Below are 288,358 nucleotides of genomic sequence, written 5' to 3'. Positions count from 1 at the left end.
GGAAAATTGCCAGATCCTATCCATGGTTTATTTTATACTGAGTGTGCTTGCCTGAAGTTTTTTCCCAAACCTGAAAACAAACAGCTGCTAAGAGTGGGAAGCTTTCAAGCCACTATCCTCCTCTTGTACGTGACACAAGAATATCTCAGGAGGACAGTAGGAGGGCCCAACGTCTATAAGTGGGGAGAAATGTTGGGTTAAGCCCAGGAGTTACAGTGGGAGAACGCAGCCCATCAATGGGAAACCAGCCTGCCCATAAGCCCTCCAGCTTCAGCATCTCAAGAGGGAAATTACCCAAATTATGCATTTGGATACACCAACAGAGCAGTCAGCTGCTAAACAGAAAATTCAGCATGGAATCACAAAGTGCAGCTACTTTGGGAGTGGTGCAGAGACCTGTGTAGAAATGCCCTTGGTTATATACCCTGAGAATGGCAGCTATACATCTAACTCACTGTCCCCATCTGTAGTGCCTCTTTACTTCGTGTTGTATTGGAGGGATGGGGACAGTAATTCAGCAGCCTCTCAAGGACTGACACTACCTGGCACTGTCATAAAGCCATGGCAATGGGCGACTTTAGATTCTTTCTCTCTCCACAGATGGTACCTAGAGATGTAAGACAAGAAAGTTCTATAATTTGGACACTGATAAATTCCATTCACTTATTGAGTTATTAAACCTAGGAGTCGAAAGGTCAAAACCAGAACAAAATATAACATGAGTATGTGATTAGACTCACCAAACCAGAAATCAAAGAAACCATGTAGATCAAATCCCCTCCTTCCCAGATATAATCCAACTTAATCATACTTAAAGTCAATTTGTTAAAAATCCATGACACTTATACCAGTAAAGTTAACTTAAAACTCATTTATTTCATCGTGGTTAAACTAATACTATATTTCTCACTTCAGGTGAAGCTCAATTGTTGCTGATTTTGTAGACATATCTATGGAGTTTTCTTGGCAGCAATATAGACATGATTTACTCTTGTCTTCTTTTTTTCCCAGTCCTGCCAACATCTCAAAACAGCATTCAGCCCTGAGATTTCCTGGTAAATTCACATACAAATATTAACTGGGTCCAACCTTGCTTAACTTTCTGAGATCAGCCAAGGTCACCTGGCTGAGGAACCTAGCACTTTTCCCTCTTCAGGACCATGGCTGCTTGCTGTGGAAGGACATCCCAGCTGTAGCTGATCAAAGCACCAAATGGCCTTCTTAGTTCAGGAGGGACCATGGAAAGGTGAGATAAGCATTGGAATTTGTCTTAGCCACAATGGTTTTGCATGCAACCACCGACCGTTCCATTGCCTCCTGTTTCATATAAACTTTTCAAATTAAATCAAAATGAGAGGTGGAAAAAAAAAAAGATCAGTTCATATCAAAATATAAATGGAGCTCCTCAAACATCCTTATGTGGCATGAAAAAAGCTTCCAAACTTCCACTTTAAAAATATTCCCCTTTAACATCTCAGATTCTGAGCTGTTCTTAATCTGAGCAACTTGTTATTTATGTGAAGACAATTGCTTTTTGTTATAATACCTTCTTCCCTGCTCATGGAGTGCTTCTCTCCAGACTCCCAGTCCTAATGCTCTGTGGCAAAGGGAAAACACAGTCTTGTTGCTCCATTGAAATAATCTTAAACCCACAGTTGGAGCCAACCAAAATGATTGCAACAGAATGATTTCAACTTCTCCACAACTCATCCTCAGACATGTTGCCTTGGGTGCTACACAAGTTGCAATGTCATTTAAGACAAATTTCCTAGGATCGGAAGGAATCAAATCCTCAACTTCTATTGTCTCACTTAAGACTATAGAAAATGCTTCTTACCCCAGGAGGTTAAATGCAGCAATTTCCAAGTTACATTACAAACAATGATAGCTGTAGTGGTCCATGAAAAATCCACAGGATTTTGCTCAAGCATTCGACTTCTCCAAAAGACTTCCTCAGTCATATTGTCACAAAGAACTGGGGATATTATGTGCAAAATTATTTCTCAGCTTTGCTGAGGAAATGTTTCTGTGACAGGCCTTGGCACCTGAATATGTCATCCATATCAAGAGATTTCTTCAGAACTGAGGGCCCTTGCATTTTCCAAGCTAAGAGAACACAAAGCCATTTTCTTTGTGCCCAAATGCAAGATCTACCAAGAAATCCATTCCATCTATAATCTCCATCCTGAGTTCCATGCTGAACCATTTGGCCTAATTCTGGATTTCCTGAGCCTCCACCACGGTACAAACTCAGAAGAAAATCCGGATAAGCCCTAGAGCTGGTTTAAAACACCTCCCACTGCAAACAATGGCCATGGAGAATTATTGTAAAGTTTTGGCCAATCCCCTCCCTGCTCTTTATGCTTTCAGCACCTTCAGAGCTATTTGTAAAAGCTATATGGCACCAAGAGATTACTTGGTCTATCTGTGAGTGCTGCAGCTTTCAAAAAGATGGAGTTTGCTGCTTTCTCAAAGAGCTTTAAGGCTTTCCCCCCCCCCCCCCCCCAGTGGGAGTTGTTAACAATAGACACTGAACGATGATGCTATAATCTGTTGGTCCACATTGCAGATTATCAAAAGCCTTGGTTATATAGTGTTGCTTTCTAGCAAGAGTTGAACTTTATGCTAGCCTTTTCTAGAAAAAGGGGACTCAGAATTCAGCAGATAATTTTGTGCGGGGAGGGAGGCATGCAGGGAATCTGGCTGGGTCTGAATTCCACCAGCCTTCTGCAGCCAGGTTGGACTCAACAAGTCTGCCTGATGCCCATGAAGCTTTCCCTTCCCCCTGAGCAGCATCACTTTGGGAGGTTGTCCTATATGCCAGACTGATCTGCAGATGCTTGACGTCTTCAAATGAGCCTGGGAATGCTTGCGAACATCCCGTCTGTGCTGCTCGGGAAAGTCCTCCTCCTTGCTGGATCAAGGATCATGTGTCTATAGCAGGAGAAGGGAAACCTCAACCTGCAGGAGTTGCTGGGCTACAAGATCCAGCACTCCCAGCTCATGATGAACAATTGGGTTTGTTGATGCTATGCTTAATTGTAGTTTCTGAGTGTCTTTGTTCATTGCCCCAAAAGGTATCAGTAAAGGAAAGCACGTTAGTAAACGAAGTTGTGCTTTTCTCAGCCTTTTTAACCTATTTGTCAGAGTCTGACTATTGCATAAGAAAAAGAGACGGTGTTGCAAAAGATGTAAAAATACTTTCTCTAGAGAGACGGCATAAAGTGTAGATGTAAATGTCTAATGGTTTTTTAATTACTGAGCGAAGGAGCTTGCTTAATTTCCCTAAGCTACCGTTTAATGATAGCCAGCAATATGAATGTGTGTTAATAAGCCACAATCGGGGAAAGAAACTGACCCTTAGAAATGCTTCTGTTGTATTAAGTATTCCATCTGGTCTCACGGGCATTCCTACCCTACAGACACATTTGTTTTATTATTCCAAATCCCACCCAAACTTGCATTTTTTAACCCTGCATGGGAAAAGCTCTGATAGCAGTACAAATATGGAGTGGAGAAATGCTGGGCAAATTTAATTTAACTCTTGTTTTTCCTACTCTGCTCTAAATCTCCTTTCTTCAGAGTTACTTTCCGTAGAAAGAAAAGAAAAATATGGAGGGACCCTACCCATGTTTCAGCTCTTAGCTCTCACTCTACAAAGCTGTATTTGCCCACCTTCCTTCTTTCTCCTTCATAGTCAACATTTAGCCTGGAAATTCTGCAGAAATCCTAAAAATGTCCTGTGCATTCAAGGTGCTCCATAAATAATCATAATTTGAATATAATTAATCAGCAAAACTCATTTGTCCCTGTCAGCTCACTTGATAGGAGGCTGTCTGGGAACGATAAATAAGTGAGCCTGGGCTCTTTGTGCTAAAATCAGCATGTGTGACAAAACCCAGTGATTTATTTTATGGCTGAAATTTTCATCCCAGCTTTTCTCTGTGATGCCCCAGGCAACTCACAGTGATAAAATACAAATAAACTAACCATAAAGTTCCAATTAAAACATTAACTCAGATACAAACACATCCAAGAAAACACAACAAATACAGATGTGGGGGAAAAATTAAGGGCATCAATAAAAAAGAAATGACAGCACCCGCTGGATTAAAACATGCTTCACCAGCAAGTAAGCTTAGATGCCAATAGTCTGTCTACATAAAAATAACTTGGTCTGACAATTAACCAGGTTCTTCCCATAATGTTCCCTTCAAACAGACCCCTGATAATGCTGGTTTTGAGATTTTAAAACTCAGGCAAACTCTTGTAAGAGAATGCAATCTTCTGCATTCCTTCTTTTTGTTCCCCAGAATCACAACTCTAGTTAGAGACACTCCTAAAATATTTCCCTTGCTTACAGACTTCTAAACTGCCAAGTTTTATATGGGGAAAACTTCCCTTTTATTTTTTTTGTTATCCATACTAGGCACACAAAGTGTGCCACAGTTTGAGTGAATCTGTTGTTTTTCTATCCATACATCCCCAGTGTGAATATAGGTAGGTGTGTGTGTGTGTGTGTGTGTGTGTGTGTAAAGTCTCCTTTGAATATAGCATGACTCCATAGACACATGGACTTTATAGACACATGGTTTTCTTGGCAAAAAATGCAAAAGTGGTTTGCCAATAGCTTCTTCTGGAATGGTTCTTCAACTTCCCAAGCTAGCTGACATTCCTGACATAATCTTGATGGTCTCCTACCCAAGCATTTATCAAGCCCGACCTGGCTTAACCTTTTGAGATCACACAAGGTGCTGCCACCTGCTAGAGGTATGACCTGGCAAAACTCCACCTAGGAAAAACAAAGTAGGTGTGAACGGTATGAATATACCAACGTATTAACATTCCCTGATATGGTATTATAATCCTGTGCAAGACTATAGGCATGCTTCATTAAAGACCTCATTTAAATACCCCCATTTGTTCATGTTTTCAACATCTGTGTAAGTCGGTGAATCAAAGGATCCACAAACACTGGGGAAATTTTAGTGTATTTCAATCCTGGGAATCATTTTTGGAGTGTTCCTGGTTCAGCTGGAACCCAATACACCTAGATGACTATACAGAATCCACTCACTGCTAGTTCCAGTCTGAAATCCTGTAGGTGTGAACTCCGCTGCCATTACGAGTCCTATTAGGAATCAGATATACAGAGCCTGTTCATTCTAAAGGAGGAGAGGAAGAGCTAATTCCACCAAGATTTGTTTGCTAAGAAAAATATTCTTTCTATATTTATCACACTACAGCAGATGGTGCCAACAAGATGACGTATCAGACTGTCACGGCTGTAGGAGCTATTGTCTATCACAGAAGATCTCACAAGTGTCATCCTCTTATCTGAAACACTCTGAAATTCCTTAGGATACTTAGATAAGTCCACATTTTAGCAGCCAATCACAAATAATTACTTGGTGTCTCTTGGCAGTTAACATTCTTGGATACTAACATAAAACCAACAATTAATTTGAATACACTTCTAAAACACCTACCCATGTCAATTGTCCCTATTTGCCAAGAACAATCCCAGTTTTCTAGCACATGTTCCTGATTGAATCTCTGCCTGTCTTATGCTTTTTTTGGAGAAACGTTGGAGATACCGTCTTTAAAATTTGCCTGGGTACATCATAGAAGATTTCTGTGCCATCGGTTATGATGCCCGCCACGTTCAACTCAGTCAAAATTCTGGTATTTAGCCATTCCTGATAGTTGGCAAAAATAAAAGGGTCCAGAATAACCAAACAAGTTCCCCCCTTATAAACCTTGTTAGCTAAGTCCCTAGGAGTTAAATTTGACTCAGAGATTTTATTAATATAAAGGTAATTTAACAATTAAAAGCCTGGTGATGGAAGAGGGCATTTTTACTGATTTTTTTAATGGCAAGACAGCAAGGGGAGGACTATGTTCCATAATCTGGGAACAAAAAGAGAGGTCTGAGAAGAAACCATCATCAAAATGGCCTTTCGTGCAAACCTCAATGTCTGGATAATTAAGCTCTAATCTGCAGGCTTTCAAGGTCAATGCCAAGACCCTTAAATTGCACCCAGGAAGTAATTAGCAACTAGTGCATTGGACTGTTAGTAATGTGTAACCCCACACAGAGACAAGGAGGGATGCTCAGAAAGCAATGCTTGGTCAGAAACCTAGAGTGACACCAAGTCACAAGAGTCTCTCTTGGGAGGGGGAAAATATAGAGAACTTTTCCCTCTTCTCTCAACATCATTGTCCCCATGGGCACAATCCCCACAAAAGGCAACAATTTCAAAGGTTTATTGAATCAAAGTTTGCATATAGTTGCCCCTTAAATATATTTCTCATTTCTAGCACAACCAATTAGAAGCATACATTGCTGAACACCACAATTTTCCAAGCTAACGAGAGCAGAGAAGTTATCTACATAAATTAGTAATCAGATGGTTACCAAAAGTTGCCTTGTAGCTCCTTAATTCCAGAAAGATTTCCCAGTGTGGAAAAGTAGCAGGCCAAAAGCAGCAAATAAAATAGCTGCTGGAGAAGCACTAGAGGCATATCCTTACACACTCCACACATTTCTCACCAAGCTCTTTCGGTTTTAAGTGTTGGACTCTGACCAGCTGGTTTTCATTAATCCTGTCATGGAATACTCTTAGAAAACAGTTTGGGGAGGGAGTTAGCTGTTCTTGGATGGTTCCTGATCATGGAAGTTCATGTTCTGACTCTTGGTGCTTTTATCCATCAGTCATACTTTCATCTTCTCCTGGTCTTGCTTTAATTCCCCCTAGCATGCTGTTGCTTTTCTATGCACCTGTGCATTCGGACAGACTGTCTATACTTCATTAGATTGAGTCTAATTAGATAAGTTCCTTAAAATGGTTATCCATCATGATCACTAGAAGAGGGTATTTGCTGGGCAAACCTGCAACGAGATTACATTCCCTCCAGATATGGATTCTCTTTGGTTCAGCTAGCCCTTGGTTTCTGTATATCCAGAGTACTTTTCCAACAGAATCCATGGTTTCAGTTCTTAAAAGTTGTAAAGAATGAAAATGAGAATTCAAGCAACTGTGTTCCATTCGTTAGGCTGGAGATGATCATGGCATGCTCAGGAGATCAATGGAGGGATATGTGTCTGGCGGGCATTATACTGGAGGAAGAACAATGAGAATATTAGTTATGTAATTGATGCGGGACCACGAAATTGCTACTGTCTCCTCTCTACCAAAATGTGTATTGACATGATACCACTTTGTTCCACAACTGTGCTCAGAAGTAGAAGGGTGCCCAATAATTCTCCAGAGCCTACATGTCTACATTGTAATGGTTTCTTTTTTTTATTATTGAAGAATTTTTAACAAGACAAAAACAATACAAATATTAGAAAAGAAATGAAGAAAATAAGGACAAATAGCAAATACATAAGAAGGGAAGTAGGGGAAAAAAAAGAAAAGAAAAGATGATAAGGAAGCAGCTTCCAAACTTTTTGACAGCGTTTATAAACACTTTTATATTTTACCCTCTCTCCCTAAGGTTACATCATAATTTGCTTCTTTCCATAAGCTACCCTTTCTAATTGTCAAACCCAGAAATCACAAGTTCATTTTTCTCTTTTTTCAGCAAAAAGTCCATAAGGGCTTTCCAGTCACTGATAAATGTAGTTGTTGATCTTTCTCTAATCAAAGTTAATTTTGCCATCCCTGCTAGTTCTGCCATCTTCACCAACCATTCCTCCATTGTGGCTATTTCAGAATCTTTCGATTTCTGCCCGTATAATAGTGTCCCAGCAGTAATCATATATAAAAATAATCTTACTTGGCTCTTTTCTAACTGACTGTCCATTTATCCCAGCAAGTAAAGTTCTGGTTTCAGTTGAATGTTGATCTTTAAAATTTGTCGTATCATCATATGTGTTTGAACCCAGAAATTCAGACTTTTTTACAAGTCCATCTTCATGTTGTCCACATTTCAAGATAAATTTGAAGTACAGTACCTTTATACATTCTAGACAATTTCTCTGGAATCATATACTGCACCAACAGTACATCATTTTATAAAAAATCTCTTTTAAGTTATAACATAATGTAAATTTCAATCCCTTTAACCACACATTTTCCCACAGTATGTTGTGTCCAAAGTTCTTAGCCCGTTTTATCATACAGTAGATTGCAAGGATTTCATCAATATGTATTTCAAGTTGACTGGGTAACCCTATCCCCTTTGGATCACTTATGGTGTATTCCTATTGTAAACCCAGCCCTGTCCAGCTTCACTGACCAGAACATGGTTCTGAAGAGAAGAACTCCACACCCCACACTTGATAGTACTCTCAAGCTGTACAAGTGGAAACATACAAATAGAATCAAATGCATCTTCATGGCTACTTACCACATCTAACTCCTAGTCAGTGTGGACAATTGATCAACAGTAGCTGCAAAATACATAGGAACTTGATCAAAAGGGGTTTTAGAAGGTCCCAACTGTTAATGTATCTGCCTTGCGTCCAGGACATCCTTGATATCCATTTGCTGTTAATGAGCAGATACTTTAGTGGGGCAGATGCAAACTTTATTTCAGAGCTAATAACACAGATGGCCTTTATTTTGTAGTTATCACATTCACTTTGAGTCTTCCACTATTTACAGGGTTTCATTATATCCCAAATGTAATAAGTTTATGACCTTTCCACAATTTTAGAATCCCCATCAATGATACTGCAATCATTAAAGTCTTCACAGAAGATTAAATATTGATATTATCCCTCTGAGATATTTTGAGTCAGATGCATTTCATATAAGGCAATAGGATTAATCCCAAATATCTGGGGACCTCAATGCTGCCAGTGGTCCCCACTTTCTCTCAATTACCCCAAATCAGCTCCATGCTCTAAACTGGCACATTGCTGGATGAGACGTCTAGTCAAGGAAGACATCCCATTCTTCCTGCCCCTCACAGAGTAAGTGTCTCTATTCAGCATACACCTGAGAACATACCTGGAAACATCTTCTACCTCCCTCTTCATCCAACCTGGTCTCCTTTAGATATAAGGTCAGATTTCTTTTTTTTAGACAAATCACAAATGGTTTCCCAAATTCCTGACTGAGCTAGCATTGCTCACCTACATCTTAAAACTTGAGAGGACTTTAGAAATGCCATCACTGCTACCCAAGCTGGGGAAGGGCCAGGAGAGATAAAACTTACATTCTTGATGTCATTTTCCCAACACCTGACATACTTGCTCTAAACTATTATAACACCCTCTCCCCTTTATTATTTCTTGCATGACATTTTCATCCCTAACACCTCCCCCGGATGCCCCAAGATCCTTCAAACATTTCATGGATTCTGAATTCCAAAAGTGAAATTAAATGCCAGTCTATTCTTGCTTTGCTAATTCAGTTCACAGGGGAGAATTAAAAATATCGTATCTAAAAAATGATCATTCTCAATTCATCTGTATATCTGTTGGCAGGTTCTCACTGTAGCTGCACAAAATGTTGCAAATGCAGTGGAAACGTACCAATTTGCCTCTTTCCTTGTGTCATTCTCGCTGCTTATTTTGCCTGCAGGATACTCGCCCTTCCCTGAATACTTCTGGGTCCTGACTCTCTCCAAAAGATCCTTCTAGCTCAAGGGAAGGAACTTGGAGAGAAGACATGGAGGAACTCATCTCTTGAGTGTATTCGTGGTGCTTCCTCTGAAGCCACTTTTAGCCTATCCCCACATTTCCTAATCTGGCTGGGAACCACTTTCTGACCTTAGGCAAGAATGCCTTTTTCCTGGGAGGGCTCCCACAGGGTAGACATCTTTTCCCAGAGGTATCTGTGTCTCCCATTAACCCCTTTATTCAAAAGCAAAGACTGGTTTAATTCAGCCAAGGATGCTCTCTCCTGTTTCATTGTATGCATTATTTTTATTGTAGCTACACATGTGTTAATTTGCAAGCCACCCGGGGAATTCCAGCAAAGGGAAGTATGAGATGTAAGAGCTAATAACAAACAGACAAAGGTAAATCTTTTCCACTAACGCAGCTACTGGAAATCTTTCAATTTTTGCAAGCAAAGCATGTGCTCAGCTATAAATTAGGTCCATTCCCCCACCAGGGGATCTTATTCAGTCCAATGCCCCCACCCTCAAGCACCCAGAGAGAGAGGAAACTGCATCCCTGTGTTTTTTTTCCTTTTTTTTCTTTTTCAGCTATGTGTATGTGAGAGAGAGATTCTGTGTACCATCAAATTAATGGAATAAAACAAAAATTTGGAAAAATGTCATCCCAGCTTTGGAAAGACCTAGCAATCTTTTTATGAGTTACTAAGCACAGAAACCCCACTGAATGATGATTTTTACTTTTTTTTTTTTTTAAAGGTGTTCTCCACAGGAATTTAAGCCATTTTTCTCTCTCACCATGGCAACTAAGCAGATACCCCAGCATTTCTGACTAAGACAATGCCTTGGAGTTTATAAAATAATGTTTAGAGCACACTATGTCTGTTTTTCTGTTTGGCAAAATAGGAGCTGAGGAGGAGGGAGAATCAAAATCTATGCAGAAGTTATTCGCGCAATTTGCTGAAGGAGGAGGAGGCCTCAACCCTCCCTGTTTCATACCCAGGCATCTATAACATTAAACAGATACCTTTTAAAAACAAAAAGGAATGGAGAAGAAGGAAATAAAACAGAAAAAAAATATGGACAGCTGATACAGTGCAGTTACTATTATTTTTAGTTATCCAAAAGGCCAGTCTATTTTGCTTTTGGTGGGGATATTAGACCTGCCATAAATAGTCAGAATTGCAGATCTGAGGCCATAGGGCAGCTGTCCTCCTCTGTAAAAGCAGATGGGTATAAATATAGATATACTTTATAAACCTGCATTGCTTCCTTTCCACATTTCATGAGGCTGAAAATCTTTGAGCTGCAATTATAATTCTGAAGCACTTTGAGTGATAAACAATTTGACAATGATTAAACAAATGGAGGAAGCTTTGTTGACTCCTAAGAGAAGGTGCAAAAGATTTTGCTGGAAAAATTCTAATGGATATTGAGGTTTGTTTTTTTTTTAAAAAAAAAACTAGATTATTCACATGTCTTCTTTCTGAAGCCATAACCAGACAGGATGGTGAGCAGTCAGATGGGAGGCAATTGTTATTTGCAAGAGAATGCAGAAAGCGGAGATGTAAAAACAAGTAACAAACATTGCACAATGAACAACACGTGTTCATTGCTGCAATGCACACACCATTCTCACCCTTTTATGATCAAAGCACACATTAAGAAACCACTACAAAAAACAGTTTTTCCTCCTTGTTTTAAATCTGTGATGATCTTTGAGTGCAGGTCTGGGCTGCCTGGCAAACCTAGATAGCATATTTAAAAGCAGAAAAAAGCAGAGACGTCACCTTGCCGACAAAGATCCGCAGAGTCAAAGCTATGGTTTTCCCAGTAGTAATGTATGGCTGTGAGAGCTGGACCATAAAGAAGGCTGAGCGCCGAAGAATTGATGCCTTTGAACTGTGGTGCTGGAGAAGACTCTTAAGAGTCCCCTGGACTGCTAGGAGGTCAAACCGGTCAATCTTAAAGGAAGCCAACCCTGATTGCTCATTGGGAGGATATACTGAAGCTCAAGCTCAGATACTTTGGTCACCTAATTGGAAGAGAGGACTCTTTGGAAAAGACCCTGATGCTGGGAAAGATTGAAGGGAAAAGGAGAGGAGGACGGCAGAGGATGAGATGGTTAGATAGCATCACTGAAGCAATGAGCATGAAACTGAGCAAACTCAGGGAGGCAGTGAAGGACAGGAAGGCCTGGCGCAATGTGGGTCACGGGGTCATGAAGAGTCGGACACGACAATGACTGAACAAGAATGAACAACAATCTGGGCTGCCTTGCAGAAAATAGGCTCCTAGGTGTGTCCCTAAACAAAAGAAGTTTATTAACATATGAATCTCACTAAAAGTAAATCAAAGCCATATGATGCCATTCCTATAACACTGAATGATTTCTGCCTTAAAATTATAGTTCTTTGTGAGTAAACGTCATAGAACTTGCTTTTGAACATATAGTGATGCATCAATGGTTTCCAAATTACCGGATGTAATCATTCCATCTTTTTTCATTCCAGTGTGCAGGGCGAGAGTAATGAATGCAAGTTGCATGTAGATAGGTCCCAAATGGAACTGGAAAAAGAAAATGTTCTTACAAATGAAAACAGTTTAGCAATGGAAGGGATTAGCCAGAGAGGTGATAGACTTCATTGGGTATGTTGAGCACAAATTAGACATCTGTTTAGGATGCAAGTCTAGTTTAAATTTCTCACTGAGCTGGAGGAGGAACCGAATGATTTAAATGATCCTTTCCGACTCTATGATTCTATTACTGTTGGTTTGGATATTTAAAGTAAAAATTAACATGTCCGTCCCACATGGTACTGCACTGCTGCTTCTACAACGATATCTGAAGACTCATCTTCCCTTTCTTGCTACACGCATTAAATTATACTGAGAAAATTTGTGTCCATTTCCTCTGATCAGACCAGAAAAGCGCTCTCGTCCATAATGCAGCAAAGTTCTGCGTAACTGCTGTGAATATGCACAAACACCTGTCTATCCCACTTGACTGACATCCTCATATCTTCTGTTATGTAGGATTGAAATACTGACTCCCATTACCCTAATAGCTTCTTTAATCATTATTTTAATACTTTGGACTATTAAAGCTCAGAGAACATTCATGCAAATATTCACCTTTTCCATTTCTGATGGTTTGTTTGTTTATTTTTCCTTTGATGTATTTAGTTTATGCAAGATCTGTTTTATCTGGTCACTGATCAAAATAAATATTATGTATTTAATATGCCTGTTGCCCAAATACTGTTCAGTGGAGGGGGAAGGAACTAAAATATCCTCCAAGGATTAAACTATAAAGTCTGTTCTACAGCAGCATGTAAGATCTGTGGATTGGCTCTAATTCAATTTCAATCATCTGTTCAATCCCATTCCACTAACTGAACAATTAAGAACATCAGTATGTCTTCATTTTTCAAACAACGTTGCACGTGTGTAAAGATTTTCTGCATTACTGACTTGATTCAAGGGCATCCAATAGGATTTGACAATCCAATCCCAACCACCAGTCCAATTTTGAAAATCAGTTTGATTCAGACATTCAGCTGAACAGCCTTCAAGCCAAATCTCCAATTTTTTGTACGGTCTTCAAGCAAAGGCAGCAAACGTGGGCATTTCAGCAAAATGTTACCAATGCATTAAACGAGTAATGCTTTTCTCAGTGGGCGTAGCAGGGGGTGTAAGTTAGCTGAGGGGTTGGAAACTGTGGCCCCAGTTCTGGAATTAAGTTCAGAAATTGGACAGGTGAAACTGGAATCTGGGGAGAATAGGATGCTGAACAAGAGCACAGAACTGGAACAGAACAGAAGGGCAGCTAACAATTCCTATGCATTCTTCTTTTTATATTCATGTGACAATTTGATGTTCTTGGCCATCCATCCAAGTCCTACCTAGATCTAGCCTTCCAAAATCTTGTTTGCTTTGAAGATCAGCCAAGATGAGCTAAGTGCTGCCACCAGTTGGCTTTTAAAAGTAAAGTCTCCTTCAACTCAAGCTCAACTCTTAGCGATTTCATGGACACATCTATGTGAGTTTTTTGATGACAGTACAGATGTGGCTTGCCATTAGGGTTTTTTTTTTTTCTTTCCCCTAGGGATTTCCTAGTGATCTTCAATTCAAGTGCTAACCACATCTGACTCTTAGGGGGGGGGGGTTTGGAGAGGATCAGTCAAGGCTGATTAGATCCTGCCATATCTACAAAAAGAGAAAAGTCGGCTTGTTAATAATGTGAACGTGAGATAGGCAGCTATATAAATTGAATAATTAATTAATTAATTATGGCAATAGGCAGGAAAGAGGGAAGAGACAAAATAAGTCCCTAAGTATCAAATATGGGAAGAGAGAAAATAAAATAAATGGCATTTGGGCAGAAGGCATTGGATTGAGAGTATTAAGGGAGTGGCTAAAGAGAAGAAAGTGATGGTATAGCAATCAAGTTGTTGTTTTAAAGTCAAACAACCATCATTTTCCTTTTTTAACTCCTAATATTGGAGCTGGCCCACTGCTTAGAGGAAATACCTACAAATAAAAACATTGGTGAGACCTCCAAAACAATTTACTCTGGGGGAAGCAACATGGACTACTTCTGTCCATTCTCAAATATTATTTCATTCCTACCATTTTTGTTCCTCTTTCCCTCTGATATTCTGCATTCTGTCATCAGCGAACAAGTACTATTTCCCCAGGGTGTATAGATGGCAGCAATTACCTTACAAGGAAGAGAGAAGCTTGTGCTCAGGGTTTGAGGTTGAAGCTAACCCTTATTTGAATCATCAGGAATCTAAGCTATTCCTGTCCCACCTTGGATTGCAGTTGGTTCCCAGATTGAGCTTCTTCTACTGAAATGTCAAGTCCATCAATATTATTTTTATAGGGCACACTATTTCCACCTGCAAAGAAGCTGTGATTGCTGTTCCACCCATTTAGATAACCCATCAGATAGGGTTTTTTCCCCCCCGGGGGAATGTGGTAGCATGAGAATCCTATTCATCTCTGGAGAGATTATTCTCTTTCAGTGGCAGAATGCTGTCATGGCATTTGGAGCATGGCTGGAATCTCCCCTCCTGAAGGAAGCTCATTTTTGGAATTGCATGATCATACAGAAAGCCAGGAGGGAGAAAATGCTTAGAAACACCATACAAAATTATCCTTTGACTGTTGGTCCCAATTTTTGGGACTGTTGGTCCCAATTGCCTTTAGGAAAGTCACAACTTTCTCTGCAAACTGAACTGATCTTTTTTCTAGAATTCTGCTCTGCAGGTGATGCTTAACACCTTTTGAACTGAAGAAGGAAAAGGGGGTTAGCAAAAATGTGTGTGCTGACTGATTCATGTTAAGATGAACCCAGATTTGGGGCTGATTTTTCCCCTTTGCCCATTTCTGCTTTTTCTGTGTCTCAGTTGCAGTTCCTGTGGAAAGACCCTGCCAGACCTGTTCCCAGCTGCACCTTGAATTAAATCATGCTGAGTTTTATGGCTAAGGGGAACTTGAGAGGACAAATGACCCAGAAGAATTGTTTTGGAGCTCATACAAGCCCAGCACATCTCCCTATTCAGTAAAGCAACCAACTTTTTTTCAGATTTCTGCATGAGCCTGAGCAAATTAATGCTAACTCCCAAACCAGAGGGAACAATTTTTCTCTCTTCTCTTCTCTTCTCTTCTCTTCTCTTCTCTTCTCTTCTCTTCTCTTCTCTTCTATACTCTTCTTTCCTCCCTCCCTCCCTCCCTCCCTTCCTTCCCCCAGCTCACAGGAAGCTTCAGGATTCGGGCAGCTTTGTGGGATAGAGACATGCTAGGTTGATATTTACACAAGGTCCAAGACATTTCTTTCAGAACATTTCTGAAACATGCCCCACCAAAACACTTGATGTCATGCAAGTGCCAGGTGTGTTTAGACTAAACCTTCCAGATTCTCTAAATCTCCCTAGGAAATTCTGAAAGTTGTCATTCCAACACCTCTGGGGGCTTCAGGTTGAGTTCTAGGGCTTGACTGGCTTCTCTCTTCTAGATGCATTCCAGGAATGCAAATGGACCTAATTACAAATTTCAGCAACTTTGGCACTCACATTGTTTTGCAAATCCTAGTCTAAAAGTAATCCACATTATAACTTTAATGCAGTTATATGCATTGAAGGGAAGGAAGCAAGATTAATAGCAAGGAATAGAAATGCCAAAGTTGTCTTACCATGGTTTACAGATAAGAAAATAGTGCATGGGATTTGAATGCCAGGCTGTTTTTGTGGTAATAATGTGAATTCCAATACAGAGGATGTGGGGAGGGTCAGACTGGTGGCCTCTTTCCTGAAATGTATTTTTTAAAATTTTTAAATTTATTTCGACAAATTGTATTGTATCATTAAACCTTTGCTTCAGTTTATTTAAAAGAGGCAGGGGGCATGCTTTCAAGAGAGCCTTTTTTTTCCTGACCCACGTGAGCCGTGATTTGCAAAACTAACGCTATTAATGCAGACTCATCATTCTGACTTCCTTCTGCTCAGCTGTTCTCTCAGCACATGCCTAAACCCTCCTGTGAAATTAATCACTATTAAATCAGCAGAGTCACTTCCCCCGCTCCTCAGGTTTTATTGTAGCAGCCTTGCTTTATTTCATGTTTCTTGTTCACCATCCCAAGAAATTGTCGTCATGAAAGCCATACTTACTCTGTATGATTGAGAATGGTTATTACTCTGGAATACAACTAACGCTGAATGCACACAGTGAGCTAAGAGTTTGGAAGGTAATCAAGAAAAGCATTCAAATCCACTCACATGGTAGTTATTTTTACCTTCAGAGATTCCGATTTACATTTGATTTACTAACAACAAATATCAATCCATAATCGGCAAGAAAGATTATGAAGAATAAATGTTACTTTTGTTTATTGGACTTTCCCAGTATCACAATTCCAATCAAAACAAACAGTGAGAAGCAACAATGGCGGGTGTTGCCTTGATTCAAGCATATTTGAATGGGTGACATCAATAGCAATCTACTGTATTATGTCCCTTCGCAGGTTCGTTTTTTAAAAATTTGATATTCTAAATTCCAATCTTTGTGATTCTGATGAAACATACTTGAGATGTGCTTCCACACCCCCTTTTTTTAAAAAAAAATTCTCAGAATGGTAGCTATGTTTTGGCATTTTGAATCTGGATTATCACAATGCACAAGAAAGGAGAGTGGATGTGAACATTTTAACTCCATCCCTTTCTTCCACCCTGTTCTCAGCTTCTTCATATTAAAAGCGGGCTCTTGGTGGAGAGAACCTTTTCAAGTCTGTAAGAACTCTCACTGAAAGGTAGAATCCTGTATTTCCAAGTTCCACAGCAAGTCTTAAAAGACAAGGATGATATCTTGGTGCAGACACCTGACCTGAAGTCAAGGAAAGTGATGAGAACAAGGAGGAGTATATGGATTTGCTTTCCCTTGTAGATACAACTAAGACTTGAAAAACCAGAAGAGGCCTAATGTTGAATCCTGATACGTTTTTTTTTTTCTTCTTAGCCACAGATATGTAACACCACATCAGTGTTGTGAAGGTTTATAGAAGTCATTGTTCTATAATGACTTGATACTCAGCCAACTTAGAATAAATCCTAGATTCCTGTTCTCCACCATCTTCATTTGAGATTACCCAGCACATCTGCATGTATGTATCTTCAAAAGCACTGTGTTTCTGGGACTCCATATCCTGGAGGACCACATAAGCATGAACTTTCATCAGTCTGGCTTCCAGTAAAAACAACATCAAGGAAATCTCCAATTGAAATGTGTATCAGGAAATCTATATTAGCAACTATGTACGCTTGCCAAGGGACTGCCAGAGCATCAGCTAAACTAGGAGAAGGCAGTGACTAAATTGGCCATGTATTGATTAAATCTGCATGTCAGGCAACCACCATTATTCACTGCAGTCAATGGTTCAAGGGGGCAGGGCTGGGATGGGAATCCATAATAACTTGAAATAAGTATTGGGATATCTTAACTGGCTGGTATTACTTTGAATGATCAGTAGAAATCATGCAATCATTTCAAAGACTGAATCAGAAGAAGGATAAGGTCTCCACTGTAACTCCCATCCCACTGCTACAAAGATCTGTTTTTGTGTCAATGAGCTTTGGAATTTGAGTCATTCTGGCAACATAAATAGGTTGGAGCAACAGTGCTGGGCACTTTAATCTCTCATAATCCCTGTGGTGGAGAAGCACTGCATATTCCTTATTCCTGCATTAATTAGTTCTGAAGATGTTTGCCTTGTGTAAGCCTCTGAATTTGCCACACAAGGTTGCAGTGTGCAATTTCTGGTATGGTTTTATTGATTTACAAACATTTCTATGCCACCTACTCATAAAACTCCAAGAAACCTCCAATATCCAAACAGCAAAACCTCCTTAAAAATAATACTGACTGTTGCCCTTATTTAAAATCTCCCCCACCCAATGCCCTGCAGAAAAGGACTGTTTTCACCTGCTTCCTAAAAGACAGCTAACCTGATCAGGCCTTTCCAAAGGGAGGGGGCTACCAAAGAGATTTGGATTCTCCAGATCCCCACACTCCTGATTTCTCTAGAGGTAGCCACCTTCTCCTGTCTAAACTAGGTAGGGTGGGCAGATTCTACCTGCAGAAGATGATCCTGAAGGTAACACAGGCCCAAACCATAGAGGGCTTTATATAGGACAACAGGACCTTGAATTGGGCCTGGCAGTCTACTGACAACCAGTGAGTCTTCTGTAAAATAAGTATTATTCTAGCACTGATCAGCTGCATTCTGGATCATCTTCAAGGGAAGGCCCATGTAGATTAAGTTGCAATAGACAGATAGATAGTTAGATAGTTAGATAGGTAATAGACAGACAGGAGTGGATGGATGATAAAGGACTAGATGATAGATGGATAGACAGATAGATAGACAACAGATGAGAGATGAATAGATAGATGACAGTTTAAAAAGTGATAGATTCTTGATAAAGGAGTCTCTTGACTGACTGACTGACTGACTGACTGACTGACTGACTGATTGATAGAGATAATAGACTCTCTTGAGTTTCTCTTGCAGTATGAGTACATTTATTAAGTAAAATTTCCATGTCTCTACACACAGCTATATTGATTCAAAATACATCAGGATAGGGAAACCAGGAAAAATATCCTTGGTAAAAAGGTTTCAAAACAGCATACTGAGTAAATGAATACAATGGTGTGTATACATGAAGTAAGCCTTCCTTTTTTGTCACCACTAGGTGGTGACATTCAAACTATAACTGATGATGGCTCATCTAGGCTCTTCAAAGCAGCTGGGGGTTGCAATCCAGTCCGTACAGTGTTTCTGTTGGAATAGGGAGAAGTGTAGTGTGCGTGATAAAACAGGGCATCTCCCGATATGGGGAATAGCATACGAAGATCACTATTTGTGAGTTCTCATCCTTTATATGTCTTTGTCTGATAAATTTATAACAACAACCCTGCAAAAAAACCTACCAGGTGCAGGGAAACCCAAATTAGCATTCCCAGACAGTGCAAGAGGGCATCAGTGCAGGGAAAAGTAGGCCAGAGCATTGGGGTCTCTGATGTTGGCTTGCAGGAACCGTACGTAAGAGCAAATATTACTTTTCTAGAAAGCATTGACAGGACACCACGAGCCACTTGATCAACCAAAGAAGGTGGGAAAAGCAACACAGCACACCATCTCATTGCGGGGGAAACACCACGTGTTTGGAAGTACACCCTGCATTTTCTCAAAGCCCAGGTGTACTTCTGAATTCTTCTGCCCGCTGAAACAGGGTCATGGGCAAACAGAAGAGAAACTACATCATTATCTAGCTGTGACCTTTTTGCAGTTCTGTGACTGCTTGCAATAAAATGAATTAGCAAACGGTTAACCTTTCCTTGGGCCTCCATCAAATTAGTGTCAGTAACTGGTGGGTTCTCCTTTAACTGAAGTTCTCTGCCTCTTAAAATAAACAGCTATTGTGTTTGCATTATTGATCTTCATATGCAGCCTTTCAAGTGCCTCCTCTTTATGGATCAACAAAGCCACGTTTCTGTTTGCTCAGGGTTTGGCTAATCAAGCTGGGGAAGCCTGAATGCAAATAGTTGACAGTCCTGTCCAAGGAGGAAGGAAGATATTTTTTTAGCTAGGGCTGAAATTGAGAGAGAAAATAAAAGCCAATCTAAGCAACTATGACAACAGCCCTGTGTATTGTTTTATTTTAGGTATAATAAGAACAATATGGTCTTCCTTGCAGGCACGGTAGATTGGCTGTTTCAGCCAAAGTTTGATTGAAAGGGGTTTCCTGCCCTGGTACAGAGAGGCACCTAAAGCAAGGAACCATGGATAGATTTCAGGGAGTCCACGAAAAGGAATTAAAGAAACCAACCACCTTTTATTTTCACTAACCTCTGACTGAAATTTAGCTTTTCATTCAGTAATGCATGAGGGCAACAAAATCATTTATGGTCTTTAGACTCCAAAAACATTTGTTAACTTCAATAAATCTCACTGTTATTATTATACCCTTAAAAGGGGTATTGTGTGGCTAGTGATTTAATGGATTAATAAAGATACATATATATCACCATATTACACATTTGTCATTTCTTAAATATTTCGATAATTTGAGCATTACTGCTTTCCCCTGTAATACAGTCTATAATACCTCTATATTTTATTTTATGCATTTAAGACCATTTTTCTGAGAAGAGGTCCATAGGTTTCGTGGGATTCTCAAAGGGATCCATGGCACAAAGAGAGAGTGACCCACACCCATAGTGGATGGGATCCAAAAGGCAGCTCTTGTTGTTTCTGTTGTTGTAGCTGTAGTTGCATTTTGGGAAATTTAGGAAACGGGTCAGAGGCCAAGTGGATGTCCTAAGCATTGTGAAGGCATAAGATAGGTATTTACCCTTTAAAACCTCTGAATTTCCCTCCCCCCCATTAGGACCCTTCCTACTTTTGAAGTGGGGCCCCTGCCATGCCATGCCAAATCTATCATGGCCTCCAATCCAATGAAATTTACACACTCCTTACTCACCACCTCTCCAAGTCTAGCTATGCTCACAGAGACTAACAAGCAACAGGCAATCCCCTCTGGAATCCTCTTAACAAAATCATATCATGCTAGAACTTGATTTCCTCTCCATTTTAATTACATTAGCTGTTAATCTATTCTTTGAAGACATTCCCTAGATGACATTTGAATGTCCACTGGTGATATTCAGCTCCATGTTCGCAACAGAAAATTATACAGTAGCTGTGGGATGTCTACCAAAACAAAGTCAGCAAGAGTGTTATGGCTCTTTAGAGACCATCTATCTCCCTGGTAGCCTAAGTTCTTGCAGGCTACAGTCTTCAAATGAATTATCTGGTATCTTCAATTAACAGCACATAGGCATCAAGGGGAAATTTCTCTTTCTTTGTCAACAGGAACCCACTGTGGCATTCTGTGTGAACATAGACTATAGAAAGGCGTGTTTATATAGGTGGCTTCAGAGACTGGAAAGAGGGGGTAACATTGCTTCTTGGCAGCACCATAACATCAGGAACACTTATAGGGTGACAAATCCCAAAAGGAATTTGGTATACTCTTTGATTTGCAAGACATCACTGGGGCACAGGACTGTGAAATCAGTGGGCTCATAAGGCACTCCACCACAACTCCAAACCTGACCCTGGACATATTTGAGCTTACCTCCAAACTGGTTGCAGCATGAACCTGTGGCCTCCAGTGTGACTGCAAAGGGCTATTTGGATGTATGATTTCCAGGTTGTTGTTCTAAACCAGTGGTGAGAAACCTCTCGCAGGCCAGGCTAAATACAGCTCAGCTCCATCACAAGATGCCTGGTGTGACTGAAGGACCAATTCCCACAGTCTTGTCTTTCCGGATGGCAAGAGAAGGCTGCTTTAATGGGACTGACTACCTCAAGATACTTAGACTGCTTTGCAGAAGTAATTCTGCAAGGAACACCTCATTGCTACCATCATGAGCTCACTGCATTCAACAATTATCTCCTTCCTAGTTGGCTGATATGTGAGTGTGTACTTAGTGTGTGAATCCAGTTTGTATGAACAACCCATGGGCAGGCAAGTGATGTGTATGTGTGAGTGTATATGAATAAGAATGAGAGTGCAATGATTTTTAGCCTTGCCCTCTTCATCTCTTAATCCATGCAGCCTCCCAACAAAAAGCCCTGAGAATATGAATTACAAGAAAATGAAAATAGCATACAGAACAAAATTTGATCAACATTATTCCTCAGGCAGAGCGAACCGCAATGTTTATTCTGTTCAAAAGATGAACCCAAGAGACTTCAGAACAAAATTGGGCCACTTCTTTCATATTCTCCAGGCATCTATCTGCTAGAGGAAATACATGCATACACATATGTCTGTGCTATTATCTTTGGAGTAAATAACATCATTGCTAAGCACACCGTGTAAAATTTAAAAAGTATGCTTTCTGTCAGGTAAGGAGAGAGAAGGCTGGCACATAAAGTATTTCCTGCAAACAGTAATGATGTGATACTGCTCAGCTGGGACACATTTTAGCCAGTATGCCACAAGCACAACCAAAGGTGCTCACACTATTCTGTGAAAACTAGGATCTCTAATCTAGAGATCTAATCTATGTGGCAAGTCAGCATACAGGTAGTCCTCGTTTAGTGACTGCCTCATTTAGTGACTGTTTGCCATTATGATGGTGATGAAAAAGTAACTTTACAACCAGTCCTCACATTTAAGACCTTGGTAGGGCTGTAAAGCAAAGGAAAGCTGAAGTCAGATCATAAGCACAGTCACAGTTTCACTTAGCAACTGCTTCACTTAACAACCAGATGCCAGTCCCAATTGTGGTCGCTAAACAAGGACCACCTGTATTATTGCCTGTAACCCACCAATTCAGAAGGAGACAAGCGTGATGACATCCTCAGGATACAAGAGCAGATATTACTGGTATTTGAACTAAAAGAGATCAATAACTTTGAAATTTAAGTCTCTGAAATAGGCACAGCATAATAAGCATGTCTTTAGCAAGGCACGGACAGTGGTGATCTAAGCATGGAACACACAAGACTCTTCCATCCGAAAGGGCCAAGAGAAAGACATTAAAATATACTCATGTAAATATTTTATCTGTGATTTCTAACATAAGGTTAGCAAAATAGAGAAACCGCAGTGAAATTTCCCTTAAAATTAGTGGGATAATATTGATCAGCTCCCTAATCCAATTTGTTTGCATGTCAACATCCTTTATTCACTGACTAATCATCTTTTTTGGTTTTGCAAATTCCTATTGAAATCACAGACTCCAGGGCAAACCTTCAGAGATATTCCTTTAATGGCAACAAAGCCTGGCCAATTAGTATCCCTCTTAATCATCTTTCTGCAATCAATATATCTATCATCCCCTAAGTCTTATAAGATGGCATGAAAACCTATATGGCAATAGGAGAACTGAATCAGAGAGAGGGTGCTATTAATAAGCTGTAGGTTTCTGTCTACATTCATTTGCCTTCCAGGTCAGCCAAAGACCACTTGGATACAGAAGTACTTCTGTAATTGAAATTGCAGAAATGGAAGAAAATGGGAGCTTTGGGACAAGGCTTCACACAATTGGTTCCTCCCTAACAATGAAACCATGAGAATTTGGGGTGCTAAAGAAAGACAAGGGATGATGACGACGATGATGATTGGAAGAAAAAAGTCAGCTATAATACCAGGAGTAACTGGAGCTCTTGGAGCCAGACTAAAGGAGTCACCAAATATTTGGTAGTTTTACATTTATCAGACTTGATAGCAAGACTTTGTGAACAAACAAAGAAACACACACTTTACTTGGAAATTCCTACACACTACAATGACACCTCCATGATTCCTAGACTCTTAGTTAGAACCTGGTTCTTTAGAAAATATCCAGTCTAGAGACTATGATGTTTGCCGAATGGATAGAAAACTCAGCTGTACTTCATAAACTTCACAAAATTGCCACTTGGCACCCAGTTTGCATAAACTAGAGCATAAGTGAAAGATCTCACCCATAGAATATTCACTGATTTCTTTTAACCTTAGATGTTTATCATATATAGCACAGGGAATTAGAAAGTTGAAATCCTTGTTGCACATTCTTCTAACTCCCCTTCACCTTATCCTAGTTGCACTTTCATTACTAAGTCATTGTCATGATGGACGTGGGTAGCAGAAGTTTGAGTAGTGGTGTATTTAGAGTGAACTTTGGTCTGGATATTTTGCAATATGTGTGAATCCAATAGCTCAGAGGAAGTATTCGGAGCTAAAAATCTTGCTTTGCACAATTTAAGATAACAACCTTTGATTAATAACTGCAGGAGCAACTGAGTATCTTTAAGTGCTGAAACAAATATCTCGGTCAACACAAGTCACTGTAATTAAATTAGATCTTGTAGCTGAGGAAATTTGTCTTTCTGCAATGTAATCACACCATTAAAGGCCCAGTAAAACTTAGATATGCTACAAAAGCAATTTGTAAATAATTTAGCCAACCCATGTAATTGATTTGGGGATCATGAACTCAAGAGAAAAGTCATCATGGTGAGCAGAAGAAATGTTTCATATTTGCCTTCTTTTACTTTTCGGGGAGAAATATTTATTTTTCAATGCAAAACTGAATGGCAGGACAAGCCATTCTTTTATTAACTGAGCACTGATTGATTGAATCAAATCTAATTCCCTATTGTCCAGAGAACTATCAGTTCTCTGCAAGTGCTACAGACTTGCAGTACAGAAGTCCCATAATATCCTGCTAACTAAAATGGTGAGAACAGCTTGCTTTAGTCCAGCTTAGTTTTAATACTAAAAAAAAGAGAAGATTCAGGCAATGGAAAAACTGATTGTCCGGGAGTGCCCAAAGTAGATTTCCTTTATTAGAACAGAACTTCAGGTACCTACAATAGCTCATGACACTATGTCAACCATCGGCAAATAAACTTCCATTCCAAACAGCTTTGATTCATTAGATGAGGGCTCTGGAAAAGGGTCTATTAAAAATACTCTTTCAGTCCTGGGAGAAACCAAGAGTCAGTGAAGAATTTGGCTATACTGAAGACTTAGCAGAACTCAGGAATCTTCATTTACAACAGGATCTCCTACATGTAATTGTGAAGAACTGGTAAAAGGCCAGGCAGATGAGGCAGCGTAGAAGATTGAAGCAGCTGTTGTATCGGTCCTCACAAATGTTCAGTAAATGAGCTCACATGAGTAAACTATTTAAAACCAATGTTCAAAAATGGGAATTGCCCATTTTTTTTCACAGAGAATTTCATTTCAGAGAATGAAAATGAAAAGATCTCAGTAAAAATAGAGATGCATGACTGAAACTTCCTATGTGTCTTCCATGAAGAATCTTCAGAGTTGTACAACTGGACAGAACTGAAACTATGAGGAAAACTTAGTGCAGTCACCAGACTGATGTATCCTGCATTTCTTACTCAGGTCAACATATAAGGGGCCACTCCTCATTTTTTAATCTCTTTAATAACCACCTTGTGAGGTAGGTTCTTCTAAGACGACTAGCCCAACTGCACCCTGGTTGAATGAGGACTTCAATCTGGCTTTCCCAGGTCTCTGTCCAATATTCTAACTGCCGTGCCACACTGTCTTCAATTCTACCTGCAGTAGAATTGTGGTGCTCCTCAGAGGTTTTAGACTACAATTCCACAATTCCTGATCACTGCCTGAGGCTTATGAGAGTTGTAATCCCAAACTTCTGAAGGACATCAGATCACCTACTGTTTAATACATCTGGGGGAGAGAAGCTCTCTTCTTCTTCCATGTTCTTTTGTCCTGAGACTTCTACTTTACTTTTTCATCCCCTTCTTGGACTTCTTGCTTCTCATTCACATATTCCCTTTGCCCTTTCCTGTCATCTCCAATTCCATTGTAAGAACAGCACTAACTACAAATCAAGAACTCAGGACAAGTACCTAGCCATCCAATGGAAGGCTAGTCATGTTAAAATAGAAAAGATTCATAAATTACTGAAAAGCACATCTTTGGGGAAAGTGATAACGCATAAGCTGTGAGTGCCAAATGTCTAAAATCTTGCCCAAAAGAATGTGAGATTCTGGCAAATCAGCTTGCAACTGCATTTCTGCAAATGTCACATGAGAAAGTCAGCATACATAAAGATAACTTCTTAGAGCACTTCCCATGGTTACAGTTACTAGGGAAACCACTTTCTTGAGATCCAAATATTTTCTGACTCACTCGTCTCTATTTGAGCACCCGAGATACAGAGTGGGGATAAGTATATAACAGAAACATATTGGTAAGGCTGTTCAGCAATCTGAATTTGAAGAGTAAAATGTGATTCAAAGTGCATGGGGACACTAGCACCTGTCCAGAACACCTTAAAGCAGCTGTGTCTTTTTCCTGAGCTACATTTCAGTTACATTTCAGTTAAGGTGTCCTTGCGAGGTGCTATCACACACACATCCCACTCACTCTGAATCAAATTTTCCCCTTTTCCAGATTCAGATCTCTTCATCCTCCTAGATACTGGCTAATATTACAAAGAAAATATCCCTTATTTATTTAGCTACACAAGCAAGCAATGTATATCTCTAGCTTATATGCATTAAGTATATCTTCGGGGAAAATATTTACTTTGCCTGAACCATGCGCATTATCAATTTTCCATATGTAATACCTCCAAATACGTAACCCACTGTGGGATTATGGATGGAAGGAAGGAAGGAAGGAAGGAAGGAAGGAAGGAAGGAAGGAAGGAAGGAAGGAAGGAAGGAAGGAAGGAAGTTCAATCAATGAAGATTTTGGTGGAGTCCTTGGGGTTCTCTGAGCTTGGTTGTTTGAACATTTTGATCTTCTAGTACTTAGTAATAGATGGATTGTAGAGTCATCAGGGTATCTTCAATGAGTTAGCAACAATGTGAAGCATACTTTCACAATACCTAAATCCTATTTTACTGCAGAACAGAGGCAAAATATGGCTGATAAACTTTCGGAAATGCTCTAGAATATTATACTACTGAAGTGCTACCAAAGGCAGTAACATGGGATGTTGCCAAAGTGATACATTAAGTCTAATGATTCACCCTGGAGAGAAAATAATCATTAATCAACTCAAATAAACAACTTTGTTGTTTGGAAACTTCTCCAGGGGCATCCAGATCTACTTTCTTCACTAGAAAGGGAGACATAAATTTGGAGGCCACATCATGTTCTTTCCCATTACGTTCCACTACCATAATTAACCTGTATACATGTTTTCCTTGGAACCTGTTACTGAATCCAAAGGTTTTGATTTTAAAGGCTTTCAGATAACATTGAGAGGTGCGACTTCTGGGGGAGGTATGGCAAACTGAAGATGGCTCTGCGAAAGTGGAGCCGACAACTGCAGCAAAGACCAAGGAACTGGTGAGTAGACTAGTTCTTTGGAACATCTCCAGATAAGGAGAGGATAGGAGATCATCCACATGTGCTCTAGATGGCTGCTCCTTGCAAGGAGACTACAGGATAGTGGCTTCCCACAGGGCTGAGCACTAGGAGATGATAGGATTAGCTTATCTTGCTCACAACCATGGCAGAGACTTTTAGAGGACACTAAGTTCGCAAACCTCACTTTCTGTGATGGAATGGAATTATGAATGCCAGGCTCAGGGAGATAAACATTTTCTTAGCTCACCAGAACAGCGTGGGAGGAACAAGAGGATGAGACTGGCACCTCCTTGAGGAATTCACACTGTTGTGGCTGGATGACTTTGGGAGATGGGGTTTTAGTCTGGGAATATTCTTGCTAGAGGTTGTAGCTAATAAACATAGCTGGACTGAATTGGCATTGTCTCTTGGAATTCCTTGGACTAGGCCTGACATCAATCTTCCCAAGAAAATGTTTATCTCTCTGAGCCTGGCCTTCATAATTCCATTCCATCACACTTTCTAATCACTTTCAGAAATTGCTCATTAACTACTTCTAAGTTATTAGAGACCTTTGGAACAACAAGTCTGAAAATGCCGGATGAGTCTGCCTTCAATCCTGAATGAAAGAAAATTTTAATCATAAGCTTAAGAATTTAAAGAATCTGAAATTAAAAAGTAAAAATCTAAATAAGGTTTTGATCTTAGAAATTTATAAACAGACTAAGGATCAAGATAAAATTAGAATATTGAAACTTCGGAATTAATTTTAAAGAATAAACAGCTTCTCCAGGGAAACAGATCTTGTTTTGGTTTTTACAAGATATAACAAAGATAAGCAATTCCATGATTTCAAAAACTGGACTTTAGAGGGGACTAAAGATTTTAGGTAGAGGAAAGATATACAAACCTATAAAAGGTTGCAAAACATTATAACAATAAAAATAGGAGAATGTTATCAAGGAACCCTTGAATACAAGAGAATTCAAGGACTCTAAATCTAACTGGGCAGGTTTACATGTCAGACAGATGATTGCACACTTGGAATTGCACATACTTAATGGTTCTATGGAAGGGGACCATCCAGCAGAATATACTTTCTGGGGGCAGGAAGAAGATCCATAGTTGACATCATATGATACAGTGGTTGGAGGAAGATGCACATTTAGAAAGTGATCATCACCCCTTATTATTAACTTTGACACCTCACTGGAAGCATGCAAGAGCAGAAACAATTTATCCCCCATTGCTTGATAATAATATTGTGGTGTGAACTAGGTAGAGGAGAGATATACAAACCTATAAAAGGATGCAAAACATTATAACAATAAAAATACGAAAGGAGACTTTTGAAGAATGGAATCAGAAACTAGTAGCCACAATATCAACAATGTCAGTAATGATGTCTGCTTCTATGGATAGACCATGTCCAAAAGATGATATTGAAGAAATGACAGATGTAGAACAAATTTTATATGACAAGATAGAGAAAGTACCGAAAGTGGATTCACAACTGACAGGCCAAGAGAGTGACTTAGAAAAGGATGCTTTACTGGATCTACCAAAGACACTTGCAGAGTTTTTAAAGTTTAAAAGGGAAAATACAAATGACAAACCAATAGAGTGACCTGGATATTTTTTTTTCCCCCTTGTTGGATATTCAAAAGAGGCTTGTTTAAGCCCTGAAGAACTCTGTGCTATGGGACAAAGAAATGAAGAGAAATCCAATCCTACAACAATATTTGAATGATTAAGACTGTTAGAAGTAAAAGGAAGGGATATAAAGTTGGTTTATTTGATCAAGGTTAAAACAAGTTATGTTGTTACTTCTGACAACCCTTTATGGACTTTCTGCTGACACCAGGACTGAAAAGATGATGCTTTATGGATTTGTTTATAGATAAGAGATGGGATATGGGATGAAGAGGTAAATGTTTGTAACCTTAGAGGTGGTGAAGCGTCACTATATTTGTTTATACTTCCTGTGATGAAAGTTGGAAGTCACGTCTTTATATATGTATTTTTCTTTATTATAGTCTAACTTTTCTCTTCCTTCTCTCTCTCTTTTTCTTTTCCTTTGCATGTTTACTCCTTTCTATTCTCTTTTTTTTAAAGTTTAGTTCACATTTGTTCCTAACACTGTGTATTTTCACGACAGGAGTTCCTTCATGCATACTTGTACTGTCATTTGCATTAAAAATGAAGCAAAACAATCAGATCTGGTCTTGAAGATAAGAAAAAAAAATCAGAAAATGTATTTTTTAAAAAACCTGTTAGACTCTGGAATTTCACTTCCTTTCCAAAAACAAAGTTCTAACCATCAGTGCAAAAGTCCCTGAGAGCACCCTGTAAGCCTGGGAAGTTCCAAACAAGAAGTCTCACACCCTCTTGGTTGTATTTTTTTAAGTTCCTTTCTATTCTTAGACTGTTTTAAAAAATACCTGATCTTACTACTGAAATAACTAAGAAAGAGAAACCAAGTCATGCAAATGAACTGATAGGATCCAATACAGCAAGAGAGCCAAGCATTCTTTTTTCAGAAACAAGAGCTGCTATAGTGATTAAGAAAATGAATCAAAACTTGGGAAGTTCCTTATTCAAATAATTAAATATCATCTGAACAACTCTTTCACATAACAGCCTAAGGCAAGGATTTTTTTTCTTTTTCAGCTGCAGCTCCTTGCATTATAAATTTTAAAAAAGTAACAATACAGGCCTATTTTAACAGTCTTTTTGTAATTACTGCTATAATGCATATGATGTATTTTGATCCTCAAAAAAAAATCCCATAAAAGCAAACTTCGCTGCCAGGATATCCCAAGGTTGCAGGCTAGACCATTAAATGGAAAACAAAAACATCTGAGAAAGGCAATCGGGAAACATTTTTATAGTACTGCCAAGAAAACTACATAGTTGGGTCCTCCTCTTCACCAAGGGCCATCCTGAACTCTGGGTTATCTTCTTGGATGACAAACCATTTTCACATGGATGCCATGAAAACTCCATGGATGTGCCCATGTGAGACACCAGGGGACGAGCCCAGCTTGAAGGCAACTTTATTATTGATATCAGAACCCTGTGTTTGGACATCATTCCTAGTACTAATAGAGCAGAGAGATGATTTGAACGTTTTCTAAATAAAATAAGTAAGGATTTCTGGCAGTTAACCACGAACTAAAACTGGCAGTGTAACAGCCATGATTTCAGACATGCTGGTTCGAAAGCCGCCAAATCCTAAAAAGAGGATTTAGTGTATGATCCTCAGATGTTGCTGGTGGATGTTATAGTCACCCTGGGAGTTATCCCCAGTTTAAAAAAAAAGTTTAGGACATTTATGATATAGGCAACACATCTGTTCAGAGAGTCAAATCAGGAATATGCTGCTGGGGTGACTTGTTTTATCAGCATCTCTCTTCGAGCCATAAAGTGGGCACCAACACTGCAAATATGAAGAGGATTTGATATCAAAACTAAAACTCTGCAGCTAGCTACAGTATTTAGCTAGATCATACTAGATAATACTGGTTTGAGAAATTTCTAAAAGGAAACCAGAGGTACAAAGAAGGGAAAAGCAAATTTGGAAGGCAATTTTGGACCACTTAATCCCAAATTATTTCTGCTTAGGGTCCTTCCCCTACATGAAATAAGTAGAGTGTGGGATAAAACACAAGTCTTCTGAACAGTGGTCCCAAATTTTGGGAATATGTTACCCATCGAGACACACTTAGCCCTTATTTCTGACTTTTAGGAAGATTCTTAAAACCTTCCTTTCTAAAAAGGGCTTCACAAGTTTGATGACTAGTCAGGAAAGAAGGTGGCCCTTTCACTATTTTTTATTGATTTACTACTTTGACCATTGCATGTTGAGAATGCTCAGTTGAGACTCTCTGTACTCAGCCCCACATCGTTAGATTGTGACACTACCTCCCCCAAAAGTTAATAAATAAGTAATGGTATGAATACATCTTTTAGGCAGGATTCACATAAGTTCCACACACGGCTTTAGATTTACACACTGCACCAACTCAGAACATACCCTGTTCCTGCTCCAAGAGCCCACAACAAAAGAGTAAAACTATTTAATGCGGGTTAAAGTTTATCTGTATTATCAAAAGTTGCGCAGCTCTTTATTCCTGTCAGCTGCTATATGGGAAATATACCCCGCTGAGAGACAGAGAAACATCCAAGTCTGCATGAGTGAGTCATGACTGTAGCTTCTCAAATCACTTTCATTTGTAGCCTTCTCCCTGATCAGATCTAGCCTATGACATGTAGCTCTTTATCTTAAACCTCAAATTGCTTGCATTCGTAGATTCTCAGTGCCAGAGAATGAGATCGGTGAAACCACTCAGGATATGTCTAGTCCTGATAGTACATGAAGCTATCTTACGTACCAGAGTTTTTACGTTTGGCAAAAGCATTGATGTATGTATACTGCCACTTTGAAGTTAATTATGCCTGTCTGTTCGTTTTAAATCATCGTGGCTTTAAAAAGCCCTAGATCAAATTTATTTATTTATTTTTATTTATTTACTTACTTATTTGTATATCAAATTTGTCACCACCCATCTCGTTAAAAAAGAACTCTCTTTTATTGGGCTATGGAAGCCTGGGCTCATTAGGTTTTGACCGTGCTAGAACTGCCCTCAAACAATGAATTTGGGATATGGGTCTCCAAACAAATTTAAGCAAGGTGTCACACCCCAATATTTATCATAGTCTTCCAAAAGGGTTCACTCCATCCTCTTATTTATCATCCGTCACGATTTTGAAATTTCACTTTAGCCAGGCCGGATGTGCTGCCTTCAGCAGTCCTTCTGGGATGTTTTAAGGGTACTCCCACGTATCTCCGATTATGACACAATAGAAACTCTAAGCCATAGGCAACTATGCTGCTCCCTCTATAACAGTGTTGTCCAAACTTGGCCACTTTAAGATGAGTGGACTTCAACTCCCAGAATTCCCCAGCCAGCCATGCTGGCTGGGGAATTCTGGGAGTTGAAGTCCACTCATCTTAAAGTGGCCAAGTTTGGACAACACTGCTCTATAAGGACTCTAGACAGACCTTCATTCATCCAATCTTGATGAAATTTCTCGGCATAGTGTGCGATTTCTACTTATTGTTACTTCTTTCAAAGAAGGACTCAAAAATATATTCCCAAGTTGCCCAGTTTTGTACTACCATCTGTACAATACACTACACCATTAATTAAGTCTGGATACTCATTTACGTATCCCTTATAATACTATTTTTATTCTGCTTTATTTTACTATCTATGCTCTTAATTATTTTTAGATCCTATTATACTTACTGTTTTTCTGTTATATATATATAGAAGTATGTAACAGTTCTACTATTAGATATTTTATTGTATCTGGCCTTAAGGCTGTAATAAACTGATCTGATTGTCAGTTCATCATATTCTCTCTTATAACATTAATACATAAATACACATTGTTTCCAAAATAGGCATTTTGCAAATGAATATTCCAGTGGCTCGAAAAGTGGGTTCAGATGTGGAATTCTTCCAGTCTCTAAATCTATGAAACTGCCTTATATTGAGTCCAACAGTTTTTCCATCCAGCACAGTTTGGGATGTGTTCACAAGAGTGCAATTAGTGCCTGCAAACATTCCCAACACACACACACAAAACCCCAGCAAGCTTCTGTGCATCAGAAATGCAACAAGAACAACACTCGTTTGGAACTAGTTTTCCCCCTCCCGTAAAAGGGGGAGAAATTCACCTTCAAGGACAAAGACGTAGAAGCCAGCAGAAGGATGGAATCTATTGAAGGCTGAAGCATCTTTCACACTAGAGATCATGCAACTGAATGATTTATTTCAGGATTTATAAAACCCTTCAGTCAGGGCTAGTCTAAGAGCTATAGAAAAGCAACAGCTGAAACTAATGCAATAACAGTAATAGGCATAATAATAAAATGACAGTAACAACTTTAATTAACATTATACTCCTGGCACCAGTCCTCAAGTCCCTAAGACCTTCTGGAGCAGTCGAGCTTTAATAAGCTTCCAGAAAGTCCAAGGAGGGGACAAGCTGTTCCAGAGGATGGGAGATAAGATTGGGATAAGGGTGGGAAAATGCCATCTGTCAGTCAACTCTATGGTATTGAGCAACAATAGGTGCGCATCTGTGGGGGCAGGGCCAAAAAAGTCAAGATGGTGGCAGCCGTCATGTGGGGTAGAGAATCACACAGATGCCTTACGGAAGGAATGGGGGCAGTTAGCAGAACATAAATTGAGCTGGAGAAAGGAAGAAGGCATTAGAAAGAAACTTCTTAATAATTTTTTATCCAAGTCCACCAATTACTATGTGTAATATGAGAATACAGATAAGAATCAACCAGTGCTCACTCACCAAAGGAACTGAGAATCCATGATTAGAAGAGTGTTCCCCCGATCTGGAAAGCCCTGTCTTACAACAAATAATAAATGGGGGATTTTTTTAAAAAAAGGAAAAGTATCAGACTGGTCTACTTCATCAGTGACTTCCCATTTATTTAAAATTAGCACTCTTTCACTTAAATAGTTGCTACTTTTTCCGTTTCCTAAAACACAGCACTCGCCTGCCGAAAACCACAGCAGTCTGGTTTTGTCATTTGCTCTGTTGGAAAACAGCTGAGTGAAAAGGAGAAACTGTGTCTCCAAAGTCTGCCTTGTTGACCTGTTATGTCACCACATCTATTTGCTTTGCTCTTATATTTTCGTCAGGGGTGTCCACAGAGTGTGATTGAAAAAAGATGGCGGTGGAGCTACTCTTTATGTGCATCAGGCTGCAAATAAAATGAGGGGTAGAACTTCAAACCCCCCATTGCATCTGCCATCTTGAGTTCTTTTAACATACCCCACAGACACCCCTGATATTCCTCATTGACTACACTTGCTACATTTTAATATTATTGCACCAAATTAGCTACACCAGGACCTTGTGTTGTTCCAAACTATCTCAGTAGTTATGTTTGTTAAGAGAGTTATGACACATGCACATTTTCAGAAGACAATTTTTTTTTAGTTTTTAAATCCCACCTTTATTATTTGTATAAATAACTCAAGACAGCAAACATATTAATAATCCTTCCTCCTCCTATTTTCCTCACAACAAAGCCCTGTGAGGTGAGTTGGGCTGAGAGCATGGGACTGGCCCAAAGTCACCCAGCCGGCTTTCATGCCTAAGGCAGGACTAGAACTCAGAGTTTCCTGCTTTCTAGCCTGGTGCCTTCACCACTAGGACAAATTGGTTTTTTGGTTTGTTTGTGAACTTTCTGGATATGAAAATCTCTAATGTGATGAAACCATGAGCCAAATACAAAAATATCCAGACACTTTGGCAAGTGCAACCAACTGATACATCAAAGGAATGGGAAGGTCAGCAAGACAAAAAACATAATAGAATACCTCCAGTGATTTCTACACTTAATTATCAGGTTGACCTCTTTGCCACTTAGAGCCTTTTTGGAATTCAGCAGCATATAAATCTCAGTAAGAGCTTAATTAATAAACTCACAATTATCTTATGTAACCATAACTTGATCCATACTGTTTTTGTTTTGATCAGAGTTTGGGTTCCCTCACTAATTGGAGTTCTGTAAAACAAACATATGTAGACTTCTACAGTGTGCTCTACTTGGAACTGTCACTGAAGACCAGTTGGAAGCCCTACCTGGTCTAGAATGCAGCAACATCAGTAATTATGGATCTATCCTGTTTCACCCATACAATATCACTCCTTCATGAGCTGCACTGGTTATTACTTAGCTTCCAGATGCAATTCAAGGTGTTGGTTATCACCTATAAACCTCTTCATGGCTCAAGGCCTGGACCACTTCTCTCCAGTAGTTTCTCCTTGTCTGGCTCACTCCAGATTCCACTGATAAAACAACATCATCTTGTGGGTCCTCAGAGATAGGCCTTCTCCATGGCTGTACCTACCTTTTAGAACAGCTTTCCTCCTGAAGTTCATATAGCCCCAACCATGTTGTGCTTTTGCAAGCCTTGAAGATTTAACTGTTTCAGATCTGCTCCCTGATATAGAGATATATATCTTTCTGTAACGGGTTTGGTTGTCTTTCCCAATGTGAGTGTTTGGAATTTCCAAATTATTCCTGTAACTTAATTTATTTACATTCTGCAAGCTGTTTAGAGTTATAATGGTGATTGAGGCAACTTATAAGTTTGATTAAATAAAGAAATAAATATCACCACATTGATGGTATTTCAGGAAGGCAAGGCAACTTCAGGAATGAAATGAAATCCTCTTTTCCTGACCCATTGATTGTGTTTTGCAAACTTCAGTCTTCTAAGTAAAACCCAGACCGATCGCTGGTTTGAGCTAGGTTTTGACATATGTACTGCAGTAAACTCAGATGCTAATTTGCTACTCCCTTTGTTTTAAAGGAGAAGGTGACCAAATTGATGTCAAAAAGAACAGAGTGAAATAGCTCCAAGTCCACCTCCTGGAAAGGTCTGGATGGCAGAACCATTGTGTGATGCTACTGTAAAGAAATGTAAAGTAAGTTATATATTATTCATCTATCATGTGTGGGTTACATTTTCAGGGGTTTGATTTTACACAGTGGTGGGTGTGCAGCTGAGTGGACAACTGTGGCTAAAGCTTAAACCAGAAACCATTCTACTTTCAGCACTCATAAGTGTCACACAGGTACTTAAGCAAATAACTAGATAAATTATACTAATACAAAATGTTGTAGCAGCAGCAGCAGCAGCAGCAGCAGCAGCAGTAGTAGTAGTAGTAGTAGTAATAATGAGGTTCCAAACAACTATTTTCCCATTCTGAAACTCAACAATATTGCCAGGAGCATGCAAGACCAAGCTTACAATTTGAACTCCAGTGCAAAAAAAAAAATGGATTTAAATTCAAGCCAAGAAACTTTATTGATTTAGTCATCTGACCATATCAAAAAATAATAAATAAATAAATAAATCCAGTGCAGAGAAAGCAGTAGGACATATCATAATAAGTTGTCACCCCTATAGTTAACCCCAATCTGTTCCAGATCTGTCCTCTTCAAAATGGCCTTTGATATAAAAACTGCAGTCTTGCTAGTGATATGCAGACTTGTTCCCTGCAAGAAGTAAGAAGGCAGGGAGATACCTTGATCATGAAGGATTTAAATTGCCACGCGTGACCCCTTCCTGCTGTGACTGGTTCATGCATGATTGAACTTGTATGTTCCCCTGCAATAAATATATTTACTGTCCTCAACCTTGCTTGGAAATTCAGAGGCTTTAGAACTGAGCTTGCTTTACAAAATCTGACTCCAATCTGACACAGAGCACCAAAAGAGTATACCTACTAGATTCTGCCCAAGATCAAGGATTCAGTCTCAGAAAGAGGGACTAGAATCCCAGCTTCAGCTGTTTTCTCCACCAGTGGTTTAACTGCCAATACAGTAGTGAAGCCTTAGGACTCTTGGAATACTCAGTATACTGCTGAAATCCCAGGGCAAAATGAAAGAATTTCAGTGGCGTAGCTTTGGGGCTGGGTGGGCGGTGAGTTAAGGGTTGAAATAGGAGTGGTGCCTCTGGGAAGCCTCCCAACTCCCCCCCCTTTTTTTTTAACCTCCCTCAAAAAGTCCAGAATGAGCAGGAAAAAAACTGGCCACAATTCCTTCCAATAACACTGCAGCATTATTGGAAGATATTGGAGGCTGAGTTGCACCCTTCTTGTACCCCTCATTGGATTCAACCAATTTATCTCTTTCTAAATTCATAGCATAGTTTAAAAAAAAAAAAAACCTTAGATTTCCTTCCTAAAATATCTGAAACATAACTGAATTTTTTTTTACCCCCCCCCCCCAAAAAAAAGTCTTTCCCACTGCAATAATACCCTTGAATAAAAGGACCTCAGGTGAGTAAAGAAAGGTTCAACTTTTTTTCCAGGTAATTAAACTTTACCATTACAAATTTAAAGGCCCTTCTAATCAACTAAAATTGGTCGTAAATCAGTAGAACTAATTAAAACATATAGCTGTAATTGCAAATGTTTGCTGAATTGTCAGCATGCGTTGCACACAGATGGAGTAGATTCTGCAAAACTAAAACAGATAAAGTTGTAGTGTGGAAAAAGAATAAGATTATTAAATGGGGTGTATTTTAGAGACTAATACATTTGAGATAGCATAAGCTATTTTAAGTCTGAAAGATCTCACCATCAGCGGTATGGAGTTTAAGCAAGGTGACCAAAGGTTACATCTGTTACTGTGCTGCCAAAAAATATTTTTCCACCCCTTTTTTCCCAGGGGAGCATTTTAAATCTTTGGAAACTGCTGTTAAAATTGCCTGTAAATTTCCTTCTTTCAGATTTGGTACACCAAGCATCTATGTATATGACTTCCAAGCCTTTAATCAATCTTACTGCTTTCCTACAACCTGTTCTTCTTCAAAAGTAGGACATACAACCAGAAAGACACCAAACCAAAATCAAAACAGTAGCTCAGGCCTTGCGGTGGGGGCAAATTATTTTTCAATATATGTTTGTTTTTCTCTACAGTCTTATTTTTTTCTAGCTGAAGTCTGTAAGCACAAGTACTGTTGCCCAGCTCCCATTTCTTCCTAGTCTATGTATGTCACTGATACTCCTGGAGAAAATTCATGCTTCAATCCTATTTAGCCAGAAGGAGAAAGAGCTAACGGGCAAACACTGAGTCATCTCAGAACTCAGAGAGTGTGAAGTCCAAAGATCCTCCTAGCCACAAGTTGTACCACATGAGCCTTACGTAGTGGAAATCTGTGGGTGTCATGGTTTCCTGACTCTCATGCATAGCCCATGCTACCAGATAAGTACACACAAAAACATCATTATGATTTCTAAATAGTGCATTAGTCTAATTGCAGCTAAAAACGAACAGACTTGAACCAAAAAAACCAGAAATCCTTTATGTGAATTGATGAAGGCTTAAGTCTCAGGTAAGGACTTAATTTTAATTATAAATCTCATCTTTCTTTGTACTCCTGAGCATGGAATATGAAAAGCAACAGCATGCTGAGGATTACAACTTTAGAACAGTTTAAGCCATCATGTCCAACCAAGGGAATTAGGAAAGTAGGATGTTGTAAAGAAGGCAATTTTTCAGAGACAATCCAGCTTCAGCACCAACTCTAGCTATGATCTTCAAGGTACACCTTAACAGTTTAAAAAATGAGTTAAATTTATAATATAAGTTATAAGTAATGGATCACAATCATTTAGAAGAAGCCAAGTGGATGGGAAAGATTCTGCTTGAATTTTCATAATTATCTTTATGTATCTTCATTATTATTTTTTCAACCATGTGCTTGATTCTGAAAACCTGAGATGCAGACTAAGTACAGGGAAGAAAAATTGGAAGCCAAATGACCACAGAAATCCTGAGTTCAATTTGGTTTTTTAAAATCAGTGGTATTTCCATTTTCTTTATATCTCTTCTGCATATAAATTGGTATAAATTTAAATTTAAAAAAAAACAATATAGGAATGGATTCTACAGAAGTAGGTTATGTTAAGACTACAAATAAAGAAATCTACTTTAAATAAGTTTTTAAAAAAAACTCTTAAAATTGGTAGCCATTTTATCATAATTACCTTTCATTTAATGAATATTAAAAGTAATAAGTAAGCATATAAACTTGTTAGTAGTAGACAAAAACATTTTGTTTGATGATTTACCAGTAGCTTTTTCAAAACAGATATTAATTTCTTCTATACCTCTTTCTTTTTCCTGCTAGTTTGTTGTGTATTCAGCTACAATTCTCTTATATACTATATATCCATTGCATATATTCTAGGGCAGCTTTTTAATTTACCAGATAATTTAGTCACAGGGACATATTTCGGAAAAGGAAATGTATTCAGGTTTAATATACCCCTCCAGGAAAAACCAGGTTACCTTGTTCAAGTATCCCTGACTTCTATTAAACTAGAAAGTGATTGTGAATATTGCTTGATGAAGTTTCTAGCTGTGATTACACCAATGATTGCACAATTCAGTCAGTTGGAGCAGTGGATTAAATACAATGGATTAATTTCTTAAAACAGAATGTAAATTGATGGTTCAGGACTTGATGGTTGGCAGTGTGTGAATCAACCATTGCAGCTCACAGAATGAATTTCCATATGTCTGTAGGCACTGTGCTTTTGAGTGAATGAACCCTTTTTGATAGACAGCATAGGGTTAGGGTTTTTATTTTTAAGCGATAGAGAATGAAAAAAAGTAGTGGTTGGAACATAGATTTTAGTTCAGAGGAATCCAGCTATGCTTGCAAACGTGGAACCCAGCTGTTGCTGTGGGTAGCAATAGTAATAACTACTACTATTCAATGTGCAAGTTAACCCCGTTGAAAAGTATCATGTCTGATGTGCCTATGTGCCTGAAATCTCAGAAGTTGAGGCTGCAGTTTGGCAGGACTTCAGAACCTTTGAAAAACTGACTTTGTGCAGCTCCTTTAAGAGGGATCTAGCAGAGAAAGATTTCAGTCAATGAACATGTGGGCAGGGTTAGACAGGGAAATGACAACATTTCCCTTTGCAATTTATGTTTCATCACAATAGGGTAATTCTGGCTTAGCTGATATGAAGACTCAGCCTTGGAATCAAATCCATGGACTAGGCTGAACTCCTAGAACTTAGAAAAAAACGTTAGGCAATAACTTCCTCTGAATAACTATAATCCGTCCAGACCTATTTAGGATTAGAAAGTTTTCCATAGAGGTGAAGCGAGACCCTACACTCTCCTTGTTAGAAATTAGATATTGAGAGCCAAATTGCTAACCTTGTTCCCCCCCACCACCACCACCAAATTTTAGAAGTAGTAAATATCTGTGTCATGCAGTGTTCTGTAACATTAAAAAGGAATATTCAGAGTTGCTGTTATGTTGAATGTTAGGCTTTGATGCCTGAAGATGGAGCCTGGGATCAGCCCAAAACTTATGGCTCCCTTGTTGAGGCTTTAAACAGAATCCATTCACAGGGTCCGTATCACCAAGCACTGCAAGCATTTCAGAGTTTGATTTATGCAGATTCTAGCTGCCGCAGCAGAGTTTCTTACTCCTTCTTCTTCTTCTTTTTTTAATTGCTCTACTTTATAAAGAAAAGAGGAAATGACATAGAGGAACAAAGTAAACCTCAGCTTCTCGTGATGCCACCTCAAGTGGGCGTTAGATGTGACTGGCAGGGTGGATGCAGAAGGCTTGACTAAGCCTGATGGCTTACTGTCTGTGTCAAGTCATGCATCTCATTATGAAGCTGAGCCAACCAGTTTAGGAGGGAGGGAAATAAATAAAAGGAACCTGCAAGATTTGCTGCTATGCTGGATTATGACCACTTCTGTTTGGGGGCACCCTTCCCACATTAGCTTAGCTGCTGACTTTCCTGTAGTTTGGACATAAAATTGCCATTGCATTTCAAGGATTGTAAGTATGTTCTCAATTTAAAGAATATACTAGTGTGCAATTGATCCTTTAAAAAGTGGCAGTGTTTTGTAACCCATACATGCAATTTAGAGCTACTAACTGTATTGGAAAATAAGAATAATTATTTAGCTCTCTTTCAAGAAAAGTTTTTATCATTGCTAAACTTGCGGAGGAAGTCTGGATGCAGGGCTTGGTTGCTTCCCCGTTGTGGATTTCTACTGTACTTTTTCTTGAGTCTGTACCTAGCGGCCCTAAGGCACCAGTGATAAAGAGGAAGTACTAGAAACAGGTATGCAGGAAGAGTTTATACCAGTAATCCAGAGCCATTTATTTATCTGTTTTAAGTCCTAGAGAAATTATGCTAACTGCTGAGTCGTGTCTAGGTGGCCAAATGTCTTTCTTCTATGTTGGCTGACAGGTTATTTACCTGGAAGTATTGTTTTACCTTGCAGAGGAGGAGATTAACATGCATCCTGGCACTGTATAGTGGATAGCTAAAACACATCAAAAAGTTGAGTACAAGATGGGAAATACTACTAAATCCTTCCTCACCCCCTTTCATAGTGCATAGCTTCCTTCTTGTATCTTACTCAACTTTTCTTGTCTTTGGTGGGCTACCTTGTTGCTAAGTCTACTTTAATTGCTTTCTTTTTGCATCTCTTCATATCCTTTCTGCCCACCTTTCCTTGGATTCCAGTGCCAATTTAGCTACCTTGGTTCTTGCTCCCGCTGCTATCCAGGCAATCTAGGATGTCTGAAGTATCTTCTGGCAAAATGTGTGCTTTGATGCACCCTTTTCCTTCTTGAAGGCCTGTTTCTATCAAAGACGCACTTGATGTATCTATTTAGTTGGGTAAAATGACCTTCATGAATTTGTAAAAGTGATGATCGGGAGACTGACAGAAATGCAGTATTAGGGTAAGAAATCATAATATTGACTAAAAAAAAAGATAGCCTTGAGCGGTTCATTTTGTGAATAGAGTTCATAACTCACTGAATACCAGTGCTGAGAAGAAAAATGTTCATTACTGGAGGATACCATTCAAATCGATAGCTCCATGTATTTTGTTTCTCATTCCCTGTCACATATAATGCATGATGTGGCATAAACACACATGGGAGTCTCCTGTCCCTCTCTACCTTATTTCAGTTCCATCAGTGAGGCAGGAAAACTTCTCAGTGTGCTCCAAATGTTCCACATTTTGCATGACGATGTTACAGGAAAGAACAGGGATACATCGAGCAGCTATTTTGGTGTCAACCATATGTTTCTTCTAATAGCAAGTTCCAATTTTAGCACTGATTGTCTCGCAGCATCTCACAGCCAGCTCTTTGTCCTGCCTTCATGTGCAGCTTGGCAATATTTGGTGCCACCGCTGGTCTTCAAGGAGCTCCCCATCTGACATTCTCCCCAATAACTTCAGTGCGTGTGAGAGAGAGAGGGTTCCCTCTACCTGTGTTACTTTCTGGCAATGTCAAAGGGGGGAACAATTGAAGCTCTACAGCATTACTGCCTGTGCTCACCTGTTTGCTAGGGAAATTGACCCCTTCTTTTCCTTCCCCTCTTTGGTAGATAGAAAAATCTCCCAAGAGAAAAATAAAATGAAGTTTTATTTTAAGCGGGGGGGGGGGGAGGAAGAGGATGCAACCTTGTAATGTAATGTAATGTAATATATATTGTATATGCTTTAAGTAGCAAAACATTCAGGGGCAAAGAACTTCCAACAGAAAAATATAAAGGGAAATATAAGATCCTGACAAATCACAAGATGATGTTGGAGTAATCCAACTTAGAGGCCATTCTGCTGCAAAGATGCATAAAAACCCACACACACACACAGAGAGAGACAAAATGAGAGTATTCTTATATACTATTTAGAACTGAGTTTGTTGCCTATTTTTTAGGGTGATCCAACAATATTTTCATGTTTCCCATAGACTTCTTCCGGCTCTAACAGTGTTAGTCCCAATACTAAGCTTTTTGCTTCTCTTTCTCATGGAGAACAGCCTTCAGTTCTCAAAAAAGCAACCTGTCTTTCACCTGAAGATAGAGGGGCTGTGGGGGCATCTCTCCTTTTGCTATATGCTAAAGGAAGCATCTCTCCTGAAGAAAATCCTGCTTGAGACAGAGAGACGTGTTTCCCTTGTCTTGAAAGCAACTATCTTTCTTGTGAATGCTGGGTGACATCCACAAAGGAAGGTAGAGATGACCTTGGGGAAAGGATGAACAAGCCATTAAGGGGGAAAGAAAAGACTGAGCTGTTTAGGAAAGACTTGCAGAAAAAAAATTACACAATCCTGAGAAAGAGAGGCAGGAGAAAAGAATGCAAAATGACCCTGTCTTGATTTTGTTTAGCATAAAATGGGACAGAGAAAAACTTGGAGAATTTCAAGAATTTCAAAATGGTGTTATTCTGTGACAGACAGACAGACAGACAGACAGACAGACCATTTTCTTGAAATCTTGACCTGGCCTACCTCCAAGGTTGACAGCATCCTACCATCTTCCAGTACTTTCCCAAAGAGCTTGGCCAGGTCAGTCAGAGGTCAGTAGTAATTGTAGCCTCTACTCTGTTCAACAAAGCCATTAAACCAGTACAGTCACCTCAGAAGTTCAACATATAACTTTATTTGCTTACTAAGCACCTCACAAAGCCATAGCTCATCCTGAAAGAGCTAAACAAGTTAGACCTGTTTAGTCCTTAGATGGGAGATCACCAGGAAAGGCCAGGAAAAGTCTTGTAACCAAGGAAACAACATAGCTGGGTCCTTGTAGTCATGAGGAGTTAAGCTTGACTCAAAGAATTTTTATTTATTTTTCTTGGGGGTTTTTTTTTAAAGTGTCAGCATACCATTCCTGTATTTACAGGCTGTGCACTGCTGTGTTAGAACACTTAAAGTGGTTGAAAAATGTAGATTATTTTTAAAGCATTAATAATACACACACAGCCTTTTATTAGGCTTCTTTGAGCAATGCTCTTTCATTTGTGCATGCTATGCCTTCCAAAGACTTCTCTTTCTTCACTGTTCCCATGACAGCAGGCTCATATTTTAGGCACATTTGGCATCTCTCTTCTGCATTGTGCTCATTGATGAATACCCTGGCACTTGACCTGTCAACCTGCAGAACAGCAAATGCTCACCGCCCTCACAGACTGGCTTTTCCTTTGCAGGCATAGGATGGGAAAGCGGAGAATGGGGGATGAGAACAGAGAGATTGTCTTAATACATCTTGCAGCCCAGTTAGATGTAGAATCATAGGGTTGAAAGGGACCTTGGGAATTTTGTAGTCCAACCTCCTGCCAGAGTCAGGAAATTCCTCCTTATGTTGAGTTTGGATCTCTTTGTGTAAAGCTTCCACCTGTTGGTTCTTGTCTTATCTTTTGGCACTACAGAGAATAAATCCACACTCTGTTCCCTCTGATAACACTTCAAGTATTGGAAGACCACTATCATGTCTTTTCTTCTTTAGGTTAAACATACCCAATTTTTGTTACCATTCTTCTTAGCACTTAGCCTTCAAATCCCTCACCATCATTGTTACTCTTCTCTGCATTCCTTCCAGTTCCTCAGATATGACAAAGAGCCACTAAAGATTCTCCCAGATGTCTTATTTGTAGAGGTCACCAACAAGAAAGAGGCACAAAGTGATTAACTGCTATGGGTTAAAGACGATACTTCCAAAGAAGGGTGCATAAGTTAATAGAAGTCTATGGGCTCTGGGTCCACTCCTCATGCACATTCCCAAATAGATACATTCACACAACAGAGCAACTCATACATAGCCTTATCTTTAGCTTAGTGTGTTGTATCTACCCAGCTTTGGAGACTGATTGCACTGACAGGGTTGATTAACCCACTATAGCTCAAGCACAGTGTCTGACCTCATTTTCAGGCACGCTTTTCTGTGTGCACAAATTCCTAAAGATGAAGAATCCAAATGCAAGGATGGTTAGCAACCGTGGACCTCAAAGGTTGAAAGCTGAAATATTGTAGGACTGCCCCAGAAACTGCCAGTTGTACAGGGAAGTAATAAACAGAAGGAGGCAGCAGATTGTAGGATACATTTCAGCTTCTAGCAGGAACCAGTTCTCCTTCCTTCTACAGTCAGACTCTGCTCTGTCATTGTCCCCTTTCTGGATCCAAGAGGCAAAACACAAATATTGATTTTACAATAAATGCTGGATGAAACTTACTTCACAGTAAACACAGTTAAGAGGATCAAACTATACTCCTTTGAACCAACATCAGAGTTGCTGCTTATTTCTAAGATGGAGAAGAAGGGAAAACATTACATAAAGATCGGAGAGAGAGAAACATGAAGATGCCGACGTCCTTTCTGCAATAAGAAATCGCTGAAAAAGAAGCTCAACATTTCATCCTCTCTCAGAAAGTAGAAACAGAACTATGATTCTTTAAACTCAATTCCCCCCACCAATCTACTTGTTGCATGGAATTTTTCAAGCACGCAACAAGGATTCAGAGAAATCACTTTGGTCTCTCTCTGTGTAAACCCCTCTCATCCTCAAGAGCTTTTCTTATGTCTGCTCAGGTGATTTGTTATCTAGCTGGAAAATGTGGGAGTAAAAAGAATAAGACAGATTTCTGAAAACAAAGCCGCCTCAAGGGAAATAAAGAGATTTGGTATTCAGCCAAACTAGATGTGCAGCTGGAAGAACATTCAGACGGAGTAACTGTGGACTTAGCTGATGAAATCTCAAATCCCTGAAATGTTCAGCCAAAACCATTGCAAAGCAGAGATCAGGAGAGCTGAAATATTCTTCCAATCTTTTGAACCTTCTGGATTTCACCTGAATTCAAGAAAGTAAATGATCCTTAGATCTTCTATTTCTACAGTCATGACTTTCCAACATACAGCATGGAACACAAGGAAAGCAATTAGGCTGATACTCCTCTAAAGGTGTTTTGCAGCTTAACGTCAAGCTAGAAAGATGGAGGAGCTATGCCCACACCTTACGTGTGATTGCAACTACACATGGGTTACTTAGGCTTTATTTTCAAGCAAAACTAACTAAGCTTCTCCAAATTCCGTCAAGCCCAGGAGTGAATACTAAGCTGGCAGTTCTGAGAAGCTCCAGGAACTTACCTTTTGCCGTTGGCAGCAAGATGCGGCATTGTTAATATCACTAGGCAGCCTCAGTGTCACCATGGAAACTACAAACAACAAGGAGTACGAAGCATCAAGGCACATCCTTTTCCAGAATCATCATCTATTCTCTATTTCCCTTTTTCTGCTGGGTTTATTTTGGAAAGGACACATTTCCACTGCACCTTCCTTCCAAGGAATCGGGGCAACATCCAGTGGCCACCCTGCTTAGCTTCACAACTGCCTTGTAAGGTAGGTTAGCCAGACAATAGGCATTCAATTCAATTCAACTGAACCAGAATTCATCTCCTTCTAATCCACTGTTGCAGGAAGGCAGGGATATGAATGGCTAAGCCAGGAGCCTTAGAAAATCCCAGCATAAAAGCTAAATGTTTCATTGCTCTATATTCATTTCTGTTTTGGAGGTTTATATTTTTCTGTCAGAAGGCTGAAGGGACAAGCTAACGCAGTAAACATATGATATTAGACATAATGCTAAGCCAATTTGCTTAACTATGATGGGATGAAGAAATCATAGTTGGCTGCATTTTATGCAACACACGATAGTCGAGTTAGGGTTTAGCATGATTTGCAAACCAGGACAGAGAGTTTGAAAAGATAATAGGATAAAAACAAAATACTGGGGAAAAGAGATTGGCATCTTAATTTTAGTGTAGCTACAATATATCAAGTAGCATAAATACAAGCAAAGTTCTACAGCTAGACATAAAAGGTATTTTGACACCAAATATGTTAGCAAGATCTTCTGGCCTAAGGCTGGAATTGCACAGTGGAGAATGCAATGCAAGCTGAACATTTTCCCAATTATAAACATTGCCTGTGAAATTGAATTAGAGGAGCTGTCAACTGGTGAAATCCTTTCCTCCAGAACCTTTTTCACCTACCGTATGTGGAGGAATCCCCTCCTTTTCACCCCATTTCAGCAACTGCAAAGTCATTTTGGCTGAGAGAGTGACCAACTCAGAATCACCCAGGGAGTTCCCATAGCTCAAGATGGAGCTGAACCTGTTTTTGTTTTTTAATTCTAGTCCAACCTCTCATCCATACTAGTTTCCAATTATAGACAGAATGGCTAAAGTGATTGCCAACTCCTCTCTTGGAAATCCACCTTCATCTCCTTCTTATGAGCTTCCATAAGTATCTGAACAGCTACTGTTGGAACAATTTACTATTTCAAACTACAATGGCAACCTTCACAGAACTTGCCAACCAAAATCAATTGACCCTCCCATGGCTTAGTATGGCCTGTAAATCCAGTGAGTTTATAAAGGTTTTCACTAGTTGGGTCCTGATTTCTATTTTTCAAAAAGCAGAATTTTATTAAAACTCACTGTATTTGAATTGTTCCATAATACCACACGTAATCAGAACAGTATGAGTTGTATTATTAGCTTTGTTTCTGCTTTGTTTGTAATAATCTGTTGAGGACTTTGGCTGAATCAAAGGATTTACAGTATATACATGCATATTCATCAAACATGAGTTCACTGAAGTGTATGATACTCAAGTTTAAAGATAAAAAACCACTGTGTTTTAGAAATTGGCAGGAATCTGGTCTTTAAAGAAGATAAGGCTATGGTTAAAAGGAGTGCATAATACTTACTAGAAATATGAGTCTAACCACCAGAATTCACTTTTCATTACTCAAGGAACTGAAACAGGATGCAAATAATATTTTCTTTAAAAAAGTTGGAAGTAACTCTTGGGTGTTATGGATGGATTTCTAATATATGTATTAATACAAAAGAGCGAGTGCAATTCTAATGTATCTACAGCAGGTGGCCCCATTTAACTGACCTTGGCTGCTCTCAAAAAAATTAAGCTCAATCGGATCTGGTTAGGACTTGGATGAGAGACCACCAGGAAGTTTCAGAATTGCAAGTTAGACCAGGAAGTTGGCGGGGGGGGGGACATTCTGGGGGGTGACAATGGCATACCTCTTCCATTCTGTTGCCAAGCAAACAATATGGATAAAGTTACCAGGAGTCCAGCTTGACTCACAGGAGGTACTACTGCACTAATTCAAATCTAGGGATCTGAGTCCATTGCATTCAGAGTCTCAAGGACATTCTTCGACTTGGCTGCTTTGGCTAGAGATTATTTTAATGTAAGTTACTTAATTGTTAAAGGAGTAAGTGAGCAACATCAGTGCCAAAGCCTGTATTTAATATGGTGCACGTAGGGTTAGATGAAGTCTTTTCACAGCCTGAAACCCTGGAATAAAATAAGACCAGCTCAAACACCACCTTTTGCTACCAGACATTTCACCGCTCTCCTGCTATCTGTGAAAATTAAGTGACCAGAGATGTTGTAAAGTGTTAGGGGCTTCAAAGAGATGTTTCCAACTGTACTAGCAATTCCAGTTCAAATAGCCGAAACTAGAATAACACTTCCAGTTAAGTGGCTTTAAGTGCCGCTTCATAGCTCTTTGCCTCTTCCAATGTCCAAACACTACAGAAAGGACAAAATGAACTATCTACAGAAGTCAGAATGCTCCAATTTTCTTCTTATGCTGTTGGGGTTCTGGCTAAATGCCAGCAATGAAAAACAGATTAATACTTTCCCGTGCAGTTTCCAGAGACAGGTCTGGTATTAACAGAGGCTATTGTGCAACATCTGAGACAAGAATGATTTGGGTTGTGTGTTGCATTTAGCTGAACTGCAACCTGTTAATTCTGTGTCCACCTGCTTTTCCACCTGCCTTGCTCACCATATATGTCGATGTACACCCACTGGTCATTTTCAGGCAGAGATGGATGTGATAGGCATGCATGTAAAAACACCCTGATTCATAAAAATCATCTGGCCTAGTTTGTTGAGCCAAACCATTCAGAAATTCTTGGGATTTGAATGTTGAATAGGGCCGATTGGAATTTCCGAATTACTTTGGCAAAAAAAAGAAAACTGGGTTCTGTGCATAAGCAGGACCCCTTGAATTGTTCAAATTGATTCCGAGGCCCCCAACACAATTTGGAAAGTTGCTTTGGTTTGATCAAATTGCTTCCAACTGGAACTCAAGGCTTCACGCAGCCCTTATAGACAATAATGTGCATATTAATTATGAGTGATTTGACCACTAATGCGCTCCAGGAAAGCAGGAAAGCCTTTAAGGAGTAGTTTGCAGCAATATCAAATCTTTTTATAACATTTTTTAGGCATTGTTATTATTTGCTGCCTCAAGTGGGAGTCTTAAAGCATAAAAATGAACAAGCAAACTAATGATCCAACTTAGCTACTGGGATCAAAATCTGTGAGCAGAGTGTTCAGGCACCTATTGTAACTCCATAGCATTTCTGGAGGAAAAATCCATGAACGTGGCCATCGTGGTGGTTTTTCCTACTACATTAGCCCAGGGACTCTAATACATGCTTGTGTCTTAACCATGAACCCCAAAATACAGAGTGCACAAGATAGCCACCCAAACTCAGAAATATTAATACTGCCATAGCAATTCCATCTGTGCTGATTCCATGGGAGTGCTTGTCTAGAATTGGAACTACGGTGTGCAGTTGTTAACCTGGGCCTACATTCGTTGGAGAAGCACGATCGAGCACAGGGAGATTTAGTCCTGAATATACATGATCAGGACTGCAGTGCAAGACTTTTGAAACTTACATCAAACAGACTTCCCTTTGGACAGAAGCATCAATTTTTTAAACACCAGCTACTTGTATATTTATTATCAGAATAGAGAACTATGCCCCATCTACATAACTTAAAGGAGTTTGCTGGCTTCATTTTTTACTTCTGGTTTATCCAATAAATGAGTATATCAACCTAGTTTCTCAGCTAGTGAAGTGTGAGATATTTGGATGAAGAACTTACAACTGGGGGGAAAAAAATATTTCATTTGCTTCAGCTCCTTATTATATGGAAGCTAGATGGAATATCTGTTTATTGTCCAAATAATTGTGTTCTCATCACGCATTATCCGTACTACATTTGCAGTACAGCAATTGCTTCTTTCAACATAATGTCTAAAGTCCCAAAGCACAAAAGCAGAAGCCAGACGCATTCCAGTACCTCCCACCATTTTGTGAACACGTATCCTTCACCCATGTAACAATGTTCTCTTGTGCTTATTGTTTTAAGCATATTTTCCTCCCCAGATTCCCCAACAGACCAGGACGTTTTCCTTCATGGCACATTTTAACGAAGACTCCAGCACAAAAGCCAACACTCCTGAATCAACAAGCATTACTTGCAGGGACGGGGGGACAATTTGGCAGGGCTGGAGGAAAACAGCATGCAAAATCTGAGCCACAGGGGAAACGCTAAGTAGCGTGCAGATAGCAGGGCTACCCCAAGCCTCAGGAAAAGCCAAGCAATTTCAAAAGCTAAATGGATTCCTTTCTCATTAATGACTCCAGATCTCCTGGACCCAGGCCAGCCGGAAGAGCTGCCCAGCATTCTTGCTTAGCTTAATGTCTCCTGTTTTATAAAAACAAGTAGAAATCAGCAGCAGGTTGTCAAGAGGATTGTCAAAGGTCCCCCAACTTTCATCTTTGGGTACAAGCTGATTCCAGGCAGACACTCACGTGGGTATTGGCTAGGAGTGAGAACTGGTTCATTGTAGTTTATTAATGGATATCAACCTAAGCGTTGTATTCTTGAGTAAATTTACTCAGGTCAGGTGCAAACAAAATATATGGTGACTTCTCTTCCTGAGCACTTGCATCAAAATAGGTAGAGTCAGAAGAGTTGGGAGGAGTTGTGGGGAAAAATACAATGAAACACCTGTCTTCTAAGCATAGCTACTGCTAAGAAAGAAAATAGGAGCCCTTCTTTGTGGATTTCTGGGTGTCATTTTCCCCTTTGTTTGAACTAAACAACTGATTGCTTAAAATATAACCAACATATTTTTGGAAGGAATTTCTAGCTTAGCTAAGAAATACCCTGGCATTCATTATGAAATAATTCTGGAAAGACTCCAATGTAAGCCTTATATTGTCTGATCAGAACAGCTCACACATTACCTTTTTCCAGTGTGGACCAGGGAAGAATATAAACGTCCATGAAGCACCAGAGGCCACTCTTGACTCATAGGAATGGTTACTTTGATCTTTTTTTTAAGATTTCAGAGCAATACTGTTGTGTTCAGAGGCTGTGGAGCATTACTGTGAAACGCTTCAAGGGTGGCAAAGACTTACATGAGGGAAACTTTTTCTTGAAATGCAAGAATGCAAGCCCTCTCTGTCTGCCTCATGCACAGCCATACTAGTGAGTGTTTGTTAGTCTCAGGCAAGGCTAGGCATCATAAGGCTGCCCTTGAAAGTAAGTAGAAATTTGTCTAAATGGATGTTTATGAGAAGCAGCAAGTTTACTAAGGATACTCCTCTGCTGAGGTGGCTGCATTGGCCATCCACAGATTTCTAGGTCTAATTCAAAGTGCTAGTTTTAACCTTTAAAGTCTGGCATGGTTTGGCACCAGTGTAACTACAGAACTGTCTCTCTTGAACAGACGTTGACCACCTGGTGTGTTCATCCTGAGAAGGGCAGCTCAGGGTTCCCACCCCATGGGACATGACAGAAGTGAGGCCTTGGCAGTATAACCCCTCAGTAGCAACAGCCACATAATGGAATAATTTGCTCCCTTAGTTTTGGGGGGGTCCCCAGCTTGTTTGCCTTTTGCATAAAGTATGCTAAGATGATACTGTTCTTGTGGGTTTTGGTCTAGATGCTGAATTTGGTTGCCTTTACAATTATGGAGCTTATGTTGCTTTGAAGCTTTGGAACTTCCAAAAGCATCTTATTGTCCACTGTGCAAGACAGGATGCTGTGCTAGGCATGCCTGTTGTTTGATCCAGTTGCCCTCTTCTTATGTACTCCTGATCAAAACTGCAAAGCACCAAGTTCCTCCAATATAGAACAACTTCAAGAAGATATAGGATCACATGAGAGAACAAAATCAACAGGCAATGTATCAAAATGTGCTGCGATATTTTTAGCCACAAAAATATACTCCTTTTCACTCAAATCATAGATTGGGGATAGGTCATGAAGATCACTGAGTCCAGCCCTCTTCTCAATGCAAGAATCCAAATCAAAGCATCTCTTACCAATGGATGTCCATGAATACATCCATGTGAAGGGGACGTTCCTTCCTTGGGTAATTGGTTTCACTATCGAATGCTGTTCTGTTCCAAAGTTTATCCCAGCCTTCAACTTTATTCCTTTCTGTAATTTTACTCCATGATTCTGTGTCCTGGGATGATAGAGAGCAGATCTTTGTCTTCTATGTGACACTCCTTCGGTGAAAAGAGCAATCAAACAATATTCCCAAGGCTCAAGAGACCTAGGCACATCATTATCTTCTCACGAGCTTGTATGACATCAAGAAACAGACTTAAATTCCAAGTACTTCTGTCCTTCTAAAGGCCATAGCTGCTTAATGTTCCACATCCCAGCATATTCAATACCATTAGAAAAATAGATCTACTGGAAGCAAGCTATTTATTTGGGAGGGTAAGGGTGACTGTTGAAAAACATAGAGGATAAGTTCCCCACCTTGGTGACTTGTTTCAGAAAGTTAGTCTTCTCTCTCTCTCTCTCTCTCTCTCTCTCTCTCGTAAAAGCTCTCTGCACAAAGAGGCCATTTATATCAATACAGAAATAGTGAATCAATAAAATACTAATGGCCATTTTTCCCCTTTTCCTATTGTCTAATCATAGGTAGGAATGAGAACAAAAGGTGAGAGAGGTGACTGTCTTTCATTTAAGATAAATGTGAGTAGGTGGCAAAGAGGCACCTGCAGTTTCTAAATGAAATGCTCTTGGTGAAATAGCTCTTTGCCAACCTTTCGTTGAAGGTAATATGCGTGTTCAGATACTTCTTGGAGACATAACCAAAATCCCAAACTAAGCCAACATGGTCTAAGCATAACCCCAATATTAGGTTCTCACTTTATTTATTCCATATTTAAAAGCTAATTTGCATACAGGAGACTTTTCCAACCAGGCACCCACAGTATGTGTTAAGACCATAACTCCCAGAAGTCCCAATCAGCATGGAAATTGTGATCTCTAGATATCTGGGTTAAGAAGGATTGCTGTTGGCTGGAAAGAACTCCTGTGTTAGAGAACATCAGTTTTCCAGCTGCTTTGAAGCATAGGGGTGAGAGGGGAATCTATCTATCTATCTATCTATCTATCTATCTATCTATCTATCTATCTATCTATCTATCTATCAATTTTACCAAATAGACCTCTATGGTATAGCCATCTTTTAACACTCAAATCAATACTAGTTTAAAATGATCACAACCACAATTATCACTAGTTATCACAAAATGTGGTAACAGGCAGTTTTAAGTCAGATCTTGTTTTAAAATAAATTTTACTGGAACATTTTGGACCTAAAGTTGAAGTGGTCTTTGTCAGGACAAATGCTATTAGTAAGCTAGCCTGTACTGCCTTCATGATACAGTTGCTTGGGAATTATGACAGCAAGCATGTAGAGACGTGGTACATCTCCAGTCAAGTGAATTGTCCAATGCCTCTAAGACAGAGAATAGGATGTATAGATACTGTATCCATCACATGGGAATCTGTGTTATGATGTTAGCATAAAGACTCAATGAAAAGATAATATTTGCCAGGTCTACAAATTACAGAGAAGTTAGGCAGAAGTTGTATATTCCATATAGTATGTGTAATGTGTACAGCTGCCTTCAAAACCTTTCTGCTGATATTGGATTTATCATGATTAGATACTAAGCTGAGATGTCATTTTAGGTTACAGTGGTCATTGAAGGGCAAAGACAGTCCATTAATTGAGGAAAACTATAGACTGGCTTAAAGACATGATGTTGGCCGTATCAAAAATTGAACAAGTATCACATGCGGCGGAAAGCATAAATGGGGGAAAAAAAGAGGTTTCTTTTCCTTGCCCTCTCTAAATGATACGCTCAATATTCAACAATACAGTAATATCATCTGCAGATGGCCGTATTTCAAGATATCACTTCGTGCCTGAAAGATAAGGGTAAAAAGATTGCTAGCATCCTGTATTTGGATCAGTGGAACAGTGTATATAATGTGAAAAGGGCTGGAATTGAGAACAGGAAGATGGTTGAGATTGATTGTAGCTGTAAAAAGGATGCATCTGGATAAGATTTCCTTCGGCTTTTTATCTCAGCTCTGCCCCAAGAGTCATCTTCAGTCATTACCCATCTTTTATTTCCACTGCTCTTTATCGCTGTGGGCCACACAAAGGAAGGTTTCCTGCAGACGCTAGCAATGAGTGCTGGGAAATGTATGATCATCAATTCCTGCATTGGTAATTTTGGATTTGAAGATTTTTTATCTATCTATCTATCTATCTATCTATCTATCTATCTATCTATCTATCTATCTATCTATCTATCTATCTATCTATCTATCTCTGTCCTCCTCCTTCATGAGACATGGAGGTTGTCCCTTATTAGCTATCTGCCATCTCTCATGTTCAAGGAAAAGCCATCAGTTGCATAAATTGTAATAATAAATAAATAAATAAATAAATAAATAAATAAATAAAGCTACCCATCAGCCATTATTTGCAGACCGGGAATGCTAAAATGATTCTTTGCGGTTTTACACCCAGAACAAACAGTACTGAGGTGATCGAGCCAAGTCACTTCAGGCCTTGGAAATCTCATCAGATATATCACCGTACTGATCAAAATTATCAATTTGGTACTCTTTCAAACTGATCATTTCCCTGCAAGTTCAGTTTCATTTCAGTTAACATTGTTGGAGGGTGAGGAATTTTGAACTAAATGCAGGAAGCCAAGCTTGAGATTAAAATACTTTTTTTTGTATCCTGCCTTTATTATTTTTATAAATAACTCAAGGCAGCGAACATACCTAATACTCCTTCCTCCTCCTATTTTCCCTACAACAACAACCCTGTGAGGTAAGTTGGGCTGAGAGAGAGCAATTGGCCCAAAGTCACCCAGCCGACTTTCATGCCTAAGATGGGACTAGAACTCACAGTCTCCTCGTTTCTAGCCTGGTACCCTCACCACTAGACCAAACTGGCTTGAATTATTCTCAAATTGTTCCCAGGCTGCATATATTTTACTTGCCAAGAAGCAGCTCTCTGTTTATTAGCTATTCACCTGAGCCAGACACGTGAACATTTTAAAATCTCAGCTTTAGCAGAAGGTGGAACACGTTGATAGTTGGAGCATTCTGTGTGTGGAGTGGGAGAGTTCATGACAGCAGGAATCTAACCTAAGCAATTATTTTAAGTATAACGGAAGTTTGTATAACTATAACAAAATAGAATTTATTCACAGGAAATACATTATAGGGATAGGCAAAGCCTAGCACCTAACTACTTCTTACCGGAAAGAGAGTCCAAGAGGACACACTCTGTGAATGTGTAGCTGGGAGAAAAAGGACCTCAGATTAGCGGTCTCCAAGACGAAGAGCAAGCAGAGGAATAGACAAAGAGAGGAGACAAAGTAAAACTTTAACTTTCTATCTACACCCTACGGCTTTCTTGTGATCCATAAATCATGAGGTGCTGAAAGATCAGGGCCACTGGACCCACATCTTCAGCAGAACACCGCTAATCAAATTATGAGCAATTGTGATGTGCTATCAGATTTTGCATCTGCTTTTATAATTTGGGAGTTGGGCTGAGCAAAGCTTTGCATTCAATCCCCAAAACTGCTTTGGAATATGAGAGGTGATGTAGCACCTACAGTACTTAATAACATCTCCACCTGATACTCAGATATGTTTGAGAGCCTCATGAATGGCTCTCTGCAGAGAGCAAGGCTTTTCCCCAAGCAGGACAGAATAGCCTACTGAAAGTGATTCTTTGGGGATCTAGCTAGTAGTCATTTCTAGCTAGTAGAACTGTTTGTGAAGTTTTCACTGGCACATTGGTTTGCAAGATTGCTGGATTCCCAGAGTTTTCATAGCTCATAAATTCAGGTTGCAAAGTTTCTGGCTCAAAGCCTGGAATAACTTATGGATAAAAAGAACAGGAGAACACAGTCAGAAACATCCTCTTACTCTGAGAATGCCAAAACTTAATTGTAACAGGAATATATCTCTGGATGTTCAAGAAACATTATGAATTGGACCGATCAAATGAGAGGTCTGATAAAAGGCTTGACTTTACAGATGCTGTCAAAAATGTACCCATTTTATAGACAGTAACAACATGCAAAAGGAGGCAGAGCAGCTTCTTGCCTCAGTAAGATTTTAAGCATAACCAAATTATGTTTCAACCTGGCTCACTAAATGTGCTGGAGAAGGTTTCAGCACTGAAGGTACCAGAGAAGACCCTCAGAACCCCACAGGTTTGCTTTTGTCTTTTGAAAAGGAGCGAATTAGTGCTTCATTCAGCCACTGTCTCAGCAAAATGCTGCTTCAAAGCTGTGCACAGCCATAGTAAACACTATGCAAATAACATGCAGCTTAACAACTCATTTCCATCACAGGAAGGTTATAGAAACCCTGAGTAGAGTCTGGAGACTGTTATGCAATGAATGGAATGAAAAATCTGAGACTGAATGTAGATGAGATAAAAAATATTGTGGGGAGAAAAACCAAGTACTTTCATTATAAAGTTATAGCTGGCCATGAAGGAGTTTGTATTTTCAAGGAGGAGGAGGAGGAGGAGGAGAAAGAGGGAGAAGGAGAAGTTCTTCTAGCTTAGGATGATCTACCAAGTCTAGCTGTATTTGAGAAAGATGGTCCTTCTTCAATAACCCTTTCATTTGTGCAATCAAAGTTAGACTTTGCTCTATACGATGCTGCCTGTGAAGACTGAAAAATGTAGCTGCTGGAGGATAAGAGAAAAAGAAGCTATTGGCTTATATCATGGTTATTTTGATCTTTGATCTTTAAGAACTAAATGGCATGAAATCAAGTTATTTGAAGGACTGTCTTCACTTGTCTTGATCTCTCTGCATGTAACAGTAACTCTTCTCGCCTGCCTGCTTTGGAACCCAGATCTGTCATGGCCTATTTTTGGAAGTGTTCAGGACAGCCCTGAAAACTGTGCTACATTCTACAGATTAGCACTCATTGGTGACATGGAGGACACCTTCTTCTCTGAAGTGGCTCAAATTGGGTGCCTTTCGATTTTGAATTCAGATTCGATCTTGCCTGACCTCTGCACCTCTAGAAGCAACTAAGAGAAGGTTTACCTTGCTCCTGTTGTGAGAATTGCCAGTACATGCATCACTCCTCAAACACTCATGCCAAACTTATTTAACCTAAACCGTGGTCTTTAAAAGCTGCACAGCTTGTAATTTTGCAGTGCATTCCAGCTAGTTTAACAGAACTGGGTGCAGAACAAACTTGGAATGTGATGATAGAGATGGCCAAACCCAAGGCAATCAGTTTGTAGCTCAGTATATAATTTCAGAAACAAATCCTGTTTTGTTACTCTTACAGTTAGGGTAATTTGTTAAGAATTACAGTGTATATGAGCTTTATATGCAAGATTCTTGATAATAGTTTCTCTTAAAGAATCCTATTTACTGATAGCCATGAAAATTTGTTACAGAACATCACTCTTTTTCAAACCTTTGCTTCTCAAGATTCCTTGGGATAGAGAGAATATGAACCCTGTAAATGTTATCACTGCTTTCACATACCTTCGTTTTATGTTATTTTGCTCAGTCCCACAATTTATCTTCAAGCCTGACTCAGAATGGCTAAAACCAGAATTTCATAATTATTGGAAATACTTACGGCAACCTATTACCCTAAACCTTTAAAACCCTAACTGATAATAAAGTATTACCCTGGAATGGTTTTAGAAGTTATCTGAGATTTTTGAAATTTACAATCACATTTGGGTGTTAATTATTTAAATGACAAAGAAGCTAATAGAACTGAAGGATAAAATTTCAAGTTTTTTGTTTAATAAAGGAAAATGCATATTTTCACTGAAAGTATAAACTAACTTGAATTACTGATTGTAACTATAGCTTGATCCCAACTCCCTGTGATCTTTTACAAACTTACAGAAGCCAGGATTCCTTGGTAGAGATTCATTACCATTTTGACAACCAACTTTAAGTGAATAGAGCAGCTCTAAATCTCAAGGGTTACATTCTGGGTATTTATACAAAAGCAAATTCTGCTGAGTTCAGAGGGACATCCTTGCTGGTAAACATATATAAAGCTTCTGGGTAATATTCATAGCAGTGTAACATTAATCACTGTGGATAATTCAGAATCAAATATTACTGATAGGATGAAACTTTAAAATTTACAGGCTTACTCTAGGCATTCTCTTGAGAATTCAGACTTAACTACAGGTCGTCCCCAGTTTAAGAATGAGGTCCATTCTCAAGGTCTGTCCTTAAGTCGAATTTGTATATAAGCCGGAACAGTATTATTGTATAATACTGTATAAGTAGTATTGTGTATTGAACTCAAATCATTGTGTATTTAATTCGAATTTTGCTGCAATAGCTCCATTCTTAACTATGGGTCGTCTGTAACCCGACTGTTCTTAACCTGGGCACTACCTGTCTTTGTTACTAATTGCTTATTATCTCTAAGAAGCATTTTTTTTTCTCTTTGTTTAAGACTCTTATTCCATATTGGTACATCCTTTGGCATATCTCTTCTTTGTGTGAGGTCCTGTTTGCCAATTAGAACACAAAGCTACTTTTGAATGGTCATGGAGCATATTAAGAGCCCAATCCCAAACTAATTTTAAATCTCCTTGTTTACCCCCATACCTGCATCTACAAAGGTCAGATTCCAATAACCCCACTGATCGATCATTTAACTCATCAACAGCTAAAACCCAATCAGAGAGAAACCTTTTCATGAACGTTCATGTGTCTCACTCAAATGCATGAAACAGGATTTCCTAGCATTACACTGCATCAGGTTAAAATGCTGACTGAAAGCAATGGAAGTTGTCTGGAACATTTGAGGAAGAATTGAAAGATATTTGGTGGAGCAAAAGCTGACCTTTGCCAGGGTGAAAGATAATCTAGATCCTACATAAGGCATTTCATTTCTGGTAAGTAAACAGTGCAATTATTCTGTCAGAGGATACTTCTTGTCATTGTATTTCCGTGTGCTACTTCCAAAACTTCCATCAAATGTTACAAAGGGGATTTCCTACCCCAATTTATGCATCAAATTATTTTGTTTGCAAAAGTGTGATGTAAATCTGGAATTGGCTTCCAGTACTGCAGATAATGATAAAGGATAGTATGTGATATAAAAATAGTGTCACACTAATTTAAAAGGAATGTGTTTGGGGGGCTGTTGGTTCTCAGTCACTTTCAAAGGGCTTTGCCAAGTTGTTTCTGCATGAATGAGCACACACAGACAACTGTTCTCCTGGGACCTCTAGTGAGGTAAAGCAGATGCATTCTTCATACACAATCATAATCAACAAGGGGTAGTCCTTAAAGAAGCCAGGGCCAAAACTGCAGAAGATAAAAGCTGGTTCAACCGTGCCAATGCACCCTTTGCAAAGTTTTGCCCAGTCCTCCTTTTCAGATCCCATCCTATCTCACTTTCTGTAGTGTGCCCTGCCTCTTTTAACAATCAGCACCATCCTACAGGCATGACTCCAGTTCTGGTTTAGGGCTGAATTCAGAAAGTGCCAGAAAGAATAAACGTGTTAATTTTCATTATTAATACAAGTCTGTCCACTTCTGGGAAGCGGCATCTCAATTTCCATCCAAAGGGTTTTTTACATCTTAGCATATACCATGAATGGCTTCTAAACCCATTCTTGAAACTTGGAGATCCTCAAATATCTCTTGAGGATTACTCTTGTTGTAAGTAATGGCAGACAAGCTTTCTTGAAGGGTCACTGGGTTTCCACTACCAATCTTGAATTGCTTTCTGCCACAAGCGAATGCCCAAGGTATTGTCAGAATACCTTGTAGATCATGGGGTTTCCTTGGCAGACCAATGTGTGAAGATCCTTGTAAACAGGAAACTTTAACCTGATGGTACTATACTTAACTTTGCAACAATTTATGGACTACAGCCTGTCTGAGGCCTTGCTGGGTCACACTTGCAAGCACTTGATGTGAAGTTGGGCTGTAGGTTAGGTGAGACCAATTTGGATGCCAATATAGTATCTGCTGTGTTGAAATTAGCTTGATGTTTCTACTTTATGCTTCTGTACCACACCCAAGGAACCAGACTTGAGGTGATACTAGTGACCAAATGCATGAAAGTATGCTGATTAAAATATTTCAAGAATGCTCTTTTTATGGACATGTTTTGCTGTTACATAAGTGAGACATTCAGTTCAATACGTAACAACATCCTTAACTGATTGTCCTATGGTTCAACACATTCAAATCTGAAATAAAACATCTATCGTATTGCATTAAAAGATGATGCAACCAATGATGTTCCTCATTTTTTTTAATTCAAACGAGAGTCCAAAATAAGTAAAGAAAGAAATCTTACCTAATGCTAACACAGAATCAGAAAATAGTTTAGTATGATCTATCTTCATCACTCTTTCTCCATAGACTTCTTTCCCTGCAACAGATTTTCCAGACTGGGTTCAAGCTTTAGAGATGGATAAATCTATCTATCTGGTCCATGTCCACGGGCACCCAGGAGAAGATGTGGGATGACCCATATATCATGTCATGATACAAATGATGTGATTTACGTACTTCCATCAGAAGTTGTGATGCAAGTATTAAGTTGTGTCCTTTGCATGAGGCTGTCACGAAGCACGCCATCATTTCAACGTCACTGGACTTTGTTGCAGATGCTGCCTTCCGTGTTTGTGACGGTGTGTGGGAATCACCTTGGGAGACCAGGGAAGAGCCACAGCCACGGAATGGCCAAATAACAGACAGCTTAGCCTGCAGCAGGAACGTGGCCAGGGCAAACATCTCAGAAGGGGCGCTCCCTAGTTTCTTGGGCTGTAAAGGTGACGGAGGAGAGATGCACTTTCAGACTTGCAAGATTCTCTTAATGTAACCTTACAATAAAGTAGAATTAGTTCATCTGAGCATGTTTTCTGTCTGGACTACCTCACAAGGCTGACAGTGTTCCTTCAAGTTTTTCACTATTATTCCTACAGTGACTAAAAGATGAAAATACATATTTGGGTGTGTAATGCATGTCTGAATGAAACCTTCATCTCAAAATACAGTCTTTTTTTTTCTCTCTTACAAGACAGGTATTTAAATGTATCTCTCAAAATACACCTTTGAAGGTGGATTTCCAGTCCCCAAATCAGTTCCTGTTTTGTCTTCCTAAAAACTGCGTTGCAATGCAACACCGGATAAACAGCAAAGTTTCTATCCAAGCTTCAATTCCAGGCAGGCATCATATTCTATAAAGGCAGACATTAGAAAACAAGCCTAAAAAATTGTCCTATGAATTTAATAAAAGAATGTAAATGGCATATGTCAGAGTTATTTCCTTTATAATTAAGAAAGTAGTCTAGGTTGAAAGAATGTAAATTGATGCTGTTGTAATTACTTGTTACTCTTTTATAGGAATCAGGCATGCAATTTATCCAAGCACCTTTAAGTAAATTGCATGCAGTACACTGTAATTCAGCCTCCAATTTATATTTGACTTCCAGCAATTATCTTAGTTCATCTTCTCCTACTTTAGTAAAAAAAAAAATAATTATTATATAACAGAAATAAGAACACTTGCAAAATTCGCATACCATTTTCTTTGTTTGTTCCTTTAGTTTGCCAAAATAACTACTATTAGTTGCACAGGGTATATACCTATATATCATACATCGCATATATAGGGTTGTGTGTGTAGGGTGCATTTGTGTGCACTTATGTACACATTCGTGGCAGTATAGATGAATGGGATCTATTAAATGTGGATTTGTACCACAATTTCTGTGCCTGCTTATTTCAGAAATATTCCCCCCCATGGAACATACTCGTCAAAATGTGCCTATAGAACTGTGCAGATTGGACATTACAAATAAATGGACTTTGTTTTGAGAAAACAAGCACACAATCTCTTACAACATGGAGGAAGACTCTCAAATTAAATTCCAACTTAACTCTAGCCAGTAATTAGCTTGTTTGTTGGTAGCTTTGCATGCTATTCAAAACCCAGAAACTTGGTTTACCAAGTACAGGTGGGCTCATACAATCTACAAAGCTGAAACAAAACACAATCGATGTTTCCTATCAGAAACATGTTTAAAAAGCTGTCTCAGAAAGAAGCAGAACAGTGAGATGTGTGGTTTGCAACTTGGCATGAGGTGTAATCACAGCCAATCATGGCTTATTCAACCAAACACAGGTCAGAGTTAAATGGGAACTCAGCCATAACTGCCAAATATTTTTAGCTGTTGTTAAAATACCATATGATTGGCATTTAACAGTATAAATACTATTGTACGCTAAATGGCTAAAGTATTAGTCATACATTGTCAAACTAAACAGAATAGTTTGAAAAGGAATGCACCGTAACTCTAAGCAACAGAAGGTGTATTAACTAAAGGAAAAAAAAAAAAATTGGCACGCAACCAGGACAAAACAAAATTAACTCACCAGGCTAGTTCTTCCTGCCTACCAGCAACACCCTTCTTCTTGCCATGTTCTGAACAACCTCCCTGTTTGCACAGTTCAGGGCACAGAGCAAATTAAGGCAAGTATCAAATTCTTCTCAAAGGCGCCTCATCTTTAAACAAAAACAAAAACAGTTGGTCATCTGATCACAATGTTTGTGTTGGAAGTTGCTTTCTTTGAATCCAGCTTTGTTCCTACATGGGCACATCCCTGTGGTTTTCTCAACTACAATAAGGAAATGGACTGCCACCATATTTTTCCAGATTGGGTGGTGGTGGTGGTGGTGGTGGTGGTGATGGTGATGGTGATGGTGATGGTGATGGTGATGGTGGTGATGATTCCCCAGACTGATCTCCCAGCTTCGGACTTCTGGTGGTCTGCGATCCAAGCATTAACTAAATCAAATACTATTTAGATTTTTGAGATCAGCCAAGACAAGTTAGGTTTTATTGCATGTATCCAGATGACTTAGGAGCAAATCAAAGCCTCAGGTCAAGATAACATAGAGAACTGGACCATAGTGCCACCTGAACTATGCTTAGATATCAGTTGCCACTACAAGTGTGCTTAAAATATATTAACTGGCATAACCAATCTACAATTTAATCCATAGGTCATGTTATATTCTTTCTTATTCATCCTTAGTTATTTACCTCACAATATCATAGCCTACCATCCTTTGAGTAAGCCTTGAAAACCTGGTTCTTCCCCCAAGCCCTGAGACAACATTGTTCTTTTTGGTCTTTGTTACGTTAATCAGCTCATACCATCTTGTTGGAGTTGTTCATTATTTTTTTTAATGGTTGTATTTATGGTAATCCATCCAGAGTAGAGAGAGCTGAGCAGCTCTATCAATTGAATTAAACAAATCAATAAGTAACCTGTCCCAAATAACAAAGACCCTGACTCAAATCATCATCACCATCACCATCTTCTTCTCCTTCATCATCATCATCATCATCATTGAGCTTCTTTCCTTAGCCATGTAAATCTTTTTCATCTCATTATGGGACTATTTAAGCTGAATGACTCAGCTGTGAATTGGATCAGAAATACTCCAGTTTAATCTCTAGCTTTTTCCAGGGAGAGCTAAGAAAAATATCCAGGGAGTGATATTTTATTATTACCAGTATAATAATAGCCTCAAATAATCCCCACAAGTTTCCTGTGCCTGGTGTTTATTGTACCTTGTATCTACAGCTTTAGAATAAGGCAGGTGGACAGAAGAACCACATGGAGAAAGTCATGGAGGTGTGGATAGGACAAATTTTGGCCAACTGATTTCAACAGCAAGCCAAGGACATAGAAGTCATTGTGAAGAAAACATCCGTTGGTCTCATTCCCCATCTCGCTTGAAAATCCTTCTTCTTATCAACCCACAAAGTTAAGAAAAGCCACAGTATTGGTGGAACTGAAAGCCCTGACCTTTACACAGCCAGAGGAAAGAACAACAGGCAATTGTGTCCTTATCCAACCAGGAACATTCAAGATGAAAAGTTAATCATAACTGGGTCTTTCTTTTCAAGGTTTCTTTAGAACAAGCCTATGTAGCAGATAAGTCCTTCTTTACTTTGTGCTAGTGAGTCATGGTTATTTATCAGAGCTACACAAAGCACCCCAAGAATTCAGCAGTGCACATCGCTAAGGGGCATCTAATTACATTCAAATATACAAGTTTTTACAAGCAAAATTCACTAACACAGTGAATTTCATCAAGGCACAGAAAACAATTGACAATTTTGACCTAAGGTTAAGTCAAAATGTAGCTAAATGGTGAATACCAAGTACCACTCCAAATATCTTCTAGTGGTATTTCACACCTGTTGTATTTCAAACCTGTTGTAAATATTTTGGGCAACTTTCAGCACACCTGAGCCACCCACTAAAGTTCCTGTCTTTGGCACATTTCTCTGGGTGTAAGTGTGTGGAACTCAGCCCTCATTTCTGAATAAACCCAATGAGCTGGATTTCAGCCCCTTAAAATTAGTGGAGTGGGGCTTAAGCAGGAATAATTTCAGGGTCCTCAGGGGACCCAAGTAATGGGGAAGTTAGGATGAACTTTGCCTTATTTTAAAAGTGGTGCCTCAAAATGCTGTTTTGTCCCATCACTAATGAACATGGAGTGATAGAATGTGGGATGTTGTGGGGGAAGAAGGAGAGCACGAGTTTTGAAGGCCCTTCTTACATCCTGTACTTACCTTACTTTTCCTTTTCCTGTATTCCAGCATGATCCATAATCTGCATTACACCTACCGTTTTCAAAGTTTTCTCCTTGGCTTAAAAGTTTAACAGGTTCAGGGTGTTGGATGAGAGACCACCAGACAATCCAAGGGATGTAGGCTAGATGGGGAAGCTGAAAAACATCCCAGGAAGAAGAGGCAGAGCCAGCCCACTTCTGATCTGTCTCCCAGAAAACATGGATGTTGGGCAAAATACAGGGTCATATACAGCTGAGGGAAAGCATGATAAAATGCTTCATCTTTTGTGCCTTCATTTGTCCCTGGGAACTCCGTCAACCTCCTGGTGTCTTTTCTAGCGTAATGCAGACAGGCCGAGCAAGGGAAAAGAGGTGGCCACACCCAGCCCAACAGCTCAGAGTTTTAATATGCAAGGGGGCAAAAAAGAAAAAGAAAAAAAGATGACTGCAAGCTAAGACTGTTGCATTTAATTAATTTCTGGACAATGAGTATACAGACGCATATGTGTGTCTCCGTGTGTGTACATATATATATGCACACACACATGTGGGCAAACACATATATTTGTCATTTTTGTACAGTTCTTTTGTGTATTAATGCCATCTGTTCTTTATATCTTCTCTCTCCAACTGTTCCTTGTTTTATTTTTCTGCATTAATATTTGCACTAAAGTTTCAACTGATTCCGTCTATTAAATGTATTTCTTGTCCCTCCCATTTCACTGCAACTCTCAAGTTTCCCAGCAAGGCCTGTGGAGCTATATATCCTTGTCTCTCTCTCGCCCCACCCCACCCCCACTTCTTTGGTACTCAGCACTGACTGGGGAAATATTCCTCCATCTCTCTTGCCTTCCTCCCTTTCTTCAACTACTTTCAACGTATCGGCAGCATTTTGCCACCACTGGCTTTTTGCACTTCTGAGTATTGTCGTCTTCGTCTTTAACGATGTCACAAATTTCAGTTCAGGCATGATTTATCAAATCTAATTCACAACAGTTATTGTCAGAATATTGCTGAGGTTACACCTGTTGATCTATTGGTTTTCTTTAGCTGAAGTTGTATGTTTACAAGGAATTTGTGATCTGAGCTGCAGTTTTTGTTGTTGTTGTTGACTTAGTAGAACATCTTATACTTAGAACCCCCGAGGAATCCACTGCAGGATGAAAGTTAGGAGCCATGATCTCCCACATGGGTCCAGATGTTTTTAAGTTTCCCAATCTAGGGCTAAGAGCCAACAAGTGGCCCAAAGTCAGCCAGTCAGCCTCCATGCCCAAGGGAGGATTAGAACCTGGGTCTCCCCGTTCATATCCCAGGATCTGAACCACTACACCACACTAATATGGCAAAGTCTGATTACTGTGGCTTGCTTAAATTGTGGGCAACCTGGGCAGAAGCTTACCTGTTTTCTGCTTATGAAACTACTTATTGCAGTGAATATAAGAGGGAGGAAGCTAGCCATGTGATGGCTTTTATGACCTCTTTTTTAAGAAACTTTGCAAGACTATCTTCCAAAGTTCCTTTACATACGTAACTTCCAGGCAACTGGGTTATTTTTCTTTGCCATCACGTCCTCAGGTTTCTGAGCAAGCAAAAACCCAAGGAAAGGCACAGAGCAGGATTGCAGGGCGTCCCAACCTGTTTCTTGCCAAAGGAGAGCCGAGGATCGGTGTTATTTTTCCAAGGTTGGCACAAAAGACAGATGGGGTCAACCAGCACTCCTTTTGAATCTGACAAGCCTCTGCTCAGCCAACAGCGTGCTCAGCCAGCTGCTGACGTCAGAGCCAGTCTGGAAATGGCATGCTTGCAAGCTTTGTTATTTTAGATCTGAGCTGGCGGGAAGAGTTGCTGGACGGGGAGAGTTCCTCTCTCATTCCTCTCCTCTCAGGCTGAACCTACAATGCCTGGCTAACAGGATTATACATGCCAGAAAACGTATGTACATACTCCAGAAAACAATGAGGGTAAGAAAGATTTCTTTTTCTTCTGAATCCTGCCTTTGTTGCTCTTTCCCTTCCTTTCCGCTGCCTTTCCAAAGGCGAGCCAGTAATATCCTAAACTCTGCTAGTCTGGAGAAAAGTTGAATGAAAACACTTGGTTGATCTCATCTACTATGGGCAAGTTGTTAAAAGTCATTTGTGTGGATATTGCTAATTGTTCTGGCTGCGATGGGAAAAGTAGTCGCTCGAATACTCAACAGAGACTGAATTTCTCTTTCTTTTGTCAGATTCCGTCAAGCGAATGTTTCATTCCTGCTTCAAACTGCCCTTTCTGGTTTGGTTTAGTGTTTGGCTGCTGTTGTGTAAATAAACATAATAACAGTACTTCTCAGTACTTTGGAGGCAGTGAAAACCCTCCTTGGAACGGTTTTATTTAGAAAGAGGATAGCTGCAGCCGCATTCTGGGAGCTCCGCTCCTCTCTTGACAGCAAGACAGACATAACAAGTGCAGGGACTTTTAGCCTCAATATGGGAAGGTGTACAAACATTTTTGAAGCACCCTGGTGCAAACATTCTTAACATGCCAGAGCTCTTTTACGCAAACGCTTCCTAACTTTTAATTGGATGCACCATTTTTGTGCATTTCGCTCTGCTTCCTGAAAAATAACTTGCATGCAACTGCACACGGATGTTGTTCTTTTATGCACTTCTCCAACTTTCGCTGCCTAGTTTTGTGAAGCCGGTGAGGGAACACAGCCTAATTGTCCTATACTGAATTGAACAGTCAATTAAAAGGAGCCAAATAGTCCACTGTTCTCAACTTTTCTGTCTAATGTTGCCCCTCCCAAATGTTTGGAACGATTGCAAGCTCCTTGGGGCAAGGAGGTGTTTGTTCATTAACCCAGACATAGAAAAATGAAAGATGTAGCTCCATTTCCCTGTAGCTTTGAAGCCACTGACTCCATGCCCATGGCTCAAAATGAATTCAAAAATTGCCAATGAATTCAGATGAACATTTCAAAGCAATTGCAATATTAAAATAAATATAATCTTCATTGCCAGACCCAACTAATCAGAAATTGTCCCTGTGGTTTGCCTTACCCTGAAAACGGAGAGGTTTGCTGATCAGCTAGGCTCCTGCTATAAGAATATGCTTAAAACAAACCACAGATGGCTGTTTTCCTAGTTACAGGGGCACAAGTTGGCACACTGGCTGGTAAACCACGCTTACGGCTTGTCACACGTGCTAAGCAACGTGTGCCCAGTTTCATCTCAGGGGACATTGTAAAAGACAGCCTTGGACAGTTCCCAGAGATTAAACAATGAGTGCCAGTTAAACAGACTTTTCTTTTGAGCCATATGAGAAGAAATTCTCTGGGGAGGGAAGACAACAGAAGTTGAACCCAAGTAGGAAGCAGGCTAAGCTTGCTCATCCCAGGCTGCTGATCAGAATCCCTATCCCTTCACATGTAATATGGACAGCATTAAGAATGCCAACAATCTTTAGTAAAGGTACTAGGATGTTTAGATATCTTCTAGCATGTAGTCTGAGAAATATTTGGGTTTCCATTATATTTGAAGAAAGCAAAATAATTAAGATATATTGCACCAATGACGGGATGAGATTATGCAAGTGTTGTTCTTGATAGACTAGAGGCTTGTGTACGTACAGGGTGGTGGTATGACATTTTGCCTTCCCCCACCCCTACGTTTCTTATTTACATGTTGGCTAAATGTATGTTCTTCCTTTCCTTCAGGAGCTCATGGCTCCTCCAGTTTTATTCACAACCACAACCCTGCAAAGTAGGCTGGGCTGGGAAAGAGTGCCTGGCCCAGAGTCACTCAATGGCTGGCGGTGGTTTTGGTCTAAATCCAACGTCCTACCACCACTCTGTCGCTCACTCCTTTTGAAAAACGCCTAGTTGACTTGTTCAGCATCACCTGCTTGAGTGGGATTCTGCTTTCAGAATATTCTTGTGATCCTTCTTGGATGTAAGTGTGACCCTCAGCAGGTGGCAGAACCTGGCTGGTTTTATCTGGGCTCATAAGCCCTTGGATGAGAAGCCAGCCAGGGAGTCTGTAAGCTGGACTGGGAATTTTTTTTAAAAATCTAATAGTAGACCACTTCTATCTTATAGCCAAGAAAATGGCATGGGTGCATCCATGAAGTCACTTGAATTTCTGCATGGGTTAAGGGTATCTTTATAGTACCTGCTGGAGGAGGCCCGAGATGTATCTTGCCTTCTGTTTTCAACAATAGCCACCTAGGTAATTCTGCATCTGGGAAACCTACTGGCTATGAAAGGAATAGCCTTCCTGTGTGGTCCGTCTGACATCAGCCTCTTCTGTATACTGTTGCTCTGAGCTGTCAGTACTAAGAGCCGCTTACAGACCCATCTTTGTCAGTGAACAATTCTAGTCGGTCGGTAGTCAAAACGTTGCTCCTGTCAAACAAGAAGAAAATGTCAGCAAGCTCAAAGCAAAACCAAGGTTTGTAGGAGTACAAATATATTGAGGGAGGGGGGTCGACTAAGAAAATTCTCCCCCCAGTCAAAAAAAAAAGCCCATTCCCATTTGTCTGCAGCGTGCTGACAGGGCCCAGAATGTCAAGGATCAGTGGGAGAGTGGCATGGAGAAACGTATATGAGAGTGGAAAGGAATAGTGCAAGGAGGGGCACACGTGGCTGACTACCATTCTGGGCTGGAACACTCTGTGCGTTGTCCACCTTCACATTCTTATATGAAGAAGCCCTTCCTTTCACCAGTCCTGATCTTGCCAGTTTCGTGTGAGCATGACCCCTGCTAGAATGGGGAAGGGAGGAGAAGGAGGTTTTCCTCCCTCCCAGACATCTATAATTTGGGCATGCATCTAGATTAGTGGTCTGTATACCTTAGCAGCCCATCAAAAATCCCTGCCGTGTACCTTAAATGGACAAAGCGAACTCCCAAATAACTTGCACGCTAAGCAAAGTCAAGGCGTCTTCTAGCCCGTTGTCAAACTGTCATGTGTTCCTCAAACGATGCCTTGTGACTAAATTTACGAAACGCCACTGAAAATTACCACAGAAGCACTTTGGCTTATAATCATCCAGTCTCATTCCTCAATTAGATTTTATTTAACTGCTGTACATTCTGTCTTCAAATTCCAGTTCTCATGAATCACTCCCAAACATTGAAATGGCAAACATTGGACTGAACTGCAGGAAAAATGCTCCTGTTTACTATTAGGAACATTTCTTGTCCTAATTTGTAAATAGCCACACAGGATCTGTTGGACGAGATGTACAAGATCTATTTTTAACTGTTTGAGCCTTTCTTTCTTTTTTTTAATGCCGTCTCTTAGCATCAGGGCTGAGGGTTGAGTGAACAGAGACAAAGTCTCAAATAGCTGGATAAATATTAAGGATGACTGTAAGAAGCTGCCTTAAAAGGGAAGAGACCTCGGAATTGCTGCTTTGCACAGCAAAGCATTACCAACACATGTTGTATTTCTGTCCTCGTTCCACATCTTATACGTTGTAGCATTTCTGCTTTGATTTTGGCAGTGTTTTTCCTCCTTCTCCATAACTGCAAAGAAAGGAGTCCTGGAGTCTGAGACTCCTTTAACTTCTTCTACATCTCTTGGACTTTGATGCCCAACCAACTGCCAACTTGACTTAAGCCCCTTTAGAGAGAAAGCAAGAATTATTATTTTTTCCTTAATAGATAACCTTGAGTTACCTAACTCCATATTTAAACTTTGCAAGAAAGATCCATAAACTCTTGTCTGTTTGCTTTCAGGGTGAGGTTGATTTTTCATTATCTACTTTGTTTAAATTCACCTGGATGGGTTGCAAGGAATTATGGGTACCACCTTACACAGTCTCCTACCATCACAGAAGATGTGAAATGCCATATCACATAGACATAAAATAAATTAAAGCCATCTCTGAGTTGAGTTTAACTCCTGGTGATTTATATGGACACTTCCATTCTGTTTTCTTAACATTATATGAAAATGGATTGGCATTGTCTTCTTCTAGGATTCTGTGCTGACCTCCCAGTTTAACCTACAGCCTGGATTTTCAGGATGGTCCCCCAATGAAACAGTCACCAGGGCCAGTCCTGTTTAGTGTTCTTGATCAGTGACTCTCAGCTAGATGCTGCCATCTATCTGGACAAGTGCAAAATATGCATGGCAAAATGTTTAATTTTAAAAAATGTTTAAGCCTGTAGGAGCTTCAGTTCCAAGAAATGTAAATCCTAACTTTAAAAAAGCATCTAGTGTTGCAGGAGAATAGAAATAGTGCCTAGGTGGGCAGAGACTTATCCAGATTAGCTTAATAAAAGAATCTTGTGATGATAACATCTCCAACAGTGACTGGTTAAACTGTTGAAATATCAGAAGGCAAAAAATTATCCTCCTGCTATTGGCTACAAAAGAGAAATACAGATAGACATGTGAAGAAGCAGGTTTAGGAAATGATGGATTCAGACAAAGAAGTGATTGGATATCAAAGAAATAAGGGGCTTGGGAGGGAAACAAAAACTATCAAAAGTAGTAGTTCTAATTGATGACAGAAAGCCTCTAAGAATATTAATGTTCTTGGGAAAAGGTGAAGCCTTTTGTTTCTATCGTGATGAGACACAGGTTCTTTGAAAGAGTGGTTGGTGGGACTTAAGAAATTAAACTCAGGTAGGTAGCAACACTTCCCCATCCATCTTGATTGATCTTGAAATGCTAAGCTGCATCAGAGCTGGTTAACAGTTGGACTGACAGGATATTCCAGGGCTGTGGGCCAGACTGGGAAGTTGGAAAAGCTTTCCAGAAGAAGACAATGTCAAACCACTTCTCTTTTGTGGCTCAGATGACTACATGGACATATCTGTGACATGATCAGAAGTAGAGCTTGATAAAAGGAGACTTTACTTGTACGAGTAACTGAGAGCCAGTGATCTAGAGAACTAAGGAGAGCAAATCCAGAGGAAAAAGGGACAGAATGAGTCTACGATCAGGCAATGCAAAGACAAGGAACTGTATAGTAACTGAAAATCAAAATTCACCTCTTTAGCTCTGGGCCTCAATTATTTAAGTTCTGAGAACTAATTTGCTGGAGATTTCAGTCGCTGGCAATGATAAACCTCTCAGAAACGATAATATAAATGTCAAACAGTGAAGCATTCATGGAGAATGGAAGAATTGTCATGGAACAAATGAAGGAAGCTGATGTTACCAGAGCAGCTTCTGATATATTTGTTTAGCAGTTCCCTAATGTACAGCTTAGTAACCTTGAAAATTCAGGATGGTAAACACAAGCTATTGAGAAACCATATGGAGGGCTTGACACTGAAAACGCTTTGACATCTGCATTTAGTGGTAGCTATACTCTAAGCAAACCATAGCAACTTGATTTTTTTTTCTTTTTTCTTTACCTTGCATGCAGTTTTGCTTTCCCAATGCTGATATTTATAACTCTGGATTGTTGCACAATTTAGTAAGACAGTTGAGGAGAAGAATAACACTAACAGACCTGGGCTACAAAAATCTGGATGACCACTAGATGGAACCAAGAGGTACAATAGTAGGGGGAAAAAAACAACAGATCTCTACTCTTTGCTCAAGAGCAGGCATGTTGTTCTACATGAACAAGCAGAAACATGTAAGGCAGTTCTCAACTGTATGTTATTATTTTACGATTAAGCCTTTGTTTCATCTTGCCTGCTTCTGACCAGCTTAGAGAAAGTGTTTTATGTTCCTGCATGTTTTTTCCTCAATAGTGTCTAGCTTCTGGTAGATTAGCTTTGGCAACGGTGTGGCCTATGTTCCAGGCACCGATTGCTTCTCAAAATGCCTACTCCTTAGTTAGCAGCAGGGCATGGCTAACAGTTGGATTTTCAGCCTTCCTAGAATGGATCATAAGTCAAGAGCCCTGAGCTAATGAAAGATGCTGCTGTTCAGATCTCAAATTGATGAAACAGAATAGAGAGGAAGTATTGACAGACCAAAGAGACATTTTTTTCCTGTGAGCATCCTTCCAGCCAGCTTAGACTGAACACATTTGAGCAAAGAGGCATCTTCTCCCATGTCACACCTGGAGAGCTAAGCATTGAACAAAATCTAGGAACTAAATAACCCTGAAATTGTCTCCTAAATTATACTCACTGTTAAAGTTTTTATGCACATTGATTTAAAGCAACTCTATTCTTTCGGGCTCTTAAATTGTATTTATCAGTTTTTAACTGATTTGGGAGCTTTCTTTTAATAGGATTAGACTTATGAACAATTGCAATTAATGCATCCTACCCTATTAAAACAAAAAGGGTGTAGTTGTGTGTAAGCATGAATATATTGGCAGTAAGAGATTAAATGTAGCGTGTTGGACTTATTCCTCTGTAATCATTTTCTTTCTAGTTACACTGGTTGTTTTTTAATCCTTTCATTGTGAGACAAATCTTATCCTGCCAGCCAAGTAAGATCATGGGCCTGCCCTTAATTAAATCACAACCAAAGGCTTGTGAGAGCCAAGCTTCTAGATTTGTCTGCCATAGTTTCCAGAATGATCCCTCACAGCAAGAGCACATAGCTTGCTTCTATGCTCCTGGTCATGCATCAGTCCATTGATTCCAAAGGAATAAGCCAACCTTGATGGTGTATAAGATCAAGTTGGCATTTCTTCCTAACAAGGCTTGACCCAAAGACATGCCATTCTAGGACATTCACATTGCTTCCTTTTCTTTCATGTTGCTTCCTCTGCTTTTACAGGAAACTATGCCACAGACACCAATATTTTCCAGCATGCTTGGGACGGGATGTAGGGGACAGGTGCAACCAGACACAGGCGAGAGGAATGGCGACCCTGTTTATCAGGATGGGAATCTTATTTCTGGATCCCTGGAGGTCCTCATCGAGCATCTGGTTCCCACCATGGATTATTATCCAGATGTAAGTAGATGGTTATAATGTCACTCATCTTTTGCTGTTGGTTTCCTAGAACCAGGTGCTGAAAGAACTAGGGGATTTTGGAAGTAAGTAATTGTTTTTTATCAACAACTCCAGAAATAATTAAGGACAATTCCTTCCTTAGTCCTGGAGTTGTTTATAGGCAGCAACAACTTCCTGCTTTTGGAGAGGATTTTTTAAATCATTTGTGTATTTTAAATCCTGTTCTTCCATGAGTTTACATAACTAATAAATAATACTATAGACAAAAAGTGGATATCGCCTGAAAAAATCTTGCAAGAACAAGATTTATTGTATGGTCAGGCCAAAATATACTCGTTCAGTAGATAACAATTTTCTCTTTGGAAACAAGAACTTTCGTAGTATTCCTGCATATTAAACATAGAAGATTTATAACCTTTTGATGCAGATGTTGGGAGGATGGATGGATGGATGGATGGATGGATGGATGGACAGATGGAATAAACGATATTTTTCTAGCATGCAGTACTTTTCAAATGCACCTTAGATTTTTATTTTCCCATACAGGCTTAAGTCAAAGTCATTGACACAGTTTTTTACCTAAAACAGTGTTGTCCAAACTTGGCCACTTTAAGATGAGTGGACCAACTCCCAGAATTGACTTTGACTTAAGCCTGTACGGGAAAATAAAAATCTAAGGTGCATTTGAAAAGTACTGCATGCAAGAAAAATATCTTTTATTCCATCTGTCTGTCTGTCCATCCATCCTCCCAGCATCTGCATCAAAAGGTTATAAATCTTCTATGTTTAATATGCAAATACCTTGATGTGTGATAAGAATATGAAGGATGGCCTATTCGTTTAGTATCATTTGATTCTTTTGCGCGTTTACACCCAAAACTGATGTGTCTTGGGCCACTCTAGTTCTACTCCTCTTACTATGCACCACCGAAACCTGAATTCCCTTTCTTTTTTTCCCCCTGACTTGGCAACTAATACATTCTGATCCTGGGCTGAGCAAGTGAAAATTCCACAACAGTGAACTTCTGTAATAGATCAGACAAACACCTGGCTTGGACATTCTCCTGTTAATTTTGGAACTGCATTAGCACGCAGTTTGAAAAAAAATCTGCTCCTTCACATATTCGTTATGCCTCTCTAGGGAAGAATTACAGTAACTTTCCAGGCTGGTAGAGAAAGAAAAGAAAGAAAGAAATGGGAGGGGTTACTTGGAACATCCATTTTTTTACCTGCCATGCTGGAGAGTAGGAGGGAGGAAAAAAGACCTACAGGCACTCCAGGAAAATTCATTTGCATACAAGAGTTTGCTTTGCGCCCAGGGAAATGTGTGCGCTCACAAGAGGGCAATGAACCTCCACCCCTGGAATTTAGGAATGGAATGTACTTAACTATAACCCTTGATGCATGACCATCGCAAGCAACCATTTCTCCAAACACTCAAACAAATAAACAGTTCCAGACACAGCAGCATAAACTGAGGGGCACAACATTTTTTTTTCTTCTTCTTCCCCAGAAAATATTGCTACATTCTTAGTCCTTAACTAGCAGTTACTATTTTAGTCTCTCTTTTCCTTGCTCTTTCACCCTCTCTATTCTCCCTCCTTTAATTTAACACGTCTCTTAGCAACAAGTTTAGGCACTAGAGAAATTCACTTCATTCTTTCCTATTTTAACACCCCAAGCCTTCTTTTGTTCCATTTTGAGCTCATTCCAAAGGGTTTTCTTTTCTTTTCTTTTTTTTTTCTTTTTCCTTTCCCCAAAAATTTGTGTAATCTTCTGACAACTACACAGGGCATAACGTTCAGTCTCAGAGTTCAAGGTTTTCATTCCCTTGGCTTGTTTTTAAAATCACAGCCAAGATGCAACATTTCAGAGCAGGACCCTAGACAGATGGCATTCTTCTTTGTGAATGGTAGCCATTGGTTCAAAGAAGGTCACCGTTTGATGCGAATGAGGCTTAAGTCAAAAAGCTGGAATGTTTGCTCAGTGTTCTCACTGACACAGTTCTTTACCTAAGACAGTGTTGTCCAAACTTGGCCACTTTAAGATGAGTGGACTGGAATTCTGGGAGTTGAAGTCCACTCATCTTAAAGTGGCCAGGTTTGGACAACACTGACCTAAGATCTTTGTAAGGCTTGACAATTTCCCCCTTTGGTTGCAGTGTCTACCTTCTGCAATAGCCCCCCACCCCACCCCCTGGAGGTTCAAATAACCTGGGTCTTGTTAGCTTTTCAATGAGTCTTGAAGACCTAGCTTTTTCCTCAGGTCCTGGGCTCAGTTGGGGTGCGTGTGCCCACCTGGATTGGAGGATGTTTGGTACATTTATGGTGCTCACTTGTTCCCCCTAACATAATCAACCTTGGATTCTTTGGAACGTAATATGGTTTGTAATCTGTATGCCACCCAGCGTCACTGCTGAATTGGGCAGCCTTAGAAATCTAATAAACAAACATTCCTTGTGATTACACAAATTGGCCTGTCAGTGTCAACACTGCTTCCTACTGGTAAAACCAGTGTTGTGGTTACCGTGTTGGACTTTACAGAAGGCCCAAGTGTGCCTTTGACCACAATGCTCCTTGGATGACTTGGGGTTATTTCTCAACCCAGCTGGCTCCCAGGTTGTTGCTCTGGGGATCAAAGGAGGATACACCCATGGATGTTGCCTTGAGTTCCAGAGAAAAAGTGGGATGTAAATGCAATAACAAACACAATATATGCATACATATGAGTAGGTCTTGCTTTTCCTGTGCATTTAAAGGGACACTTCATCTATAATCTGATGCACAGTGCGGCAATATTGATATTTTAACCTTCTGTCTATAGGCCAGGACTGCACAGCATCTGGTAGTTTGAGGACCACAGCAGGTGTTTTGTAGCACACCAAGGGTCACATTTCCGAAGTGGATAAGGCAGGGCTTATGGCAATGGGATTTCATGAGTTATAAGCCATGCAACGGGTCACTTAGGAACTACAAAATGTTGTTCCTTAACTCCCCCTCAGTGCAAAAGAGAGGAAAACAATCGCATGAGATTTTACAAAAGAATTTGGCCTCAACTATTCTACATTTATACATCACCATTACTCAAAAGCTGATTAAGGTTGTACCTTTTAGAAGCAACCTTTTCAGAAGAACCCAGCACATATGGTGCCATCTAACAGCAACAAGCATTCAACCATCTTTTTAAAATGGACATGCAAATTATGTTAATGACATGAGTTAAAGAAGCTCATTCGCTACTCCCTGTAGCTCATGGTGTGCATGTTGAACAAGGAATTCATTTCTCATCATCAGTCACAAATTAGGAGCTACAACAGCTTCTTCTCCACCAGCTCCCTTGGATGGGACCTCAGCAGTGTAAATATACTAATGCTTTTCCAACACTGAGTAGAAAAGAACCATCACTTTGGAGAGAATGGATGGCCAGCTGGCCTTTCTCAGATGGCAGCTACTATATCCATCCCCCTTTTTGTAGCACTAGGAGTGGAATATCAGAGCCAGCCTAATAGTAAGAGCTATTAGTCATAGCTCAACAGTAGAACCAATGACCAGAAAGCGTTCAAGCAGAAGCTGAATGCCCACTATCTGAGAGCTTCAGTCTAGATCCCTGCACTAACAGGGGTTGGACTGGATGGCCTCAATACCCCCTTCCATTTCTATGGTTTGGCAAGCAGCTAGGAAAGCAGAGATAACAATAACGGGAGACTAGGCCATAGCAGGAGCTCAAAGGGATGTGAGAGAGGATGAAAAGATGTTTAATTCCTTTCTAGGTATGAGAGGAAAACAGGAAATTGTTTATGGAACTAGAACGTGAACTGGGGAGAACCTTGCTGACGTGGACCTTATTTGAGATCATGTGTGTTTGGAATTCAGACCTTTGCACTGCTTTCTGTTCAACTTCCTGACTTGAGCAAGCTCTGCATTTCTCAGACTCCATAGTTTGTCTCCTGAAATATGTGAAATGCTGTTGCTACAGGAGATGTGAGAGATTAGCTACTCAGATTCCATATCCATCTTTTCTTAGTCTGTGACACTGGGCATGTTCTTCTTTTCCAAGTATTTCGCAAACGCTTCTCGTCAGCTTCTAAAGCAGTGTTTCTCAAACTTGGCAAGTTTAAGATGGGTGGACTTCAACTCCCTGAATTCCCCACGCAGCTGAGGTTGAGAGACTCTTGCCTAAGCAATCATTTGTTGAAGTGCTAAACCTATTATTCAAACAGGCTGTACTGGGTGGCACAGGTGCAAATGTTCTCCCATTAAACACACACGTACCAAAAAAAAAGTGCATAGAAAAAGCAAGGTGTCAGTACAGAGGTTAGCTAGAAACCAGGTCCCCAACCATCTGGTTTGTGTAGAAGAGAAGCATCTGAGTAAGAGACAGGCTTGATATCCAGAGCAGTGAAGACTGCCTGTGTCTGGACAAGCATTTATCTCCCAACAGAAGAAGTTGCCCACTCCCTCTGTAAAGGTAACCACTGCTCATGAAAATTCAACAGTCTTTAGAGAAAAAGGCATTTGCATTAGGAACCTTGAGATCTATGGGCCACCTCTCACAGCCTTTGAAGAAGCAGCAGCATCTTGGCACAAGCCATGCTGGTGATAAGCATTGGCTGGGTTATGGCAGCCCACAGACCTAAATCAGAATTAGCATGGAGGTGTGAATTAGAGCTAGCTGCCCACAAAGGAATGTAACCTAGCCTGCTGGAATAAGATCACTGACAGACGAGGCTTTCTTTATATCTGTTGTTTCCGTTCACACAGAGCAAAGGCAAGTCAGCCTTGCACGACGGAGAACAAAGCTGCCCTGCCCTGCTTCTGCCCATGGAGTGAGAGGAAAAACTCACTTTTATTGCCAACAGTTAGGAAGTGGCTTGTCTCCTTCCTCCTTCCTCCTTCCTTCCTCCCTCCCTTCCTTCCTTCCTTCCTTCTTTTTTTCCCTTCAGTTCTCTCTCAAGCCTACAGCTCTGAAATTTCCTAGTGGTCTCCTATCCAAAGATTAAACAAATCCAACTCTGCTTTGCTTTTGGCTAGGTTGTGGCACTTATTGGGGCTAGTTAAACTTAGGTCCCACTAAAATCAATGAGTCGAAAGTATGATCGTTTCCAATGAGAACTATATTTGACTGTCCAGATCATTTTTTCCCAGTAATACGAGACTTTAGATTCCATATCATGGGGGCTGCCCCTGACATTCAGACAAACATTTTTAATGATAGCATCATAGTCTTCTTATGTTCTACATCAAATTCAACTCAAGTAGCTCCACTGAAATACATGTTAGGGAGAAGATGGAGTTGCCACCGAAAATGGCATTTCCATATTGAGGACATTCAATGGTGGGTTGTGATGGACTGGAATGGAGGTTCCTTGACAGTCTCCCATCCTAATTCTAAGTAGGTCTGACTCTGTTTAGTTTCTTGGAACCAGCCAAGAATCACTACGGTGTGATTTTTTTTTTTTTTTTCCTATTCAACCATCACATAAGGGGACATAATATGGAGGAAAAGAAATACACTTGAACTCAACACATAGAAGGGAAGATTGGGGAAATGCCACCTAGCACCGTTGCATTTTTATACACTGTGAGTTTATCCACACTTAGAACAGCTTGCCAGCAAAGGAAGGGAGCAGGAAAAGAAATGAGGCATGTCATTTCTGGACAGTTTGTACTTGGTTGTCCTCTCCCTGTGACCTACATCAATAATCTGTCACGGCAAGTCGGCTATCTCTGTTCAAGCAGACAGATTGGAGGGTAGGTCTCCCTTCCTGTCTGTGGCCAAAGGTTGTGCCTTATTTTAACTGCATTAAACAGCCAGAATTAATTTCAAGACTTCCTCCATGGAGGTCTGCTAATCTGCTCCTCACTCACTCAAGCCATACATGTTTTTAAAAAAACAAGCTTAACAGTCTGTCCTCTTGGGGGAGATGGTTTTCAAATATATGCAAATAAAATTAGGGGCATTTGCTTGATCCACTTGGAATCTCTTCAAAGGTTATAACCTGCCCATGGATTTGTAGAAGTGGATGCAATAGTCCTATTTTTTGTGATACAGCCTTGCAAATACAGCATTTGAAGCCCACCCACCTTTTCAAAGCTTGGCTATAGCCATGATAGGATGAAAAGAAAAAGGGGGAACATGGCTTAGAAAAACTAGAGGCAATTCTAATCCACCAAAAGTATGCTATATGCAACTGAACAAATTTGCCTGGTCAGTAGCAATACCTGAACGTAATTCAATGCAGAATATGTTGCAGAATTATCCCAATGAAAAAAGAACCAATCCGCTGTATTTAAAATCTCCCACCAAATGTCAAGTTTAGCATTTGAAATACTGAACCAAATATCTGAAGAAAAGGTCTAAAGTTGGTGCCCTTACAGGCTGAGTTATTTGATTACTTACCCTACACATATTGACCTTGGGAATAGCACTTCCTGAACTCAATAAGAATTATTTCTCAATAGACATAGATAGGATTACAGTATAAATTACAATATTAATTTTCAAAGCTAAATTATGAATCATGGCACCCAGCCATGGCCTCTCAAAATGCACAGTTAATATTTATTTCAAGGGTCAATATACATGAATGAATTATCATGGTTAAAACAGATCCAATTGGAAGGAAAATCTGGCCTTAATTGATCTCTTGGGCACCAATTAAAATCACCACAACAACTTGCAACTGCTATTTAGAAACTATGTCCAAGAACAAGATAGTACTTGGAAAATCCTATCTTCTTTCCGCCAGGTCTGATCAAACTGGTTTGAATGGTTTGTGCCCCACAAACCAGCAATTGGGAAGGTATACAAAGGTCCAGCAATCAAATAACCCAATTTGACTTTATGATACCTTCAAATTAACATGCAAGCGTTAAAGAAAGGGTTCATTCAGATTTGTGTAAAAAGGTCAGTGAATGTAAATTGGGGCTCAGAGCTTTGAGCAAAAACTCTCTTGCCTCTGAGAGCTAATCAGGAGCTCATAGAAACAGATTGAGCCAAGTTTCATTAAAGCACATTGGTGGCAAAAGGCCCTACATAAAAGGCCCCCAAACAGACGAAATTTAAGTCTGGCTTTGGTTTGGAAGAGAAGCACAGAAGCTTTGTAAGACAACATCTTCAAAGAATCAAAGCCAGAAAAGCAAGAGGGCCCTATTTCAGCCTGTCTAACTGCAGCTGCTGAGAACGGACAAAGCATTCCAAAGGCGTGTTTTGCAAAGTGGCCCTTGCACAAACAAAGCCCGTTGCTTTGAAGCATTACACCCACTCCATCTTTCGCAAGATTTGGACAGCTGTCGAAAGCTGTCCCTGGATGCCTGTGTGTGTCTGCACACATAATAACCCCACTTCTAACGGGACGACCAGGGAGGCAAATTGGCTGTCCTGCACACATGTGTACAAATAACACAGCTAGCTTTCAAAGCAACCTCATAAGCCTTGTTTTATGGTCCAAAGAGAGGGGCTTCATTTGCACTAACATGCCTTGTGAACCTCTGTCCATTGGTTTACTCAGCTCTGGGAGTTCTTCTGAGCAGCCTTTTGAGGTAACAAATATATTGAGAGTACAGAAATCCCAAACAGCCTCTGAAATATTGCCACTTTCCTTTTCTGGTGCCCTTTTGGTGATAATGGATACTGAATAATAGAAACTGAATGTCGCCTTTGAGCCAACCACACTCTTTCAGCCAAAGATATCCCATCCCATCCTCATTCGAATGTAACCAGGGAATCTCTATTTTATATCATCTTTGGGGCAAAGTAGAATATGAATGTAATTCATTAAACGAGAAAAGAGAACTTCTGAAAGCAAACACTTGGGAGGGGGTGCTACACCTTGTGTGCAGAAATCTTACGGGACAACAGATGTAAGAAATGCCCATCTATTATCACAACTCTCTTTTAAAAATTCCTTACATGTACTGCATGTTCATTTTCTTTAAGTTGATCTGAAGTCTCATTACATTCTGTACTGCCTGTTACACGCACACCGCCAGAATGCTCAGGGTATTTAGTGCGGTCATAAATTGTTCACCAAAGTAACACACAAAGCTTTCTGCATAGAAAACAGGCAAGAGTGTTTACCAAAAGAATCTTGAGAGAAAAAATCTCCAGTCCAGGAAGATCTGAACATAGTCTATTCCAAGTCCAAGGTTCCAAGTCATCCAATAGTGGCACACAAAGAGCTAAGCCCAAAAGTTAGCACTTTTATATAGACCTGACAATATTATTGGTTGAATCATGCTTCTTTCCTTCAAGGAGATAGTTTGACTTCCTTTGCTCTTTTCTTTGTATTTGCAATATTGGTGCTGAGCCTGGGACCTTGCCTTGTTCATTCCTGCGCTACAGGCTGAGGCTAAGACTGGTTCAGGTCCTTCAGCTTCTGAATCTGAAGACTGAGACTGATCTCTAACTCACAGTCACTCAGAGAGACACAGTAAAAATATGGTTCATATAATTGGCCATCATTGTAAACGTGGTCATGGCAGACCTAGCACACAGAACAACTAAACACATTCTGATTGCAAGTTTAGAGCACTGCCATTGGTCTTACCCCATTTCTACAACTCCCCAGAATCATGTTACTGATATCTGTGCCGAAAGTACCACTTTTAGCCTCATTTCTTCTTCTTCTTTTTTTTTTTACACTCTGAGCAGCAACTGAAAACTGAACAATTGAAAGCTGAGAAACTTAATGCACCTATTTTGTAGTTTTCTGGACGCTAACAAAATCACAACTCTCTAAAAACAAAAATAAAAAACTGAAGGGTTTTTTCACGCCAAGTATGGTGACATAACTGCACAGACCCCATGCCCATTTGAAGTCCTCAGAGAATGAATGTAGAAGAAAAAAAAAGATGTGTGATTTCTGGCTGGTGGGAAGAGCGGGGAGAGACTTTCTTAATCATTAAAACATTCAGTTCAACTCTGCCTACCCCATTCTTAGATTTTCAATAAAAGCCCTACTTGAGAGCCACAAATATGGAACATCATAGAGAGACAGAATTTGTGTGAACACATCACTAGTGGCAATTTGTTAAGCCTCATTACTATAGGCTATTTATGTTTTCCTATGGCCAGCTCTGAGGCTACGTTTTTGTAGATTTGCAACAGATTTTGTCTTTAGTATGTAATGTGGGTGGCTCAGCAGAGATCCACCTTAATGAACTGTTTCACCCTGATAGAGCATTGATGTGACACTTTCCAACAGAGCATCACCTCTGCTTCAATTGATACTTCCTGGGAGTACTTTGATACAGCTTGGAGTTGTACCGTCTACATTTTTTTTGGTACTTTTGGGGATTGGATGTTTATCATAACTGATTGGTATTAATTCTGATATTTACAGTTTTGTTCTATAAGCCACTGGGGAGGATTTATAGCCCAAAAAGCAACTAAATGTGTTTGATTTCCGTTTTTTAAATGATAAAAGTTCAAGTCTCCTTCAAGTCAAGCTTGAGCCCTGGTGACTTCATAGACATATCCATTGTGGTTTTCTTGACAAGTCTTCAACTAATCTTTAGAAGTCTATCGTCAGGGTATATTTTTTCTGGGGAAAATAAATTTAAAAGTCCTTTCTATTTCTCTCTCCCATCTTTTCAATACAGAGGACATACATTTTCACCTTCCTCCTGAGCTCCCGTGTCTTCATTCATCCTCATGAGCTCTTGGCTAAAGTGGGACATCTCTGCCTTAAGCAGAAACAGCAGCTGGAGACTGGGGTTGAAGCAGACAAGGTATGTGAGTGACCAAGCTGCTCCCTGATTTCACCCATGTATTTCCTTTCCTTCCTCAGTGACATCTACATCACTAATAGTAAACAGGTCCTAGACACAGTGACATAAGTTAATGAGCACAAGTGAACTGCTGGGCCACTGGGGTCTTTTATAACCTACATTTTTATTTAATGATTGGAACCTCCCTGCCCATTGTATCTGTTAAGCTGGCATGATGTCACTGCTCTATATAAGAGCTGAATATCATAACTGTTTGGGAAACTGGAGTAAGCCAGTTTCTGTGCTAAGAGCTTGCTTACTGTTTCAGGTGTCAATTCAATGATATCAGGAGCAACACAATTCTGTCTGTGTTCCTAGAAAAAGTCTCTCTCAATTTCATCCTGCAGGTCAGCACTCAATGACTTAGATATTCTTGGACATAAGCATAAATCATTCAGGAACTGAAGGATGCAAGTTTGGTTTCTGAAATATTCTTGAGTCCACTGTAATTAGCCAACAAAAACCTGGAATAACTTTTCCAATTAATATTGGTTACAAGCCATGCACCTGAAATGTTGAACAGGTCCATCCAATATTTAGATTCTATCTCCAAAAAGTGCTTCCAAATATGTGAGAGTAGTTGGGCAACAGCCTAAAGTGTTTGTGCCTCTTCTTAACTTGGTGCACCCCCTGGAAAAGATGTGGTTACTTTAAGATGTGGCAGACGCACCACAGCATAGTTCATGCTTCAGAAGCACTTCCTGAATCAAAGAATTGCACAGACATAATGTACAGTATTTGGGGAGCAAGATGATCCATTTTAACAACTTCACATTTCTTCTCTGGGCCTATAATTATGCACATGCATAAGTGCATAATAAATAAAAATATTATAGTGTAGCACTTATACTTTCTGATTCCAGTGACACCACCACTAAATATTGTGGCCAAATGCGCCATGTCAGCAGTCAAGACGCACCATCAAATAATGTGTCCCTGATTAACATATAAAATAATATAAACATAATTAAAATATGATAATGCGTATGGATGGTATGTATGTATACCACTTAACCTTCCTTATGTCTGATTTTAAAGAGGCCACTGCATACAGCCACATTTCAGGTATCATGCAATTGGCATCAGAGTACATTTAAACTGGGCACTCTAATGGGCATCCTTTGGTAGCCAAGGGAATCACCACTTTTGGAGGATAGCACATCACACGTGTGGAACAGAATGGGTCTGGGGAAAACTCAGGGTGTTTTCTCTGTGTTTAATTGTGATCTGCCTGTTTTAGAGCTCGTGTTATAGTTTTCATTCGCTCCTCTTCTGAAAGTGGCAGGAAGCAGCGCCGTCAGTTTTCAGCAATTATGGCCAAAGGGCACCTTGAGGGCCACAAAAAGGGGGCCCAGTTTGGCCACCTACCCTCTAGGAGATTACAATAGTTGGACCAATGCTGCAGCTTCAGTGAAAAAGCCAAATCTATAAGCTGGAAAAGGAAGAGTTGTGTATTTTGTCCTTGAACACCTAGAAGGACAATGAAATAAACTCTGGTTTACTGACTGGTATTTGATCATAATAAATTGAAACTGAAAAAATTTAGGTTTCATTTCAATAAGCCAAGCAGGGTTGGTCCTAATTAGTATGTTGATGAGAGACCATCAGGACTTCCCTGGGCTGTTAAGCCAGACTACGAAGTTTAAAAACCTTCTGGAGGCAATAATAAAACATTTCCATATTATTGCTAAGAAAACTGCACAGGCACACTCACACAGTCACAATGTCTCACAGTCAACTCAAAGGAGACTTTACTTTTTAACATTTAAACCAGACCTAATCATCCTGAGCTAAGATATATTGGAGCAATGTTGGACCTTTTGGACATGCTTTCCAAGAAAGGACTAGAAACAGAGAAGCTGTGCAAAAGCTAAGGAAGAAGAGAACTGGAATATAAATTTTCATTAGCTGGAGAGAGGGAAAAACTAATTGCAAAACTTAACAGGTATATCTGATGTCTCTTCCTATTGAGACTTTGAATGTTCCTGCTGAAATGTTGAAATGGGATACAGAAAAGCCTCTTGGATTTCTCTCAGCTCTTCCAGTCCAAAAAATAAAAAAGTTCACCTTTCAAAATCTACAGGTTTCAATCAACAGCACAGTGATCTTTCCTTAATCCTGAATTTTGAAAAATCAGTAGGAATGTCAATCAAAAGCGACTAGGATGCAAAATAGTGAAGGTTTACACACACACCTCGCACAGCTATAAAATATCAGCATAAACGCTCTATAAAATCAAAGCTGGCTGATAGCGTGTGAGTAGAAACATTGGCAAGAAGTCCCATGTTGTGGTTATGTGCTAAACTATTTATCATTCCTGTATTAATGTCACCAGCAACTAGCGAAATCTCAAAGAAAATGTTCCAAATCACAAGATGGCAGATTAAAAACAAACTTTAGTGCTGTTAAAATCAACCTGGGAGGTTTTTGCTGGTTTATTTGACAAGTAGAAATCTCAGATCCCCAGCTTTATAACATATTCAGTGGGTTGTGAACCCTGCCAAAGAATGCTAAACAGAAAACAAAAAAATCCATCTTACTTAGGAAACAACCATAATATAATATTAAACTAGAATCAATATGATTGCTGAAAGAGTAGAACATTAAAACATACATGAATGGTAGCTGGGTTGCATATATCCCAGACAGTTAACATGGAGGAATCTGTTAGTATCTTCACACTTCCTGTTTGTTATACACAAACAGAATTGTTTTAAAACATTTCCTTATGGCAACTGATTTGTTACAAAATCTGGAACAAACCCCTGACTTGTTCTTAAATGTCAGGTCCCAGTTGAGAGTTTGATATATTTCAAGGCAATGTCTCCCATCATATTTACACGTAACATGAAGCTATTTTACAAATGCAAATGGATATTATTGGCTTAATATTCATCTTCCAGTCATCAAGTGCAGAAGGAACAGGTATTTCAGGTAACAACTCCTTGAACTGACCTGGATTCCAGGTGATTCCATGGACATATTTGTGTTATTTTCCTGGGAACAATCTCAGTTGCCCTTCCTTCCTTCCTTCCTTCCTTCCTTCCTTCCTTCCTTCCTTCCTTCCTTCCTTCCTTCCTTCCTTCCTCCCTCCCTCCCTCCCTCCCTCCCTCCCTCTTGCCCTCCTCCTCCTCCTCCTCCGTGGTCTAGTCTTGTGTACCCCGTCCAATCACTAATGAAGTCTGACTCTGAAAAGATTTTTTAAGATCAACCAAAATACTAGAAGCTGCATACACTGGTAGGGTGAAAGAAAGAGATAAGTACCTCTGTTTAACTTGATCCCTGGAAATTTAGGAGAAGCAAACAAGGTGATTGGACAATGTTCTACCACTCTCTCCTTCCTTACCACCCTGTAACCCTACAAAGTCCTCCATATCCAGCTGATGTTCCCTTTGTATGTTCTTACTGCCTCAGCAAAGAGGCATACAACTTTTGGGGTTTTTTAGGAGTTTTAGGTCCTTTTTTTGTTGTTGTTGTTGTTGATGTTGATGTCACCCAAAATCAAGAGCTTTGGGTGCCACAAGAAGGAAGGAGAAGCAAGCTCCCTGTAGCCACCCCCTTAGGACGAAAGGACATATAGATGAGGTTCATCCTGTTACGTGAGAGATTGGTTGAAATTTCTCAGAATTTCAATTTGGGCAATTATAAATGAAATCCCCAAGTTTCCTGTGTTTCAGCAGGAGGCAACTAACCTAGCTGAGAACACCAATCTTGTAGGCTGATTAGCTGGGATGTCTTAGGAACATCTCAATAGGTAGGATCAGTAAATCTTTTCCATACTGTTGCCAGAAAGACCACATGGATGTCTCCACAAAGTGACAAAAACCTGAGTTACGTTCGGAGTCTCACTCAAAAAACCTTTTCCCGTGAAGAATTTCATTGAATTTCACTCAATGAAGAATTTCTGGATTTTTTTTTTTAAAAAGCAGAAACGTAACTGAGGCCAAGCATTTTCTGATAGAGGAAATTCTAACAAAGCATCTTCCTTTTTCTCCTGAAGAGGAGTTGGACTGTTTGGCATCAGCTGGACTCTCTAAATTCCCAGGCAAGGGTGCAGATCACAGAAGGAACAACCCCTTTTCCTTCCCCTTTATAAGAAGAGAGAAACAGTCATGAACTTTTCAGCTGATTTGATCAGAAGGGTAAACAAAGGAAATCCCTACTCCTCACAGCTTCATTCAAAGAAATATCTCCACTCCCTCTTAGAACAAGCATTTAAGCATTTCCCATTCCCGAGAACTAGCTTTCAATTAATACTCAAACCATCCATAGTAATACAAAGAAACAGGATGAAATTATGACAACAATGGGCACTAGGAGCAATGAACAAAATGCCCTGTGAGTAAGGGCAGGGGAGGCACTATAGGAAGTCCCCACCCCCAGTACATGGTTGGCAGACTCAGTAACTAAGGAAGGGTATTTCCAGCTCTCTCCAACAATGTCCCATTGAAATCTGAGCCTCTCTGAAGGCTAATGTGCAACAAAGCTGGAGGAATTATCTCCCTCTATATTTGATTGCACAGGGCAGGCCTGTGCAGTTTTCTTCAGGCCAAGAAATTCTCCCGTCCCACCTTGGCCAACCAGTGATTGGTGTGCTGGAGAGGTCCATTCACAGGAGTATGGAATTAAGGCAAAAACTAAATTCGATTTGATCTCTTTGACATTTAAACTTAATTCACCATAAATATAATTCACATGATTGACCTCAAGCCATGCATTTAATATTGGGTTTTTTCCCCCTTCTCCAGATTAAAAACCAGAATTTTGAAGGTGTTCAAGGCCCCCAACCCAGACTGCATGTGACTGGTGCCTTTCAATCTCTGGTTTTACAAAAAATGCACAGTCGCATTTGGCAACACAGAAACTGTCACCCAGTTCAACTCAGGGACCAGTCTGATACTTGTACTGGTTTTAGAGAAGCTGAAAAACTTAAGACAGCCCCAAGGATCATTCTTCCTAGGCATGTAAAATAGCACTTAGATTTGCCAGGGCTTTTAGACATGAGCCTTTCAAATCCATACTTGGCGTGTCAGATTGAATTTCATGCGTCTTTGAGCTACAGGGTTTTCTTTTGACTCAGGGTGTTGGGAGGACGCTGTGATAAGCATTTATACATACCTACAATCTTTCTCGCTATAAACAAATTTGGAAACAAAGCTGATTTAAAAGACCGGCTTAGGCTCTAGCATGATATAAATGTAACCTTTCCTTTGTTTTAATTCTCCCTTCCTCTAATTGACGATTCAAAGATTTGGCGCTGAACAACCCCATCAAGTTACCAAAAATTCAGAGTTGGGAAGATTTCGGGTTCACTGATTAACTGCCCCATGTTCTCGTTTAGGCAAAGCTCAAGGCCTTTGCAGCGAAGATCATCCAGCTTCTGAAAGAATGGACTGAAACATTTCCGTATGACTTCCAGGATGAGAAATCTATGAAGGAGCTAAAGGAAATTGCTCACAGGATCACACAGTGTGATGAGGTAAGGAAGAAAAAAGAATGAGTGGTGAAAAAGGATTTTTAAAAATGCTCACTGCTACCAACCCATGTATTAACTTGTCAAAGCAAGAAAAATTATTGGTAGGAATAGATTTATTTCTTAGGCAGCACTGAGACAGAACAACTGCTGACCGTAATTCACCCAATACAGTTGGGACGTGGAGCACTTCGGATCTGAAGTGTCTTTATGTGCAGATCCATGTTTTCCAAAGCATTTTCCTCTTCCAAATCCAAAGCAGAGCAAAAACATAGCAAAACTAGAGGAGAAAAGCTTACCCCTCCCCTTTTCAAGAATGCTTTTTCTTTTAGCCCTGATGCACCAAATCGGCTGCCAAAGTAATATCATGTGTTTCTTTTGATAGCAACAATTTATTTATTTATGATGGGAATACAGCCCTATCTCGTGGTCTGATTTTCGCCATTCTCTTCCATTCATTTCTGGAAAGCAAACAGCCTCCCCGCGACCGCTACTTAACTCACTATTGCTGCTTTAGTGTTCATTCACTTCCAAGAGAGGAGCTCGAACTGATAATTCTAAATAGAATTTAGTTTGTGGATCCTTAATCTTCCCTTCCTAGTAGGCATCAAACAAAGAAGAAACTAGAAATGGGGAAAACAGCAGCCACAATTCAAAACAACAACACTCCCTTTAGGAGGGAAGACATTGGGGCAAGATTTTGCCAGCAATCTTTCTCTGCACACTAAGGGCTTCAGACCTTATGTGCCTCTTTGCAATTCATTAAAGCAACCCAACTTTTGGCTGCTGCTTTGAAGAATCTACTCTTTAATTTTTTTTTTTTTTTTTTGGTCCTAAGCAGATCTGCCCCAGCAGGTCAGGCGGCTTCAATGAATGTTGTGAAGCATTTTTGAAGCCTGCACCCCACTATTAAGTAATGCAAAATGTAAAGATAATAAGGACAATAAATAATAAATCATATATTTTGAGACTGGTCATAAAGTTCTAAGAGTAATTGAGTATCTGCTTATTAAAAAAAAAAAGAACAGCTGTAAAGCAGTGAGCACCTTTGATGATTAAAGGTGACACTTAACTATTAAAAGTATTGTCAGCCAGACACGTTCCAATTCGTCAGCACAGTTGTTTACTTGAATGTCACATCCTGAGGGCTAGAAGCGATGGTGAAGGTCATCCTGTTGATTATTAGAAACATGTGCGGACACATACTTTCAAAACTCGTATGCTCGAAGAAAACGCTTGTTTTCTTTTGCAGTCAGGTTTAATTTGCTGTTTTTCCAAATGTGTCTCCAGTGGGTGAGGTTACGTCTGATTAAAGAAAAGGTATCGTAAAAAGGCCCAGGGAGGTGACAATAGACAAGTGGTAGTGAAAAGCTAAGCAGGGTTGGAAGTGGTTGTGTTTGGATGGGAGACCAATAGGAGATTCTAAGATTGTAGCTTCCACTGGAAACTCAGAAGCATCCTAAAACCAAGCAGTGGAAAGCCACTTCTGTAATGTTACCAGGATTACTGTACGGACCTGTTCCTTTTTTTTATTATAATTATTATTATTTTAATAATGAACTCTATTATAAAGACAATTACATGATTTTTCTACAAAATAGAGAGCAACAGGATCATAATCACAAATTCGTTAAAAATATTTAAAATTGAAGGAGGATGTGTGTTAGGACTGTGAAGCAGCGCTTCAGATTCAAGGCAAGGTGGTGAATCCTGCCAAGATCAGAGCATCTGGCAGACGGGCGCCACCTCCACACCTCTGCAGATCCCAAAACACCTCTTTGCCTTCAACTCTGAAGCATTGCACAGCCCTAATAAGTTTGCTCAGGGTCTTGGGGCCCTGTAGAAGAACAACCGCCCACTGATATACGTAATGCCCCAGGCTTACTTCCAAAGTGGGAAAGATAAGCCATTAATCCAGGTCTCTGCACTTTTCAGGTTAAAGCCATGGGCCATTAATTCCAATGGGCCCCTCACTGATGAATGTCAAATGGCCCTCTGAAACATGCTATTCAGGCCAAAACTAAACATTAGGTCTTGCTGGCATACATCCCCCCCCAAAAAACAGTTGTTCAGGGAGTCGCAGGGACATAGATGTGAATCCTTGCTATATGGAGTAGCAGAAATACATGGAATTTAGCCCTTCAAAGCTGCAGAAAGAGGATCCGAACTGTTGAATGCTCCTGTCTGTGCACCTTTTGCAAGTGGCAAATTAGCCCAATAGGGGAAGATTTAAGATGGATCTTTCCTCTTTGAGATGATTGGGTTTTTCAATTGCTCTTTGCAGGGATAGTTTTGTTTTTATATCAGATGCTTTAGGAATGCTGTCTCTTCTCCTGCTTGCTATCTAAAACAGCACCGTATGATTTGATCCAGCCCCGTGTTGGTTCCAGCAAAACTGTCTTCTCAGCCAAAGTAGCCAACGATCGTGTGAAGCAATACATGAGTTTCCCCACTGCCACTTGCCATTCCTTTTGTGTTTAAATTTATGTGCTTGGATTGAAGGGGGGAAAAACACACATACACACACACACACACCCCAAGCAATTTTTTTAAAAGGGCTTTCTCTTATTCTAATCTTTTTTTGATGCTCTGGAAAAAAAAAATGCTGATGTGCTAACATCAGCTGGGTTTGTCCTGGAGTCCCTAGTATGACATGTTGTTGTTGTCGTTCTTCCTGCCTAAGTAAGCAAAAATACAGCATGTGCCCGAGATCTTAGGAACAAGGAAGTGTATTATTGTATCGGCTTGTTCTTTCAAGTCTCGTTCTGGGCAGAAATGCTTAACCTCAAGAAGCATTCAGACCTACGCAGGCAGGATAAAAGGGTTTACCAAGGTTCATTACCAGGTTTTTGAGATACCAATTAAGTTACACAAGGAGTTAACATCTACATCATCAAGGAGAATGTACCTTAATCCTCCTGTTACAACAATGCCGTAACTGGTTAGACCTCAGTATGAAGCTAGAGTTTATCTCCAAGATGGAAGGTGGGAAATGCCTTTCTATAGAAGAACTTAAACCAGGCTGTGTATTACACTGATAACCAGTTTGACTAGTGAAAAAAAATTAAAAATTAAGCAGCTTGATGTGGTAACTTTTCTGTCATTCCTATACAATCATACCTGGGACTGGCCAGTTCCTTGGGTGTTAACACTCAGGAAGTTAATCTCCCTTCCTAGTTATTATTGAAAGTTAACCAGGTCACAGAACAAGCTGAATATTAATGTAGTTCTGAATATTTGCTAGCAGCAGCAGTAGACTTACGATTTTCCCATCTTTAGGCTGGTATAGATATGACATACAATCTAAGAATTATATCTTGAATACCTTTGGAGTGTTGAGGGCAAAAGGAAATTGATAATGGTTCTTTTACCTGTGAATATGTACACATAAGTGTAAGAATTCTTCCTTCAGGATCCCTTTTATCCATCCTTATTGAGTAACTATATTCACATCACATTATTAACCAGGTCAGGTAAAGCCTTAGCAGATACAGGCATGCAACATGCAGAACCTAACTAGAGGTAATCTTGGTAAGCATTTTTCTGCTAACTGTGATATGCAAACCTAGTCTGTTGGGTTAGTTTTTTGTGCAAGCTGTTGTGTGAACTCAGAACATAGGTTAAATTGGGTAACCAGATTAAAAATGTCACATGAATGCTGCCGTCTTGCACCTTAGCAGTGTAATATAAAGAAAAAAAATTAAGGCAGGAATGCCCATATTCAGTGCAAATGTTGCATCCCATATTAAGTCTCTAGTTTTAGCTTAATATTCTTGCAAACACAAATTGTAAAAGAAACTCCAGTTTTCTGAGAAATAAGGCCCACTGATTTCAGCCTAGCTGATTTCAAGTAAGGAAGTTTAAGACTGGTGTGGTCTTAAGTATAGGGGGAGAGGGAAAGTCACAGACACTTCTCTCCCTCTGAACTCTATGAATGAAATGGAACCTCAACTTGAACGTTTGAGATCATGCAGAGAGATCCAATGCATGTTCAGTTGTGCATGCACGGGCTCCATTTCAACTTTCAAGTCAACAGGTCACTCTTTTACTTCAAAATATTAACAAAATATGCATTACCTGCTTCAGATCACCCCTAAAAGACTCCTTCAAAAAAGCTCAGCTCCTGAGGACTATCTGGATTGTTTTCCTTGGCAGCAATAAAATATAGAGAGGCTTTCCTGCTGCCTCCTTCCAGAGAGGGGTTTTGTTTTTTCACTTTCCAAAGTAGCCGACTACCCCTGGGATTTCCCCATGCTCTTCCATCCATCTGGAGAGAGGCTCGAGTTTTCTGCTGTAAGTCCTACATTTTCTCTGTTCCACACACCTTGCCAGACCGTCAAAGAAGAGCATTGATCGATTGATTTGATTTGATTTGTATAGCTGCCATTTCACCTAAATGATTCTGAGCAGCTCACAACAGCTAAAACAAACCGTTAAAGCAACAATCCAATAAAAACAAGTTAAAGACCAATATACAAGCAATTTAAAACAAAAATAACCATGGTCAACAGCCAAAGTTCATCTTTGCATCAAGCTCAACAAAGCTATCGTAAAAGCAAATTTAGCAAATTCATGGCCAGCTGCAGAACCACTCTGCAGCCTTCTTGAAGTTGGTTAAGTATTACATCCTTCCTTGTGTGATAATGAAGCCCTATTGCTATGTGCTCTGAAAAGAGAAACTTCAGCTATAAATATAACGCAGCACTATGACTTAGTTAGGGGAGGATGCAAGCAGTAATTCTGAAGTCCTTGAACATTTCTCAGCTATGAGAACCCATAGGTGCGTGGTGGTGGCCTTCATTCACCAGAAAACCCTAAGCAAATTTGACAGGGGGAAAAAAAAAAAAGCTTGCTAGACGTTGAATTCTAGACTCTGCATCTGCAATTTTTAAGCATTCTTCTGCCTAGGAATAATTTACCTGTTCTCAGTCAACAAGAAAAACTATTCTGTTTCATGGGTTAGGAAAATGGAACAGTCAAGAAGATCATCAGCCAGATGACGCAGGATCTGCTGATGGCCCTCGCTGCCCGCAATCAGTACCAAGAGATCCGAGAGAAGTTTCGCCAACCTGTGACTGACAAAGGCACGATCCTTAAAACTAAGCCACAATCGTCACAAAAGGACATTCTGAGTGTTTGTGGTGACCCACTGGTCCTTGCACAGCAGCTAACGCACATTGAACTGGTGAGTGAGCTCTGGCTTGTCCTTTCTTGTTTAATGATGTTGCAAGTGCGCACCTGCCAAATTTTCAGATTCGAGACCAGCTGTTTTAGAAAGACTATTCAAAGAGGAGAGGAAGAGGGCACAAGTGCAGATGACGACTTTGCCAGAACTAAAAATACCAAAAGTGTATTTATGTAACTTGTCACTTTCCATCTCTTTCCATCTCAAACATTTGTAGTATGAAAAAAAGCTAAGCCAATGCAAGTAAAAAATGCCAGGTTTTAAATAATGTGTTGCTCCATGTTCATATAGTTGCATATTTTTACTTTGCTAATATTTTCTGCCGCTCTAGCATAGGTGTTGGGCTGATTTACCATACTTTTTTTTTAATATGCTACAAGTAATTTCAATAGGTGCAAACCATCTCGCAGGGTTTCCTGTGAACACAGTTATCAAAGAATCATAAATACAACTTCAAGTTATTTTAGAGGCTAGAAGAACTTCAAAACTATGAGACTCCCTTAACATGGCATGGAAACATATTATAAAACAAAGAATCCCAAATTGTACCCAACCCTAATCCTCCAGATCAATTTTACCTACTTTAGGTAACATCCCTAGCCAATATGGTCTTCTACCCTTATCCAGGGATAGGCAAGGCTTATCTAGATAACGAACCCTTTGTAGCTTTTTCAGCAATCTTGTTAAGTTTCAGGCAACGGTTATTTATCTATGCTTCCGTCTATTTGCATCCTTCAGCCTGGATAGAATGATTAACCTACTTCCTAGAATTTTAAAGAGGTTGTGGTTTTAAATGTGTTTTACATGTTTATTTTATTGTTGTATTTTTAAAATTTGTACTTCATTTAAAATACTTCATTTTTAACTGCAGCTCCATTAAAATTAAACAGTTGAATTTAGCCCCGCTGGTTAAAAAGAAGAAAAATATTAAAACCTTCAGGATATCAATCATATCAGTAAATTAAAATAAAATAAATAAAATTGCCCCATTCCACAGCACAGAATAGAGGTTATAGAAGAACGAACATTCACTGGATGATTGACAAAAACCGCATGAAGGATTTTCTCCTTCACCAAGTCCAAGGTTTCTGTCAGAGAACTGAAATAAGTTAATAACTAATAATGAATTTTAATTAAGAACTGGACCGAAAAGCACACCTATTAACCTTGCCTTAGTTTCTTCTTTATGTAATTGTAATCTTGATCATCTTTTCTGTGTTTAGGAGAGAGTAAGCAACATTTATCCAGAAGACCTCATGCAAATAGTCAGCCACATGGACTCCCTGGATAACCACAAGGTGGGTTATAAAATTTGAATGAAGCAGACATGGGAAATAGAAAGATTAACCAGCTAAATAGCATGGGAGACTTACATATGAATGGTGACAAAGGCCAGCTCATGAGGGCCACGTGGCATGCAATTTGTTCTATTGAGAGTGGAATATTACAGTCGTAGTTAATGGTTCCAAGGACATAGACACTTAGTTCAATGATTTGGGGGCATCTGTTTCTATTAAACAAGCTACCCTATTGATAAAAGTTCTATCTTTGCTTCCTGAGAGATAAGGAAGTATAAATACATTGTTCTTCTTGCCAGTTGAGACATCCAGGACATTCTAACTATAATCCAGGCTTAACAGCAAAACATGCTACTCTCCTTCTTTTGGACCATGCTTAATGCAGCTTATACATTGCTAGATATCCCCATAGTCTTATTTATGAGCAGGGAGTCCTTATGTGTGGCAGGGAGAAGACGTAGCAGGCAATTTACGTAACAGTTTTTTTCCTGCAATTTAGCAATTACAAAATCCAGACGCCAAGTAATTCTCCTGGGATGTCATATCAGATTGGGAGATTAAATGTCATAATTCACAGAAGAGCTACTTACCTTGAATTGTATTCTCCAAAGACTCTGGGAAAGAAGCACTTTATAATGCTACATGTTTAGCCTTGCTTCAAGGGTAAAATCAACTCTTATCTCAGGAAGGGAGGAAATGCATAGTCTAGGCAAGAACAACTAATTTTAGATTTCAGCTCTACATCCATTATACGAGTAGCAGAGTTTATGCAATGAATCTTTCATCTTTTCTTTTAAATCTGGAAAGCAGTGAGACAATTCCTTCCTCCTTGCACAATGATAATGCTCAGATACACTTGCCCCTTTGAGAACGTTTACGTGAAATTTTCCAAATCAGGGTTTATACTAAGAGTTCAGAATTGTATAAAGAGGGGCAGGGTTTGTTTTTTTAGTGGTGACAAGTTTGGTTAGTAAAAGCGTTCCATAAAATTGGGATATGTTTGTATTCTTACATGCCTCACTACTCCGAATATGCCATTCTTTGTTAAAAGGGTGACATCACATCTTACATGTGCCAAAAATTGAGAAATAATGTTTTTTCTAGTTGGACTGAACACTTTCAACCAAATTACCAAAAAAATACATGAGGTGGCCATTTAAACTGGGAGAATCCTATCACAGCTTCACACTCTCGAGATCTCCTAAAAGCAGTTTTCTTCTTAGAAGACACCCATCTTTATTTTTGAAAGAAACTAAAAATAAATCCAAGCTGGATTTACTTGTGTAGAAGTGCTGATGACTTACTGGAAGCAGCGTCATCCTTTTGACTCAGGCCTAACAGCAGGTGTTTAATTTTTCAGTGCCGAAGTGATGTTACCAAGACCTACAATCTTGAGGCCTACGATAATTGGTTTAACTGCCTCAGTATGTTGGTGGCAACAGAGATTTGTAAGGCAAGTATCCACAGGAGAAAGGAACTGGGTCATGGATGTGCTACTCACCAGTTCAGTGTCTCTGTTTTGAGGGTAATTGGTTCCAAAGTTAGCAGAACATTTTGTTGACCTTAAATCTGCTTTTCTTACTTCATTTTGCTGTGCTGTTCCCTGGGTTACTTAGACCTGATTCATGCTGGAGAGTTGAGGCATGGTTTGCCTGTTTTCCAAGCAGCAAGTTTCAGCTTCATTGCTATTATCATACACTGCTTCAATATTGCATGAGGTTGGAGCAGTGCAATACCGTGTAATATTAGTGCAAGAAAGGGTGACCTTTAAATTACATGCAATGGGGGAATTTGCTCTTCCCATCCCCTGCGATTGGGCTGCCAAAATTTGGAATTTCAGTGGCATGATTTTCTTTCTCCTTCAAAAGTAAGAGTCTTCAAAAGGCAAAAACCTCTAGAAAAAAGCCACAAATTGCAGTTCCAAAACGTGGCCATTTGGGTGCCAAGAATCAGTTACAAAACGCTGAGCTATATTTGCTATTTTGTGAGAATAGAATGGGAACAGAAGTACCTTGCCTGTCATAAGTCTTCTGCTCTCAATTCCATCCTTAAGCACCCACAAATCATACAAAAAAAGAAACAAACAAAAACCCTAAGAAAGCCTCTTTCTCGTGATATCATCCAGTTACTTTGAAAGGTCAAAAGGAATAGTTATAATACTCTGATCTCTCAAACATTGCTTATTCTGATGTAGTACAATACCATGAAGCTATGTGAAGGAGAAGAACCCATTTTGGGTACTAGATAAAAGTATCAGGCTGGAAACTGGGAGACTGAAAGTTGTAGTCCTGCCGAAGACATGAAGCTGCATGCAACCAGTTGGGTGACTTTGGGTTGGGTGATGTTGGGCCAGCGATCAGGAGTCAAGACTGACGTGAAGCCCCCCACCCCCCCCCAAAAAAATAGATTTAAAAAAACACTGAAGACAGGGGGGAAATGTGTGGTTCAAGTCCAGCTTGGGTTATGGAGTCCACACAAGCCAGAATGCAACTCTATCCAGAGGGTGTCTGATCATGTGAACCACCGTAGCCCTGAGACAAGCTACTAGGAAGAAGGTACAATATTCGAGAACAGAGTGCTATAGTTCCCATAGCTGCCATAAAGCTTATTTTGCTAAAGCTGCTTGCAAAGATCAACTTTAAAAATAGTTTTTCAATATTTTTGAATCGCCTGTGCCTCTTTCCAAGCTCTGTACAATAAACAGAAGTGGAAGAGCCATTAGGACCTGCTCTTCCCCCAGTCAATTATTGTGCCTTGATATTATGGTCTGTTATGGTGCATTGATATGATTATTGCAGAGTTTTGTTTTGCATTTTGTTGACAGAGGTTTTGTTATTATTTGTGTGTGTGTGTTGTTGTTAGCTGCCCAGAGTAAAATAAGTAGCCACACAAATTCTTCAAATAAATATTGTGTCTATGGGGAACAGGCATCGAGACGCTTAGCATGTCCAACTAATTCCTGCTGTAGCTTGAACAGCTTTATTAAAATGATGAAAACCTGATCTAGAGAATATTACAAATACTTTTTAAAAAATGGGTCTTCTCTGTAAAAATAATGATTAAAAAAAAATAGATCAACACCAAAACCATCTGGGATTTCTAACCCATGTCAACAACTGATAGGAAAATGAAAAGCCATAGCAACAGATCAGTATAGAAACCATTTGATCAGGGGAGGAACAAGCCAGTGAAAACAGCTGGCGTGTCTTTTGTTTCCAAAAACTGTTAAATAGAATCATGCAATGGAACCCTTATTTATAGAAAGCGATACCTTGGGGAACTCTACTATATAAGCAAATTTCTTTCCTAGAAATCTATCAGAGCAGAGCAAGGCATCTTAGCATAACCTCCTCTCGTAGACAGTTCTGCAGAAAATGTAAGCAAGCTCTTAAAAGCCAAACCAGCAACAATCCACTATCAATAAAAGTAATGAAGAAATATAGCAAGGAATTCCATTGGGAAGTTAGAGAGAGTGCAACCCCGGTGACCGTCCTGGACCTATTGACAGCTTTCAATAATACCGAGCATGAAATTTTCCCCCAGAGGTTCTCCAAACTTAGTGCAGGTGGAACATCCTCAAAACAATTCCATTCACACAAAGATGCCCATCTCCAGGACATGGTACTAGAGGGGATTGCAAGACTCTTGTTCCTTTTTCTCCCCACGAATGGGTTAGGATAAGGGTCATTGATAGAGGGCTGACAGTTACCTCTGTGAATTTATGTACCCATGCCATAATCACAAGGATATCACACCTACCGATTACATCCGCAGTGGGCAAAAACACTTTGGATGTGAGATTTTAACTCTAGTGGCAAGCAAAAAAAGGAACAAGAATCAGTTTCATGGAAATTCACTGGCCTCAGTTTTATCCCCTGTACTTTTCAACATCTACATGGAACCACTGAGGGAGATCACTATGAAATTCACAGTGAGATGTCATCAGCAGGACACACAGCTTTCTTGTTCCTTGCTCCTTTGGAACTAGACGAGGCAGTAGAGTTTTGCTTCACTCTAACACCTACCACTCAGGCCGCAATCTTAAAAAAACAAAATAGCAGAGAAAATCAAGCGCTTGTTGTAGATATCCAGGCATCATGTATATCATTTTGATTGTCTCTGGATATCAGACAGCCAAAATGGTCAGAATTCATTGCCTGACTTTTGGCTCGCTCTCAGCTAATTGCACATAGCTTCCTTGCCCATATTTAATGCAGAAAAAAAATCTAGGTATATTAAAGGATAATTGTCATTGTTGACCTAACAGCATTGTTGGGAGGAAATATCATCTTGAGGTCCTTGCGGGATTCATGAGATAAAGTATGTAATCAGGAGATAATCCAAACCTAAATTCAACAGCAGCTGTAATTAAGGAGAATCAAATCAGCTTTTAAGCTTATTGGTCTCATTTATTTGCATATTTGAAGCAAGTAATGCTTTGTTTTAGGGTAGAATATATTCTATATCAAGTATGACACTTAAAAAGTTGGATTATGGCTCCTTGGTGTCATAATGAAACACTATAGGATCAAAACAATCTTCTCTTTTTAGAAGAAATTCTATTCAGGACAATGTACTTGGCAATTTCTATCTTGAAGGATAGAATATTTAAATACTTTCAGTATTTAGCTCACCAGAGACATTTTTCATGCATTCCTTGTCCTGATTAGAAGGAAATTATTTAAATTCTTGCTAGTTCATAAGTACTTCTTAAGACCTTGAATACCTAAAGCAGGGGATCACTAGCATCTAACAACTCAACATGCAGCGATCTAAAAGGCAGAGGAGGAGGAACTTGACTTACAGCAGAAGCCTAAAGATTTCCATGAAAAAAGAAATCCATCCTGTGGATTTCCCAACAAATACTTTGGCTCTGAATTAGATTAATATTTCTGTTGCATTGGTATGGTTCCCCTCATTTAATGTCCTTTTAATGTTTCAGGTTGTGAAGAAAAAGCAGCGAACAAGAATCGTAGAATTTTTCATTGATGTGGCAAGAGAGTGCTTCAACATTGGGAATTTCAACTCCATGATGGCCATTATTTGTGAGTAAGGTGTCTGTAAGAGCAGTGTGTGTGACAGCATCAATAAAATGGGAGTTGAGTAGATAAAAATCTTTCCCTGAGAGTGCAAGTTGCTAGTTAGCACATCAGCATGACCTCTTACTGAAAGAACATCTCCAAGTAAGCCATCTTGAGAAGGCAGGAGATAAAAAAGAGAGAGATGAGCAAGGAAAACAACAGTAGTTTATTAGGAGTCTACTGCTAAGATAGAAGTAATAGTAATCCTGCAGACTGCCAGATTCCCTGGCTAACTGTTAGGATTAACAACTCCCATTAAACTCAATCCTGGAGTCTCCCATCCACCCCAAAACTCAGAAAAATTGTACACGTGGCACACTTGTACATGTGAGGATGTATGTAAAAAGGGGGGGGGAGCTTGGACAAAATGATATCAAATTAATTATATTAATATAATAATCAAATTAATGACTGGTTAATATTGCCTGTACAGTAAAGGTCTGCATCTGTAACATTAACTGATCCCATCTGCGTTTGTATACACACACACCAACCATTCTCTCTCACGCAAACATACACGTTCACATACCCAGAGAGACTGGAAACCTGTGCTCTGTACTTTGTTGCAAGTCCCATTTACCCCCACATAAGCAGGTAGAAATTACTGCTATGTTGGGGGTAGATCTTTCTAACGTTTGCATGTCAACAGGTTGGGAAACGGGAAGAGGTCCTTGGGGTGCTGAACCTATCAGAATGCTATATACAGTCCACCTTCCTTTCAGGTTCTGAGAGAGAGAGATGTTACATCAAGTCACGCCCATGTGTGTGAAATTTTACATGGTTTCTGCCCTCCCTCTTGGAGTGGGGAAGGGGAAATTTCTCTATTTTATATCTGGCGTGGTTACACTGACCACCAGGAGGCAGTACATGGCCGGTTTCATCTGTACGAGGCACGCCACATGTCCATCGCCAGATCTTGCTCTATGGATTCAAACCTTCTATCAGTTTGGGGTCCTGACTGGCTTTCAACGTGCAACGAGGACAAGGTTCCAAATATAAGGAAGCCTATCTAGGTTTACTCTGTAGTAGATTCCACTGAATTATGTGCCTCTTACTCCCAAGCAAATATGGTTTAGGTCAATCTCCTTACTAACCTTGTAAATATACCACCTGGAGTCCTAGTGACTTAAAATTCAAATTGCTCCTTAGTTTTAAAGCACCTAAGGTTCTAACAAACTGGATCAAATGGATTGTAAAATCACACTTTCTTCTGCCAAAGGCATTCCTCCCTAGATGCCTTAGCCATGATTTCTTATATAAGCCCTAGGATAAATCTAATGAGCTTCCTCTTTCAACCAGTATCCTTCCCCAGGGTTAGACTCCTGCTTAAATGAAGAACTTCATTTATGCCTACAGTGAGGAAATGAAGCCTCCAGAAGTTAATTTCTTCTCTTAGTGACAGGGGAGGAGGAAGAACCAAGTGGAAAAGCAATTGTCAGTCAAAGCTGGGAATTTCAGGCTGTTTTTAAAGACTTTTAAAAGTTAAAAGAAATATCTCTCGGTTGTATTAACCAGGCAGCATGATACAACTGATGTATCAGCTTCTTATTTGTGTTGCATGTGCCAAGTTAGTTCTTTTTTACTGATTATCTGTATGCAAATATTTTTCCAATAACTCATTTGCGTTGAGAGTTCCCACTAACTGTGTTGGGAGCAAAAACAAACAGTTCTTTATCTCAGTTGAGCTGCGTGTTTAGAACAAGCCCTTTATTTCTTGCACACTGAGCCCTGCTCAACTGTCCGTGTGTGTACAAAGCCCTTGGTTCCTCATAGTTGTAAGCTGAGTTGGGAGGAAAGGGGGACATTGCTCAAACAGTTCAGAGATAAAGTTATTCTCAGTGTAAAACAGATGATGGTGCATACAGCCAAGGAGGAAAACACTGGCCCAGGAAGACCCCGTTAGGTGGGAAAGCACTAGATTTATGGAAAACTCTAAGGAAGCCTGGGGCATCAGCTTGGAAAAGATTCATTTTGCTAGAATGCTGTGGCATTGCAATGCTTAACGCAGTCAAGGTGGATTGGGAGGAACGCAGACTGAAGCAGCAAGGTGTGAGTGGATTGAGAACATATAATCCCTTTGCTTCTGAAGGTTTCATATGCTTAGGACAGCCCACCTATCTGCAGAAGCCTCCCTTTGACATGAGTCAAAAGAGTACTGAGTGAAGTTTTATGAAAGATCACTATTGCTAGAAGAACATTTGAAATGCATGCCGCGATATTGCAAATTATTTGCATTAAAAAATCCTTTTTTTCTTCTTCTCTGCAGCTGGCATGAATTTGAGTCCTGTAGCCCGGCTAAAGAAAACATGGTCCAAAGTAAAAACAGCAAAATTTGATGTTTTAGAGGTAAATGTTTCAGACCTTGCCACATCCTATCAAAATTTTCTACTCCAGGGATTCATTTCATTAAAAAAAAACAATGACAAGCCCTAATGTAGCACCACAAACGCTTAAGAAGGGGCTTAACTACTACTCCCTGCTCATAGTTAAGGATAGGGGCAGAGCAAGTAGGAAACAGTAATGAATATCCCCCTCTTCCCAAATCTTAAAATCAATCCAATTTCAATCAAGCAGGCTTTAAGAATTTCCCCAGTCATCATCAGACATTCAAGCAGGTTTGCACTGATTGGCTAACACACCGCAAGATTGAAAAGAAAGCAGCCTGTCTTTCTGAGTAAGTTTAATGGCAGCACTTCGTTTCCTTAACTTTCTGTGAATGGGGGGAGGAAAACCTTCCATGTCATGCTGGAATGACCCTCCGCCCACCTGTAACAATTGTCCATACCGGATGGAGCTGATAGGCGTTGAAGGACAGTGGGATGACCACCTACATTGCCTTTCTTTCCCTTGCCCTTCTTCATCCCTCATTCACGTCTGCCACCTGGTGGAGAATTATAATCAGGATTCAAGAAAAGCAAGTCATCTCAGACAAAACTAAAAATAAAAGGAGTAGTAACAGTATTATTATGGTTGGTCACACAGTCAGCCAGATGTTTAGACTGGATTTGGCATTTTTGTCCACCTATCGAGTCCTTCCCAAGAACCTGGGACAGGCAGATGTTATTGCTGGATGGCGTTAAAGGTATCAGGATGGAAGCTGTTCCAAGTAAAGCTGCCTTTTGCAATGGGCTGATGTTGTTGTTGTTGTTGTTGTTGCACCACCACAAGGGCTAACACAAACAGGAATCAAAAAACTGATTTTTCAAATAGTTTTAGCATCGTGCACACTCCCCACTCCCCATTGTGTCAAAAGGTAGAAATGTTCACCAGCAAAGAATGGTCATCTGATTAGATGGCATTACTCAATGCAATGACAGATGTGGGAAGCAGTACCCTCAGTTTTAAAGAAGGTTGTTTGATTTTCATGATTACAGCTACCAAATCCAGGCTGCAAATAGAGGGCAGAAAAGGGTCCCCCCCCCCCCCAGTTCCCAAAACACACACACACGCACAAAACCATTGCCCCAATTCAATAAGTTGGTGCATCACGGCCAAGTGGCAGTGATAATAGCAGGTTACAATCTGATCTCAGGTCTTTGATGTTGATGGGCTTGGGCAGGTGGTGTTGGAATGAAGGATTTCTCTTCCTCTACTGAAACAAGTCCTCCTGCCCCTCCCTTTATGTTCCTAAGTATGGTTAAAGTTAAGCCTGTGTCAACCAACATAGTTAAGCCTAGTATCATAAGCATTGTAAAGCTAGGAAGCAATGAAGTCTAGGAACATCTGAAGGATGGAAGTGTAGGAAGAGAGGAATTTAACTATTATTCTGTTGAATAAGCCAGAGCCTCAGATTAGCTTAAAGCAAAACAATCATTATGCATTAGTACATTCCTTTCCAAGAACAGAAATGTACAGTATACATAATTTTCACATCATCTTAGTGCAAAGCTCTTCAAGAGAAACAGTTCGCGCGCACCAACTCTTACATAATAGTAAATTGAGGAATATGCATGAAAGTGAATAGCTGCCTAAACATTTTTTCTATCTCAGTTTTTGAAACAAATACAAATTTGTGCAGCACCTAGCAGACATAGAAGTTGCAAAGACCTGCCCACTGTCCTTTGGTCCCTGAGAAAAGAGAGACCGTAGCTATAGGAGAATTCCCAGCATGATAAAGATTTAGGGGTACATTATGTAAGCAGCCAGCTGCAAGCTTCCATATTGTCATTGAAGAGACTCTTATCATTCTGTCACAGAAAGATTGTAAGGGAGGAAAAAAAATCAGAAAGTCTCCACCTAACACATGTGGCGATATATTGGGTCTAAATTAAAAATAGCCCAGTTGTTGGAGTTCTTGCAACCCCCATGACATCCATCTCAGTAAATCTTGCTAGAGAGAAGAATCACTTTCAGTGTTAGGCAGCTGCCAAAACATCTTAGAGTAATACACTTTCCTTTCAAAGGAGTTCTGCAGGGATTGTATCATTTTCACATCTTATAAGTACAGGGAGTCCCCAGTTTAAGAACGAGTTTTGTTCCCAAGGTCTGTCCTTAAGTCGAATTTGTACATAAGCCAGAACAGAATTATTATATAATACTGTATAAGCAGTACTCTGTAATGAACTTGAACTATTGTTTATTTAACTCGAACCATTGTGTATTTAACCTGATTTTTGCTACAGTAGGCTCCATTCTTAACTATGAGTCGTCCCTAAACTACGGTCATCATCCTTAAATCAGGCGTTCTTAACTCAGGGACTACCTGAAATAGGATGTCTCTAAATCTCTAATCCAGAGAAGTTGGGTCCCCCAGTAAATATGGTAGCTTGCAGCCTCCTGATTTTTGTAACTTGATTCAAACAAATGATGTAATGATTTACACTCAAGTGTCTCCTAACAAGCAATTGCTTCTTCTTCTTCTTTGAAAACAGCATCACATGGATCCATCAAGTAACTTTTGTAATTATCGGACTGCCCTTCAAGGCGCAGCACAAAGATCTCAGACGGCACACAGCAGCCGGGAGAAGATTGTCATCCCTGTTTTCAATCTTTTCATTAAAGATATCTACTTCCTGCATAAGATACACACCAATCACTTGCCAAATGGACAGATCAACTTCAAGGTAAGTAACATTTTGCAATGTACAATAAAAACACAGCAAGCAATAAATGTGATGAATATTGCAACTTTTAGAAGTGTCCAGCCAAAAGAAAAAAATACTGTCTTACCTAAAACGAGTTGCCAGTTCACTACTTTTATACTCGTTTTGTTTGCATTTCTATCCTCAAGGATATGTTTATCTCAGTTAAGCCTCAATGCTACATGTTTTAATTGCAGCACTTAGAATTGCGCTGTATATTTCAATGGACGCATATCAGTAGTTAAAAATTAAGATCTTTGCTGTACCCATGTACTTTGAACAGAACGTATATTTCAGCTTTATTTATGCAGAAAAAGAAATAGGGATAAGATGGTAGACACCTAGTTTGGTAGAGTCTTTTCTCATCTCAGCATGCTGCATGCAGGAGAAAGGCCTTTAAGTCATGTTAGAAAAACAGATTCCAGGGGAACACTAAGGAAACTGTTTTCCTAGTTTTATGAGAAACTGAATCAATAATCAGGGAAGGTGGCGGGATGCCCTGGGAATCATTTGCCCTCTCCATTATCAGAGCAAGGTTCAATGCCAGGTAGAAAGACTTTTAAGACTGATACCAGTCCTTTGAGGTAGACCAGGACAGACAACAGAGGCAATACTAGAACTCTATTTCTCTTTCCCTCCCTTGTACAGACTGGGTGGGCAAGTCTTGAGTTTCTTCCTCACCCCTCCTGTCTTTCTGGGGTAAGCTGATGCTTTTTTTTTTTTTTTTTTTGTAACAGCTGACACCTAATTTCTTCAAGGCTATCTCCTTACTCTAAAGTTAGTTGTTTATCTTGAAAAACAAGTGTGTGTAAGCAGCTTAGTGTGGGTGTAAGCAGCAAGTGTAAGCAGCTTAGTGTGGGTGGCCAAAAGCCTTGGAAGAAGCCATTCAAAAGGCTCCATCTTAATGAACTCATTAACAAAAGAGGTCTGAAAGTTCCTATCATGGTTTCTGAGGTTTGGTACCTCACCCCTAACTCCTGTGTTAAAACTGCTTCTTAAAGTCTGCATGATTCTTCCTTCTTTGACCATGCCCTACAGTAGAGGACATGCCCTCATGTCTTCCTTCACTGGATGTGTTTGAGAGAAGCTGGACAAGCAGCCATCGCTTGGGGATGCTTTAATTTTGATTCCTGCACTGAGGGAGCGATTCTTTTGATTCCATGATGTTGTGATACTTATTCCAATCAGATTTCCATTTGTGTTGATCTCATGCAGAAGTTCTGGGAAATTTCAAGGCAAATCCATGACTTTGTCACATGGAAACAGGTGGAATGCCCTTTTGAAAAGGACAGGAAGATTCAGAGCTATCTACTCACTGCACCTATTTACAGTGAAGAAGGCAAGTCTTTTGGGTGGGTGGGGGTTATTCTTAAAAAGAAGTATAATTTCACACAGCTGCCTTTGTATCTCTCACACTTACCATTTCTGCAAGTACAGAAGAGATGTAGAATTAAATTGCTACAGAGCAATTTAAGCATAAATCACATATATGCATTGTAAGCTTCTAGTGAATTACCCTTTCTGCTGTTGGAGTTTTAGTATTGAAGAATACAATAATGCCATTGCAGTGAAACAGGATCGGGGTCAACAAGGACAAGGACAGAACTAGCCACGTTTGATAGAATGATGTGAAAATATATATGATGTTGCCAAATGTCATATTTCTGACATCACTATTATCATCACAAACTGATCAACAGTGCCATCACTTGTTCTGTCCTCCTCCTCCTCCAGCTTTGTTTATTGCATCGTTTGAAAGTGAAGGTCCAGAAAATCACATGGAGAAAGACAGCTGGAAGACACTCAGGTAATCCCGTTTACCAGTGGGAAGCAAAGACACATATGGAAGGATGGATGGAAGCCAAAAGACTACTTAGCCATTATGCAAAGTAGAGCTTCTCACACTCAGGCCACGATAACACACACACACACACACACAGCCGCCACCTACCACACAGCGTTCTATGCATGGAATGGATTAAGTGGTAAAATTAGCTTCTTCATTGAGAAGGTGCAGAGAACCATTTTAATCAGGGAGGTCCTCAGGGAGGTGGACAGAGGTCAAGAAGGTGGCCACAACCATGGAATCAAAGCCTTGCCCTTTCTACATGGGTAACAATGCTCATAAAATTTCAATCCTATAGTGGTGGCTGCCATCTGACCTTTTGTCCCCCCTGCAGACACCAATCTTAATGTTTTCCCATGTGAAAAACTCCCTGCGTGATAGAGCAAAGACTGAGTTAAACATTTTCTCCCTTAAAATTCTAATTTTAGGTTTTTCAGGAAGTACTTATACAGTATAATGTGTGTGTGTAGAGGGGGTATGTTTTAACTTGGGACATTGAGAAGCAGTATCTTCCTTTGACCACCTCAGGATTTAGCACAGTAACCTCATTTTCATCTTATTTCTGCAACACCAACCCAATCCAGTAGAACAGTTTTGAATTATGCAGGGATTATAGATCTGCTTTATACTGGCTGGATTTAATTCAGTTTAAAGCACAAACAGACGCTGTGGGTTTGGCCAGCCTTCATGGCGTTTTTCCAAAAAGGGAACAACAGGGTTTGCACCAACAAAGATCTTGTCTGTAGCCAATTTTCAGCATATGTTTTGAGGGCTGGCAAATCATCCTCAGAAATCAGAATGCAAGGACAATTTCAGTGGCACAAGGAACAAAGCAAGCATGGAATTTCATCAGCCAGATTTTGAGGGTCTCAGAGAAAGATTAATGGGGAAGACAAGAGAACCTGAGATTTCACATCAACATAGAGCTGACCCTAGTTTCTTCTCTGCATTAAAACAATGTAGCTTTAGATGATCTCCTAATGTGGTCTTTATCTTTTTATTTTTAGGACAACACTCCTCAACCGAGCCTGAGAATTGGGACTTTTGCTCTGGATTTTAAAGCACACTCTAAGAACACTGTTTTTTAAATCCTGAATGGCTTTGGTTTGAGAAAAGAAGACCTCGCTGGTTGGGGTCTGTTTTGTATATATGATACCTTTTATGAATTATGAAAAAATGTGCTCAATAGTATTTCACATCAACTTTAAGGCACTTAAAAATGAAGGCTTTTGTTTTTTTAACTCCAAATCAAGGGCAGGGCCCTGGTCTCAGAGATGAAACGGACTGTGAGGAAGCAGAATCCATGGTGATGTCTTCTTTGAGGGCCATCAAGATCTTTATTTTCATGTGTGATGATTTCTACCCAATACTGTACATGTACGCTCTCTGAGGGAGTCATTACGTTCTCACTTTTAAAGTTCCACTTGGTCTTGCTGTGCCTGGCAGTTCCTGAAAAAGTTTCGTTGCTTGGAGCCGACGCATCTGAAAATCAGCAGCAAAGAGGCAACAAAGTTGATTCCAGGATTAGCCCAGGTTGACTTAACTGTGAAACTTAAGCACAGAGCCTTTGTCAAACTATAAACCTGTTTAAGTGAACTAATACTCTGGTAAGCGCGCTTCTCCTGTACCGCCAACTTTCTAGCTACACTTCATTCTTTCCCTGGTTGAATCTGATAAAGGAGGTGTTTGCCTATACAAATTTAAATGGTGAATTTGTGAGTCTCAAGGCTGCCACAGATGGTCATTTTTTGCTGCAATATATTTAATACTGTCGCTCTTGTGGAATTCATCCTGGTTTTTGTTCGTGTCCCACTTTTTTTTTTCCCTCCAGTGACGATGAGAACATTTTGTTTTTCTACTTAACACTACAGATGTACACATCCTTTGGGAAATGTACAAAGCTGCTTTTTTTCCAGACTGTTACGTTAGCCATCCCCAGACCCTCAAGGATTGTGGTGGCTTAGGAAGCCACATGTATGCGTGCCCACAGGTACTTTGACTCCCCCCATCCCTAGTGAAGTGAAAGCATCACCTGAAAGCATACTGTGCAGGGTGTGGTTTTCTTAAAAAAAAAAAAAAAACCAAGATGGTGGCCACGAACAAGCGATAGAAGCCCTGTCTGCACTGCAACACACACAGAAAAAGGGCAGAGCTTCAATCACATCATCATGGACACCATCTTGACTCTTTTTCAACCATACCTTGAGAAGACCCTTGATGCTGTGGGAGCTTGGGCAAAGATGTGGCGGCTTTAACAACTCAGAAAGGCGGCCCAAAGGAGCTTCTTCAAAGGTTCTGCACAGCCCTACTTTAATCAGCCAACAGAATCAACAGGAACACTTTGCCCAGTCTCTAACTTTAAAGACAAAGAAGTTGCATTGGTGGCTTGTTTGAGTATCTACATAGAAAAAAACAATGTCCTGTGTTACAAGAAGACTAAATTAAATCTTTCTCCTCAAATGCCAGGGCTTTCCTCTTACTTTTTGATTGCTCGAATCCTAGAACAAGGCAACTTAAGGAAGTACACAAAGGGGACATTTCTTGTCTCCTGCTCACTTTGCAGGTATCTGCAACCCCCAAAAAGCCTCTTTGAAGGATTAAAGTGCCCACATGAACATGTGGGTGAGCTATGAGGGAGTAAAGGAAACTGCAAACATCTTTGAAAAAGAGAAAGATTAACCTGTGAGTGCACCCCAACACCTTAGCTTCCAATTCCAAAAGCTCTGCTGGCAGGGCAAAAGTAGGGAGAAAGGAATTTTTATCTCTCCTTTCTCAAGCTTTCAAAAAAAAAAAAAAAAAAAAAGGGAATTCTCTTCTGCAAGCACTTGAAGGATAGGTATCTACACCATCTTGGGAAAATACTTTGCTGACCTTGAATGGGAGAGAAAATGCAAGGACTGGAAGCTAAACTGGGAAGTTTAAAAATGCCCAAAGGGAGCAGTCCATATTATTAATCAGATCCATATTCTTACCAAGGAAGTTGCTTAGATACATCTATGATGGCCCTAAGATTGAGGCTGACTCAGAGAGCATCAAAGGCCTCTCAACAGACCCCTTGGCCAACCCTCAGCATTCCTCTCCTCTCTTTTGGCTACCAGATCTGGGCTGCAAAGCAAGCTTTTTGCTCCCATCTGGTGGTTGACCCCATTTTTTGCAGCTCAGATGTTGACAGCCCCATATTTGATCCACCAGTCTTCAAGGCTGGTGGAGCAGGGAAGGAGATTGAGGTGCCTGCAACACATTTCTCCCTACTTTGGAAAGGGAAACTGAAACTAACACAAAACACGCACACGCAGAAACCTTACAGCTCCAGATATGCTCTCCGAAGGACCAAAGATTGCAGTTTAAATTAGCTTATTGTAGGAATGCAAGCCAATTTTATTTTCATGGGGAGCATTCAGACTCATCACCCTTCAGCCTGAATGATTTACCCGGGTTAGGCTTCCCTGCTGCATTTCTCCAGTAGTATAAAGGGACTTCCAGCAGCAAGAATACAGCATTGGTGCCCCCAGTTCAACACAAGGATTCTGTCCTTCCTTTCTCTGGCCTTAATCATAGCGGCAGACAAGCTGCCCCCTCCTACATCAGAGATTAGTGCCTTACAAGGTACTGAAATTGTTTAGCGTACCTTCTTTTACAATTCTGCGTCAGAAACAAGCAAATTAAAAGTATGGATGTCTTGAAAACCAGCTATAGCTTTGTAAATAACCTGGAGGATATATCAAATGAAATAGAGTATACCTTTCTCTGGAATAATAATGGTGCAGCAGAAATTATTTTTGTTACAAAAGACAATAGGAGAATTGCTCAAGTTTTTTTTTTTCCTTCCCCCAAGACAGTTTTACCAGTTTTAAGTACTTTTTAATTTACATTGGAATTTGTTTATCAGGGATATAAAATTTGAGGGAAGGGGAGGTACAATCACAGTCTCAGCAAAAGAGCAACCAGTGGTGGTGTGTTGACTTTTATAAACTCTAGCCCCTAAATACAGAAATTAGCTGGGTGGACTTCAACTGCCCTGCCACTGCAAAAGCTTACAACAGGATATTTTCAAAGATGCTGCAGCAATTGATGCTGAATATTATGAAGAGGCCAAATATCTGGCCTGCAAAAATACAGAGAAAATGACGGTGTCTTCTGTATCTCTTGGCTGCCATCCAATAGACATACAGATGTTCGTCATCCCAATATAGTAACTCTATATTAAGAGTTTAGCCATCACAGAGCTTGGTAGATTGGGAAAGCTTTGAGGAATAAAAAACAAAACTTTGCTGCTTCCTTGCTGGAGTCTCAATAGGAGGCAAATTGGTCACTGAATACATATATTTTTTAAAAAAATCTCCTGATCAATTTCATTCATATTTGTTCCAGCTGTGTTGTTCACCGAATTGACTCTTCCTGAATTGTTGGATCCTGTTTCAGAATTATCGAGACCACATATTTTTTAAAAAGTTATCTGGGGCATCTGCCACGTTCTATTCCATTAGAACCAAGTTTTAAACGTGTATATATTTCAGTGCCTCCCCTGTTAATTTATTCTATTCTAAATGAATGTGTTTTCTGATCATTACAAATCTGGTTTCTTGCTTTCTGAGTTTTAAAATCTGTATTGTTTTCATTGGAAAAACATAGAGGTAGTTATTCAGCCTGGGCAAAAAAGTCCTTTGAACACCAGAAGGTATGAACGCTGCAGCTACTATAACCTCTTAAAGTAGCTGTGTCCTTTCCCAGGAGAAAACACAACTGTGTTAAAAGTTTGCAGAAACCTGCTATGTTCTCACTCTTTGGCCTGGAGATCCAAATTTGTTACACAGGTCTGTTGTCCCTACATGCAGGCTAGTTACTTGACTTCACAAGTGGTGCCTTGCTGTCCAGGTGGACTATGCTAGGCTAAACCATGATGGGCTACTTTGTGCTTCAGCTGTTGTTGGAATAAAGCTGCTGCCTCAAAGTAAAAGGCCTGAGAATTGGGTAAGGCAGCTGAAAACAGTTTGGCCAAGTCACTGAAAGAGAGGGAACAATCCCCATAAGCTATAATGAAGAATATATGGAGAAATCATGAAGCTAGCCAGTTTTTTTTTTCTTCTAAAAAAAATATTCTAAAACATATGTCAAATTCACTGCTTAGAATTCAATTAGCTCATTGTTACTCTCCAACTTTCTGCTGATTAAAATTTAAATTAGGAGAAAACCTCTTTAGTTTATTCAGTAATTGTTTACCATTTTACATTTATGAGTTCCAAATGGTGGGCCATTAAAATATTATGAAATTTGTGTGTGTGTGTGTGTATACACACACACACACACACAGACCATTAAAAATGCTGTTATTCCATTCTTTTGATTAATACATATTAATACGTGAGAAAATCTAACCATATGACTCAAAAATGCTTTGCTCAAAGCATTTTGCTACTTCCTTGCAAACTGTTCAGGATGCAAGGAGAAACAAATGAAAAAAAAAAACAATGAAATTGATTGATACCAAACAAAACAAAAATACGATGAATTTATAGAATAGCCCCACAAAGGCAGAGAGAATTAATGGCTTTGTTTATTTGTTAAGCTGCTGCTATTTTCCCCCATCCTGAAGTACTGATTTTTTTTCTCCCAGAGTAAAAAAAAAAAATTTGTACTGTGTTATTTCAATGAGTTTTGTTTTCATTTTTGCACTTTGTCTTAGCTAGCAACATCGTCAAACACTATGAAAGGGGTTGTATATTGGCTTTGTTAATGTATTTGAAATTTACAATGGGATGCTTCAAATTTCTCATATATATATATATATATATATATATATATATATATATGAAACACAGTTCTGGAACACTTCGTGTGTAGGCATATTTAAGATGAAAAAAATAAAGCTTTTATATGAATGTGCACTCCAATGGTCATCTGAACTGGTTCTAGTATATACTTGAAAAAGTGTGACTTCCACACGGCTAAAATTCTACCCACCTCATCTTTAGCCTTTGGTTTGAGACATTCCTTCAACATCTGTGTTTCGTTATTTGGAACTGAATTGCTACATATAAAGCTGTACCATAAAGCAGAATATTCTGTGTTTGACTTGCTGTGCTTGCATTAATAAAATCAAAATTGCTTCAACCAAGCTACGTTGATCTGTTGTAACATGCTGGGTAGCTGAAGGAAGTGTGAACCAACTCCAGCACTTCCTCACCCCTTTTTTAAAATATAATGTTCCAAGTCAATGGCTGGAACAGAAGGGACAGGTACAGGTAATAAAATTAATAAAGATGCAACTTAAAACTATCATGTATAAGTTTCCAGTTTGAAAATAATCTTAGCAATGGAACAAGCCTCCATTCCTTGCCCCATATTCATCATCAACCTATTGGGAAATATAATACTGGCCATGGAGGATAGGTGTTAAAGAAAATCTGTAATAATAGACATTAATTCTTTTATTAAGAGGTGGTGCTTACTCCTTACTCCTTACTCCCAGGCTTTCTAAAAATCTACAGCTTTTCCATTTCCAACCCAGCTGATAAATACTTGCTGGAATATGAAGGTGCTCTCCACTACTCCTGTTAATCATACATAAATTATACAAGTTTTCATTCCTATAGCAAATCCTTCACAGTAGACTACAACTGTAGCATACTGTTTCCAATCAACATTTCAAGAAATACCAAGGATTATCTCAGTGCAGGTAAGATGCATTTGACAGGTATAATGCAAATTCCATGCAGAAAACAGGTTGTTCTGGACCACTCAAGAAATTAGTATTAAACTTCTACTAAAATCCCCATCTTATACTGCTAGCAACCCCTACTAGTGATAAAAAGATTGGTTGGAAGAAATATTAAGAAAGCAAGCTAATTGTCCAGCGTGGTTTCCTTCCCACCCAGATTTAATTCTCTCTTTCCGACACAGAGTTAGATATCATTGCAGTCCTAAAATACGTTGCTTATAAAATGACCTGCAAACAGTAGAATGAAAAAAAGTGGCAAGAAGACAACATTCATATGACAATGGGTTCTTCCGATCACAAACAAAACCAGTGTTCACTTACTTTCTGTAGAGCACAGTGTTCCTTCAATGGACCAACCACCACCGGTTCTTTGGTTGTGAAACAAACTCACAACAGTTCTTCAGTTTGAGTACCAGATTCTGCAATAAAGGGGAAAAAAAGAAAAAAAGCAGGAGCTAAGAATTAGATTACCCAGTGCCAGAATCAGCTCATTCAGGAGCTATGTAGGCAAGTGGCAAGACAAGATTTCAGTAGTGATTATATAGAATAATTAGGAAGGGATCCTAAAGTTGCATAGAACACAAGGAGCCAAAAGCAGAAATTTAGAAAGAACTTCCAACTTCTCTTCTGCACTCTGTAGTATACTATATTATTTCATAGCATGATAGGAGAAAACCAATGGTTTCCCTGAACTCCTACCACCAGCTGGATCTATAGCAGCCCAATATGGAAGCATCTTTCCAAACACATTAAGAGCACTTCCAAATTGCTACTGCATGGACGGTCCTCCAACTCAGCTTCTGTGCATCAAATTTTCTTTCACAATGTTGAAACTCTAGAAAGATGGGGGAAGGGGGTGAGAAAGCAGACAGGACCCTCCCATTTTTGGCAGTCTCCAATTGATCAACTGGAAGGACCACTGACTAGTTGATGCTTGGAGCAGGGTATCCCAGTCTTTCAAGGCCAACCACGAAGGCAACCACAGGTGGTTCCATTGCATTTCAGAAATTAAGGAATTAAAACGGTGACAGTGAAATGATATAGGTTGACCATTACACAGGACTGCTGAGGGGAAACCTTGAAGAATTCAAGAGGAAAAGTAATTTGATTGCAATATCTAAGGCCTAGGTGTCTTATGAGCAAGTGAAAATTTGCAATAGTCCACCAGGGAAAGACAAATGGTAGATTACTGGGTCACCAGACCTCCAGCAAAAGAAGACAAGTCTTCCCTTTTGTCCTCATGTCATCATCTGGCAGCCATAGCCTTAAAATCAAATATTGTCCAGCTTTTTGAGTATCTCTTCATGAGCATCTCCTCTCTGCAGGGCAGCACTTCCCTAATAAGTTCTAACAGCAAGTTAACAAGATCAGCTCTGTGACCTTAATTGGTTGATTAGTACCCTGCTACCTGGCAGCTGTCAGAAATTGACAAGACCTTAATCAGTTACACGCAGAAGACTTTTGCCTCCTAACCCACTCCAGCACATTCCTACGATCGAAATACCAATCTTTCTGACGTTGGAAAAAATAATTCCATATACATGTAGGCCTAAGGTTTTTTGGGGGGACATGGGAGAAATAGCAATATTCAGTTAGAGAAGAATTGGGGCCCATATGTTAAATCATGGGCAAAACATTGCCATTTGTCTTAGTTAAGAACCCAGTATCTTTAAGCACATGTCTGAAGCATTGTCAATGCAGAACTAAATTATTAATTGCAGATGCAACAAAAATATATTGGAAAACCACATGCCAACTGATACTCAGCATCTGGATTTGTTGCAACTGACTGTACATTTGATGCCAGTTTGCCTATTTGGCCTGCAAAAATCCAGATGACCATGAGATGACCACAAAGATTTTCCTGTCTCTTTGTCACCATCATGTTCACAGCCATAATTGGGCACTTCTAAGCAGACCCAGTTGCATAGAAACAGAGCTAGACAGACCTCAGAAGTCATTCTGGCCAATCTCCTACTCAGAGAAGAATCTGCTGAAATAATGTAATGTGTGAAATGACCCTCCGTTTCATACTTTTTCTCCTTCTAGATAAACCAAAAAGTTAAAATCTCTCTTAAATTAACCATTTTATTATTGATTCCAAGAATCAATATCTATGATCAGATTTACATCAGCACATTTTTTTTTACATTTCAGAAGAAAGATTAAGCTTTATAAAACATGCCATAAGAAAATTAGATCTATCATGCTTAAGTGCATATAATCCCCCATAAAATACAAAAGACAGATATGCCACCTAGTGGAGACTGGAAAAAAAAAACATTATTGGAGTTTTTTCCATGTAGAACACACTAGTTGCTTTTGGGGAAAGCTGTAATTATTATTCCCACCCAGAATTTCACTCAGCTAGGACTAAACCAACTACCATTGAATGGAATTGAGGGACAGGAACAACTTATTTCTAAATGGTTATACATTTTTCTTGTAAAATTACTTTTAAAATTAAGTATATCAATAAAACTAACATGACAATTATTTATCAGGAATAGGATTTAATAATTAAAACTATAAATACACCTTGCCAGGAAGTCTTTTAAACACACTTGAAAAGTACTGAATCCATATATTAGGTGGGTAAATTTGTCTCCAAAGATTGCCCCATCATTATGAAAAAGTCCTACCTCCTTTTTCAAAAAAAAAGAAAAAAAAAAGATGGAGGATTTTCCAGTTTACAAACAGTAGAGCTGCATATGAAACATTAATGTTCAAGAACAACCGCTCTGGATTTCCCATGAGCCCAGCATCTCTTTTCTGTTCATTAAAGCATCAACTTTGGTTTTCATTAGGCTTCCTCGCAAGGCAGAAAAATGATGTGGCTGCTTTAAGAGTCCCACTAAAACTCCACCACTCTAATCATCTGATCTTTCTTTGCACAGGAGCCTGAAAAAAGGCAGTATCATGTTCTTTTCCTTCCCACATTTTCCATGCCTATAAATTAAAGATACATAGTTAAAAAATAATTACTTGGAGACCAATAGGCTCATAAGTTATGGATTTTTTCCCCCCTATTATAGTTCCATTTCTGAAAACCCATGGTGGGATTTTAACGTCTTTCCCCCAGTTCAAAAGAAGGTCAGCTGTTATAATCTAAGAAAATGGGCATGCTTTAACTCAGCACAAATCCTAAATAGGCAATTTGGGGTGTTCTTCTAATTCGCCCAAGGCAGGAAAGCCTTATCTATCCTAGCTGGTTTTGCCCTCTCTAGACCAGTGCTATTGGTCACTCAATCACAACCTTTTTAATGAGTGCTGAAAACGTCGGTATGAAAAGAAAGCTGGGATTTAGTATAGCAAATATCTCTAAGCTTTGTCAAAATTTTAAACCTCACTGACAGAGGCTTTTTCCAAAACTCCCCCACTTTAAAACAAAAAACCTTAGGATAGGTTGCCATATGTCAGGATGAACCTCCTAGTCTATCCAGCTTTGACTTCTTAATGTTCTAGCAAAGGTTGCCTTCAGCCCAGCACTGGGGTTGGAAGGAAGGTGCTTTATATCTTCCTTAAGTCCATAATTTAACAAACTTTGTGCGAGGCCTGAAACACAAGGCCTGGCCATCTAACCATGCAGTCTTGCACTTGAGGAATGTTTTAACGAGAAATTCTTTTTAAGCCAATTAAGTCCAATATCTAGGCATAAAACGGGATATATTGGAAAGAGAAATAAGAGCAACAATCACACAGACAGGACTGCAAATAAAATCAATAACTTAGCTAAATTATTTATTTATTTACCTATTCAATTTATATAGCCGCCCATCTCAGACCAGTGACTCTGGTCTTATATTTTTACCTAAAACGATGAGTTTCAGTCCATTTCCAAAGTCCAATACAGTAAAGATAGTTGGAAAACTGATTTTCCTGCTTGGTTGGAAGGTAACTGAAATCCATCCCCTGGGCAAATGGGCTATTGCTTTCTCTAAACAAGCAAAATGTTCCACATCTGATGTCTTGGATCTAGCCAGTGAATCAGGCATCTTCTAGTAGCTAAACCCACCTTCCTATGCCCCCTTGGTGAAATTCTGAAGCAGCAAACTAGTTTTCACCAGTAATGCCAGGTGTAAATAGAATTGGCTTTCTATGGGAAGAATTTTTTTAAAAATCCATCACTTCCAGCATTTTGTCTGGTCACTTTATTTACTTGTGTTAGGTTTTACTTGGCCTACATCCCTTGTTCATTTATCCCCAAAATAAGCGTGCTTTAACTGAGAAAAACTATAATGTAAAAGTCACTCTCATAGGTGACATGTCTCATCTTGGCCCTAATAGGTACATATGCGAATGTTAGTATCTTAGAAATGTCACCAGGAAGACCGAAGATGATGGAGGGCCCATCTCAGTCAATGTCTGCTGGTCAAACGTTATTGGAGCTCTGTAAATGCTATGGAGATTTTCTGATGAAGCAATTGCCAGAGTCAAAAACGAAACAAAACCATACAGCTTGAAAACTCCCCGATTCGCATGAAATGTTATGGGTGTTCAGCCCATAAAAGTATAAACATTTCTGAAGATTTCGCTCCATCCATGTGGAAAATTTAAAAAAATCACAGGCACCATTAAGCATTTCCATTTTCCCCATGGAAATAAATAAGGAGAAGAAGTCATTTTTTCCCATTTCAGAGACAACTTACCTCGTGAGCAAACTGAAGAACTCCTGAAGCTGAAGGTACTCATACCGATTGGGGCAGGGGGTTTTTGAGCATCTCTGTTAAGGGGGACAAGTTCCAGCTGTGTTCAAATTGATCTCAGCACTTACCTTTGCTTCTCCTTCCCCATGAAAAGCAAATGTTACCTTTGGGAAAGGATGACAGGAAACAGAAGGGTCCTATCCACAGCAGTTGCTTCCTAATTGAGATGATGGCTCTCCTGCTGGATGGGAAATGCCTCTCTATTCATCAACTCCAGCTGAGGCAACTCATTCACTGTAGGTGCACCACACTGTAACCCGCTGGGAAAGGTCCTGGCTGCATGACTTTTATGGGAGGACACTATGAATTGCCATATGTGGGAGACTTTAACTCCCTATTACTCCTTCCTTTAAAGGGAATCTTTTTCCTCCCTTGAACTCCAGCAAGAAACAACAAAGCTCTTTCAAAGGCTTGCGTCAAGCCCTCCAATGAAAGACTTCATGAAAATCCTACTTTACTTAAAAGGTGGGGCACTGCGGTTTAATCACCAACTAAGACATTTTTTTTTATAGGTGAGCATATTGGATAGCCTTTGCTTCATGCTTTCCACGCGCCTTAAAGGGATCTGGTGCTTTTGTTCTCCATCGCACGTTCGTTCATAAAGATAATAGATGTTGCCCCATTTTCTGTTCTCTCGTGGTGCCCTTAGCGATCATTTCCATGTTGTTGGGAAGGCCGGACAGATTTCGCTAGGTGGAAATGCCCTTGGAAGTTTGTCTCAAACCACCAACGAAATGGGAAAAGAATTAGATACAAAGCAGCCTTGTAAACCTTGGCCCTCCTCAAATTGTTAACTTAATCGTGAAGTTTTCATCTACACTAGATTAGGTCTTGCTGGAATAAGCAAGCAATGTCTAGAGTACTTCTTCTTCTTCCACAACCCATTAATTTTCTAAGAGCTCACAACAGAGATATCAGCTCCAGGTTGCAAACCTCTAGATGACCACTAGATGGAAACAAGGAGATACAGAAAACTCTACACTCTTCTGTTACCATTTACAGGTCTTATTTTTGCAGCTGCAAGTTAGCAGCCTTCATTTGCAAGTCCTATGCATCTACATTGGTTATAGTGCTTTGGATCTGAAGGGGAAAAGATGTTTCAGAGCACAAAGAAGCACTCCTGTCTGCAACTTCTTAAAGCAGCTGTATCTTTTCCTAGGATCCTCTGAATCAAGCATGATCCCAGGAAGACACTTTGGATTTAAGGAGTTGTCAAGAGATGCTATGTGCAAACACACTTTGAAACACCTTTTCCCCTTTGAATCCTAAGGACTGTACAGCCCTAATCGAGGTGCACGGTATACTTTACCTCTACCATAAATCCATGCTGCTTGATTTTGAAAGGCCTCCATTTTTAAGGAAGCCACATTCACATAGTTCTTTGCTCTCCCAAAAGATCCAGCCACTGCAACCAGGTAGGCAGGAGACCAACTTAGGAAATGGATTTGTGAGTGTGTGTGTGCAAGGTTCATCTGCTTATTACAACCCCAGGCAGATGCAGCCTCATTAATAAAGTTTTTAAAAAACCAGTTTCTGGAAAAGGTCTGATTTTGTGTCTGTAATTTCTCTTAGAATATCAGAGAATCTTACCTTACACACCAGTCTTCACCTCCTGACTCCTTCGTCCTTCAATCTAATGACATGTTAATTTTGGGAGCAGCAAAACAATTCCTAGCACACATTTGGTTCTGTTCTCCCAATAACCCCAGGAAGGCAAGAGGCTGTCCCAAAACATCAATTTACCAAGCTGAGGATAAACTGTGAGCTTCCTGTCAGCCAATTTGTCACAGCCCATTCTCAAAACTTCACACTTTGGGAGCCTCTGATGTCATCATTCTCTCTCTTTCTCTCTCTTCTCCCGGGTTGAGCTCGAAGTAAGAAACCAGCCAGATATTAAAAGAGAGGAATATTCAATTTATTTATAAAGACAAGACAACAGCAAGCCCATTACATTCTCTCCACGTCAGATAAGTTATATTTGTTCTCCACAATGTTATATAAAAGCAAACTATATGTTAAAAAGGGATCGGTCCAAATAGTATACAGTTACTCAGACCAAAACAAAAAAGCAAAAACGAAACAAAAAACAAAACTGTTTTCTTTTCATTATCCAGGAACGTGTTGGAGAGTTCTAGCATCTCTTTTACAAATCCTGCTTGAAATGGATAGATTACAAATTAAAAAAAAAAAAAAAAAGCATTAATTCCACTTTTCTGCCACTACAATTCATTTCGACTGAGCTTGAGTAGGAGGCATTGTGCGCCCAACGCTAAAAGGAATATAAAAAGGAGAGAGTGATCTGTTAGCATCGTTAGCACGTTGGCTGCTGTCTCTAACCTTCAGAGGCCACCTTCTGATGCTCTCTCCCCTCAGTCAAGTGAAAAACACTTCCACTTTCATCTGAAGAACAGAGAGCATCAGGACTGAACTACTCAAACAGTTGCTCTTTCTAGGTCCCAAAACATGCAAAAGAAAGAAGAAAAATTGGCCGGGATAAGCAAATAGCATATAAGCTCAACGCATGTACAATCTGACAAAGCACAGCATGGCAAACTCTTCAACGGTCTCTTTTAGAAACTTTAAACATAGATTTTTGCAAGCTGATTTATGTTCCTGATGGCTCATAAGGCAAACTCAGCGGTTCTAGCTGCACAAGATACCAGTCAGCACAATCTCGACACACTTCTGCCTCTTCCCGTAGAATGGTACACACTGTGTCTGTTCTAGAAATAATGAAATGGACAATGCAGCGTAACCACAGAAAACAGAGAGGTGTGATCCATACCCTCATGGAATGCAGATTGGAGAACCAAAACTATTAAAGGTAGAAAATGGAACAGACTCTGCCTTCTTCTCCCCACCCCATCCCACACGCACCATAAAACTTGTAGAAGCAAAGAAAAAGACACCCTTTCGCGTGAGTGCCTACTCTGGTGTGGTCCTTGGTGACAGCTGGCCAGGCAAAGAGATCTTTCAACTCATCTTCCATAAGAGAGAGGAGAGGCACTGCATGTTTCTCAGCTGAGTTAATTAAGGCTTCAGAACCAAACCTGGTTCATAGCAGCTACGGAGTCTGAAGATTGCCCTGAGGATCGTTCTAGCCTATGGCTTCACTATTAGTCCTGTAAGCTTGCTTACGCAGGTGGGCCTCAATCTCCTCCCGGAAAACCAGCATTCCAAGGTGTGAGTGAGAGGCCTCATTCATGGCTTTAGACTGGATGCACATACGGTACTGCTCCGGAGTCAATTCATCAGCACAGTGCTTCTCGTGCCAAAGATGAAAGAGGCCAGGCACAGGGGTCCTGACCACCATTAGGCTGCTGTGCAGGTACTTCCGATAGAGGTGAACATCTTCTCCGCCCCACCCTTTGACTTCCAGATCAAAGCCTCCTGTGAGAAACCAGAGAGACATCAGAAAAACGTTTGAAGAACACAGACACCAGAGCCTGAATCAAGGTGGAAGAGCATGGATCGCTTGATTAGAATTCTTCAGCAACACCTTGATAGGGACCAGCCCACCATGAAGCTTCTAGCAAGACAATTACATTTAGCCATTTAGTTCTAAATCCTTAGTAATTGTTTGCCTTTATTTAAAAAAAAGAAAAAAAAAGTTGAGAACCCTCTTGTGAATGGGTAGGATTCCATGTTTATCATTCTACAGGTTAAGATCCTATAGAACTTATTAAATAATACATTATATGCTAGTTTACAGCAGATACATCAGTTAGGCAATTATTCCTGTCCCTGAAACAATGTTTTTAGACTTTGCTTTATAATCTGTTGACTTGCAATTGCTAAACCCTGTACCCAAGGGGGGAAAAGGGGGGGGGAGGAGAATATAATATAAATATGATGAATAAATAAATAAAATCTGTATTGTGTCATTTTGAAAGAGCAAGCATGTATGGAGAGTTTTCACTTGGAGGTTATCGAGTAAATGGGGTAGATTTTTGCCAGTTTCCAACTGAACCTATTTTGCTGGAAAGCACTACAACTTATATGTAGGTATAATCGAAGTAAATCTCTTTTGCTCCCACTGGCTGTTAGAGCAAAGAATAACTAAACTGATCCCAGGTACTATAATTTTCACAACAAAAAGCAGCGGATCATGATAAAGGAACAATTCCTTTAAAGATGATCAAAAGATTGTCAAAAGTCTTCTTTAACAAAAAGGTGGTGAATCAATATGAGTTACTTAACACCCCTCAAACATGGCTCCAAAGAAACTTGGTTAACCTTATTTGGGCTCTGACACTAAGCAGAATTGGGCCTATTTAGGATTTGGAGGGGAGAATCCTAGAATGGGAAGGTGAAAAACCAGGCCAGTCCTTCTATAGTACTCCCAAGAAAGCTCTGTGGATTGTCTAGTGAGTCACCAGATGCTTGACCTATTTCACTGGAAAATCTTTTGGGGTTGCGTCAATTTGGAATTTTGACAACAGTCACATTCACAAAACAGCTATTTTGGAGACAGTTGCCTATTTGTAAAGTGCTGTCATGCTGAACATGGACAATTACAAAATATCCATTCACCAGAAGATAATCTAGATCCAACCCCCTTCCTGGATACTCTCTATCACTGGAGGAACCCAATGCCATTCCAAGTAAACCTAATGCTAGGAGCTGATACTTTGCAGCATGCTAACTTGGTATTTAATTCATCAAAATAATCTTTTTTAAAGGCCAGTTGGGGTCAAGAACCCTGGGGGATATCATGGAGGCACCTGCAACCTATTGGGGCTCTCAGACTTCGTACTGTCGCTCCTGCTTTACAAAGTAACTCAAGATGGAGAGGAAGGACAAGTCAACTTCATTCCATTCCATTAACAAAAGAGGGTGGTTGTGACCTCAAGACAGCAGAGGACAACACAAAGCAGACAACTTCCCCACAGGTAAGGAACAGAAGGTCAACCCTTTACAGAAAGGTCATAGATTTTGTAGCTTAAAATACTGTGGGTAAAATAATCTATTTTTTTCCTTGGTTAAAAACAAAGTGGACAAAGAACGCCAATAAATTGATCCTAGAATCATAGGGTTAAAAGGGACCTTGGAAGTCTTCTATTCCAACCTCCTGCCCAAGGCAGGAGTCATATAAAGCTATTGTTGTTGTTGTTTTAATTAATGCTGTGGAGTAACTAAAATAATCTTACAGAATATGAAAACTCTGTTGAGCCACATGGTGGCACTAATGTACAAAATGAAAAACATTTGAGTGACGCGTGCTAGTTTTTGATTTTAAAAAATAAGTTATGTGAATGTGGATGAATATTTCACAAAAGTTCAAAATCAGAATGATGCATCCAGGAAGTCCTGGCAATACAGAATTAATGTACATTCAATAAATAATTGAAAGCACAGGCACACACACACACACAGACTTTAGATTAACTAACACAAGAGTCGTAAGCCATATATTTCAGCAGAAAATCCATTAGGTACAGCAATAAACTAGAAAGCATTTGGCACTATCTCAACAAAAATCATAAGCTAGGAGTTTATACATCTTACCAATGGCCAAGAAATCTGTTCGATACTGACACATCATCCCAAAGCCAAAATCCCTCCAGAAGCCTGAATCTTTTTTGTGGACCTATTATATAAATAGATGCAGAGTTTAGATCCTTTGGGAAAGACCAAGGCAACAAGATCTGAAATGAATCAAACTCAGTATGAGTGATGGTGAGGAAGGCGAGGAAGGAACAAGGGAAGCTGTAGACATTGCCCATCAACAGAAGGGAGAGGTGTTCAGTAGTAGCTTATCGCATAAAGCTTTGTTTAGTTTGCAGGAAGAGATCCAAATTGTTCAACCTGACACGACCTTAATGAACTCAATGATAAAAGGGCTGGGCGCTCCTAGTCAGAGTTTCCAGGATTCTGTCCTTTACCCCTAATTCTTCTCCTTATTGAAATCTGCGTGATTCTTCCTTCCTTAATTGTGCCCTGCTTGTGAGCAAGGGTCTTTCATCAAGATCAAGCATGTTTCCATTGGTAATTGCACGTATTAGCCCATCTAAGTTGAACCCACAACAGAGAACACACTTTGCTGAACCTTCATTTAGTCAACCTCAAGCTCCAATCGGCCTGCCACAAGTTACGTTTCCACTTTGGCTCTCATGTAAATACCCTTTTTCAGTAAAAAGGGGGGAAAGAACATCAGGAGGGAAATGCTACTTTATACCCATTGCAGAAAACTCTCCACCCTATTACTACACCTTTTACACAGTTTTGTTTTATTCATTGGAAATACCACATATAACATTGAATCCAAACACATTTTTCCAAAAACCAGCTGAGCCCCAAAAAACTAAAATTAATGGAAACTTGCTGTTAAACTGAGACCAAGTTTCAGCAAAGGGTTCTCACTTTTGTACATGTGGTTTGTGGATACAGAATCCCTTCGTTCATGCTGTTCAAATACTCGGGATAAATTCAATTACGTAGAGGAAAGGACATATCCATTAGCAATAGGTGAAACTTCATTTTCAAAGATGTTCCAGGAAAGACTGCACTGCGCTGGCTGTTACTATGGAGAGTAAAGTTTTTAAGCTTCTTTGAACTCCAGTCTCTTACCAACTGCTGTTCCACTGGAGGTGGCCCATCTTGATTAGCATAGACAATGGCAGGATTATAAAGGCTGAAAACCACAGGATAAAAAACCTTCTTGCCTACAAAAAGGGGAGACGTTTGTTACTCAATGTGAAAGATTGACAAAGAAAAGGCAGCCACATGCCTCCTTTTTAAAAAAATGATCATTAAACCATTTCTCAAACATTGCGTAGAATAGTAATATGTAAAGAGCTTAAGTTATACAATAGCAACAGAGGGACTCTGCAGACAGATGCTATCCGAAGAGTCCAATATGATCTTTAGGCATGGAAGAACATCATCAAGTAACTTGTTGAATGAAGCCACCCTGATGTTCAAAAACTGTCCTCAAAGACTTTGGGTATGAAGAGGTTTGTAAGCAATCCTTTCCAAAGAGGTCAAAAAGCTAATGATGCCACATATTATCTCTACCTGCAAGGTCCCTCTGAAGGCTAAAATGTTGCCGCCATAACATGACTTGCATCTAATCACTTAACACCCAGTACTGAGAGTATAATCTAGGACTGAAGAGGTCCAGTTTGAAATGTCTAGCCTGTTTTCACGGAACCACAGCCAGCTTAGCAGTAAAGCTCAGTCTGGCCACGGTTCTGTGATTCAGTTTTAGGAATAGGGTAGATGCAAGAATACTCTGTTCCATGAAAGATGGCAGAGCTGTGGGAAGAATGTAATTGAAACATTGGACCACATTTTCCTTCCAATGCGACATGTGTAACACCATGATAGCCCCTTAATATAAACACGTCCAGGTGTTCTGCACACTTTTATACAAACAGCTTACTTGCAAGACTGCAAAATCACAAGGCAGGCAGCCAAATATCCCAAAGAGGAGCAGAAAAGGCAGGAAGATAGAAATCAGTGGCCTTATTGTAGCTTATACTGATTTTATATAATTTTATATTTGATTTTATTATCATCTTAAGAAAAGCCATGGATCTCTGACACTAGTCTGTAATCCGGTTTACTCATGCAGTGTTCAGGGGATAAAGTGAGGAGAATGATCCTCAAAGGAAATCCTCTGTATAAATGTAATGCATTAAATGAAAACCACTGTCTTACTCCCACCCCCAAGTAATTCAGACAATGTTCTTCTACATGTCTAGCTTGGACATGGGCAACAATCTTTGAAGGACTAATTCAGTTTGTGACAGATCAGCTCTTCACAAGGAAAATAGAGTCCTTCTGTCTTCAGCCTCAGATTTTTCATCCTCTTGGTCTCTCCTTCTTCTTTTTAGTAGTGTTTTAAATTAAGGTTTTATGTGTTTATATATTTTATGTTCTATTGTTTGTGAATCGCCCAGAGTTCCCCCACTGGGGGGAGATGGGCGGTTGAAAAATTTAATAAATAAAATAAATAAATAAAATAAAATGCATGACCCCACTAGGACAGAAGAAACCATGAGAGTGAAATGCCTCAAGAAAATCTACAAGGCAGGAGGAGATCCAAAGAAGTCCTCTGCAGTATACAGCTCCTGCATACTGGGAAAAGAGCGACCTGCTAAAATGAGTGAAGCGAAGGTAGGATGGGGATAATCTTGCCATTAGTGGGACTTGAAGCCCTACTTTTTAGAAGCATCAGCTACAAAGGTAGGCCAGTTTTTGGGGTTCACAGGTACATCCTGAGAGGATGGAATGGGTACTTGCATCCAATTTCCTTATTTACTCACTTACTTACTACTGTGATTTACAACACTACCCAACGAGCAACTGCAACTCTGGGCAGCTCACATACGTTCAAAAGAATGAAATCATCGCCCCCAAGACTGAAAACAGAAGCTGAAGCCAAACCACAATCACACTCACAATCCCAAACCACTCCAAGGCAGGCTTGTCCAACGCCCTGACCCAGCGATTGAGGGATATGGGCATTCAAGAGCGGGCTCTTGCCTGTTTACGAAATGGCTACCACCGTCCGGGTGCTCATTCACAAAGTAGCCCTATTCTACAATGAAAACCGAGCAGGTTCCTTCCTCCTGCCCCATAGCCCGCTAAGACGCTTGGGAGCAGAGCTGTCTAAAGCCCTTCACAAGATGGGATTGAAGCTCCCCTCCTCAACGCACGTCCATGCAGAACTGTTTCACTTCCCCAGAGGTCACAGAGGACTTGTGTGTCCAGAGGAGATCTTGTAAATTAAGGGGATGCTAAAGGCTGTTGATTTGCAGCAGATCACCTTTCTATTATCCTTATTTTGTTACGTGGGTAAGAAACCTGGCAGGTAGGTGCCAAGGGAGTTGGGCACTATCACAAGGATGCCAACAGGGACCATGTTGTCTGACCCCTTCTCTGCTCTCTCCAGGATATAATATAAACCCACCTGGCTCAGTGTTCAGGCGGCAACTATTCAAGAATTCAGCTGTGAAATAAATATCCACATCACAGAAGAACATCAGGACTTCCCCTTTTTCCCAGGCTCTGGCGCCCACATCCAGTCCTTGGCCACGATTGAATTCCTCATTCAAAGAAACCAGAGTGTAATTATGGAAGTCAGCCTCTCTAGCGAAGAGTAGTAAGAGAAAGAATCAAGAGTTGGAGACATTCAATTTCTCAGTTCATTACCCATCAGCTCAATACAATGCCTTGAAGATCAATTATTCAGCCAAGCTCTATTTCTAACATTTCACGCTTACAGACATTGTTACTGCAGAGAAGCTGTGCTGGGTTCCACGTAGAGCAAGGACTGCTACCTACCAAACCATTGTGTTCTTCATGGATATAGGGCACCTCTGGAATTTCCTAGGTAGATACTCCAAGTCCTTCTTCACAAGTGGAGATTTCCATTTAACTTGCTGACCTTCATTCAGCAGCATCCACAGGTGTCTCTCAAAATCTGCAAGACGGCGAGCATGGTGTTGCAACTTGTATGCACATCTATGTGCAGGCCATGCACATACAGAAGGGGGTGGGGCTTTGATTGCAGTGTTGTGCTTGCCATCTTGCAGATTCTGACTTCCCCGCAGATAGCCTGGTCTCATTTATTATATTACGAAAAGGCAGCAACCATTTGGAATCATTTCTTTTCATGAGAAGCTATGCAAATATACTCATTAAACATACATGTGAGTAATTAGGGAAGCTAATGCTGTTTCCCCCAAGTCTATTCAGACAGACTTTTCTACACTGAACCACTGACATGTAACAAATTCTTCCCCTATTCAAATACTTAATTGGCAGAATTGAGAATAATAACCAGTCAAACATACTTGTAAATGGAAGAGAACTTTACCATAATGAGCACACTTAACAGGGTACCTTTGAACCAACTTCTGTAGCACTAATAAAGCCACCAAGGATCAGATTCTGAGGGACAGCAAACTAAGAATGGTGCAAAGTTAACATCTGTACAGCCATTTTTCACTGGAATGCCCACAAGGACTAGACATTGTAAGTCATCCACTGGTGTTAGACTCTCCTTTACATTTCTTTCTTGATACTCCAAAATAACATTGGATGTCCCAGATTATGGCTTATCTGCTGGTCATTGTTCAGTGAAATATTTTGAAGAAACTGGATTTCTTGAACTACCTAATCACCCCCCATCACTGATAAGAGTTTCACTTGTGGGTAGAAAAAAAATATTATTGAGGAAGCATAAAATGATGGCTGGTGGCTAGGTGTGAGAAAAATGTATCTTTGGGTGAATCTTTGGGTGAAAAAGACAAATTTTTAGAGGCCTCAGATGAATGGGATTGCCTTAATAAGACTGAAACATAAAGGAATGTGGAAGCATCCTTGAAGCTGATGTGAACCAAGCCAGTTGTAAACTCCTTATCACAAACATCCCCATAGCAACCTGGGCATCTGCCCTGAGGGAGGATGCCTTCTTCCTGGCATTTGGCACCTTGAACTAATTTGTTTCTTCTTCTCTGTGACACTATTGTTTTACTAGCAGTTAACAGATAACAGAGGGGCAGAGAGTAACTTGAGAACTATTGCTCTTTTAGGTAGGCCTGCATCATCATATGAATATGTATGCATATGCGTTCTTTTCCCTTTCCCCTTCTTGTAGAACTGTATAAATATCAGAGCATCCATTTTGCCTGTAGGGGAGAGCCTCCCACTAACTTCTGGTGGGGTCCCCCTCCAGTACGTACTGCTCAATAAACACTCAAGTGAAGCCTTGATTATTCTGCATTTGTGTCCTGCGTTTTGATTCCACATAGGCATAGTTGATGCTTTATGTTTTTGTTGAGACTGGGTTGTTTTAGCTGTCTACAGTGTTCATGAATTCATTAGATCAAGGCCAGTTCAAGAGATTCCACCTTTATTTTTACCTGTGTTTAATGGAAGTTATGTTTAGTCATGGAATTGTTTTTCTGTGCTTTGCTGCCTTCAGTTCTGTTCTAAAAGGCCTTTATGGATCCACCAGGATCTACCTTGATAAGACGCATTACTCAAAGAAAGCACAATGAACTCCCCTGATGTGCAGAAGGACTTCAATCAAGACCAAAAGCAGACCTGGCCTCCCCAAATGAGGGGTTTTCCTCTGGTATCAGAGATTTCTGTGTGTGCTTCCAGTCAGTTATTTTCAAAATAAATGAAGTAAGTAACTTCCTCTCAAAAATGAATGCAAACCATGTAACACATCTTTTCTTTGCCTCAAATAAATTTCTCTACCAGGTAAGAGATACAAACCACTTGCGTTTTTTCTATGCTTCATATAATAATGTCTGCATTACTCCTTGAAACTCACCGAGCAACTGATTCTAAGATGCTTTTGACTTCAGAAAGCCCCTCGTGTCCAAAATATACCACAGTAAGATGAATCCGCTTGTCTTGATTAATGCACACTTCCCTGGAGGCAGAAAAGAACAATCTGTAGTGAGTCGGTAACCTCCTCAGAAAAACATCTGCAGATCTTCTGCACTGGCCACAGGTTTCAGAGTCAGAAGTGAACTGATCTGAGATAAGGTGGGGATCTTATCTCACTAGGGCTGATCAAAAACCATCTGAACTACAGTTTTGGCTTTGTTAAGGATGCACTTAGATAAAACAGCTAGATTTCTTAAAAGATTGGCGCTGGCCATAATTGTGTCCATTCTTCCGTGAAAGGTCTTCCTGACAATTACTGGCCAATTAATGTCTTGTGTACCATTAGTCAATGATACGGAAGCCACGTATCTTGGAAACTTCAAGATCAGAGGGAGTCAGAAAAAGATTCTTGCAGACGAACAGGGGGATTGCAGCAGAGCAGGGATCTCAGCTGAGTGATTTCGGAACGATATAGCAAAATCAAATTCTGCCTTATGCTCTGCATTTATATTTCAGCAGGCATTCTCTAGCATCTCTAGAACTCAGTGATGGGAAAAACATAAATGCAGTTGCCATCTTCTTACCCTTATCTCCAGAATGTAGGGTATGAAGATTTATCTTAGGATAAAGTGTAACGCAGCAAGTCAGCTACTGCATGTTTTTTATCAGAAGGAGAGTTAAACAAGGCTGTATTATTGCCCCATTATTAAAGTTTACATACATTTCACGGTCACTTATTTATCACAATCAGAATGTCACTCACTGAATATTGCAAGTAGGTATACAACAGTGCTACTATATCTAGGAGATACAGAGAGTCTACCACTATCACTGACAGGACAAAAGAGGAGATTGTGAACTCATATTTCTTCTACAACATACACCATCTATAGTAGTGTTTTTCCAATGGGGCAACTTTAAGATGTGTGGACATCAACTCCCAGAATTCCCAAGCTAGCAAGCTGGCTGGGGAATTCTGGGAGTTGGTCCACACATCCTAAAGTTGCCACATTTGAAAAATGCTGATCTATAGATAAGCTTCAACAAAAGACAAGGCGTGATGTTTTCAAAAAAACTCAAGAATCTGAATTGCATAAACAGGCAGATCTGAGTAGGGACTTGTTTAGGGATGAACTTCCAATCAACCGAGAAAGAGAAGGCTCATTCTTCATACGTAGCCTAAAGAATTAGAACAGCCATGTATTCTTTTTTCCATTCAAGGGGAATGTGATATATTCCAGTTGAGCGGAATTAGGATTAATTTGTTTTTATTTATTTTACACTGCTTACTTACCAAACTCTGAGTGGGTAAAGAGGTAAGACCTCTTTACCTTAGACTTTTCAGTCCAACTAGCAGAGGAAAGTGTTCCAAGTGGGGTGTTACATCCCCGCTCTGCTTGGGCTTAAAAAAGCTGAAAAGGGGCCTGGATGAGGACAGTTCCAGTTCAGACAGTTCAGTTAAAGTTGAATTCTGACCTCAAAGCCTGGCCCAACTAACACTGGTAGATCTTTCCTCACGTTTGAGAAACAGAAGATCAGAAATGGCTGCAGTGAGGGATTTTTCATTGCTAGGCATGGGATCTGACCAAGCAAGAGAGGTGCTGAAGCAGATTCATAAATATTAACACACAGGAACACCAGGACAGAATTTTTGCAAGCAGCAGGCAAGGGCTAGTCATATAACCCCCAGGCAACCAATGACTCAACCAACTCATCCTCCTGAAACGCCTTGGAGTATTCATCCTTGCATATTTTAGCATTCTTGCTTCAGCTACCCTTGAGAGAAGCCGTAAGACTATTCTGCTTATGAAGACTCTACTCACGGGACAATGATGTGTGTTCTTTTGCGCTGCCTTCTCTACAGAGATACCTGCCAAATTCTGCGCAATACAAGGCATTTCAGCTACTGTGGAGGATTTCTATGTAAGATATTTACTTGCAGAGAGAGATTTGAAATCTTGAAATCAAAAGGCAAATAGCAAAAGACTGCTTGGTATTATAAGAAACCCACAGGATTGTTCCACAGAGAAGCACAAAGTCTTAGTCAGAGAATAATTATTGGATTTTATGTTATTAGGAAACTTCAAATAGTTGACACTGACATGTGCCAATTACGATAAAGCCAATTACGATAAACTGACAGATAAACTGGGTCATGTTTTCAGTAACAGGCTAGTGGTTTATTAACTCAGGATTTTAGCAGCTCAATAATTTAGCATTTTAGTATTCTCAAGATTCTTTTCTATTTGTTAATTTACTCTATGTTAGTATTTCATAGTTTAAAAACATAGTAACTAGATTTTCAATATTTGAGGGCTGTTTTTCTTTAGCACTGTAGTATTTGTATTTATGTTCTACTTTTGTTCATTTTATCTCAAGCTAAATCATTTGTTCAATGTTTTCCTTTGATTTTCCTCTGACCCCTATGGCTTTCTACGAAACTGTATACTAGATCTAATCCATTATCGTAGTAAATGACAGTATCCAGTGTCTATTGAAGGGGTAGACTAACAAAAGGTCTCTCAACCAAGTGTTTTTGCATTCAGAGTTACCAAACAGGGAAACACCATTTGTGCTAATACTAATACTACTAATACTCATTTCTTGCAGGAAATCTATCTCCCCAAATACTACTACTCTACTTTCTCTAATTAAAGGCCTAAATATCTGAAGCTGAAATGGCTGGACTTTTTTCCCCTCGATGGATAGCTTCGGGCTTTGTTTTCGAGGTACTTACCTGAAATTTTGCATGAATTGTGCAAAAACTTCTGTCCTTCCTGCGAGGGGAACAATGATATTTATTACTGACCGGGAGATATCAACAGTCTCTGTCTTCACCTTCATGAGAGGACCAAATGGACGAAAGAGCGTAACGTGTCTGTATTCCAGTTCGTCTGCTTTCTTGTAGAATAATTCATACTGCGACCCTTTGTCTCTCTCTGTGCGGTAATAACCTTAGGAAGAATTTAAAGGAGGAATTGATTCAGTCATAGGTTTTACAGACAGGGGCAAAAGTCTGGGAATCAGTAAACATGTCCTGGTGCACACACTGTGCAAAGTCCTAAGGAAGTTTGCTTTTGGCTCAGCGCTATGTGTGAACCAGCTCAATAACAAACCAACCATGGTTCAAACGTTCACAGCTTAGCATAACATACCAATCCAGGCATTCATACATTAAACCCAGAACCAATAAAGACTTGGATTAGAATCCAGCCAGGTACACATTTTAAAAACTGTCTCAAAACATCAGGAAATGAAAATGGAATCAAAGGCAGGTAGCAGAAGAAAGTTGCAAATCGATTCTTCCAACCAAAAGCAACATTTCTCCAAATAAGTTTATAAAATTCCATAGACATCACTGCATCATCTATATTAACAAACAATTTTTAAAAGGTTAGCAGGTCACATTTGGTTTAACTGGAATGTTGGTTTCCAGTATCTGTTTGAAAAAAGCTGTAATTGCCATAATTTAACTCAAGTGTTTTCCAAACTTGGCAACTTTAAGATGTGTGGGATTCATCTCCCAGAATTCCCCAGCCAGCATGGGGGATTATGGGAGTTGAAGTCTACACATCTTAAAGTGGCCAAGTTTGAAAAACACTTAAGTGATACTTGCTGCATGGAATTCATTCAATGAGAAGAGGGAGAAAGCAACAGCATTTGCCTTTAGGGGGAAAATACACACACACAAATAGGGGTTTGTTAAAGAATAACTGATTTCATGTTATTGCACAACTAAACATGACTGACAATCAATTTCATCATATATATATAGAGAGAGAGAGAGAGAAAGAGAGAAAGAGAGAAAGAGAGAAAGAGAGAGACCTACTTATTCTTTAGGTAAGTTGTATATCTTTAATGTAATCTGCAAGGCATTGAAAACTCAGGCACTAACAAAGGTTATGTTGTATAACCATTAGCAACAAACTGTCACAGCCCATTACACAAACCTGTACTTCCTCCAAACACCATCTACTTAGACATTATAGAAATAATAAAAAAGTCAATTTCCCATTAAGCCAGGCTCAAAAATATTCAATGCAAGAAGTACATAATACTTTCTCTTTCAATGTGCTTGAGGATGCCCTGGAAGATCCGACAGAGACCTTCGCTGACATGTTGCACATGCAGCTGAAGCTGAGCCTTTAGAGTTAAATATTTTTCTAAATGGAATAATAAAAAGGATCAGCAGTGGGAAGAATAATGCCTTGGGTGGAGTTGCATGCAACTTAGAACAGATGTTCCCAAACAATCACCTCCAGATTTCTGTCTCTTGCTTTTTTTATGTATTAAGGAGATATTTGGGAAGAATAAGCCAGCCATGAGTATGGCGCCAAAGGTCATTGAGAAATCCATCCAACTCTGTCATTTGAATCTGGAGTTTGGCAGATCAGATGGACTACTGGGGCTTAGCATTATGTCACGTCCACCAGCAGGTTCAACCTTAGAGTCAGCTATAGCCTTCTTTTGCTCAACAGGATGAAGATGTTGTTTCTCCTCTCAGTACTGTTGGCAGGCTAACCTTCTTGACCCAAATCCAAGAACCTTAGGCAGGATAAAGCAAACTTTAAAAAAGGAAATAGGTTTTTTCCCCTGTTTTTCCCTTCTTATCTTATAGTCTTGCCTTATGAGCGTGAGAAGAGCATTCTAGTTATTAATTAATAATCATTTCTAGATATGATTCAACTATTTCTGGTGGCATTGGCAAAATCAATCCAAATCACCAAACAAGCTACAGTTTGTTCTGTTACAGCATTGTGATATGCATATTTTCTGATACAACTGTGGAGTTTATGTTTCTCCACAATGAATGTTTAGACTACGTACTACTTATTGACAAAACCCCATTCAAGCCATACCAATCTGATTTTTCTCCTATACTGTACAGTATAACGTGTACAGAAATACTCAGATTATTAATTCAGTTTTCAGGATTTTTTTTCTTATTGAATACATCAAGATCGGTTCACCAAATCCACAAACATACCTACATAAAGCCATAAAAAAATCTATGCAGAGGAAGAAAACTATATGTACTTCCTACAGTACTATAAGAAATGTACTTCCAGTATTGTTCTGCTTCCCTCTCGAATTCTGAGGTTTAACAACTGTAATATTTGTCCAAGGCTAGCTGTTCAACCTTATCCTTTAGTTTATAGGCAGGTAAAATGGATAAAGCAACAAATGTAATAAACAGAACAGCTGTTTTAGACCATTCATTTATAATAAATGTCAAGGATATATTCTATGGCAGATAAGGAGTCAATGGCTGAAGTCAGAGCTGATGGTAGCCTTTATCACAGCTCTCTCTGGGCATGTACGTGTTGATGACATCCCAGAAATTGACAACTAGGAAGATAAATAGCAGCAGCCCTGAAAAAGGGCAGCTTCTCTCTAGCATACTTGGCCCAGGGATCCTGATGGATACCAATACGTTTGCAGGCTATGTGCACATGGACAAAATCTTAGATATTCTATTAAGTGCAAGGAATCACTATGTAGATTTTATATCCACAGGCTGCACGATAGCTGGCAAGTTTGTTGAAAAATATGATAGGAGACGTTGGGCCCGGAGCTTAAAGCAAAATATGCTAAATTATTAAATTAACATTATCACCCATGCATACTGTGGAGTCTTTACCCTAAGCAAAGAGAGTGTGGAGATCAAATCTAACCTCAAGCCTAGTCAGGAATGCTACTTCTCTGCAATTTTTAAAAGATGCAATTTATGCCAGTCCTCGTTCAGCTTCTCAACAGCAGAGCTCGACTGGAAAAATGAGAACACAGAACAATGGACAGTGGAGGCGGAATGAGTGTAAGACCAGCAATGAACTCTAAAGGCTTTGAGATAAGCTGAGGTTTTTTTAGGCTCAAGAATTTAAATTTAATCACTGTCACAAAGGCTGCAAAGAACTCTGCAGTGAACAGAACAGCTGCAGAATATTTTTCGGAAACATATACAGATTCTGAGCATATTAAAGGCAAAAGTTTCAAGGAACAATTTTATGAAAGATTATTTCACACACTAATATCTATTGCAGATGGAGGAATAATAATCATTGGAGACATGAATGGAGTGCTAAATTCAAATTTAAGACAAAGCAATTTAAAGGAAAAAACAAGGAAAGCTCCCTGGAAAAGTCTTCTGGTATATGGACACACTGGCTTTTAAAGATGCTTGGGGACTAAATAACCCAAGAGATTGCAGATTTTTTTCCAGCTAGACACCAAACACACTCAATAATCGACATCTTTGAGTCTTCAAGTCTTTCACACCATTTATTAAGATGTGCAGATCTGTCCAATGGCATATGCAGACCACAATCCAATTCTAATATCATGGTTTCAAGGAGAAAAATTGCCCTTCAGATGGAGGATGAATGACAAGCTGCTAACTCAAGAAGGCCTATTACAGAAATGCAAAGAAGAATTTAAAAGTTTCTTTAAAATAAATATTGTTGTTGTTCAGTCGTTAGGTCGTGTCCGACTCTTCGTGGCCCCATGAACCACATCGCGCCAGGCCTTCCTGTCCTTCGCTGCCTCCCTGCGTTGGCTCAGTTTCAGGCTCAAAAAATACATATGCCTCCAGGGAACTGTATGGGACACAAGTAATGCTTACATGAGAGGAATGCCCCTAAAACTTTCTGCGAACCACAGAAAAGAATACAAAAGATGGGAATCACAACTGGAAGAAAAAATAAAGGCACTAGAACAGATTCACAAAACCAACCCAAGACAACAAGCACTATTAAACCTAAATAAACAACAGGCAGACTTATTGGAAACAGAAGAGCTTCAAAAGAAGATAAAATATGCCAAACAAAACCATTTTGAGAATGCAAATAAGAGAGGAAGACTCTTGGCCTATTAAATCAGAAAAAAGAAAGAGAGAAGGATGATAACAGTGACAGAGAAAGGGAATAAACTGTTGTATACAAGATTGAAAATAACAGAAGAACTTGCAGAATTTTTCCATGAATTATATTCTAAATATAAAATTGACAGGGAAAATCTGAAAACATACATTAAAGAGTTCACTGAAGAACATGGACGAATACTATAACAATTCAAGAGATCATAAAGCAATAAAAGAAAATCTAAATGTAAAGGTACCAGGCCCAGATGGGCTGATGGCCCAAAATTATTAAAGGTTAGAAAAGGAACTGGCAGAACCACTATTGAAAACGACGAATGAAATTCAAATAACAAAAACAGTATAAGGACATGAGAAGACGTATACATAACTTCAATACACAAAGGAAAGCAAACGTTAAGGTGTCCTTTAAAATTCTGTTAGTTTCATTATCTACGTATTTATACATGTTGAACCCAAAGGACAACAATAAGTTCAGGGTGATTTCCGCTGATTTTGTTCCAGATGTTTTCTTGTTTAATAAGAGGAACACACACCCTACCAAGTGGCTGCAGTCTTCAAGTAATTCCCACTGCAGGGCATATCTGATGTTAACCCTGGCATGCAGAAAATCCTACCAACTAGGCATGCTGGCTTGGAATTATGGGATTTGTTATCTAGCACATATAGTGGGCAGAAGATTGAGCAAAGCTATGGCTATGTTACTGTGATAGGTAATGTCTTTCCACTGTTTATCAGACTCTTGTTCTGTTCCTTCCCCGTAACGTTCAGGTTTTAACTCACAATCATTTTTTTCCTTCTTCTGTTTTACTCTGTTCAGCCAAGCCCTCAAAAGCAGCATCAAGGTAAATAAAAACGTTAGCTAGGATGCAGGATAAAGCAAATGCTTTTTAAAAAATAACCTAAGTTAAGAAGAGAATCACTCTTTCCCCAAATGGTTGTGATTGCCTGAGCTTTGGGGATATGGCCAAGTTAACCACAGGCCTAACATCAGTTAATTTCTTAAGAGGAATGGGACATTCTAATTTCTTTAGCACTTGGGTGAATCCAGTTCTTTCCTCAAATGAGCCTTTCCCCCAAACATCTATTTATAAACTTCTGACTAGGGTTTTGGGGGTGAGGGTTGGGATGAAGAGAGAATCCATATCAATTTCTTCCTTACTGGAATCCTGCTACATTAAGGACAAACTTTCACCAGTCTTGGGCCTTGCTGCATTCTTCTGAGGAACAGAAGACAAACCAACACGGATTGCATCTGATTATCAAGTGCCATTACTGCTACCCAGATAATGCCTGCAGTCCAAGCAGAAAGGCTTTAAAATTCAACCTCTACTTGCAATGTATGGTTTTATCTCATCAGGTTAAGTGTTATATTAAAGCTTAAGAGAACTGTATTTAAGCAGTGATTTCAAAGTAACTCGAATCCTTTGAAGATTTGAAAATCTGAAGCCAATCTTTACTTGGGGTTATTGGGCTTTTTTAGTATGATGTACACCGTTCCTAATGTTTAAACAATTGGAATTAGCATTAAAATAAACAATAGATTGGTCAAAAATAATTACTGCATTGAGACATCTAATAGAGTAGCTAAATGTTATGAGGGGAGGTTTCCCATTTCCTGAAACAAGCCAGAGGTGTTCCAAATAAATTACAAAAAGCTAACCCCCTCATGCTATTGAAATCTAAAAAGGAGAAGACACAGTCACCAGTTGTCCCAGTTACTTCACTCTAGCAAAAAATCTCAAACAAGCTGACCAAAACGGTTTAAACGGTGGCATTTCTTCACTGCACCAAAGCTGACAAAGTAAGGAAACTTGGTGTTTGCAAAAGGAAGTGGCAAGTTACAAACTTGCTCTAAGAATTTACTGCCTGAACTGTTTTCCTGTAAGGATTGCAGAATGATTCAATGATACCTGAACTCCAAGTCTGAAGACATCTGGCCTCGGCTAGTTTTCAGTTTAAGGCATTTTGTCATAGGAAATTACATTAGGAGGCAAAGCTCAGAACCCAGAGGACGTTTCATGGGTATTCAAGAATGCACCACATGTATGAAATGCTGTAATTCAGAGGGTGGCATTCAGAGAGGAGTAGAATATCAGCATCTTAAATAACTACAAACCTGCAGATATTTATGACTAACAAGAGATGAGGAGGATGGATTACTTACCACTGACATCACATCTTGGAAATGGCTCAATGCAATCTCCAACATAAATATTTTCAGTGAGCCAATGAAATCATGTTTTATGGGTGTGTTTTGGAATTTAGGATGTGGCATCCAGAAGAGAACCCCTCAGTTCTGCCGCCTGGAGATCTAGCAATCAAGTGTAACTACCATTATAAGCTTCTTGGAAACCAGAAAAAACAACTGAAAGGCTTAGGCTGATTCACTCCAGTATTGCTCTTGCAGAGTTTCCTTCTTTTAAGGCATATTCTATCTTAGCTTCAAAATGCCAAAGAAAGCTAAGAACATCCGATTTATGATCACTAGCATGTGTCTCAGGTGACTTAAAAACATTGCATTAGAATTCACGGACTATTGCCATGAGTCCAGCTAACAAACTGGAGGTCCAGAGGGAGAAGATCAGAGAATGAACTCTGGTGTGTTTTGCCAAAGCAAATCTGGTGGATCATAAAGTAGACTCAGTAAGAAATATTCAAGACCCGCATCTCAAAATACACTTAGCTTAAGACTCCTAGAACAGATAGCAAATATTCAGCAAGGTTAGTTATAGAACAGGTAGTTAATAGACCCACTGACAGACAACTAAATCACAACCCATGAGCTATTCATTGGGACCTACTGAATAGCTGACGGTTTATCTGGCTTTCACATCTTAGGCAGAGCTATAGCGGAAAGCCCCAAGTGGCAGGTAAGTCACAAATTGTGAAGATGTAGATTTCTAGTTTGGAAAAATTTAGATTCCCCCCCTTCCCAAAATGATGCATGAAACAAGAGTGTCCACTACTTTTTCAGGTAGCACTCAATGTCCTATGATTCCATTAACACAATACTATACATTAAAAAAAAAAAAATTGCTACAAAATCTCATGCTTTGGGGGGGGGGGTTGTTATGTATAGTTCTCAGTAATTCCTTCAATTCTCCAAGACGGAGTAAAGATTATAAGTGATGACTTGAATCATCAGGAAAGAAAGCCCCATAAATATCTGAAGGTGGCTTAGTCTTTAAGGTAAGCGAGGATTTAAGGATTAATAGTGGGGCGCAAAACAGTATCCATCATCAAGTTGTTTGTGAATTCTGCAAATATCACACACATTAAAGCTGAACATACAAGCTCATTCATCCGTGCACCTATACTCAAAACAAAGCTTATGAACATACCTGCTCTATTATCTTATTTCTCAGCTTGATCTCAACAGCTAACTATTTAAACATTTTTAGCATTAGATTATAATTAAACTGTTTCTACCAAGTAAACAGCTAAGTATTTTGTTTCATATACTCTCCTACTTTGAGTAGAACGCCTTGCTAATTTCAAGTCTATAGAGTACCTTCTACAAAATCATTTTCACTGTAAAGCTGCCGCTCCCCGATTCCATCTTCTTCGTCTTGACCTTCTTCATCAGGATTATTGATTACCTCTAGCCCAGCCTCAATTACTTCCACCAACTCATCCCGCTTATCTTTTCTGACAGGCTTCTCCTCAGGGTGGCGGGTAAGCCCCATCTCCAACTGGAACACTTTCATGGAAGTAAAGCTCTCAAAAGGAATCACTGCATATTCACTGGGTAGCTTGGCCCCAATGCTCACTTCGGCTTTGTCTATTTGAGAATGCAGATATTCTAGCAGATCGTTGGAGGTCTGTTCTTTGATGCCTGGGGAACCCATGCTTTGGACTTTGGGGTTTTTCTTTTCCTGCAACAGCTTCAATTTCTCACTCATCTCCTGAAGCTCCAGCTTTAACTGGGCAATTTGACGCTTGAGGCTTGTAGCTCTGCTTTGGTAGTGCTCTTCTTGCTCTTGCAAAAGGGCTTGGTAATGTTCCTTACCAAACTGATCCCCTCCAATGCCAGGAAGTGATCTATTGCCTTCTGTTGGTGGTGCACACTCAAGAAGGTACATGATCAGTAACAGGCTCAGCAGCAGAGCGAGGCCAACAAAAAGCCATCGAGTTCTGGCTTGAAATATTAACCCTCTTCTGGGCATTCTTAGAGAACTGTCGTTGTATTCCAAATCAATAAACAAAGCTGATATTTGCAGGTCATACCTTATCATCTGAAGGGAGCCATGGTTTTGAAGACAAATCAAGATCACCCTCAATTGTTACAGCCATTCATGTACGGAGAACATTTCAACAGCTGTCTTGTTCAAGCAACAAGTCTTCAGGGCAAGCCTAAATCCCCAAATTATTACAATTTCCATTCCTGCAAGCAGTTGCAATCTAATTGGCAAATACAGCTCTCATTAAATAAGGGTTATTTGCCTAAATAGAGAAGCCTGATGTTACAAGAAAGTCATTTGGCCTTTGTTTTCCAATGTAACAACCTTAAGTTTATCATCAACTTATGTTAAAAAATAAAGGAAAAACTTCTGGAAATGTCGATGTTCTTATTGCCATTGGAGTATTTTTGACCTCCTCCATCGATGCACTGCCAAAAAAGAAATTAGTATCTCAGCAGTACTGGAGAGTCTGCAAGATATTTTCATCCAACATTTGTGCTTCTCCCTTGCTCTTCTTGGAAATCCATGATCTGAGTCAGCAAAATAAAGGAAGAGCCTAATATTAAATGAAAAAAATACACTTGGTTAGAACTACAAAGTAACCAGACATCTGGAAAGCACATAAAGGCAATGCCTAATATCCTAAAAATTTAGATGCAATGAATTACATTTAATTTTTTGGCTACTCTAGAATAGGGGAAAATGGTAAATCTGACATATTTTCTACGTTACACATCTACGAGCTCCTTCTTAGGGAAAAGCAGGGGTTTTTTTAACCCTATAACTGGGTTGTCCAAACTCATTCCATGAGCCATTTTGTCTTTTCCAAAAAGCATCACAGCCAGCTTTTTTTAAAAAATGGCAAAAGTATGAAGAAATTGATAAAATTTGGAAAGGAAAACATCAGCAAACTCTTCATTACCCAATTCAAAAAGGACCTTTAAATTTAAGAGTTTAGAAGGTCAAAAAGTTTAGTTAGGGTATCTTCCATAGCTGGGTTATCAACAACAAAGGAAAAGAAGATGCTACAGAAACATAAACTATGGTATTGCCTTCCAGTTTTCAGTTATTTCAAGGATAGGTAGTGGAACTACCACGGTTGCTTTAGGGGCCAAATATGTTTCATCTTTGATAAATAAGTCTTGAGAGCCTCGGTAGACAACATAATTCTCAACTGAACTTCCTAACAATCAACTACAGGATGGGTCTCTAGATGGAATAGCTTCTACAATATCCTTCTGATCAAGATGGGATACGAAGACTGAACTCACATCCCATAATACTCTTGAGTTTCTGCACTGACATCTCCAAAATTAATTGTACAGATTTGCCATAAAAAGCTCAACACGTTACCTGCTCATCCTAAGAACTAGCTTTTCCCACAGCAGAACTCTAAAACTGCTTCAGAATTGGGGAGATTCCTGCCATAGTTAAGAGTGTCAAGATCCTTAGTCTGGCCTGGTAACAGTTATCACATAATCCAGACCCCCCCCCAAAAAAAGTATGCATGGATATTTACATTGTTACCAGTTAATAGCGAAGACTGCAAATTGCTATATTTGGCCAGAGAAAACAAAAACAAGAACGTTTAATCTGTTTACAAAAGACCTGCAAGAGAAACCCAGATTCTGTTTGGTAGAATTCTCACCAAATTAGCTCACTTTCTGGCCATGGTAACATTTCTAAAGAAGTGGTCCAAATTAAATCTTTTTGCCACAAATACACAGAGACATGAAGCCTCATGGGACCTTAAACTAACAAATGTTATAATCAAAAGCTATCAAAACCATATAGCTTTTGATTATAACGTTTCACCTCATCAGAGTACAATCCTGCAAGAAAAACATTTTACCAAATACATAAAGGGGGCAAGGGAGAAGAAAGAGATGTGGTGACAGAGGAAGTAAGAGACTTTCCCATCACATGCACTGGACTTCAACTACCATAATCCACAGCTAGTATAGCCACGGTGGCTAGAGATTATGGCAACCAAAGTCAAATAGAATTAGAAACCATCACTGGCTTGGAGCTCTCTTCCTAATTTCCAAATGCATTTGAGAAACGATCACTGTTTCATCCAAGGATGAGAGAATATCCCTGATCAAACAAGCTAAATCCATTTAAAAATCAAGATATACAACAAGCAACGACGGAATTAAATCCAACAGCCAAACTACCTCCTCCCTCCAGATCAACCTAGCTTCCAGCAGATCTAGTAAATTATAAACATGGTATAGTAAAACTTCACCTCCATTTCTCTTGAAAGGAACAGAAGGAAATGGAATTGCCTTTCTATCAAGGAAACAGTTGTCACGCTTCAGTTTAGATTCACAACAACAAGCTAGTAAGGAAGAATGGGCTGGGAAGAAGTGATTGTCCCCAAGTGATTCCATGATGACTTAAACCTGGGACTTTGTGATCCTTCAGCCTCTAGCACCACCTATAAATGTTCTCACACAGACAGTGTGCATGTCTACAGTCACCCAATCAGGAGGAGACAGGAATGCGTCTAAAGAATATGGCTTCTCCAATTTCAGCATGCCTGCAATGTTTCTATGAAAACAGCATCAGGAGAGCCGCCCACAGTCACTTGTTTGTGGGTGCCCTGAAAACAAAATAAATAGAAAAGCAAATTTTCTAGGCAGCAACATTATTTCTGCCTTCTAAAATATGTGAGGGTTTGAATGAGAATTAAGAATATTTTAAGAAGATAGGTAAGATACAAGCCCAAATCCAATACTATTGTACTGTATTGTTGTATCATTCAAAAAGTCCACACATTCCTCAGTAAGATGCTATCATATTTAAAAAAATTTAAAACACTATTCTCTTGTATTAGAAAATGGTGATGAATATATGGAACTCAACTGTTTCTTTTAAAAATTCTAGGCTGTCACACCACAAGTGCAGAAAAACTGTGAGTCTCGAATTCACCTCCTCTTACTTTTGAATTCCCAGGCCTAGTTTTTTAAGGCAACTTGTCACAAACACAACTTGGCATTTCAACAGGTGCTCCAGGTGTTGGCCTGGCATTGAAAAGAAGGTTATACTAAGTGCATAGGCATGAAATATTTATGGATTCACAACTCTGGAAGATACAGATTGATGCTTTGGGTGACAAAAAGCATATGCTTAATTTTAAATCCCCTTATTTATTTGCCCTAGTTACTATTAATGCATCTTTATACAGCCTACGTAGCACCTGTAGAGATAATGCTTCACTTGAAATAGCATTTCATTTAAACTGAGCTGATCTGCTTCAGTTATGAAACATTTTGTAGAACTCATCATTGGGAACCAACTTAAGTTTCCTTTGCAAGTCTAGAAGCAGAATATATTCCTTCTCCAAATATGCCCCTGGCCATAAAATGCTCACATTCCTCCCTCTGTTGTGAATTAAGGCAGCCTGTGCTGGTAGATTTATATCTTGTCATTCCTTCAGGAACTCTTTTGTATACTATGGCAACTTCTGCTAATGTGGGCAAGAAGCTATCAGCAACCTTCTTAATGCAGGAATTAAAGAAAGAGTGCAAACTTTCTGAAGATAAGTACAACAGCAAGGAGTATGAATTGTGACCAGAGTATTATTGTCAAGTCTTTCTGAAGGCTGAAGAAGCTCAACAGTATCTCTTGTGAAGTCCTTGAACAAGAACCGTGAATAATAAAAAGGCAGGCAGATCTACACAGGAACCAGATAAATGCCAAGGTTGGGAAAGAGATACCAACGTACAAGGAAATGGACCTGAATGGAATGATAACAACCAGATACAGTCCCACAAGTTGTGAGACACTGCTACCTGGAACCGCAAAATGTATTGTGAGGAAGACGGCAAGGTTCTCCTAACCATGATGCACCCCTGATTTCTCAGACAGGAGGCAGTATTTTCAAAACAAAACATCTACATGAGGTCCAGGCTCTTGGAAACCAGGTATCAGGTTAATGGACTAAGGAAGAAAACCAGTCATAAATTAGCAGGCAAGCACAGCCTTGTCCAGAAGCTTGGATTGCAAGAATATCTTCTGAGGCCAGGTGGCATATGAGACAGCTGAGGATTCCCATATTTGAAAGCCAACCAACCCAAGAAAAAGGATCTATAACCATGAAACTGAGAGCCAGTTTGGTGTAGAGGTTTAAGGCACCAGAAGACGGAGTTCTAGTCCTGCTTTACATACAAAAACCACAACCACCCAACATCTGGGTGACTTTGGTCTAGCGCTTCTCCTTCAGCCTTTGGAAGAAGGCAGTGGCAAACCACTTCCAAAAATCTTGCCAATAAAACTGCAGAGATTCATCAACACTGACTCAAAGTCACCAAAAAACAACAACAAAACACCACTGTGAAACTACGTGCATTTTAACTCATCTCCTTTTATGGAGATAGTGATGTAAGGAACGAATGAGAATTGATTCCATTTAAGATTAAAAGTTACTCATGCTCCACGCTGGCTAAGATGTAGTTCTTGATATCCCTCTCTATCTAGCCTGGTTTGTTGGAGAATAAAATCAATTCAAACAAAATTGTGTACTGTATCTCTTCCCTCGGTTCCTGAAAAGCTTTCAGTGTTATAAACCCTATTTAAATACAAATTATGTGGCATGGTGACATTAGCAATCATGTGCTGACCAGTCAAATATTGCTTAAGTGACTTTGGTCAACTAACAGAACTCCTATACAGGTAGTCCTGGGGTTAAGAGCACTCGGGTTACAGACGACCCATAGTTAAGAACAGAGCCTACTGTAGCAAAATTCGAGTTAAATACACAATGATTCAAGTTAAATACACAATGGTTTGAGTTCATTACACAATACTACTTATACAGTATTATACAATAATACTGTTCCAGCTTACATACAAATTCGACTTAAGGACAGACCTTGGGAACGGAACTCGTTCTTAAACTGGGGACTACCTATATTGTTAAGCCAACAAATTGCTCTCTGATTCAGCTGCCTTTATAAAATAATTTTCTTTTAACAGTTGCTGTTGCAAAATGTAAACCGTGAAATTAAAAATAAAAATGAATTCTTGGCTGACCCTGGCATTCCAAGTTAAAAGCAAAATAGAACTGCCCGATCATTCACATTATCCAGTATATTTTAAATATGTTAAAAACTACTGTACTGTGAAATAAAGCAAGGAAGATATGCATCATATTTAATGGGAAAGGATCTCTTCTGTTTTAATACACTAATAGTTTAGACAGGACTGTATTATGCTGGTCCCGTAAGGACTTGACAATAATATTCTGGTCACAATTCATACTCCTTGCTGTTGTACTTATCTTCCGAATTCTTTACCTCGGAAAGCACTTCTAAATGAGTGCTTCTCATTTAAGATGCTTTTTTTTTTTTTTTTTTTTTACCGAAGTGCTCCTGCCACATAAATTTGTGAAAAATGCCATCTCCCAGCTTCAGCCTGTTTGATCATTTTCTTTAAAAAAAATTCTAATCTTTGTCATGGGTTTTTTTCTAACATTTTTAGCATTGTTCCGGTGTTTTACCTTGATAACATTTAACATCACTACAAAAATGTTCAAAGGAAAGATTATCAGGAAGAGAAATATTTACAAAAATACTGTATTAATCCTAAGATTTAAGACTAGGACAGAGGAGATGCAGGTTCACGTCTATCCTCAGCCTTGGAAATACATATAAGACAATTAGTCACTCTCTCTTTTAGCCCAGCGTGCTTCACGGGGTTGCTACTGTGGGGAGAAAGGCTGGGGAAATTGGAGTTTTATCATGGAGGATCACCTCCTGGAGGACAGGCAGGATATAAATCTCATAAATCTCACAAAAAATATATTGAATGGGTTCCACTCTGGGGGATAGAAAGCCATGTGTCAGAAATACTTTTGTAATAGGAAGGAGAGAGCGCGGGAAGAAAAACATCAGGACATAATTATCAAGCAAGCTCACCAGACTATGTCCTAACTTTAGTTCCTTGAACTCTAACGTTCTAGCATATCCCCCAATTTTACGTTAACCACATACTTCGGTTACAATAATAGCAAATACTTTTTTCCCCCAAGACATACGTAGATATTCATTTCCCAAAGCTCTCTCAGTTATTCACCTCCAAGAAAAAAAAGTCCTATTTCCATGGCATTCCAATTTAAAGAAACCAACGTGTTTTGATCCAAACGTGCATTTACATTCTATTTACATGAAAAGACATCATGAATCTTCACTAGATGTTTCCAACACTCCTTTTCTTTAAGCTGGAAATCATTATTTTATCCACCACGTTGCAAAGACATAGAAAATGGTGTGGTTCCATCAGCTGTAAATATTGCGTTTCCAACAATAAAGCTACTAATTCAGAAGTTCTCCCCCTCAGAAGACAAACTTCCAAAAATTGCTCCTGTATTTTACAGGGGTGATTTCTTATTCTGCCAAGTTTAGGGACTGCTCAAAAGTCCTCTTAAATCAATATTACAGAACTTTCTGAAATCAACAGGCTTTAACACCTTTTGAAACCAACTCAGGAGTCTACCAATTCTGCAGCTGGACTACCACATTTACCAATCACAATAACTGGAAACAAAACAGAGAAATCCAACATTTGTACAAACATAGCACAGGCTCAGAGTTACCATGCAGTGCCTCTCTGAATGCTGTCAAAGGTCTGCTATCCCTCTGAATATTTCTGAACGTTAAAGAAAAAAAAAATTCTGAAGCTTTCTTTGGAGAGGAAAATAGAATGACCACTGGCGGCTTGACTTGTCCTTCAAGTGTTTCGTTATTATCGTGGTCAAAGTCCAAATACAAACACAAAATGAGCAAAATTGCTATAAAATTATGAGCCATGCTAAAAAATATTAACCCTAAGCAGTCAGCCTCCTATGCCTTTTACAGGTGATATAATGCTCTTTAGAGCAGTGTTTCTCCATCTTGGCAACTTCAAGATGTGTGGACTTCAATTCTCAGAATTCCCCAGCCAGCCATTTCTTTTAACCCCATGCATTTTGTCCTGTGTGCATTTCAGATCTGTTCGTGAAACAGTTTTCTGTGGGTTACCTTTCTTTTCAATAAAGCTACTCGCCATAACAGTTGTTTTCTGTTTTGTCAAAGTGGAGGTAATTTTGCAATTCGCTCACATTTTGACACCTCTGTGCAAGTCCTGATCAATGCACGAACTGGAATGAAGCAATTCTTCGGTATTCACGTGTCTCAAAAGGGGATGACTTAGTCATCAGAACTTTTTTAAAAATGCAAATAAATGTCTATGGGAAGGACGCTCAAAAAAAATAAAAGGGCAGAAAGGGAAGACTGTTGGAAAACCACTTCTTATACATGAAAAGGCCAACTTCCTTTTAATATCTCATGCAAAACAAAACAAAAAAACAAATAAATAAAAGCGGGGGATAAAAAAAAGTGAAGGCAGGCAAAACGAGCAACCAGAACTAACAGATTCATCCATTTCTAACAGAAAGGCACTCCCATGCCTTGGCCTGCTAAACTTTCAAATGGGTCTACAAGCCTAAAAGGGCTAGAAATGTCAGCCCTCCCAGGTAAACCAGACAGGAAACATGACCAGATGAGCTAATAATTCTTCACCATAAGGCTACATCTTGCAAGTCTGAAAGTACAAATCTCCCGTTGTCCGTAGTCACCATCTGATCAGTTCTAAATTTCTTACTCTGTTGGGGGCTCCTTCCCTTTTTATCTGATCATTCCCTAGGCATCATCTCCCCCCCACCCCCCGCCATCTTTCAAGGCCATCCTCACATTCCATTAGAGGAGACCTCTGGCACAGGGCCTCTCCAGCATGTACATCTCTTCAAATCCATCACGGCAGCTCACACAGTACACAATCTACAGCTGAAGAGGTCTCATAAGACCTTTCCCTACTGCACACACGAATCCCACCAGTTTTCTGCCCCCCACCAGCCCGAGACCTCTATTTGCTGGTTTCTCACCAATAACTGTAGAACTGGAGGGACCTCAGAAGTCCCCTACTCCAACTCCCTGCTCAGTGCAGGATCTGTGGTCAGAGGCTGCAGAGCTGTTCAGCATCCCGGAGTCTCCTTCATTAGGAGAATTAATTAGTGGCAGAGTGAAGCCTACAGTTTTCGGTGGGTTGCTGGGAAGAACCCTCTGCAATGGATGGGATCTCTGGATGGGGGCAAGAGAAGAAAAAGATAGGATTCCTATCATCATCTCAGAACACTGAAGTCTTGTCACCTCCCCTTCCTTCACACCCTGGTGAAGACTGAAGACCGGGAGGAAGGAACCTGTCTGTGTGCATGTGGGTGTGTACACCAGAGACAGAAAAGAGCAATGTATGGCTTGTGACTCAGCCTGTAAAACCCTTGAGATGAAAAGGTGCCTCCCCTTGGGATCCAGAAACCAAGCGTGCCTATGACGCTCTTCCTGTAAACTGTAGATTGCATGCATATCATGGTTTCCTTATTAATCATAGGTTACAATCAGAGGATCGGTGTGTGCACCACAGTAGTTATGCCATCACCAGGCGCCCCTTGACCTCCAAATACATTCACTTTAAAAAAAAAAAAAAAAAACTTATGAACACCCCAGATTTCAAGTGAGAACCCAGATCTTAAAAAATTTAACTGGATTCTCACACAAGACCTCATAAAACTTTGATCACTTTTTCCCCAAAGTTTTTTTTTAATTTAAAGTACTGTTTTATTTTTGCCCCCATTGCATTATATGAAGCCACACTAAAACGTTTATTGTAAACCCTATATTTCTTGCAACAAAAACTACACTGGCTGAATTTATCTGCTACCTGTGTCTCTCATGCTTCCTTCAAAATATTCAAGGTTGCAGACATTGCTGTTTTCTCTCTTCACCCACCCACCCCCATGCCATTTTATCCTTTTCACAACCATATGAGATACTAATTTGCTCAAAATTGTCTAGTAAACTTTGTGATGACCATTGAAACCTGGGATTCACACTCGTCTAACATGTACTCATACTGACGCAGTAAATAACACTTGGAAGATTTAATTTAAACTAGGTGAACAAATCAAACCTAATATCAGTTCCCACAGAACAGGCCATAAACTCTAGTTTTCAAACTAGAAAACTAATTGGCATTTTTTTTCAGCCAAGGAAACAGCAGCTCCCTCTGATAAAAAGCTGATGAACTCTAGAACTATGATGAACAATTTCCTAATATCCTCTCTTGATTAGCCTACTTTGAGCAGCCTAGAAAATATATGAAGTTTAGCAAGAACAAGGTAAGCTGGACACACTTAAGTCTGCATAGGGGGAAAAAAATGAGATGACCCTGGGAAATAACGTAACTTTACCTATTTTTGTATCCCATATTGTGGTCTTACAAAAAAATGGAAAACATATTGTTCCTCTCTCTGAGGTTCAATAAAAACTACATTTTAAGCCTTCTATTACATATGAGCAGGAACAGAACTTTACCTTACCCAACTCCAGCAACAACAAAATGCATTTCTCCCAGCATGGTCCTGGATCTCACTTTCATTCTATAAAACATTCACCACTCTGCGATTATTTCCATTCTGTCTGAGCTCTTCTTACATGATCCGTGTATTGTTACTTCATAGATGACCTACATAACAGAACTCTTGCAGTGCACTCATTAGCTTTGAGAACAGAGATAACTTTATATCTTGCTTTTTCAGCCTCAGAGACCCAATACTAGAACATGACACATATTGTGATTTTTTTTTTTCAGCCTTACAAAAGAAGAGTGGCCAAAGGTGGAAAAAGTTGAGGAAGTGGAAAAATCCAAGTTGAGTTTAAGCTCCTTTGCAACTTTGGCTGTTGATGCTGTGTTGGGCTTTCAGAAGACTCACACCACTCCAGTCTAATTTATTTTTGGAAGGGAATAAATAATTCCAAGCACAGAATCCAAGAATATATATAAAGAATTCCCCCTCTGTAGCTTTTGCAGGGCTGATAGCACGCTGAGCATTTGAATGTGGTCTTGAACACAGACAACAGACTGAGATTTATTTAAAAAAACAGTTCAGGTTTCACCAGGGACACTTGCAGAGGGAGTCAAAAAAGTCAAGATGAAGCCCTGCCCTTTTTTATACCTGAGCTTCACCCCCCCCCCCAAAACAAGTATCTGCTAACTTGCACACCAAACAAAATATGAATACACAACCACAAAGCTGCAACTTTTGGTAAAGGAATCAATCAATCCAATTAAGAAATTTTGCTTGTAGCATTTTAAACATTCAGACTCCCTTCTCAGCTTTCCTTCCTCTGATCCTCATGGCAAGATCTATCGACTTCGCAGAGCTTCGTGTTTTAGAGCTGCAGGGCGATGTTCAGCCAACCACAGGGCCGATCCCTTCGGTCAAAGCAACTGAGCCCCAGCCTTGACTAAATGTGAGATACAAAAACATTCTTTTGCAAGGCAAATAACACAATCATAACTTGTTCTTAAAACAGAGGAAAGAAACAAAGGCAGCAAGGATTCAGGCTTTTCTGCCCGCAATACAGTTTAAGGCCCAGAGGAAAAGTTACATTAAAGCACATTCGATTTTTATAACCTAGATAGCAAACTCCAAAAAGTAGCTGGGGGAGGACAAGAAATAAATTTGATTTCATTTACATAATGTTAACATTAAATTGATTTAATAGACTTAATATAATTCTTCCCAGTCATGGGTTTAATTGATTCCCTCTTCCCTTCCTTTAAAAATTACAACTTGTTGACAACTTTGGGAAGGCTTTCTAAAGGTTGCTCTCAAGATGTTGGTGACATGTTCTGCCCTGGGCCTTAGGTTGGGTATCTCTGGCTAGGCTTTATAGAAGCAGCAGCTGTCTCCTATTGTCTCTCCCAGGCTTCTGGCCTGGATAAGCCTAGAAGATGGAAAGAGGCCCTGTCTAGCCTTGGAAGAATATAAAAAACTACTGACTATCGCCAATCCAGCCAAAGACTTTGAGTTACTTAACGAACTAACACAATCAGAAGAAATATATGAATGGGCATAGGAAGAGGAGAATGATAGATGGGAAAGGAGAAGAAGGAGAGATAGAAGGAAGAGAGATAGGAGGAAGAAGAGAAGTTCTAGAAGAAGGAAGAGTTGAAGGAGGAAAGTCAGGAGAAGGAGAGATAGGAGAAGGGGAAGGAGTGGGATTGAATGAGAAGAAGGGATAGAAGAATGAGTGACAGACGAAGAGGGAGAAGGTACAGAGACAGAAGCAGCAGCAACAAAAAAGAGTAGAATTATGTTAATATCAGATCTTTGTTACTTTACCAAGACTGAATCTGTTAACTCACTTCAAAACCTAGCTTTATACTTACTAAAGAAGATGTGAGCCAAGAGTCTGACACAGCATTACATGCTGTGCACCTCTCCCCATGCAGGAGCAACCATCAGTCATTACGCAACAGAGTTCTGCAGTAAACCAGGTTCATGATAATCGGGTTTCAACATTTTGTGCTATGCCATCAAAGAAGGACTCCTGAATTTTTGCCAGTGGCTGAGTTCATGCATCATACTACATCGCGGTTTCTTTTCACCATGGTTTGATGACTAAATCATATTCAGCTTCCTGCAATAACAGGCCATTAACTCTGGTTTAAAAATAACAGGTTCGACCATAGAGCTAAGATAATCAAATTAATCATCTATAGCTTACTATAATGTGCAAACTCTTCCACATGTTCTGCCTAACCACAGATCCCTTAATGCTTTTGATTTCCTTCATTTCAGTGGTTCTTTTTATAGTATTGGCTGATCACTGATCATAATTATTACAAACTATGAATGTACTAATTCAAGTGTCATGCTGTTAGAGAAATAATGAATGGGCCAAGAGCTAAACTAATCTGAAATAAAATCATCCTATTTCCTTTCTCTCCTGTAGCTTGGGGACTGGTTGTACCTAATTTGAAATGCTCTAAAATGACCAAGCCTCTCCGGATACATATTTTAGATATGAATCAGTTTATTCTGACTACCACCAACTCTGATAGACTTCTTAGCCTAGTTAGTGGAAACAGATAACCAAGTTGCTCATTGCATCTCTTACTTCAGGGAATTTCACACTACAAGTCAAGGTCCCACAGTGTTTCATAAGAGAACTACTAGTGTGTTCTGAGAATATTTTTACACTAAAAGCTGCTTTGACACAAAGCAGACAGCCTGCTGTGTCTCTAAATGATTTACTGTTCTAGCAAACATTCATTGAGTAATTCTTGGGCATCTCTCCACCAACTACAATTGGATCAGTTATCAGACAAAGAGATTCATCAAAACTGCCCACCTTTATAGAGATGGAGTGCAGCGACTCATATAAAGATTGCCGTCCTCTCAAAAGCATGAAGTTACGACTTGCTCTTGAAAAGGAAACTTCAAGAGAAGAAAAGTTCTGTGCCAAATCTTGATTAAGCAAATAGCATATCTCAATTATCAGTAGTTCAGGAAACATTATCTCACATGTTCCACCACCCCATAAATAGGCTCAATCAGCAGAATCAAGCAATAAACTTTGGATTAAACCATATTGCATCACAGTGCAAGTTAGCTGGTGTGGCTGATGCCTGTTTACATTCCCTGAAGGAAAACAAAAACATGCACACTTCTCACATAAAAACAGATGTTTGGAAAAAACCAGACTAGAATCCGTCCCCCTGAAATGTTTTATTCATTTCTTCTCCTCCTCCTTCTACAGGGAGCGTACACACACAAATATTTTGAATGAAGCAGCCTCAGAAATGACTGAGCATCTACTTGTCTTGACTGAATCACCCATTCCCATTATTATAGACTATTTTTGCTCTCTTACCAGCGCAGCATCAGCTAACTACCTAGCTAATGTCTTCTTGGCGAAAGCATGAACTCACCAAAAGTCCTGAGATTTTCTGGTGGCCTCCTACTGGAATCTCAACCAGATCAGATCTCGCTTAGCTCTTTTAAGATCAGGCAAGGGCAGATAGGTACTGCCACATACCAAAGATCTTGCACGTGTCTCTAACAACCAAAATAATATTCCGTATCAAGCTCCGACAGCAATGCATAACTAGGAAAATGAGATTCACCTAAGGTTTCATTAATCAAGCCTAACGCCAGAAAAAAACAAGGGGGAGTGGGTGGGGGTTAGGATGCAGAATTTTTGGAACCCAAATAACCAAAACTCCAACCCTCCAAGCCATTAAGGTGGGGTCTCTGTGAATCGCTTGAACCTTCTTCTTCCAGATGGTTTAACTGAAGGGCTAATGGCTCTTTTGCCAATTAAGGCTGAAAACAGCCATCTGTTCTTCATTGGTCATGTTTTGAAACACCCCTTTTCTTTCTCAGCCTCAGAGCATTTCCTTACCCTGCAAATCAGCACTGACAAAACATTAACGGTTGTATTAACTTGGCATCAAAGCTGGTGGGCTCTAATTTGGCTTTATTATAACGAAACAATTTGCAATAGGAGTATGTTGCAATAAGAGCCGATGTTCTATAAGAGTCTTGGTGCATCGTACCAAGGGGTACCTTATCAGCTTCTTTTGCAGGTCCTCCAATGGACATACCTGTTAAATCCAAGGAGATGCTAACTGTAAGGGAATGAATCTTCCCCATCTCCCACTGACATCCCATCCCCACCCCACCCAACCCCACCCCAGGAAGTCAGATTCATCACAATTTTTGGATGGAGAATTTTTTTCCCTAATCTGCCTACGCAGTCAAATCTCATATACCCCAAACCATTGTGGTTAAGGATGGGTTATCATTTTAATTCATTAGACATTGCATCATGAAAGAAAAGTTGTTTCTCAGCAGACATATGTACATGTATTCCAGGAATAATTACTTCTGTTTAGCCTTGACTCAACTGTCTACTTGGTTAAACTGATTTTTTTTAAAAAAAGGCCCTGAGTTGTTCACCCTTAACATTGCCTGTTCTACACACTCATGGCTGACCTGCCTGTGAACACTGAGACATTGCTAAGACAACATCAAATGAAATCAAATCTTTATTACGGTCAAAGACCAGCATAAAGATAACATCAGCACTGCATTGCTACACTACAGTAGTCATCTCTAGAAATGCAAAGACAATTCATTCATCAGCAAACTTTTGATGGGGTTGCAATTATACCCAGAGAAAAGGAATGGATGGGGTCACCTGGTTCATTTTGAAAGCAATGTAGTCAAATGCAGTGCTAAGCAGACAAGCAAATGCAAAAATGTGTTAAGAATGGTTATAGTCTTTAAGCGTAACCAGTCAAGTTCTAATTCCATGCGCCGTCTCTAACTCAGCCGAGGCCTTAATGTTTACACGCAATCTAAGAATGGGACTATCCAGAGAACAGTACAATGTGGCAGATTTTGTGGGAAATAAAACAGAACTTTTCTAGTTCCCTTAATACAGTGTTTCTCAAACTTGGCCACTTTAAGACGTGTGGACTTCAACCCCCAGAATTCCCCAGCCAGCATGGCTGGCTGGGGAATTCTGGGAGTTGAAGTCCACACATCTTAAAGTGGCCAAGTTTGAGAAACACTGCTTTAATAGGTTCTCAGCCAAAATACAGCCACAGCCATTCCAGCCCTCAACTTTCTTGACTTTTCCTTGAATGCATCCACTCCGTTCTCTTTTATCACAAGGATAAAAGTAGGCATCTTCTAAAATAACTACTGGTTTTCCCAAGAGGAAGAAAGAAAAGTGATTACTGTATGTTGTAAATTAGACTGATTAAAATGCTTTCCATATGTTTGCAGTATTTATATTATTTTTTGTGAAATATAAACCACAAAGCATATTCAGTTCTGATGATGTAGCCGCGCATGTGTTTATTTTTCCCTGAGAGACAGAAATCCTTTAGATGGGAAGAAACACAAGGTAGCAGCTTGATGGTTTGTAAACATGCCTCTATGCTGGGTTGGCAACAGTGTTACATCCTCAACTCCAGAGCGCCATATTCTGTGCCATGCCCTGCCACCTTCCTTAGGGGCCAGTATGACCAATCACTGCACAACAGAACATCTGGGCATCACTCTGATCTCACAATCTCCAAAATTTGGAGACAGGACAGATAATCCCAACTCCCAGATGGTGTTTCACAACCTGATCGACTTTTAAGATGTATGAACTTCAACTCCCAGAATTCCCCACCCAGAATGCCCGGAGTTGAAATCCAAACATCTTAATGTTGATCAGGTTGAGAAACCATGTCCTGGGATGCTCTGTCTCCAAGCTCAAGATGGTCATCAAGACCCATCACTAAGTCTGATTTCAGAATCAACTGAGTTAGACTTCACTACAGGATTAAACACCACTTCTCGTGGATTAAAAAAGGACCAGGATTTCTTATCACACTTCAGTGCAAAACTACCTTCATCATACCCACCTGTTGCTTTATGTTTGCTGACTTTGAAAGCAGTTTGGCCTCTCCCCTTTCCTTTTACTCAGCAAACACTGAGCAACAACTCTTCTCTTTACAATAGTCAGCACTGTGGAGGGTGAAGTGAACAGTGGTCTTCAAAGGCTTAGGAGACAATACAGTTGCTAGTCTTTAAGGTGACACAAAACTTCATTCTTTTTCCCTGCCAGAGATTAATACAGCTCTGAAAACTATTCAGCCTAGCTGAAGACAAACCTAGATCTCACCACACCAGCACTGGTCATTTTTGGAGGTGCAAATTTAACACCAAACTACTATTAAGTTGGTTGACTTTTTGTGCTGAAAGATTGTCTAAGCTACACTGTACAATTATGGCTTGAACAGTTGTTGATAACTGGATCCAATACAAGCTTGAGTGCCAGATCATATTACTTACATTTTAAAAAATGGACCAACCATCCTATTGTCTTCAAAAGGGATACACTAAGGGGCCAACTCCCTTAATTGTAGTAAAGGACAAGCGGATATTAATTATTGACTATTCCAAGCACTTCTCGTCCAATTATATCCATGCAAAAGGGTCTTTCCATGAAACAAATCCACACTTCTAACAAGATCTCCCCCTTTCCTCTTGATGGAAAACAGCCCATTCCTGATGGAGAAGTGATTAAACTTTTACCTCTTCTACAATATTTTTCCATTATTTTTTTCATTAACCAAATGGACACAGAGCTGTAGCCTCCACAAAGATCAAATATCACAGCCGGAGGGATGATTCTGTGAGAAAGACTGATTTGTTTTAAAACACAAAACTATTTTAATTACTATTATTGCTTTAAAAAAAAAAAAAGACATATTGCCAAGCTAGTCCTGAATACAGACTATTGTACTGCAGCCATACTGTACACTTCTCCAAACAGGAATGAAAAGATTGCATCCAGGGCCAACTCTGCTGATAAAAAGCTCTTGGACCTTTTTTGCTCCCTCCCATAGCAAAAAATGAACAAAAAAAGGAAAGAAATCAAATTTTGACACAACTCTTTATCACACATGCTTTCCAAAGCTGGTCCAGGTCACAGGGGGCTTTTTGGCACAGCACAGGAGAAAGTGAGAAGGGCTGGAGGAAAGGGGGTCTCTGCAAAATCACCTCTGCAAAATCCACCTCCTTTTGCTTCCCAAAGCCTCTGCTAGTTCAAGAACACACCATTTGCTAACGGACACAATTGGCAACAGTCCTACGTTTTAATTTCATTGTGCAGGATAATTAACAGCTGACATTTACCTAAAGCTTCAGAGTGTTTGCAATATTTCACATTAAATATTTACAACAACCGCTGATTGTAAGAAAGCAATAAGGCAGACTGGCATGTCCAAGGCAACTTAATGAGTTTGGGGCAACTAGGACAGCCAGGGACTCCGTAGCATTAGAGTTCAGATAATACAAGTAATGCCAGTTCAGCTGGGGCCCCCTGGAAGCTTCATAGTCCTCATATAATACAACTAGGTAAGGAACAGCATGCTGTCCTTGCTGCTTAAAAAAAAAGAAAGAAAAGAAATCAACTGTATGAGTGATCCAGTGTCACGCTAAGCCAAAACATCCTCTTATTGTTAACAAAGCACTCAATGTCTAAAGAAAGCCATCTAAAAAAATTCTGCACCAGAGGGAATCTGTTATGGAGAAAAGGATATCTGAAGAGGCAGGACATAAAACCAAAGCCGGGTTGGGGGAGCAAACAGACAGGGAGGGATTATAGTCTAACCCCCTTAAATTAAATTAGCAATTAGAAAAGGTGTGCATACAAGGATCTAGCTGAAGGAGTGGCAGCGCTCAGCAAACCTTGCAGGTTGTGCCCCCTACAATAATAGCCTTCCCCCAGGAGTAACACTAATTATTTCACGGGGCCGGAGGCTGGGCAGGAAATAATATACCAGTTGCTTTTAATACATTTTAACCTCTCCATCACAGGGAGCCTCCAATTTTGCAGTACACAACTGCCCGCTTGGAGTTTGCAAAGGAGCAAAACTGAAGCCAAGTTCGGACAGAGCTCCCACTCTGCCAGTATAAATTTTTTTTTTTTTTTTTAAATGTGAGACTCCCCCCACTCCAGCAAGTTGCTTGCAACTCCCTTCCACCCCACCTTGGAAAAGTCCTGCTGGTTTGAAACCCCCTGGAAAGATAATCAAGAATACAAGGAACTACAACCTACAATTTAGCAAGAACTAAAGGGGGGAGGGACACAGCTGGCTATGGAAATCCCCCCCCCGCTTCAGAATTTTTTTTTAATCAAACAGACTGACCACCAGTAATGCAGACTAAACTTGCAGTACAGAAAGGAAAATGTCTCCTTGCTTGACTATACTCTTAGCTCCATACAGCTTCCTAACCACCAGTTTGGAAGCGTTGCCGCTTCACAACGTAAGCGGGTTCACACAGCATTCTTAACCAATCGGGTTAAGTACTTTCATTCCAACAGGTTAAGCTTAGTATTAATCTTGGGGACTTACGGGGGTGGCTTAGCGGCAGCGCAAACCCAGTCCACGTAGATCCTTTACGAACTGTGCCGACACAGAAACCAGGTTAATGCCAAACCCAGGTTTCTGCGAAACGAGCCCGTCTCTCGCCTCCTAAAGACAAAGCAGGAAAAGGTCTCTTCCTCTGCAAAGCAGAAGGTGACCACTAAATCTCTTCCCATTCAGACGTCTCCAGCCAGGCAGCCTTAAGAACAGCGTGCATATTTTCGAAGAGAAGGAACAGCAGGGTCTGCCAGCAGAAAAGCGTCAAGGCAGGGAAAATCAGGGAGGGCTTCAAAGCAAAGAGGGGAACGAACAAGCGAGCGGGGGGGGGGAGGGAGGAGGAGGGGGCGGGGGACTCTCTTGTGGCTCCGTCCTGGAACGCTCGCATACACGCGCACGGCTGGGTTCGTGTGAACACGCCTTCCCAACCAGCAACGCGGCGGAGGGGGGAGACGAGGACGCCTCGCTCCGGGCGCCAAGCCCAGCGGCGGGGCGCGGGCCGGTGCGGGTTGGCGCAGGGGCGGCGGGAAAGAAGGGACACCCCCCCTCCTCCCAGCGCGAAGGGTCCCGGCTTACCTCCGCCTCGCCGCAGCGCCGACGCGCAGCCGGCAAGCAGCGCTTCCTGCGCGCCCGCCCGCCAGCCAGCCAGCGCGGCCTGGCCTGGCCTCTCCCCGGGGCCGCCCCTTCCAGCGGCAGCGCCCAGGAGGCGGGCGGCTTCGCGGCGCCCCGCCCGGCTGGAGGACGGGAGGCCGCCCAGCTGGGCTGCGCTGGGCGGGCGAGCCGGAGGGCGGGGGCGAAGGGAGCCGCGGGGCGGACGGCGCGCCGGCGATGCGCTGCTCGCGGCTGGCTCCGCACCGGAGCTTTATCGCGCGGCGGCGGCGGCGGCGGCGGGCGGGCGCGGGCCTGCGCGCGTGACATCATCCCCGCCGCGGCCCGGGCTGGCGCGGCCGAAGCTCCTCCTGGCTCGCCCTGCGGAGCGCTCGCCGCGGGCCCGGCGGGAGCCTCCCTCCCCCGCGCGCGGGGCTCGCCCGGCCGGCGCTTCCCCCGCGCGCGCCCCGGAGGCAGCGAGCAGCCACCCTGACGTCAAAACAGACTTGCCCGGCATGACGTCCGGAGCCGCGGCTTGCAAAGTCCCTTGCGGCCGGCCGCGACGACGAAGCGGGGCGACGGCGCGGGCCAACCTCGGGCTCCTTTGCAACTAGTGAGGCGCAGGGACTGGGCGGTGAGAAGCGCCCCGTCCGCTTGCTTGCGCCCTGTGCCCCAAGGGTTACCGTTTGGCAGAGCCGCGCAGGTCTGCCCAGTGATCTTTCACGCAGCAACAAGTGGGTGTCAGTATCAATCGGTACTCCCGATCCTCGGGGCGTTTAGCCGTTCTTGGGGTGCAACGAGGCGCTTCTGCCTTGCACGGCGGCTGCGGTTGGCTCGGCGAGGCCTTTCGCGCTGCGGGCTGACAGCGCTTCCCCCCCATTGCGACGGGAAGCCGGCCTGCCTGCGTGGCCCGTGTGCCGTGTGAGGTGGTCCCTTTTTATTGCAGAGAGCAGCCAGCCACAATGACTCCTTCATTAACACTTCGCCATCCTTGTGGTGATATAAAGCCCGCGCATGTTACTGACCATCTCGCCAAATGGATAGCGGGATGACAGTGTAAATCTGTAGCAGAGCCCCCATCATCTGTTAAGCACAGACAGGGAACAGTGTTAAAAGCTGTGCTGTTTGACAACTGTTGTCCTTGATTGGCTGGGTTCACAAGGAGCCCTTCACCCGAAGACTTCTCTGCTTCTGCAATAGGACAAGCAGGGCTGCTTTTACTCCTGGTTAATTGGCGTGTTCCTCAGCACCTTTGTTCATTCCCTATGTAACTATGTAACCTATAATATATATATACATTTATATATATTTATATATAAATAAATAAATAAATAATGTAATAGAGGTAACTGTGTAACCTGGGGTTACAACAGTAAACTTATTTACTTACCTTTGTACATTTATTTATACATTTTACATAGCTGCCCATCTCTCAGTACAGCGACTCTACAGCAAAGATTAAAACTGAAACAAAAACACAAAACTGAACACCAAACAAAAACCGAAACAAAAACACTGTGTGCATAACCATCAGAACCAACAAGATAAACGTAAACCTATGGGTGAAGTCTAAAAACATTCCACTTCTTGTCCAAGGACTGAAACCAAACCAATCAGCCTGCGGAGCTCACTTGAGCTCCCTGCCCAAAAGCCTGAAGTAGCAACCAGATCCTTGATGCCTTACGAAAGGCCAGCAGGGTCAGGAACATCCAGACCTCTGGGGAGATTGTTCTGTTGTCCAGGTGCTGCGACAGAGAAGACCCGATTCCTACGATGACACTTTGACTACGTCCTGGAGCATGGCCACCCTGCTGGCCCTGTTGGGGCACGCAGAGGCAATCAGAGATAGCCAGGTCAGCAGATAACCTGGCTCTGTGCCATGTAGGCGTTTATAGATGATAGTATCTGGAATTACACCCAGAAGCCCACAGAAAGCCAGTGCAGCTTGCTGAATAGAGATGTCACAGGAATATGGTGTGAAATGCCCCAAACTGCCCACACTGCTGCCTTTTGGATCAGCTGCAGCTTCTAAATGCTCTTCAAAGTCAGCCCCATGTAGACCGGATTACGGCAACCCTGCTGGGAGGTGAGAACCTGGCCTGCTCAGATAGCCCGTGCTTCCAATATATCATGTGAGCCCAGAAAATGGGTTAATTCAGTAAACAAGGATGTTGTGTGCTATACAGGACATCATAGGCACAGGAACTCAGTTGTGTTGTATGTCAGTGGGTGTAATAACTCAACCTGACATCAGGGAAGCTAGTTAGATTCCTGTTTTGAACAGGAATGTGAGTCAACGTCTTTACACTGGAGTGTAGAATGATTGGTGGAATATTGACATGCGTGATTTAGGCTTTGTCTACCATGGCCAAATTTTGTCTAATATTCTCTTTTCTATTCCTATTTTCTTTCTTACTTATTCACTGTTCTTCTTTATTTTCCTTGTTTCTTTTCTAATATTTGTATTGCTATTATCTTGTTAAAAATTTCTTCATGTTTTTTACCATATACATATACATATATGGTAAAATATAAATGTATTTATAACCTGTCAAATGCTGTATTAACGCTGTCAAAAAGATCGGAAGTTGCTGCTTTATAATCTTTTTTTCTGTTTCTGTTTCTATTTTGTTACTTATTCACTGTTCTTCATTACTTTCTTTGTTTCTTTTCTGATATTTGTATTGCTTTTATCTTATTAACAATTAACAGGGCTATCCAAAGTAATAGGCATTGTTGTAGCAATATGAAAATTGTCCATCCTAGTGAGTCATCACCCCAGTGACAATTGGGTAGCAGCATAAATTGCTAGTGTGGAAGCCCTTTCTGGAAGTGCAAACAGTGATAATCCTATTAATAGCTTTAGCCATTCTTGGAAAGTTGTTACTGATAACCTGACAAGGACAATCTGATTCACAGCTATCCTGTGTAGAAATTTGTGCCTTTAGTTCCAAGTGGTTAAGATTAGGACTTTGTTGGAAAATTGTATGCTGCTATATCGTGCTGGTTTTTGTACGGACTCAAAGCATGGACAACAGTCCAAGTGACAATCAATTGAACAGAAGCCTTTGAAATGTGGATATATAGAAGATTAGTCACAATTGTACAGCTCGGATGCATACAAAACGAGATGGTCCTCCAAAGAACAGGTGGAAACAGGGAATTTGTAACTAGCATCAAGAAGGAGTTAGAATGTTTAGGATATGTAACACTCAACAAGACATATCAACTAATTAGGTTGATTATAGAAGGAAACATTCAGAGGAAACATATCCTGGACGAAAAATCTAGGTACATGGTTTGGCAAAAATACAACATCCTTGTTTTGTACAATATCATCAAAAGAACAAAGAACACTGATGGTTGCCAAGCTTCAGTAGGAGATAGTGCTAAAAGATGAAGTCTGCCAAGAATATAGTAAAATCCCACCATGCATAAAAAACAAGAGAGGCCTTCCATGCTAATGATTATCCAGCCATAACTGAGCATGAGAGGTCCACCCCTCCAGGGTCTTACTTGCTCAGAATTGCAGCACAAATATTTCAATTGACCTGATGCCAAAAGAATTGCCACTGTTCCCCAAGTCAGGTTAAGAGGAGAAAGAAGCAATATCCAGCCATCCCATGTCCATTTTCCTCTTGTGTGACAGACACTGGATGGGGAAAAGGCTTCCTCAAGACCAGAAGCCTATGGAGCTTTCCCATCCATAGGCCTTCACTGCTTGTGAGTAGAGATGGAGGGGGAACACAAGCAAAAAAAGAGAGTGGTTGTTTCTGCAGGCTCTCTCTTGCTGGGAATTGGTGCTACAAGGATTAGACATCACAGAGGTGAAGGTGGTGCAGGAGCAAAGGTGTTGGAAGAGAGACTGAGGTTTAAGTCCACCTGCAGCCATAGAAAATCATTGGGCGATGCATTATGCCAGAGAAAGGAAACCCCTCAGACAGCATAGCATTCAGTGGGCAAAAGGTGTGAATTGCATAAAATGAGTCCTACATGGCCATCTTGCTCTCGCCATGTGCTTGGCAGTTGAGTAGAGAGAAAAAGGCTTTGGGGCACCCAAGAAAATTGCACACCCTCTTTGTTTGGAAGAACCCTAAGGCTTACTTTCATCAATTCAAGGAGGAAACTGAATTATTTTGCAGTAAAGACTTCTCCCAGGCAGAGCACATCTGGGTAGAGTTCCTGGATGAGTTCTGAAGTCCCAAATATTAACATAGGATTTTATAGATTCTTTATACAAAGTGTACATGACTTCAAACCACATTTCTTGCTTACAGTCACTATTTACAAGACACAAGGCCCCATCTAACACATGCAGATTCTGTGACGGCTAATCATTGTTTGTACTAACAATGTAAATCGTTTCCTTCCAGTTAGTCCAGGATCAGCCATTTCTCCCTCCTGATAATGGGATTTAGGCGAACTTTTAATTGTAAATGATACATATACAACCACGAACAAATATATCTTCCAAACAATTTCCTCATACTACATGTGAACAGCAGGTTTGTTGGCAAGAAAAAATAGAGGAGGCAGTGCTAGATACATCACCTTGAGGTTTGGGAGGAAAAATGAAGGAATTCCTTCTAAATTGAAGGAATAAATCAAGGGAGCTCAAGAGCGAGTAGACCATGTTGCACGACGGAGAAGACTAGCCTAATTGACCCAATCTTTCACAATTTGCTGAGACCTTTATATGTGTCTCCTGTCTGTTCAGTGCAACAGGAAGAAGTGAGTTGAAAAAGAACATCAATTTGTGAGCAGGAGAGGATATCAACCATGGATTGTCCAGCTGTTTCTACCAAAGACATGGGATGGGATGACCTACAATTATTTGTTTTATCAAAATAACTTTTCATTACAAATAATGCCAAAGTGGGGTGTACACAGAATGCCTTCAAGCATTGAAGTTGAGTTGCTTCTCCTAATACTCTAAGTTAGTGTTGTCCAAACTTGGCCACTTTAAGATGAGTGGACTTCAACTCCCAGAATTCCCCAGCCAGCATAAAGTGGCCAAGTTTGGACAACACTGCTCTAAGTGGTTCTACTGCCCTGCAGTGGGGAAAGTGGATTGAGCAAAGTCAGTAGCAAATGATCAGGGCTGGCAAAGTCCAGGTGCCCACCAGATGACAGCAAAGAAAGACAGAAAACTCTTTGTTGCTGAGCTGTGGTCACTCGGATTCTCACCACACAGATCAGATAGTCCTGCTACAGGGCTTGGGTCAGCATAGAGGTAAAAGCAGCTGCTTACTTCTGACTGTCTAGGAGTTGCAAAACCCAGTGGAAGAAGCTTCTAAGTTGGGTTGTCCTTGCCAGTTTATGTTTCCAACTTCTGCTAAAGGAGCAGGAGAGGATTCAGTTTATTCTGTTTGGTACCCTTCCTCACTCTGTCTATTGCTTTCATCCAAAAATGTAGGTGACTGCATTAAGCGCTCTTTAGATCGTCAAGGGCCTTCAGATTAAGGCAGAAGTGGGTCAAAGCTATAACTCCACAGCCTGCAGTAGCTCTTGTTCCTAGAATTTAAGACCCTCCTAGGACCATCTTAGAACTCAAATGCCAAGCTTCCTTAGAAAAATCGGACGATCCCTTTCATTAGGCTATTGGTTTGTAATCCAATCTTGAGACTGACAGGATTTTGACCGCCTCCAACCATGGGCTTTTGAAGAGGGGCAAGTAATGATGTCATGGTTTTTACTGGACTCCTGGTGAAGTCTCTGTATTTGTTGGAAAATACAGTCATCATGTTGTTCACATGATTGCAAGGACATTTGAAAGAGAGAGACAGAAAGAGAGATGGGAAGTATTGTTAGTTAAATGGGTTTAAGACACAAAGGGAACTTAGGCAGAAGTGCGGTTTTCCTATCTTCCTGTATCTCTTAATACATATTTTTCTTAAGTGTAATGGGACTGTTAGCATTTGCTGATGGCTGGGTTAAGCCCATACACTGCATCCAAGACAATTATGCCATGTTTTCCCAAAGGTATGCTCTGCTACTCTGCCTTCTTTCAGCACTCTGCTCATGTTCAGCAACACATCCTCTGACAAGGGCTCCTGCTGAATTCCAATCTCCAACAATACTAGGAGCGGAGGACAAAAGAATGTGCTTCTCAGGGGCTTCTAGTACTATAAATCATGATTTTCTTCTGAGTTCCCTGGAAGGAGTAGGCAGTGAGGGAACCATTTTACCCAAATGTAGGTTTCAGGAAGGGGGGGATGGCTAAACTAGCAGTCCCTGGCAAAGATGTTCTCCAGTCCAAATTCAATTTCTCCATTATATTATTATAATTATTATAATCTAGCTCTTCTTGTTATTTGGAAGTTGAAAATCAGTATCTGAAATCAGCAAAGGACTGATATGGCCTAGCAAACGGCGGCTTTATCCGGACAAGGACAAAGTCCCAATAGTAAGAGATAATCTTGATTTGGGAAGCAATATTCAAACTTCTTTTGGATTGGTTTGTACTCTCCCTAAAACAGTAAACAGGTATTTGATGAATGCAATTGGACTGATTTTCTTCTGAATAAACTGGTGGTATCTAAGGCCAGGAGTGATTTTACCAGCTTCGGAAGGTCAGTCAGGTCAACCACAGGTTTCTGTTTTCTGGAGAAACCTAATTCTGCCACAGATAAACTTCATTTCCAGGCTAAATTGCTACAATACATCCTAAATGGAAATACCCTGTGTTCAAACACATCAATTGGTGCAAAATGAGTACATCATATTATACTAGTATAGTGTGGCATTGGTTACTAGTTTGCTTCTGCCTCACTTCAAAGGGGTTTTTGGTATCTGAAGGACTATAATCACCACCTCACATTAGCTTCATGAGGTGTACCTTTCATTATGTCTTTTGGTGTAGAGATCTGGCAATTCACATGCTATGACATGGACACCATGTTCTTACGTTTGGCTTAAATCTTGGGAAGCAACATACCTTGTTCTCTCTTGACAGCCAGTGTGAGATCTTTGCATAACAAATCAGAGTAGATCCCTGCAGCAGGATGGACCTCTTCTTCCCAGCTTACACTCCCAGCCCTTTCCCCAAACAGATGCCAAGCAAGGATACCCAAAGCACTTGCCCTTTCTACTCTTTAGTGCAAGAGTATACTTATTCATTTCGATAAGTTGTTCTTGTAACTGTCTTGGTTATGCATCACTGTTAAAACCACTATTTCCTAAGCGCAGCTGGGGTTGACGCAGACTGCAACCCAGACAAGCTTGAGGTCATTCTAGAGATGTCTGAAGATCTATTAGAGTTTTTCTGAGCTTTACAAGGAAACACCACAAGCTATTACAAAAACAGAAGCAGAACTGTTGTCATTAAGCAATCCTCTCAGTTCTGGCCTTGGGTCTACAGTATCCTGTCTTGACTAGCCCAGCCCAGCCCAGCCCAGCCCAGCCCAGTGAGTGGAGTCCTGACTACAGAGTTCAGAGGAGAAATGGCCATGCTAGATGATCTTAAAGCAATTAGTGCTTGGATTTGCCAAATCATCCCCAAAAGGAGCATCTGGAGATAATGGACTGGACAGAGAACATGAGAATTTAGAGAAGATTAACAGAAAACCATCATTCAACTCTAGAACATGGCTGAGACTGAAGTCTCAAACCTTCTATATAGGAGTAACTTCAGGAAGAGGCTCTTTGTTACATATTCTCCTGGGTCGCCCACCTACCTGCTTACAAGACAATACATCAGAACTTTGGAAAGTAATTTCCAGGCTGGTTTTAGGAGAATTCCTTTCTCCATTCAGAGCATCCCCACATCTTTGGTCTCCAACCTTATCACCTTGAATATCAAAGTGATGAATACAATTATCTCCTGGAACTACAGCAGCAAAGAAGGTAGTCCAAGCTCCCTTTTCTGCTTTGCTTTTTTCATTTCATTATTCTTCTAAATTCCTTTTGGGCCATCCCACCCTAGACAGACATTCTAAAGTATCTGCATAGGTTGCTTATAAATCAGACTCCTAAAGTATCACAACCCCTTCAGAATGTTGATCACCCACTGTCTAGATCTCTCTCCCCCCTTCTTTACAAGTTCCTCTAATTTCAACTCAAGGTGCAACCTATCAGTAAACAATTAGCCATTCTCTTCTTTTCTGATACTATTTGGTTAGCCTTCCTTCCTTTTCTTTCCCCATTTCCTAGCACTTCAGCCTCAAAAAGGCCAAATTAAGTATCTATAAAATTGCCTTCTTCTCTGCCTCAAATCCACTGGCTGTTCGTGATATCTGAGGATGGGAACACAAAATACATCCTTACGCCTATTTACATATGGTGAAATACTTTTGCAGTCACGCCACATGCTACTGGCAGCTGTTTCTATGGTAGTGGGATTTTTTTGGATCAGTATCCTATGAAAATGTAAGGCTAGCTGTCTAACAACAACACTGCAATTTTTAATTTACACCAGTGCTATGGTAACTGAACCCATCTTCTCTATTTACAAACACAGACTCCAAACCTGGGAAAGATCAACTGTTTTTAAAAAATCGTAGGAGCCTATCTTTTGAATGTTTCATGAGCAGCCCTACAAAAAGGAATCAATCTGGTCTTGAAGAATGGGAGTAGAGACACGTTTCAAAACTAGAGGTATTCTCCATCCTAAAATACAGGTAACAAGAGAACAGTATTTCTAGCACCCAAGACAAGACAGGTCTGGGGAAAAGACACCTCTGTATGGGAAGAAAACACAATTCTGAAAAGCAAGAGAATTTATTCAAGAGTGTAAAACAATAGTGATTGTGTTCCGCTGTTCCAGAAGCTGTAGCAAGTCAGAAACCCCTTTCCAGAACTTAAATAATTTTGACCATGACCACCATTGTGACACTGTTCTTATCGTTGCAAAGCCAAAATGGGCAGAGCAGTTTTGAAAATGCTCAACAGATCTGCTCCAAAGTGCTCTGAAACGTTCAGAGTTTGTATTCTGAAATGGAGGGGAAGACCTTGAGAGCTGACAGGCCTGTCTGCAAAATGCTTATTTGTTGAGAGGTTTTTACTGTGTTCTTAAACTTTAACAAAGAGGAATGTTTTGCTCAAATGAAGGGGGTGGGAAGTTATGTTCACCCGGTTTTGCTGTCATATGTATGGTTCCTGGTTTGTGTTTTATTTGTGGTTTTGCCTGGGTGTGCAGGTGTATAACTGTTTCATCTACATGTCTTCCTTTTTTGTGCCCTGTGGTTAAATTTACTGTTGGATGCTTCAAATTTACTTATGTCCTTCTGTTCAGTTTATTGCCAAGTTGTCTTTAACTTCATTAGGTTATAGTACTTCTTGCAGAAAGAGTGCTGTTACTTGAAGCTGAATTAAAATGTCATTTCAAATGTCTATACACGACAGGGGGAAGACATGGTGGCTTGGTGGCTATCTTTTAAAGACTGAAATCCTGTGGCTGACAAGAAAACCTGTTTGAATTGAAGACCTGAACTATAAAAATACAGTGGGTAAATGAGAGAAGGATCAAATACTTTGCTCACAGTGGACATTTGTCAAACTCCTTTACTGCTGTTCCAGAGCTAGAAACAGAAAAGCAGTGTAAGAGCCCTGGATTTGTCTGCTTTTTAGAAGGTACTCAAAGTCCATGGTTAAGGGAAAATAGTTGGTGCTTCTTCATTCTCATAGGTCTAAAATCCTTTTTTTTTTTTTTTTTTGCTTTGTATTGATTGTTAAAAGTCAACATTGCTGACTCAAATACAGTAACACACAGAGTGTGACCGCTGCCCTCCAGAGCATAATTTCATGCACCATATAGAACACCCACCTACAATGAAAGTTGTTCAGAGCTGGGATTAAGTTGGACCCAAATGGTCCTATCAGATTCTGCTGACCTAGCTGAGCTTTCTTGCCTACTGGGCCATTCCTTCCTTTGGCCCCAACTGGACAGTCCTAGCTAATCCTCAAGGGGTCCATCTCTTTATCGGTGCACTGGAGTCACTACGGAGAGTTCTGCTCAACCACAATGAATTATTAAGGCTCTGACATTTACATTTTTTATTGTTTGAGATGACTGCTTGTTACAGGATACTGACGGCTGTTTCACATCTGTGTAGGCAGATACATTTTTTCTTTGTAAACACAAATGCATAATATAGTAGTTAGTTTACAGAACAGAAATGTCCTCCTGCTTCTTCGTCTGAGAACTGGTCTACTCTGAAACCACTTTATCCTAATGAGGTGTTCAGACCTCTTGCATGATTGTTTTTGGCAATCTGACTCATGATTTCTGAAATAATTGGGACATGTAAGGAGACACACAAAATTACCCAGTGGAAACCTAAGACAGGAGAAATGCTTTGGTATATTTTGATTATGCAAGAGTATCCAAAAAGGATAAAAATGTTGGGTTAACATTCCAGTATTCTGTAGAAATTGTGAAACGATGAACAAAAATACAATCATGTAATGCAGAGTCTGTTACACATTTCAATAAAGCTTTGTAAAAGTCAGCTTACTTCCAAAACACTATGCCAAAATTAAAACATTGCATCTGGTTTTAGCTTTACTCTTTGGAAAAAGACAACAACCTTAGACATGTTTTCTACACTGACTGAGGAAAAAAAAAATACAAAGAGAGTAAAGATTAGATATGAGGCAAAAAGTATGTATGCACATGTTTCACACAAAAACAGGAATAATATAAATTAAAGATTCTATTGGGGCTAATACAGATTCAACACTCATTTTCTGTTAACTTTGGTTCACAAACTGGGATTTTGCTGGGAATGCACACTTTCCCCTCTCAAACCATGCATGTATCTTCATCACAACTGAACAGTTGGACAATGTCAACATTAATTGTGGTTAATGTAACCCAGGTTTCTGGTTACCATGGCTTGGAATATGAAGTTTATGATGATGAAGTACCATCAAGTCAATGTCAACTCTTAGTGACCACATAGATTGTCTCAAGAGGTCTTCCAATGGTGAGATACCAAGAACCCTTGTTCATATTAACTAAACAGAGGACCATAACCATTTAAATGGAATTAAAGTGGAAGGCAGAAATTTGGTCTAGGGAAGGGAAGGACTACAGAGACAAAGCATGCATTCGAGTTTATTAGCCATGGTTAACAGGGAATCAGTACTGTATCCAGTTGTACAATGGGTGGCAGAAATAAATTTCTGATGAAAGAGGTAAAATCTGTGGAGTAAGACTAAACTGGTTCCCTTTGTGTCAGTTAATTTCAGATCATCTGGAGCCCATGTTAAGATAATAATGGAAAGATTTGTGAAGGAAAATAAGTTATATCAAGTGGGCACTCTGAGATCAACTCTATTCTAGTTTCTATGATATCAAAGTTTTCTATTGTGCTAAAGGTAAGAACAATTTAACCCTGATTTTTTTCTCTTAAAAAAAAAAGAAAAAAGAACACTTACTTTCCCATGACCACAGAACAATATATTTCTACAGGTTTCCAAACCTTTCAATGCTGAATCCTAACACTGCCTTTGGTCCATTAACACTCTTGGTTCCAAACTCCCTTAACTGATTTCCTACTGCCAATAAATGCTAACACTTAATGCTAGATCAAGCTCAGGCATTTTTGGAAAACAAGTAGTTCCCACGTTGTGCTTCTTGCTTTGATTGATTTGCCTTTCCTTAGCAATGACCACAGAAACAGAAGTTGCTAGTGAAACAACAGGATTTCACCACCCCATACAAGACAGTTTCAGGAATTAGACATTATTTGGAACACTTACACAAGAAGTCCAGCGGCTGCATCAAATCTAAATGGATTTCTCGAGGAAATCTTTAGGCAAAAGCCTAAAATAGTTAGGGACACCTGCCAGGGAGGGCAGAGGGAGTCAAGATGCCACCATGACCACCATCTTAGCTTCTTAAAAAAACCTTTTGGACGCCCCTCAGTTTCTTACGGCTTTAAAGTGGGACGAAGTATTTATCATAAAAGAGAGGGAAAGGGGGAGGAAACATTTTAGGAACTGCTAGAAAGTAAGGGGAAAGTTTTCCCATTCTTGGAATTCCTGTTCGCTTCAACCAGTTGATGCTATTCAAGGAATAAGCTGAGGGGACAGTCAGTCTGTGGACACTGAGTCCCTCCTGCATCCGTTACCTTCCACCAAGAAATTGTTAACTATCAAACTCTGTCCATAAATTTTGTCGCTGAGGGTGAAACCATCCAGTTAGCATAAACACTATCATTTGCATATCTTGAAAACACAGACTTAGGCCCATCGCTTCTTGTGAGTGGAACGGGGCTCTCTTCAGGCCAGTTCGGGTATGACATGCCTAAAAATGAAAACAGATAATTTTTTCTGCACTGAAGAACCAAAACTTCATGTGCAGACAGTAAGGCCCTTGGCAAAACTCCCTTCACCAATTGCAAGCCAAATGACAAAATATGCTACCCCCGCCCCCAAGGAAAATCAAACGTGTGTGTTTCCAAGGCGCTGGGACACCAAGCTAAAACCCACGAAAATGTGTTCTTCTTACGCAGCCCGCTAATATGCTTGCTCCCGAGAAGCTTTTTTAAATTTCAGAATGTTGTGTTTTTAGGGGATGCAAAAACACAGTGGTTATTGCAGTGGGGATTCCTGTGGCAAAAGCAGCGATAAATCTCAGAGTCTCAATTTGACAAAGTGTAAAGTCTTTGCATGTGTGTTTCAGTCAAAGACACTCATCATCCCACTGATGGACAAAGGAAGGAGATGTGTGTGTGTGTGTGTGTGTGTGTGCACACATATATACATGCGCATACATGAATGGATATAAATGTGTTTGAGACCCTGGAATGTATTCCATAAGGCCACTGAAATTCATATATATATATATAAAAACTGACTCTGGCTTTTCCTGAATGGCTTAATTTGATCTTTGTCTTTTTTAACTGAAAGGTGCCCAGAATTATTTTGGAGTTGGGCAGCCTCTAAATAATAATAATAATAATAATAATAATAATAATAATAATAATAATAATAATAATCACCATCAAACATCTGCCTATCCCAGGTCCTTGGGAAGGACTCGATAGGTGGATAAAAATGCCAAATCCAGTCTAAACATCTGGCTGACTGTGCGACCAACAAAATTAATCCCCAGGACAACCCTTTGATCCCATCAAATCTACAACCCTTGCAAATAAAATGCTAATTCAAGTATCTTGTAGGGAATCTAATCATGACTGTTCAAAGAGTCATGATTCCCCCCCACCAAAAAAAAATAATCCTGGATTTCAAAGCAGGATTAACTTGGCATAAAAACTATTTAAGAGTCTGACTAGGAATTTAAGAATGGGGGCTCAGAGGTTAAGCACCAAGTCAGGACCTCAATGTGACAAATAAAAAGGCATGGCTTGGACTGAAGTCATTTAAAGGTGTTGATGGCATGTGCAACATTTAATTATGAGACCAAAATGTAGGAGTTTTGGCAAGAACCGTCTTTACTGTCCATCTCACCACCACAATATTAAAGCACATTCCTTCTAAGACACTTGCAACCACATTCAAAACATGGCTGAGATGCCGACATTGTCATGGAAAACCAAAAGCATGTGAAAACAGCAAAGGTTGCTTTCATGTGATCCTCAACAATTCTCTATCCAAACAGCTGTGCAGCAGCGCTGACTTTCCTACAGTCTCAGCTGGCTCTTACAGCTTTTCCCCAGCCCCATCTGACACTCCATTACTCAGTAAGCAGGCATGGCTGTACAGAAACATAAAATATACAGGCAACATTTCAGATTCTGGAATCCATCCAACTCAGAACAAGAGCGGACTCTAAACAGCGAAAGAGGAGGACAAACTCAAACCTTCAAGCAGTAAAAACAGTGATGCTGAAAATAAGAGAGACCACCAATGATGGGATTTAAATGCTTCCAACCCCAGACAGACACAAAAGGATAATTTTAATTGGATAATTGCTAGCATTTTTTTTAAACTTCCCCTGAGAATTCTTCCCTGATTCTAGGATTTTTTCTTTCCTTTATTCGACTATATATCCATATCCAGATATAGATATATAGGGATAGGTTGCACGTTTTCACATCCTTTAATTTTTTGTTTAACACAGCTGTAAAAGACGGCTAAAGTAACAGCCTATTGCGGAGCTTGACAGTGACAAATGAAAAAAGGTAGGGGGTGAAAGACTTGCCAAGCAAATTCTGATTGGTTTCATTCCAACAAATAATACTTTAAAGGGCATTACAGAGAGTGTGAGGACAGTGCAGAAGAAAATCGGTTTGGGGGTTGTGTGTTGCTAGAATCTAGTAAATGCATGTGAAATTCTACCATAGAGTTTGTTTTCAATCCATGTGGAAGGGAGGGTTCGAGGGAGGGGAGCATTATTACAATCCACAAGGGGCATCTCTTCTTCTGAGAGTCCATCATCGTAAAGCAATGAGTCCGAAGGAGTGGAAGCTGCAAGATCTAAATAGTCCTAAGCCGATAAAAGAGAAAGAGGGTTAAGGAAACAGTCCTTTGGGTCTCATTTCAAGTCAAGTTTATCACCCTGAAGAACCAAAACTCAGTGTGGATAGAATCAGAACCTTCTATCTTCTGGAGAAGTAGCAGCTCTGGAGACATATTTGTTTGGAATCAGTCTAATCATGCTTCCTTAGATATCTGCTGAAGTTCTCCTCTCCTTAAGTGGTGTTCCTTGCCAACAGATTAACATAATGAATCTGGCAAGCAACTCCCTTAGAAATCCCTAGCTTTCTCACCCAGCGTTACACCTCTTCCAGAACAATGGGTCATCAGTTTACCACAGAAGTCTCTCTGAACAATCCCTTGTCTGAAATTATGGGAAATCTGTCAGAAGCAATGAATTCATGCACATCTGGTACTGCTGGATTCGGAAAATTGTTTCCCCAAGCAAGTAATGTGCTTTACTTTCATTTGACGCTTCACTAACAGGCGCTGGTAGAGATCAGATGGATATCATATGATCATATCACAGCTCAACATAATGTGGACATAATCTTATTGTGAGATATGATGTGATCTTGTAATACAATTGCACTGTATTAAAATAGCAAATCAAGACTTTAAATACTCACATGACCCATACAAAGGAGAAAGCTTCTGCAAGCGTGAGGAACGCCAAGATCAGCAGAATTGCACTGACCCTGTTGCAAAATATGCCCTGCAATTTCTGAAGTTTCCTTCCCCAGGACAGAACTTCCACTTTTTAAAATTTTATGCTCAAGGTTTCTGAGAACTTCTTTTAAGTTTATGTTGATTCTGTTTGGGGTTTATTTTCTTGTAGGAGGTGTTGATGGACGATACTGCTAGTTTTCTATTATGCTATCCATCTTTCCTTTATTTTGAGCCCTCCCTGGTTCCCCACTTCCCAATCTGAGAAAGGTCAGTGGAATATGGGCATTCAAGGAAGTTGCAGATTACTGGAGACAACACTGTATGATGAAAGGCAGAGCATTCACACATACCCCTTGGCCATCTCATAACAAAGCAAGGACAAGAAGCTCGCGCTCCATCTATAAGAATTCCACCAAACTTTCTCTGAAAAGTATTTCAAAAGCAACTTATTTGACATCAAACTGAATGAGAACTGATAGGAAAAAAATATACCAAGTATTTTCTCTGTTTGGAAAACATCTCAAGCAGAGGACACTTCCCTAAAACAGCCCTGAGATTTGAGCTTATTGAGTGCCTATGGAATGCTAAGGGACTGTTAAAAAATTAGCTTGCCGAGTGCTTGGAAAAGGAGCTGTTCTTTTAGTCTCTCCAGAGATATAAAAAGACAATCATATCATTGACAGGGTAAGTTGTTTTCTAATTTACAATGTAAAAAGAACGGGGGGAAATAAATGGAAAGGAGAGGTTGGAGGCCTGAACTTTTGGTACTGGATTCTGTTTGCTTGTGTGTTATAGGCTCGCGTGCCAGTGCTAACTGAGTCAGAAGGAGAAGCCCCAAGACTTGCAGAAAGACAATCAAAGAAACAGCACTTCAGGGGAATCGTAAAGCTTAAACACTGAAAACTGACTAGGATGAGGACATGGAATGGAGCTGACTAGAAATCTGCACTGGGAGCATTTCCTACTGCAGAATTTTGTATCAGGCTCTATGTGTTGGGTGCTGATAGCAATTTCTTAGACTAAGTTTCATGGTAGCCATTTTGCCAAGGGGACATACTGCTTTTCTCTAATCTGTCCCTTCTTAGCCACCTTATAGCTTCCTAGAGGTGCCCTGCCCTGCCTAGATTTTTGGTGTCATCCAATCATAATAAATCTTTATGAAGGTTCTGGGCCAGTCCAAAATAGTCCAAAGCAGAAAAGCCATTGGCACAAAGAACAAGTTTTAGAGGAAACTCAGGGCCCAAAATTCTTCCAAGAGAACTAAATTACTGTGAGTGACCAAGATACTTTTCAATCTTTAACAAAATTACTTGTGGGCTCATCGTATTTACCCTATTTATCAAAATGGGTAAATAAAGTCCACCTTCCCTTAAGCTAGCAGATCAGAAAGATACGGGTGTTATATTCTGTCATGTCTTCATATATAAGGTTTTACATGACTTTCACAACCCCTGCTTGGGGTGTGTGTGTGTGTAAAATTTCCTATTTTTACCTAGCATATATCGTGTATTGTGTTTTTGTTTATATATGAACCATCAGGAGGTAGTACGTGAGTGTCTTTGTCCGATATTGGGACTCATCGGATGTGCATAGCCATATATTTCTATGGGGTTCAAATTCCTGGTAGAAGATTTTAATCCGGATAGAAAGACCTGGCTATGTATGTCTGATGAGTTCCAACAGAGGACAAAAACAGTTACATACTGCTTTCTGGTGGTCAGTATAAACAGAATCACATTTTACCCAGCAATCTAATAGTATTGTTGCAATTTCAGTTTATCCAAATTCTGACTGTCCACCTTTTGAGACAGGCCAGACTCCACAAGAAATACTGGAACTATATATGTTATAGTAACAGAATCTTACAAGCCTGTTAGTGTTATCCCTTCCCTCCCTCTTATTCCAGAGTCAAGGTGGAGTCACTTTAAATTCCTTTCCTAACACCTTCTTCCCTTCCTTAAACTTAAGTCATATTTTGCTAACTGCCACATTCCTTTTCCAAGGTCATCTCTGTGGTTCTCTGCAAGAATTAAGCCATCTTTTGTCAACTGGAGTACTCTGCCTCTAGATTTTACTACCTCTGTACAAGCTTGCATAGGGTATGTTGAATAAGAAACAGGTATTTTGCTATTTTGAATAGATGTTTTGATAAAGGAGTAATTGAAGCATCCTCAAGTGTTAATAGAAAATCTTTTGGGATGAAAAGCAATAACTGCCATGTTTATACTTCCTTCTTGATGCAAGTCAAGAAGACAGCTAAGGTGTATGTCTCTCACAAAGCAATGCAATCCCCAGCTCTCCTGCATCTTCTGTTAGGAGGGAGCAGAGCAGGGTTCAGGACAAAAGTAAGGTCTCTTTTCTCCTTATAAAAATACTGACTCTTGGTGGCCTGTAATTCCTTTTGCCCTAGCAGGACCTGCTGCCTCCAATCAGCTTTGTTTTTCTAGAACTACCAATGATCCAGACCCATCCATGTTAGGATGAAAAGAGGATCACAAGGGCTTGAGTCTGGAGCTAACTGTAATGAGCCACTGCCAGGAGAAAACAGCATTTCACAAGGCTGGGAAAGGAGAGCTGAGACAACTCTGTAATTTCCAAAACAATACGCAAAGGCTAGGGTGCCTCTTCAGAAATGCACCACAGCATTTAAAAGAGCTGTCTGGATAAGTTCTAAACTTCAGGCTGTAGATTATGTTATTAAAGGTGATCCTCATTTGCTCTTTAGACACCTACTGATTTACTTCTACTTATACATTCCCTAAGCAGAAAAAAATTTAGATGGAATTCTGCTTCCTCTATTAATGAGTTGAATGTTCTTTCACAGTCCCAGAAGGGAATGCTTTCTAATGCATGATGCATGCATTTTCAAACACCCGTTGGATGAATTCAGATTTCATACTTCCAAAATATGCCCAAAGAGCCCATACATTATGTGAAATGGCCTTTTATGTTTCATGAACTTGTGTTTAGAGTTACACTGCTTTCTTTAAATTCAACTATGCTGTTTGATTACTATAATCAGACCCCCCCCCCCACACGTGCAATTATATCTCACCTCAAATGTTTTTGTTTTTTTTTAATCTAAATAACTACAGCACATCTGATCTCAGGTGATTAGCTAGGCTTTTCTTCCTGCCTGTCTTTCAAATATTCTTTCTTTAAACCTCTCCTTGAACAAGTTCTCTTCAAATGAGGCAAAAAAGGGGTAACAGCTCTTAAAGAGAGATTTACCAATGACCCTTACACATACCTAGTGAGCTCTAATGAATTTTATAAGGTTCTTACCCTGCTCTTGACCATCATTTTTTCTAACTCTTTGCTGATCTCAGAAAATGTTGGTCTCTTATCTGGTTCCTGTTTCCAGCAGCGAAGCATCAAATTGTACCTTCAAGAAAACAAGCAAAGCTTTGTGAATTAATCAGAGACTTGATCTTCCTCTTTAGGCAAATGTGCCCAGTAATGGGCATGAACGAGCCCCGGCACCAGCCGTGGGACGTCAAGTGAAACATTCAATGTAGAGCTTTTCATGTGCATATGTCAGCCCAGGTTTTAGCACTGGTAACTGGATCAAGACAACCAAAGACCTAGACACAAAGACACAATGTTCATGGCCATCTTATTGTTAAAAAAGAAAAGGGAGAAGGAGAAGGAGAAGGAGAAGGAGAAGGAGAAGGAGAAGGAGAAGGAGAAGGAGAAGGAGAAGGAGAAGGAGAAGGAGAAGGAGAAGGAGAAGGAGAAGGAGAAGGAGAAGGAGAAGGAGAAGGAGAAGGAGAAGGAGAAGGAGAAGGAGAAGGAGAAGGAGAAGGAGAAGAAGAAGAAGAAGAAGAAGAAGAAGAAGAAGAAGAAGAAGAAGAAGAAGAAGAAGAAGAAGAAGAAGAAGAAGAAGAAGAAGAAGAAGAAGAAGAAATTCCCAGATTCCAACTTTACTGTTTCGTTGCTCTTGGGAAGGTGGTAGAGGATCTACTGGAATATGGCAGTATGATGTCTATGATACAAGACATCACAAATCTCTGTCCTATATCCTTTTCAATTTTCCTCATGCATTTTGTGTCCTTTTTAGAGCCCCCAAAAAACTTTAGGACAAGTCAGATTCATTCCTCCTCAAATACACACACATTCTGAAGACCAATAATAGGGACTTTTGCTAAATGTATTCATTCAATCAATTCATACCCAACCTTTCCATTGGCTGAAGTCTTAAAAGTTATGAAGAATATAAAACAATGAAAGTGCTTTTTTTTCCCCAAAAGAAGCACTTCCTCCCAGTCCTCTAGCCATTCTTTTCTCTGATCAGATAAAGAGTCCTCGCCTTCATTTGGAGAAAGCAAGAGGAGTCGGTGTCTGCTGGCAACCTTCAAGAAAGGTCCAAGGGAGATCCAAAGCATATTTTCCCTGAGAGAGGCCCACCGCATCTACGCTGTGAAGTCCTGGATAGTCAGTAGATGGCACCAAAGGCAAGACATTTCTGTATCCCTTTGCTGCCACCTAGTGTTTCTCTGAGTTTTGCAGCCCAGATATGGCAGACCTTCCAATGGAAGCAACACCAAGTCCTGGTACTAATGAGGAGACTGAGTAATGTACTTATGGGGAAGGGTCTTAGTTAAGGCTCCATGGGCTAGACCAGTGCTTCCTAACTATGACAATTTGCAGATCTGTGGATCTGAAGTCTTAGAATTCTCAACCATGGTCATGTTGGCTGGGGAAGAGGTAAAGTTCACATCTAGAAGTTGCCAATATTGGGAAAGTGAATTAGATGAACCAATTAAGTGTCCTTCCTGTGGTACAACACATCTCACCCCCTTGCTATTATGTTTAAAGCTTTAAAGGCTGCCCACCTTATGGTGAGGAAAATAATTGCTCCTGGGCAGCTCAGGTACATATACTGCTAGCCCCTTGCATTATGGCTCATCCACAAAGGTGACCAGGAGAAACCAAGAAGCTTCATGACATCTTCACACAAATGCCACAAATTGCATGATCTGTGCCATTTGCAGATGACATCATGATGTCCTGGAGATCACTTGCCCTCCCTTGGCCCCTTATGGATGATCATGTTCATCCAAGCTGCTGAAACCTAAGAGAAAGTAGCTGATTATCATCCTTCATGGGTGGATATAATCCTTCTGATTAGTAACACCGGCTATCTGAGGTTACTTACATCTCCTCGCTGCAGTTTTCTGGCTTTTCCATTCTATAACCTGTTTTTAAGAGGTTAAATAGTCTCTCAGGAGCAATTCCTGGATATGGATTACCTCCAAGGGTGACAATCTCCCATAACAGCACTCCAAATGACCATCTGGGGGGTGGGGGGGAAAACATTGGAAGCACAGTTAGCTAGGCAGAATAAACCTTGCACAATACCACAAAAGAAGTGAGGACAAACACATTTGAAGAGAAACTCTATTTTTCTTGCCAGCTTTCCAAACTTTCTTTCTTATCAAATATCAAGTTGCAGAGGACAGGCTGTAGCAAAATTTCATGGTGCAAAGTAAGAGCAGAATTTTTTGCAATTCTGCTGAACTGCACTAGAATCACAAATGTAAGGGTTTTGCTTTGTTTTTCAAGTATGTATTTTGGCTCTCAGATGAACTAAGTTTGGTCATCACTTACAGAGGACAGTCTATAGAAAGTAAGGGCTGGTTGTCCCATTGTAATCAATGCACATGATCTGTATGAGATTGAAGCTGTTCTTCATGAAACTGAATTCAGGTGTTGCATTTACAAACTCACTGGCATCTTTTTGAATACACTTGGAAACTTTTTGGCAACTGTATTATTTTCCTTTCAGACAGCATTTCATTAATTTTCAAAGATGTTAAGAAATTACATTAAGTAAAAAACTAGGGTGCAAAAAACAGATGTGGATTTGCAAGTTAAGCTGCTTGCATGACTGAGTCATGTACTTATTCTGAAGACCTTTTATGATTAGCATGGGGAAAACGTATTTGCAGCTTCCTTGATAGCTGGATTCGAAGACTTTCAAATGCTTTTGAAGCCCATCTGTTCTCTTTTCATGCCATTTATTCAAGTTAATGCAACCTTCACGCAATGATTGCATGCTGTGATTATGGCAAACAGTAATTTGGATTTTATCTCCTAGGACCTTCCTTTTTAACTACAAGCACTGTATATTTGTACTATTTATCCTCTCCCTTTTCCCTCTTCTTTTACAATATTTTAAACCACATTAAGCTGAGAGAGAGTGATTTACCCAGAGTAATGACTGAATTTTAGTGTCCTAATCATAGTTTGACTCTTTACCACTTTTATTACTTTAACAGGCAAGCTGTCTCTTGGTTTGAATTATCCTTGCAAATAAAAGAGAGGCATTAATCTTAAGCATTTTTATACTTCCTTAGCTGTATCTTGAATGCACAACCTGTGAGCAATATTTCCTACATATTCCACTAAAATGAATGGATCCTGTGGCTGATCACGTAAGGCTTATTTATATAAGCATATCTGCATTTTTTCTAAAATTTAGAAAGTACAGTAACCATAGTCCAATATACTATGTCTCTTTGTCTATGCAAGTTTGCACAGAACTTTCCAAGTAAATTTTGCCTTGGGTCACTTCACGTACTGTAGTTATAGCTTAGGGTTCCTGAAAACATTATTCCGTAAGTGAGGGGTGGTGTAATATAGTTACAAAGCAATTCATTAGCCTTGACATCTAATTTATAAACAGGATTTTGGCTAGTTCTGCAGTGTTATAAGCCCAGGAGTATAGAAGCATACAGGAATTTATTCAAGCTACTTTGGAACACGTAGCACTTAAAGCAAGTCAAATCTGTATCAAAACCTGAGGAAAATAAAATGTTGTGGGTATGAGGAGAGCTTACTATTATTTGTGTGTCTATTATAAAAACACAGAGAAATGCTTCCCAAGTAGACTGGATATAAAGGAAACTGTAGCAATAAATGTGAATTATAGCTGTGTGGTAGGTCAGAGCCAATTCTTATCTCTGAATGATACATTTAGTCTTGACCTTTTCTTCCAAGATTGATTGATTGATTGATTGATTTAATCAATTTACATATGGGAGTTTCTGCCATGATAACTACACATGCAGATAGATCAAAGATGAAGGTGGTGACTGTGCAAGAGGAGAAAATTCCCTACAATACTGATGGCTCCATAAACGAATAACATGTCTTTGTGTTACCATTGGAAGTAATAGACCCTTTGAATTTTGGTCCTTGGAAACTTCTCAAGAACAATTATATGATCTTCCTGTCTCTTCCAGCTTTTCAACAGTATCTCTCTTGCTTATGTTGGCAAAATGGAACAAGTGGAAAAATTAGCAGGTTCAGCGTATGTACCATTCTAAGGATAAGTCATGTATCGTCATTAATATGCCCCTTATGGACCTGCCCTATCTTCTTTTCCTTATAACTCTTCCTGCACACACAGTTCTCCAAGTGAAGCAAACAGGGGAAAAACTGATTTGTAAATGACCAGCTGGAATTGTTTCCTTTTTTCCCTAAGCCATCTAAGAAAAATAAAATGTCCATTTTGGAGAAAAAAACAGCCTGGAAACCACATCTCCCTCTCTAGAGAAACAATGGGGATGCTATCCAGATTTTGCTCAATTGCAAGCCTCTGATCGTGGTAGCTATTTGATGATCATGGGTCTCATGTCATGCCAGAAACAGCACTTCACCTTTGTCTAGAAACCTCACTATCACAGATAAGACACCTGGAAGAAGCTTGGTTCTACCAATGTTCCATGTATGCCCTAGGCTTAATTGCTGCAACACTTATTTGTCCAACAACCCTGATGCAGGAGTGGCCTTGTTTTGCTGGATCAGACTAAAGGTCCATCTAGTGCCGCTAAAAAACGTTGTAGTTGCAGATCGTAAAGGAGACTATTCTTTGAAAAGCAACAATCTTCCTCAATGGGTGCAGACTCTACAAGAAGCCCACAAACAGAGTTTTAAAAATGCAGGGGATTGGTAGGTAGAAGCTAACAGACAACCATTCTAAATAATTTTTACTTATTACCACATTACTGTTAATCCACTGTTTAACATTAGAGGTGCAAAGAGACCTGGATTTGCTAACATTTGCTGGAGGTATTTCTCCAAATAAATGCTTATTAAATAACCCAGTTAGACTAAATTTGTGAAGTTTCTGTCATCACATTGGGACAAATCTTTCTTTTTTGCTATTACAGTCAAGTTGGCTATTTCCCAGTGCTCTGTGGTTTCTTCATCCTCCGCTTATTGAAATATGAGTAGAAGTATTCTCTGCTGGCCTGGCCATCCTTCATTTTTCTTTTGTTTGAGGTCTGAGAACTCTCCTTACTCTGTGGATGTATTTTGATACCAAACAACGAAGAGTCTGTTTTCTTTAGCACTTGAATCCAACACGGTTTTTCTATTTGCAAAATTCCCCTAACCTCACTGCAGCCCCATTAGTATGACTCAAAATGGGCTCCAGAATCACATGGGATCCTCCAGCAAAGGTATTGTGGGTTCTCAGAGAAGTTGTAGGGGGAAAGAGGAACCCCATGGCCCAGGGGTAATAGCCAGCAAACAAAAATGGATAAACATAGTAATCTCTGAAAGAGGAACTACACAGTTGCTGTGGAAAGGTATTTTTCTCAAGATAGCTGCGCAAATGAGAGACTGCAGTAAGGAGCAGGGCTTTTTTAAAAAAAGAACAGCACAGAGTTATTCTAAGATGGAAACACCACCTCTTTCCCCAAACCTCCATTTTTTTGCAGTCTCCAAAAGGCCAGGATATTCGTATGCAAAGTCTGAGCAGCCGAAGGAGCTGGTATTAGGTGTGGCTGTCAGTTGAAAAAAAATACATCAGAACAGACTGATGGCGAGTGGCCTACAGGACAATGGGTGGTGTTGTCCTGGGGCAAAGTTTTAGGGATAGTATTGTGACAGCAGAGAATAATATTTTTTCTCTCATCATCCTTTCATTATGATTGCTGGAGAGATCCAACCCTAACAAAGGCAAAAAGAATCAGAATCAAAGGCTGATAAAGTGAGGCTGGTGATGAAGTTTTCACCAAGAGGTTTTGAGTGGCATCTCAGAAAAGTTCTGCTATACGTCATTTTGGCTTTCTATATCTCCTAGAACTTTTTTGCTGTACAAGTACAAATCAGTGTCTGAAAAGAAGTGCATTGCTGAAAGCTGCATGTAAATAATGGCAATTATACTTTTCTAAAAGCCTATGTTAGGGAAATTTGCATTTCAAAAGCCTACATTGGGGAAATGTACATGTCAAATTATGAAAGGAAATTGGGTTGCATGAAAAAAAATGGTCAAGAGCTGTGTATTTTTTTTAACCTGCTAAAAATATTGGCATATTGCCTTTCTAATACTGACAATTCAGCGGACAGGATTTTTAGCTGTTGTGTATTCCTGATCAAAGAATCAAGTTACTCAAGCCGAACTTGGATCCAAGCATTTTATAGAGCTTGCTGTATCCCAGTGGCCTGTGAAATTAATGGATTTTATTGAGAAGGTACCATTTATTATATTTAGCTTAAGAGATCTGGTTTGTTGGAAGACTAATGTTCTGGCAGTGCAGGAGATAAAGTGCTGGAGATTAACTGCTGGAGACTCTGGAATGAGACCTTCCTTGGTGGCTTACAAACATGTAGTCAGCAGCATGGAACGGTAATCATTAGGCAGGAAAAGGACAAGTTGGGTCCATGGATATTTTGGCTGAGGAAAGCTTATTAGGAAAAACTAGACTGAACCAGGATGATTCTTTTTCTGGGAAGGTCAAGAGATAGTGTTGGCATTTTCTATAAGACAAATATGGAACAACACAGGTTTCCAGTAGACACCATTATGACATCATACCTGCATGACATCATAACACAAATAATACGAACTATGTCATTTGCATAATTCACATCATGGCGCAAATATTCATCATCTGCAAAGGTTCATGTAATGATATGACTGACACAAAGTACATATTTCGAGCTATGAAATGATTTGCCCCCTTCCCCCCAGGGATACCCACGTAGAGCAAAAGTCTCTTTCGCACGAACACCACGGAGACCCATGGAGACCCTGCTCGGATTTAAAGATACAAATTTATAATAGCATAAATCGACTTACACATCACTCTGGGTTGTGTAGATGTGATCGAACAGAGACTCTATTGCCATCCATTTTACAGGTATTCGACCCTGTTGGAAGAAAAAGAATGATTACTTCTGGGAAAGAACATCTGAATATTACTTCTAAAGGCAAAATTTGCAAGCAGTTCTTTTTTATCCATCTTTTTCAATTTCTGTCATCGCTTTTTCTCAGAGAGAAGTTCTTTTATTTTCAGGTGATAGACTTTCCAGTTACTGTATACTAACTTGGCCCAGAGAAGATTCAAAGGTTACAATATGCAGAATTATCCTGGTTATGTTAGTTAAGAGAATTGGCAGAAACATTTTTAATGTTTTCTTTTCTTAAAATACCACTGCTGTTGAAACATGAGGGACTGGTGGTAAAAGAGACGCTTAGATTGTAAGACACAGACATTTGGAGTGAAGAAATTCCATCATGGACGCAATTTCATTTTTTAGATTTTAGCAGAATCCCTTTTGGTACAATTATAAAGGCCAGAAATGTGCTCGATTTAAAAGTAAACCAAGAATAATCTGCAATGCTGTCTTTCACTGAAGTGGACAACCTTAGTATATAGCAATGAAATGATTGTAAATGTTACCATTTTTTGTGCTTTACATTTCACCTTGTTTGATGACATCCTACATGACTGAGAAGAAATTGTGCACCAGTTGGAGTGAAAAGACAGTCACTCAGCGAAAGAAACCAAACCAAAAAACTGTATTCTCCAAGTCGTGCTAATTACCATACTGCTAGAGAGGGAGCTATTTTTTGTATGTCTTGAGTTGGGTTAATTTATATGCAGAAGCTGCCACTATAAAATGTGGTCTAAGTTTTGGTTTCTGTAATTCATGGTAAAGGCAAAGTAGAACTGATTTAAGGAAAGAGGGTTTTTTCCCAGCTGTCAGATAACGGCTGGTGATTACATGGTGAGGGCATGAATCCTGGGTGTGGAAAAAATGTCATAAAGATTGCTCTTCCTCTGGCAACGTGGGTGTGGAGAGATAATTATTTGGCAATTATAACGTTTGTACAAAACAAAACCCTGAGAAGAACTGCAGCGTTCAGCCTCAGAAACAGTCCCACCACACCTTCAAGGAGATGACTGACTCTTGCCTTTTTTAACACTGCTTTATGGGGCGAATAATATTTTGAAGCACCTCGTGTTTCCCACGCTGATACTAGTTACAGAAGCTTCCATGAACGGTCTGATCCTCTTTCAGAAACCATCCAAATGAGTGGTCGTAATTGCATCTGATGGCAGAAAATCCCATAATTTAATTATGCATTCTATAAAGTACTTATTTTTATTGGCTCCGAATCTCCCTGGATTTAGTTTTGGTGGATAACCTCAAATTCTTAATGTTGTAAGGGTGGAATAAAAATTTTTAAAAATGCTCACGCTACATTACCTTCCATACCTCCAGCATGTCTCCTTATTTTTCCCAGCTAAAAAAAAAATCCCTAATGTTATAATCTTCCCTCACAAGAGAACACTTTTTCTCACCTTTTCCAGATATACAATATCCTTTTTGTGGTGCAGTGTAATGAGCTGTACGTAGTAAGGTCACAACAGATTTACATAAAGTTTCTTTTCAGTTCTTTTTCCAATGATTCTTAGCATGGAATCTGCTTCGGTTTTTTGTTTCATTTTGCTTTATTTTAGCAGCAGTGATATACTATATTGACTTTATCCATTCCACACCCTTTTCTGGTCAGACTGCCAGTTCGGGCCAAGAAGTATATATATGAAATCAGGATTTTTTAGAAGTTCTAATACAGTATGTATCCAGTTGTACTTACTTACATTGAATCATATTTGCCATTTTAAAGCTCAGTTGGTTTCTTGAAACCTTTCTGATGCTCTGGACAAGCTTTTTATTACCCTGAATAATTTGGTGTCATCTCAAACCAGTTCATTTATATATATAGGCAACTGGAATGATTCAGTTGAATCCTTGCATTCTGTTTCTACAGTTCCTGATGTGTATCAAAAGTGGTACTAGAATAGAAGACAGGAATAGTTTTGATGGGAACACAGATCTGGCTTCCATTCCAATTTCTGACTGGAAGTTGCCTTTGTAACAGTCAGTTTGGTCCCTTGAATTCTAGAAGACAAATTTAAATCTCCTCGTAAGAGAATTGCAGGGGAGAAATTTACATGTTTATGGTTTCTCCAGGATTTGTTGGGTTTAAAATATGCCAGAAGAAAAATTAGACAACAGATTTAGCACTCAGGGTTATAAAAGGCGAGCAATTCAATTCCCACCCATTTGTACAGAAGATTGGCTAATAACAGCTTTCCCTCAACCCCGGCTTTTCCACATCACAATGGTGAAACACTGTTGGACTTTTAATCAAACTCAAATGAACGCCCTTGCCTCAGCAATAATGATAGGCAGAGATCAGAAGATACCACTTCAGCAACCTCTTGTGGAACATCTTGTGGACCAGGGAGATAAAAATGGTGAACCACACCTTCCTATTCTGTCCATTTTATAAAGCTATTTGTAGACACTGATTATGCCCCTTCCTACTTCAATGCTCTAAGTCCCAATATTTTCTAGCAGCCTTATACAGATCCTTCTAATAAACAGATCAGCGTGGAAATGAATAACTGTGTGCCTCACCTTGCTTCTCTTGACATAAGAGTCCTCTTCATAAACATCCCGTGACAAGCCAAAATCAGAAATCTTCATTTTACGCCCTTCTGCTACTAAGACATTCCTGGCTGCTAAATCGCGATGCACAAGCTTTGGAAAAATAAAAATAAGAAATTAACAGACATGCCTACCATAGAAAAGACCATGGAAATAGGGTGGGCATCTAGGGGAACCCCATACCTTCATTTCAGCAAGATACTGCATGCCACGAGAGATCTGCCATGCAAATGAGATCAGGTCGCCCATAGTCAGGGCACGCTCATCTGGGTTGTCCAAGTAGCTAGAATTTCTGTTTGTATCACTTCCCACATAGCTGGGTCCCACTTTCCGGCTTTCCCTTAGAAAACTCCGCAAGGAGCCATATTTAGCATACTCCACGATTAAGTATAAAGGCCCTGAGGGGAAAGATGCAGAAGAAAAGTTAAATCAACTTGCTCTCAATAGACAGATGCAACTGGCAAAATATGACAAGTTCCTTGATTTAAACAACAACAAACTCTGCACCAAGAGAAGATCAGTGTAGTCTGACACATCACTATTCAGAAGTGTGCCCAACTGAATTGGGGGATAAACTGATATTTTATTTATTTATTTCCCACGGCATGCATGCTGCCTCCATCATAAACTCACAATAATCCTTCAAAGCCCTTGTGCATCATTCGATCTGCTAGAAATCACATCACACAAGGAGCTTATGCACAATAAAAGTTTCCCACTTTGACTGTATTTTGGAAATACAGCTCAGTATTTGGGGAAGCCACCAATATGGGATATATGTTTCTAAGCTCTCCTCCACCACCTTTCATTTAAGATGTTCACTTCTCAGGATCATCTTAAACCAAACGTGTCTTTTTCCAGGGTTGCGAATCAGCTTGGAAGGGAGCCGCAGAGGAGCAGAAGCAGTTACTTTACGGCATTCCCAACAGCTGCTACGTCTGTGTCTACCCATCTTCCAGATCATAGTTTGCTGTTCCAATCCAGCACTCTGCACAGCCTTACTGCGCAGACAGTCCAGGTTACCTGCGGATTCTCTGAAACATATTACAACACAAATCAGCAGAGACTCTCACAAGGCAAGATCAGAAATAATATGATAATTGCTAAAGAGTGCACTTGCCTTAGAAACTGAGAATCTGAGGTCATTGCTCGCGACAGCAATTGCTATTTATATGGTCCAGATAAATAAGACCATGCTATGGAGAGTTAACAGGTGCATGGTTCTTCCTAGGCAAACCTAGCTTTTAAACTCTGAATGTTCTGTCCAGCCAGGAATCTAAAAAGAGCAGAATTGCCCAGGACTCTTGCTTCTTTTTAAATAGGCTGGAGCATGTCCCCCAACTTTTTTCCTCTTCTTTCCATGGACACACCCCACTGTGGTCCGTCCCGTGTTCTTCCACTCCCACCCTTAGGATCCCTCATTCTCTCTTGCTCATTCTTTCACTCTAGGAATCAAATGCCCGGCACTTACCATCCTGGCTACAAGCCCCGTAGAGTCTGATGACATGAGGATGATTCACCTGTTTCAAAAGGTTGAACTCAGAATGCAAATCCCTGAGCTCGCTTGTGGAAGCATTTTCTGCAGAACAGAGCAGGAAGAGAGAAGCAACCCATCAAGGCACCCATTCTATGACCAGAGGCATAATTTACCAATTATACTTGAGAGTATTATGTAAATAGTGGAGAAATGACTCTCCTTTTGATGAGATGATGGCAAACATAATGCAAGTCTTGCTATTTTTTTTTTTTTTACATTAAACTTCCAAGCTTATATCAAACTTCCAAGATCATTTGTAAACCAGAGTTGCTGGGGTTGGGCGGCATATAAACTTAACAGACCATTATCCCAGCTATGGAAAAGGCACCTTTGATCTTTATTCTCCCAAGGGAGATAATGCAGAAAGCCCATCTTTACTAATGATCTGTCTACTGAAATTCCATCTTCTACAAAGCTCTTAAAAGAACAGGAGCTCTGTCCTGCATTGTGTCTAGTCATTTTGATTAGTTTCCTGTCCTCACTTTGAACCATGTGATATGAGCCGTGTCAAGCTTACAGATACTGTTAATTCATCCACAAGGTCAATCATCCCTGGTAGGTGTAGAGGTGAACAATTCCTGAGCATTACACAATCTTTAAACGTTACCCAAACGCCAACGAAGAAGGGGAAAAAAGAATGACTAAGTCGCAACAATTACAAGGGGGAGAGTACTGATGCATTTGGGTGGAAAGTGACACATCCATTTAAGCTTCTCTGGCAAAGCTGAACTGGTGATTATATTTATTAGAGGTTAAGGAAAGAAAGAATAGGCACAGGGAAGTAATATGAGGGAGTTTAGAAAGCAGAACTTGGGTAGAATTGGAAGCAAATCAAAGCACCACTTTGATTTGGAAATAAATCAAACTTGTTTAAGCCCAAGAACTGGGATCAGACAGACATATTTACTTAGACTTTAATTTCAAAGTACATTCCTGTGAATTAGCTGGAATTCACATAAAAATACTTATATTTTATTTCATCAAAGTATGAAACAGAATAATGTAAAAAAAAGGATAGACAGTAAACCGGGGAAATCAAATCTTGTTTTATGAGGTTGACTGAAGACTTTTTAGACAAAAAGCCCCATTAGATTCCTTGACTGACACCCTTTTTCAGTCACTGGGTTGACATAACGTCTAATGTTTCAGACCCTATAACACACTGCAAAGGAAAGCATAAGAATGGATGCTCATCATTCTGTCACTGCTCTCAAGTGTATGTGGTGTTTCAAGATTTTGAGAACCTTCCTTGAAAGAGAAGTTGAGATGGCCTGCCAAGGAGCAATAAAAATGTAAGGTCCTCACAGGATCATCAGCAGATTCAAACAAATGCACATTCCTTTCAGTAACTTCATGAGAAGATTCATAAGTCCAAAGGAATATCTGTTGTTAAGATTTAACCTCCGTGAAGGGGGGGAAAAGGAACAGAATCTGGAAGGAGATACTGACAAATCAAGCTGAACTCCTGTTTACTACATTGTCACATCAGTGTGGTTATCTTGGCAACAAGATGAGGGCCAATTCATCATTTTCATCTTCTTGGGTACTTTGTTGACTTCTCAGGCTAGTCCAAAGCTCTGAGATTGCCTGGTAGATCTTCCCTCCATATGCTTTTTTTTTCTTTTTTTTACACCAACCAAGAATGTCTAGGTGCTGCTGAGAAGTGTACATCCTGAACTTGTATCTTCTATTGATGGCAGAGACGTGCTCTGTCAAGGCAGACCTAGCAAATGATTACTTCATCACAGCATTCAGTAAATCATGCAGTGAACCCTCAAGATGTTTGAAATAGCAACTTTTAACAAACAGCTTAGAAAGTTGGGGAACCTCCTCTTCTCCTTCCTAAAAAGAAGACTTCGCCCCTCCCCAGCTGTGCCTTGCTGAACCCATATGTTACTTAAGGGAGAAGGGCTTTCATTCCCTGTGTGTTTTTCTTCATTGTCAACTATATACAAAAACAACCCAAAAAAGTCATTGTAACCAGTGTCGGGTTACACTGGTTTGGCTGCTTAAACCACCACTTCCAAGAATCTGATTCATTCATGGACACTGACAAATCGAATGTTGAAACTCTTCTGGCATTCCAAATCTGATACACTTTGGTGTTGTGTCTGAATCTTTTCAGTGATGTACTGTATCTTCGAATCTAAATTGATACCCATTCCTGGCAGAAACTAACTTGTAATTTGGCAGAAGCTTGCTCCTTTGTTAACTAAAAGGTAAATTGCAACAGATGAAAGAACATAGATAAAAATTTCCTGATATAAAGATGATGGTTGAAGAATATTCTATCAAAATGCCAACCTGCAAATGTACAGTATTTTGTCTGAAAATGGTTTCAAAACTCTGATACTGAACCAAAGGGAGTTAGAAAGTATTTGTTGAAACTGCAGCAAGTTTTTAAAGATGTTCCTCATTATTGCTGGGTTATTATTCAGTTTCAGAGAATATTTACATTTTTGGAGGAGGTCAACATTTCAGTTCCAAGTATGATAACTTTTTTCATTCTAACCCTTCAGATCAGTTGCAAGATATTACAGAAACGATCAGGATAGATTTGAAGATTATTTCCAAAGGTTCCAGAGAGATCTGAATGAGGTAAACAAAAGTGGTTTTATTGAACCAACTAAACTTTTTGACAAATTTAAAATGTCTCCTAGTGAAGCTCACAGTTTGTGTGCTAGTATTACCACGGTAAGAAGCCTATTTCTATAGCCCAACAAACTGCAATCTAGATACATAGAAATAAACCACATTTACACACCATTCAAAAGAGACAATAAAAAAGCTAAGAAGGAAACAAAAAGACCAGAACACATCCCCTCCAGCAGCCTACACCCAGATAAGCAGGGATTAACACCAGGCTAACAATCAAGCAGAAAACAATACCCTAATCAAGGAACTACTCCTACCCCCATCAATGTTGGCAGGGCAAGCTACTGTATATAAGAACAGAGAGCAAACCCCACTTCCTTCCAGCACTGAAGATGTTACCTAGCCAGGTAACAAAACATTTGCAAGCAAACAAGGACTCCACAAACTACAGTCTATTTGAGGAACAATATTTAAGTCACTGTGCCAGCCATACAATAAAGAGAGATTTCCAAAAGCCGTTGACAGCTGTTGCATGTTGACCCTTCTGCAAAAATCTGAGTTTCAGCAGAACCAACTTCTATGTATAATGTGCATGTGGTCTTGCCTCAAGTTACTTTGTCCCCTTCCCCTCTCAGTCTGAGTTCCAAAGGCTAATTTTCTTGAATATTCAGGACTGCACTGTCTGTTTTCCAGCTGTACACACCCCTTCATGCTTTTCTTTCTTCTCCCCCTGACATATTCCAGTTCCATCGTGCCTGATCGGAGGCTTGGCCTAGTCCTAAACCACAGATTTCCTGACACTCTAGTTCAACTCTTTGGCTTGACTTGGCTAAAGACTCACAGAAGGAGCTCGGCTACATTAGAATTTCTATTGCAGATAAGAACAAAGCCACGTGTAAAACAGCTGATTGCCCATGGCAGTACAAAGACATCAGGAACTTTTAGATATTCAAGAGCTTTAAATGCAGGAGTTTGAGACTTCAGTTCTAGGCTTCTTCCTCTTCCCTTCCAAATTAACAGATGGTTATTGCAGCACCTGACGCCTTGAAGCCAAGCAGTTGTTGTAGGTTTATGTAATGGCTATTTCTGATTTGGGACCTCTGGTTTTTGTTTTGCCCACCTCAATCCTTACCCCTGGGGTTGGGATTGCTTAGTTCATATGCTTGCTCTGTTCAACCCAAGGACTTCAGAGCCTTTCTAATGACAGTATGGGTTCTGCCAGTGGAAAAAGAAGGAACAATTCACTCTCTGTCCCCAAAATGTGTTCAGGACTGTTAAAGGGACCCTCTGGTGCAGGTTAGAACATATGGATGACTTCAGGGGACAGAAAAGAAGAAAATTCTGATGCACAAAAATTTAACCCAATAGCAAGCTTATGGAAGAGAATGGAGAGGAGATACTGTAAACCAATATGTTTTCGGATGGTTTTTTAACTTGTCCTCCACTTTCACATCCTTTTATGACATACCAAGAATCTTTTTGGCAGGTGTAAGGATTGGTATTGCTTAGTTAAAGATCTGGCTCTTATTTATTGACAGGGTGACTGTAATAAGCACCTGATGAAACTGAGCTGCTATTTTTATAGCTGTGCGTGGCATCTTCCCCTTAATCTGATGGGCAGCACTCAGATACAGCTAAAAAGCAGGCCATTCTTATAAAGCTGTGAGATGCCTCTATCAAAAGATAATTTAACTGAGATGCATCGGCAAAGCTAACACTCTGCTGTCACATTCCATCAAATTACTACCACTGGTCTGGCATAGGCAGTGTAGCACAGCGGTTAAAATGTTAGAGCTAAACTGGGTAGATCTGGACCTGGACTTTATTATGGACTTCAGGGGGTGATTGCTGTCTCTCAGCCTCCCATGGTTGTTCTTCCAGGGAGAAAATTAGAGATGAATCCCAAGTGGGCCACCTTGAGTTCCCACATCAAAGGTGAGATATATACTGTATGTTATAATAAGTAGACAGATACAGAACAGGAATAGATGACTGTTTTTCTTCCAAGCTAGAAATTACCAAATTATTCTCAGATCTTCCCAGGCCCATTACAGAACCTACCTTTCAACATTTTCACTGCCACAGTCGTATAGCCAGTTTTGCCCTTAAGCCTGAAGGCTGTTGCTTTGACAACTTTTCCAAATTCTCCCTCACCAAGAGTCTTGCCAAGCACCAGATTCTTCCGAGGAAATTCCCACTTAGGATCTTCCTATAGAGAAAAGGAAGAAAGGAAAAAGGCTACAAAACCAAAATCAAGCAACATCTGAGGGATCTGATACGTGCATCTTTCTCTCTTCCTGACCACAAGATTAATATAGTTGCCACATGCTCCTTGCTGGGGGTAGGCGGAGAGGGAGAACTGAACACTTCTATTTAGGGTTCTATGCAAGAAAAAAATTAATTCTTAACTCAAGGCAACTGACTTGAATGGATTGCAGTCATGATGCCAGTTCACCCCAGTTTGCCACAGGTGTAACTGTGGGATGAGTATTAAGCCCAGCTAACCTATATAAATATTGCCTTGGGACCTATGGGCTTTCTGAAGCAGACACCTATTGGCCAACATATTTAATGTCTTATGATCCAAGTTGTCTGAGAAAAACACCTGGAAATTTTTCAGTGGACTGCAAAAATTTTTTTTAAAAAAGCATAAATTGGAAATATGAAGATACAGCACTTAGTTCTAAATTAATCAGATCACCTATTACAATGGTAGTTGGTGTTTACTATATTCCCTTTTGTCAATTATTTGAATTCTGCATAAAAATTATTTTAGGAGGAAATGTAGCCTGCTTTGCAGAGTTTTGACTTCTGAAGGAAAGATTAGACACAAAACCCAGAACTGCAAGATTCTGTTATTATAGCCAATCTCAATAAAAATAGTTTGAATCTTTCTGCGGAGTTGATGCTCCAGTCTCATCTACCTAGCATGGCTAACAGCAGAACCACTCATGATCTGCAGAGCAAGTTGTGATCCCAGGTTTTCTATAAAATGCAGAGAAGGCAAACGTGCTTCTGTGATTAAACAAGGAGTTACCGTTTAAAATACAACACGCTATCTAGAGAACTACTCAAACTACTAGAGGTTTCTGAATGTAGGAGGAAGATAGCATTAAAACACCATAATAATGCTATAATAATCATGGTCAGTGATTTAAGAGACAATGAGAACCAGTGCTACTATTTTATATGGGCCAAATATATGTGACCAGAGGTCTGATATACACATCCCCACCATCACACTGACTCTAAATATAAACTAGGCAACCACAAACATACAGGGATCTTTTAAAAGCACATTTTAAAAGTTGCAAAAGGACACTGCAGTTTTTAAACCCAATAAGGACTTCCTTCTGTCTAGTTGGACAGTACGCTGCCTAGAGAAAGTGGAAGGAAAAGAATTAGGGAAGCAGATGATCAAAACTTGGGGGGGGGACTAGATCACAGTATAGTGCTTGTCAACTGGATGACACTATTCTGTGGTGGCCCACCATACCACAACACAGATATCGGGACTTATAACCCATGAGTCACCATAGCACAATATTTATTTTATTTTTTATTTATTTATTAAATTTTTCAACTGCCCATCTCCCCCCAATGGGGGAACTATGGGCAATTCACAACAAACATTCCAAACATAAAATATATAAATACATAAAACCTTAATTAAAAACATTACTAAAAGGGAGAAGGAGAAGGAGAATCCAAGAGGATGAAAAATCTGAGGCTGAAGACAGGAGGCCTCTATGGGGCTAGCCATCCCCATGCTTGAGGTATTCCCACCCCACCCCACCCCACCCCAGGCCAGGTGGCAGAACCAGGTCTTCAAAGCCTTATGGAAGGCCAGGAGTGTGGGGGCCAATTGCACCTCTGGGGGCAGGATGTTCCAAAGAGCATGACCTGGCTCTACCTAACACGGATGCCTGAGCTGAAAATAGAAGAAAACACAGGAGGAAAAGTGGTTCTGTTCATGAGACAGAAAGCTGTAGATCTGCTATTTATACCAGATTTGCCCAATTTAGAGGGTTTTTTTTTTCTTTCCAGCAGCTTGCCAAATGTAGTCTGTTCTGAGACCTTAGAACACACAATCCATAGTAGTTTATTGGAAGAGGTCCCAGCTCCACATTTTACAACTCTACAAGCTTGACAGCTACCCCATAGGACTGGGAAACTAATATTTATAAATAGTAGGTGGCAATTATGCTGGAATCTATCTAAGTCCTCTCAGTATTAATGGTGCCAGAAGTAAGGACTAAATGCTGTTTGTAAACATAGTTTGCGCTGATTTATAAACTTGGGGAATTGAAGGGGAAGGAAGATTCTTTTGAGAAGCCACCTATTCATCCTAGACAATTGCCTTTCTGTTCTGGGAAGCTACTAGAAATGAAAACAAATAACATATATGCTTCCATGGAAAACATCTGCTCCTAATACCTAAATACATCATAGAAAGGCATGTGGTTTGCACTTTAAGCTTTTTAGGTTCTTTCTTTCTTTTTCACTTTTTCTGTCCTAATTTAGTTTGTAATTATATTATATTATATTGGCATACGATTCACAGAGAGTTTCAATGGCACCCAAATTCCCCCGTCCCCATATACTTATATGCATTGCACTTATTTATGCTTGCATTTCAGAGCCCAAATTAAGCAGACATTTTTAAAGTTAAGCTACCAGCTCATCATATAAGGCAATACTTCTGAAACTGAGCCTAAAAAGCCCGTAGGCAGCAGACTGTCATTTAAATACCAGGATTTATTTGTTTGTTTGTTTATTTATTTATGACATTAATTATTAAGTGGAGAACATGTGTTTGGGGATGGTTAGTTATATTTTCTGGTTGGTAACCTGTGGACCCAATTAAGATATTGTTAGAAGAGCATCACAGTTCCCAACTGTATTGCATGTAGCACTATGTATTTATTCCACCATTTGCAAAAGCTTAGGGAAGACAGCAGTAGGGGAATGCAGAGTTAACTGCTGTGATTCCCAAGTCTCCTGATTCTCTTATGTAGGGTGGTTAATTTTATAGGCAGCTGAAGTTGGAGCTGTGCACAAACAGTGCTTTCAATCTCCCTCTCCTATTACTATTATGTCATGTGCTTTACAAGCTTCAGCCTGATCTTCCACATGCCTCTTCCATTTTATGAAGAAATGGAGGCTGATTGGACAGCTGGTCCACATTATCTCAACAAGTCCACAGCTGAACAAGGCAGGTTATCCCCAGAAACTAACCCATCAGCTTCTTCCTGAGCTCTGCCATTTCTTTGTTTTTAGACCAGGTGGCATGTTTGAAATGTTAAGAATAAGTTGCAGGCACTCTCACAAAATGGCTGTCATGGGGAATATGGAAGAAAAAACTCCAAAGCATCTCCTGTATTTGGATGATGCTAGAGGTTGCTGTGTTGCTCTCCAGTGTGCAATATTTTTTCTTTGTTTCCAGCTAAGAGAATCTAAGCATGTGGGAAAGCAAGTCTTTGACAAGAGGGGTAGATAAACTGGTGCCCTGGGGCATTATGCTGGGGATCAGGGGCAGGTCACTGGTTGGCACGAACTAAAACCTTGTCCTGCCCTGCAGGCTGTGTGCTTATCAGCAGGGACAAAAACACAAACTCCTTCATCCTCCTGCTGTAGGGAAAGGAATGACAGGCATGAGATTTTCATCTTTCATTGGTTTTGGGTCTTTCTCTCCACCAGTTCTTCTGGATACCAAGGAGGAGGTGGTGGATCTAAAGTGGAATGCAACATCCATATTCTTAATAATCACAGACATATTGCAAGAAAAGAATGGAAGCCGGCATGGTGATCTGATTTTTCCTCAAATAAAGGGGACCAGCTGGTTCCAAGAATCCCTGTCTGCTTTCACCAAGTTGGGTCTCTCTGCTGGGCAGTGGGTGAGGTCTTTCCCCTCCAAAAGAGAACACGCGTGTTTTGGGAAGTGGGAGGAAGCACCCACCCCATCTGATGCTGTTGCATCACCTACCCCTTGGAAAATTAAGAAGATTGAGAAGATTATCAAGTAACAAGTGTGCAAACCAAACACCCAAAGTTGGAGCTGGGGAATTGTGTCTTGGCCATCTGGGGACTAATTTATAGAGCTAAGTAGTGTAAAACAAATAGCGTACCCTCTCTCTCGCTCTGTCATTCAAGATACAAATGGGTGACTATGACAACCAGATTCCAATTTGCTTCTTAAAAACCAAACCAAACCTTGCTTTCATTTAAACGATGACATTTTCTCCAGCGAGGAACTGAGTTTGATATATTGTACTGGTACAGTTGTTAACAGCTGCAAGGGGAAATTGCTGGCCGAGGTTGCTAGGAAACATTAAAATAATTGATTGCAGGCTTCAGAAAAACTAGTTAACTGTAATCTAATTGCTCCTTCCTGTAGAACAAGCAATCATGTGTTGTGTTCCTTACCGAAAGGCACATAACTAACAGACAAACTATTGTAATGAACAGAAATGTGCAAGTTTTCTGTTCATATAGGCTTAATATGGTTGGATCTCAAAATGCACGTAGAAACTAGTGATTTGCAAATAATAACACACATTACTTTAGTGAGTATTTTACTTGTCCGTATACCTTATATCTAGTTGCAATCCATAAACATTCTATTTAATCAGCTAGAATTATCAATTTATTAAATCTAGCTCATGTCAAGTGTCACAGTTATTGACTTCTTAAACCATTCCACTCATCTTTTTATTGCTTTTAAGCTCCCAGAGAGGGAAAATAATTTTATTTATTTATTTATCAGCCAAAAATAGGGGGGGAAAGATAATAAATAAAACCTGTTAGCTGTTACATGCAAATTTCCATTATATACTGAAGTTTTATATGCAACTTTCTCTAAGTTATGCTTTTTTAAAGAATGCAAATAGCCTGATATGTATGTTTTTTAGAAAGACAAATATTGAATAGATACCGCTTTTTAAAAAAACAATTTTGCCAATAAATGCTTTCTCAAATGCAACTTCCCAGCAATTATGTTTTTTCTGCCCCCTCTGGGCAGATGCCTTGTTGTATAAAATTTTGGCATGGGGCATGACGACAAATAAAGTTGAAAGAGTTGCTTGCTCAGAAAGCCCACTAGATTGCTTAGAAAGGATGATAAACTACAACTAAGACGTAGGTAGATGGATTATTGCTGGAAAACCCTTCCAGATGCAACAAACTCTTTTGGATGAAGTTCACCATCCAATATGATCACTGGAAGCCCAGACAGTCCAAGCTAGTTCTGCAGCTTTTCTTGATCAGAAATAGCTTCCTGTAATGATTAATGCCCTGGTAATCGCCAGGATAATTACTGTATATGATTTAATCTACTGGTGATGAAACTGGCAGTGAGACTTCAGCTACAGCAATACCCAGCTACTAGACCACTGAGCAGCTTGTCTAACTGGATTCCCTCCAGTGTTTTGCATCTTGGGTTGATGGTAGCTCCACACAGCTAACGTTTTGATCATCAAGGTAAAGGTGAGGACTTTTTTGAGTTGAACTCAACATGACCACGTAAAGACATTCTTAATACACATGTTGCCAAATTTGAGCCCTGGAGGCACAGATGATCTTATTCAGCTACCAAATTCAATTCCATTTGGAAGGTTGTCAGAACATTTGTGAGTTGGCATTGGCTAGCCAGGTTTGTCAGCTGAAAAATATTGAGTGAGAGAAATATTCATTCTAGACTTGAAAATGCAAGGGGCCTTCTGGAGGGGCCTGAATAAAAGATAGATAGATAGATAGATAGATAGATAGATAGATAGATAGATAGATAGATAGATAGATAGATAGATAATCTTTCCCAAGGGAATACAGATGAAGACATACAACACCAAAGTTTTTCTACTGCATTTTGCACTTAGTTTTTAAGACAACATAGGCTTCAGTACAGAAATAAAACTTGCCTGTTTGTTATTTGAAAATAGGGATTATTTTTGCTAAACAAAACAACAACTTTCTTCATTTTTCCTTTGAAAACCATGGTTTTTAAGAAAAAGTATTGCTAAGACTGCAGTGTTAGATTAAGTATATACTGTATCAACATCTCAGTTCTAAATATTTGTGTTTGTGTGTGTGTATACACACACACACACACACACACTGCAAACACAATCTTGAGAATAAAATTATGAACTACTCCTGTTTTAGGAGCAAAAATATCTGGAAAAGTACTTTATTTTTATTCTCAAGTAGTGAACTTCAGAAACTTTGTTAGTGTGTTTTCCTTAGTACCAAGTAGTATAGTGTGCTGGAACTACTGTTATAATAAGTGTGGTAAAGAGTTTGTTAATGAATGCTTCCAAAAATGTTATTACAACCTCTTTTATATTATATATCCTTCTACCCCCTCCTTCTATCTCCCTCAGGGACATACATGCTGTCTTGCGATGAAGTATAGCCTCAGCTAAAACATGGGTAAGGTATCTTCCTCATTAAGCAGCTGATAATGAGAAGAACTTACAGGTATTTTAAATGTGTCTACCGACATTTGGTTCTCAGAGTCCATTGATGGTCGACGGACGTTACTTGATGAGTAGTTTATGGGGTAGGCCTGAGCTGGGCGCCGAAAGGTCATTTCTGCTGAGGCAATAGGTGGCTTTGGGGAATTCTTGTGGTAGCGATGAATGAAGTAGGAAGAGAGGACAACTGAAATAATAAAGGATAGCAGGACTCCTCCTGCAATCACTGTTTTGCACATGTCATCACACAAAGGTTCTGTAGAGAAAGAAGACTGATATGAGACCATGTACCGCAGATTCTCCTCTCTCCTGATCTCCCTGTCTACACCATTTCTACCAAAATATTAGGAAAACGAACAGGGAGGCAATCTTGCTGAAGAAATTTCTATTTCAGAAAATGTCCTTCAACCATGGACAATGGTCATGGCTTGCTGTTGCAAATCAACAGTCTGTACTGTCAGCATTGCCAAACAGAGTCTGAGATACCATCTTCCTATTCTTAATTCTCTTCCACAATCCCATCTCTGTTAATTCTGTTCATTCTCAGTTTTGGTTAACTGAGGGTTAAGACAGGGACAATAGCTGTGATGTGAGGAAATATTATTTGATTAGTAAGAACTCTTTCTGGTCCTCCATTTTCATTTTAGTTTAGAATCATATTCTAATAACACCACGGTTATTGCAATATTATTCTCAGGGATGGACAGTAAGAATACATGGTGTGTTGCAAAGCAAGAGCTAATCTACCTAATACGTAAATCATTTCCCATTCCTCTGAAACTGGTCTTATCAAAGCAGTCAGAACCACCATCTCACATACACCTGTCCTTCATATTGATTGGAAAGTCATAGTAGGGTTTCTTCCCCATCTCTAGAAGCATGCTTTCCTTTACAGCATGACTAGGGATGGTGGGTTGGAAGACCAATTACCATGCAGAGGTTAATGCAATTCATAATTTACTGCAAGCAAACAATTACATTATAGCCACCTTAGAATACTATAAAATTGTAGTGTAAGATATCCTGGAATTCCCTTGACCTGTAAAACGTTGTCCCAGGATTGGACAACAATGAAACAGCACTTTCTGAAATAAATACATTAAGTTTATTTTTTTTACTTTGGAATGCACAGAAGCAATTATCTGTTTGAAAGTGCCTTTTACATTAAAATCTCCTCTCATATTGACTAGATCCATGCCAGGAAAAAAAAAAAAAGAAAAGCTTTTTGGCTCCCAATTACCCCACACATTCATTTCATTTATGGTCTTGACCTACCATCCTTTTCACATTTTGAGCAATACATCTGAACCGGGAAACATCTGCTTAAGAAAAAAATGTTGCCACAAAAATGCTAGAGCTTCCAGGGATACAATGAGAGACACACAACTTCCAACTTACCCCTGATATCATCTTTCTCACAATAACAGCTGATTCCTGGAAAGCAGTGACAGACGCCATGTCCTGCCTTGATTCCACTTCCAAGACTTCCTTTTTGATGGCCACCAACAATGTTGGTTTCTAAATTAAATACAGATTGAAGTAAGTTCACCTGATGCACAGGGCTCAGTATCAAATGGTGTTCTTCTAATAAATATTTGAAAGTTTGGCTTATTAAAATACGTGAAACAAATTTGGGTGAGAAAACCAACAACTATTTGGGGGCTTTATATTACATTAGGTCTTTGGGCTGCAAAAATCTAGATGATCACTAAATTTTTTGATATCTCCTAGCTGTCACCTAATGGTTGCCCAGATTTTTGCAGGACAGATCTGCAGTCCTCAATGTTATGGAAATCTATTTTGGGCACTCACCAGAAGTATTAAAAGTGCTGTAACAAATTAGCCTAAAATGGAATATTGGGGAAGGATGGAAAGATGACTCATGATGTAGACTTTACACTGGCCTGCAAATTTGCAACATATGCAAAAACAGCTTACCCACTGCTAGCTTTATTGAAAATATGCTCCAAAGCTATAATCCAACCCACATATATATCAAATCAATTGGACTTAGCCACATGCTTCTCTGAGCAACGCTGTAAGTATGGAACAAGCTGTCTTTTCAGGTCACAGTGTTGGTTTGGATTTCTCTTTATGTGGCCACTCTGTGTGTCAAGACTGACAATCTGACCTTGACTGGCAGGAGAGGGAAGCGGTAAGTCGTCCATCAGCCAAGTTGTTGATGATGGCAGTCAACAGGCAGGCAGTGAAACAATGATAGAATGGAAACTGCTTGTTTCATAAAACATGACTCACTCAGTTTGGAGAAGCCAGGTGAGGATTTATAGGCCCAAAATTAATCCCATTGCCCTATAAAATTGCATGATTCCTCTTTGGCTACTGTAATATGACTGTCTGTTAGACTGACCAGGATGATTTTTAGTCAGAACGTTAAGGCTTCATTTACACAATACATTTAACTTCGTTGCTGATTGAATTCATTGGACGTGTGTATACAACAGAGTAAGCAAATCAAAGAGCCATACTATGCCATGAAAGGGCAAACTTAGCATACTATATGAATTCAGCCTGCACGTATACAATATATTTAACTATAAATTTAGCTATATATATTGTTGCAATAGTAGAGAATGCATAATCTCCAACAGCATGCAATATTTTACAATATCCCATTTAATCCAATTATATTATTAAAAAGCTCAAATGCTATTATGATAATAAAATCATAAGCACAGCATTAATGAAACTCAGATGTTAACACTTTAGCCTTTGTTCACTGATTCCTAACAAAGATCTGCATTATCTCCCTTAACACAATAGGCAAAGTTATACAGGTATATTTTTCCTCTAGATTCCCCTCCCTCCCTCCCTCCCTCCCTTCCTAATGGCTGACAACTACTGATCTAGATTTAGTTACAGCTACTGGTAGCTAGGATCTGGTGCAAACTAGGAGTTACTCATGATCCAAACTGGCTCTTTGAGACAGTACTTGGAATGAGGCATGGGTTCTCTTGCCCTCATAGACAGAAGGACCCCTTCTTGGGTCCCATCTTGAAATGAGGAAGAACAAGGGTGTGTGTGGAGGGAGAAATGGTATTCTAGGATTGGCTAGAAGGTGTGTTTCCATAAACAGGAATGGCCAAAGGTCACTGGGAAGCATGAAAAACCAGGAGGGACAAAGACTCCAGCAGGAGGGGCTGTTTAGTTTGGTTTCCTCTGTGTAAGCAGATGTGTGCTGTAATGAAAACCTCACTTTTCTATACGAGCATCAAGAGGAAAAACAATAAAACAAAAAAGGCATCACTCCTAGATTTTTGTTTCTTCAACAACTAGACATTCCCTTCAAGGAGGAATATAAAAAGCCTTTGGACTGGAGGAGGCCCACCAGCATTCATAACTCCAGAGTGGCTGAGACCAAACACTGATGACTCTCCTTGGACTTCCTTGCTTGCTTGATAGGAGATGGAGGGCCAAACACTTTTCAGTCCCTTCAACCCCACCCCACCCCCCATGGGTCCCAATCTCACTTAATACTCTGTGCACCTCCTTTGTACAGTTTCCTCTGGTGTTTCTAAGAGAAAATTGGACCATCCCATGGAGGCAGAGGAATCAATGTTCTGCATAGGCTTTCTGCTGCCACATGATGCTGATATCTCTATTTTACTATCCCCTGAAAACCCCCTCCTGAGAGGCTGGGAAAAGCTTGAGATGCAGCCTTTAGCAAGGCTTCAGCAGAAGAGCGATGGTCCAGAGCACAGGACGCTGGATGATAGCAATTTTGACAAGCAAGTGGGGTGGCTGGAGAGCTCCCCTTGCCTATGAAGTAACTCTGGAGGGGAGTAAGACATTTACTCTTTAAAAGGTGTAATAACATTGCTCCAGTACTACAGGCAAGTTCACCCCCAACCACGTCCTGATTTTGCAATGGGATTCCTCTCCAGTGGATCATTTAAAGAGGGCACCTTGTCCATTTTTTTATCCTGGATTCATGGAAGTGTTAACCCATTTTCACAAGAGGTACTTCTCTTTTTAAAAGACGTCTTCAGAATTACACTCCTAGTTCTGCTTTTGGACGTTCAGATGAAATAGAGAACATCATGACTTAAAAAAAGGGAAATTCTCCTTCAAGTCAAGTTTCACTTCTGGTGATTTCATGGAAATGTCTGTGCCATCTCATTTCCTTCCTGGATCGATCGATCGATCATTTCCCAGTCCAGCCTACAGCCCTGGGATTTCCTGGTAGCTTCCCATCCAAGAACTCCTCAGGCCTGATCCGGCTTACCTCTCTGAGCCAGACAAAGTCTCCCAGACACCCTCACCTGATGAAGCACGAATGTTGACTTGGGAACAGAAAAAACAAAAAACATGTATCAAAGCGAAAGAGTCTGAATTCCGTACTTGTGCAATCTTGAGGGCAGACTCTCTTATCTTTGCTTTCTACCACATCGCAAATGCCATCCGGACAAGTCTTGATGCTGGGACTACAGGTAGAGTAGTTGGTGGTTATTCCTAAAAGAAGAATATGGCCGATGAAAGCTCTCTGCAGTGCATAAGTAATTCAAACCTATTCTCGAGGTAGTTTAGTATAGTTTCTTTTTTCACTCTCTCTCACTGCATAGTCTTCTTCTATAATACCTTAGGTTTCTTCAAGTACACAGCCTGTTGTGCAACAATAATATAGTCATCTTGCTATTTAATTCATGTACAACCTTACAAAATAAAAACTAAGCTTTTAAAAAATTAATAGTAATTGTAATTCTATTAAAAGCTCATAAAATTATATCAAAACTAATTTCTTAAAGACTTCCTCAGAGATCTTTATTACTGCTAAAATAATGTTGCAGGGAATCCTCCAGCACAAATAGGCCATAAACTCCACTTTCCCTAAATTTGAGGCTCATTTGTGTATTTTTTGATACATGATGAGGCTGTTCTGGATTCTGACCTGCTAACATATCAGGGCAAAATGGTGTTTTCTGTGCAAGGAGTGCCCTTTTAAATCCTAAGTACCCATACTGATTATTTTTCATAAAGTTAACAACTGTTCTTTGCTGCTCCTTTCATGCAATGTTCTTCTCTTCCAATCCAGGAGCTCAGCCAATCAGGGAGAGTGGTAACCACTGAGAATAAAGTGAACCATACCATCCTCGCTCTGGGGAAGCTGGTAATGCGTTCCTATTGCCAAGGAAACCAGGATGATTTAGTATTTAGTATTTTCATCTGGTATGTGCTTAGAAGGGCAGTCCAAGACCTGTTTGAATAACTGGCCTGAAGTTCCGTGACTGAGGGTAGACTAGAACCCAGATCCACCCATTCCGACTCCAGACCTCCCACCACTCCCCACACTGGTTCTCCCTGTCTTATGACATTTCAATGAGACCATCGTAACACAACAGGCATGAAGTCCCCTGTCTTGTCAGGATGTTTTCAATGCAGTTTAAGGCAATGAGAAGGGAAGGAATGTCCTGGACACAGATGCAGGAGTGTGAATCAGGCACACGTACACATACACACCCTGCAAACATTTTCATATCCTTCTGCACGCCCACGCCAACGCCAACACCCCTAAAGGAAGGTTAGGCTCTGAAAGTGCTCATGAAAGTTGCTTGGTCTATTATGTCAGCAACACTCCAATATCAACCTTTTAAGATTGCATATAAAATAAAAGCCAAACAGCTCCACTTCAACCTTTCTAAGAGAAATAGACAGAAGGGGGAAAAAATCTGAAGGTTTCCCAGATAATTCTTCCCATTGGAAAGCTTAATTGTTATCCTGCTATAATTAGAGATTATGGGATGCGATTAAATTGCTTTTGGTTTGCTCTTCTTACTCCTTGAGAAGGAAAGGCATTACATGTATTATGGAAGATCACCAAAGCAGTGACATTATGAATACAAGAGAAATAAAACTTCCTAGCAATTTATTGAAGGCACTCGCATTCAAATAAATGGGCCGCTTCTACAAAGAGACTGCCCTGAAAAGTTACCTACTTATACTGATTATATAGCTTTGTTGATCAGGGTCAGTCCACTTTTAAAGTTGTATATAATATCACGTGCAAAGTTTTTTTCCTAGAAGAAATTTGGAGCAATGTTTGACAGTAATAGGGAACAACGTCTATTTGCAATCACATAACCCCTCTTTTTATGGTACCCTTACTTATTTCAATATTATCCCCACCACCACACTAACCATATTAGGGATCTAATTTGAAAACCAAAGGTAGTCAAGGCCCTTCATGAAAAAGAAAAAGAGACGTTGTAAGAAAAACTTTTAAAAGTTCAGGGATAAAGAGAAACACGAGTGAACCTACTTTCTCCTTCCCTGAACATCAGAAAATCCATTTTCACTAACAAAAGGCACATACTCTACAATGCTGCGTTTGCTGCAAATATGGATCGGTCCTAATGCAGATTCCCACTGAGTTGCCAGATACGCAAACGTACCTTTCCTACTTCCCTGTCTCCACTGGCATTTTCCCATTAGCACTCCAACACCGCCACATTCTTCACATTCTGATCGGGTTTTGCTCATAGCACAGGAGTCTGGACAGTCCTCATCATTATGTATAACTGAGAACAGAAGGACACAAGTGACGGTTAACGTAAGTGGCGTCGGTGTCACCGTCATGTTGCAGAAATCCATCTTCCATGAGTTGAGTTCAACTGGTGATTGACTTCACGAGGCATAATAATGGAACAACTTCCTTGGTGACTCCCTTCCTTCTTCCGGAATGTTCCCCTGACTCCCCAGTCTAGCCTTCAGCCCTGGGACTCCCTGGTGGTCTCCCACCCAAGGGTTAATCAGGAATTACTCTGCTTAGCTTCTTCTGAGATCAGCCAAGGCTGCTGGGTGATTCCTGCTGACTATATGGATGCATCCATTAAAGTTTCTGCCCTCAGTATGGAAATGGCTTGCTTGTGCCTTCTCTCAAGATATATATATATTTGATCATGTAGCCTTCTATGCCAGGACTCCTGGAGGCCTCCCATTCAAGTATCAACAAAGTCCAACCCTACTTGGCTTTTTAAAGACCAGCCAAGGTGTGCTGGCACAGCCACTTGCTCCGGCTTTCATCCAGGAACCTCTGCTATGAGAGACTAATGCAACTGTCAATGAACTGGTACTTCTTTTCTAAATTAAGACTCTACAGTCCAGGACTGTATACCCCTCCATGAGCTTAACTGTCTCAACACTTCCCTTTCTTATGTATTTCTTCTTGCAAAGAAGCCTAAACAAAATTGACTTCTTAACTCCCTGAACAATAAAAAAAAGTTTTATGAGAGCCTTGCCCTTAGGAACTTCAATACCCAATTTGTCTCAGAAGTGGAAGGGAACAGCTGGTTTAGATCAGGGGAAAATTTCAGCATGAAAATCTCTGTGGCAGTACATAGTGAGAATTGGAAGAGGGGTAAACAGTCCTTTGTCTTTTACTTGTGGGGGCTGCTGCATATCAACTAGCTCCACCTTCAAGTTCAACTATATCTAACAAATCCAAACTTCAACTTTCTAGCAACACCAAATATCTTACGTGATCCTTCAAGCACGACAGTAAGATGAGCATAAGCTTCCTTCCTGCTCCACTCCTCTTTGGCCAGCACAGGGTAATGTATTTCTCTGCACTCAGGTCTCCGTAGCACAGCTGAATCATTCACGTACAGAGTCCCGTACTTGTCATCGTGGCTTGGAGCAACCTCCATAGCATAGCAGCTGACATTTGGGCTCTCTAAGCTGTACGTGATGCTGACACCATAAAACTTCATGCAGTTGTCAATGCAGATCTTTCCTATCTAGGCTCAAAAAGAGAAGGGGGGAAAAAGAGAAGCCATCAAAATGTCAGCAAGATTTGCTGAAAAGCAGCGAAGAAGCAGAAAGAGCGATCTCTCTGCAGAAGCTGCTACATGACTAGACAATCAAACAATATATTCAGGGCCATTACAGGAAGGGGGAACTATTGATCTGTAAAATGCAGCACAATGTTTTGTTCCATGGCCAGACAGTAAAACAACTTCCTTTTTGACATTTGACAATGTTCAAAAAGATATACCAGTTCTTTTATATCCACCTCTAGTTTTTAACTGCAATACTGGTTATTCATATAGAAAAGTCTGTAAAAAGTCACAGCAACTTTCTTACAGTCATGGATGATAATTTTGTTGGAGCACATGTGAGCAAGGGCTCACCCCTCTGAAGTCATTAAGGAGTCAAATGCTATTGTTGACATTTCAGCTAATTCCTGCTGCCCTACCCATTCACTGCACTGCTAAAATGGAGAAATGGCCTCAACCAAAGGTTAATCCCTCCTCACCTTGGCAGAATTTCTTTGTGCAGGAGGACACTTGAACCTTCACACATCTTATACTGGATAATCTCTCCAAATTAGACCAAATTTTGCTACAGATTCTGGGCAAAAGAAAGAAGAGACCCAGTGTGGTGTATTGGTTTAACATGCTGGATTAGGAGTGGGGAAACCCAAGATCAAGTTGACTGTTAGCTGTGGAAACTCACTGGGTGATTTTGAACCAATCCTTCTCAGCCCAACCTACCTCAAAGCATTGCTACATCAGGAGAAGATAAAAAGAAATTTCCAGAGAAAACCCCTTCAGCTCTTGGGGGAAAAGCAGGATATAAATCTAAGTGAAAACCGGGTTCCTTTTTTCCCCTTTGTCTTAAGTCATTCCAGCAAGGATATGGAAAGACTCAAGTTCATAATAATAGAAATTTAGTTATCAATTCCCTGGAATAATAAGGGAAGTGGTGACAAGCCATCTAAAATGTCAGAACATTATACAGTATTAAATAAGAAAATGCATATTACATCCTAGTGTCCTAGCCTCATCCCTAAGCACAATAAAATAGTTTATAAATCTAGCAGTTGTAACTAAAAATAATAAAAACATAGTAAATGGAAAAAGCATATTATATTCTGCCATTAAGAAGCCTTGACCTGAGTGCACCAAATATTTTAAGAAAAGGTCCATCCCTTTATACAATTCTTCCAATGTTGTCTTCATGTGTGAGAAGTCTAGGCATAGACTGCCATTTCCTGAATCTAATGGGTTCAAAAACTTCTTTGTTTCTGTCTCTGTTTCTCAAATGGAAGCATCCTCTCTTCCTGGCTCCAAGATATGCTGAACTTTGCAACTGGAACTCTTTCCTTCTTGGAAATTCAACACAACCCTTCAAAAGTCTGAAAACTGGTTGTTCTTTATTACACATAGCTGAAATTGGAGGAGATAGTCACTTTGGGTGTCCTCATCATTAGAAGTCTCTAGGAACAGGGGATGTCATATGTATTTGATGATAATTTTCTCCTGTATAATTAGTATCTAGTCTGCTGAAAACCAATTCGAAGGCATAATTTGCTTCTTGCTACATTATTGCTTTCTCAGCTTCCCGGCCTGCTCATTTTTCACCCCTGTGTTCCTTTACTTGCTGAGTCAAATTTTCTGAAGTCCTACCAGACATGCTTAACCAGATAGAGACAAAAAGTTCTCTTTTTCCAAGAAAGGACATTAATATGGAGATAGTCTATTTATAATTTTCACTAATTTAGAAAGACTGAATTAAAGACTTACAACTAGTCCCACCTAAACCGCTTCTCAGTCCCATTCGTGATACTCTTTACCACAATGGGGAATCTCTGTTTTCCATTGTTTTAAGGAGTTTTTTGGTAATTCAGAATTTTGGCAATAGGCTTTCAAAATGATACCTTACACATGAATTAAAGGCCTATAATATGTGGCTTCTGGGATGAGTCATCTTTTCTTTAGACCTTCAATAAAACAGGTAGGAAGATAATGATCTTTTAATGTGTTGCTATTCTTGTTTCAATAAACTGAGGAGAAATGTTATGCCTGGAACTAAACCAGATGCGTTTAAGCCAATAACATTTACAGTCATTCCTCCTGATTACGTTAGTAGCAAAACCACATATTTTTCCCCTCTCCAGAAGTAAGAAAAATCTGTATGCTTTAATTTTATTGTCTTCTTGGAGTGTGATTTTTTTTTAAGGAAATGCAGTAAGATAATCTATGTGCAACCATGCCTGTGAATGACTGGAGTTGTGTGATTGTTTAGAGTTGCTTACATGTAAATTTAATTTATCCATTAACAAATGTGGAGAATCTACAGATTAAGCCTCAAAAGAGGAGCTAAAGATTAATTTCAAATGATGAAGGATGAATTAGTTCCTATAATCCTTTATGAAATCCAGTTCTAAAACAGTACAGCAATTTACCACTGAATCTATCACTTCTAATACGATTTAATTTTTAGAATTATCCTCATTCTTTTTTCTTTCCCCCCCCCCCACTGCTTTCACTAGAAGACTCATCTTCTGCTCTGCTGCTTGGAACATCCGCATTTTCCATTCAAATTGCACAAAATTATTAGACACCCTCTATCTCTATCACAGATGAAATATGGGCAATTTTCAATCGATAGGAGGAAAAGCCATATTTTTCTGACACTGAAAACAGGTCCACGCACAGCCTAACAATAAACTAGATTAAGGTAATCTAGTAAAGATAACTAACTTAGCAATTGAGACACAAATACTGTAAGATACATGCACACCTATACAGCGAAAAAGACTAGTAATGTGTCATAACATGTGTTCACTCAAACTCGTGCACAATAGCAGAGTCCAAGCACTGCACACAGAATCTCCAGTCCAAATTAATTATAAAGTAATATCCCCTAAACCGTGGAGATAATTTCATCCATTAAACACGTCTTCCATAGCTTCACTAAACAACAATTACTTTGTCCTTGCAACCATTTTAAACTTGGTTTACTAATTATACGTTACCGTACTATCGCACATCTGATCAATGTGTATCATGCTATAACTTAGTTGGCAACAATATGGAAAATGTATTTATTCATTTGTTGTTTATTAGATTTATATCCCATTTTTCCTCTAAGAGCTTAAAGCGGTGTACATAGCAGCCCTGCCTCTGACTTTTTCCATGTAGGAAGGCTAAGCTGAGAGACAATGATTGGCCATATGTCACCCACCGAGCTTCCGTGTCTGAGGGTGGATTACGGTGGGTCCTCCTGCTTCTGGTCCAACACCTTCATGATTATATCATATTGTTGCAGCTCCTGCCAAGAAGTCTGTTTTGATTTTGCATAAACAAGAGTGGTTAAGAAGACGGTGCAACCATGCTACCTCTTTGCCTTGATCAAGAGAACTGCATCATCTCCATGACAAGGAGTTCTTTGCTGACATGAGCCCAAACTGTCTACATCCTAACCATCTTTTCATTTGTATATACATTTTCCTGCCTGATGATTCAATCCTAAGAAGCTCGTTTTGAAAACAGAAGAAAAAAGCCATCCTCACTTGTGAAAAGTTGGCAGCATTTCTATTCACTGTGAACTGATACATCGGATTTGAAAACTGGATGAGGATTGGAAGGATAGAGACGTTGAAGTGGAGTATCAAGGATTTGTCGGGCCCCTGATATTCCGTGTCATTCACAATGACATCCAGCAGGAAGGAACGGCTTTCCGTAATGGAAATGTTTTTGTTTAATATCAGTTCTGCAAAGAAATAGAAAACTTGTTTCACTTCACAATAAATTAGCACTTGGATGAGGAAATACACAACCAGGAGAGACACCCAGTGGATGAAGAAAGGATAGGCATTGGACACTAAGAAAATCAGTAGTATATTGGGAAGTGTGGCCACTGAAACGTGGAGTTCTGTTCCATAATACCACCCCAGACTCTTTTGATGGAAACATATCTGTGAGAAAAGAAGCGTTTATACTCCCAGCCTAAGAAACCCCAAACCCTTTCTCATTATACTGGCCTGAAAGAAAGAAGAGAAGGAAATGTTTATGCAGAAAAGATTTCTTCATTCCCCAGATCTACAGAGCAAATCTCAGGAGCTACCTAAAAGGGCATAATTGGGCCCAAAAAGTCAGATGATTTCTTCGATTTATGACCTCATAAAACAGGAGGAAAAATTTGGGTGCTCAGCTTCTCCTCAAGTTAATAAATAGTGGGTGGCTAGAATCAGAGGATTGTACATAAATTAAATCCATTATTGTATGTTTAATTTGGAATATGGTGAATTTGCATTTGAGTGATATATGGGGGGGGAGAGAAGTGGTTAGGAAAGGACCAACTTTAGTTTCACTGAAATATAAGATTAATTAAATGTGGCTATTATTAAGATAAAGTAAGTTTCACTGGAATTGAACTTCACTCCAAGTGACTACAAAGAGGTACCCATACTATCTTCTTTGGCAGTACTACAAACACGGTTTGTCACTCGCCTATATTCTTGCAATTTTCCTGGTCATCTCCCATCCCAAGTTCAACATTGCTTACCTTTCTGAGATCAACCAAATGCAAACTGAGCTGGACGCTTTCATTTGCTATGCCAAAATTAATGTTATTTCCTATCTACTGTATTTAATAATTGCCCTTTCTATCAGATATAATTTATGGAAGGCCAATAAGGGTTTCATCTAAGACTGCAAAAGAGAGAGAGAGAGAGAGGCACACACACACACACACGTGTGTGTATTTGTCTCCAAGAATTTAAAAACTTTCTAAAACATCTTGAGTTCTAACATGATACGCTTAAGTTATTCATTCCATTTTAGGAGAGGGTAAATGATCTACACATGCACTCAAGGTTCAGGGACTTGGATCCACAACCAAATTGATGATGTTGATTTGGAAGAAGAGGTGTATAAGCACCATGGCACCCTATTGTTTCTAGACAGGAAGGACTTTCAAGGGAATCCTAGCTCCTTTTCCATGGCATCCTTCAGTCTGCATCATCTTCCCTTCTACAATTACGCCTAAGGTCTTCAGTCACTAGATGGCAGTCTGAGATTTGGTTGAGAATCTGTATTTACACTGGCATGGCTGTACAAGATTATGACTGAGTCCCATGGTTCCAATCTAGCTGAAAAAATTCATCCATGTGGTTTGAACATGGATAAAAATTCAAACTGTGGCACCCAGCAACCTCCTATTGAGCATATCGTTCAAGCTCCAGCTTGCTGATGGTCATAGCAAGATTATTCCTATCCATTGTCAGATGCACTCTCATCATTATTCTTCCCCGCTCCCATTATTTGAACCAGATGTTCCAGCTAGATCAAATAAATAACGCATTAACTATCACTTCATCCCTGTCACTGTTCCAACAATGATCCATTATCAACATCATCGTCTCTATAAATCTGACCATGAGACCACTGACATATGATCATATCATGCAACGTATGACAATTATGATGTATTATCTCGAGCTACCGATTCAAGAATATGCGAGCTAAAGGCAGAACTTTTCTAATACACTGTATCTGAACTCTGCTAAGCCACAGTCCATTTAACTGGAGGTGTGATCGTAATAACAAAGATGTGCATAACCTTACTGTATTCATGTTGTGTGCCCCGCACTTGGCTGCCGTTTGGGTGGAAATAGATCTCATGGAAGAGGTGCTCCACTCGAAATGTTTCCTTTATCCACGGATCCGATGAATTTATGGTGCCTGTGTATTTCTTCCGGCTGGTATCTACAGGGTAAATAGGAGTTGTGTCTGCATCCAGGACTGTTAATGCTGCTAGGACAATTCCCTTTAAAAGAAGAGAGGCAGATTAAAGGTACACACAGTGACAACGCACACTTTGAGCAAGGTGCATTATTGAAAGAGAGGGTTCCAGGTGTGACCCTAGGGTGAAAAATCTGACCCACGAGCCTCAGCAAAAGGGTAGCACTGATAAATTCACGCTAGCCAGGGCCACCTATAACTTGCACTGAATGACCCACTGGCTTACTACATTAGTTTTTTCAAGCTGTCTAGACAGCAGCCATCAGCGAAAGCACATTTCACCCGTGAACCAGATGAATGAAGCATTCATTATTCAATAATTTACAACATGCATACGCTGCTCATTCTCTGCGAGGCTTATAAGATACAGAGGGAGAGCATCAAAACAACAAACCACAACAGAATGTAACAGCTATAAACACAAAAGATAGAAGCGGTAGCAAAAAAAAAAAAAAGGATGGAATATCTGGAATGTTCTGGAACCTTCTGTTCCCAGAACATTCCATTTTGCACATCGGTAGCAACTGGTGAAGCTGTTTTGGCATGCAGGGAACGTGAGACACCAAGAAGGCCCCCCTTCTCAGCTGCACCTAGCCTCAGCTTTGATGATGCTTGCCTTCTGTGATGTTTTGAGGTAAGATCTGTGACAGGCAGTCCACTTTTGTCCCATTTTAGGGACCTCTCCTCCCACAGTATTGCCAGACTTAAAAGAAGACAATTTATCTGAGACGTTCTGTGGCCTAATGCAAAAAATCCAAAATCCTCCAACTAGTAAAAATATATAATGAACTAAATCATTGAAAAGCCAACACCCCTTTAACAGTATTCCAAAATATGACAGATAGACAATCTTGGCCTATGCAAAGGAGGACTAGTCTGTGGTCCAGCAGCAGCAGACATGTCTGGCCTATAGAGAATCAGGGTTTCTTGGTTGTTCAGATCCCATCCACAAAGCTCTAATCTGAAAATGATGGATATACTATGAATTGTCTTCATCTCTTCTTAGCTGGGATAGAGTGATATCCGTCTGTCTGTCCACCCGTGTACTTACCTACCTTATCTATCAATCCATGTCACTTATCTACCTACCTACCTGTCCTACATGTCTAAGATACACTGAACCCCCTAACTACTTTCCCTACCTATCATGTATCTATCTATCCATCCTTGCCATCCATCCATCTAACCTAACTATTGTCTATCTATTCAGCCATCTACCATTTCTGCCCATCTCATAAGATCTGATGAGCAAGCTCCAGTTCCCTTCTATCGAACAATGTCATCTAATGGGACCCAGGAAGTATGCCTTCTCTGTTGCCGTGTCTGCTCTTTGGAACAGCATTTCCACTGAGATCCAGATGGTCCAAACCCCAGCAGACCTGTTGTTTCTCTCAGATGTTGGGCCAAGGCCAGGTTTTTTGGTGAGCTAATTGTGCGAATATGTGAACGGTCTCAGGCACGATGTGTTTTAAGTTGTTTTGATGGGGTTTTTTATCTGTTGCTTTAATGATGCCAGCTGCCCAAATTTACACTGCAAATTGGATAACGATATAAATTGAATTCATACCTTTCTTCCTACCTACCTACCTATCAGCCCCACCAGGTACAGCAGACCAGGAAATCGACTCCACAGGAAGGCTAATACTCCTTTTCTCAAGAGTGGCTATAAGAACAGAATCTTGCAAGTCTGATTGTGCTGGACCTCCTCCCCTTTCTTGTACCCCCGTGAATTAAGGAAGTGTCTTGCCTGAGCATCTCCTGCATATTTTCTGTCTCTTGTGGACTCAAGATATGTTTCAACCCTTGTTGCTTTGATAACAGATCTTGCCTATCTCCATCAAGGTCATCTTCCTTACTCTCTACGCTGCCTACCTGCATTAATCCTCATCCTGAATGCCCTTCAAGTAAACCAAAAAGCATACTCTATTATGTTCTCCTATAACAAGCAAGCTGGGAATCAATTACTCCAAGGCTACTGAAAGAGCAGCAACCATGAATTGCTGAACGTTACTCTTTAATACACAAAAACAGGCCCTTTAACAAAAATCGCCCCGATTCCCACTGTGGGAATTCTCCAAGGCTCCAATCAGCCACCAGTAACTCTTTCCAGGTTAGCAGAGACTCTGCAAAGTTCAAATAGGCCAAGTCAGTCTCTTTTCCCATGTTTGTGTGTATATTTATATCCCTTTCAATTTGGTTTCCAAATGATTCATTCTCCTGAATAAATGGAGGTTCACCTAAGCACGCTGATAACGTCTCGTTTCAAAGTACTGCATTTGGGTGCCTTTACTATTGGTGGAAACGCTGAATGGAAATAAAGTTATAACATGAGCCTTCTCTTGACTCAGCTTTGTTGATAAGGATTGAAAGGATGCATTTTAGACCAAAACAAGGACTCAAGTTGGCAAAATGTGTACTTGTTTCAAGAACTTGCATGAAACACCAACATAATCTATCCTACCAGGATTAGTCTGAACTAAACAAGCTTCTCAGATCAATATTACATCCATAATTTTCAACCCAGCAGAGTCAGAAACAGCTGGAATTAAAGAAAGTTAGCAGTGATCATTCTGGGCCGTTGGTGGCAGCAAACATCCAAAAATGAGACGTTTTTCTTGCCAAATTCTCATGGCCAGGAAAATAACTTGTTGGATGAAGAAAAATAACTTCATATAAAGGCTGTGCAGTGCTTGAAAAGCTGCTTTGGAGGGTGTGCATATGAACACATACTGTAGGACCTGTTTGCATTTCCTTAAACCAAACATATAGAATATTTTGCCACAATCCTACTACAGCTGCAGAGGGCACGAAAGGTACATTTGCTTTTAAGAGATGCAAACAGGGCCCATGTGCCCCCCCAGGGGTTCCTTCTCCACTTTGTATCTCATGCTGAACTAAATACCAAGTGCTTAAAACTGTAGTAAAACTAGGTGGTGCTCTCACTCAAAACAGACTCTGACTCTGGCAAGGAATGGGGCATTTCAGGATGAAAGAGTAAATCTGAAAGATTTAAATCTGGGGGGTTTGCTACAGCGGATTCATGACTGAACAAACGCTAGCAGGAGTTTGTCTCCTCTGGGATGGGGGGAACAGAATCACAGAAGATGCAAATGAAAGCTAGATGACCAAGATTTGACCAAAAATTGTTAGAAACTGGGCAACTGGAGAAGAAAATATTTCTATGCTGATGAAGGGAGAATACTGATTTATTCTCGTGATCGGGTCACCTCCTCTGCCTACAAGGCAGAGGTGTCACCAGGGAGGGGGGTCAATAAAATCAAGACGGTGGCCTCCAAAGGGTGGGGTTTTGATTGCTTGGCTGTGGCTGGCATCTGGACCTTTTTGACCTCCCTCTGGACACCCCTGCAATAAGGATAAGTCTCTTCTTTAGTAAAGGCAGCTAATTAATTAAAGGTAAATAGATTAGCAAAGGATGGAGCTATTCCTTTTACTCAGACCGACTCAGCTGTTTTCCCCTTGCTCAGCTTTGCATAAATAGCAAACCAGAAAAAAGATAGAATGCACTGGCCAAGCTAAAAGGGTGTGTGGATTTTGTTTTTAATTCAAGGATGGCAGGTTGACATAAAAGTTAATTCCTGCCTTTCCTTCCATTTCTCTCTCTTTTCCCCTTTAAGTGACATTTCCAACAATCGATGGATCAATCCTCCACTGACTCTCATACAGAGTTTCTTCCTTCTCTCCCAGGACGGAAAGCTTTTCAAGCAACAGTATGAAGGCATCCCTCATTTTGATGAAGCTACAGTCATAAGCTCACTCTCAGAGCACAAAGGAACCGTAAAGACAGGACTTTCCAGCTTTAGGGTATGGTGCAGACACGGTCTAAATAAATGAATACATAACCCACACCAACTTGGAAGTTCCTTCTTCAGAAAAGGAGACCAACTAGCTAAAACATTTATTGTCTCCAGAACATCAATACTCTATGAGACTTCAAAGTCCCCAGGGGCCTGTGAGGGATAGAAGTTTATGTGTGTATATATGTGGGTACATAGGTATGTGCCTATCAATCTGTTATCCATCCATCCACCCACATACACACACAGCTACCTTCCTTTTAAGGTGAACATGTACACTTCTCTGCAAACCTCAACAATCCTCTAAGTGCCTAGGAGAAAGGAAGTCCAAACAGTTGAGGGGCAGGAGACTCTACTTTGCTTCCAAACTCGTCTATTTCAGCAACCAAAACGTTACAACAAAATGAACAATGAACAACACATGTCAGAATGACATACTGGATTCATAGTTTGTGCCTGAAGATGTTCCCATAAATGGGAAACTCTTAACCTGGGATGCATCCATCAACAGACTGAATTCTTCCTGGATGGGTGGTACCATGGTAACTATATATGTCAGGCTTCATAAGTTCATGTGTGGACTTACAAAATCACAGCTAAATACGAACCTGTCAAAGCAAACTTTATGGGTAGAGATGCAAAGCCAACAACACCTCCTGGGTCAACCCAGCTATCTCAAAATGAGGTACAGAGGCAAAATACACCTTGTGCCACATTACCTCTTCCCTTTTGAACTCCACTATTGCATCTGTTGTGCTGGTACCATTAGGCAGAAAAGGAGGCATGTCGTCCTCATCCAATATATGTATGAGTAAGGGCACCTCTCTTAATGTCTTCTGAGAGCCTTCCTTCAGTGTACACTGAGCCAACATCTCATACTTTTCTCGTTCTTCTCGATCTAGAGGTTTTGACACTCCTATGGTCGTGGTCTCCTCATTATAATAAAATGGCAGATTCTCATCTGGAAAACAGTACAAAGAAAACCTATTTCTCATTAAATCTCTAATGAAACTGGAGCTATTCATAACATCATTTGTTCCTGAAAGTCCATAATGCACACCTTGCAGCTCAGGGTAATCATTCAAATTCAGACAGTTTGCATATCTGGGTTCTTTAGTTCAGGGACTGGGAAATAGGATTAGATAAAGAGGTTGTGCTTTAGTATGAAAAGACTGTGTTCCTGTTCTGTTTTGTCCTACAAACTTTTTCTCCTGGGAGCTTCATCTATGGCAAAGGTTGAGCCTGAGGACTTTCATGGACAGCAGCGCAGAAGTTGTTTTTCTCCAGGATTTTTTCAATGTTCCAGTCTAGCTGACAGTTCTGGTCTCCCATCCAAATACTAACCAGTTCTAAGCCTAATGAGTTTTACTGAGATCAGCCAAGGTTAACTCTGCTTTCTACAATTCATTTTAGAATCAGGTGTGTGCAGCTATCTGACTTCTCTACATTTCACCTTTGCATTGTCAGTGAACACACATGCACTGATTAAAAAATGATTCCTATCAATTTCCCCTATGATCTGCCCTTGGTCCTATTTTTCTGAACCAATTTACCAAAACTCAGCAACAGACTGGCATGGAGAAGAAGGCTGAAGAAAGAAAGGGAAAGTGTAAAAAACTCTAGTCCATGAATGTTAATTCTGCTGCAGTTGGCAGAAACAAAATTAGTATCAGGATTCTCACGACATCCACACTAGGAACCTGAAGTCTTACTAACGGTAGAAGGACTCTTCAGCAGGTCCCAACATGGAGAATCCATGGTCTCTTAACCTCATCTCACAGGACTGGTGATCTCCACACTGGCTACCTAGGTATCACATCAGCTTTAGGAGAAAGATAACAGGAGAAAGGAGAAGCCAAGCGGGAGCTCTGGGGCTGCCCATAAAGTGTGTGGCCAACAGCATGTTATGCTGTACTTGTGAACACTTGTTTGAATCTAGGCCTGGTCTTCACAGCCCCATCTTAATCAACATGTTTTGCACATATGACACACTAAAAAAGGGTGTAGGTGCTTCTTGACTTCTTTGACACCCCTCCTAATAGATGACTTTAGGTAGAGCTTCCAGCTTCCAAAGAAAGGTGAGTCAGTGCTGAGGCAACAGCCTTCCCAAACTGGCCAACTGAACAGTTACAGGATCCAAGCAAGCATTTATACATGGAGCCGGGAGACCTAGCTGTGGCTGAATGACTCTGGGCCAGTCACTCTCTCTCAGCCCTAGACTGGAAGTCTATCTTCTAATCCACACTGGGCCAGAGGGGTTCATCTGGCCCCATAGCCATAAAAGAAAAGGCCTTCATCCCCCAGTGGACTGATTTAGGCTGATAACAACAACCACAGAAACAAGACTTTGCTTTAAGATATCAAAATTGGAAAAAAAAATCAAGAAAAGGATACAGAACGGAAAAAAAATATATTATCATAGTTTCAAAGAAAAAAGGTTCCGTTTTTAACTTCAGCATTCAATCTTGACTACACTGAAAAAGATATTGATCTATCTTTCCATTATGTTGATAGAGAACCAGTTCATAAGCAGAGAGCAATTGATCTATGATTACAAGTCCAGGAAGCTGTCCTTCCACTGTAGCAAGACAAATTGCTTTGCTACACCCCATGCTTCATAAATACAATTTTCATGCAATTTGGAATTCTAAATTCCAAATCTTTAGTATATGATTCAACATTATTTACACTTTATCCTTTTTCCCAACACTATGATATTGGAAAAGCACCAGGAGGCTTTAACAGTTAGATACCACAAAGATTCTGGCTGTATAGTCAATACAGGAAATAAATACAATTATGAAATATTAATGGACTTATGCTATGGATATTAAACCTGAATCAAAGCGAAGACCACCACCCTCTATCTGCGACAATCATTGGTCTCAGAACCCTCAACTCAAGCTTGTTGGTCCTCAGAAATACTGTAAATAGACAAGTCTTCTCTGTTCAGCTTACAGTGTGTGAAATAATTTCTGTTCTGATTCCTATTTCTCTTGCTTTTAGATATATTGTGTACTCCACTTATGGAGTAATTTACCTTTCTATTAGTAGAAGATGAAGTTGCACTTCTGGTAATATTTCAATACTCGGTGCTGAGTTGCTATTGATTTAATTAACAGCTGTTGTTTCTAATGTTTCACTGTTCATTGCACATCTTTTTTTCTTATGGTTTAATGAGCAACATTTTTAATGAATAATTTTGAGGGATTATCTGTATCTTGTACTAAAGGAGGCACTTTAAATACGCACCATGTATAATTGCTGAGGACCTAGATCCAGTCAGCCCTCTTAAGGAATGGGTGCCTTACAGCCTCCTTCATGAATCCTATAAGTTCTCTGAGTCACCTGATATAACCAGGTCGTTCACACTGTTGGTTAAGGGAAGACCAAGTACCTGAGAAGGAATTTTCAACACCCAATTTCCTTTGGTTCTTGAACAAGGTAACCCAAATTTGGGTCAGGCAAAGTCCTCTCTGACATCTAGCTCTGAAACATCATTTCCACTACCTGCAACTGGAGAACGCAGGAGGTAAATCCATGGTCCACAACATCTGGTCTGATTAAAAACTTAGTACTGTTTGCTGCTGGATCTTGCAAAAAATCCAATCGGTAGCTGTTAAATTCTCTTCTGTGCAGTCAAGGAGAAACCTCACAGGATCTGCTATCAGGGTTTTGCAAGCATTCACAAAAGTCCTCATATTATTTTTCAACTAGCCGTAAGAAATGCTTACAAAACCCAGGTGGATTTCAAAGCAAAGAGGAGTCTTGATTCATCTCTAGTGGTGGTGCTGAAGGACAGCTGAGAGCAGGGAGCAAGTTTTCTCATTGTGCTGGAAAGCCACTGGTATCTGAAATACTCAGGACTTATTGCAAAGAAGACAGAGGAAAGAACTTGTATTTTTCTCTTTTATTGATTTATATGCTTCTCACCTGACTTTCCAAGACACTTAGGGCAGCTCACAAAGGAATTTCACATTACAATCTGTACAGAGCAGCTCAGCTTGTTAAAACCTCTGATTTCTAGTCCCTCAGTAAAAATAAGATATATATGTTTCTGAGGTTTTTCGCTGCAATCCTCAGGTCAAAAAATAAAATAAAAATAAAAATGGTCTTCTCTTTCACTAAAGCAGCCATCTGTAGTTCTATTTATTCTTCTAACCTTATTCCTGCTGGAACTAGCCGTGATCACTGATATAATGCTTTTATTATACTCCTAATAAAGTAATATTCCTAATAAAATAATCATACGTCTAAAATGTGTTGCTAAGAGTTCAGCATAACTTTAACTCAACTGTTAGATTTTTACAGACCTACAATGACGTGTATTGTAGAAAAGATACTCTCCTCTGGTTTGCCAGTGTTATGATCAAGTATCCCTCATCTGAGTCCTGAAAATGCCTTTTATATTAGTTCCCATACTCTTTTCTTACCCCAAACAGACCGTTTTCTCATCTTCAAGACTCTGTTCTGAAGCCTGGCAACAGAGAGAGGAGCATGCTTGGACACGAAACACTTAAAAAAACAACAACATAAAGGCAATTGGGTAAACTATGGTTTACCTGTTATGAGCTTGTAGGAAATGCTGGCATTAAAGCACTGGTGTTGCAGAGCAAATGACTGGAGCTGATAAAAGATGCCTGGTGGTTTATTCTCCGTGATGTGAAAAGAGAGTTCCATATCAGGAAAGCAAAGCTGTCTTGATGAGGCAGAACTGCAAGCTGGCATGGTGGCATTGATGACTGAAAGTTGTACCGAAGTGGTAGTAGATGAACCAGGACAGTCTCTTCCTTGGAAGGGTTTGGAAGAGAGGAAAACGCGGAGCACGAGTTTTGTTACTGGACTTCCTGAGGCTGTTACAAAAGAAGAGGGAGAGAGGATTTACAAGGGAACATAAATAGAGGGCTTCTTTTAGTAATTCTCCGGCAATTACAATGAATAATAAATAGGATCAATATTAATTATCACTTCATCAATTTAAGTGACTTCTAAAGCCAACCTGGACAAACTTGTGAAGTTAATTTTTCAAAGGATTCTGAATAAAAAATACACGTGTCACATGATCTGAAAAGTCTGCAAGAATGATTAAACCTTTTGAGATCACATCTATCATTTGTGGTTTCCTTGCCTTCCCTGCAAGCTGCAGACCTTTGGTCCAAACCCTCACTGAAGGCGATTCCAGAATCCATCATCCTGAGATGCCCTGTGGCTTAGAATGACAGTGGGATAGGAATCCTTCAGCTAAGAAAGGTTCCTGCACCGTGTGCTCAATGTCAGCTAGCAATGTGTATCAGCAGCCGGAAACAATTCCCTATCCCTCAATTCCCCCGAGATTTCTTTCATTCAGAATCTGCCCAAGGAAAATAACGCAATTTGGTCTAAGTGCATTGACACTTTGTATTGCATTTTGTCCAGATAGGTTCACCTTATCTTTTCTTATTTGCAATATACAGGGTGTCTGCAGAAGGGTAAAAAAAAAAAAAAGTCAGCACGGCAGCCACGACCACGATCAAAGCAATACACACATAAAAGGGGTGAGGCTTTGATCCCATTGTTGTGGCCACCATCCTGACTTTCTTAACTCCCTCCCCAACACGCGTGTGCGCACACACACACACACACACCCCCTTGGCAATGCACATGATTTATCCTACCCTCGTCTCAGTGCAATGGGCTTGTCTTTGTGTTATACGGGAAAGAACAATAACCTTAGAGTACGGAAGCAATATTTTGCTATGTTTTCAGCTGTGTGTAATACTCCAGAAAGATTGCTCGGCCTCACCTTACTGCAAACACTTTTTTTCCCCCAAATTAAAAACAGTTCCTGAAAGATATTGGCTCAGTAATTTAATCGCACTAGGCCCCTTTGAAAATGGAACTCTAGTTTTGGGAGTAAATATATAAAGCTATAATTCTCCTTCAGAATGTGAATTTTACCTGCAAATCCTGATGCAGATTTAAGCTATAAGCCCACCTCACCAACAGTTCATTAAAAAAAAAAACCCTACCTTTTCCCATATATATTTATATGTATATGTATATTTATCTGCATCAAGCTGATCTAAGGTGGAAAATCAGCAGGGAATGCAAAAATGCAGAGCAAGGAAGCATGCAATTAATTTCTGGAGCCCAGTGGGAAGCAGCAGTTACACATATTTTTTATTGCAGGTATCATGTAAGCAACTCACTGAGCTATACCCTTTGAGTAAGTTCTTTCAGCCAACATACCAGAGTAGGACATTGATCAAAATGGCAGTGAACCATCTTTCATGTAATGAACTGCTACTTTTAAGCACCAATGAGGGCTGCTTCTTCCCACATTAATCTGGTGTAGGCTTTCTACTGTATTTCAAACTAAAGTTCTCATGCAGACGAGACTTATTCAGTTGCCAAAATGTCCTTTGTGGTTATGGCATCTTTGTAAATTGCAGATTTACAATGGAACCAAATTTTTTATTGTTAGCATCTGATGCCTCAACACTGTAGGAATTTTCAGGAAATATTGGGCAGACCAACTTGAATCCTTGTTTTTGCAATAGAAGGTTAAAGGGGGCATTCTCCCCCTTCCCCTTGGGGGGAATCAGCCCCACTCATGAGACACTGGTAACTGGATAAGTCCCTCTAGACAGAAATCAGAGTCGGCATCACCTTTTCGCCAATGAGCGGTACTCAAGGCAGCTAATAACGAATTAGAACAATATGATTAAACACAGTTAGAAACACAACACACAAACAGCAAAAACATTCAGCATGCCCCAAACTTTAGGCCCTGAACCTGAACATCAGAAATCTGTTCATATAAACCTGATTTTGCCTAGTAATGGAACAGCTGGCCTAACCCCTTCCTTCTTCCCACCCACTGGCAAGGAATTCCAGAGACTTACAGAGTATAACGAAGTCTTCAGTATCCAGACTCTTATTGAGGTAAAGGAGTCCTGTTCTCTCACCAATCTGAAACCAGAGATTTTTATGCCCAGGTCGAAAGAAATCTGGGAAAAGACAGAAGAAAGCTTCTTCCTCCTCTGAATCTTTTAAGGCATGGAGTTGCAATAAAGGTGTTCCTTCCGGTTGTTCAAGGTAAACATTTTCATGATATGTCTTCCGGGGAAAGTAGAGGCCAAAGGCAACTGGAAAGGAAAGGAAAAATAAGAAAAGCTGTTGCCCATTTAAGATTTGTGGTGTGAGAGTGAATTCTCACAAAGCCAGAGGAAAACAACCTAGTATCACATCTAGCCATTGCCAGAGCAAATTGAAACTGGGTTTCTGCCTGAAAGGGGAGCTGTAAAGCCTGTTACATAGGTCAGACAAGAGGAAGAGATGCAAAAGGAGAGGGATATTGTTTCTACATATAGGCTTGCTCTTGAAACACTAGTCATTAGAGTTCCTCCCTTATGGCTTTCTAACTTTGCTACAATTAAAAAAAAAACTACTTAGCAGAAGCTCTTGGATTCTTGTGAATTTACCTAGTTAGTTCTAGTCCTGCCTACCAGCTGAAACCTGACATCTGGGCACACATCTAAAAACATCTTCAAACAAACAAACAAACAAAAAAAGCCAAAAAGCTGTAAATCTCATTGCTAGAGTTAATGGGGAATACAATACCATGGTCAGAATCCGATTTTAAATGAATCTCTATACATTATCACGTTATTCTTTGCTGCCATTTCTTTGTTGAATTATACGTGGTGAATTGTATCTTTTAATGATTTTATACTGTGGCTTTTGTTTAAACTGTTGTTCACCCCCCCCAGAGTCACTGTGGAAAGAGGGACAGCCATATAAAGCCAGGTCTATAAATAAATATATATAATAAATAAATGTCCTCAATAATTCTTCTAGTACAATCAATGCTTATTTGTATTATATCAAATTGGGACTGATATTAATAAATATCTAGGCTAATTTCCATGGATTTGCAAATCTGAAAAGCAGAATTATAATACATGTTAAAAAGTAAAAAAACAAAAACAAAAAACTCAGAGGCTCATAAGCCACTCTTGCCGTCTCAGGCTCAAAACCATTTTTAAAGCTTTTCTTAATTTTCACAGTATTTGTCTTGTGAACACTTTTCTTCTGGTAGCTGCAGTAGAGATCCTCACTACTTTCTATGCACGTTCACCTCTGTAAATCACTGACACTATAAACCTGACCTGGCAGTAATTTCCAATTATAATATGTAGTAATATTTGGAAGGGGAAGAAACAAAAAATAGGTAATTGTGAGGGTGCATTATCGAAAGCCAGTCAGAAGATGTGGATAATGTCCTCCTGGAACCATAGAGTGGAGGGACGTAGTAATAAGGTGAGACTTCAACTACCTGGACATTTGTGGGAAAATCAGCTTTCAAGATTGTGGTCAAGATTGCAGGTCCCCAAATTTTTCAGTGATCTTACTAAGTGTTTAATTTTACAGAAGGTTGCAAAAGAACAAGGTGTTTGGCTTTCTTTGGGTGGTTGAAGAGCTAGAACTGTGGGCACTTTTGGAGGAAGATTTCAGGAAAGCAAATTTCAGCAGGCTTAGAGAAGTTCTAGACTGGATCTCATGGACAGAAGTCCTCAGGTCAAAAGGAGCAGATGACAGCTGGGAAGCTTTTAAAAAATAAGATATTGGAAGAATAACCACACCATGACCAACTGTTCCTCTCTCTCAGGTTATTCACCCAATTCACATCCATGTTCTTTTAGGCTTTTCCTAATTTTCACAATACTGCCTCATGAACACTTCTCTACGAGTGCTAAATTCAAGTCCTAAACTCAATCCATAAGTCCCTTCGTAAATTACCGACACCCTAAAATTGAGTTACCAGTAATTTCCAAGTGTTATACAATAATGATGCACAGAAAAGGTCAAAATGGTTCTTGATCAAGTCTACAGTAGAAACAGTCAGTAGCATAACAGTCTGTCTCTCAACCATTTCTACTCTCCTTGGTATTAAGCACTTTACTTAATTACCCCGTAATCAGAACAAATTTCCTACAACTTCATTCTCAGCAAACAGCTCTGAAGTGTGGCACTCTGTTTTCTTTTCTCAGACAGCTGTCTTTGCCTCTTGCCCTGTACACAAAGATGACCCTAACTAACTTGGATGGGAGACTACCAGAGAATACCACAGTTGCAGACTAGACTGGGAAGCCCAAAATATCCTGGAAGAACTTAATGCAAACTACTTCTGTATCTTACTTCTATAAGTAAGTAATGATGAACCAGCATCATTATAACTCCATTTAGTTACTGGGCATTGAGCTCAATTTGAGGGCACCTTTACCTTGAACTGATAAATAGAAATCTAAAGCGATATGGTGTACAGTAAGACTCAAGTGGGAGGGGAGAGTTACTTTCCACCATTATCTCTTTAATGTCAATGTATCTGAATTACCATAGAAAAACACTTCACTGAAGAAAACAAAAAGTTTTAGGATCTAGGATACATTGGTACATGAGTAATACATCTCTGAAAATTAAAGACCAAATTAATTATGGTTCGCTGCAATGGCAAATGATGCATAAACAGCAAAAAACAGCAAAAAAACAGCAAAAAAAAAAAAAGTAAATAAATTTGTGTACCTCGATACCTTCTCTATCATGTCAGCCTTCCCCAGAGATATGGATGGTCCCAGTCTTACCAATCTTTAGAAACGGTCCAACTTAAAGCCTGTGAAGTCCTGGTTATTTCCCCAGCCCCTGGGGCCAGGCTGTTTGTTTCTGAAACTCTGGTGTGGATATATGGTGTGGGTGTTCTTCGAGATTTTTAATGAGGAGGCCTCAACCTGGGGCTTTTCGTATATTGTATGATTATTGATTTGTTTTTCCTTTTTGTTTGCCAAAGTTTTGCTGGTTAACGTGTGTGTGTGTTTATGTGTGTAACTAGAGATGAGAAAATGGATGGAGAAATTTTAAGACATGCAGGTGTTGGCAGAAAGATGGTGGGTGATGAATGGTTGCTGAAAAAAGCAAAAATGGTTATACGAAAGATGAGCTTCTGCCCACTTTGTGATATGGAAGTGAGAACTGGATATGTCAGGAGAAACATCAGAGTAAATTGGCTGCAGCAGAAATGGAGACTTAAGAAGTGTATATGGTGAGCAAAAAGAGATAAGGTATCAGCAATGAAGTGGTACTGAACGAATATGGGTTGAACATAAAAGTGAGTGACCAGCATGAAAGAAGTACACTGAGGTGGTCTGGTCATACAGAGAAAACGAATAAGGACCAAACAGCAAAACAATTATACAGTTAAAGAGCTAAGAGAATGAGAGGAAGACCAAGAAAGTCACAGTTGGATGGAACTGATGAGATTCTCAAAAAGAGGGACATGAAAAGTTGAGAGAGTAAAGCGTGTGCATAGACTGATTATGGATATGACAGAAGCAAGGATGCTTTGTAAGAATAGAAAAACGATGGAGAGATACAATGAACTATGTTTTAGCTACGCTTGCTTTCTTTTTCTTATCATATCTTATTAAAACACTTCCTTTAATTTCTTTGCCTTGCTATTTCTTGTTTTCTGCACTTTGCACAACATTGCTTCCCCTGAAACAGAAGGACGGGTATTTTAAAAAATGAGTATGTCAGGTGCCAAAGCTTGGACATTCTTCCAAATGTCTGCAAAGAAGAGTAGGAAAAAACGATTCCAGAAGTGAGGATACAAGGAATCTTAGCTGGATACAGGGAATGTCTGGAACTTATTATTTCTGCCAAGATACTTACTGAAAGAGATCACCCAAGCTTTTGCAGCTGTCGCACTCTCTGTTTTCTTACTCTAATCTGTAAACAACCACTCATAAAAAGTGAGCATGTATTCAAATTTGCAGAAAGATGTTGCATCTGAGTTTGTACTGTGAAGGATCGGCTTCTCTTTACTTACGAATTTCTTGAACTTCAGATTGGATCCAGTCCCTAAGTTTTTGCATACTACTGTAGCTTCTTTTTAACAGTAGACCCCCTCAAAAGCATGAAGGGAAAAATACAAAGGAAAGCCAGAGAATTACAAAGTGAGGCCCCTTTTTGGAAACACAACATAATCCTTTTGGAATCTGCATATGAGTCATGACATCACAGAAATGCATTTTCTATTTATTGTACATTAAACAAATAATCTAGTGAAGGCATAAACAAGGTAGACATTCACTAACAATCTCTCACTGAACAGTCAAGTGTTAAGTAAGCAGTAAAATAAAAAAAAAAACTAAAAGCTTGTGGGGGGCGCTGGGTTTTCTTGCCTGGGATCATTTATTCTGCCATTTTATTCCCTAGGTCATTACTGCATATATAGTTAGTGACAGAAATAAAACTTCAGGGTGGCCACCTAAAACCTGTGGTTTTATAAGCCCCTTCTTTCACCATAGACGGTCAGCATTCAAAAGGTTTTGTTTCCATTATCTTCTAGGTCTGGATCCCCAAATCAGATCCTACCCCATCAGGTTTTTAAAAAATGGTTTTAATTTTTAAAAAACTAATGTGCTAAGCAAAGCGCCTTTCATTCCACGAATACCCAAGACCCACATTAGTCCCACAGCCAATTTTAGAAAATACAATTAGCAGATCTAGAAGAAAAAGGCAAAAGTAAACCAATAATGGCATAAGGCTGGGACGGCCTGGGGAAGTTACAGGAGATAGTGAGAGCAAGAACTGTGTTATGCGGCTTCTTATCTGTCTTTCTCTTCTTTGTGTGTTAGTTGGATATTTTCCTTTTGGGTGTATTCTGCCTACTGATTTCTAATTTTGTCTGCAAAGACAGAGGGAAACAAGGTGGTGTTTAGCTCATATTACACATGTAATTTTTTAAAGGTTGCGTAAAGTAGTCCTCTTTTTACAATTGGGACCAGCAGTCGTTAAGCAAAATATCACGTGACTGCAACAGACTTACAACCTCAGTTCCCCCGCAGTTGTTAAGCGAGACGTCACGTGACCACGACTCATGATATTACTGTTGGCTTCTCCATTGACTCTGCTTGTCAGAAGCTGGCTGTGAAGCTGTCAGGCCCAGCCCAAGAACGATGGCGAAACAGTCCAGTTGAGTTCAGTCCCTTTATTTGCTTACACCTTATAGACAGAACCTTGCCAGACTAAATCTATCCTACTGCAACTAGTGGATCTACCCTGGGAGATTCCAGGGAGGGGCTCTCCTGGACCTCTTTTGCTCCCCACGCTCCCCCTGCGGACTGTGTTGTCTCTTGTCTCCTTTCCCTTCCTGGAATGCACCCCCTCCTTCCTGATAGCCTCGATCTCTGCTTCTATCCCCCACAGCACCCTCCCCTTCGTGGATACATTCCACCACACATACTGTACTTCCTTCGTAATCACTTTCGGAAACTGCTTCTTAACTGCTTTTCAGCTATTAGGAACCTTTGGATTGACCAGTTTTACAGCACCAGGTGAGTTTCCTTTCTCAATTCTTAAGAAAATTTTAACGACAAGTTTAAGAACTTAATTTTGAGGGAGGGGGATGATTAGAACTTTGATTTTGGAAAGCAACCCCTCCTTCTTGATAGCCTTGCTCTCCAATGCAACCCACCGCATCACTCTCCCCTTCAGAGATACATTCCATCACATCAGCGCACAAATGGGTATCACATGACCACAGGATGCTGCAATGCTCATAAACACCTGCTAGTTGGGAAGCACCCAAATCTCGATCATGTGACCGTGGGGCACTGCAACGGTTGTAAGTGTGAGGACTGCTCGTGTCATGGCAAGCTCAGACTCAGATGAGGAGACCAGTACTGAGCAGCCAGTTCCAGAGTTGCCGGATGACCCACTGCTTGAGCAGCTGCAGGCAGAGGAGGTGGGGCTGTCACTAACCAGCAGGCACAACTGCTGCCAGTCTTGGAAGATCAGGAGTCCGAGCTGCCACCCCCTCCCAGTGCAAGGGCTTGCCGTGCAAAGTGGAGAGCAGAGCAAAGGCGGTCTGCAGGATGCCTCACCCTTCCCGACGAGCAACACTGGGGCTGCTTCGATTTAAGAAGAGCAGCAAACTCCAGCTCTCCATTGGAAACAACTGCTCGTTTACCCAGACTCCATGCGCCTTGACTCCCGGTTTGAAACCTCATGACTTTGACTCTGGGCCTGGACTGGCCGATGAGCCTTCTACAATATTTAGACCCTTGGACTTTGCTTGACCACTCTTGTGCCTGGTGTTTTGGACTGGAACTCTTTCAAGGCAAGCTTGGTCAACTTTGGGGGACTTCTCTACTGCATGCGCATTTGCGCTCACATTTCCTTTGCCGCTTCCTTACTTCGCAAAACTTATCAGTGTGCTTGTGTGTGCTTGGCATGAGGCAGGACAGGTCGTAAAGTTACTTTTTCAGTATAACCTTGAACGGTTGCTTAAAAGGGCAGTCGTTAAGCAAGGACTATCTGTATGAGCTTCCTTATGTTGGTGTAGCGTTTCTTCTGCCTGCTTTGTGGTGTGTATGCTATGAATCCTCTTTAGGGGACTGGATGCGAAGAGACTTGGAAGTGAGGGCAGAATTGTCTGTAGTGTGCAGGCATGCTTTCTTTCCTGATTTTTGTGTTAGCTTCTTTGCTTTGGGGTAGTGAATTACTTATGTGTGTGTGTCTGTTAGGGCTATCAGATCTAGGCTGCAGCCCAGATGTGGTCGCCAACATGTTGTGTTTCCAGGAGGATGAGGATGTGTGTGTGCGCGCGCTCCATGCCCAAGCAGGACTACAATCTGAGTACATTTTGTTCCTGTAAAGGGGGGGAGGGGTCCGTGTGTGCATGAATAAATGTTGTTGATCAGTTGGTTTTTGTGAAAGACATAGCTGGTTGGGCTACCTCAAATGATGTGCATCATTTACAAAAGGCTCTTGGGCGAATTCTGTTTGTCTGAGTCCTGCCAGATCCCCTCCTGGCAAGCAGGTATTCTGTTGGGACTAATCATGATAACGAATGAGAATCTGCATGACCTGCTCTCAAAACTGTTGGGAAGTCCTGTATGCCACTATTGTATTGCAGAGGACAATTATTTGCCTATATAGACGTACCTTTGTACCACAGCATAACTGTTCATTTCCTTAAATGCAATGCCAGGCTTTTAAGCTCTGATTCTCCTTGTGAAGTCCTGCAAAATCCCAAGAACTTTGATGTCATAATAAGAAGGGTCAGCAAGTCATAAATGGCATGTCAACAGGTCAAGGGCCAGAGGGCTGAGAGGAATGGGAAAGGCTCCTTGGGACCAAAGGTCTACTCCACAGTTACTGTTGCTCCCAAACTCCCAGGCTACTTTAGATCAAGTAATCTAAACCAAACCAAAGCAATCCAGCAGGTTTGAGGTGGAGACTTGAAGGCTGGGACATAAAGCAACCAGTTAGAAATGACCCAGTGCTGGAATTGTTGACTTTAGTCAGTAGCTCCTCATTCCTTACAATTCACTATTTTGACCTAGATCTGATTTGCACCCAGACCTTATTCTTTTCTTAAACCCTCTTTTGTATCAAACTCTTGCCATTTCGGCTGACTCTTTATAGACCTCAATCTGCTTTTTACTCCCTACTTGGGTATTTTCTAAGATGAAAGCTTATAAAGTTCAACCTGCCTAAGAACTCAGGGTGGGCCTGAGTAATAGTTTAGATTTGATTCACAACGAGGGTTGCAGCTCTGGGGGGACCATAAATGTAGCACTGGTCTGCAACTCATTAAAGCAGCTGCATCATTTCCTGGGAATATTCCTTATCCCCTTCATCCAGGGCTGGATATGATGTCAAAGGGCTTTGCTGAGAAAAACAGCAACTGTCTGCAACATCCCTTTGTTCTCCCTGACAAATATGTTCATGGAAGGTGGTGCCAACTTCTGCTTATGCAAATTCCCACCTCCCTCCAACAACCTCCAACAGTGTGAAGCAGGAGGGAGCGAGCAGACAGCACAATGTTGTTGTTAAGCCATCATGTTGCCTAATTCCACAAGAGAGGCAAACTCAAGCAAGAGATAATTGATTGCTGACATTTCTAAACCATCCAACAACCTGGGTCGCATCCCACACAGTTTGGGCCTCAGATTTTAAAGCTGTGAGACAGCTAACAGCCTCCTATTACTAACCATCTGTTTTTTATATATATTATACAAGAGGAGGGGGCACAGCGCCAGTGTGCTCTGATTAAAAAGGAAAAGAATAATCTCACCACCAAAAAAGGCACCCTGTGCCTTCATTCAGCAACGACAAAGAAAAGAATAAGCAGAAGATGTTCCAAATTCCCACTGATGTGAGAATATCATGCCGTGGTACTTTTCTGATGCAATGAAACACAACTCTCAGAACTTCCTGCCAGCAACAGAACAGTTCTGCCAGGATAAGATTGGGAAGACTGAACTAAAGTATGATCTGTGAACATTTGGGGAACTATGTTCCAAGCACATCTGAAGAGTACCAGGTTACGAAAAGCTAACTGGAGCTGTGAAAAACAGTCAATGTTCAGTCGACAATTAGGTTTGTTACAAATCTTGCATAATAAGTAGTTCATTATATAGGATAACTGAATTCTCACATCGTGGTTTATTTTCAGTTTCTGCAATGTAAGTAGGTTTCAGCAGAAACAGAATGCAAAAGGGAAAGCAATTAAACAGGCACTGAGAAAAAAATCAACCAAGTTTATCTTTCTTCCGTTTCTTCATTTAAATGAACATGATGGGTTAAACTCTGATATGGTAGAATTCTTCAGTGTTTTTATGTATTGCTATTTATCTTAACTAGTGAGGTTTTTAATTATCCTTTGTTTGAGCATTTTGCTAACTAAGCTACTTATACCAACTTCTTGTCCCACATTCACAGTATCAGAAAATACCTGTATATATTAAGAAGAGGTATTTGTAAACCATTGTGAACCCTGAAAATACAGCAGACTACAAATTTAATAAAAATGTTAATAAATAATTCAGAAGCTGCTTACAACCCAATCCTCATTTAACTGGAATGGCCAATCATTCTATCTCTCTAAGGTATCTCATAAGGTTGGTGGAAATTAAACATTAAAAAAAAGAAATCCCCTCTCACCCCTTCCTCAATCTCAGATCCTCTACCAGAGGCCTGGGAGTTTGAGGGTTCTGCGCAGTATCTGAGCTGTTCCTAGCCCTGCACTCTTCTGGACAGAGAGCTCTGAACTTGCTCCTGGGATATGTGGGAACCCCTCTTCCAGCTTAGGAATCACAGCCCAAGTGCTCCTACCAGCACTAGGACCACTTTGGCCTTGACTTTCCACATCCTCTCTAGTTCCTCCTTCAGGCCCTGGTACTTCTCCAGCTTCTCATGCTCCTTCTTCCTGATGTTGCTGTCACTTGGCATTGCTACATCTATCACTATCGCTGTCTTCTGATCTTTGTCTACTACCACGATGTCTGGTTGATTGGCCAGTGCCTGCCTGTCCATCTGGATGTGGAAGTCCCACAGGATCTTAGCCCTCCATGACCTTCTGTGGAATCTCCCATCTGGACTTGGGAGGGTCTAGCCCATACACTGTGCAGATGTTCCTGTACACAATGCCAGCTACTTGGTTGTGCCGTTCAGTATATGCTGTTCCTGCCTGCGTCTTACACCCTGCCACTATGTGTTGGACTGTCTCTGAGGCCTCTTTGCACAATCTGCACCTTGGGTCCTGTCTAGTGTGGTAGACCCCTGCTTCTATGGATCTGGTGCTTAGTGCCTGTTCTTGTGCTGCTGTGATCAGTGCCTCAGTGCTGTCTTTTAGTCCAGCCTTTCCAGTCACTGGTAGAATTTCCCAATGTCAGCCACCTCAGCTATCTGTTGATGGTACATCCCATGCAGGGGGTTGCCTTGCCATGACAATTCCTCCACTTGAACTTCCTCCCATGTCTCCTGTTGCCTCAGGCATTCTCTCAGCAGCTCATCTTTGGGTGCCATCTTACTGATGTACTCCTGGATGCTCTGGGTTTCATCCAGGACAGTGGCGTTGACTCTCACCAGACCCCACCTGCCCTTTTTCTGGCTGGTGTACTGTCTCTAGGTGTTGGATTTGGGGTGGAAACCTCCATACATTGTGAGGAGCTTCTGGGTCTTCACATCGGCAGCCTCCATGTCCTCCTTTGGCCAGCTCACTATACCGGCAGGGTATTTGATGACTGGCAGGGTGTATGTGTTGATGGCATGGATCTTGTTCTTCCCATTGAGCTGGCTCTTCAGGACCTGTCTTATCCTTTGGTGGTACTTGGATGTTGCTGTCTTCCTTGGAAAGTCCAGCCCTTTCCAGGCACTGCTAGGATTTCCCAATGTCAGCCACCTCCAATAGAGGCAAATATGTGTAGCTCCACACGTCAGCCACCTCAGCTATCTGTCCCAGATATACACACACACACATACACACACACACACACACCCATACCCACACACACCTTCTCAAGATCATTGGAGAAATACTGGAGTATACATTTTAAGAAAAAGGTACCAATATTCTGAAATGAACATTTAGCTAAAAAATTAGAGTTAGCATACAGTAGCATATCATTAAAACTGCCAGAAAAAAATAATTCTGAGCAATCAACTTGATGAAAGTTGGAGAGTTCTCTTTACAATTTCTTTTAAGGTTAAAATGCAGTGGGACATCATTTAGATGGTACTAAAATGTATTAAATCAAATCACATCTTTATTACGGTCATAGACCAGCTTAGGTACTATAACATAAAATTCAGAATACCATGTTTTAATACTAAGGAACATTTCCTTGGTGGAATAAATCCTATTTTCCACCCTTAGCAATCCACCACATCTTCCCGTTAAAAACTGTCATGTTATTAATGCATTTACATTTTTGTCCCTTCCAATGCCAGAGTCTTTATTTTTTTAACACAGGAGGACTAACGAAGTTAGCAGGCATCCGTGATGACTGCTATTAATAGCTCGCTTATTTCTGGCAAAGCCTTGGGATTCAGCAATCAATTACAGTGGCAGAATATAGACCTTCCTGTAGACTTACTGTTATTAATCATGATTGACAGCTGTGCTCAAGTACAGATCTTTCACTGGTTGGTGTTTTACCTTAGCCTGAAATCATGGAAGGGCCAGGCGTGGATCCTTGAGAGTCTCTAAAGAGAGACCTCCCCCAAATGGTTTCATTTGTGTTCTCTTCCACTTCTATGGAAAACAGAGCAGCAGAATAAACAAACAGAAGCTTAGTTCTCCAAAACAGTCTCTTGGACATAGATATTGAATGTGTTTTTGCTTTATTCTCAGATAGGCTGCCAGTCCTGCAAGAACAGAACTCATCCGGCTAAGTCATTTCACTGATGTGAATATTAGTACTGGAACACACTTCCCCAAAGGATGGATGAACATCAAATGTTCCGTCTTCTGCAAGGACTTCACTGTCAAACCATTTGACTTCACTAAAGGGCAAACAAGTAAGAATGTGGATATTTGCTTGCTTTATTTAGTATGTTTAAAGGGCATCTCTCTGGGAAAAACGCTCGGGCAGCTGGCAGGGAAAAAAGGCATGCCAACAGAATAAATAGAAATGAAATGAAATGAAAACTGAATAGACTATAGAGTAGATATGCACACCCATAGAGAAGGAGAGAGACAGAAATTAAATTTGCTGTTCCTTATTTTTTGATATATTTACAATCAAATTTCTAGGCCACCCAATTCCCAAACAACTTTAGGTAGATTTGCAATTAAAAAGAGATTAAAAATAATAATATCTAAAGAGAACAGGCGTCTCTTGGAAAGAGCAAATCCCCAAACACTCACTCCATCCCCTGACCACATGCCGACCCCAGGTCTTCAAGAGGGACAAGGATCTAATAAACCAGTAGACAAGTTAACACTCCTGAGGATTCTGCCCGTTTCCTTGGGAGGAACCAGATCTAAGTCTTCCCAGTTAACCAAACACGGCTGTCTGTGCCTTTGTCATGCTGATCAGACCAGATCAGTTAGAGCCAAACTATGAGAGAATCCAAGCAGCTTTATCTACCAGATGCCTAGAATATTCTTCACAGCAACCAAACAGATGGGCCTGTCTCGAGGAAGGAAGGAAGGAAGGAAGGAAGGAAGGAAGGAAGGAAGGAAGGAAGGAAGGAAGGAAGGAAGGAAGGAAGGAAGGAAGGAAGGAAGGAAGGAAGGAAGGAAGGAAGGAAGGAAGGAAGGAAGGAAGGAAGGAAGGAAGGAAGGAAGGAAGGAAGGAAGGAAGGAAGGAAGGAAGTTCAACAGCTATCTACAGATGCAAGATGTGTAAAGAAGTAACTGTGTTTAGCTGCTCTTATCACCATAACATAATACCTCACATGGGCTCCTACATGGGCTCAATTGGGATCGTTTTTGTCTTCTTCCAATTGTGCTCTAGGCCTTTCTTCTGATGTTTCTTATCCTTCAGTTCCTCCAGCCCCCCTTCTCCCCCAGGGTTGATGTACAGCAAGAGGCCACATATGGACAACCTCATCTTAGTCTCCAGGCAGAAACTAAGGAATCAGACAAATAACCCACCATGTTCTCAGGAAGACCCCAAGTGTCTGGGGTGGACCAATCTAATAAGTCCTACCTCCTTGTGGATGTTAGGGGGAGAGCATCCAATAGCCTAGAAGGGTTTCAAATCTCTGAATTTCCAGCAAAGCCAATGTTACACTACACATGTTCTTCTCTTCTCAAATTGTTTTTTCTCTTTTTAACTATATAAGCCACCCTGAAACGTTTGAGAGTTGGCAGCCATCTAAATCAGCGTTTCTCAACCTTGACAACTCTAAGATGTGTGGACTCCAGCTCCCAGAATTCCCCAGCCAGCCATTATACAAAATTGTGACTAATACAGTGCCTTTAAAGAACAACAGATTCTCAGATGTCTAAGTTTACCACATTCAGCCACCATTTTTATACCAGCTGCCAGTGAAAAGTCATCCAAATATTAATATCCAGTTCCTGTCCTAAAAACTGTCTAACGTTATTGTTTAAAATTATGTTCTTCAGTGTCTGTAAGTATAAAGTACAGATTTTTAGGTCTGCACACATCATATCCTCTTTACTAAATGCACATCCTTTCCTTTTCTCAAGGAATTTCAAGTGGCCTTCAAAGTTCCTCTTCCTGTTTTATCCTAAGAGAAGGTGTATTTGACTGGCCAATTCCATGGCCACGAAGGAATCTGAACCTGGATTTTCCCAGTCCAATACTGTAATCACTGCACTGCCGCAGCATGAACAAGGGAAGGGCTGATGAACTTTTCTGCTTCCATGCTCACAGGTCATCTGAAAAACCTACAGCCATTGGATGCAACAAAGCTCTCTCATTATGATTATCCCCTGCTCATGTCAATTTTTTCTTGGCACACTCACAAAGTCTTTCAATAACAAGACGGAGAGAGAAAATGGGTGGCTAGATCAGGTTGTTATTATTATTTCTTCTTCAGCCCAAACTCTATCTGCTTTCTAAGGATAGCTGTATTTCCAAAGAGACTCTCTATATCCTTGTCAGTAAATAAAGCAATAATATACCCAACTGAGATTTCACATGCCCTGATAGGGAATATCTAAGCATAAAAATGATGAGCTACTATATGGCATTGCAATTAGTGTAAAAGGAAACGGAAACATTTTCTAGCATTATCTGAATCCCTCTTTAATATTAATGGCGATGCTATTAGTTGTCTGTGTTAGCTTAAATAACAGTAATTCACCGAAAAGTACCTGTTGAACAAAAGCATGTGAAGAGCTTGGATCAATTGGTAGTTGGACTGGAAAGTGATTATGCTTGTCTATCAAAATGGCCATCTGCCATCTTTTTTTCTTGGTCAGAGCACTTGCTCTGCTTCTGGTAAATGTAACGTGGTCACTACGGAACTAAGCTGATTCTAGGGTTCAGATAAGCAGCTCATTGCAACTCTGCTAATGTTGATAGGACTACCTCCATGGTAGACATAGCAAAAGGTATTTCTACCAGGAACATACATTTGTTAGCTCAGTAATCCTACTGATCTGATTCTGGAATTTCTAGCAATCCAAACATTCTGCCTAGCTTTTATATGGAAAGTGGAAGGGAAGGGGAGAGATCTTGGGACTTTTAAAAATAAAGAAATAAAAGGATTTCCTTACTACACCAACTCCAGTGATAGAGTAGATTCTGTACCAGTTTAAGATGAGATCTATAGTTCTCTCCAGACACACCTCAAAATACGACCCTTTCTAAAGACTTTTCCAACATGCAATCAGGACATTCATAGTGAAGAATGTATTTTTGCTGCCACTCATGCTTATAATCATATAGCCAAATGAGTCTTCCTTCCTTCCTTCCTTCCTTCCTTCCTTCCTTCCTTCCTTCCTTCCTTCCTTCCTTCCTTCCTTCCTTCCTTCCTTCCTTCCTTTCAATAAAACGGAGGTTATACCACTGAGTTCTGGCAAGTGTAAAAGTTCTTCTGTGAAACACATAAAATATAAACTAAATAATTAGCATGGGAAAACAGTCTTCTTATCGCATCCACCCTGTAGAAGTAAGTTAGGAATTTATTCTCCAGAACCCACTGCTTCAGCTCGGAGGCCATCTGAAGCCCTTGCAAGCTCAAAAAACCATGGCATTTTAGGTGCCAATTATGTTTTCCTTCTATGCTAACATGTATGTATTCTGTAGGATCAGGAGTCTAATTTAAGCAACAATTTGAGGTGGCAGAGCTATATGTGAGCCTCAGTGGAGACCAGTTCTGTCTCCAGATGTAGCAAAGAGTTGAAAACAAATCTAGAACCATGCAACAAAGCACTGAAAAATTTGGAGTAAACTGGTTTGGGAAGGCTTGAATCATGATGATTACAAGTCTGGACATGGTATAACCAATAACCGTTGCTGGTTTTTACTGCAGGAGATGCCTAATGGTGGCCATTACTGTTGGCATAATGCAAATCTGGGTGTCTGGACAGAAATAGCCCTTGGTTGGGTTCCCAACTAACCAGCAGCTGAAGAATGGAAGAAAATGTTCAGGTATTTAAATATCTTAATTTGATCTATAGAAAAGTCACTGATTTTCCAACAGTGATGGTGAATGAGAATTCTTTTCAGAGAAAACAACAGCACTGTTGACGACCAGCCTTTCTTCTCTACAATAAAAGGCAAGTGCTCAGAGATTTTGCTTCAAGTCCACTTGAGCTCTAAAGAGGACAGTGTATTGCATCTTTCAATCAGTTTCCCACAAAGATGTCTTGCATACTGCTTCCTTATTACACCCAACAGGCTAACTGAGCAGTCGTTCACTAGATCTCCTCTTTTGCATATGGGAACTCTAATGGATCTACAGTAGCCCAATCCTTGGGGATCTGGAAATTGTTCTTTCCAGATCCCCAAGGATTGGACTACCGTAGATCCGTTTAGAGTATAAAGAAGGAAACCAATACACCATTCCACATTTGTCTTTAGTAACGTAGTGTGATGGACTGGAATGGAGGAAGGGGGGTGAAAACAGTGCTCTCGTCTCCAGAGCAACGCTCTGGAGATAAGCGGAGAAAGCTGGCGCATCCCTAAACATTCCAGAAGATAGTAGAGACTTGTCCCTGGGAACTACTGGTCGGTCTGAGAAGATTCTGTAAATAAGTGCTAGCTAATAAACCTTGCTGATTGAACCTGCACGGTCTCCAGGAGTTCCTTGGGCTAGGCCTGACATCAATCAACAAAAGTAATTAACAAATACTCTAAACATTTATTTAGAGCTATGTAGTTTGAGTGACAACTAATGCAGCAGATCGGCCCGGGAGCCCAACAGCCACCACCAGCACCACCACCAGTGTTGTTGCGTTCGCCTGGTAGCATGCCAGAGAAGTACGGAGGTGAGGTGGAACAGATGAGAACATTCTTAGCACAGTGTGAATTGTTCATGGACAGCAGACTGGGAGAATTTCCTACAGAATCTTCTCAGACCGACCAGTACTTCCCAGGCACAACTCTCTACTATCTTCTGGAATGTTTAGGGATGCGCCTGCTTTCTCCGCTTATCTCCAGAGCGTTGCTCTGGAGACGAGAGCACCGTTTTCACCCCCCTTCCTCCATTCCAGTCCATCACACATAGTGGGAATAACACACACACACACACACACACTGTTGCTTTTCCATTTTTTGGATGAAGATTGAGTTTAGGAATCTCAGTGGGCGATATGAACATCACACAGTAGTAGATTTAGGATACAGCTCCTCAGAAATTGTGGTATTTGGGATATCACTACTCAGAATCTGGAAATTTTCTACCCAAACTTTGGAAGAAATAATCCTGGCTTGTTCAGCTGAAACCTTAAGGAAAGAAGGAGCAACAAAGTGTCAAAAAGTCACATTCTTTTCCTGTACTATCCAGGTAAACTTTTTCAAGTGATTCAGTTGAGCTTCCAGACTTTTGTTTTTAAACAAAGCCTTATACAATTTTTCCTTGCAAGAACTACTCTGCAAACAGTGTATTATCAGCTCTGAATGTCTTTAAGATTCTATAATTCAACCCTGGCCATAGTACTTTTGTGATCAGACCACGGCTTAAAAATATGATAAAACCCTGCCATTTATGGTTGAGATCTGGACCACAAGGATCTTCTAGAAGTTGAAAATTCATAGAGCCTTCCTTACATTCAGCTTAGTGCAAATGGCATGCACTAACTATAATGCTGAGGGTGCGCTAAGGAAATCCAAGACAGTCTTAGGCCATTTAAGTCAGAAGCCCCTATCCAGCTGAGCTTTAGCTGGACAATTTAGTTCTAGTCAACATACAGGAGCATTAATAGCTAATTGCATAATAAGAGGAAGATGTTTGGAATCAGGTTGGCTATCAATTGCAAAAGACAGGCTAGGATTGGGAAGACTGTAAAATCGTCCAGTGTACAATCTCTGTACCCACCCCAGTATGTAAATTCCACAGCTTGGTCCCTTTCAACAGATCCATTTAAAATAGAGAGATTAAATTTAATGGTCACTTGAGGCAGCCTCTATTCCACACACACATACACACACCCCGGTTAATCCCTGTGCATTTAGAATAGCACATTTGGAGGGGGAATATGCCATTACACAGCAGAGGAACACTATTAAAATGGGTGTAGACAACTGCCAAGTCTGGTGTTAAAATCCCCAGGCAATATGATAATGGAATTAGGGTGCAATAAAATTAAATCCTGAGTATAATCCTCCGGTTTATCTCAATTACTATAACTTGATACAGTAAGCACCAGGGAGGAAGGTAGACACTACTTATCAAAAATCTGTGCCCAACAAGTTTCAAGTTTAAGGCCAGAAACAGAGATGGGCATTTATTATTCTTTATTTCTTGGTTTGTTTAATGCTACTGCTAAAAGGCTCCAATCCTCTGGGCAGTGTACAACAACAAACACAAACAACAACCACAAAGAACTCATTTCACAATATAAGCATCATCAAAAACCAAAAGCAAACTCAAGGTTGCCCACAACCAATCAACTGGACAGGTGGATAATAGGTGAGGAGCACCATAAACTTACTCCTCCCATGCCACAGTGAGTAGAGCTTGGCCAGCACGTCGTGGAAGAAGCAAGACAATATGCTGTGCCCAAGAGCTTTCATAGCACCTTTAATCAGCACCAGAAGAAAGTAAGAAAGTGGGACATGCTGGACAGAAGAGCTAATGCTAGAAGGGGAGGGCAGGCAATGCTCCAGACCAATGTCAGATGGCGATGACTCACGGCCTTGCTAAAGTTAGGCAGATGTACCATGGCTGCAAGAATAAGGGACCAAGGAGAATACTATGTTATTTGCTTAGTTTTAGTATGCATTATCCCACATTCTAGTCCAAAGGTTTCTCAGAGTGACTTACAGCTACCACAGCAGTTTCAATGCCAAATCCAGGTTGGAAGCCAGGTTGAAATGGACCCAAGCAATTAACATTATTCAAAATTATCTGGATTTGAAGCCTCTGAAGTCCAGACATGACCTGCAAGCGTTCCAGTTCTTATCCTTAATACAGAAAAATGATTGGTGCTTGTGCCAGATGTCACATTACAGTGTGGGCTATGTTTCATTATACAGCATTAATACTGTAGGAGAAATACTTACGTATTTAATTAGGGAGGAAGCAAGTCATAATAAACTACAGTACAGAAAGCCACAGCCAGGTTTTTCCTAAACCCTAGAAAAGTTATTTCATTGCAGCACTCTTCCTCTCTTTCTTCTGTAGTTTTTCTTACTTGTGAGAAGAAGAAAATATGATTTCTGACATCTACCATATTTGCTATCCTTTCCATGACAGTTGCTTAGGTTAATTTTTTATTAACTCATGTTCAGCAGTTAGCTGAACTTCACTGTTCAAGTATTTCTGGAAAAAGGTAACAGTTTGCTACTTGTGTTAAGCACAATATATTTTCTAACAGAAGCATAAGCAACTTTTTACTGTGTGTAATCTTGGGTACTAATTTTATGAATGTGACTTGAGCGAGGTCTCTTCTTATGGGTACAGTTTTTAAGGGAAAATCATGAGCATCTGATTTAAGGATGAGCAAATCCATGTCGTTTTCATCCATACCATTTGTCCATCCACTCTTCCACACTTTGGTCCCATTTCTGCATTAATTGTATTTAAAATCTGCCACTACACACATTTAAATGTGTGTGTGTGTTTTAATGTATGTTATCTCAAAATACTTCTTTCTAAACTGAGATCAATCCCAACACACAGGAAGAAAGTAAAAGCTGGTGAAAGATCTGCATTTTGTCTGGGAGTTGTGGATCTGGTTGGTTTGTTAGCAACATACCCAAAGATAAAATTCCTCAATTATGATAGATACATCATCCTCATCCCCCGTATTGTTTCTTTAATGGTAGGAATAGAGGTGCAAAATCTATTCTGCTGCCCTTCTGCACGTAAAAGGATGAAGACTGGAATACCCAAAGGCCACTCCCTTTGGGATTGTCCTTGTTAATTACTCACAATATTGTTTCCAGTGGCTCTGGGAACTTCTGTGTCTTTTGATAGATAGATATTGATTATGTCGATTATGTGCCATCAAGTTGGCGTTGACTCTTAGCGACCATAGATATGTCTTATGCGGGATGACTACATATAGATACTATAAATGGATGCCTGTTATCGAGGTCTGTCTGCCTCTGCCTCTGTCTCTGCTTTTGCCTGTCTTTTATCTTGTTTTGCTAGTTAACTGTTTTTGATCTTTGCTGACCTTTAATAAAGAAACATCCAGCTATATTTTTTGCTAGCTGATCTGAGTGATGTGTCTCCTTGCCCTAATCTGGGTACAGTAATTGACTGGGAGTGTGCTGGGTGCAAGTTAAATTGGAAATTCTCATAGTAATTTTGCAACAAATTATACCCAATCTGAATTCACTCTTAAGATATAATATACACATTAGCCTTAAGATGTAATATACATGTTAGCTTAATGAATGTCATCCCACATCACATACGTGCTGCATTACTGAGTGCAGACTTGTAAAAAAATGTTTTGCACAAATACCTATATAGTGAGGGCAAGACATAAAGGTACAGAAATGTGTGCAAATACCTAACTAATAGGAATGTGGAAGCTTCAGCTAAAAGCTTTGATTCAAACCGTTCAATTTTTGAATTGAACTTTTGCATGGAATCGCCCAAGTGATCCGATGTGTGGAATCAGAGGGGGTCTCTTCACAATGATTCCTAAGTTCAGTGGACTTTTGCAATAATTGTCTCAAATGGAATGGATGCTTCAAACAGATTCAACTCACTGAGTCATGAAGTTCAATCAAATGAATTCATTCAACTGCAAATCTTGCATGTTTGGGTCTTGGATGATTTGCACTGGACTTTCTACATGTCAGAGGAGTTTACGATACTCCAAGACGTGTAGAATGTACATGCAACAGCAGAAAGTGAGTGGCTTAGGTAGTATTTACCAAAGGTTCTTCAAGTGAGACACCAATGAACCAATACATATTCCTCTGCTTCAAGCAATGGGAAGCAAAATTGAAATACCCAAAGGGCACCCATTGGAACTTAAAGAGAGTAAAGAAGATGACACTGACAGAGAGCATGAAGGTTTTTTATCAAAGCAACAAGAAGAGAAACATTGGTTAAGTCCCAACAATGGAGGAGGATTACATAAACATTTCAGACACACACACCTCCTAATTCACATGAATATAAAAGAGGGAAGAGGGGAAGCACAATCAGACTTGCAAGGTTCTGTTACTGTAGCCCATCTTACTAAAGGTAGTTTTAGGCTTTCATGGAGTCTGTATCTTGGGCTGGTCTACCTCGTGGGGCTGACAGAGTTTCCTCCTCAGAGTTTCCTCCTCCTCAAACTTCAAGGGTGTGGAGGTGACTTCATCAATAATGCAAGGCTAAATTTTCCAGATTCACGCACCTTTTTGACTGGGAGAATTAAGTACAATAGATGTGTTCAGCCAATCAGGAGTTTAATGCGCCAATTTTGCTTACTGCCTAGTTACACGGACATTACGTCCCATCAAATTTCAACCACACAAACTTAGGAGGCTCTACAGGCCACCAAAATTGGGTCTGGGGACTGTTGCTTCCAAGATACATTTCCCATTTCTGCTCTATAAAATTAGGGCTGAGTGAAATCGTCATCCAACTTTTCCTTTCATCTTGAAAAACACTTTTTGTATTAGGTGATAGCCAACCAGAAATATTTTGATCCCCTGAATGACAGCTTGTGGGGCACAGCAGCTTAATGGGTTTTTACTCGAGATTTTTCTGATTTTCTCTTCAGTGCTGACTATCTAATAAGCCACAAGGTAGACAGCATGAATCACAGCATCCAAGATGATGACACGCTAACCAGGATCTCTAGGAAGCAATGTGAATGCTCACTCTAGTTTCTAGCATGATTCAAACAATGCAATGAATTCTAATTGTCTCCTCAAATGTCCATTAGATTCTTCCAGTAACTGACTATATAACGTCGTGTCCTTCAGGAAGATCTCCTTCGCAACACATCTGGAATCTGAGGTCGTTACTTCAAAAATAGTATTTGAGAGGATTTTTTAAAAGCTTACTAAAAAAGAAAGCATTGTCCAGTCTATGGGCATAAAACAATACACAGAAAGACATTCAACCTGCTTCTCGAGAGCCAGGGATCTCCTTTAGAGAGATGGAATGAAAGAAATAAGGCATAAAGATGATCCTTTTGCACTGATTTGAAGTGACTGCTTTACTTTTAATTAATATTCATGACTAGAGACAGATGAAAGTTAATCTTTCATTTTTAAAAAAGTCCATGATTTAGAAAATCCACAGAATTACAGTCTTATGCTAACTTTGTGTGTGTGTGTGTGTGAGAGAGAGAGAGGGAGAGAGAAAGAGAAAGAGAGAGAGAGAAGTTCTTATTTGCACACATCCAGCAGGTGGGGAAAAGGGGCTACTCTGGTCCTAATGTCTTTCCTGGGTAGCTTTTAAGTGCTTATTTCAGAATTAAACTTTCAGTGGGCATAAATGCAAACCTTGGCAGTGTTCCATTTTAAAGGGGTGGGGGGGGGGAACAATGCCTGATTTTCTCTCTGTAAATGTTTTTGCCTCCAGCGTTCAAATTGAAGCTTTCTTTCCATGGCTGTTTTGTCTTAATTGTTTGGGTTTTTTTTCTTTTTCTTTTTGCAATTATTTTGATGGCATTCTGTGCAGTAGAAGAGATTTTAATTAGCTGCAGTTTGTGTCCCCCCACCCCCCAAGAAATTGCCAAGTTTATGGATGTCATTTACTGGTAACTTGAAAGACCCTGAAAAGTGTAGAAAAATCAAAGCAGGCAAGGATAGAGTTAACTTGGATGGGTCATCAACAGATTTTTCTCTATCGGTACTTACTGCAATTAAGAAAATGCTATGTCCTATCAGGAAGGAATTCAAATGAAATGGCTATTACCTTGATCACTGTTCCAAGCCTCTAATCTAATATACAGCATGTCTTTAACAAGAAAAGGACAAATACAGATGCTAAGGATACTGACAAGCTTCCAGAGGAAATCAAAATTGTTATCTTCCAAGCCAAAGCATGGGGTACTTGCCATTAAAAATAATCAATCTAATGAGAGAAGGCCTGTCCAACAATTTTCAAATTATTATATACTAGTGACTTTGGTTGATTTTGAGAAGCTAAGCAGAATTGGACTTGGTTAACATCCAGATAGGAGACTCCCAGAAAATCCCAGGGTTGTAGGCTAGTTAGGAAAGAAGGTTGCCACAAAAACTGCATCAATGTGTCCATGAAGTTGCATTCAATTCAAGGAGACTTTATTTTAGTGACAGGGGAACTCATCCTGTTTTGGCTTGGAACTGGATTTAGGCTGTATTTCAGAATGTGGCTTAGAATATTAAGCCTCTGAGATAAATCCTAGGGTAGGGAGGAGTCACAACACTTTTCATTCTCCAGATCAAGGGCCAGATGTTGCAGCATTTGTGAAGTATCACCATAAGACAGTGCTGTAAATTTATACAGCTTAATCATAACGTCATACTGAGAGAAATGTAGTTCTTATGTTCCCAGTGTAGGTGAAACAGTGGATCCTGCTGTGTTGAGTTGCAGAATCCCCAGAATATATTCTTATGCTTTATGAGAGTTGAAGTCTTCCACATAGTCCATCTTGCTGGGATGGAGTCAGAAAGCAACCAATAACTGGAGAAGTTGCTGAGCCAAAACAACTTGCTTTCAGGTTGGACCAGATTGCAGAAGATATGGAAGGGTGTCAGACACAGGAAAGTCAATTCTCAATACCACTTTCTCAGCACTCCACTACTGACATTCTTCCAATTTTTTTTCACGGTGCTTTCTAGACCACATGAACTAGAAGACATACCATGGAAATTTGGAACATTAAGCACATGAGAAGTGAAGGAGATGAAATAACATCTCACAAATGTTGAGACTGGGGTTGCATTCACATAATATGTTAACTTACCAGTGAACTAACCCATTTTGGGCCTCACCCAAAACAATAGAAATAAATTAACCAAATAGACTGGGTACACCCAATACACAAAGCTAACCAAAACACAAAGGATGTTCTGCCAACACAGATGCTAGGGCTTTAACATCATCTTTAACAAGATGCTGGTTGAACACAACCTGGAACGTACCTGGTGCAGCTGCAAGATGAAATGATGCTCGGAGATCTCCTGTCTCTGAGATAACCACATGGCTAGAAGACAAATCTCTTTTTGTTTTGTAGACGAATCCCTAAAGCATCTGGGAAAATCTGTTGCTAGGGAAAACAGTGGGTGGCACAAAGGGGTGGGAATTGCTAATCATAGTATAATAATATTTAATCTTGATTCACATTAATTAACAGATTTCACAGGCTTGGACAAGCTCTGCACTTAGTCTCAAGGCACTCTTGTATGCAGGAGGAGAATTCCAGAAAGTACATTTAGAAAGGGCCAAGTTTGCAGCATTTCAAAACAGACTAGCTTAAGGATCTTTTTGAAATTGCCTTTCCTGCACACTGGATTAGCTCTTGACCATAATTCTAAACTGTAATGCTGACACAATGAAAAAAAAAAACACCCTAAATTTCAAATTCTGTACGAAGAAAGGACCTGTTCTAATTATGATGTCCCCAGAGATGAGGAACCTACGTTTAAAGATCGAGAAGAAATTGGCTGGATTCCTTTCTTCCACAGAGGGCTTCATTACTGGAGAAAATCCCCCAATAAAAATTGCTCAAAAGCTCCCACCTCTGACTTTGTCCTTTGAAACGTGCTGGAAACAGACCCTGCAGTCATCACCTCAGAGTTCAGCATATGGCAAACATATTCTCATACAGTTTGGTTAGAGTTACTTCCTCAGTTATTTTACTAACTTCTTTAAAGCAGGGAACCCCCTCCCCAATTCTGCCAGAGGAGTTCCCAGCACGACTTGCTGTCCGAGTGATATTCTCACATCTTTGCGGCTGCTCCATCATCTGGAGAAGCACTCCACCCTGAGCTGGGGAGTGTGTTGCACACTTTTCAGTTGCTTTCTTTTTGCACATTTTGGTATTGGAGGAAATTTACAGAGCAAATTGATGACTTGAGCTACCCCTGAGTGGAGGGAAGTTGCACACCTCAGCTTTTCAGTGTTAAAATGAGAGCAATGGAAACCAGGTCATTCCTCTGGCTCAGTATTTCGCAATCTTGGCAACTTGAAGATGTGTGGACTTCAACTGGCTGGGGAATTCTGGGAGTTGAAGTCCACATGACTTCAAGTTGCCAAGGTTGAGAAACACTGCTCTAGTTTGAAACTGCTCTGCTACTTCGTTTTGGCTATTCATTGCTAGGAGGTGTATGCAAAAGGTTTTGAATTCAAAGCTTTCTGAATCTGAAGCTTCCCTTTTTATGTTCAAAGTGCCTGTTTTGAGGGCACAACAGGCTGTGTTGATCAACAGGAGAACAGTTCAGTCTCAAAACAGGGTTTCAAATGCAGAAGAGGAGGTTCATTTGAAGCTTCAAACACTTCCAAAATGACTAAAGCCATCCACTCTGACCTCAAAATGGTTGTTTTTCACTCAAAACAGGGGGTTTGAATTTGGGGTGGGTCAAATTTGAAACATTTTGCAAAAACTTAATTGTTAAGAAGGTATTCCACATACATTTAACTCCACTCCCTTCTTTTATCAAGACAATTCTTTGCTCCAGACTACAAGTGAAAGAACTAAATTCAGATGAGGTTCAATACTTCTGGGAGCCCATCAATTCTAGAACACCACATTCCATATCTGAGTTTCATTTCCCTTTCCCAACAGTATCTCTCCAAATCTGATCTTTTGGAGTCCTCATGAATAGCATCACCTGCAGTGTAACCAACTGTTGCTCAAGACAGTATGACCATCCACACTTCCAATCAACACATGAAATACTTTTCCAATTGCACCAGCAAAGACACATGGATCCAGCCCATGGTTTAACTTACCCAGTCATTGTTGTTTGAATTCTCAGAACCAAATGCTTCATCTGCGATAGAGCAATTACAGACCCTTGTTAAACACATAGTACTATAAACACATGCTCCAATTGCTTTAAATCAAGAATGGATGTCTTTATTTCAACTAGGAACCGCTGTTTTAATTTTGACTTTTCTAGCCCCGGGAAATGGGGCTAGAGATTTCATAGTGTCACACAAATGGGTGAGCTCAAATTTTTGGCCTTTTGAGGCATTAACTGGGCCTTAAGGGGCAAACTGGGTATCTTAACAGAGCCCTGTTTCATCATATGCATCTTCCCACAGTTTTTCTTAAGCAACACCTATGAAGTAAGACCTTATAATTGTGTGTAACTTGTATATAACCCATAAGTTCAAATGTTTCAATTCTCTGAACAATTTCTAGATTCTTGTAAATATTTGAAAACTCACTTTCATGGTTATATTTATTCTCCCCAGCTTTAACTGTGTGGGTTTCTGAAAGATTTTAGGGACTCAAAAAAGACAAAATGCTGTCATTTGTCTTCACTAACATAAAGTGTCCTCTGATATGTGACTCTTGGCATCCATTCTAAAACCAGGAAGACATTTCTATCAACTAAGCACTCTTCCAAAGGCCAAGTCTCCTACAATCATTTTAAGAGAATAATACACATGACATCACCCATCAGAGACCACACTGATTTGGGGGCAATTACTGCTAATCAACTTAAGACTATATCTGTGTTGCTATTTTTAGATGTTTTATTGACATTTATCAGCAAAGCCTACTGTGGCATACCTTTTAACCTAGTTGCCTTGATGGCCAATTATCTCAGAGACACAGTACCTTGTTCTGGCAATGCTATGTTATTCCATTCAACTCTGAATCCTCTTCTTCTTTACTTAAGGCAGAGTTAATCCATCACTGATTTGCACATTTGTTCTGATTGTAAGCCAATGCCCCTATGGCCAGTTCCTGATCTACATGGAGACCAGAAGCTGTGTGCAGTAGACAGCAAATCATTCACACAACATAGCTCCCTCACATTATACTTTTTAACTTAACGTAATATCCTATTATCCCTTGAAAACAACTTGATTTGCTATGATGGAATTCAAGGTTAGAGCAATAATTCTCAGCTAGAAGCTAGCACTCAAGGCCACATAGGAAAACTCTGTATGTTGACTATGCTTTCTTAATTAATTTGCTGAAGATTCTCAGGAGTGGTATTGGTTAGACACTAGATTCAGAATCAGCTATAATCTTTTGTTCTCCTGAGAACCAAAACATTATGCCCAAAGAGGTTGTTCTGAATCCTTAATTACTTCTCCTGGTATAAATATTCAAACACTTTCAATCTGGTGGTTTAAATCCAATGTGATATCTAAAGAACCAGTAACTTGATAACTGGTGGCAACCTAAAATGTCTATACTTCCTCTGCTGAAGCTAAGATGTCTTCAATTCCAATTTCCCAAATCACTTTTTACTAACAACAAAGGGGTTGTTAAATTCAACTCACAGTGACCACCTGCATAAGTTTTTTGGGGCAATAGTACAAAAGTCATTTAGGATTCTCTGCTTTTGGGGCAATTTTTAATTTCCTAGTCTAGCCTACAAGTTTTCCATCCAACTACTAACAGGACTCAGTCTAACCCAGATAAGATTTACCACCTGACGTCATCTTCTGAAGACTTTTATAGAATGCTTAATAAAAGAAGCAAGCTTTAAGTTTTGTTTTCTTCTTCAATTACCATCTTTGTGATTTATCTAAACTTTTGGTTCCCTTCCTACTTTAACAAGAGTGCATCAAATTTTTATTTATTTATCATAGTTATATAGTCAACCATCTCACATAAAAGTGACTCTTTAGTACTTAATCAGAGAAGCAATTTCAGTTCTGTGAAATGAAATATTTCCTTAATAGGCATATGCTAAACATGTTGAGCTTGGAATGCTGCAGCCTCAATACATAGTTCTGTTCCAAGCGTCAAGCAAAAGGTAGACATTTTGAGAGACATCCTTTTGAATGCTACGGTTGTTCCGCTCATTGCAGATGGAATACCATTTGGGAGCATCTGATTGGGTTTTGTTTTTCCTTTCAAACGTTTTCCACTGTATCCTGTACAGCAGCAGGGACCAGTCGTATCCCTGCGGTATTTATATCAGATGAGAGATTTGGGAGTATTGAAAAAGCAATTGCATTGCCAAGCTAAACAAGGTGGTTGTATCTGGCCTGCTTCGAAAAACGCTATGTTGTAAATAAATAAATAAACCTGTCCAATGTGGAATTTAGAGTTTATGTGGGTAAGAGAACTGCACGCATGCTGTGCTATGCTTTATTTTGCAGACAGGAAATGGAGTGTGTACACCACGCAAGGGATTGCTGCTACTGTTGAGCTTGTATAAAAGTAAAGGCTACTAGTACGGCAGCTGGTTTGTTAGCTGAGCTTTGGTTGGCACACTCTTGTGTCCTGCTGATGCTGAGCTTTAGGGCTTTACAAAATCTCTACAATAGTTTAGACTAGTTGGTTGACTTTGGAAAGGGTGCAGTCCATGTCTACTTTCGTGCCCCACTGATGTACTGCTTCCAGCAATCATTTAAAAATTAAAATAGTTTATGTCAGTTTGGGAGACGGTGGGTGTATTATGTACATAATTACTCTGATCAGATTCAGAATGTGTTTTGGTTGTAAAGCCTGAAGCCAAAACCATATTTTGTTTGTTTTCTACTGTTTAATAGAAGAATTATAAGCCATATGGTACTCAGCTTTACAATTATTTTAAAATAATGTTAACAATTTTTTAAAAAAAACTCAAACATGGGGAAGGAAAACCAATTTTCATCTGCCCACCTCCCTGGTTTGTTTAAAGTCAAATTCAAATTAAAAAAAAAAGTAGTAGAGATTAGCTCTTTTGTTCTATTAATATGTAGTAAGAACACTCCCGGGCTTATTTAAAGCTTTGAAAAAAAATTATCTATTGAAGAAAAACCTTGGGGGCTTTTCTCATGCTAATCTATGCTTACTGATTTTTCAGCTGGTAAGAGCAGAGCTATGTTTCAATTCCTATGAGGATTTTTTATTCCCAAAATGTTTTAAAAATTATCCCTTTGGGCAGTTTTTCTTCAGGTGATTTTTCCAGAAGGATCAACATCACTTTACTCTTCGGACCCTCCAGCATTCCTGTTATACCCTATGACCAGAATATTCAAACAGCTTTGCATTTCATTCCACTGGAAAACATAAGCCATTTTGTGTTTCTTTTTTATCGAAACACAGCCAGTTCAAAATATTCTTAACAGAGTTAAAATCTGTAAGAACATGTTTTCTAATTTACATGTTTACTAATTTACTAATTCAACTAGAAACCCTGTCTTCAGGATAGAACCTTATTCCATTCCATATAGCTTCTATCATTTATTTTCTTCAGTTCAGGTCCTCCAAATGCATTAGATAAACTCATACAATTCCCAGACTGCTTGTCCGCAAAACAACTCAAAATCCAGTGTCGTTCACAAACCTCTCTGCTTCTCTGAGAATGGACAGATAAATTGCAAAACATTAGAATCAAAGATAAACTTTCACTAAGATAATGCTTTGGAAGGGCATTTATTATGCAGTAATAGTTCAACATTATTCAGTCATATGCTTTCAAAATATACACACTACAACCGCTACCACTACAGAAATTATGTGTGAAAAATACAGCTATCACTATGATTATATAGCCACGTCATTTTCTTTATACTGACCTATAGTACTATAGTATGAAATGCAGAGAATGTTTAATTCTTAAGACACGTTCAGAAGAACTTCTGCATCAGGTTTATTTATTTCTAATGCTGCTATACCAGCAGTTTATTACCATATAAAATCTATAGCATTAATCAAAAGTCATTCAGCTACCGAATGAAGAGATCATAAAACATCCCCTCTTCCCAAACAAAACAAACCCTGGTGTCATTCTTCAGCATTTCAAAGCTCTACATAAAAGCTTGCTCTTGGCTGCCCTTCAGAAAATTGTAAAGGGTGGTGGTGGTGGGGTAACCCCTGGATCTCCAGAACTATCTCCAGAACATCCCAAGGAAATGATTACGGTGCAGGGTTTGTGTTTTATTGTTTCACTGTTTTTACTGTTTTGTGATTATTTATTGGTTTTATTGTTGTGGCGAGCCGCCCAAAGTTGCTTAAGATGGGCGGGCACGTAAATCTTTTAAATAAAAAATAAGCTATGCTGCTCCCAAGACAGGGGCATGACTTGAAATACAATGTACTCTACTTTCCACCCTCCCTGTACAGTTAAAGAGAGTAAACAAAACATCCTAGCACCAGAAGTATTTTGGTTCTCTCCATGAATTGTCCCCAATTCAGTTTTTCTTCCACGCTTCCAAGTCTAATGTGCAGCAAATTGACCGACTATCTTTTGCACTCCAGGGGTATCCAGAGAGAGTAAAAAAGTCAAGACAGCTGCCATCAAAGCTCTGCCCTTGTTTACATGTGTGGGGCGGGCCTTCGATCACAACTGCCCTCTTGACTTTTTCTGATTCTCCCTCCAGGTGAGTCTGCACTTCCTATATGCTTCAACCCAGTGCTTGACACAAAAGAGCATCTTAAAGTTACCTCTTAAAATGCACAATCCTTTCTGGGAGCTTCTACAAAACACATTGTGAACTTAAGCCCTTCTCACTTCATTTATGCAACGGTAAAGGAGAAGCAACAGAAATTGCATTAAAGGCTGAACAAATTAAATCACTGACATGCACACAGAAAGACGCCATGCTTTACTGATGTTTATTCCTGTATGAGTTTTGGATTACTGCAGTTTTCATTTCATGTCTGCCTCCATAATATGCACAACAGCTAAGGGGGAAAAATGCTCTAATGGATTTTTGCCAGTTAACCAAAGAAAGGACTTGTCCACTGATATTATCCTATCAATTACATGAGATCATGAATTGTTTTTACCTTATTTGTGTTATTCATGCAATATGGTTTTTGAGCTATGTATTTCTTTTACATAATTATAACGAACTTCAATCCTCCTTCCTGTTCAAAGAAATGAATGCTCCTCATTTTTTACAATTTGATTTCTTATCCAAGCATGTCCGAAGGACTGTAGCTGTCAGTGCCCTAGTTCATCTTGGGCCCAAACAGTAGAGCAGAATCTTTTGATCCGTAGATAAACAAATAGCCTAATTTGTAAACAACAGTCTCTCATCCTTAAAAAACAAATCACCTTTTCTCCAATGACTTATTCTGGTTTGTGTGTGATACAGCTTATATAGGTGGGATGTTATTTAGTTCCTGCTTAGACACTGAGCCCAATCTTAAAGGTATGATCTCTTGTTTTGGCACGGACACATTTGAAAATAGGTTTGTGATCTCAGCAGCAGGAACACACCAGGTAATGCAAGGACCCTTTTCCAATCATGAATCAATGACCAATCCAACTTGTACTCTCTGCAGCAAAGGCTTGCTAAATCTCCGTACGCTTGGGTTTCTGGAGCCATACATTGTTATTGATTCCCTAGCAATCAGTGTCACCAGATTCAAGAGTTTCCTCCTCATAGAAGAGTCTACTGAGGTAGCGAAAGCACAGTTAGCCTGAAGGAGCTCTCCATACAAGTGATTCAGGAGAGGTTTAACAGCCAGGATGGGTTTTCAAGGTGGATGAGAAAAAAATGCTTTCAATTAAGTCTGTCTTGTCCAGTTCTCTTCCCGAACTGCCACCACCCAAGAGAGTCGCCTTTAGCTCTGTAAGAATTTATATGAATGCAGATGAATCTTAGTTTTGGATCTTCAAATGAATGAAAGTTCACATTAGGTTTTTTTTTTTTAATGAAACTTAAAAAGCTCTACTGTATAATGAACTGAATTTAAAAGATTCATGTCTTTTTAAGAATGTCTTCTTAAAGATTCATGAAAGTACTCTAGGAATAGCCAATAACTGTCAAATTATGAAGCTCTGTAATGCTTACCTATTTTTGAAGAGGTACCATTTTAAGGGCTAAGACCTTGTTCAGCAGAACACAAACAATGGTTTAATACCAACACAGATAATCTGGTAATAGCCTTTGCAATTTTAATATCTCCATTACTGATTAGAAAACTGCTGTTGCTTTTAAACTCACAAAATCTGATTTATTCAATTCAGTTTTTCATGGGTTTTTGATCACATCTTTGTGCCAACTTGACATGTTTTTATTTCTCCCCCCACCTCATGAATACCATTCTGTTTTTAGAAGAATTTTGACAAATTGCTTTATATTTATTTATGTATTTTCTGTCCCCAAAATATGTTGGCTCCAAGACAGACACTATCACAAAATTTGGACCCTGAAGAGCTTCAGATACCCAACTTATGGAAATACAGAGAAGCAAAAGGAAATAATAACTTTTGAATAAATATATGATAGCTAAAAGAGTTACCAGCTGAAGGAACCATATCAAAAATCAATCTTACATAAACGTGTCTTTTTCCCCACTGTGATACATATTTTATTGCAAGAGTGGGATAGAATTTTTTTAAATTTATGTTTTATTTCATATAGATTCAACCAACAAACCAGGAGAATTTTTAAAACAAATATCTACCTGATAGTTACTTGAACCCACAGGTATGCCTGATTTTTCCTTCATTTCACTATCATAAGATTAACCAGAATTTAATTTCCAGATCAAGTTAAGGCTTTAGTTAAGTGTTACAAATCAGAAGGAGTAGTGAATCATATATTTGGGGCATGTTTGATATTGACACTTTGGGTTTAATATTAATAAGGGTGTAAATGGGGTACTGGGAAAAGATTTAAGGGTTAAAGATGTGAATGTGTTGCTAAATAGTATCTGACAAATTTGGAATCTATCAAACTATGAACCTATTCTTGTGAGCAACAGCTAAGAAGATTGTTTGAGTTCAGTGGAAAAACTCACTGTATCTGATTTAAAACCATTATTGATGATGTGCATATGAATAGACTTTTTATCAATATCATGAAAGGTTTAATCAATATCACTGCATTTTGTCAAACTTTAATTTACTGTTTAAGACTTGAGATAGACTGCACGTATGTATGTATATACGTACACATGCATAGATACACACATATATTCTAATATGCATTATAGGTAGTCCTCATTTAGCAACCACAATTGGGGCAACTCGGTGTTAAGTGAAGCAGTTGCTAAGTGAAATGGCAACCATGCTTATGATCTGATTTCAGCTTTCCTTTTCTTTACAGTCCTGAGCAGGTCACAAATGTGAGGATTGGTTGTAAAGTTACTTTTTCATCACTGTCGTAAGTGCGAATGGTTGCTAAATGAGGCAGTCACTAAACAAGGACTATCTATATCTACCGTTCCATTTTTAACCATATTCTTGTTTTTCCTTTTTGAAATTGTAATTAATCTGTATTTGATTATTATTTCTTTTCATTTCGGTATAGATTAAAATTTTAAAAATGGCTTTGTTTTTATACCCAAGTGATACATAGTACACATACAAGTAATATATACTCATTGCAATGTTCTCTTTAGAATAGCAACATTATGCAAAGAGCAGAAACAGTAAGCCAAAAGAAATCCAAAGCATGAAATAAATGATAAGGAAATATCTAGTTCACACCAACACCATTCGTTACATGCAGGAGCATCTGCAAGGGGAAGGTCAAAATTGCCAAGATGGTAGATAGAACCCTGCAGTGCAAGCCTCACTCCTTTCGAACATACGTACAATGTTGCACACACATTCAAAAACAATGTTCCATTTGCCATCTTGCCAATTTGGATCCTCTTCCAGCAAGGCCCCGACCATACTTTTGCATACTTTCCTATCCTTGCACGCAATTCTTGGGTCAACCAGGTCCACGCACCAATTTATGCACTGCTTCTGTTCTTTAAAAATTCACCTCTCGCTTTCGGAGGATCTCATCCATGCCATCCAATGGTGACCTTTTCTGTCTTCCCCTTTCTCTCAGTGCATTTTAACCCAATCTTTCTATTACATAAATAACCAAGGCAACGTTAAAAAAAGAAACGAATGAAACTATACACTTAAAAGCAGTCACGGCTGAAAATGTAAATATAATTAAAAGCTCCACTGAATGGGGTACACTTGGCCAGGCACTTTAAAAAATAGCAACAGTGGCGTAAATGAAGATGGAGAGGTCCACAATTAGAGAACACACAGAAAAGTCCCTCTTTCTAGAAGCCATCGATCTAACTTCTGACGGTTCCAGAAAGGGGCCTACATTGATCAGCGGGATTATATAGAAAAAAGTATAGAATTGAGTCTCCTTAAACTCTGGAAAGGCAGCCTGCCATGTCCTTCTAAACTTGTCACCAAACTGAAATTTCTAATGTGATAAATAGGTCTAGAACTCTTTTTCATTCCACGGGGAAAACATGTCAAAACCCTTTGGATTCAACTCCTTCTGGTTCTCAAGTCCACTCCTGAAAGCATGCTTCTACATTATAACGTGGATGTGACTTCATGGAAAAAAGAGTAGGTGGTTCCCATCAGGAAGCAGGAAGACAGAAAACAAGCAGGCTTTCAGACCCGCTGCCTCTTCTTTGAAGAAACCTCTCAATATCATTTTCCTTCAGCTTTTGGATGTGGTTGAGTCTTATCCTGCACACTCAGCATAAGAGAAAGAATCCCCACAGCTCCAGAAAAAAGCACAGCCATTTGGTGGAATCTGGTCTTTTGTGGATGGCTCCATACAATGTCCCTGGGTCTTTCTGGATGTTGCTCACTTCTCCCTTTAAATCCTCTGTGCTTCTTCCTTCATTATACTCCAGCCTCATCCACCCCATCCAGCATCGCTTTCCAGCAATGAAAGCTTTTCCAGTCAAGAGGTTCCCTGTAAAGGCATCAAACTCATTGTTCTAATGGATCTCCAGTCTGTGCTATCTTCTTCCTCAAGAGAAGTCTGGGGTTTTAGCCTGGCAAGCTTGGGCAATGGTTGATAAGGAGTAATTAATTAACACTTAATTAATTAAAGTTACATTCAGCTTAAACTAAAGCAAATTTGGATTTGATCATGACAGATCCTGTTCCCCATCCTGGCTTTTCCTACTTTTAGAAGTTGAATCCCTGGGATGCTGCTCAAGATTTAAAAACAATCTACGGCCTGGAAAAAATTGCACATCCCAACTTTAGAAATTCCAAAACAAGCAGAACTCCAGGGAAGATCTAAATTCACTTCTGGGCTGAAAGCAGCCTGTCCTGTGGTGTGGAAGTTTCCAAGTATTTTTCAAGCGTAGCTGCGGAAATAAAACTGTGTTGTAATCCAGTTTAGCTATTAACAGAAAACTGTAACAAGATTCTGAACTCTTGGCCTTTTCATCTCACCACTCTGCTAGGAAATATGTGAGTATCTAATGAAGAATATGCATAAAATGTATATTTGGACATATTTGCAGAAGTATGGCAAATGACCAAATTTTACATGTGCTGAAAGGTGTGCATACCTATCTTACACAAGTTATTAGTGAATACATGTCATTTTTTCCACTACTTTTTCAGGGCCTAACCCAGCACAGTGGTCAATGATTTGGAAGGGGTCTTTGAAACCCCTGGGAAATCTTTTCAAAGCAGCCTATGTTGCCACCTGGTGGCCAGCTGGGAGCCCACAGGTTCTCTGGGATTCAAAGATTCAAGGTGAAATGCCAAAAAGGATATTACTGAGGGAATATTAAGAGAAAGAACAATGTCCCCATCTATGTCCTTTGAGGTTGCCAAGAAGGGCAGTGGATGGGGCTGGCAGTTGTGTGGCAACATCCTGGGACTCTAGGTCTAGGCTGAGGTTCAAACTGTCTAGTATGGGCCATCTTTTTGTACTCGTTCTAAAGAGACAGAGAGCATAAACAGTAATACCTGGAGATGGCTTGGTAGCACATCTCAGGGTGGACCGGATCATAACTTTAGATAGCGGAACCTCTGTCAAGGATATTTTAAGGGAAAACACGGTCTCCAACAGACAGCACCTGGGGATGGGCTGAAGGCATACCTGGTTAATAATCTGGGAACTAGATAAGTGATTCTTTGCTAGGAATATGTTTATGAGAACATTACTTTGAGTAGGCAGCTATTGCTCCCCCTCCCTTAGCAAGGGTTATATTGAGGAGCTGAAGTTGTCCTCTTCATCTTAATTGCTACAAGTATGAACAGGAGGCAAGCAAGTGATTAACAATACAATGATACAATCCACAAAGCTTGCTAACTAACTTTTTGTAAGCACACCTGTGGAGCAATTTGCAATACAAAGCTTGCCAAGTTATACCCAAAGTACCTCAGCTAGCTAAAGAACACTTTCTACCCAAGTATTTCTTATATGTGCAAAAGGAAAAAGGTGTCCATATCACTATCTCCTTTCCACTCTTCCATGGTGCCAGTGCTGAGCCATGTCTTTTTTTCAAGCTTCTGTGTGAACTTGAAAAAAGACTCAGCTGCTTTAATGAGTCAACTCACTAAAGAAGCTGCATCTTTAATGTATTGCATTAAACATGTATCTTTAATTCAACCCATTAAAGCAGCTGCATATGGAATGGGGGGGGGAGTGGTCACTTCATATTTCTACCTGGAGCTATCTATTCAGCTATGAACTGCTCAGGTTTATTTAATTGTCCTGAGCTAGAAAGGGTTTACACAACATGCTAAACCTGGGTTAACAATTCAATCACTAAGACTTGGCTTAGTCCCACAATATGCTGAACCATAACTGATCCTACTCCATTTGAGCCTTGACTAATGTGTACCCACTCAATGTTTTGGGAAGCATAATTTTTATACCAATTGTTGATGTTGCAAAATGCCAAACAGGGCTCCACTTTTCTCCCAGCTTCCCTCCCACCCCCCAAAAAACTTTCAAGACACTCTCCCTTCTGATTTTCACATTTTCATGAGCATCCCAAAGGGGAGAGGAGAGGAGAGGGCTAAATCTGCAGTCATGACACAAATATGATTTATTATTTGTGATGATGTTGGCATGTAGGTATGTAAAGGCAGATTAGTGCCACGGGGTCACCACTTACATAGCATCATTTTAGCACCATTGTGCCTTGCAGTGGACATCGCTACACATTTCTGTAAGGAAAACCACCCATCTCCCTTTAGAAAAACCTGACCTACAAGAAACCCCAGCCCACCTGCCATGCGCTTAAACAATTTGTTTCTTAATAGTGGTTGAGTACAGTTGGAGCTCTCTCCAGTTTTACTATAGAATACTCAAGAGGCAATAGCAAAAGCCTTCAGCTATAACTCAGAACCAATAAAGACTTTAGGAAGTTTCTGGAAAGGAAAACTAGGAGTATTTCTCAGTATTCTTTATTTTATCTGGAGCACTTTCTTTTCTCTCTCCGGCACCTCACAACCACTCCCATCCATTCCAGCGACAGCAGTTGCCAGAAGACTACGGTTCTACCCATTACCAAGCAAAGGAGTATTTCCTTCTGGAATATCCTGGAATTAAGTAAGGACGTATTTTAATGAAATGTATCAGACTGTGAAAGGAGAGGGCTTTGCTGAAATTAAAGCTAGCAGAAAAATGTACACTTGAGAGCTCTGCTCAAGACATAGAAGACTAAGTTCCAAATTCCAAATGTTTAAAAGATATGAGTTAGGATTTAAAAAAAACCCAAAAACCCTACACTGTAAAATAACTAACTTTCCCCTAACAGCCATCCTGTTGCACTTCGTTTGGATGCCTGTTACACTATTTCATATGCCCCTGTGATTAAAAAAAAAAAAAAAAGTTGGGACAATTTTCCAGAGTAAGTTGCCTCTAGACAAGGGCATGCAGAAGAAGTTTGTGTGTAATATTTTGTGCTTAAAAAAAAAAAAAGAGGTAATGTACAGGCAAACCTGGACGCACCTAACTTGCAGAATAAACCCCACCGGATACTAAGTATTCCCATTGAGCCTTGCATTATTGACTTCTACATCCAAATGTAAGCATAGTCCCAAAATTGTTCTTCCCAACCATCTGAAATGGCTATCTTCATTGTTCCTCTCCACCTTTTTATCCTTCTCCAAGTAGGATTGGCTTTAGGAACCTTTCATATTGGGCTTTTAAATCTGTGGAGCAATTAAGGAAGCATACATTATTCACCATCCATCAGAAGGAAATCTTGGTTTTGCAGATTCTGTTGAACTACAGCTCTAAGCAGTCCCAGCCAGCAGGACTGCCAGTGAGAGACAGAGACCCAGAAAAAGAGGGTCTTCTCTTCTCTTACTAACATAAAAAACCATGGTCCCTAACATGTACAGCATTCAACTGCTAATGTCTCTCTGTCACGCATCCATGAACACATCGCCTTCTTGGACCAAAACGGAAGTGAAATAAATTACCAAATCAAATTAACCGATTAGCTGAGCCCTTAACTGAATTCATCAATTAAGAAGACATTCTTAAAAAGCTCTATAATGAACTGAATTTAAGTTTCATTTAAAAAAAGGGGGAAAAAACCCTAATGTGAACTTTCATTCATTTGAAGTTCCAAAACTAAGACTCATCTGAATTAATATGATAGAGAAAAGGGAAGCCTACTTGTCCAATGAATGTGAATGTTTCTGGGAGTCAAAATATTGCTCATTAAAATAATGAGAAAAAAACTGATCTTATAGTTCTTTATAGACCATATAAGTAAGCAAATGCCAACCATCCTTTAAGTACAATGTAAGCCATTATTATACAACTGGGTGAGCAGGATGGACTATGAGTAAACTGAGTAGTGGCAAAGTCTGATACCTATTAATACTTTAAAACTAAACTTTTAAATTGATGCTAAAGGAAAATATGGTTTCATCTTTCCCCATAGGTAGAACATATCCATCTCTTTGGGCTATGTAGTCTCCAAAAAGGTGCCAAACAGGAACTAAGCCTGAGCTGGCCCTGACATCAGAGTTATCTCATCCAAGCCAGAAGAAAGGGGTTCATCTGCTGATGTCACATGAATGAGAACCCAGGTAGGTCACCTCAACTATGGCTTGTGAGAACTTTGACAGCAGACCTGCTCCAGGGAAAGCTGGACAAAGGAAAGGGGATCTAGATTCTTCTGTTGAAGTTTAGAGCCTCACTCTATTAATTCCATAGCTCCTCTAGGAGCTACGGACAACATGCTTCAATATGATCCAGAGAAAGTTACTTCCTTCTCACTAAGTGCTTCACAGCCTGAAGGGAAGATTTTCCAAAGCAATCTTGCCTATGAAGAAAGAATGAGCAATCTCAGAGTTTGGGACTAACAAGTTAGGCTTCCTTTCTGTAATGGTCCTGTCCTTCACCTGTTTCATGTACTCTCTGGGCTATCTCAAAATCCATGCGTGCACTGCTGATGCATTCAAAACAATTCCAAATGTCATAACAAAAATTTTCAATGTGGGTATTTTTATAGACCCTACAGACATGATCACATATACATGATGCACAAAAATACTCTAAAGCACTTAATGATAGCCCCCATCATCCATAAACACCTACTAACCAATACCATTTATACTTGTGGTCATTGTGATACTAATATAAACGCAGGAAAGCAGATGTCAGCTCTGTCCTCCAGTCTATTTTGACTATACCTTTACAGGACATAGTTCCTCTACCCACAATATAGTGTGATTATTCCCTGTTCTTCTTCCAGTTTGAGACAGATGGACAGACAGTTCAATCTTCCAGTAGTGCTCCACTGCATCTCAATCTGGACAAACACAAACTAACAGCCCAAATGCCAATAAGATAGTTTATCTGGAATGTCACTTTCTAGGGCTGCTTAGTTGCCAATGACTCTGGGCAGCTTACAGAAGTTAAAACTTTGTGTCCTCCAGAAATGCTGGACAATAAAAGGATCCCAAAAGATCTAGGTATGCCTACTGTCTGCACGTTAAACCCGAGTCAACAGTGGGATGATCCAGCTGCTAAAAACGCCAATGGTATCTTGAGTTCAGGAACACAGAGTCCAGATCATGGGAAGTAATTGCCTCACTCTGCTCTACTTTGAGCAGATCCCATTTGGACTATTGTGTCCTGTTCTGTGCACCACAGTTCAAACAAGAGAGTGACAAATGGGAGCAAATTCAGAGGAGGACTAGCAAGATAGTGATGGATCTGGAAACCAAGCCCTATGAGGAACAACAGAAAGATTTTGGTATGTTTACTCTATAGACAGGATGGCTAAGGGGCAATATAGCAGCAGTCCTGAAATATTTGAAAGGCTGTCATGTAGGAGAGGAAAGAGATTTATTTTCTGTTAGCTAAGAGGGCAAAGACAGAACCAGTGAGTTAAAATGACAAGGAAGAAGATTCCAGCTAGATCTCAGGAGGAATCTCCTGACTTTATGAAGTGATAGTCAGTGGAACACACTGCAATGTGAAGTGGTGAGTTCTCCAGCATTAGAGATTTTCAGATTGAGGGTGGATTGTCATCTAACAGAGCTACTCTAATGCAATGTTTCTCAACCATAGCAACTTTAAAGATGTCTGGACTTCAATTCCCAGAATTCTCAGCATGCTGGCTGGCGGATTCTGGGAGCTGAGGTTCACACAGCTTAAAGTTGCCAAGGTTGAGAAACACTGCACTAGAAGAACACTTCAACTGCCTAAGAACTTTTCTTCTCATCTCAAGGTTGCCCTTGAACAAAAGAACTACAAGGTGGATTTTATAAAGAAACAATTGAAGTTAATTTATTACAGGGTCTCACACCATTTCCCAGGGATTAAATAGAGAACAAGAGTTCACAGGACACTGGTTAATCAGCTCCCTGACAAATTCATGAATGGCCCCTATATGTTCACTGAAAAAATGGGATAATAAGAAAAGGCTCTCCCTATCTCCATTGGAAAATGTATTTATTTACTGAATCTATATCCCATACAATTTCATGACTCTTGGTGGTATATAAGGTATTTAAAAAACAAAAAATCCATGGTAAGATTAAAACACAAGTACTGTCCTACACTGTCATAATAAAAAATAAGTCAGAGATGGCACAGTAGGTGAAACTCTCTGGAAAACCTTAGTTTTTAACAACCTTCTGAAAGCTATCAAAAAGGGGCTCTCCTGATCTCCATGAAGAGACCATTCCCCAACATCAGTGCTGCCAGGGCCTGAAGCCTTGGCTCCCCTCCCCTCCTGGAAGTTTGGAACCACACAGAGTTTCTCCCTTGAAGATCCAGTAGCACGGGCTGATACACGTTGGTGGAGGAGGGTCCCGTCTAAGCTAATTATCGCCAAAGTCTAGAATAAGCTCCACTGTCAAACTAATAAATTTATTTTGCTAGACAGAAAACCAAACTATTAGTCTTCCTATTATCTCCTTTGTAAGATTATCTATAATGGGTTTCTGAAAAGAAAACATTAGGGATGCACAATGAATTTTTAAAAATCTATTAAATATAATGTTTAATTAGTTTTCTAAGTGCACATGCCATTAAGTAGCCATTAAGAATCATGTCCCAATTTTCCTTTGCCAAATCAGAGAAAATGCTGATTGAGTTACCCAAATTCCTAAAGATAATTCAGCTGAATAACTGCATTTGTATCATTATTAACTCAGTAAACATTTCTAAATTTAATTCTGCTTGTGGCAAGACATCATTTCTTCTTCAAAGAGACTCCCTAATCCTACTTTTTCAGATACTTTAATTTGCAACTGAATTGAAGAGATTTCTGAAATTCGTTTGGATCCAATTAAAAGTCCAGCAATTGAAAAGAGCCATGTTTGGCGATATCAAAATGGGAAACAACTGATTTTCAAGCATCACACTATCAAATTATTTATCAGGATAACATGTCACCCCATTCTTCCATAAACCCTCCCCTTAAATTCTACTTGGGCTGAAGGCAGTAGAACCCAATTCCTCCCCACCCAACCCCCTCCAAAACCTTCTTCCTACTCTAAAACCATCTAAGCTTTTCTTGGGACAAAATAAAAGCCTGAAAATGCCTTTTTCCTTCCCCAGTCCCTCTACTTTTTCTTTCTCTTGCTCTCTCCATTTTTTAAAATAGTTTTTATTAAAAGATTTAATATATATAAGAAATACATTCAGAGAAAAAAAATATAGTAAAGTAAATGTGAAAAAGAAAAAAGAAAGGAAGAGACAAAGAAAAAAGGAGATAGAAAAAAAGAACAAAAAATGTGTGTGTGTGTGTGGCGGGGGGGGACTTCCGATCTTCCTCTCGGCAGTTATGCATACAATTCTAATCAAACCTCTCTCTCTAAGATTACATCATATTTCCCTTCTTTCTATAACCTATTCTTTCTAACCATTAAAACCATAAGTCACAAAATCATTTTCTTTTTTTATGTAAAAAGTCCATTAGGGGTTTCCAGTCATTGATGAATGTCAATAATGACCTTTCTTTAATCAAAGAAGTCAGTTTGGCCATCTCTGCAAGTTCTGTCAATTTCACCAACCATTCCTCCATGGTGGATAATGCCAAAATCCTTCAATCTTTGTTCATATAATAATCTTGCTGCAGTAATCATATATTGAAATAATCTTCCATTATTCTTTTCTAACTGTTTATCCATCAGTCCTAAAATGAAAAGTTCTGGCTTCAACTGAATATTGATCTTTAAAATCCTCTGTATCAATGTGTGCATTTGAATCCAATTTTTTTTTAGCTTTTTTACATGTCCACCAAGCATGACAAAATGTCCTTTCATGTTGTTCACATTTCCAACATACATTTGGAATGCCTTTACACATTCTAGATAATTTCTCTGGGTTGTGTACCGATGATACATCATTTTATAAAAATTCTCTTTAAGACCATAACATAATGTAAATTTCAACCCTTTTGACCACATATTTTCTCATTGATCCATCTGTATATTATAACCAAAATTCTTATAATACATTCTTTAATTTGTTCTCCTTCCATTTCAAATTTCAACAAAGTCTATACATTATAGCAATTACATGTTCATCACTGGTACATAATTGCACTTCAGATTCTGTCTTTGTTCCATACCATAAGTTCTCTCTCCATTCTTGAAAACCAAATGTTTTAAGCACTGCTACAATAATTTATTTTCTGTGTAAATGTATAGCAAAGACAATACTTAGGTGCAATGCAATGAATGACCAAATAATATCAATTAGACTTTGTGGACAAATTTTTAATATGATGGTTATCCAACCACTGTTGCAGAAGAGGAGGTTGATGAGTGTTATAGTCAAGTTCAATCTGAAATTGACCAAACATACAAGCAAGGTGGGTTGTTTGTAGTTGGAGGCTGGAATGTCAAAGTTGGAAATAGTAAGAAGGAAGTCATATGGTAGTTGGAATGCATGGCCTAGGAAATAGAAATTGGAGAATGACACTGGCTTCTGCTCATCCAATTATTTCTTAATTGCTAACACAGTCTTCAAACAACCAAAATGACACCTATATACATGGACATCACCAGACAGAGAACAAAGAAATCAAATAGAATATATTGGTGCTGGGAGTTGGGAGACCTCGGCTACAAGCAAAGATGTGACCAGGTGCTGACTGTGAACTGCTTATGAACTGCTCATGTGCAAGTTCCAGGTCAAGCTAAAGTGGAAGAACAGAGCCCAAAAATATCTGCAATATGATTTTCAGCATTAACCCATCATTTCAAGGACAATATTAGAACTGCTTTGCCCTGAACCTTACTGATAAAGAACCACAGGAACTGTGGAATGAACTCAAAGAAGCTGTTAAGTATGAATGTGAAAAGAGACTGCCAAAGACCAAGAAACAGAAGAAAGTGAACTCAATGTCAGAACAAACTGTAGAAATTGCCAAGAAGAGAAGCCAAAGTCAAGAAAGTCGAAGATTTCAGGAAGGAGCTTAACAAAGAGTTTCAGAGAGCTGTTTAAAGAGACAAGAAGCCGTATTACAATGGCATCTGATAAAGATATCAAAGATGGGAAAACAATGCTTTGGATCATCCCTACAAGGAAAGGGAAAGGCCAAGCTGGTTTTAGAAAAGACCAAGGAACAAGCGAAATGATTGCTGATACACACTGGATAACTGAGAAAGCCAAAAAGAGGTCAAAATGTGTTTTCTTGACTACAGGAAGAAGTGTGTTGATCACTCAAGCTGTGGAATGTGCTCAGAAGATGAGAATCCCAGAACACCTCATTGTCTCTATGCAAAACTTATACACAGGATCGGAAACTACAGTCCAGACCGCAAAACAGACTGGCTGCAGTTCAGTAAAGGAATGAGACAAGGCTGTATAATTTCTCCTCATTTATTCAATCTATCTACTGAATATACTGCATGTTGAGGAAGGCTGGGTTGGAAGATGAGCATGGGTTTCAAAGTTGAGGAAGAAATATCAATAACCGACACCATGCTGATGACACTACACTGATAGCCAAAAACGCAAAGGATTTACAAACTTTAGTAATGAGAACCCAGGAACCCAGTGCAAAAATGGGACTATGATTAAACATAAAGACTAAACTGATGACAACAGGTACAGCAACCAGCCTTAGCACCGATGAGATGGTGCAGAGCTTCTGCCCTGTAGAATCAACCATCCATAAGTAAAGAAAACAGCAGCCAAGAATATGCCACAAACTAGCATTTGATATAGCAACAACGAGGCACTGAAAAGGATATCTAGATGCTGTGACACAAAGATAAGATATTATTTTCCCTGTAACACTCTATGGAAGTCGAAGTTGGACTTTGAAGAAGGACAGAAGACTACTGATGCTTTTGAACTCTGGTTTTGCAGAAGAGAACTTTGGTTGCCCTTGAAGAGCATCCGGAAGTTCAGCTGGTACAGAATGCAGTGGCGCGGGCAGTTCTGTGTGCTCCCAGAAGAGCATATATTACACCTCTGCTCTGTGAGCTGCGTTGGCCGCCAATATACTTCCGGGTCCAATTCAAGGTGCTGGTTTTGATCTTTAAAGCCCTTCATGGCATGGGCTGGGTCATCTGAGGGATCGCCTCGCCCCAATTACATCAGCCCATCCCATTAGATCGGGCAGAGAAGACGTGTTGCGGGTACCACTGGCCAGGGATTTACATTTGGTGGGTCCCAGGAGACGAGTCTTCTCTGCCATGGCGCCCACCTTATGGAACTCTCTCCCCCACCCCGAAGTCAGGTTACGCCATCCCTGCTATTGTTCCCAAAGTCCCTCAAGACCTCGTTATGTCCCCAGGCTTGGGAGTACCAGGGAACCGGAGACATTCTTAGATGGCTCCACTGTAATTGATATTTTTGCTCTCTCCATGAAGTTTGTATATTTTAGATTTTGGATAATATTTTTATTTTTAATAATGGTTTTTTAAATATTTTTATGATGATTGCTTTTTATGTATTTGTTTTATTCAATTATTGTAGGCTGCCCAGAGTAGCTTTTTGTGAGATGGGCAACCATATAAATGGAATAAATAAATAAATAAATAGTCCTGAGAATACCATGGATAGCTAAATAAACAAATTATAGAACAAATCTCGCTCAAGGTATAAATTATCAGGCTCAAATTGTTACATTTTGGGCACATTATGTGAAGTCCTGGATTTCTTGAGAAGTCCATAATGCTGGGACAGACAGACAGACAGACAGACAGACAGAAAGAGAATGACCAGCAGCAAGGCAAATGGACTCAACCTGTAAGGCCAGGTTGGGGATTGCTCATCCTAGAGAAAATCTATCTGTATGGTCACTAAGAGTTGGCACTGACTTGATGGCACATAATCAATCCAGAAAGCACAAGAAAAACATGGAAAATGGCATCTCTTTCTTTTTCTGGATCCACTCTAGGAACAATATGAGAGATATTTCATTTCAAATAGACAGAATTTGTGATTATCAGCCTGTATGAATACTATATACAGAAGCACTGCATGCACAGTTAAATAACTCCAGAATGTGAACCTTTAAAAAATAATTATTACTATAGTAAGGTTTTCAGGCCTCATGGCTGCAAAGTTATGCTAGAAACCTGTAGGCAGAGCTTTATGAAGTCCCAAAGGACAGAATATGGATTTCCATTAATGAAGGCAAGCTGTAATTGCTTTGAACAACTCCTTTTTTCTGCACATGGCTCTCAAACGGGAGGAAAAAGTGGATATGTGAAAATGATCCACTATGTCAGGAGACAATGGATCCGGTCACACCACTAGTGAACGATTGCACATATTCACTTTGGAGTAAGCTGCATTGAGTCTCAGCAACTGGCAGCATCAGGAGGACTTTGTCTTGACTCAGGAACAGAGCAGAACTAGACTTGGTATCTAGATGGAAGCCATTAAAAAATCCCGTGGCTATAGACTATACTGGGAAGTTGAAAAACAATTCAGAACAAGGTGATGGCAACCCATTTCTCCATTGCTGCCATGAAAACTACACAGACCTATCTATGGTGTCACCAGGAGTTAAGCTCAGCTTGAAAAAGTCTACCTTTTTAAAAAATTCTGGTAAACTAACTATGGATTCCTCAAGATAAATATGTCTAGAACCTGAACTATGAATCAGATTTCCCTATTTATTTATCATATTTATATGGTTGCCCATCTCACAAAACATGACTCTGGGGAGCATACAAACACACCATAAAAAAACAATTTTAAAAACATTCAACAAGTACAAAAATTAATATTATTATGAAAAGGCTGGGAAAGAGCGTCAGATATTATGAACAATGGAACCACCTCATCAGATCACCATTCCCTTATGACCCCCAGGCCTCTTGATACAACCAGGTTTTGAGGGGCTTCTGGACGGTTGTCAGAGATGGGGTCAATCTCCCCTCACCTTTTCTCCATCTTCTAAACGTTCAGGTCTACTTTAGAATTAGATACACTTGCAGTTTTTTACAAGGCCCACCTGCTCCAAAAATAAAACAAACACCAAAGTAAAAAGGTTTTGCGGATATTTGAAAATAAAGTTGCCTAGATGGCAGGCTGTGACTTGACATTTTTAACAAGCCAAATCTGCTTCAATCAATACTCCTCTTTAAAATTGTACACCTCCAATAACCGAACCCCTAAAAGAAAGACTCTAAAAACAGATTTTTATTTTTTAAATTTTTTTTGCTCACAGTCAAGTATAGTCCTTTGTAATTGTAAAGCATGCTTAACCAAACTGGAAAATGCTTCCTGAAAGACTTTACAAAGTGGCATAAATCTTCCATAATCCCCTGTACCAACAGCATGTGGTTGCCTGTCTCCCACTCAACTCTATTCTTTTTTCTTTCAATCCGAGGCCCCTGGATACACGGCCTTTCAATCAGTTTTAATGCAATGAATTATCCCTCTGCTTCTGCTGAAAGTTCAAGGTGGGTGGGTGAATGACTAGAGTTTGCAGAGTTCGGTCTGATGAACAGCTCACACCGCAGTGCTGAGGAGGACTTTTTCATTAGGCCATATATGTTTGTGCAATTGTGTAACTGGTATACACAATGCAACACCATTGTGTTGCACCCAGTAGTGTTATGAGTTATCCTTTCTCACAACTCAATGGCCTTGGCCGATTGTGAAAAAAAGAAACAATAAATAAGCAGGATTGAACCTTGTTGGTATCCGGGTGGGATACCATCAGAAAACCTCAGGACTGCAGACTAGGCTGGGAAGTTAAAAAAAAAAAAAAGACAGAAGGCAACAGCAAATCCACTCTATACTGTTGTAAAGGAAACTTCATGGAGATGATCTGCAACGTGCCAGCTTCCTACTTAAAAGGACCCATAAAAATATTAAACTCAGATGAAACTGAGTCAAGGAAGCACTGGGGAGGTGCTGTCTCCGATCCATCTACTAAGCTACTTTTTAAAAAGTGTATGAAACCCATTGCTGGTCATGACCACAGCACATATCTAGCTCAAATCTCATTTTGCAAATGAGGGTTGATTCAGATGGTTTTAAATCAATCTCCCAGTTCTATGATCATCTTATTACCCCATGGCCCAACCTCTAGCAAATATTACACCAGATTCTTAATCTGGACCGTGATTTCATGAATGACCTACCATCCCATTTCATTCTTATTAGCATTTCCCAGAAGTGAAAAATGTATCTACTCTGCCATTTAAACAAACAAAGCTTGTTCTGAAAAATCTCCTTGAAAGGGATAGTCAGCATTACAAAGAAGTGAAAATCATAGTTCCAAGCATCTTTTGTGGGAATTCAAGGTACTATAGACTATTATGGCTTTTCTTTTTTGCCACCAAGCAGGACATCCACCATTGATATTTTCTTACTGGGACAAAAGAAATCTTCACCCTCTTGTTATTGCATTGCTTTTGAATATCCTGGGAAACAACTGAAGGGTCTCATTCAATACCATGAAACTAACTTCTATGATCTTAAAATGGGTTAACACAACAGCAGCAGCAACCACAAAATATTTTATTTTCATATAATGTTTAATAACAGTTGATTACCATCATCTTGTGTTACAGATGCACCTCAAGGGTTAGAACATTAACTCATATGGTTTAGCCTTGTCCTATTCCTGCCACATTTGGAGGTGAAATCAACAAGATTTATGACTCTGGATCAAATGAGGTCTATTAAATACGCATATGTTCTTCTAGGTTATATCCCCAACAATTAAAACTGATATACATATCAGACATAGTGAACTATTCACAAGACATTATGGATTTTTCTGGCATGGGGGCAGGTATGTTATAATTTGTGAACTGTCCAGAGTCAGTTGGAGTTAGGCAATGTCTACATTGAAATAAAATGAAATTATTATTCACCATTAGGAGAAACCTACAATGGGTTTTCTGCAAGGGACAGTTGATTAGTGTTATCCATCAACTTCTAAACTGGGACATTGGTTGTAGTTGACAAAGGGGAAAGGAAGACGACTTTTGAACAATAAAGAGGAGTTACTCCATTTACTGTACAACATAATGTTCCAGAGCTTCCCTCCCTCTTTCTCTTTTTAATTCACATTCAAAATTTTATTAATTCTGAAATCACATTATATTAATACTGTCATATGCATTTATATTTTCTTTTGTTATTTGCATTATCATCATCATCATCGTGTTTTGCATTGGAAACGTTTTGGCTCGACCGCCTAATTGAACAAATGTCTCCTTGGCAGTAAGAGACAGCAGCTCTTCCACAAAACCCAGAACCCACCTGCTCTCAGGACACTTTTCTAAACCAGATGAAAACCTATAACAATCCTAGGGTTAGCTTAATTTACACATCCCCCAGTGTAGTCAGTGGCAGAGATATGAAAGAACACCAGGCTGAAGCAGAAAATAAAGGATCAAGCCCGATCCACACATTCCAACTGGGGTGATACGTGTTTGCAGGATTTAAGAAATTGTGATTTTCCTGCCAAAAAGTCCTCTCGCTCCTTTCTCCTTCCTTCCTTCCTTCCTTCCTTCCTTCCTTCCTTCCTTCCTTCCTTCCTTCCTTCCTTCCTCCCTCCCTCCCTCCCTCCCTCCCTCCCTCCCTTTTTCCTTCCTTCCTTCCTTCCTTCCTTCCTTCCTTCCTTCCTTCCTTCTTTTTCTTTCTCTTCCCAGCACTCCATCCTTCCTTCCTTTTTTCCTTCTTCTTCTCCTTCCTTCCTCTTTTCCTTCTCCTTCCTTCCTTCCTTCCTGACTGCCTACAGTCAGCCCTTGAATTCTCACATACAACATTTTCACATGCTATATTCTGTAGCGCCAGGGGAAGCAGCCTCCCCAATCCTTGGGATTTTGGAAACTTCATTCCCAGTTAGAGCAGCCAATGGCAAGAGATGGTGGGCAGCATACACCAGATACTCTAGCCATACGGTAATGCAATCTGAATACGTTTTGGCTTGTCTGCCTAATTGAACAAATGTCTCCTTGGCAGTAAGAGTCACAATCTGAACAAGCAAGAGAAAGAGCCAGAGGCACTTTGACCATTAAGTGAGAAAAGTTTAACATTCTTTTTTAAATGGGGTCTAGAAAGAAAACGCTGCACCCAATTTTTGAAATTAATCAAACATGTAATTCACCAGTATCAGAATTAGTCCCACAGAACAAAAAGAATATACATATAAATAAGTATTTAAAAATAAATACAAGAAAGAAAGAATAAAGAAAGAATAATGGTTTGCATGTTTGTATCTACTATAAATGTTGTATTATGTTTCTCCTGTTAAATCTCCTTCTGTCTAAAGCGTAAATTTCTTGCAAGGTTCAGCCACAAGGGAGTAAAAAAGATGCATTACAAAAGCAATTCAGACCAACGGAGAACAGACAATCCATTAGATCAGTGTTTCTCAACCTTGACAATTTTAAGACGTCTGGACTTCAACTCCCAGAATTCCTTGGGTGCTGGCTGAGGAATTCTGGGAGTTGAAGTCCAGACATCTTAAAATTGTCAAGGTTGAGAAACACTGCATTAGATACATTCACTCATATCTGTAAAATCTAATACAAGTACAGCAACAATATGTATGCACTCTCTACAAGGACTCATTCCATAAAACACATATTTCTCTAACCAAGTTAAGTTCATAGGTAAGATTTACAAGCTATAAGAAACTCCATCTTAATTACACTAGCTATATCTAATGAAGGGAGCCCACCATACTTCACACTCACAGCAGAATGGATGCATACATAAAGCCTGCCATACTTCTTGTGCAAGCAAGTTCCGTCAGAAGAATGTCCCATCCACAAAACCCTACTCTGCATCTTCGTGTTTGACTTTCACTAAAAGAAATCCTACAGAGCAAGTCTTCTGCTCAGAGTGGGGGCACCATTTATGAATGAATATGCCCCAAATCTTGGTGTATCATACCAAGTTAGTTGAAGCTACTGTGATACCTGAGGCAGGAAGTCCTAAAGTCATCCTCATGCTCATTTCGCCTTTGTCCAGGCACAGGCTGGACAGCCCATTACAGGGGATGCTTTAATTTGGATTCCTGCATAGAGCAGGAGGTGGATCTCAGCACTTCTATGACTCTTCCAATTCTAGCAATTGTTTGTTTCATCGTAACGACTGACAATTAAATACAGGTAGTGCTCACTTAATGATGGACGAGAAACTCCATCACTAAGCAATGTGGTCATTAAGTGAGGACCCATGTGATCGCAGTGACTTACAACAGCATTTCTGGCATTTTTGCGGCAGTCATTAAGCAAGGAGTTCATGTGACCACAACTTGCGACTTTCTGTTGGCTTCCCCACTGACTTTGTTTGTGGGAAGCCAGCAGGGAAAGTTACAAATGGCGATCATGTGACTGCAGGACACTGCAATTGTCAGAAATGCGGGCCAGTTGTCGAGCATCCAAATTTTGTTCACATGTCCGTGGGGACACTGTGATGGTTGTAAGTGCGAGGACCAGTCATAAGTATCACCTGCTCCGCACCATTGTAACTTTGAACAGTTGTTGAATGAGTGGTCATTAAGTGAGGATTACCTATAACTAATTATCTGGTGCCCATTCATCACATTCCATCCCAGCTGCCAGAGTCAGCAACTTCCTAAATATTTGATTTGAGAGAACAAGGCAATACATAATCAAAGGACGTATCTGCCAAGGCAAGAATAAAGAATTCTTACTCCTTCTTTCTTCAGAAAAAGTCTGACAAGGAACAAATACTGGGTACCATTCTGGTTTCAGTCAGTGATTCTGGGCCCCACATTTCCAGAAGGCTATTAACAAGTTGGAGAGGGTTCGGAGGACGGCAATAAGGAAGGTACAGGGATCTGAGCACAAGCTGAGGACACTTTGGACATTTAATCTAGAGAAAAGATGACCAAAGGGAGGCATGATAGCCAAATTCTGTCCAAGGAGAAGGGAAGGGAAGGGAAGGGAAGGGAAGGGAAGGGAAGGGAAGGGAAGGGAAGGGAAGGGAAGGGAAGGGAAGGGAAGGGAAGGGAAGGGAAGGGAAGGGAAGGGAAGGGAAGGGAAGGGAAGGGAAGGGAAGGGAAGGGAAGGGCAAGAATTATTTTCATGGCCACAGAAATCAGGATCAGAAATAACATATCTAAATTGCAGCTATCTGGATTTTGTGTAAATATAAGGAAAAAATAAGATCTGTCCAACAGTAGAACACTACCTATAGAGGCTGTGGGTTCTCAATCTCTGAAGGTTTTCAAGAGGCTGGACAGCCACCTGTTATGGGTAGTTTGATTGGTTTCCCTGCACGTTACAGGTTAGACTAGATGAACCTTATGGTTCCTTCCAACTCTACCCTCTATGTTTGTAGGAAGTGGGCCAGAATGCTTTTTCAGGCATTCCTTTCTCTCTCTTCCTTCCCATCCAATAGATGTCAGAGAATTATCTTCAAGGAGCTTTTCTCCATTTCACCTCATTTGCCATTCTTCTTCTCCTGCCATTCTTCTCTATTGTTCCTGCCACTTTGCGAAAGGGGTGCCCACTAGGAATGTTTGCAGGGTGTGGTCAAAAAAAGTCAAGATGGCAGTCTCAATGGTGCAACCGAAGCTCCGCCTGTTTCACACATGCAACACCCATAAAAAACAGGCAGAGCTTGAATCACTTCCTCATGGTGACCATCTTGACTGCAGACAGCCGAGCGCTCAGAGTTCTGACTCATTCCCTTAAGTGTAGAAGGCCCAGATCATAAAGGAAGATGTTCTTTATCCATTACTTGCTAAGCATAGTTACAGTTTGCTTTTCTGTTTTACATCTGCAACAATCCTATAAAACAACTATTTTACAATTGCACTCATCACAGAGCTGGGATTCAGTTCTTTAAAATACACACTAGGATTATCCATCCAATTTAGCCAAAGTGAGACTCAGGGATCTTTTGAAATATATCAGTCCTGAACCTTTCGCATGCTTTACTGGTGATCTGGAATCTGGAGGATGTAGCCAAGGGGTTTGCAAAAGCTGATTATTTTTTTTCAAGTTAACTCCAAGAGTGAGAGAAGAGGCAAAGGTTTGTGACTAATACCCCTGGTTTCTAAGCACAGTTTTATCAGGGCTCTTCAATCAAGATGATTTGGAGGAAGATGAACTAATGGAGCATAACATTCTGGCATTCACTCTCCCAGGAGCAAGAAAATTAAGAGATTTGAAGGTGAATGTGGAATCCAGGAGGTTACAACACTGGAGACTTGGCTGGAAAAAGTTGGATATTCATTGTTTCAGTATACAGTATGCATTTATCCTATTACACTATCTATGACTTCTGAATGACAACAACAAAAAACCACAAAACCTTAATCATTTGTATTTTGCCGTGATTTTCCTGACCCTCTCTTTCTGAACTGTTTGCAGATCTGTTGACCCTGTAGATAACTCCACTTTCTATTACTCTAACAGATTATGATGAAACAGGCTGTTGGGGGGAAGCAAATTAACTTTCCCACCCTCCAAAATATTTAAACCTTTCCAGTAAAACTATCAACCAATCCTTCTGAAACTTTGCAGACTTCTTATATAGAGTTCCCTTTGATGCCCTCTGCCATTTTCATAACAATTAGTTTCAAAAAAGAAACACTGGTGGAGGAAGAAATACATCTTTTTAAAGAATATTCAAACCCCTTTCTTCCATAACATCTGAATCTCACGTTCGGCAGATTTGCTATTTCAGAAGGTCCAGATTTGTGTAGATTGCATCTAGTTCAACATCAGAATAAAAAAATGTTATCAATAGGTTTCAATCCTGTTCCAAATAAAACAAACCTCAGAGATGCAATTTTGTCAAAACACATAGGAAATACCATGATTTCAGAATCTCAGACTCAGGCCCTGAGCTAAGTCCAGAGGAGAAACGAGGATGTTTCCAAGCTATCATCAAATAAAGGTCTGGATGGAAGCTTGTGGTTGATATACACTATTCATAAACACAGATTAGTTGCTGTACAGTTTATTTATTTATTTTTATTTATTTTATTTCTCTTCCACTGGTATTTTATGACCTTCTGAATTTGGCAGAAGAGCAGGCACACCTGGGCCACTCAGAAAAACATTTTTCTACTGATTAGTTAAAACCAAATTTTCAGGAGCACCAATAAATGCTGGTTGTGCCTCTGAAAGCAGAGAAACAGCTTTTTCATACAACTGGACCATCCACTTAAGCATCTGCAACTTTGTTGGGCCAAAAATCTAAAACCACATTTAATGTTAGGGCCTTTTCCTTCTTTGTTTCAGTCTCAAAGAAAGGAGGGTAAAAAAGAATGAGATTCGGGCCAAAATGAAGTGGGAAAAAAAAAGGAGGGGATCTCCCATCCTCTTTCAGAATAGGCTCAGTTCACATCAACTGACTCTGTGCTCCAGTCGCCATTAGGGCTGCTTTTGAATTAAACCATACTGAACCATCTGTTAAGGGAATGGATGGAGATTCCTAAACGCTTCCTGCATGAGATGAAACCTCCTCCATCAAAGGTTTATTATCAGGAATGCCTTATTCTGAGAATCAGTTGTGGGCACCCTCACAAAACGGCCTTCACAGGGGCCATAACCCCTTACAAAGCACAGGTTTACTGGAAAGATACTTGACATTTGTCCTAATATCTCCAGTTTGCATGGTCCTTTTCCTGAGCAGATGAAACTACTTCCGAATGAAGACCTGGTCTGCAGCCCCCACCCCCCAGGATTCTGATTTTAAAACAAAGCTTATGGGATGCATCTGAGGCCCACAGGTGTTCCTGCCAGCAAAGAGGCTGGAGGGTGACGCTCTGCTTTGCAACATGCAGGCTTCTCTCCCTTGTCCCCTTAAGATTAAAACATTTGTTGAACAAATGTAAACAAAACAAGAAAACTTGGCTAGGAGCCTGGCAGGCAGGGAGGGAGGGATCCTGCAACATGGCTACCCCCAGACCCCTCACTGAGGACCCCCGGTCTGACGCTGTCCCTTGGAGAAAGGAAGCCAAGTGATGTTTGCAAAGTTCAAAAGTGCAAACTGTCAGCATAAACGCACACATGCTGCATCTTTTAATTCCATGGTGCAGCCTCCAAATCCACAGCACGCAACGCTGCAGCAACCTTTCACTCATTTTAGGGTGGGAGAACTTTCCCCAGATTTGTGTTGATTTTTCCCCCCTATAATCAATGCATCCTATCTTCCCCCATCAAACCTGGAGCACCCACTGTTCTAACACAAAAGCCACCGAGCTGAGATGTCTACATTCAGCAGCTTTTGTCTTTCCATCTAGACTTTAAAAGTCATTACAGGTATCTTCTTCCCAGCAGGAATGAGCCCGTGATCCATTTGCTGAACTTGCTAACAGAACCCACACCGTCTGTATTAAAAGCAAAACACTCAAAACATGTGTATTGCACATCAACGCTATTCAGAAGTGACACTGCTCAGGTTTAAAAATACTTTTAGAGCTGAGTTTATGAAACAGTGTTCCTAATAGTGTTTCCGTGTATCAAAACAAAGAGTCTTGCTCAGCCAATCCTTTGCATGTTTGCTAAGAAATTACCAATGCATAAAATGAGGCAGGATCAGTCCTGGTTTGGGAGACCACTAGAAGATCAAGGTCAAACTATTGCCAAATACAGAGAGAATTATATTCATAAAGTCACCAGGAGTAAGCATGCCTCAAAGTTAAAACTGCAAACACCTAAAAAGTAGGAAACTCATTTCTGTGTAAGTATTTACTATACACTTCATTAATCACGCAGGTAAGCAGCGCAAAACCATTTTAAAATATCTTTTCACTTTCTGGATTCAAGTTGTGCATTTCCCCCTACTCAGCTTAGAGGAGGCTACCGTAAAAGACATTCAAATAACTGCCTAATAAATATGAATCAGAATATTAAAATTAAGGCTAAGATTCAGAATTTATTATATTAAGAATATTGGGGGGGGGAGTATATTCACGACTGTGAACAGACGTATCCAAAAGTACAAACTTGTTCTGGGGAAAAATTATGAGAAGTAGAATGCAGAGTTTCGTTGCCTCCTGTTCTTCACTACCCCAGGTCTCCTAGTGTCCAGCATTAAAATGTAAGCTTGATATGCATAATAATAAGGAAGGAAGCAAGGAGAGAAGATGGCTATAGCCCATTTGGGAAAGCGTTCTGATTCCATACTGTGAGCAATCTGAAACACAAAAGGGACAATGCTGTGTTTGACCCCCTTGATGCAGATCCTCCATAATGTTCCAGGAACAAATGGAGATCCAGTGGGCCAGCAAAGGTGGGGAGATCACTTTGTCTGGAAGACTGGCGCGAGGAAAAGAGGCTTGTGCGAGCCCATCCACGCTTCCCAGAATGAAATGCAAACTTCATTTTTTAAAAAAACTAAACCTTTAACTGGTGGCAATCTGAGCCAGGCTGAACAGTTTTAACCTAACAGGCAAAGAGAAGGCTATCTAGCACAAGAATCTCCCCAAATAGGTATTTTGTTTTGAGTTCTTTTTAATGATTTGAATGAGACCGCCACTCCAGGAGAGTGCAAACAAGTTTTTCTGCAACACCCCAACTCTGATTTATTCATCTAAACATCAGGACTCTTTGGCAAACAATGCCAGATGGAAGGGAAGCAGATAATGGATTTTTTTTTTTCCTGTTTGCCTTAGAAACGGAACAGCTGTAGGTAGCATCATCATAGCAGGGCCAGCCAATAACTTTTCATCTTGTCGTCCTGTATCAACCTGAAGCCAATTTAATCTGATAATGGCAAGGAAGAAAGGAAAAGGAATATAGATATAGGAAAGTTTTTTAAAAGCCAGGAACTCACTCTAATTCCCCCTGCCTTTTTGAATGCAATTTGCTTGAAATGACGAATTATAGGATTTGCACCGTCTATCATCCTTCCCGGATCCCAAACCGAGCATAAATTAAGCCTGTTTAAGCTACCTATCCTATAGCAAGTTCCTTGGGTGTCGGCCCCAATGGGGGGTCGCTCCGTTAAGCGATCGGGAGCAAAAGTCAGGATGTTCGAGGGGACTTTGCTGGGTCTCCCCCCGCAAAAACAGGCACAAATCAAAGCGGGTCCCCCAGGAGAAATCTATGCAGGGGCAATTTTTTTCCTCCAAGTTCTTCCCTAGTCCTTCATTTCGTCCTTGCTCCGCGCACTTTGCGGGTTTCCGCGACTTTCGCTGCACTCAAGTCGGCCCAAAGTCAAGAAGAACTTCTCCGCGCTTGTGTTCCCCGAGTGGGGTCGGCTCAAAATCTTAGCGTGACCCACTTCCCCAGCCTCTTTGGCTCCTGGTCCCCCGTCACCTTACCTTCGCACACGACGGCGAGACTCAGGGCCCATCTGGCGAGAGGCATCTTCCCGGGCTGCAGTAATCCGCACGTTTTTCGGCGGCGTTCGCGGGAAGAAGCTGGGTCGAGACCCCACGCGGCTGTTCCGTTCCTTCCTCCCCGCCCTAGGCTCCCTCTTGCGCGGGTTCGACCCTGCTGGGGCGGCCCCTGGTCGTGCCTCAGTCCGGGCGCCCCATACTCGGATGAGCAGCCCGGCCGGCACTTGTTACCAAAAAGGGCCCGGGCAAAACTCGGGTCTGGCTGCTGGCGCTTGGGTTGCCTCCTCCGGTCGTGAGAACGGTCGCCCGCTCCGCGCCGCTTCTCCCCGCCTCTCGTCCGCATAGATCGGCTGGGGAAAGGGAGAGCCGCGGACGCGCGGCGGGGAAAGCGCGCGGAGAGCCACCTGCCGCCCGCTGGCTCGGCAGCCGCGAACTGGGGCGGACAGGCGGCCGGGCGGGGCAGTTCGGCTCCGCGCTGCAGCCTCCGCGCACACCCGCGTCGATCTCCGGCTTCGGCCACGCGAGCGAGCGAGCGAGCTAGCCGCGCGTCGGGCGGGGCAGGAGGCGAGGCGGCTGTGGCTGCCCGGCGCGGGGACCCGGTTTGAGCGCTCCGCTCCGCTCCGCTCGGCTGCGCCTGCTGCCGGCTGCCGCCTGGGGCGCTCCGAGGCAAGCGGGCACTGGCCGCGGAAGGGCAGGCCGGCCCCGCTGAGCTGCTGCGCTCGGCCGGGCCAGGCGACGAGTGGACAGGCGGCCTCCTCCCGCCCCCCGCGGAATGAATAAGTCCCCGAGCAGGAGGGGGAGGACGCCGGGCGACGTCCTGTCAGGGGCTCGCTGCGGTCCCGGCCCCGCGGCGGGATTAAAGGGGAAATGGAAGGGCGGGTCCCCTCCAACCTGGGGGTCGCGGGGAGGAAAAGCGAGGACGTTGCCTTGGTTAGCCCGAATGCAAAAGCCCGGGCCTCTTCCCAAGGCCAACGAAGGCTAACCTGAGCACGGGCAAACGCAGCCCCCCGCCCGCCGCTTCGGGCCCGGGTTGATGGGAGTCGTGTGAACCCCACCCAAGAATGCTCCGCTATGAAAGGGCAGCGCGTTCTAGTCCGGAGCAAGAGTGCATCCGAAGGCCTTAAGACGTCGCTGCAGTACGCCCGATCCTTCCCCAAGCTTGCGAAGAGAACGTGTGAACACCCAGGGAATTTATAACACCTGCTCCGCGCCAGGCTCAGTCCTGGCCGGGCCCCCCTGCTGGAGAGCGCAACGCTTGAGCGGGAAGACGCGGCTATCAGCGTCTCGGGATCTAACGCTAAACAAAAGATTTGGGCAGCGCAGCAACCTCTCCCCCCCCCCCCCCGCGCGCTACCCAGCTGCAGTCCGGATTTTTGCAGCTCGGAGCTGCACGCGCACATTAAGCCTGCTAAATAATTGAAACCCCGGGAAAGCACAGACTTTGGCCCGACGGTGAGAAGAGGCGGAAAGACTTCTAATCAATCTGGCGGACGCCCAAGGAAGCCAGAAGCACGCCTCCGGCATGTGCTGCGTCTCTGGAACAACAAAGGAACGCGGTGGTTTTTTCGCCGGCCACCTATCGATAGGTAATCGATCAGCGGTCCGGCGAAGAAACCCTCGCGCGCCTCGGCTATGCAGGCGCTCTCGGGGACTCCGCCCGATCCGGCCTCCGAAGTTCTCTCTTCGCGTTTGGGGCTTCGGCTGCTGATGCGAGAGAGTTGGCGAAACTTTCTACCCGGGGACCTGTCCCCCTTGCAGGTGTCCTGCTCGCTCTCCTGCCTTGAGATGTCAGATGCCCAGTAAACATGGCTGCCCGATTCACACCAAAGCCAAAGTCGGCTCTGTTTGGATCGAGGGTTTATATTTAATCATTTAATGTTAAAAAGGGAGGGTCATAATCAAAAGAGAGGAGAGTTGGAGGGTCTGCGTAATCCTCGCGGAAGGGGGGGAGCGTTGGATCCCTTTAAAAATCCAGGGTTAACTTCCTTTTGGAAACAAATGTGCCATGATTTTTATTCTTTGCATTTAAAAGTGAATTATGCCCAAATTCATCCCCTTTCATGGAGAGTTTCCTGTTCTGTGAGCTTTAGTTTTCAGCAAATAAACAGTGTCCCAAGAAAGGAAGATCTTGATTTGATCCGAGAATACTTTGCACACATAAACACAGTAAGCATTACAAAAGATCACTCCAAGCAACCTGCTAAAACCTGGCTGGTTCCGACTCAAAAATAGCAGATGCCCCCCAATGATCTAAAACTCCCATGGAAAAAGGAGCTGCAACTCATAATCCTTTCCCTCCTTACCCAGTCGGAAAGTGTGAACTCTGCGTCCCAAAGGCCTGCTGCAAAGCGTGGCTTTTCAAAGAACCCAAGCTTTTCTTTTTCGGTTTCTTTGCCTTCTGCATTGGGGCTTGCGTGGGGCAATTGACGACTAGGTGCTTCTACCAGGCCCCACTCTGCCGCTGGTGCAATCAGCATTGTTCACTTGGAAGGAAACGCCAACAGATTCTGTAGAATTTAGCTTTGAGGATGTGCACCCAGGGCTGAACTAGTCTAAGCAAAATGCAAAAGGCCACATCACAGGGGTGTCTGCAGGTAAAAAAGGGTGGGGCTTCAGTCGCATGATTGTGGCCGCCATCTTGAGTTTTTTTACACCCCCCCCCCCGCCAAATCGTCTGGTGTCACACTAGCCCATAACATCTAAATTGAGCCCCCAAGGACCAGATTAGGGATACTTCTCAGAAAAATTTGAGTTGATTTTACAGATCACAGCATCAGATTATACATAACCTGTACATGAAAACTCTGCTTAAAACCTGGTCGGTATTACTTATATGTCCCTGAGCAAAACTGAGAGTAGCTACTAAAACCTTCTAGAACGATGGGAGATTGAATTAAATGCAATCTAGTCTGAATATCAGCAGATCTCCAGTCAAGTAATCCCCAATCTCCATGCGGTAAGTAATAAATCAAAAGCAATGTTGCTCAACACCCCTAGCTAGAGGGGTGATTGTACTGTATGCGCATCTCTCTTCAAGGTTTCTTGCTCTGGCTGTTACATTAGAGCTACTAGATCTGAGTGGGAAAAATCCACAGGACCACCAGGGGGCAGCAAAATGTAGTTGTAGGTAGGTCTCTGCTGCCCTCTAGTGATCTGATGGTCGTCTGCAGCCCAGATGGCTAATTCTGCAACATCTTTGCATCATCTGACAAATAAATATATACATATGGCTGGTGTGGGTCTTCCGGGCTGTGTGGCCGTGTCATCGTATGCCGGCCGTGAAAGCCTTCGACAATACAAATATATACATAATTCCCTCTTTCTGTACCCCCAAGAATAAACGATTCGCCGAACTTCAGAAGAGGCCATTCCTCACATCTTCCCCTGAGACCCTCTGAGAGCTCACTTCTTTCCCATCAGGGATCTGACCCAAGCGGGTCTCCGGGTTGGTGACAGAAGGAAAAGCGTGTGTCATTTACGAAAAGCTTAAACTGCTCCTGGGCCAGCCTGGCTGCTAATGTGGAATCAGCCCAGTGAAGTCAGAAAATTTACTGACACCACTTGGATCAAGAGCTCGGCCATTTTCCATCACTTTGTTCTTGGAAATGTTCTAGGATGCAGCTAGCAAAGGAATGTATTCATCTGCTCAGAAGAGCAACGTCAAGCAATGCTGCTGCTGCTGCTGCTGCTGCTGCCTGAGTCAGTAATTACAAAATGTAGAACAGTCTGTCCTCATCCCTTGATTTGGCAACTCCCTCCTCTCCACATAAAACCAAGCTGCTATTGATTTCTTAAAAACAAATCAGCCTTTTCTCCTGCTTTGTTACATTGGGAGTGCTTTGTGGTCATATTCCTTCCCTGATGGTATCTGCTTCAGCAGGTTCACAAATTTGATTTCAGTTTCATTTTGCCAGCTCTGCTCGTGGTCCTGTGTTAGTCACAGGCTTTGTGAGCAAGATTTGGCCCTTGTCCGAAATAAATGTATGGATCTCCAAGGAAAAGATGGGATGAATCGTCCTTCCAGGAAAAGGAACATTACCAATAGAGGCGTATCTGTGTAGCTCAGGGCTGAACTGTGGAGTCCGTGGGGTTCTCTGAGCTTGGTTCTTTTCTTGCAAAAGTTTCATTACCCGGCTAGGTAAGATCTTCAGTGCTAAAATGGGATGGGGTTTGCTCTCTGTTTATATGCTGCGGCCTGCCTTGCCAGTGCTGGTGGGGGTGAGGGTTTTGTTTTGCTCCTCTGGTAGTTCCTTGATTAGCATATGTTTGCTGCTTGATTGTGTGCCTGGTGGTAACCTTTGCTTATCTTTTCCAACTTGTGGACGACTTGCACAAAGCATAGAACTGGCGTCTTGGGGGAAGAAAAGCAACTTCAGAGAAAGCCAAAGCGAAGAGAAATATGGGCAGCTGAGAAAGACTTAAGCCCCTCTTTTCCTTGTCCTCAGATCAGAATCATACCCCTGCAAAGCAGATTTGAATTTAAAAGGAAAACAGCCACCATGGCATTGATTATACACTTAGTTTTTCTGTATTCGTTCATGTCTCTTTTGCTATCTTGGTTTCAGTGGGTGCAAGCCAACAGCAACTTTGGGCAGCTTGAAATGTTCAAGGACTGGTACAACTTTGGCTTTTCACGCAAGACATGGTGGATCCATCTTCTCACTTAAGATGTGGTGGATCCATCTGTGCTCGAGTGGATTTCTACTTTAGAAATGTGGCATCTAAGAAAAATAGGAGCTTCCTTCACAACCCATTACACAGGAACTGCCAGCAAATTGGTGCATCAATTGCATATCTGAATTCAGTTTTTATCTTCACTATATAGGACCACTACCAACATCTATTTTGTTGCTGTTCCCACCACCATTCGATTCAAAATTGATGATGGTCAAGTCTAAACCAATCTCAGAGGAGCCACTGCCTTCCTTGATCAAGGCCAAAAGCTCCTCTTGTCCAATGGAACTAGGATTTCCTTCCCTACTTACTAGTCCAATCCAGTAGACCAGGGTTCCCCAAAGTGGTCAATATCGACCCCCAATGGTCAATGGGACTATCTATTATTATTATTATTATTATTATTATTATTATTATTATTATTCATAGTACTATCACTTAAAGTAGTATTTATTAAATTATTTTCATATAATGTTTGGGGGTCAATGAACAATCCAAAACTTCATGAAGGAGTCTGAGCTGAAGAGTTTGGGGACCCCCAAATCTGGGCCTTACACTAAGGCTACCAGATCTGAGCTGAAAAAATCCACATGACCACTAGACAGCAGCAAAATATTTGTATTACCTTGCTGCTCTCTAGTGGTCAGATGGTTTTCTGCAGCCCAGATCTTCCCATAAGTTTCCAGATAGGAAGGTCCACTTGTACATTTCCATCCACAACCTAGGCTAGTTTTCCTATGAGCCAGCCTTATGCTAAACATGCATTGCTGGAATTATCTAGAAGACACCTGATCAAGCCAGCTTGAATGTCCCTTCTCACTGCCCCTAGAAAGCCTTCTATTGGATGAACCTGTTTGGTCTTTAAGAGGTTGATGGAGACTAAACACTAGTCTGGGCTTTAGAGTTCCAAGGAAGTGCCCTCAGACTTTAAGGTTCTTGGTCTGTATAGGTAGCTGAGTCTGGTAAGTTTTAACTTGTAAAGTCTATATTTTATTTAATTTTAAGCTGCAGCCACCCACTTCCGATTCCTCTTGGCTGGATTCTTTCATAAATCTATTGAATTGGAAAAGAGTTGACTGTCCTTTTGGGCTAGCCTACGGTTCTGTGCCAGACTGCTAGGGCTTATCCAGTTCTTTAGACAAGAAAAGGAACCCTTTGGAAAAGGAGCTGTTCTCCAGGAGACAGCAGGATGGTGGCATATGTTCACGGTGAGAGTTATTGTGGCAAAGCATTGAAGTGATAGTACCATACCTACCTCTGAAATTTATGTCAAAGGGATCTGGAAACCTGTCCTACCTAAGGTTGGAGGTTGTCACATTGTGTTTCTGGTAGCCCATATGTCTCAAAGCATCCTTTGGAGAAGACAAATACTGAGAAATAGCATAGATTTTATGCATGTTCCGTGGTTTGGCCCTTGAATGCTATAACTAATTGGTAGATTTTAACATATCTCTCGTGGGTACCACTGCCAATTTCTGATGACAAAAATACTGTCTTCAGGATGAGGTAGCTGGGATAGAATCTGTTGGCAATACAATTGGTAGATAAAACTTATCAGGTCAAACCTAACAGAATATGAAGAGGCTAGCACAAATCCCAGCACATTCAGGACTTAGAGCAGTAACAACATTCATGATTCATCAGATCAGTCCTATGATTTAATGACTTTCCATTTTTCCTAGTCAACTGGTCAGCTGAAGGAAAAATAGACAGTTGGCAACTTTATATTCATCCACCATACTTTGATTATTATAGGAATCCAAAGGAAGCTCTCTTGTGTTGATACAAGAGGAAGTGTCCAGCACAAAAAGACTTAATTACTTGGCTACTAAGAGCATCAAAAGTATGAACGAGAACTTTGAATCAAGTTCTATTCATGTGTCTTCCTGAACAATAGTTTGCCACTTGACTGACTGGTGAGTCAAAAAAAAAAAAAAAGATCTCAGAAGAAGGGAATGGTAAAAATTCTTCTACACTGTTGCAAAGAAAAGTCATGAATGTGTTGAGCTTGACTCAAAGGAGGCATTACATTACCACTCTGAAGACCAGTTTAGTAATATCATATACTACTGTCTATGAGTGTGTTTGCTGGACACTTATCTTCTTATCCCCTTCCCTCTCTAAACACTTTTCAGTAGTTCAGATGAAGTATTTTTCAACTTCCTTCATTTCTGAAAAAAGAAACCAAGGATCATTTCCACCTATAGAAAATATTGGCCCATCATACAGCACTTACCTAAATAGCAGAAACATTAAACTTTGGAAGCATAAAATATAAATGATCTATATTGAGCAATGAGGTCACCACTGAATCATACTCCTAGGTAAACCTGGGTCATATAATGGAAGTTCTCTAACAGTTCGGCATTCATGCATATATCACTAAGGAGCACAGTGGTGTTTCAACACAGAACATATCAAATTGGAATGGGAGGAACATACTGAGGGCACCCAAAGATTTTTGGCACAGCACCAACTTCCACAGCAATTCTTGTTCTGCTTATGATATAATACCACTTTGTCTAATCTGGTGTCCTCCAGGTACGTAAAGCATCATGTTGTGAAGATTGATCTAGTAACTAGAACTAACCGATAGGTTGGAGTTGCCAATAATTTTATTGGCCTTTGCTTCTCTGTCTTTAATAGCATCCTTAGATATGGCTACTTTTCTGTAAATCAAGCTATGTTTGAAGAAAATAACTGGCAGTTATCTGGTTATCACCTTCCAGAGATCTTGACTACACCTCCCATCCCTGCAGCCACAATCCTTTCAGGCCTTGTAGGCTGAAAATTATATTCCATTTTTCCCTCTTCCTAATCCCAGATTTCTTTCTCACATGCAACTTGTAGACCTACCATCATCCCCAACTCCAAACTAAGAGTATAAGGAAGAATAAAAGTTTACATTCAAAATGATGTAAGGAAAAATTTGCATAAAATTTAGCACTCAACAGTGCAGTCTTTTTCAAAATAAGTTACATTTAGTTCAGTGAAACTTGCTCCCAGGTAAGTCTGATTATCTCATAAAATTACCACCAAATGCTGTTATATCCACTTAGAGATAAAAGTGCCACTTAAAGACAATACAAAAAAAGGAAGCCCTACATTATTTATGTATTTATGTATATATTATATTAAACTTGTTCTACCCCTGACCACTCAAGTCTCTTGGTGATTTACAATAGGACATATTTAAAACCAAAGTTAAAAGTAGGTAAATTAAAGCCATCAATTAATATCAAGAGTTAAAAGCCTGTTTGTTGGGGGGGCGTATATGTGTTTAGTAGGGCTGGGAAGAGATCTGGATTTGAAGGGCAAAACGTGATGCAGAGCACCCACAGGAGTGTGTATAGTCACAAACACCTTAAAGCAGCAGTATCTTCTCCTGCCACCTTCCCAAGAAATGACACAGCTAATTTAAGCTGTTCTTGACAGATGCTAAGTGCACATTCACACATGGTCCAAATCACATTTCAGTTTTGGATTGTGGCAAGGCCTAGATTTTAGCATCTTTTTTAAAAAAAAGAATAAAGAAGACCCTCAGTTTAGTAGAAGTAAGAACTATGAAACCTACAGAGAAGGGTGGGCACTGAATCACTGTGAGAGCAGCTCATAGCGAATGGAGGCTGACCTCCCCAAACAATTTCAGTAGGTGCAGGTAAAGAGAGATCCTATAGAAAGAGACACTGTCTTAAGTAGCCTGCATCTAAACTCCATAGGTCTCTAAAAGTAATAACCAACAATTTATATTTTGCTTGGAAACTAATTGGCTGCCTGTACAATACTTTCCCCATAGGTCTCTGAGATTTTCCAGAGACCATCCTAGCAGCTGAATGCAATGCTAAGCACAATTTCCAAACCAGCCACAAAGGAAGCCCCATTTAGAGCATTCTATAGTAGCCAAGCCTGAAGATGACCA

At 40.2% G+C, this 288,358-nt stretch overlaps 3 protein-coding genes and 1 long non-coding RNA gene across 6 annotated transcripts; 1 reads left to right on the top strand and 3 right to left on the bottom strand.

Annotated features, from left to right (window-relative positions):
• Window positions 1-59,845: 59,845 nt before the first annotated feature.
• LOC148216922 (uncharacterized) lies at window positions 59,846-109,144 on the bottom strand. Its single transcript, XR_015793608.1, has 4 exons — window positions 109,054-109,144; window positions 68,408-68,640; window positions 62,045-62,174; window positions 59,846-60,430 (listed from the first exon to the last, which is right to left on the bottom strand). It is a non-coding gene; the product is annotated as an uncharacterized LOC148216922 (long non-coding RNA).
• RASGEF1A (RasGEF domain family member 1A) lies at window positions 65,594-112,963 on the top strand. Its single transcript, XM_007420744.4, has 13 exons — window positions 65,594-66,220; window positions 72,939-73,118; window positions 82,721-82,849; window positions 88,230-88,367; window positions 93,325-93,546; window positions 94,770-94,844; window positions 96,205-96,297; window positions 99,787-99,889; window positions 102,192-102,271; window positions 104,797-104,988; window positions 106,222-106,345; window positions 106,741-106,813; window positions 107,860-112,963. Exons 1-13 carry the CDS (start codon window positions 66,194-66,196, stop codon window positions 107,882-107,884), a joined length of 1,461 nt encoding a protein of 486 aa, XP_007420806.1. The 5' UTR covers window positions 65,594-66,193; the 3' UTR covers window positions 107,885-112,963.
• Window positions 112,964-120,163: 7,200 nt separating this feature from the next.
• On the bottom strand, window positions 120,164-159,342 carry CSGALNACT2 (chondroitin sulfate N-acetylgalactosaminyltransferase 2). 3 transcript variants are annotated; one of them, XM_088129214.1, is made up of 9 exons: window positions 159,080-159,342; window positions 158,495-158,614; window positions 140,017-141,242; window positions 132,366-132,582; window positions 129,570-129,671; window positions 127,194-127,372; window positions 124,847-124,941; window positions 123,785-123,866; window positions 120,164-121,666 (listed from the first exon to the last, which is right to left on the bottom strand). In XM_088129214.1, exons 3-9 carry the CDS (start codon window positions 140,738-140,740, stop codon window positions 121,374-121,376), a joined length of 1,692 nt encoding a protein of 563 aa, XP_087985340.1. In that variant the 5' UTR covers window positions 140,741-141,242; window positions 158,495-158,614; window positions 159,080-159,342; the 3' UTR covers window positions 120,164-121,373. The 3 variants fall into 3 exon arrangements, with proteins under 3 accessions (XP_087985340.1, XP_087985352.1, XP_087985347.1); XM_088129226.1 differs by lacking the exon at window positions 158,495-158,614 and adding an exon at window positions 148,611-148,806; XM_088129221.1 differs by lacking the exon at window positions 158,495-158,614.
• Window positions 159,343-168,765: 9,423 nt separating this feature from the next.
• Window positions 168,766-280,483, bottom strand: RET (ret proto-oncogene). Its single transcript, XM_007420746.4, has 20 exons — window positions 279,748-280,483; window positions 223,748-223,990; window positions 221,426-221,716; window positions 217,583-217,824; window positions 212,872-213,073; window positions 210,816-211,015; window positions 206,997-207,255; window positions 205,912-206,037; window positions 203,864-203,974; window positions 200,903-201,022; window positions 199,507-199,760; window positions 193,095-193,242; window positions 188,373-188,480; window positions 187,085-187,299; window positions 186,872-186,994; window positions 184,239-184,309; window positions 179,304-179,441; window positions 177,431-177,530; window positions 173,339-173,486; window positions 168,766-171,341 (listed from the first exon to the last, which is right to left on the bottom strand). The coding sequence occupies exons 1-20, from the start codon at window positions 280,106-280,108 to the stop codon at window positions 171,190-171,192; spliced, it is 3,612 nt and encodes a 1,203-aa protein (XP_007420808.3). The 5' UTR covers window positions 280,109-280,483; the 3' UTR covers window positions 168,766-171,189.
• Between the last annotated feature and the right edge of the window lie 7,875 nt (window positions 280,484-288,358).

The sequence above is a fragment of the Python bivittatus genome, unplaced genomic scaffold, assembly GCF_059951505.1.
Source record: "Python bivittatus isolate LINGU-HERP-01145 unplaced genomic scaffold, Pbiv_v1 ctg000050_np1212, whole genome shotgun sequence".
In the NCBI taxonomy this organism is placed as follows: Eukaryota; Metazoa; Chordata; class Lepidosauria; order Squamata; family Pythonidae; genus Python; species Python bivittatus.
Note: the sequence above shows the minus strand (reverse complement) of the source record. Positions and strands in the feature narration are given on the sequence as shown.

Excerpts from the sequence above, each read along its gene's own strand:
- RASGEF1A (XM_007420744.4), top strand. The coding sequence starts at position 66,194 with ATGTACATACTCCAGAAAACAATGAGG. Across the intron at positions 73,119-82,720 it reads CCATGGATTATTATCCAGAT|AGGACATACATTTTCACCTT; the intron begins GTAAGTAGATGG and ends TTTTCAATACAG. Across the intron at positions 82,850-88,229 it reads CTGGGGTTGAAGCAGACAAG|GCAAAGCTCAAGGCCTTTGC; the intron begins GTATGTGAGTGA and ends GTTCTCGTTTAG.
- CSGALNACT2 (XM_088129214.1), bottom strand. The coding sequence starts at position 140,740 with ATGATAAGGTATGACCTGCAAATATCAGCTTTGTTTATTGATTTGGAA. Across the intron at positions 132,583-140,016 it reads TGAAAATGATTTTGTAGAAG|GTTATTACCGCACAGAGAGA; the intron begins GTACTCTATAGA and ends ATTCTTCCTAAG. Across the intron at positions 129,672-132,365 it reads CAATTCATGCAAAATTTCAG|GGAAGTGTGCATTAATCAAG; the intron begins GTAAGTACCTCG and ends TTCTGCCTCCAG.
- RET (XM_007420746.4), bottom strand. The coding sequence starts at position 280,108 with ATGCGGACGAGAGGCGGGGAGAAGCGGCGCGGAGCGGGCGACCGTTCT. Across the intron at positions 213,074-217,582 it reads TGGAGTTCAAAAGGGAAGAG|GGAATTGTCCTAGCAGCATT; the intron begins GTAATGTGGCAC and ends CTTCTTTTAAAG. Across the intron at positions 203,975-205,911 it reads GAGACAGGGAAGTAGGAAAG|GAATAACCACCAACTACTCT; the intron begins GTACGTTTGCGT and ends TTCTTCTTTTAG.